This window comes from Carassius auratus, chromosome 10 (assembly GCF_003368295.1).
Source record: "Carassius auratus strain Wakin chromosome 10, ASM336829v1, whole genome shotgun sequence".
In the NCBI taxonomy this organism is placed as follows: Eukaryota; Metazoa; Chordata; class Actinopteri; order Cypriniformes; family Cyprinidae; genus Carassius; species Carassius auratus.
In genome coordinates this window covers 7,051,519-7,339,876 of record NC_039252.1, presented here as the reverse complement: position 1 = coordinate 7,339,876, position 288,358 = coordinate 7,051,519, and the positions used below count along the sequence as shown (strand labels likewise).

The 288,358-nt window shown below is 37.9% G+C and overlaps 16 protein-coding genes across 21 annotated transcripts; 5 read left to right on the top strand and 11 right to left on the bottom strand.

The window, feature by feature from the left end:
* Positions 1 to 44,578: 44,578 nt before the first annotated feature.
* LOC113109454 (membrane-spanning 4-domains subfamily A member 12-like) lies at positions 44,579 to 47,545 on the bottom strand. Its single transcript, XM_026273022.1, has 6 exons — positions 47,351 to 47,545; positions 46,991 to 47,110; positions 46,856 to 46,912; positions 45,328 to 45,459; positions 44,953 to 45,039; positions 44,579 to 44,587 (listed from the first exon to the last, which is right to left on the bottom strand). The coding sequence occupies exons 1-6, from the start codon at positions 47,516 to 47,518 to the stop codon at positions 44,579 to 44,581; spliced, it is 573 nt and encodes a 190-aa protein (XP_026128807.1). The 5' UTR covers positions 47,519 to 47,545.
* Positions 47,546 to 62,488: 14,943 nt separating this feature from the next.
* On the bottom strand, positions 62,489 to 65,300 carry LOC113109453 (membrane-spanning 4-domains subfamily A member 12-like). The gene is made up of 6 exons (XM_026273021.1): positions 65,123 to 65,300; positions 64,763 to 64,882; positions 64,628 to 64,684; positions 63,230 to 63,358; positions 62,863 to 63,000; positions 62,489 to 62,497 (listed from the first exon to the last, which is right to left on the bottom strand). Exons 1-6 carry the CDS (start codon positions 65,288 to 65,290, stop codon positions 62,489 to 62,491), a joined length of 621 nt encoding a protein of 206 aa, XP_026128806.1. The 5' UTR covers positions 65,291 to 65,300.
* Positions 65,301 to 76,195: 10,895 nt separating this feature from the next.
* Positions 76,196 to 79,682, bottom strand: LOC113109452 (asialoglycoprotein receptor 1-like). Its single transcript, XM_026273020.1, has 4 exons — positions 79,547 to 79,682; positions 77,153 to 77,566; positions 76,891 to 77,036; positions 76,196 to 76,423 (listed from the first exon to the last, which is right to left on the bottom strand). The coding sequence occupies exons 1-4, from the start codon at positions 79,680 to 79,682 to the stop codon at positions 76,319 to 76,321; spliced, it is 801 nt and encodes a 266-aa protein (XP_026128805.1). The 3' UTR covers positions 76,196 to 76,318.
* Positions 79,683 to 82,120: 2,438 nt separating this feature from the next.
* LOC113110403 (apelin receptor B-like) lies at positions 82,121 to 84,183 on the bottom strand. Its single transcript, XM_026274598.1, has one exon. The coding sequence runs from the start codon at positions 84,080 to 84,082 to the stop codon at positions 83,003 to 83,005; it is 1,080 nt and encodes a 359-aa protein (XP_026130383.1). The 5' UTR covers positions 84,083 to 84,183; the 3' UTR covers positions 82,121 to 83,002.
* A 17,054-nt stretch (positions 84,184 to 101,237) lies between these two features.
* On the bottom strand, positions 101,238 to 117,753 carry tbc1d10ab (TBC1 domain family, member 10Ab). Of its 3 annotated transcripts, XM_026274588.1 has the most exons (10): positions 117,478 to 117,753; positions 116,860 to 117,222; positions 110,385 to 110,481; positions 109,485 to 109,592; positions 108,441 to 108,547; positions 108,234 to 108,348; positions 107,577 to 107,642; positions 105,061 to 105,250; positions 102,849 to 103,003; positions 101,238 to 102,448 (listed from the first exon to the last, which is right to left on the bottom strand). In XM_026274588.1, exons 2-10 carry the CDS (start codon positions 117,051 to 117,053, stop codon positions 102,020 to 102,022), a joined length of 1,461 nt encoding a protein of 486 aa, XP_026130373.1. In that variant the 5' UTR covers positions 117,054 to 117,222; positions 117,478 to 117,753; the 3' UTR covers positions 101,238 to 102,019. The 3 variants fall into 3 exon arrangements, with proteins under 3 accessions (XP_026130373.1, XP_026130372.1, XP_026130374.1); XM_026274587.1 differs by having other exon boundaries at positions 116,860 to 117,753; XM_026274589.1 differs by lacking the exon at positions 117,478 to 117,753 and having other exon boundaries at positions 116,835 to 116,958.
* A 4,006-nt stretch (positions 117,754 to 121,759) lies between these two features.
* On the bottom strand, positions 121,760 to 132,504 carry LOC113110424 (CD209 antigen-like protein 2). Its single transcript, XM_026274621.1, has 4 exons — positions 132,307 to 132,504; positions 127,939 to 128,148; positions 127,729 to 127,874; positions 121,760 to 121,911 (listed from the first exon to the last, which is right to left on the bottom strand). Exons 1-4 carry the CDS (start codon positions 132,416 to 132,418, stop codon positions 121,807 to 121,809), a joined length of 573 nt encoding a protein of 190 aa, XP_026130406.1. The 5' UTR covers positions 132,419 to 132,504; the 3' UTR covers positions 121,760 to 121,806.
* A 1,275-nt stretch (positions 132,505 to 133,779) lies between these two features.
* LOC113110413 (protein phosphatase PTC7 homolog) lies at positions 133,780 to 149,554 on the bottom strand. The gene is made up of 6 exons (XM_026274608.1): positions 149,068 to 149,554; positions 144,347 to 144,526; positions 141,362 to 141,560; positions 138,781 to 138,904; positions 136,547 to 136,676; positions 133,780 to 136,434 (listed from the first exon to the last, which is right to left on the bottom strand). Exons 1-6 carry the CDS (start codon positions 149,267 to 149,269, stop codon positions 136,376 to 136,378), a joined length of 894 nt encoding a protein of 297 aa, XP_026130393.1. The 5' UTR covers positions 149,270 to 149,554; the 3' UTR covers positions 133,780 to 136,375.
* An 805-nt stretch (positions 149,555 to 150,359) lies between these two features.
* tctn1 (tectonic family member 1) lies at positions 150,360 to 156,397 on the top strand. Its single transcript, XM_026274582.1, has 14 exons — positions 150,360 to 150,736; positions 150,811 to 150,925; positions 151,558 to 151,691; positions 151,925 to 152,070; positions 152,996 to 153,098; positions 153,311 to 153,423; positions 153,505 to 153,525; positions 153,608 to 153,745; positions 153,839 to 153,964; positions 154,099 to 154,187; positions 154,665 to 154,802; positions 154,925 to 155,078; positions 155,282 to 155,413; positions 155,699 to 156,397. Exons 1-14 carry the CDS (start codon positions 150,421 to 150,423, stop codon positions 155,843 to 155,845), a joined length of 1,872 nt encoding a protein of 623 aa, XP_026130367.1. The 5' UTR covers positions 150,360 to 150,420; the 3' UTR covers positions 155,846 to 156,397.
* Positions 156,235 to 159,138, bottom strand: LOC113110422 (voltage-gated hydrogen channel 1-like). The gene is made up of 6 exons (XM_026274619.1): positions 158,969 to 159,138; positions 157,771 to 157,978; positions 157,571 to 157,675; positions 157,220 to 157,451; positions 156,614 to 156,726; positions 156,235 to 156,529 (listed from the first exon to the last, which is right to left on the bottom strand). The coding sequence occupies exons 2-6, from the start codon at positions 157,948 to 157,950 to the stop codon at positions 156,473 to 156,475; spliced, it is 687 nt and encodes a 228-aa protein (XP_026130404.1). The 5' UTR covers positions 157,951 to 157,978; positions 158,969 to 159,138; the 3' UTR covers positions 156,235 to 156,472.
* Positions 159,139 to 162,054: 2,916 nt separating this feature from the next.
* Positions 162,055 to 202,938, top strand: csgalnact1a (chondroitin sulfate N-acetylgalactosaminyltransferase 1a). Its single transcript, XM_026274583.1, has 8 exons — positions 162,055 to 162,208; positions 177,628 to 179,009; positions 185,169 to 185,385; positions 188,502 to 188,603; positions 197,138 to 197,316; positions 198,642 to 198,736; positions 199,218 to 199,299; positions 200,645 to 202,938. The coding sequence occupies exons 2-8, from the start codon at positions 178,232 to 178,234 to the stop codon at positions 200,932 to 200,934; spliced, it is 1,743 nt and encodes a 580-aa protein (XP_026130368.1). The 5' UTR covers positions 162,055 to 162,208; positions 177,628 to 178,231; the 3' UTR covers positions 200,935 to 202,938.
* A 987-nt stretch (positions 202,939 to 203,925) lies between these two features.
* Positions 203,926 to 217,768, top strand: plpp1a (phospholipid phosphatase 1a). 3 transcript variants are annotated; one of them, XM_026274612.1, is made up of 6 exons: positions 203,926 to 204,314; positions 210,244 to 210,395; positions 211,374 to 211,654; positions 214,351 to 214,408; positions 216,073 to 216,249; positions 217,229 to 217,768. In XM_026274612.1, the coding sequence occupies exons 1-6, from the start codon at positions 204,257 to 204,259 to the stop codon at positions 217,346 to 217,348; spliced, it is 846 nt and encodes a 281-aa protein (XP_026130397.1). In that variant the 5' UTR covers positions 203,926 to 204,256; the 3' UTR covers positions 217,349 to 217,768. The 3 variants fall into 3 exon arrangements, with proteins under 3 accessions (XP_026130397.1, XP_026130396.1, XP_026130398.1); XM_026274611.1 differs by lacking the exon at positions 210,244 to 210,395 and adding an exon at positions 207,148 to 207,302 and having other exon boundaries at positions 203,927 to 204,314; XM_026274613.1 differs by lacking the exon at positions 203,926 to 204,314 and adding an exon at positions 207,148 to 207,302.
* mtrex (Mtr4 exosome RNA helicase) lies at positions 217,628 to 243,050 on the bottom strand. Its single transcript, XM_026274559.1, has 27 exons — positions 242,897 to 243,050; positions 240,650 to 240,787; positions 239,621 to 239,687; positions 239,484 to 239,546; positions 239,287 to 239,399; positions 239,041 to 239,215; positions 238,876 to 238,966; positions 238,195 to 238,319; positions 237,868 to 237,966; positions 237,428 to 237,545; positions 236,857 to 236,988; positions 234,604 to 234,683; positions 230,200 to 230,310; positions 229,308 to 229,409; positions 227,444 to 227,569; positions 226,204 to 226,354; positions 225,827 to 225,999; positions 225,670 to 225,738; positions 225,251 to 225,379; positions 224,249 to 224,359; positions 223,867 to 224,055; positions 221,763 to 221,926; positions 221,502 to 221,607; positions 221,034 to 221,090; positions 220,356 to 220,518; positions 218,903 to 219,007; positions 217,628 to 217,881 (listed from the first exon to the last, which is right to left on the bottom strand). The coding sequence occupies exons 1-27, from the start codon at positions 243,046 to 243,048 to the stop codon at positions 217,829 to 217,831; spliced, it is 3,162 nt and encodes a 1,053-aa protein (XP_026130344.1). The 5' UTR covers positions 243,049 to 243,050; the 3' UTR covers positions 217,628 to 217,828.
* A 531-nt stretch (positions 243,051 to 243,581) lies between these two features.
* LOC113110376 (ATP-dependent RNA helicase DHX29-like) lies at positions 243,582 to 255,467 on the top strand. 2 transcript variants are annotated; one of them, XM_026274552.1, is made up of 27 exons: positions 243,582 to 243,879; positions 244,095 to 244,165; positions 244,390 to 244,503; positions 244,586 to 244,715; positions 244,804 to 244,946; positions 245,750 to 245,890; positions 245,973 to 246,099; positions 246,202 to 246,357; positions 247,186 to 247,357; positions 247,445 to 247,565; positions 247,649 to 248,251; positions 248,347 to 248,490; positions 248,577 to 248,753; positions 248,881 to 249,021; positions 249,100 to 249,244; positions 249,379 to 249,499; positions 250,556 to 250,640; positions 250,763 to 250,851; positions 250,942 to 251,070; positions 251,434 to 251,509; positions 252,016 to 252,240; positions 252,353 to 252,489; positions 252,569 to 252,659; positions 254,374 to 254,691; positions 254,791 to 254,922; positions 255,098 to 255,194; positions 255,303 to 255,467. In XM_026274552.1, the coding sequence occupies exons 1-27, from the start codon at positions 243,735 to 243,737 to the stop codon at positions 255,356 to 255,358; spliced, it is 4,086 nt and encodes a 1,361-aa protein (XP_026130337.1). In that variant the 5' UTR covers positions 243,582 to 243,734; the 3' UTR covers positions 255,359 to 255,467. The 2 variants fall into 2 exon arrangements, with proteins under 2 accessions (XP_026130337.1, XP_026130338.1); XM_026274553.1 differs by lacking the exons at positions 243,582 to 243,879; positions 244,095 to 244,165; positions 244,390 to 244,503; positions 244,586 to 244,715; positions 244,804 to 244,946 and adding an exon at positions 245,194 to 245,657.
* Positions 255,468 to 256,607: 1,140 nt separating this feature from the next.
* mcidas (multiciliate differentiation and DNA synthesis associated cell cycle protein) lies at positions 256,608 to 261,867 on the top strand. Its single transcript, XM_026274607.1, has 5 exons — positions 256,608 to 256,854; positions 256,943 to 257,006; positions 257,256 to 257,320; positions 259,203 to 259,313; positions 260,925 to 261,867. The coding sequence occupies exons 1-5, from the start codon at positions 256,816 to 256,818 to the stop codon at positions 261,567 to 261,569; spliced, it is 924 nt and encodes a 307-aa protein (XP_026130392.1). The 5' UTR covers positions 256,608 to 256,815; the 3' UTR covers positions 261,570 to 261,867.
* A 141-nt stretch (positions 261,868 to 262,008) lies between these two features.
* On the bottom strand, positions 262,009 to 273,022 carry LOC113110410 (proline-serine-threonine phosphatase-interacting protein 2-like). The gene is made up of 15 exons (XM_026274605.1): positions 272,789 to 273,022; positions 271,965 to 272,065; positions 270,838 to 270,912; positions 270,372 to 270,406; positions 270,185 to 270,291; positions 268,978 to 269,040; positions 268,287 to 268,385; positions 266,562 to 266,607; positions 264,821 to 264,900; positions 264,415 to 264,513; positions 264,244 to 264,340; positions 263,125 to 263,197; positions 262,960 to 262,994; positions 262,801 to 262,871; positions 262,009 to 262,638 (listed from the first exon to the last, which is right to left on the bottom strand). Exons 1-14 carry the CDS (start codon positions 272,819 to 272,821, stop codon positions 262,816 to 262,818), a joined length of 999 nt encoding a protein of 332 aa, XP_026130390.1. The 5' UTR covers positions 272,822 to 273,022; the 3' UTR covers positions 262,009 to 262,638; positions 262,801 to 262,815.
* A 1,704-nt stretch (positions 273,023 to 274,726) lies between these two features.
* LOC113110429 (activated RNA polymerase II transcriptional coactivator p15) lies at positions 274,727 to 277,362 on the bottom strand. Its single transcript, XM_026274625.1, has 5 exons — positions 277,239 to 277,362; positions 276,709 to 276,778; positions 276,380 to 276,499; positions 276,158 to 276,266; positions 274,727 to 275,202 (listed from the first exon to the last, which is right to left on the bottom strand). The coding sequence occupies exons 2-5, from the start codon at positions 276,775 to 276,777 to the stop codon at positions 275,123 to 275,125; spliced, it is 378 nt and encodes a 125-aa protein (XP_026130410.1). The 5' UTR covers position 276,778; positions 277,239 to 277,362; the 3' UTR covers positions 274,727 to 275,122.
* Between the last annotated feature and the right edge of the window lie 10,996 nt (positions 277,363 to 288,358).

Sequence of the window (288,358 nt, the reverse complement as noted above, 5' to 3'; positions counted from 1 at the left end):
TGAGAGAGCTGTATTGTGATATGCTCCTCCGGTCTGCTGTCTATCCTCAGAAATAACACCATGTTGTGCCACCTGTGGATTGACTTGGATGATAACTGTAGCTTTGTCAGTTGATATGACCTCGCTGCTCTCCATTCTAGGCAGTTTTCACCTGGAATTAATGGAATAGTTCACCCAAAAATAAAAATTCTGTGATCTCAGGTTGTTTTCAAACCTGTATAAGTTATTATCTTCTGAAGAAGAAGATATTTGAAAGAATGTTGGTAACCAAACAGTTGCCATTAACCATTGACTCTTTTAATATGAAAAAAATACCAAAAAAAATAATTGCTGTTTGGTTAACAAAATTCTTCAAAATTTCTTTAAAGAATGTAAAAATTCTGCAGTTCGCAACTCATTTAAAGGTGCTGTAGGGGACTTTTGTAAAAAAAATATTTTTTACATATTTATTAAACCTGTCATTATGTCCTGACAGTAGAGTATGAGACAGATAATCTGTGAAAAAATCAAGCTCCTCTGGCTCCTCCCAGTGGTCCTATTGCCATTTGCAGAAATTCATCCGCTCCCGAAAAGAAACAACCAATCAGAGCTGCGGTCCGTAACTTTGTTTGTGTTCAAAATGTAGAAAAATTTATATAATAAGCGAGTACACCATGAATCCATTTTCCAAACCGTGTTTTTAGCTTGTCCTGAATCACTAGGGTGCACCTATAATAAGTGTTTATATTCGGACTATTTTAGATTGCTGTTTATCCGTTTATTAACCGCTAGAGCGTCAAAAGTTCCCTACCGCAGCTTTAAGGTCGCTTTCTTCTGCTCTTCATGTACAGTACATCTTCATTATATGAGTTAGAAACTCTGATACTCCCAAGGTATAAAACAATAACATTTCTAAGGCCTACATTAGCTTGCAATGTATTAAATGTTTTAAATGAACTTTACAGCTAAAAAATTTGTCACTAATATAACTCAAATAATTATTATTTGATTGCCACTTAAGATAAAAACTTGTTCTAAATGTATAGAGTCTTTTTGACAGAGATCAAAACAAATCCCTAAAACCTAATTAGAGTTTTAATGTACCAAAGTATAACAATAAATGAGCAAAAACGTACACCTAAACAATAACTGGTGTGAAAGATCAAAACAGTCAAAAGATGATGGTTGATTTTGAAACTCATGTCAAAGTGTAATTATAAATATAGGCTTTACTAATCATAGATGTTAATGGATGCATGAACTATTTTACCTGATGTGAAGTGAGTTATGTTGATGTGGATGTCTGATCTCTCTTATGGTCAGGTATCTTTGTGTGTGCTGTGAAGAACCACTGAGGAGGAGCTTGTGTCATATGAACTTACTTTAGATTTTAAATGATTATGTAACACTCTACCTCATGAAATTCAAATAAAAACTACAAGGTAGCATAAATTATAGAAATTTGTGAACACAAATATCTTTAAAAAGCAGTTGTTAGTGTGTGTGTCTCTCCACTGCATGTGTGTTTTCTCCAAGACAAAACAGTCTTAAGCACTTTTGGATAAAGTTATACTTTTAAAAGTAATGTGATACAATATTGTGTTACTCCCTAAAAAAGTAACTAATCGTATTACTTAGTTACTTTTATGGAAAGTAATGCAGTATGTTACTTTTTTCCTTATCTGTGCTGGGCTTGCTTTTTTGTTTTTAATGTAAAAAAGTTGTATTTTTGGTAAATGTAAATGTGCTTTCAAACCAAAAGTAAAATGAAAAGCCTCAGGCAAAAGAAAATGCATTAAAGGGGGGGTGAAATGCTCGTTTTCACTCAATATCCTGTTAATCTTGAGTACCTATAGAGGAGTACTGCATCCTTCATAACTCCAAAAAGTCTTTAGTTTTATTATATTCATAAGAGAAAGATAGTCTGTACCGATTTTTCCCGGAAAAACACGAGTGCCTGGAGGCGTGTGACGTGTGGGCGGAGCTAAAGAATCACGAGCGCCAGTAGGCTTTTGTGTTGAGCACGTCTGGAAGCTGTGACACTGTGAGGACAAAACCAACCAAAACAAACCACAGCTAACAGTCAGATTCAGCGTATATTTATGATCCAGAATCAGATCCAGAGGCTGAAATTGAACAAGAGCAGCATCAGCAATCAGTCTCTATGTGGTATGTACTGAAACTGTATATATTTGCTTAGCGGTTTTTGAAAATGACTAAGTTCCACTTTCTTTGTCGTCTTTTTTTTTTCTTTTAAGCTGTACATGTGGAAAGTGCAGTTTGATGACAACATCGCATGTTGTTTACTTGATGTGCTTACACGCGGATAGCTAAGTTAATAACACAGAGATATTTGAAGCAGTTTTACTCGTGCAGTTTGATGACAACATCGCATGTTGTTTACTTGATGTGCTTACACGCGGATAGCTAAGTTAATAACACAGAGATATTTGAAGCAGTTTTACTCACCGCATGCGGTTCCAACACACGATCGTGACCCTTTTTCGTTGGGACTGCATTATCCTTAAGAAATAAGCGATGTGCAAATCCGTCGTCAAACTGGACCTTGTTGTAAAACAAGCATCTTCGAAATGCAGAGAACAAACACAAACACTTGCACAACTCCGTTGATTCTCTGTAAAAATAAACTCCATCCACTGGTCCCTTAATGCTGTTTCTCTTTTGGTAATCTGTGCAGGGTTGTCTTGCCCTGGCAACCAAAAACACACTTCTTTTGTGACATTTCGCGACGCTCTCGCTCTGATCAGTGAAGTGTGTTGTGCTCTCAGTGCTGTGCTATACGGGAGCGCGCGCTCTTCTTCTTCTCTAGTAAAGAGCGCGCGCTCTTCCGGCAGACGTGCCCTCATGACCCATATAAGGAAATTCCGCTCCATCTAACGTCACACAGAGCCATACTCGAAAAAAACTTTCCGAAACTTGTGACAAACCGGAAGTAGTATTTTTGGAACAGAAATACTCCTTCAAACGCACAACTTAATTTTTGAAACTTTGTCCATGTTTAGCATGGGAATCCAACTCTTTAACAGTGTAAAAAACTCAGTATGCATGAAATAGCATTTCACCCCCCCTTTAAAGATGCAGGACACTCTTCACTATTAATATTGTTGAATTGGATTATCACTTTTCAGCAGCCAGACGATGAACACTTTAACAGCAGTAATTATCTGATGCAGTCACACTTGTAGCAATATTTGTTTCAGTATGTTGTTTCAGGGTTAACATCATCTGGGGTCCTCTGAGGGTCAGCATCATCTCTTCTCAGGTGTTCTGGATCCAGACTGGAGCTTGTGTAAATGCAAAACATAGAAACAAATAGAGACATCATTAGCATAGCTGCTGTTCCAAAAAAATAAAATTAATTAGTTTAACCCAAGCTAAAGAATAAGAATGCAAATTTGATCGGATACAACTGCAGTCACAATTTAAGAGGTAAATTATTCGACTGCTTGGCGAAAGAGATGCGTTATTAATCTGGATTTAAACAAGGAGAGTGTGTCTGAACCCTGAACATTATCAGGAAGGCTATTCCAGAGTTTGGGAGCCAAATGTGAAAAAGCTCTACCTCCTTTAGTGGACTTTGCTACCCTAGGAACCAAAACTCCAGAGTTTTTAGACCTTAGGGAGAGTGATGGATTGTAACGTGGTATAAGACTAGTTAGGTATGCAGGAGCTAAACCATTTAGGGCCTTATAGGTAAGTAATGATAATGTGTAACTGATACGGAACTTAATAAGTAACCAGTGCAGAGACTGTAAAATTGGTAATATGATCATATTTTTTTGACCTGGTAAAGACTCTAGCCGCTGCATTTTGGACTACTTGTAGCTTGTTTATTGCAGATGCAGGACAACCACATAGAAGTGCGTTACAATAGTCCAAACTAGAGGTCATGAATGCATGACCTAGCTTTTCTGCATCAGAAACAGGTAACATGTTTCGTAGCTTGGCAATGTTTCTAAGATGGAAGAATGCAGTTTTTGTAACATGGGAAATATAATTATCAAAAAACAAGTTGCTGTCTAATATAACACCCAGATTTTTGACTGTAGAGGAAGTAACAGTACATCCGTCTTTATTGCAAATTGTAATCTACAAAATTCTGTGTACTGTTTTTTGGTCCAATAATTAATTTCTCTGTCTTATCCGAATTTAATAAGAGAAAATTATTGGTCATACAATCTTACATTTTTATCACACTCTGTTAGCTTAGATAATTTAGAAGTTTCATCTGGTCTCGTTGAGATCTATAGCTGAGCATCATCAGCATAACAGTGCAAACTAACCCTGTATTTTCTAATAATATTACAGAGGGTCAACATAAAAAGAAGGGGACATAGGACGGATCCTTGTGGCACTCCATATTTTACTGGTGATAAATGAAATGACTCCCCATTTCAATAAACAAAATGGTAGCAATCGGACAGGTAGGATCTAAACCATCTTAGAGCCTGCCCTTGAATACCTGTATAGTATTGTAATTTATCTAGGAGTATATCATGATCTATGGTGTCGAATGCAGTACTAAGATCAAGTAAAACTAGCAATGAGATGCAGCCTTGATCTTACGCAAGAAGCAGGTCATTTGTAATTTTAACAAGTGCAGTTTCTGTGCTATGGTGGGGCCTGAAACCTAACTGAAATTCTTCATACAGATAATTTTTATGCAGGAAGGAGTTTAATTGAGCAGACACAACTTTTTCTAAAATTTTAGACATAAATGGAAGATTTGAAATAGGCCTATAATTTGCCAGTTTACTTGGATCTTGTTACAAACATGCCAGGTTCCACCTCCACTCACTCACAACACACGCCCTCACCGGAATACTAATCACTTCCACCTGACCCTCATCACCATCCCATCACATCAGCAGTATAAATACCACACACAGTCAGCGTCCGGTCTCGTTTGCGACAAGGTCTTACCTGTATGCTAACTCTAAGGACTAACTTTACCTCTACTTACCTCTCTCCAGCGATTCCCCGAAGATCCAAGTCTCCTCCATGCATGTGTGTGGACCACCTCCCTCCTCTTACGTCTTCACCTTGCTATCACGGATCCATTCATCACTGCCATTCATCACTCTACCCTGCACTACCCGCTCCTCTGCTTGTGCCTTTAATAAACTTTCTTTCTGTTACTCCTCAGCCTCCCGGGTATTCTGTAACAGAAGACCGGACCAACACTGCTTGGCACAAGCATGAGTCTCATGGACCCCTTTCAAGATCTGGTCGATGCACTCTGTAGGACACTCACAGCTCAACCCGCATCCCCAACACCAGTGAGCACTTCCGCCAACGATGCCAGCACTTCCTCACCTTACGTTCATGCCAGTCCCATGGCCAGGCTGGCGCCCTACTCTGGTTCGGCGGAGGAGTACAGCGGATTCTTCCTTCAATGCTCACTGGTCCTGGAGATGCAACCGCACTTATACCCCACCAAGAGATCCAAGGTAGCATTCGTAATTTCTCAACTGAAAGGTAAAGCACTTCTGTGGGCAGATTCAATATGGACTCAAAATAACCCAGTTATCCAGTCTTATTCCAGCTTCATCGACCATTTCCGAGAAGTTTTTGGCAGACCAGCTTGGGACTCTTAATTGGTGAGAAGCCGTATAACCTCAAACAGGGAAAAATATCTGTCAATGAAAATGCCCTTCAGTTTAGGACTCTAGCGGCCTCTAGTGGATGGAACGAACAGGCTTTACTGACTACCTACCATCAGGGATTGGAACCCGGACTTAAATGGTTAATCCAGCTTTTCATCCGCTTCGCCACCCGTATGCAGTCGTGCTTAGAAGAGCACCAGGGCCAGGCGTATTCCACCTCGCCACTCTGCCGGCCAGAAGCTGTCAGCTCCCCAGAACCAGCCAGCGAACCCATGCTAGTGGACTCATATCAATTCTCGATGGCTGAAAGACAAAGACGGCTGGCCCAGAGTCTATGCCTCTACTGTGCAGCCCCGGGGCATATCATCATGTATGCCCCGTCCGTCCTCCTCGTCCCATGGTGAGTGCCATTCTCCCTTCGAAATACCAAATGAAACCACTCACCACTGTTTTGACACTTACTGCCGCTGACATCTCTTTTCCAGCTATTGCCCTCCTCGATTCTGGGTCAGCCGGCAACTTAATCTCTGGCGCCATCTGCTGTCAACTCAAACTCGCTACCATGGCAATGTTGTCAGCCTACCAAGTCCACACAATTACTGGCAGGCTGTTGAGTAGAAGATGTGTACATCATAGTGTGGGTCCCATTTCCCTCCAAACCAGACTACTCCACCACAAGAAGATCCATCTGCTGGTTCTGGAGGAATCCACCACTGATGTCATTCTAGGGCGCCCATGGTTGGAGCAGCACAATCCTGTCATCTCCTGGAAAACTAGCGAAGTCCTGAAGTGGGCGACTCCTGTTTCAAGAGCTGCATCTCTGGTTGTCCTGTCCCAGCCAAACCTTCCCCTGCACCTCTTCCAGTTTATTCTACCTCAATAGAGAGCCCAGTGGAAAACCAATCCATTTCCATCCCTACCTGCTACGCCCCCAGTGCTACGCCCCTCAGTGACGTCTTCTGCCCCAAACGGGCTTCCAAGCTGCCTCCACACCGGCCGTGGGACTGTGCCATCGATCTGCTGCTGGGTGAACCAGTGCCTTAAGGAAGGATCTACCCCCTTTCCATTCCGGAGGAGAAGGCCATGGAGGAATACATCAAGGAGGCACTGGCCCAGGGTTACATTCATCCATCTACCTCCCCTGCTGCTTCAAGCTTCCTCTTCATAGAAAAGAAAGACGGAGGCTTAAGACCCTGTATCGATTATCGGGCTCTCAACAACATAACCGTCCAATTCAGATACCCACTTCCCTTCGTCCCAGCTGCCTTGGAACATCTCCGTGGTGCCACTGTCTTCACCAAGTTGGACCTCCGCAGCGCCTACAACCTCATCCGGATACGAGAGGGGGACTAGTGGAAAACTGCCTTCATAACCCCTACTGGCCACTATGAATATTGTGTGATGCCATATAGACTTGTTAACGCCCCTTCCGTCTTCCAGGATTTTATTCATGAGGTGCTCCGGGAGTCATTCGGGACAAGGTCTTACCTGTATGCTAACTCTAAGGACTAACTCTACCTCTACTTACCTCTCTCCAGCGATTCCCCGAAGATCCAAGTCTCCTCCGTGCATGTGTGTGGTACACCTCCCTCCTCTGACGTCTTCTCCTTGCTATCACGGATCCATTCATCACTGCCATTCATCACTCTACCCTGCACTACCCGCTCCTCTGCTTGTGCCTTTAATAAACTATCTTTCTGTTACTCCTCAGCCTCCCGGGTATTCTGTAACAGATCTAGTTTTGGTTTCTTAATAAAAGGGTTAAAAATAACCCCCAGGTTGAATGGTTTTGGGACGTGACCTAAAGATAACAAGTTAATAATATTGATAAGGGGTTCTTCGGATACAGGTAACAACTCTTTCAGTAATTTAGTGGGTAAATGAACTACAGTAAGCAACATGTTTATACAGCACAAACAACGCCTCTGCACTTACTCCTGATTTATCTCAATACAGTAACAGGACAGCTGTCAGTCAATAAAGGAAAACTGGTATTACTTATTTAAAAAAGGCAGATTTTTTTCTTCTTCTGTAAATTAAAAAGTAATGTGTTACTAGATACTTGAAACAGGTAATCTGATTACGTAACTCATATTACCCCTTGTACTGGTCTTAACACACGTTCAGGAGGATATACTCATTCAAAAACCTGGTTAACAAATATGGTCTTTTGCATCATGTCAAACATGAAAATTAAAATATATGGTTCTGATGCAGAAGTACAATTTTCAAATATATAACAAAATATGCATAAATACAACACTGTAACATATGAACAGATTTAAAAAGCAACAATATGAGATATTACTTTCTTTGGAGCCGATGGATTTCTTCATTATGACTCAGTTTACAATGAAGTGTGTTACTGTTACTTGTTTAATGTAAAATACTGGGATAAAACTGACCCTGGAAATCATCACTAAATCATTTACTTGTGCCACATGTATTAATGTAGAGTCGATGTTGCTGGTGGCTTTGCAGGCAAATTGTCTCGGTTACGTACGTAACCCTCGTTCCCTGATGGAGGGAACGGAGACGTTATGTCGACGGACAAATGGGGTCTCACTTGGGAGGCCAATGATCTCTGAATTTAAGAGAAAACACCAATGAAAATTGGCTAGTGGATTAACATACCAATGGGGTCCAATGGAAAACGCCACAACCTGAACCTCGTCACAACCCTGTGGCGCTGCAATTGTTGACAAGCCTTGGCGTGCCACAAAAGCTACGCTTAAGGTCGTAACCTTCCCAAAGCCCCAGCACAAATTCACTGACCTTGGTACCGAAGGGGCCAAAGGGTGAGTACATCGCTGCTGGAGAAGGCCATGCTGCTGTTCCACCCACATAAAGTTAAGGGAAGGGATTTCAACCTTCAAAGAAAGATTGCTTCAAATCTTCCCTATTTGTTCTTTCAGCTGGCAAGACAATGGGGAAGCGAGCCTTAAGAAAAGGTCGACCACATCCTACCCATAGGGAGGTGACATGTGGATATACCGATATGGACTGACCCAGGGGAAGACACGGGTTTGCCAAGAGGGAAACCTTACCGTGGAAGAATACACATATGGGATTACCCGTAGGGAACCAAGCCATATGAACACCTAGCCCAGTACAGGGGCTGACCGGGACTCCGGGCATGCTAACACCAGTACTGGGCCTGGCGACAGACTGCTCCGCCAAGTCTGACTGCCGAGGGTGCTGGAGGATGCTCGACCAGGGTACGCCAACCGGGGAACTCTACTGGGAGAAGAAAGGTGCTCACATCCCCGTGTTAGGGGGAATGGCGCAGCAAGCGTGACACCCAGCCAGCCCTTCCTGCCAATTACCTGTTACCCAACACATGGGAAGAAACTGGCTCTACACGGAGGTTGTAAAACCTCGCAAAGGTGTTAGGTGTCGCCCAGCCCGCAGCTCGACAGATGTCTGCCAGAGAGGCGCCGTGCGCCAGCGCATAGGAGGAGGCCACACTCCGTGTGGAGTGGGCCCTCACCCCCAGGGGGCACAGCTCGCCTTGGGAATGGTAAGCCAAGGTGATGGCGTCCACTATCCAGTGGGCCAACCTCTGCTTAGAGACAGCCTTCCCCTTCTGCTGAACTCCTAAGCAGAACAGGAGCTGCTCAGAGCTTCTAAAGCTCTGGGTGCGGTACACGTATATGCGAAGCGCTCTTACGGGACACAGCAACGACAAGGCTGGATCTGCCTCCTCCAGGGGCAGTGCTTGCAGGTTCACCACCTGGTCTCGGAAGGGAGTGGTGGGAACCTTGGGCACGTATCCAGGCCGGGGTCTCAGGACAACGTGAGAGTAGGCCGGCCCGAACACAAGGCACTGTTCACTTACCGAAAATGCTTGGAGGTCCCCGACCCTCTTGATGGAAGTGAGCGCGATCAGGAACGCTGTCTTGAGAGACAGGAACTTAAGCTCGACTGAATCCAGCGGCTCAAAGGGACCCCTCTGAAGTCCCTCCAGGACAATAGAGAGGTCCCAGGAGGGAATCAGGGGTGTCCTAGGAGGATGTAACCTTCTGGCACCCCTCAGGAACCTAATGATCAGGTCATGCCTCCCCAGGGACCGGCCGTCCACTGCATCGTGATGGGCTGCAATGGCAGCCACATACACCTTCAGGGTGGAGGGTGACAGCCCACGCTCCAACCTTTCTTGCAGGAAAGAAAGCACGACTCTGACCGGGCATCTCCGGGGGTCTTCTCGGTGAGAAGAACACCAATTCGTGAACAGACTCCACTTCAGAGCATAGGCCTGCCTCGTAGAAGGGGCTCTAGCCTGAGTGATAGTGTCTACCACCGCTGGGGGCAGATCACTTAGGTCTGCCGCGTCCCGTCTAGAAGCCACACGTGGAGGTTCCAGAGATCAGGACGCGGGTGCCAAATGGTGCCAAGTCCCTGAGAGAGGAGGTCTCTCCTCAGGGTGATGCGCCAGGGAGGGGCTGTCACGAGGAGCATGAGTTCCGAAAAACAGGTCAGTTGATGTACGAAACAGCCACAGTGTTGTCCGTGCGGACCAACACGTGCTTGTCCAGCAGCAGCGGACGAAACCATCGCAAAGCTAGATGCACTGCCAGCAACTCCAGGCAGTTGATGTGCCAAAGCAGTTGAGGTCCTGTCCAGGTCCCTGAAGCTGCCTGCCCATTACATGTCGTGCCCCGGCCCGAGTTGGAGGCATCTGTTGTGACAACAACGTGCCGGGACACTTGTTCTAAGGGGGCACGCCGGCCCGTAGAAAGGCAAGGTCCGACCAGGGGCTGAATAGGCGGCGACACATCGGTGTGATGGTGACACGATGTGTACCGCGGCGCCATGCCCATCTCGGGACTCGGGAGTGTAACCAGTGCTGAAGTGGCCTCATATGAAGCAACCCAAGCGTCGTGACTGCGGCTGCGGATGCCATATGCCCCAGGAGCCTCTGAAAGTGTTTCAGTGGTACCACTGTCCTGCCTCTGAAGGAACTCAGGCAGTTCAGCACTGACTGGACGCGCTCGCTGGAGAGCCGTGCCGTCATACTCACCGAGTCTAACTCCAAACCGAGATAAGAGATTCTCTGCACAGGGGAGAGCTTGCTCTTCTCTCGGTTGACCTGAAGCCCCAACTGACTGAGGTGCCGGAGCACCAAGTCCCTGTGATCGCACAACTGCTCTCGGGACCGGGCCATAATGAGCCAGTCGTCGAGATAGTTGAGGATCCAGACACCCACTTCCCAGAGCGGGGCAAGGGCGCCCTCCGTGAGTTTCGTGAAGAACGGGGGAACTGGGAGAGCCCGAAGGGGAGGACCTTGTACTGCCATGCCTGACCCTCGAATATGCAGAGCGGTCTGTGGCGAGGGATGATTGAGACATGAAAGTACATGTCTTCCAGATCGATCAATGCAAACCAGTCCTGGGGCTGAACGCATTTGAGAATGCGTTTCTGCGTCAGCATCTTGAACGGGAGCTTAAGCAGGGCCCGATTCAAGACTCGCAGATCCAGGATTGGCCGAAGGCCACTGCTTTTCTTGGGTACGATGAGGTAAGGGCAGTAAAACCCCGTCCTCATCTCGGCTGGAGGGACCGGCTCGATTGCATCCTTCGCCAGCAGGACAGCAATCTCCTCGCGCAAGACAGAGGCGTCCCGGACTGCCACCGAAGTCTCAAACACGCCATTGAACTTGGGGGGTCGCCGGGCAAACTGAATCGCTTAGCCGAGTCGGACCGTCCGGATGAGCCAGCGTGACGGGTTGGGCAGCGCAAGCCATGCTCCCAAACTCCGGTACAAGTGGCACCAAAGGGACAGTCGACATACCCGCAGTGGTGCAGCGATGGGGTGTCATGTCGGAAGGCCCAGAAGGCATTGCGTCCTGGGTCATCACAGCCACACTCCCATGTTCCCGGAGGAACTGGCCAGAGACGCCTGGAGAGGCGTTGCGTCTCCGAACCGTGACCTCTCGATCGCTGGCGAAAGGGGGCGTCGTGGGTGAGAATGAGGAGGCACTGCGTCGCTCATCGTCAACCCACGAGCCTTGTAACTCGGAGGAAAGGGAAATTGCTTTTTCATTGAAAAAGTGGGTGCCACTGGCCATTTGACCAGCAGCGGAACAGAAAGAAACATAACTGAAGATTTTCCACCCGGCCCTCCTCCGGGGGAAGGAGTGGCGCTGTCTTCGCCAGCTCCTGAAGAGCAGATTCCCACATCTCCGAGTTGCCCGCTTAGTCGACTTCTTTGAGGACTTCGCAGCCGGGAGTGACACGGTGGGTGCCGCTCTCCTGTGCGGGGCTGGAAGAATTCTCAGCACGGGGCAGAGCTGGTGTGGAGGACACAGGGGGGCGCCCACGGCGACCAGCAGGCTGAGGCACTGCCTGCGACGGAATGGTGGCAACTGGAGGATCACGTTGTGGCGAGATGTGCTGTATGGCCTCAGTCTGCTGTTGTTCTGTCAGGAACTACTGGGCACAGCCCCTGACAGTGTCACCACACAGGACAGCCTGGGACATGGGAGCATCGAGTAAATGCACTTTGTCAATGTCTCTCATACAGACCAGGCTGAACCTGAAACGGCACTACTGGACCACCAGAGTGGACATCGCCTACCCGAGGGACTGCATTGTGACTTCCGTCACCCAGAAGGGGGAGGTCAGTCGCCATGCGCAGCTGCTGCATCAACCTCGGGTTGGTTCTACCCTCGTGCATTTGTTAAAGCCTTGGCTTGTTGGGTTTGCAGGATAGCCATGGCATGCAAAGCAGAGACAGCTTGGCCCGCAGCAGTGTAAGCCTTGGTAGAGAGTGCGGCCGACAGCTTACAGGCCTTGGGTGAGAGGCGCGGACTATCCCTCCCAGTGGCGGCGTTTTGCGGACACAAGTGCACCGCAATCGCACTCTCCTGCTGGGGAATGTCAACGCACCCCTAGCGAGACAGAGAAACCAGAACAGGTAGTGACAGAGGGGTCTGCTCCCTTCCCTTTAAGAAAGGGGAGACGCGATCACAGCGTTGCCATGGTCACACACGCAGTGCGTGCATGAACCATCCACGAACGCGCCTTCAGCGTGCTGAATACCCAGACACGGAAGAGGGCGAACGTGGCCGTTGTCAGAGAACAGGAAACGACCGCATCCAGAAGGACGCAGACGAAATGGCGTCTTGAAAAAGACGTGAATCGTCCGCGATTTGATCTTTTAGGAAATCTGCTCTCTTAGTTGAAGCGCCCAGGGGAATCGCTGAAAGGGACACCGCTGTTTGCGCCGTACCGCCAACCAGAACAGCTTCCCGACACAGCAGATGAATGGCTTTGTGGAGTATAACAGCTTTCATACAACCACTCGGCTCCGAAGCAAAAATCTAATGAGTGGATGCACCTGTCGCCCTATTTATACCCGTCGGCACGGGAGTGGCTCAGGTATGTTTATCCACTAGCCAATTTTCATTGGCGTTTTCTCTTAAATTCAGATATGATTGGCCTCCCAAGTGAGACCCCATTTGTCGGTCGACATAACTCGTAGTGACCGACACATAGGGAACCTGAGATACAGATGGAGATGATGAACTTAAGGATGAAGAACACCAGCAATATTCCAACGATCCCTAGATCATGTCAGTTAAAAATATTCAACATTCTTACATGAAAGCAGTATCTCAAATAATATTCAATTAATTATATTAAGTGAATTTACATTTCAGAGTTATTCAGAATTAGATTACATTCTAATATTTTTTAGACATTGGGAACACAGGGCACCAGTCACATGGATTACTTTTATGATACTTTTATGGTATTTGTGTCATTTCTAAGTATGACAGTTAATTGTTTTATGACCAGCACAGTCTTTATTAGGAACAGTGGAACTCACACTAAAAAAATGTATAGGTACAAAAAAAAAAAAAAATATTGGAGTATGTTGATTTAAGTCTTTGTAAATTTTATGTTTTATTCAATGTGTTGCCATTTCTTTATAACTAATTATGAAATTTACTAGCAATATCAGAAATAGTTTCTATACCATTTTTTCAGAGAATATATTTACTTTGCAAATTAAAAATGAGTCAGATGTCTTTTAGTTTACATCCTTTCAGTGGTAAAAGTCTCTAAATTTTCAGACTGCTGTGGTAAAAGTGTGTTTACCATGGAAATCTTGTGGTTTCCTCTCATGCATTTACACAAATGTGTCAGTGATGCTGAAAATCCCCTTCAGAATGTTTTTGCAACATTATCTTTTAGTTTTAAAAATCATGTTAATAAAAAGTATATTGCTGTGATTTAAAATAAAAACACAATTTACCCTGTAGCCACATTGTACCCTACTGCATACAGGCTTAATTGAATGAACAGATAATAGAAAGGTTTGCTTTGTGTTTTTAGTGCTATAAATTGTGCAACATTTAAAAAGTAGTAGTAATGCATCATAGTGTTCCTGTACCTCAAGTGATAGAGCATTGCGTTAACAAGTGCAAGGTTGGGGGTTTGATTCCCCGGGAACACATGATAGGTAAAATTGATAGCCTGAATGCACTGTAAGTTAGTAAAGACAATAAAATAAACTTATAATAAGGGATCCCCAGTAGGTTATGCCAATAATAACAGAAAAAAGCATAACCAAAACTGTAGTGGCTGGAGCATATGTTATATATAGCAGGGCCGTCGCCAGAACAAACCAAATGGGGGGGCATTTAATTTTCATAGGGGGGCACACTTTTTTTAATTATCTGAGACAGACCATAACATAAACCCATATTAGGCTATAACTAAAATAGACCACAATAGTCTTGTTTTGTTCAATTATTCAAATAAAATACTTCACCGTTTGATCTCAACGTCTCTGTTTATTGTCTCTTAACATTTCCAAAACCGCCAAAAATGTATTCTGAGATCGCAGCATGCAACGCGCAGCTCAGCTGCGCAAAGGAATTGCGTATAAACAATACAATACTGTATGCTTAACTAAATGAATTGCATGATTTATATATACATATACATATGCATATACATATACTTACACACAAACTTGCCATTTGCTGTTGTATTTGAATAATTAATGAGGTAGGTCTTTGCAAGGTTTGGGTGCTGTTTTGGGATGTTTTAACAGTCATTTATGAATATAATTATATTTAAAATTATGTTCTGTGTAATAATGCGTTGAATAATGAATCGTCTGAATCATTTCTGAAGGTAATGTGTTATGCATTTCTAGTGTTACCGTTGTAGTGATTACCAGTGTTGGGGCTAGTTACTCAAAAAAGTAATATATTACATATTACATATTACTCTCAAAAATAGTAATGCCTTACTTTACTTTATTACTCCCTGGAGAAAGTAACTAGTTATATTACTAGTTATATTACTAGTTACATCTTTTTTTCTTAATTACTCTATGATTGCCTGAGATGCATCAGATGGAGGGAGAACATACAAAGGAGGAGTGTTCTTTAGGGTCTTTATCAGTGGCGGCTCCTGCCAATTCTCTCAGGGGGGACAAATGTTTGCTCTATTAATGAGGATAGGTCACCCATTCAATTGATAAATTAACGGGTAGTTAAAGATGTAAAGGGAACCGAACTACTATAGTATTAATTAAAAATAAACTGACATTAGGAATCAATCTCTTGCACTCCTTATTTTTCTATATCCGTGTTAACACTATTCATCAGCATATGAAGACTAACACTAGGATGTGGTTTTTCCAAAAAATACTTTTTACTTTTCGATTTCAGTTTAATAAGAAATAATTGAAGTCACATAAATCACTGTTTACACAACTCACTTATATTACTGCTCGTCAGTACACCTGTTCTCTAATCAGCGGTTAATTCCATCAGGTGCGTGATTTCACATAGAGCAGCTGTTACTACACAGAGCCGTTATTAACTGAGAAGATGCGCAAATCCAGTTCATTTTCAGCGTTTATTGGCACGGTTGTATGAACATATGGTTCACGCACCTGATGGAATAAACCGCTGATTAAAGAACCGGCTTTACTGAGATGCGCATTAACGAGCGGCCGATCGTGATCGGAGCACTCCTACAAAATAATTACTGAATCTCCACCCGTCGAAACTAGCTTTCTGTTGCTGGGAACCTTCCTCTGAAAAAGAGCTTGCCATTGTTGACGCTTCCATTTTTCCCCATCTGTCTGAGCGTGCCGCTCTGCTGCCGGCTGTCGACCAATCAGTGATGGTAAATGATACCTCGTGCCAAACCCAGACCAATCACTGTTCCATTCACGCCCTCCTTCCCTTCCCTTCTGTTCTCTGTGTTGTGTTCCTTGTGTGTGTGATGAAGGTGCTACTGGCAAATGTAACGCAAGTAACTAGCTTGGGAAAACTGTAATAATATTACCATTTTCAGACGAGTAATGCCTTACACTACTAGTTACTGAAAAAAGTAATATTATTACAGTAACGCGTTACTTTGTAACGCGTTACACCCAACACTGGTGATTACTGTTCCTGTGAGCCAAGTTCTGCTGAAACAACGTTATTAGTGCAATGATCTAAATCAATAACATTCATTGTCAAACGTCTAATGCAAGTTTGGTTGATTGTTATGTGCGTTACGTTTAGGGGGTCACAAAAAGTCATTTGGGGGGGCACTTCCCCCCGATGCCCCCCCTTGACGACGGGCCTGATATATAGGTACACCTTGCTAGTACTGGGTTGGACCCCCTTTTGCCTTCAGAACTGCCTTATTTCTTCGTGGCATAGATTCAGCAAGGTGTTGAAAACATTTACTCCATATTCACAGGATAGAATTACTCAGTTGCTGCAGACTTGTCGCCTGCACATCCATAATGTGAATATCCCTTTCCACCACAATTTGATCTATTGGGTTGAGATCTAGTGACTGTGGAGGCCATTTTAGTACAGCAAACTCATTGGCATGTTCAAGAAACCAGTCTGAGATGATTTGAGCTTTGTGACATGGTGCATTATCCTGCTGGAAGTAGCCATCAGAGGATGGGTACAAGGTGGTCATAAAGGGATGGACATGGTCAGAAACAATGCTCAGGTGGGCCGTGGCATTTAAATGATGCCCAATTGGCACTAAGGGGCCTAAAGTGTGCCAAGAAAAAAACATCCCCCACACCATTACACCACCACCAGCCTCCACAGTGGTAACAAGGCTTTATTATTGTATCACACTATATTGTCCTCCAGTTAAAGCTGACATTTCAATTATTTAATGCCTCTCCCCCACATTTGACAGAGGTAAAGTGCAGCCTGTAACGAATTAAAACTCCATGATCACAGAAAGAAGGAGGCGGGAACCGGCAGACGATCAAAATAGAAACTTTAATGACAAAATAAAGACAAAACAGTGAGTCAGCCCCTCACGGATGACTGACGCTCACAAATAAAACCAAACACAACTAAAACCCAGGCCTGGTCCTCTCTGATCCGTCACTGTCGTCGCTCTAGTTTTATATCCTTCCATCTCCTCCGTGGGACTCGAGACGGGTGGGTCGAGCAGGTGTCGCTCATCTCCAATCACTCCAATGGCCTCGCTCCTGTTCCACGGCTCTCGGCCCACCCCACTCGTCACACAGCCAATGAGGAGATCCTTAATGATGGCATTATGAATTTCTTGTTGTCTTGGAGAACTAGCATCATAAAGTTGCACTGCTTGTTTGGTCAGTTCTGGTCTTGCAAACCCTGCAATGCTGGGATGTGCAGCATCTTTTGGTTGCTGCTGCTGTCTTTGGTACTCTCTTATTCTGGGACAAAAAAAAAGAGAATTTTTTTTTTTACAATACTTGCTCATTCAAAAACAGAAGATACATGCAAAACAATGGTGTTTGTCTAATGTGCCTAAAACATTTTTTTAAAAGTTTTGTTTAAGCTATTTTACTAGTTATTGCAATTCAGATCACATTAAGTAATTGAAAGAAAAAAATTACAATACATCAAGAGCAAATCATTTTAAATGTAAAAGGACTATATTGGCAGTCCCTGCATTTCTGTGGTGATATGTTAATTTCCTTACTAATATGTAAAAGACAAATCTCAATCAGCATATATTATTTCCCACACTAAGAATTACATTTAACATTTTGCAAAATTAAAGATTGGAATCACCAAATGCTAATGTTTCGGGCTGGGCGATACGAAAATCTTATTTCATGATAATTGTTTTCTCAAGTAGGTCCAAATTGTATTCAAGTAAGAATAAATACTACTGAAATTAAATAAAGCAAATAAATGTAAAATAAAACAGACTTCACTGCATGACATGCACAATGATTCTCATTACATTTAATAAAGTCGTTATCAGTAGAGTGAGTGAGTGATTTTGTTAAAATTACGGCAACAGATTTATACTGATATTGACGATTTTTACCAACTGTTTGTTTACATTCACTTAAGACATCTTACCAATGTACATAATTGACTGTTTACATAAATACTTGGCCAAACTTACATTTTGACATGATGTGTTTGAATTTATTTGACCGTGCAAGTGTAAAACCATTAGATAATTCATCACTGATGATGCACATTGAGGTGGCCTCATTTCTGTCTTAATGATTTAAGTTTGTGTGCGCGGGCCCAATATATATTTACCGTCATATCGCCCAGCCCTAAAAATGTTATTTGGATTTAAATTGGTATAAAAGTTATAATAAGCAATTTACCATTCATTATGTTTTCTTTGAACATGTAGTTCGAAATTTGAAGTCGTGCCAGAAACATCAGTAAGAGTTGTTTTGCAAAATTTGCAATCCGCAGAGTGCTTCTTTTTACCGGGTGTCTTGCAAATAAACGATTTTCGTAAGCAAAACAAATTATTGCTGACTTTTAAGACATTGATATCCAGTGAGTTATCCACATTGATATCCAGTGCGTGATGTATGTGTGTGTTTCATCTGCAAGCATAAGATGATTTGCTACTGCTGCCTGCCGGTGTGGTGCAGTAAAATGACAGACGGGGAGACATTCATTAATTTCTCATCTCAATTTTATACTGGTTTTATTTTTACACATGACGTGGACTCGACTGTACTCAGAATATTTTCAGAGTCTAAAATGTTCAAGTCCATGCAGGGACGGACTGGCCATCTGTGTGATCTGGAGAATCACAGAACGGCCGGTAGTCCAGGATGGCCGGCGGGCCAGCCCACCACCCGCCTCGCATGAAGTCATCACCTGATTTTCCCCCAATAATCTGTTTCACTCTCCAGTACTGTAGGTGGCAGCAATGCACCTTTAAGTTGGATGCCGGCTGCACTGGCCGTGGCCGTCAAGTAAGGAGAAGAAGAAGTGGAAGAGTAGGAAGAAACCAACAGCAAAGATGTTAGATGGAAAAAGCATAGAAACAAACATATACATAACGCGGCCGCGGGTAAAAAACGGAAAGAAAAAGCGTGGGGCTGAGAAGTCGAGAGATAAAAAATTGTGGAATTTAGATTTAGATATTGAAGCAGCTAAATGTCCCAAATTAACTGAAATATTTAGCAGCATTGTCAGCAGCAGCACCTCGCAGTTAAATATTAGCAGTAGTGAAGAAGTGAGCCAGACAGCTATGCAGCAACATGCCACCAGTGATGATGATGAGGGAAAGAAAGATGAGCTGGTTTCACAGGCAGATCCAGATCCAAGTATGGAACATGAGAGAAGAAAGAGAGTTACTTGCTAGGGATGATGTTAGGAAGTGATATTCAGGTTGCTACATTTTTAATGATTACAGTAATTAAAACAGCTAAACTTCAACATTTTAGCTGTAAAATGTCACATGCAGTAGCTATTATTAAGAAATATGTTGTGCTTTTACTTTTTAAAATGTTGGTAACGTTACAGTTAATGCTTACAAACTTTGAAGATTTTGAATACAGAAGTGACATTTATAATGGTGTTTTTTCAGATGTGGTATTATTATTTGTGCAGTAAGATTAATTACTGCATAAATTAAAAACACAACATCACTCACAAACTAATGCATTTTGTTCTGCAAATAAAAAACGTAGCTATTATTTATATATTTTTTAGATCACATTTATTTTATGACAGCATGGAATAGATTGTATAATATGCTATTCCATAATAGCATATAACAGCATATTATGTAATCTATTCCATGCTATCTTGGAATAAAACAAGTTTTTTTGTTTTTTTTAATCAATTCCATCATTTGTTTATTCAGGTTGAGCTTAGACCAAGAGCAGAGAAAGACACCCATTCCAGTTGACATCTAGTCAACATCAGTGCTATTGCTATCATTTGGATGGTATAGTATCATGAGGCACAATTAAAGGTTTGTGACACTCATGCCAGGCGTTATTGTTGTTGTTGTCATCGAGTTTACACGCGCCGTTTGCTTTGGGCCGGGCCTAGTCAAACTCCAGGGCCGTTTTTTAGTCCCAGTCCGTCCCTGAGTCCATGTCAAGTCCGAGTACAAATTCACCCGAGTGTGTGACAAGTCCGAGTTCATTTAAAATTGGACTCGAGTCCAGACTCGAATCCGAGTCCAAGTTCGAGTACCCCAACTCAAGATCCACGAATGTTTATAAATTTTGTGAAAGTCGTTCATGAGTTCCTTGTTTGTCTGTAGTAGTGCCTGCAGATTCTTTGGTTTTCCAACATTTTCTGCATATTTGAACCCTTCCATCTTTTAACACTGAGGACAAATGAGGGACTCATGCATAACTATTACAAAAGGTGAAAACATTTACTGATGCTCAAGAAGGCAACACAATGCATTAAGAGCCGGGGAATGTAAACTTTTGATTTGGATGATCAGGGTATATTGTACTTATTTAGTCTTCTGGGAAACATGTAAATATTTATGTTCTAAATGAAAAAAATATATGATCTTTAAACAAAATGAGAATAATTGATATATTATCATCTTGTTTCAAATTTTACATCCCCCCAGATCTTAATAAAATATTTTACCTGAAGTGAAATGAGTTGTGTTGATGTGGATGTCTGATCGCTCTTATGATTTTGTGTGTGAGCTTGTGTCATATGAACTTACTTTAGATTTTAAATGATTATGTAACACTCTTCCTCCTGAAATTCAAATAAAAACTATAAACTATAAACTATAAACTATAAACTAAAACATATAAATTACAGAAATTTGTGAACACAAATACTTTTAAAAGCACCAGTAGCACCAGTAGACATCACTCTTGTCTCCTCTAGTTGTTAGTGTATGTGTGTTTTTGTTTGGGGAAATATGAGATATCAATCCCTTTAAATTATAAAAAGCAGGTTCTTATATTTATTTCATATAGTATGATGTGCACTAGATTAAAGACAGTTCCTTGTCAAGGGAACTTCGAACTGTGTCCTCTGAAGGGACACAATGGGGAACACCTCGTCATGACCCGTGTCTGAAGCATACTTTGAAAAACGCCAACGTGTTGGCCGGCGACAGCCTCTGACGTCGCTACCGGCGCGACTATACGCGCCCGTAGGACCCGTCACTTATCTTCTTCGTCTTCATTGATTGTTTTGTTTGAAGCGTGCATCTGAGAAACGACCAAAACGGTAAGAGCGATCTATTATTGTTATCATGGCATCCACTAGCAAGGCGTTTAGACAGTGTGTGCATCCGTGTCAGCGTTATTTGACACCTGATGACACACACACTCTTTGCGTCTCTTGTTTGGGCGAAGAGCACGCGCGCGATGTCCTTGAGGGGGGAATCTGTGCGCACTGCGAGCGTTTTTCTATGAAAAAGCTCCGTTCTCGTTTGTCTCTCTTTTCGAGGAAAGAGGGACAGCCATCTGGATCTCGCGCCTCAGGACCCGCCGTTGCCGAGGAACGGAGGAGAATGAGCTTGTGGGGATCACAGGTGGATCTCGCTGAGAAGTGTAGAGAGGGACTTTTCCTCTCAAACTCTCTGGCGGCAAACGAGAGCAAACTTCGGGAGGAAGATGAGTTGTCATTAACCCCTTCTGACACTGAAGTTAGTGCTCTGCTGGGTTCTACCCAGAAGGAGCAGGAGATGTCTGAGAGTGGCGAAGAAGCTGAGGCTGAGCCTTCTCAATTCTCCTGCCCTGCGTATGAGGAGCTGTTAGAGGTTATGGATCACGCCACGGCAAAATTAGACTTGCCATGGAAGCGTGCCAGAAAGGTAACGTCACGAGGTCGCCTCGATGAGTGTTATTTGTCTGACCATAGTCCTCCAGCCCAGGTGAGCCTTCCATTCTTGCCTGACTTACATGCAGGAGTTGAAAAGGAATGGAAGAGGCCATTTTCCTCTCACATCCATCGGTTTCAGCATACGAGTTATGCTAATATCGAGGGCATGCACGAAAACGGCTATGAGAGGATGACCCCTGTAGGAGAGACGCTGGCTAGCTATCTCTCTGTGGGTGAAACGTCCTCTCTTAAATCTCCCTCTTTGCCATCTAAGCCCCTCCAGGATACATCCTGCTTAAATGGCAAATCATACGCGGCAGCAGGCTGTGGCTTCGTTGCACACGTTGGCAGTGCTTCAGGCTTACCAGGCTGACCTGCTGAAGGACCTGGATACAGGCGAGGGCCTTTCACCTGACCAGATAGCCGAGTTGCGCCGCACCACAGATCTCTCTCTCCGGGCTACCAAGCAGGCTGCCTCTGCCATGGGCGGCCATGGTGGTAACGGAGAGACATCTGTGGGTGAGCCTGGCAGACATTGGGAGGGAAGAAAGGGGGTTTCTTCTCGATGCTCTGGTCTCGCCTTCTGAGCTTCTGAGCTGGACCTATGATGTTTTGGTTGGATCTATGTTCATAGTAACCGCCTTACTGATGGTCCGGACCAGAAGGGGGCGCCCCACAAGCGGGACTCCAGTACAGGAGGGTGGGTGAGTACATAACCCTTGCTTTACCTGCTTATGGGTGTTATGTTGCTGGAGGTTATGATCATCAGAATTGGCACAGCACTGCAGGGAATTTCATGGATGTCCGGCCAGGTCACCCTGAGGGGCCACCTGGCCACTTGGCGAATCCGGGGAGGTAGTTATGGAGTCCTTCTGTATGTACTGCCTCAGGTGATGCTCCCCTCGCTTGAGGGTTGGAGCTCACCTCTCCCGTGCAATCCAGCGCCTCTGCGATGCTTTTCTGTACACACGCTAAGCTGAACACTTTGTGCACTCAAATCCACGTAAGTGGTAAGTGTGCAAGCAAGACTCTGCGCACTTTCTAAAATCCTATACGGTAAGGGTTACGCGCTCCGCTTCGTTCCCTTTCTGAAAATGCTTAGCCCCGGGGTCCATTGGCTTCATTCAACCAGTGTGTATTTGTTATACACCTCAAGCATCGCTTCCCTCAACATGAGGGGCTGTGTGGACTTCCACATATTGTGGTTATCAGGTAGTAGGCTTCACCAGGCCTCTCTGATGGTGAGCTCCCACATACTGTTGTTGCCATGTAGTAGGCCTCACCAGGCCTCCCTGGAGATTTAGCTCCCACATACTGTGGGTTTCCACTAAATAGCATATTGTGGTTTTCAGATAGTAGGCTTCACCAGGTCTCTCTGAAGGCGAGCTCCCACATACTGTGGTTGTCAGGTAGTAGGCCTCACCAGGCCTCCCTGGAGATTTAGCTCCCACATACTGTGCGTTTCCACTAAGTAGCATATTGTGGTTATCAGATAGTAGGCTTCACAGGTCTCTCTGAAGGTGAGCTCCCACATACTGTGGTTGTCAGATAACCTTTCAGTACACACGCTAAGCCTGTGTACTTTCTCAAAACCACATGGTGGTCAGTGTGCACGCAAGACTCTGCGCACTTTCTGAAATCCTGTACGGTAAGGGTTATGCGCTCCGCTTCGTTCCCTTTCTTAAGATGATTAGCCCCGAGGTTCCTTGGGCTTCATTCAACCAGTGTGTATTTGTTATACACCTCAAGCACCGCCCCTCAACATGGGGGGCTGTGTGGGCAATTCTCGTGGTAGTTAGCAGCGCTCCCCTTTACTGAAAGGGTCGCCTGTGAGCATGCTGCTCGGAGCTCGGACTCCTCCTCTCATCGGAGACTGAATTCTCGTTTTTTTCTTCAGAGTGCTCCAGTACTACATACTGTTTGAGACGCACTGTGAGAGCAGACATCCTGCTGAGGCAGGGGCTGAGGCTCGGGAATGGCGCCTTCGCACCAAGTTGTTGAAGCAGAGTTGGAAAGGTTGGCCTGATTTGGGTGGATCGTTTTTTGCGGCTCCAGAGAGCATCGCACTATCCCCTCTGGCTTCCTCTGATTCATCCAGCACCATTGGGGCTGGACGCCATGGTACATGTGTGGCCGAGGCTTCATCTGTACGTTCCGTCCTCCAATTGCTCTGCTCCTGGGCCATTCCATTTACGAGCTGCTCTATCAGAGTGCCACGAGAGCCCTTCCTTTGTGACAGGCAAGACTTGGTAATAGACAGTGCTAGGTTCTTAGCCGTATCCCTTTAAAGGAATCTTTTGTGATTCCAAGCCTTCAGCTCTACCCCGGGCCGAGGCCCCACAGGTAAGTTGGGTATGTAGCTTAGGCCTTTGGTCATAAGGGATAATGTCACGGACAGCCGTCGAACCATCCCAGGGGCGACTCCCGGTGAAATGGTAGAGTTGGTACTTAGTGTTTCCATGACTCTGGCCTGCACTCCCCTCAGCATGGCAGCGTGGGTATACTGTTCCCCATAGTGTCCCTTCAGAGGTCTCAGGTTACGAATGTAAACATGGTTCCCTGAGAGGGAACGAGACACTGCGTCCTCTAGTCCTCTAGACGCAGTGTCTCGTTCCCTCTCAGGGAACCATGGTTACATTCGTAACCTGAGACGTTTACCATGAAACATTGCTCTATATGTCCTTGTCATTCTAATAGATTTAACTTTGTGAATTTAGTTGCATCATTCTTTTAACATAACTATCGGCTGATGGGTTAAAACTGACTGCCCCTCTGCTAACAGGAATAATAACATCACTAAATCATTTACAGTGCCACATTTACCTCTGTATAGAGTCGGTTTAGCTGATGGCTCTGCTAGCATGTAATGATGCATGATTTTATTGGTTCGTCTGACAGCAGATAATAGTTACACCTGTCTGGAAGAAGCTGTGTGTGTGTGTAATCTAGCTGTCATCTAGATGTTTTACACCAACAGCGGCCAGCAAAAAGCAGCAAAAGGACATTTTAGAGCATTTTATACTGTAGCTTTATTTAATGATGGTTTTATGCTCTGTTAAGTCAACACAAATTTGTTTCAACCATTCAGGTGCATCTCAATAAATTAGAATTTCGTGGAAAAAGTTAGTTTCAGTAATTCAACTAAAATTGTGGAAATTGTGTATTAAATAAATTAATTTTGTCTTTTAATTGTGATGATTTTGTCACATTTAACAAAAACCCACCCATTTCAACAAATTAGAATACTTCATAAACATATTTTTGTGAATTGTTGGCCTTCTGGAAAATATGTTCATTTACTGTACATGTACTCATTCCTTGGTTGGGGCTTCTTTTGCTTTAATTTCTGCCTCATTTGAGTGTAGCATGGAGGTGATCAGTTTGTGGCACTTCTGAGGTGGTCTGGAAGCCCAGGTTTCTTTGACAGTGGCCTTCAGGTCATCTGCCTTTTTGGTCTCTTGTTTCTCATTTTCATCTTGACAATAGCCCATAGATTCTCTCTGGGGTTCAGGTCTGGGAAGTTTGCTGGCCATTCAACACACCAACACCATGGTCATTTAACCAACTTTTGGTGCTTTTGGCAGTGTGGGCAGGTGCCAAATCCTGCTGGAAAATGAAATCAGCATCTTCAAAATGTTGGTCAGCAGATGGAAGCATGAAGTAGATTAAAACATTTTTGGTAAACGGCTGCAGTGACTTTGGTTTTCAAAAAACACAATGGACGAACACCAGCAGATGACATTGCACGCTTTCATCTGAAAAGAGGACTTTGGACCACTGTGCAAAAGTCCAGTTCTTCTTCTCCTTAGTCAATGTAAGACGTCTCTGAAGTTGTCTGTGGTTCAGGAGTGGCTTAACAAGAGAAATACAACAACTAGCCAAATTCCTTGACACGTCTGTATTTCTTGACCCCAGCTTTAGTCCATTCCTTGTGAAGTTCACTCAAATTATTGAATTGATTTTGCTTGACAATCCTCATAAGGCTGCGGTTCTCTCGGTTGGTTGTGCATCTTTTTCTTCCACACTTTTTCCTTCTTGTCAACTTTCTGTTTACATGCTTAAATGCAGCACTCTGTGAACAGCCAGCTTCTTTGGCAATGAATGTTTGTGGCTACACTACTTGTGAAGGGTGTCAATGATTGTCTTCTGGACAACTGTCAGATCATCAGTCTTACCCATGATTGTGTATCCTTCCTAGTGAACCAAACTGAGAGACCATTTTGAAGACTCAGGTTTTGAGTTGATTATCTGATTGACATGTCACCATATTCTAATTTGTTGATATTTATTTTTTAATTTTTGTTTAGTTTTTGCTAAATGTGAGCCAAAATCATCACAATTAAAAGAACAAAAGACTTAAACTACTTTAGTCTGTGTGCACTGAATTTATTTAATACATGAGTTTCACTATTTGAGTTGAATTACTGAAATAAATGAACGTTTCCAGGTCATTCAAATTTATTGAGATGCACTTGTATATGCTTTTTCTATAATTTTCCTTCAAATAAAGAAGACACCATATATATAAAAAAGTGTTTTTGTATCAACAATCAAATATTTGATGTAATTCTTAAATCTTGTTTTTATTATATATATATATATATATATATATATATATATATATATATATATATATATATATATATATATATATATATATATATATATAATTTTAAAACAATAATAAAAAAAAAGGCTGTGAGCTATTCATTCCTTGCAACCTTTAAACAGGATCTCCTCACTGTGACTCAGTTTCCCTGGGAAGAAACAGACAAGATATGTTAGTACAGAAGAGATTTAGACTTATAAGTTTTAATTTTCCTAACATCCACACTGTAGATTATACAGTATGTAAGGAATTATCCAAGGAAAACTACACACAAACGTGCTGTTGTTGTTTTTATGTTTTAGAGTAATATAACTACATTTCAGCAATGCAAGAGAAAAAATTTATTTTCAATTAAACAGTTTGTATTGTAGTGTTTTGTCCTAGTTTTAGACCACTGAGGTGTTCAGATGGTATAGTATGATCACTTTTAATTTTGATAGCTTTACCTTTGTGATTGTGACTTGTATGATGTAAAATTAAAGTACATACTTTTTACTGGAGGAAATACTGACCCTGGTGACCTTGTTTAGTGACACATTTATCACTGTAGAGTAGATGTTCCTGGTGGCTTTGCAGGCAAATCCTGAGATAAAGATGGAGATGATGAACTGAAGGATGGAGAACACCAGCAATATTCCAATGATCCCCAGATCAGTTCTCTAAAAAATATTCAACATGCTAATATAAAAAAGTAGTTCCTCAAATAATATCAGCTGTATTGAATGAGTTATTATAAAAGTTATTAGATTATATGTATCCCTTTCAGACATTTGAAACACAGGGCACGAGTCAAATTGGATACTTTTATAATACTTTGATGGTGCCTTTGCATTAATTGAAGTATGAAATGTCCAATTTATTGCAATCGTATGACCAGCACAATCTTAATTAATGAAAAGTAGTAAATACTGGCACAAACTATTTCTATAAATAAAATATAAATAAAAATAAATAAATTTAAACAGATAAATTAATATAGTCTTGCACACTGTACCTTGAATTTGCACCTGTATTCATAACTGTAGCATTCATACATTAACAAGTAGCGAATCTCTATGCTCATCAGAACAATGGCGATCGCTGCAGTTATGGCACTGATCACATTCATTATAAGAGAGCCTTTCACCTGCAGGAAGAAAAGCTGACACATGAAGGGTGACAGTGGTAATAGTGTACACTTGTAAAACAGCCTGAACTCACACTGTAAAATATTTGTAGTATAATTAAAATTATGTGTGTAATATATATATATATATATATATATATATATATATATATATATATATATATATATATATATATATATATATATATATATATATATATATATATATATATATATATATATATATATATATATATATATATATATATATATATATAAGCAGCTAAACTCTGAGAAAAGTTTTCAGTTTAATGATCCAGTAAGTGAATGCATTCAAACAATCTGTCCAAAACAGCACTAATATAAAGGAAACCAGGCTGATTACATCAGAGATTGCAGAGAGAACAGAGACTCATGTTGCGTTTTCAGTTCATTATTAATAATAATTCAGTTCATTAATTAAAAATAATAATTTTTTTTTTTTCATAAGTGCTTATATGGGCTCCTTATATCATTTGGTTCTTTTGTAGCCTTTTGGAGTTTCCTTTTGGAAAGAAATCTATATTTATCTTGGGAAAAAAAGCTTGCAGAAAATATAGATTTTTGAAAATCACCCTTCAATGTTGTGGTTTACTGTGCTGGATATAGCAAATGATAATAAAAACATTTCAAATAAGATAAATAGTCTATGTTTAATTTCATGAAGTGTGTGATTAATCCCAGTATAATGGTGTGATTTACATTAATGCATTTAGCAGACACTTTTATCCAAAGGAACTAATGCATTTAGGCTATACATTTTTATTTATTTTTTCCAGTATGTGTGTTCCCTGGGGATTCAACCCACAACCTTTTTTTTCTGCTAATGCAATGCTCTATCACAGAGCCACAGGAACATTGTAATGAATTTGATAATAAATATAATATATATATATATAGTGATTTCTTATTTTTTCAACATTATTTTAGTTTTCATTAGAAATCATGTAAATAAAAGTATATTGCAGTAGTCACATTATACACTACTGCATGCAGGCTTTACTGAATGAACAGATAAAATAATTGATTTGCTCTTTTAGTGGAATAAATTGCACAACATTTAAAAAGTAGTATGTACAATATTGTATGAATGCATCATAATATGAGAAAAGTAGAGTTGAACACATTGTATGTACGCACCACACACAGATGAAGTGTATTCTGCGCAGACACAGACAGCGAGCCAGCACTGATGTACTGAAAGAAACACAGGACATGTTCAGCTTCACTGGATATTAAAATCAGAAGCTAGTAAAGCCAATAAAAGAAACTTACAATAAGGGATCCCCAGAAGGATATGCCAGAAATAACAGAAATAGGGTAACGGTAATCATAGTCAATGTTGCTTACAATACCAAATAGGAAAATCATCACTCCAGTCATTATCTGGACGGTCTAGACAGAGCAGATATGGGTCAGAAGCATTTATGTATTTATAATGATATCATTCATGTTTGGACACACAAACAAAGGTAATGTACAGTATGTTTTGTGCACTCTTAAAGCAATCAGAAAGGCACACATCTATTCAGTTCAAGACTTAGGACAATATTTTTTCCTTATTTTATCACAGAGAAAAATGTGATTCCCAAAACCTCATATAATAATAATTCATTATGAAATACATTACCCCCAGTGCCTTTGGTTGTGCTCTGATAAATGCTGAGAGAGCTGTATTGTGATATGCTCCTCCGGTCTGCTGTCCATCCTCAGAAATAACACCATGTTGTGCCACCTGTGGATTGACTTGGATGATAACTGTAGCTTTGTCAGTTGATATGACCTCGCTGCTCTCCATTCTAGGCAGTTTTCACCTGGAATTAATGGAATAGTTCACACAAAAATTTGAATTATGTCATAATTTACATAATTTACATCAGTGTCTTTCTTCTGCTGAAACAAAGCTATACTTTACTTTTAATAAAAATACTATACCTTTTGTCTTCAACACAAGTAAGAAACTGATGTAAATGATGATATCTTCTTTTGTGTTGAAAAACTGTTTAATTTAAAGATGTCCTTACTACCTTTCTGGGTCTTGAACGTGTCAGTTGTGCTGCTGTCTATAGAGGCAAAGCGCTCAGATTTCAGCAAAAAATATCTTTATTTGTGTTGCAAACATGAATGTAAGGTATTATGGGTTTGAAACGACATGAGGGGGTATAATTAATAACAGAGTTTTCATTTTGGGATGAACTTACCCTTTAAGCATTCAGATTCTGCAGTTTACAGTTCATTTTCTCTACTTTTCAAGCACAGCACATCTAAAACATGATACTTTTGTCTAGAGTGACTTTCAAACTGGCACACTACAAAGACTTACATCGGTTGCCAGGATTTTGCCAAGTAAGACATGTTACTGAATCAACATCTGCTGATCCTGGATTAATATTATTGTCCAAAACTACAGACTTAACCCAATCCCTACCCCTAAAACCTAACCTCACCCATAATTTATTCCTAAAAACAGTGGGATAACTGATTAACAAGGGTGTAGAAGCACCTGACCCTGATTGTAACTGATCTCATTTCTGATTGGTTGATTGAAATGTTGTTCCAGGATCCAGAACATCTAGACACAAAAACAGTTTTTTCCCCCATGCCATCTCCAGCTTACACGGTTAACATATGAATCATTACCAGTGTACTGTAATTAATTTCCGTAAATCATGCTACATCTTAAATTATTGCCTTTCTCAAGTATTATGCAAATACATATGCATATTATTTATACAGGTCTATATAGAGTAAAAATTCACAAATCTGTATATAAATCAATCTACTGTTCCAAATTCATACACATTATTTATTGCTAAGTCTTACTATTTAAATGTTATTGTTTTTTTTTTTGTTCTCATGTCATGTGTATATGTATGCATATATGTATGTACCAGGAGCACCTTAAAAAAAACAAATTCTTTGTGTTTTTGCGCACACGTGGTGAATAAAGCGAACTCTGATTCTGATTCTGGTCAACAAGGATCTTGTTGATCCAGGAACATGTTGTACTTGGTGAAATCACGCTCGCTGACTAACATTAGCTTGCAATGTAATAAGTAAACTCTCGCTCATATCATAATCATTTAATTGTCTGGAACACTTATAAATGTATAGAGTAGTTTTGACATATAACAAAGTAGAACAGTAAATTAACAAAAACTTACACTAAAACAATCAATGGTGTGAAAGATCAGAACAGTCAAAAGATGAAGGTTGAATTTTGATCTCATGTCAAAATTGACATAAATATAGGCTTTATAATTATACTAATCATATAATCATACTAATCATGCATGAACTATTTTACCTGATGTGAAATGAGTTGTGTTGATGTGGATGTCTGATCGCTCTTATGATTCAGGTATCTTTGGGTGCGCTGTGAAGAACCACTGAGGAGGAGCTTGTGTCATATGAACTTACTTTAGATTTTAAATGACTATGTAACACTCTTCCTCCTGAAATTCAAATAAAAACTAAAAAGGTAGCATCTGCATCCGCTATATTAACAAACGTTAAGACAAAACCGTCTAAAACCACTGTTGGGGAAAGTTACTTTTAAAAAGTAGTACAGGAAATGTAAAATCATATCTTTACAGTAGAGACTGCCATTCTAAACTGCAAAAGATGCAGGAGAAGAAAGTTCAAAACTCTTCAGCAATATATTGTTTTATTATTATGGTTGAATTGGATCATCGCTGGTCAGCAGCGAAGACATTGATTATTAAAATGGGATTAAATAAATGAAGAATATTTATTTTATTTAACATTTAATTATTGCAAGTTATGTCATGTGCTGTGAGACGAGAGATACAATGCAGGAATAAGATGAAGGTAAACTGGCTTTAATATGCCAGGGTAAGTCCAACAGTACATTTACCACAACTAGAGACAAGACCCAACAATCAGTATATTTATATTATATATAATACAATATATTTCTGATTCTCTGGCATCCAAGTTCATTTGTTCTTCCTCATCTCCAGCGGGGGCGGGGTTCTTATTTGTGGGGAAGAAGGATGGATCTCTGCGACCATGTATCGATTACTGGGAGCTGAACAACATCACTGTAAAGAATACTTATCCTTTGTCATTGATGTCTTCAGCCTTCGAATATTTACAGGGAGCATCCATTTTCACAAAATTTTATTTACGTAATGCTTATCATTTGGTCCGCATAAGGGAGGGCGATGAATAGAAGACCACGTTTAATACCCCTAGGGGGCACTTTGAATACTTGAATATGCCCTTCTGGCTGTCCAACTCCCCAGCGGTCTTCCAAGCACTCGTCAATGATGTGCTGAGAGATATTGTTGACCAGTTCATATATGTTTACCTGGATGACATAGATTTTTTCATCTTCTCTCCTGGATCATATTCTGCACATCAGATGAGTGCTTCAGAGGTTGTTAGAAAATGGGCTTTTTGTCAAGGCGGAGAAATGCGTTTTTAATGCACGGTCTGTTTCTTTCCTAGGGTACATCGTATCATCTGAGGAAGTGCATATGGATCCTGACAAGTTTAGGGCTGTGATAGATTGGCCAAGTCCTGTTTCCCGTAAGGCCATACAGAGGTTTCTAAAGTCCGCCAATTTCTATCGCCGTTTTATTCGCAACTACAGCCAACTAGCAGCACCTCTGACCACCTTGACCTCCCCCAGAACTACATTCAGGTTATCCGATACAGCGGAGGCTGTCTTTGCCAACCTCAAGAGTCACTTCATTTTGGCTACCATCCTCCTTGCCCCTGATCCTTTGCGTCAGTTCGTGGTGGAGGTCGATGCATCGGAGGTGGGGGTAGGTGCAGTACTTTCCCAATGTTCTCCCGCAGATGACAAGATGCATCCCTGCGCATTTCTTTCTAATCGTTTATCACTTGCCGAACATGACTATGACATTGGTAACAGAGAGTTGTTGACAGTCAAGTTAGCGCTGGAGGAATGGCAACATTGGTTAGATGGCTCAGGGGTACCTTTTACTGTATGGACAGATCACAAGAACTTGGAATATATCAGAACCGCCAAAAGATTAAACTCTAGGCAGGGACGGTGGGCAGTTTTTTTCGGTCGTTTCGATTTTTCTCTTTCATACTGCCCGGGTTCCAAGAACATCAAACCAGACTCTTTATCTCGTATTTTTGATCGTTCCGAATGCCTGTCTACTCCCGAGTGCATTTTACTCGAGCCTCTAATTGTCTCCACTCTCAGGTGGGAGGTCGAAGCGAAGATCATGACGGCCTTAGAAGGGGTAAGGCCTCGCCCGACTGCCCACCAAATCGATTGTTTGTGCCAGAGGGGTATCGGTCCAACTTCATTCAATGGGGCCATTTTTCCAGCATAGCATGTCATCCAAGGGTTAATCGCACCACTTTTTTGGTAGAGGAATGATTCTGGTGGCCATTAATGACTCGCGACATCCGCAGTTTTGTTTAGGCTTGACCTCCAGATGGGTTACTTCAACCGCTGTCAGTCCCTTCAAGACCCTGGTTCCACGTCACTCTAGATTTTATTACTCCCTCGGCAACACACCATCGAGGAGGAAGTACAGGAGATGCTGAGGTTAGGGGTAATCGAACCATTGCGCAGCCCATGGTCCAGCCCCATCCTCATGGTTCTGAACTGCACCCTCCGCTTCTGTAAAGACTTCTGCCGCCTGAACGAGGTCCCCCCAAGTTTGACTGTTATCCCATGCCTGCGTCGACGAGCTACTGGACCATTTGGGAAGGGCCCGGTTCATATCCACTCTTGACCTCACCAGGGGCTACTGGCAGGTCCCCTTGACAGATCAGGCAAAACCAAAAAACTGCCTTCTCTACCCCAAGTGGCAACTGGCAGTACCGGGTTCTTCCCATCGGCCTACACAGGGCCCCGGCCACTTTCCAATGGCTCATGGACGTCCTCCTCCGGTCGCACCAACGTCGTGATCCACTCAGAGACCTGGGAGGACCACCTGGAGCGGTTGCAGAGGGTGCTGACAGAACTACGTCGGGCTGGCCTGACCGTGAACCCTCAGAAGTGTCATCTGGCCCTCGCTGAAGCCAAATACTTGGGATATCAGGTGGGTCACGTTATGATCAAACCTTAAGAGAAGAAGGTGGCAGCTATCCTCTCCACACCGCGGCCCACCTCCAAAACACAGATACCCCTTTTTGGGGTTGGCGGGGTATTACCGCTGCTTTATGCCTAACTTCTCCTCCTTAGCTTCTGCCCTGAAAGACCTGACCAGGAAGGGGCAGCCATGGATGCATCCGACACCGGGTTTAGAGCCGTCCTTTCGCAGGGCCATGACAGTGAGGAACACCCGGTGATGTTTATAAGCCGAAAGCTGACCCCTGCAGCGGTAGGCCACGGCAGAGAGGGAAGCGTTGGCCATCAAGTGGGCAGTCTTGGAGCTCAGGTATTACCTCCTCGGCCGCCACTTCACCCTCCTAACAGACCACGCTCCCCTGCAGTGGATGGCCCGGGCTAAGGAGACCAATGCCAGGGTGGTCGAAGGACTCTCCCGCTTGTGGTCAGCTTTCACAGGTCTGTCAGGCTCCAGTCCCTGCCCTCCCCCGATCTCCCCGCTTCTCCAGAGGAATAAGACGACGCTTGGGGGGGGGGGGTTGACAAGTGTCCCTAGCTCTCATCAGCGTCACCCTGGGAACAGAGCAGGCACACCTGCACCTGCTCATCACAGGCTGAGTGGCCACACCTGTGCCCCATCAGCCGCTGCACTTATAAACCCCGCAAACGGGCACAAAGGTGAGAGATGTCTCTGCAAGACTCGGCTTATCTTGTCTTTCCCCTTTGCCCGCAGAGAGCAGCGTGTGACCGCCAGCCCCAACACCCATGGGAGAGCACGGACCCACACTGCACCAGCGCACCTTTAGCCAAGACACCGAGCACCAAACCGCCTCACAGCAACACCTTTCACTAACCATTTTCTGTCAATAAAATCCACCCTTCGGGGAACTTCACCTTCATCCTCGAGTCATGTCCTACTTCACCCCGCCACAGTAGTTTAGGTTACCAGCCACCAATTTCCCAGTATGGAATCCGAAGTCGCGGTCCCCTCCACTCACTCCTTCATCCACAGGTGCCGTCACACCTGGAGAAGAGCCTGTGAGACTCCGCTTCAGGTGGGGGCACACACCAAGACCAAGGCTGATCGCCACCTGTCAAAGCCTCCCGTATACGTTGTTGGTCAAAAAGTGTGGCTTTCTACTAAGAACATTCCGCTCTGATCCATGTCTAATAAATTGGCTCCTAAATTTATTGGCCCTGTTCACTGTCACTAAGATCATTAGTCCGGTGGCAGTCCGCTTCAAACTTCCCACCTCAAATTCATCCCGCCTTCCATGTGTCAAAAATAAAACCTGTGTTTCATTCACATATTAACCCACCGGTCCCTGTTCCTCCCCCAGTGCGTCTCGTAGATGGGGAACCCACTTATTCGGTTAAATGTATTCTGGATTCGAGAAGCAGGGGATGCAGATTCCAATACTTGATGGACTGGGAGGGTTACGGTCCGGAGGAGAGAAGTTGGGTTTCTGCTAGGAACACTCCCTGATCGATGATTACAATCGACAGGTAAGTCCTTCGAGGAATGCCAGGATCGCGCTCCTAGGGGAGTGGGTACTGTCACGGTTCATGAATTGTCTGTCTCTCTCTTGGCTTGTTTAGTGTGCAGGTGTGTGTCTGTGGGCGTGGTCCTTGATCACATCTGATTACAGCACCACCTGCACCCCTTTGTGTGTGTCTATTTAAGTGCAGTAACTGGTGTCTCATGTTGTCAGATCGTTGTGGTTCTTCCCTGAGTTCCGTTCTGTCCCCTGGCTGTGTTGAATCCTGGATTCCCCCTGTTGTTCTTCGTCATGTCTTCTTGAATCACAAGCACCTTCACTGGGATTACAGCACTGGGTCACCGAGGATTATCACTGTTGTCCACCGAGGTCCCTGCGTCATCCACCATCAGAGCTTGTGATCGTTGCCAATCTCCATCTGTGTCATCTTTCATTGTAGTCTGTTTGTCTGACCTATAATATATCTTGCCATTAAATTGCCTTGCACTTGCATCTTGCCTCTGTGTCGTGATAGATTATGTAACTCTTCTTCATGAAATTCAAATAAAACTACAAGGTAGCATAAATTATAGAAATTTTTGAACACAAATATCTTTAAAAAAGCAGTAGTTAGTGTGTGTGTGTGTGTGTGTGTGTGTGTGTGTTTCTCCACTGCATGTGTGTTTTCTCAAAGACAAAACGCTCTTAAGCACTTTTGGGGAAAGTTATACTTTTAAAAGAAATGTGTTACAATATTGTGTTACCCCCTAAAAAGTAACTATCGTATTCTCCAGACTATAAGTCACACTTTTTTTCATAGTTTAGCTGGTCCTGCGACTTATAGTCAGGTACAACTTATTTATGAAAATTAATTTGACATGAACCGAGAGAAATTAACTAAGAGGAAACATTACCGTGTACAGCCGCAAAAGGGGGCTCTAATGCTGCTCAGTGCTCCTGTAGTCTACACTGAAAGCATAGGGCGCCCTCTCGCTGCTGTAGACAGTAATTTGTTCTCTTGGTTTCATGGTTCTAAATAAATGCCACTTATAGTCCAGTGCGACTTATATATGGTTTTTTCCTCGTCAGGACGTATTTTTGGACTGATGCGACTTATACTCAGGTGCGACTTATAGTCTGAAAAATACGGTAATTGTGTTACTTAGTTACTTTTATGGAAAGTAATGCAGTATGTTAATTTTTTTCTCATCTGTGCTGGGCTTGCTTTTTTGTTTTTAATATAAAAAAGTTGTATTTTTGGTCAATTTAAATGTGCTTTCAAACCAAAAGTAAAATGAAAAGCCTCAGGCAAAAGAAAATGCATTAAAGATGCAGGACACTCTTCACAAGTATTTTATTATGGTTGAATTGGATCATCAAAGTTCAGCAGCAAAGATAATAGTTAATAAAATGGGACTCAATACGTACAGGATATTTTTGATATTCTGAGTTTGCGTTTCACAGTTTTTATTCATTTTTCGGAATACTGAATCTGTTTTTTTGCAAGTGAGATATATAAATGCATATTCACATTTAGTCTAAAACTACAGTAAGCAACATGTTTATACAGCGCAAACAACGCCTTTGAACTTACTCCTGATTTCTCTAAACATAGGAACAGGACAGCTGTCAGTCAATAAATTGGAAAACTGTTATTACTTATTTAAAAAAGTTAGATTTTTTTTTCTGTAAATTAAAAAGTAATGTGTTACTAGATACTTGAAACAGGTAATCTGATTACATAACTCATGTTACCCCTAGTACTGGTCTTAACACAAGTTCAGCAGGATATACTCATTCAAAGGAAAAGGAGTGATGCAGAAGTGTAATTTTCAAATATATAACAAAATATGCATAAATACAACACTGTATAATATGAACAGATTTAAAAAGCATCAATATTATAAAATATTAATTTCCTTGGAGCATATGGATCTCTTCATTATGACTCAGTTTTCCTGGGAAGCAACAGAAAAGATACAGTATGTTAGTACAGAAGAGATTCAGACTCATTATAATATTATTATTAACATCCACACCGTAATAACTATTTGTATAGGCTTGATTGTGAGGAATAACCAAATAAAAGCTGTCACTGTCATACACTTCAGCAGTCTAACAGAATGAAATAGTTTACAATGAAGTGTGTTACTGTTACTTGTTTAATGTAAAATACTGGGATAAAACAGACCCTGGTGATCATCACTAAATCATTTACTTGTGCCACATGTATCACTGTAGAGTCGATGTTCCTGGTGGCTTTGCAGGCAAATCCTGAGATACAGATTGAGATGATGAACTGAAGGATGTAGAACACCAGCAATATTCCAACGATCCCTAGATCATGTCTCTTAAAAATATTCAACATTCTTATATGAAAGCAGTATCTCAAATAATATTCAATTAATTATATTAAGTGAGTTTCAGAGTTATACAGAGTTATATTACATTCTAATATCTTTTATTTTATTTAAAGGTATGCATTTAGCAGACGCTTTTATCCAGAGCGACTTACAGTGCATTCAGGCTATACATTTTTACCTATCATGTGTTCCCGGGGAATCAAACCCCTAAAAGTGCAATGCTCTACCAGTTGAGCTACAGGAACACAGACACTGGGAACACAGGGCACCAGTAACATGAACTATTTTTGTGATCTTTGTATCATTTTTAAGTATGACAGTTCATTGTTTTAAGATCAGCACAGTCTTTATTAGGAACAGTAAATAATATTTGAAGTAAATTAAAAAAATATATACATATAATAATAATAAAAAGACTATTGGAGAACCGGATGTTGATTTCAGTCTTTGTAAATTTTATGTTTTATTCAATGTGTTGCCATTTCTTTGTAACTCATTATGAAATTTACTAGCAATATCAGAAATAGTTTCTATACCATTTTTTTTTTCAGAGAATATATTTACTTTGTAAATTGAAAATGAGTCAGATGTCTTTTTAGTTTACATCCTTTCAGTGGTAAAAGTCTCTCAATTTTCAGACTGCTGTGGTAAAAGTGTGTTTACCATGGAAATCTTGTGGTTTCCTCTCATGCATTTACACAAATGTGTAAGTGATGCTGAAAAACCCCTTCAGAATGTTTTTGCAACTTTCTTTTTTAGTTTTCATTAAAAATCATGTTAATAAAAAGTATATTGCTTTGATTTAAAATAAAAACACAATTTACCCTGTAGCCACGTTGTACCCTACTGCATACAGGCATACAAAGATTTGCTTTTTGCTTTTAGTGCTATAAATTGTGCAACATTTAAAAAGTAGTAGTAATGCATCATAGTGTTCCTGTACCTCAAGTGGTAGAGCATTGCGTTACCAAGTGCAAGGTTGGGGTTTCGATTCCCCGGGAATACATGATAGGTAAAATTGATAGCCTGAATGCACTGCAAGTTGCTTTGGATAAAAGCGTCTTCTAAATGCATAAATTTAATTTAATGTGGAAAAGAAGATTTGATCACATTGTATGTACGCACTGAGCCGGATTATCCATAAGGGCACTTGGGCCAGTTCCCAGGGGCACCAACCATTCACAACAACTAGAGGGCCACCACATGACACAAGCTTTAAAAATATTCTACGTAAATTGTTTTATTATTAACTTGAAATTCTTGAAAGACATACATAACTTGTTTATGAACACTAAATTAACAATAATAATAATAATAATAAATTATAAATAAATAAAGATAACATGACCACTATCAATCCCCCCTTCCGTCCCCAATCTGTCAGAGTTGAGTTGGTCCACAACAAGTACACGCAAATGTGTCATTTTTTTAATGGCTACAGAAAATTAATCAAAATGGACAGATGTCAATTGAGTGGTTTTGCAAAAAGAAAGTTGAAGAAAGACAAGGACGCTAGATGTTTAGCTACAATTCAAAATGTTCCAGGGATCGTACGTTTTTTTTTAAAAAAAGAATGAAGAATGAGCTCAGGAGACAATGACACAGAAGCGATTGACTACACTCTCCCTGTTTACCATTGAAGTTAAAGTTAAAACATTACCGTCTACAGCCGTGAGAGGGCGCTCTATGCTGCTCAGTGCTTCTGTAGTCTACACTGAAAACATAGGGCGCCCTCTCGCGGCTGTAGACGGTAATGTTTTCTCTTGGTTCTTGATTCTAAATAAATGAGACTTATAGTCCAGTGCGACTTATATATGTTTTTTTTCCTTGTCATGACGTATTTTTGGACTGATGCGACTCATACTTAGGTGCGACTTATAGTCTGAAAAATACGGTAGTTGGACAAGTTCATAAATTACATTTGAGGAATTAATTGTCTTAATACGGCCCTGTGTACGCACCACACACAGATGAAGTTTATTCTGTGCAGAAACAGACAGAGAGCCACCACTAATATACTGGAAGAAATTTCAACTTCATTCTAGAAATTTAAATCAGAAGCTACACCTTGCTAGTACTGGGTTGGACCCCCTTTTGCTTTCAGAACTGCCTTAATTCTTCGTGGCATAGATTCAGCAAGGTGTTGGAAACATTCCTCAGACGTTTTACTCCATATTGACAGGATACTCAGTTTTTACTCAGTTGCTGCAGACTTGTTGCCTGCACATCCACAATGTGAATATCCCTTTCCACCACAATTTGCTCTATTGGGTTGAGATCTAGTGACTGTGGAGGCCATTTTATTACAGTGAACTCATTGGCATGTTCAAGAAACCAGTCTGAGATGATTTGAGCTTTGTGACATGGTACATTATCCTGCTGGAAGTAGCCATCAGAGGATGGGTACACTGTAGTCATAAAGGGATGGACATGGTCAGAAACAATGCTCAGGTGGGCCGTGGCATTTAAACGATGCCCAATTGGCACTAAGGGGCCTAAAGTGTGCCAGGAAAACATCCCCACACCATTACACCAAGATGACCAGCCTGAACCGCTGAGACAAGGCAGGATCGATACATGCTTTCATGTTCTTTATGCCAAATTCTGACTCTACCATCTGAATGTCGCAGCAGAAATCGAGACTCATCAGACCAGGCAAGTTTTTTTCCAATCTTCGAATGTCCAGTTTTGGTGAGCATGAGTGAATTGTAGCCACTGTTTGCTTTTCTTAGCTGATGGTAGTGGCACCCGGTGTGGTCTTCTGCTGCTATAGACCATCTGCTTCAGGGTTCGACGTGTTGTACGTTCAGAGATGGTGTTTTGCATACACTGGTTGTAACGAGCGGTTATTTGAGTTACTGTTGCCTTTATCATCTCTAACCAGTCTGCCCATTCTCCTCTGACCTCTGACATCAAAATAGCATTTTCATCCTTACAACTGCTGCTTACTGGATTTTTGTCTCTTTTTTGGACCATTCTCTGTAAACCCTATAGATGATTGTGCCTGAAAATCACATTACATCAGCAGTTTTGAAATACTCAGACCAGCCCGTCTGGCACCAACAACCATTCCAAGTTCAAAGTCACTTAAATCCTCTTTCTTCCTCATTCTGATGCTCGTTTGAACTTAAGCAAGTCGTCTTCACCACATCTAGATGCCTAAATGCACTGAGTTGCTGCCATGTGATTGGCTGATTAGCAATTTGTGTTACCAAGCAATTGAACAGGTGTACCTGAGTATATATATATCCAAAAGACAAACTAATAACATAATGACCCTGTTCAGAAGTTTACATACCATTGAATATTAATACTGTGTGTCTTTCCTGGATGATCCACTAATGTTTATATATTTTGTGATAGTCATTCATGAGTTCCTTGTTTGTCTGAAGTAGTGCCTGCTGGTCTTCAGGAAAAATCTTACAGCTCATGCAGATCCTTTGGTTTTCCAAATTTTTTGCATATTTGAACCCTTCCAAAAGTGTCTGTATGATTTTGAGATCCATCTTTTAACACTGAGGACAAATGAGGGACTCATGCATAACTATTCAAAAAGGTGAAAACATTTACTGATGCTCAAGAAGGAAGCACAATGCATTAAGGGGAATGTAAACTTTTGATTTGGATGATCAGGGTATATTGTAATTATTTCATCTTCTGGGAAACATGTAAGTATTTATGTTCTAAATGAAAAAAATATATATGTGATCGTTAAACAAAATGAGAATAATTTATACATTATCGTCCTGTTTAAAAGTTTACATCCCCCCAGCTCTTAATGAAATATTTTACCTGAAGTGAAATGAGTTGTTGATGTGGATGTCTGATTGCTTTTATGATCTTTGTGTGTGAGCTTGTGTAATATCATATGAACTCACTTTAGATTTGAAATGATTATGTAACACTCTTCCTCCTGAAATTCAAATAAAACTACAAGATAGCATTCAAATTACAGAAATTTGTGAACCCAAATACTTTTAAAAGCACCAGTACACATCACTCTGTCTCCTCTAGTTGTTAGTGTGTGTATGTGTGTGTGTGTTTTTTTTTGGGGGGGGGGGGGGATAAAAGATATTAACTCCTTGTAAACTTTCAAAAAACAGGTTCTTATATTTATTTCATATAGTATGATGTGCACTAGATTAAAGACAGTATACCATGAAACATTGCTCTATATGTCCTTGTCATTCTAATAGATTTAACTTTGGTTGTGAATTTAGTTGCATCATTCTTTCAACATAACTATCGGCTGATGGGTTAAAACTGACTGCCCCTCTGCTAACAGGAATAATAACATCACTAAATAATTTACAGTGCCACATTTACCTCTGTATAGAGTCGGTTTAGCTGATGGCTCTGCTAGCATGTAATGTTTATGTGTGTGTGTGTGTGTGTGTGTGTGTGTGTGTGTGTGTGTGTGTGTGTGTGTGTGTGTGTGGATGTGTGTGTGGGTTTTTGTTTCAAAATTTGTTTCAAGATTTGTTTCAACCATTCAGGTGCATCTCAATATATTAGAATTTCGTGGAAAAAGTTAATTTCAGTAATTCAAATAAAAAAATCAAATTGTGAAAATTGTGTATTAAATAAATTCATTTTTCATTTTAATTGTCATGATTTTGTCTCACATTTAACAAAAACCCACCCATCTCAACAAATTTGAATACTTCATAAGACCAATAAAAAACTGTTTTAGTGAATTGTTGGCCTTCTGGAAAGTATGTTAATTTACTGTACATGTACTCATTCCTTGGTTGGGGCTACTTTTGCTTTAATTCCTCCCTCAATTGAGTGTAGCATGGAGGTGATCAGTTTTTGGCACTGCTGAGGTGGTCTGGAAGCCCAGGTTTCTTTAATAGTGGCCTTCAACTCATCTGCATTGTTTGGTCTCTTGTTTCTCATTTTCCTCTTGAAAATACCCCATAGATTCTCTCTGGGGATCAGGTCTGGGAATCTTGCTGGCCAGACAAGGACACTAATACCATGGTCATTTAACCAGATTTTGGCAGTGTGGGCAGGTGCCAAATCCTGCTAGAAAATGAAATTAGCATCTTCTAAAAGTTGGTCAGCAAAAGGAAGCATGAAGTAGATTAAAAAGCTTTTGGTAAACGGGTGCAGTGACTTTGGTTTTCAAAAAACACATTGGACCAACACCAGCAGATGACATTGCACGCTTTCATCTGAAAAGAGGACTTTGGACCACTGTGCAAAAGTCCAGTTCTTCTTCTCCTTAGCCAATGTAAGAAATCTCTGAAGTTGTCTGTGGTTCAGAAGTGGCTTAAAGGGGGGGTGAAATGCTCGTTTTCACTCAATATCCTGTTAATCTTGAGTACATATAGAGTAGTACTGCATCCTTCATAAATCCAAAAAGTCTTTAGTTTTATTATATTCATAAGAGAAAGATAGTCTGTACCGATTTTTCCCGGAAAAACACGACCGGCTGGAGGCGTGACATGTGGGCGGAGCTAAAGAATCACGAGCGCGAATAGGCTTTTGCGTTGAGAGCATGTGGAAGCTGTGACATTACCGTGAGGGAAAACCCATCATCCAAAACAAACCATGGCTTACAGTCAGATTCAGCCATTTATTTATGATCCAGAATCAGATCCAGAGGCTGAAACTGAACGAAAGCAGCAGCAGCAACGACTCGCTCCGAGTGGGGCTCGAACCCGGGTCTCCGGCATGGGAGGGGACGCACTAACAAGGAGGCAGAGATATTTGAAGCAGTTTGACTCACCGCCTGCGGTTCCAACCACTGATCTATAATATAGATATCTATATAATAGAATAGTTATATATATAGATCAGTGGTTCCAACACACGATCGTGACCCTTTTTCATTGGGATTGCATCATCCTTAAGAAATAAACGATACTCAAATCCGTCGTCAAACTGGGCCTTCTGAACAAGCATCTTCGAAATGCAGGGAACAAACACTTGCACTTGCAAAAACAAACTCCGTTGGTGCTCTGTAAATATAAACTCCTTCCACTGTTCCCTTAATGCTGTTTTTTTTTTTTTTTTTGGTAATCTGTGCAGGGTTGTCTTACCCTGGCAACCAAAAACACACTTCTTTTGTGACTTTTCACGACGCTCTCGCTCTCTGATCAGTGAATCGCTCTGATCAGTGAAATGTCTGTGCTGCTCAGCCTCGCTATACGGGAGCGCGGGCTCTTCCGGCAGAAGTGCCCTCAGGACCCATATAAGGAAATTCCGCTCCATCTAACGTCACACAGAGCCATACTCGAAAAAAACTTTCCGAAACTTGTGACAAACCGGAAGGAGTATTTTGGGAACAAAAATACCCCTTCCAACGTACAACTTAATTTTTGAAACTTTGTCCATGTTTAGCATGGGAATCCAACTCTTTAACAGTGTAAAAAACTCAGTATGCATGAAATAGAATTTCACCCCCCCCCTTTAACAAGAGAAATACAACAACTGTAGCAAATTCCTTGACACGTCTGTATTTCTTGACCCCAGCCTCAGTCCATTCCTTGTGAAGTTCACTCAAATTCTTGAATCGATTTTGCTTGACAATCCTCATAAGGCTGCGGTTCTCTCAGTTTGTTGTGCAACTTTTTCTTTCACACTTTTTCCTTCCTGTCAACCTTCTGTTAACATGCTTAGATACAGCACTCTGTGAACAGCCAGCTTCTTTGGCAATGAATGTTTGTGGCTACACTACTTGTGAAGGGTGTCAAAGATTGTCTTCTGGACAACTGTCAGATCATCAGTCTTACCCATGATTGTGTATCCTTGCTAGTGAACCAAACTGAGAGACCATTTTGAAGACTCAGGTTTTGAGTTGATTATCTGATTGACATGTCATCATATTCTAATTTGTTGATATTTATTTTTTCATTTTTGTTTAGTTTTTGTTAAATGTGAGCCAAAATCATCACAATTAAAAGAACCAAAGACTGAAAGTACTTAAGTCTGTGTGCACTGAATTTATTTAATACATGAGTTTCACAATTTGAGGTGATTTAATGAAATAAATGAACGTTTCCAGGACATTTTAATTTATTGAGATGCACCTGTATATGCTTTTTCTATAATTTTCCTTAAAATAAAGAAGACACCATATACATAAAAAAGTGTTTTTGTATCAACAATCAAATATTTGATGTAATTCTTAAATCTTCTTTTTATTTATTTATTAAATATATATATATATAATTTAAAAACAATAATAATAAAAAAGGCTGTGAGTTATTCATTCCTTGCAACCTTTAAACAGGATCTCCTCACTGTGACTCAGTTTCCCTGGGAAGAAACAGACAAGATATGTTAGTACAGAAGAGATTCAGACTTATAAATTTTAATTTTCCTAACATCCACACTGTAGATTATACAGTATGTAACGAATTATCCAAGGAAAACTACACACAAACGTGCTGTTGTTGTTTTTATGTTTTACAGTAATATAACTACATTTCAACAATGCAAGACAAAAAATGTATTTTCAATTAAACAGTTTGTATTGTAGTGTTTTGTCCTAGTTTTAGACCACTGAGGTGTTCAGATGGTATAGTATGGTCATTTTAAATATTTGATAGCTTTACATTTGTGATTGTGACTTGTTTGATGTAAAATTAAAGTACATACTTTTTACTGGAGGAAATACTGACCTTGTTAAGTGCCACATTTATCACTGTAGAGTCTGTGTTGCTGGTGGCTTTGCAGGCAAATCCTGAGATAAAGATGGAGATGATGAACTGAAGGATGGAGAACACCAGCAATATTCCAATGATCCCCAGTTCAGTTCTCTAAAAAATATTCAACATGCTAATACAAAAAAGTAGTTCCTCAAATAATATCAGCTATATTAAATGAGTTTATAAAAGTTATTAGATTATATGTATCCCTTTCAGACACTTGAATTAATTAATTAATGAAAAGTAGTAAATGATGGCACAAACTATTTCTCTAAATAAAACATCAATAAAAATAAATAAGTAAATAAGTTTAAACAGATGACATTAATATAGTCTTGCACACTGTACCTTCAATTTGCACCTGTATTCATAACTGTAGCATTCATACATTAACAAGTTGTGAATGTCGATGCTCATCAGAAAAATGGCGGTCGCTGCAGTTATGGCACTGATCACATTCATTATAAGAGAGCCTTTCACCTGCAGGAAGAAAAGCTGACACATGAAGGGTGACAGTAGTAATGGTGTACACTTGTAAAACAGCCTGAACTCACACTGTAAAATATTTGTAGTATAATTAAAATTATGTGTGTGTGTATATATATATATATATATATATATATATAAGCAGCTAAACTCTGAGAAAAGTTTTCAGTTTAATGATCCAGTAAGTGAATGCATTCAAACAATCTGTCCAAAACAGCACTAATATAAAGGAAACCAGGCTGATTACATCAGAGATTGCAGAGAGAACAGAGACTCATGTTGCGTTTTCAGTTCATTATTAATGTTATGCAGTCAGCCATTGGTTGGTTTAGTTTTTTTGTTTGTTTGTTTGTTTGTTTGTTTACATCTCCATGTGGTCCTGTTCGGTCACAACTTGACTTAGAATGTAAAAAAAAACTATTTGCTGTTGCACTGTACATACACTATACAATTTTTTTTTTTTTTTTTTCACAAGTGCTTATATGGGCTCCTTATATCATTTGGTTCTTTTGTAGCCTTTTGGAGTTTTCTTCTGGAGTTTTCTTTTGGAGTTTTCTTTTGGAAAGAAATCTATATTTATCTTGGGAAAAAAAAGCTTGCAGAAAATATAGATTTTTGAAAATCACCCTTCAATGTTGTGGTTTACTGTGCTGGATATAGCAAATGATAATAAAAACATTTCAAATAAGATAAATAGTCTATGTTTAATTTCATGAAGTGTGTGATTAATCCCAGTATAATGGTGTGATTTACATTAATGCATTTAGCAGACACTTTTATCCAAAGGAACTAATGCATTTAGGCTATATATATATTTTTTTTTTTCCCAGTATGCGTGTTCCCTAGGGATTCAACCCACAACCTTTTTTTTCTGCTAATGCAATGCTCTACCACTGAGCCACAGGAACATTGTAATGAATTTGATTAAAAAAAAAATTATATATATATATATATATATATATATATATATATATATATATATATATATATATATATATATATATATATATATATATATATATATATATATATATATATATATTGACAGCCCTATATATATATATATATATATATATATATATATATATATATATATATATATATATATATATATATATATATATATATATATATATATAGTGATTTCTTTATTTTTTTTTTTCAAAATTATTATTTTACTTTTCATTAGAAATCATGTAAATAAAAGTATATTGCAGTAGTCACATTATACACTACTGCATGCAGGCTTTACTGAATGAACAGATAAAATAATTGATTTACTCTTTTAGTGGAATAAATTGCACATTTAAAAAGTAGTATGTACAATACTGTATGAATGCATCATAATATGAGAAAAGTAGAGTTGATCACATTGTATGTATGTACGCACCACACACAGATGAAGTTTATTCTGCGCAGAAACAGACAGCGAGCCAGCACTGATGTACTGAAAGAAACACAGGACATGTTCAGCTTCACTGGATATTAAAATCAGAAGCTAGTAAAGCCAATAAAAGAAACTTACAATAAGGGATCCCCAGAAGGTTATGCCAGAAATAACAGAAATAGGGTAACGGTAATCATAGGCAATGGTGCGTACAATACCAAATAGGAAAATCATCACTCCAGTCATTATCTGGACGGTCTAGACAGAGCAGATATGGGTCAAATGCATTTATGTATTTATAATGATATCATTCATGTTTGGACACACAAACAAAGGTAATGTACAGTATGTTTTGTGCACTACAGTCTTAAAGCAATCAGAAAGGCACACATCTATTCACTTCAAGACTTAGGACAATATTTTTTCCTTATTTTATCACAGAGAAAAATGTGATTCCCAAAACCTCATATAATAATAATTCATAATGAAATGCATTACCCCCAGTGCCTTTGGTTGTGCTCTGATAAATGCTGAGAGAGCTGTATTGTGATATGCTCCTCCGGTCTGCTGTCCATCTTCAGAAATAACACCATGTTGTGCCACCTGTGGATTGACTTGGATGATAACTGTAGCTTTGTCAGTTGATATGACCTCGCTGCTCTCCATTCTAGGCAGTTTTCACCTGGAATTAATGGAATAGTTCACACAAAAATTTGAATTATGTCATAATTTACATAATTTACATCAATGTCTTTCTTCTGCTGAAACAAAGCTATACTATACTTTTAATAAAAATACTATACCTTTTGTCTTCAACACAAGTAAGAAACTGATGTAAATGATGATATCTTCTTTTGTGTTGAAAAACTGTTTAATTTAAAGATGTCCTTACTACCTTTCTGGGTCTTGAACGTGTCAGTTGTGCTGCTGTCTATAGAGGCAAAGCGCTCAGATTTCAGCAAAAAATATCTTTATTTGTGTTGCAAACATGAATGTAAGGTATTACGGGTTTGAAACGACATGAGGGGGTATAATTAATAACATTTTGGGATTAATTTACCCTTTAAGCATTCAGATTCTGCAGTTTACAGTTCATCTACAGTTCATTTTCTCTACTTTTCAAGCACAGCACATCTGCATTAATATTTAAAACATGATACTTTTGTCTAGAGTGACTTTCAAACTGGCACACTGCAAAGACTTACATCGGTTGCCAGGATTTTGCCAAGTAAGACATGTTACTGAATCAACATCTGCTGATCCTGGATTAATATTATTGTCCAAAACTACAGACTTAACCCAATCCCTACCCCTAAAACCTAACCTCACCCATAATTTATTCCTAAAAACAGTGGGATAGCTGATTAACAAGGGTGTAGAAGCACCTGACCCTGATTGTAACTGATCTCATTTCTGATTGGTTGATTAAAATGTTGTTCCAGGATCCAGAACATCTAGACACAAAAACAGTTTTTTCCCCCATGCCATCTCCAGCTTACACAGTTAACATATGAATCATTACCAGTGTACTGTAATTAATTTCCGTAAATCATTCTACATCTTAAATTATTGCCTTTCTCAAGTATTATGCAAATACATATGCATATTATTTATACAGGTCTATATAGAGTAAAAATTCACAAATCTGTATATAAATCAATCTACTGTTCCAAATTCATACACATTATTTATTGCTAAGTCTTACTATTTAAATGTTATTGTTTTTTTTTTGTTCTCATGTCATGTGTATATGTATGCATATATGTATGTACCAGGAGCACCTTAAAAAAAAACAAATTCTTTGTGTTTTTGCGCACACGTGGTGAATAAAGCGAACTCTGATTCTGATTCTGGTCAACAAGGATCTTGTTGATCCAGGAACATGTTGTACTTGGTGAAATCACGCTCGCTGACTAACATTAGCTTGCAATGTAATAAGTAAAAAAGAGAACAGCTAAAAATGTTGTCACTCTCGCTCATATCATAATCATTTAATTGTCTGGAACACTTATAAATGTATAGAGTAGTTTTGACATATAACAAAGTAGAACAGTTAACAAAAACTTACACTAAAACAATCAATGGTGTGAAAGATCAGAACAGTCAAAAGATGAAGGTTGAATTTTGATCTCATGTCAAAATTGACATAAATATAGGCTTTATAATTATACTAATCATATAATCATACTAATCATGCATGAACTATTTTACCTGATGTGAAATGAGTTGTGTTGATGTGGATGTCTGATCGCTCTTATGATTCAGGTATCTTTGGGTGCGCTGTGAAGAACCGCTGAGGAGGAGCTTGTGTCATATGAACTTACTTTAGATTTTAAATGACTATGTAACACTCTTCCTCCTGAAATTCAAATAAAAACTAAAAAGGTAGCATCTGCATCCGCTATATTAACAAACGTTAAGACAAAACCGTCTTAACCACTGTTGGGGAAAGTTACTTTTAAAAAGTAGTACAGGAAATGTAAAATCATATCTTTACACTAGAGACTGCCATTCTAAACTGCAAAAGATGCAGGAGAAGAAAGTTCAAAACTCTTCAGCAATATATTGTTTTATTATTATGGTTGAATTGGATCATCGCTGGTCAGCAGCGAAGACATTGATTATTAAAATGGGATTAAATAAATGAAGAATATTTATTTTATTTAACATTTAATTATTGCAGGTTTGCATCATATTCTGAGTTTGCATCTCATTGTTTTTATTAATTTTGTGGAATACTGAATTTGCATGTTCACAACTACAGGAAGCATCATGTTCACACAACACCTCCAGACTTACTCCTGATTTCTCTCAACATGAGGACAGAGAGTTGTCAGGCAATGAATGGCAAAACAAAGAAGCTGGCATTACTTATTTGAAAAAGTAACTCAGACATTTTTCCTGTAAATTAAAAAGTAATTTGTTACTTTACAAGTTATGTCATGTGCTGTGAGACGAGAGATACAATGCAGGAATAAGATGAAGGTAAACGGGTTTTAATATGCCAGGGTAAGTCCAACAGTACATTTACCACAACTAGAGACAAGACCCAACAATCAATATATTTATATTATATATAATACAATATATTTCTGATTCTCTGGCATCCAAGTTCATTTGTTCTTCCTCATCTCCAGCGGGGGCGGGGTTCTTATTTGTGGGGAAGAAGGATGGATCTCTGCGACCATGTATCGATTACTGGGAGCTGAACAACATCACTGTAAAGAATACTTATCCTTTGTCATTGATGTCTTCAGCCTTCGAATATTTACAGGGAGCATCCATTTTCACAAAATTTTATTTACGTAATGCTTATCATTTGGTCCGCATAAGGGAGGGCGATGAATAGAAGACCACGTTTAATACCCCTAGGGGGCACTTTGAATACTTGAATATGCCCTTCTGGCTGTCCAACTCCCCAGCGGTCTTCCAAGCACTCGTCAATGATGTGCTGAGAGATATTGTTGACCAGTTCATATATGTTTACCTGGATGACATAGATTTTTTCATCTTCTCTCCTGGATCATATTCTGCACATCAGATGAGTGCTTCAGAGGTTGTTAGAAAATGGGCTTTTTGTCAAGGCGGAGAAATGCGTTTTTAATGCACGGTCTGTTTCTTTCCTAGGGTACATCGTATCATCTGAGGAAGTGCATATGGATCCTGACAAGTTTAGGGCTGTGATAGATTGGCCAAGTCCTGTTTCCCGTAAGGCCATACAGAGGTTTCTAAAGTCCGCCAATTTCTATCGCCGTTTTATTCGCAACTACAGCCAACTAGCAGCACCTCTGACCACCTTGACCTCCCCCAGAACTACATTCAGGTTATCCGATACAGCGGAGGCTGTCTTTGCCAATCTCAAGAGTCACTTCATTTTGGCTACCATCCTCCTTGCCCCTGATCCTTTGCGTCAGTTCGTGGTGGAGGTCGATGCATCGGAGGTGGGGGTAGGTGCAGTACTTTCCCAATGTTCTCCCGCAGATGACAAGATGCATCCCTGCGCATTTCTTTCTAATCGTTTATCACTTGCCGAACATAACTATGACATTGGTAACAGAGAGTTGTTGACAGTCAAGTTAGCGCTGGAGGAATGGCAACATTGGTTAGATGGCTCAGGGGTACCTTTTACTGTATGGACAGATCACAAGAACTTGGAATATATCAGAACCGCCAAAAGATTCAACTCTAGGCAGGCACGGTGGGCAGTTTTTTTCGGTCGTTTCGATTTTTCTCTTTCATACTGCCCGGGTTCCAAGAACATCAAACCAGACTCTTTATCTCGTATTTTTGATCGTTCCGAATGCCTGTCTACTCCCGAGTGCATTTTACTCGAGCCTCTAATTGTCTCCACTATCAGGTGGGAGGTCGAAGCGAAGATCATGACGGCCTTAGAAGGGGTAAGGCCTCGCCCGACTGCCCACCAAATCAGTTGTTTGTGCCAGAGGGGTATCGGTCCAACTTCATTCAATGGGGCCATTTTTCCAGCATAGCATGTCATCCAAGGGTTAATCGCACCACTTTTTTGGTAGAGCAATGATTCTGGTGGCCATTAATGACTCGCGACATCCGCAGTTTTGTTTAGGCTTGACCTCCAGATGGGTTACTTCAACCGCTGTCAGTCCCTTCAAGACCCTGGTTCCACGTCACTCTAGATTTTATTACTCCCTCGGCAACACGCCATCGAGGAGGAAGTACAGGAGATGCTGAGGTTAGGGGTAATCGATCCATTGCGCAGCCCATGGTCCAGCCCCATCCTCATGGTTCTGAAGCCCAACTGCACCCTCCGCTTCTGTAAAGACTTCTGCCGCCTGAACGAGGTCCCCCCAAGTTTGACTGTTATCCCATGCCTGCGTCGACGAGCTACTGGACCATTTGGGAAGGGCCCGGTTCATATACACTCTTGACCTCACCAGGGGCTACTGGCAGGTCCCCTTGACAGATCAGGCAAAACCAAAAAACTGCCTTCTCTACCCCAAGTGGCAACTGGCAGTACCGGGTTCTTCCCATCGGCCTACACAGGGCCTGGCCACTTTCCAATGGCTCATGGACGTCCTCCTCCGGCCGCACCAACATCGTGATCCACTCAGAGACCTGGGAGGACCACCTGGAGCGGTTGCAGAGGGTGCTGACAGAACTACGCCGGGCTGGCCTGACCGTGAACCCTCAGAAGTGTCATCTGGCCCTCGCTGAAGCCAAATACTTGGGATATCAGGTGGGTCACGGTATGATCAAACCTTAAGAGAAGAAGGTGGCAGCTATCCTCTCCACACTGCGGCCCACCTCCAAAACACAGATACCCCTTTTTGGGGTTGGCGGGGTATTACCGCTGCTTTATGCCTAACTTCTCCTCCTTAGCTTCTGCCCTGAAAGACCTGACCAGGAAGGGGCAGCCATGGATGCGTCCGACACCGGGTTTAGAGCCGTCCTTTCGCAGGGCCATGACAGTGAGGAACACCCGGTGATGTTTATAAGCCGAAAGCTGACCCCTGCAGCGGTAGGCCACGGCAGAGAGGGAAGCGTTGGCCATCAAGTGGGCAGTCTTGGAGCTCAGGTATTACCTCCTCGGCCGCCACTTCACCCTCCTAACAGAGCCTGTGAGACTCTGCTTCAGGTGGGGGCACACACCAAGACCAAGGCTGATCGCCACCTGTCAAAGCCTCCCGTATACGTTGTTGGTCAAAAAGTGTGGCTTTCTACTAAGAACATTCCGCTCTGATCCATGTCTAATAAATTGGCTCCTAAATTTATTGGCCCTGTTCACTGTCACTAAGATCATTAGTCCGGTGGCAGTCCGCTTCAAACTTCCCGCCTCAAATTCATCCCGCCTTCCATGTGTCAAAAATAAAACCTGTGTTTCATTCACATATTAACCCACCGGTCCCTGTTCCTCCCCCAGTGCGTCTCGTAGATGGGGAACCCACTTATTCGGTTAAATGTATTCGGGATTCGAGAAGCAGGGGATGCAGATTCCAATACTTGATGGACTGGGAGGGTTACGGTCCGGAGGAGAGAAGTTGGGTTTCTGCTAGGGACACTCCCTGATCGATGATTACAATCGACAGGTAAGTCCGTCGAGGAATGCCAGGATCGCGCTCCTAGGGGAGTGGGTACTGTCACGGTTCATTAATTGTCTGTCTCTCTCTTGGCTTGTTTAGTGTGCAGGTGTGTGTCTGTGGGCGTGGTCCTTGATCACATCTGATTACAGCACCACCTGCACCCCTTTGTGTGTGTCTATTTAAGTGCAGTAACTGGTGTCTCATGTTGTCAGATCGTTGTGGTTCTTCCCTGAGTTCCGTTCTGTCCCCTGGCTGTGTTGAATCCTGGATTCCCCCTGTTGTTCTTCGTCATGTCTTCTTGAATCACAAGCACCTTCACTGGGATTACAGCACTGGGTCACCGAGGATTATCACTGTTGTCCACCGAGGTCCCTGCGTCATCCAACATCAGAGCTTGTGATCATTGCCAATCTCCATCTGTGTCATCTTTCATTATAGTCTGTTTGTCTAACCTATTATATATCTTGCCATTAAATTGCCTTGCACTTGCATCTTGCCTCTGTGTCGTGATAGATTATGTAACTCTTCTTCATGAAATTCAAATAAAACTACAAGGTAGCATAAATTATAGAAATTTTTGAACACAAATATCTTTAAAAAAGCAGTTGTTAGTGTGTGTGTGTGTGTTTCTCCACTGCATGTGTGTTTTCTCAAAGACAAAACGCTCTTAAGCACTTTTGGGGAAAGTTATACTTTAAAAGAAATGTGTTACAATATTGTGTTACCCCCTAAAAAGTAACTATCGTATTCTCCAGACTATAAGTCACACTTTTTTTCATAGTTTAGCTGGTCCTGCGACTTATAGTCAGGTACAACTTATTTATGAAAATTAATTTGACATGAACCGAGAGAAATTAACTAAGAGGAAACATTACCGTGTACAGCCGCAAAAGGGGGCTCTAATGCTGCTCAGTGCTCCTGTAGTCTACACTGAAAGCATAGGGCGCCCTCTCGCTGCTGTAGACGGTAATTTTTTCTCCTGGTTTCATGGTTCTAAATAAATGCCACTTATAGTCCAGTGCGACTTATATATGGTTTTTTCCTCGTCAGGACGTATTTTTGGACTGATGCGACTTATACTCAGGTACGACTTATAGTCTGAAAAATACGGTAATTGTGTTACTTAGTTACTTTTATGGAAAGTAATGCAGTATGTAAATTTTTTTCTCATCTGTGCTGGGCTTGCTTTTTTTGTTTTTAATATAAAAAAGTTGTATTTTTGGTAAATTTAAATGTGCTTTCAAACCAAAAGTAAAATGAAAAGCCTCAGGCAAAAGAAAATGCATTAAAGATGCAGGACACTCTTCACAAGTATTTTATTATGGTTGAATTGGATCATCAAAGTTCAGCAGCAAAGATAATAGTTAATAAAATGGGACTCAATACATACAAAATATTTTTGATATTCTGAGTTTGCGTTTCACAGTTTTTATTCATTTTTCGGAATACTGAATCTGTTTTTGTACAAGTGAGATATATAAATGCATATTCACATTTAGTCTAAAACTACAGTAAGCAACATGTTTATACAGCGCAAACAACGCCTTTGAACTTACTCCTGATTTCTCTCAACATAGGAACAGGACAGCTGTCAGTCAATAAATTGGAAAACTGTTATTACTTATTTAAAAAAGTTAGATTTTTTTTCTGTAAATTAAAAAGTAATGTGTTACTAGATACTTGAAACAGGTAATCTGATTACATAACTCATGTTACCGCTAGTACTGGTCTTAACACAAGTTCAGCAGGATATACTCATTCAAAGGAAAAGGAGTGATGCAGAAGTGTAATTTTCAAATATATAACAAAATATGCATAAATACAACACTGTATAATATGAACAGATTTAAAAAGCATCAATATTATAAAATATTAATTTCCTTGGAGCATATGGATCTCTTCATTATGACTCAGTTTTCCTGGGAAGCAACAGAAAAGATACAGTATGTTAGTACAGAAGAGATTCAGACTCATTATAATATTATTATTAACATCCACACCGTAAAAACTATTTGTATAGGCTTGATTGTGAGGAATAACCAAATAAAAGCTGTCACTGTCATACACTTCAGCAGTCTAACAGAATGAAATAGTTTACAATGAAGTGTGTTACTGTTACTTGTTTAATGTAAAATACTGGGATAAAACAGACCCTGGTGATCATCACTAAATCATTTACTTGTGCCACATGTATCACTGTAGAGTCGATGTTCCTGGTGGCTTTGCTGGCAAATCCTGAGATACAGATTGAGATGATGAACTGAAGGATGTAGAACACCAGCAATATTCCAACGATCCCTAGATCATGTCTCTTAAAAATATTCAACATTCTTATATGAAAGCAGTATCTCAAATAATATTCAATTAATTATATTAAGTGAGTTTCAGAGTTATACAGAGTTATATTACATTCTAATATCTTTTATTTTATTTAAATTTATGCATTTAGCAGACGCTTTTATCCAGAGCGACTTACAGTGCATTCAGGCTATAAATTTTTACCTATCATGTGTTCCCGGGGAATCAAACCCCTAAAAGTGCAATGCTCTACCAGTTGAGCTACAGGAACACAGACACTGGGAACACAGGGCACCAGTAACATGAACTATTTTTTTGTGATCTTTGTATCATTTTTAAGTATGACAGTTCATTGTTTTAAGATCAGCACAGTCTTTATTAGGAACAGTAAAAAATATTTGAAGTAAATTAAAAAAATATATACATATAATAATAATAAAAAGATTATTGGAGAACCGGATGTTGATTTCAGTCTTTGTAAATTTTATGTTTTATTCAATGTGTTGCCATTTCTTTGTAACTCATTATGAAATTTACTAGCAATATCAGAAATAGTTTCTATACCATTTTTTTTCAGAGAATATATTTACTTTGTAAATTGAAAATGAGTCAGATGTCTTTTAGTTTACATCCTTTCAGTGGTAAAAGTCTCTCAATTTTCAGACTGCTGTGGTAAAAGTTTGTTTACCATGGAAATCTTGTGGTTTCCTCTCATGCATTTACACAAATGTGTAAGTGATGCTGAAAAACCCCTTCAGAATGTTTTTGCAACTTTCTTTTTTAGTTTTCATTAAAAATCATGATAACCAAGTGCAAGGTTGGGGTTTCGATTCCCCGGGAATACATGATAGGTAAAATTGATAGCCTGAATGCACTGCAAGTTGCTTTGGATAAAAGCGTCTTCTAAATGCATAAATTTAATTTAATGTGGAAAAGAAGATTTGATCACATTGTATGTACGCACTGAGCCGGATTATCCATAAGGGCACTTGGGCCAGTTCCCAGGGGCACCAACCATTCACAACAACTAGAGGGCCACCACATGACACAAGCTTTAAAAATATTCGACGTAAATTGTTTTATTATTAACTTGAAATTCTTGAAAGACATACATAACTTGTTTATGAACACTAAATTAACAATAATAATAATAATAATAAATTATAAATAAATAAAGATAACATGACCACTATCAGTCCCCCCTTCCGTCCCCAATCTGTCAGAATTGAGTTGGTCCACAACAAGTACGCGCAAATGTGTCATTTTTTTAATGGCTACAGAAAATTAATCAAAATGGACAGATGTCAATTGAGTGGTTTTGCAAAAAGAAAGTTGAAGAAAGACAAGGACGCTAGATGTTTAGCTACAATTCAAAATGTTCCAGGGATTGTACTTTTTTTTTTTTAAAAGAGTGAAGAATGAGCTCAGGAGACAATGACACAGAAGCGATTGACTACACTCTCCCTGTTTACCATTGAAGTTAAAGTTAAAACATTACCGTCTACAGCCGTGAGAGGGCGCTCTATGCTGCTCAGTGCTCCTGTAGTCTACACTGAAAACATAGTGCGCCCTCTCGCGGCTGTAGACGGTAATGTTTTCTCTTGGTTCTTGATTCTAAATAAATGAGACTTATAGTCCAGTGCGACTTATATATGTTTTTTTTCCTTGTCATGACGTAATTTTGGACTGATGCGACTCATACTTAGGTGCGACTTATAGTCTGAAAAATACGGTAGTTGGACAAGTTCATAAATTACATTTGAGGAATTAATTGTCTTAATACGGCCCTGTGTACGCACCACACACAGATGAAGTTTATTCTGTGCAGAAACAGACAGAGAGCCACCACTAATATACTGGAAGAAATTTCAACTTCATTCTAGACATTTAAATAAGAAGCTACACCTTGCTAGTACTGGGTTGGACCCCCTTTTGCTTTCAGAACTGCCTTAATTCTTCGTGGCATAGATTCAGCAAGGTGTTGGAAACATTCCTCAGACGTTTTACTCCATATTGACAGGATACTCAGTTTTTACTCAGTTGCTGCAGACTTGTTGCCTGCACATCCACAATGTGAATATCCCTTTCCACCACAATTTGCTCTATTGGGTTGAGATCTAGTGACTGTGGAGGCCATTTTATTACAGTGAACTCATTGGCATGTTCAAGAAACCAGTCTGAGATGATTTGAGCTTTGTGACATGGTACATTATCCTGCTGGAAGTAGCCATCAGAGGATGGGTACACTGTAGTCATAAAGGGATGGACATGGTAAGAAACAATGCTCAGGTGGGCCGTGGCATTTAAACGATGCCCAGTTGGCACTAAGGGGCCTAAAGTGTGCCAGGAAAACATCCCCACACCATTACACCAAGATGACCAGCCTGAACCGCTGAGACAAGGCAGGATCGATACATGCTTTCATGTTCTTTATGCCAAATTCTGACTCTACCATCTGAATGTCGCAGCAGAAATCGAGACTCATCAGACCAGGCAAGTTTTTTTCCAATCTTCGAATGTCCAGTTTTGGTGAGCATGAGTGAATTGTAGCCACTGTTTGCTTTTCTTAGCTGATGGTAGTGGCACCCGGTGTGGTCTTCTGCTGCTATAGACCATCTGCTTCAGGGTTCGACGTGTTGTACGTTCAGAGATGGTGTTTTGCATACACTGGTTGTAACGAGCGGTTATTTGAGTTACTGTTGCCTTTATCATCTCTAACCAGTCTGCCCATTCTCCTCTGACCTCTGACATCAAAATAGCATTTTCATCCTTACAACTGCTGCTTACTGGATTTTTGTCTCTTTTTTGGACCATTCTCTGTAAACCCTATAGATGATTGTGCCTGAAAATCACATTACATCAGCAGTTTTGAAATACTCAGACCAGCCTGTCTGGCACCAACAACCATTCCAAGTTCAAAGTCACTTAAATTCTCTTTCTTCCTCATTCTGATGCTCGTTTGAACTTAAGCAAGTCGTCTTCACCACATCTAGATGCCTAAATGCACTGAGTTGCTGCCATGTGATTGGCTGATTAGCAATTTGTGTTACCAAGTAATTGAACAGGTGTACCTGAGTACACATATATCCAAAAGACAAACTAATAACATAATGACCCTGTTCAGAAGTTTACATACCATTGAATATTAATACTCTGTGTCTTTCCTGGATGATCCACTAATGTTTATATATTTTGTGATAGTCATTCATGAGTTCCTTGTTTGTCTGAAGTAGTGCCTGCTGGTCTTCAGGAAAAATCTTACAGCTCATGCAGATTCTTTGGTTTTCCAAATTTTTTGCATATTTGAACCCTTCCAAAAGTGTCTGTATGATTTTGAGATCCATCTTTTAACACTGAGGACAAATGAGGGACTCATGCATAACTATTCAAAAAGGTGAAAACATTTACTGATGCTCAAGAAGGAAGCACAATGCATTAAGGGGAATGTAAACTTTTGATTTGGATGATCAGGGTATATTGTAATTATTTCATCTTCTGGGAAACATGTAAGTATTTATGTTCTAAATGAAAAAACTATATATGTGATCGTTAAACAAAATGAGAATAATTTATACATTATCGTCCTGTTTAAAAGTTTACATCCCCCCAGCTCTTAATGAAATATTTTACCTGAAGTGAAATGAGTTGTGTTGATGTGGATGTCTGATTGCTTTTATGATCTTTGTGTGTGAGCTTGTGTAATATCATATGAACTCACTTTAGATTTTAAATGATTATGTTACACTCTTCCTCCTGAAATTCAAATAAAACTACAAGATAGCATTCAAATTACAGAAATTTGTGAAACCAAATACTTTTAAAAGCACCAGTACACATCACTCTGTCTCCTCTAGTTGTTAGTGTATGTGTGTGTGTGTGTTGTTGTTTTTTTGGGGGGGGGGATAAAAGATATTAACTCCTTGTAAACTTTCAAAAAACAGGTTCTTATATTTATTTCATATAGTATGATGTGCACTAGATTAAAGACAGTATACCATGAAACATTGCTCTATATGTCCTTATCGTTCTAATAGATTTAACTTTGATTGTGAATTTAGTTGCATCATTCTTTCAACATAACTATCGGCTGATGGGTTAAAACTGACTGCCCCTCTGCTAACAGGAATAATAACATCACTAAATCATTTACAGTGCCACATTTACCTCTGTATAGAGTCGGTTTAGCTGATGGCTCTGCTAGCATGTAATGTTACATGTTTTTGTTGGTTCTTCTGACAGCAGAGGATAGTTACACCTGTCTGGAAGAAGATGTGTGTGTGTGTGTGTGTGTTTGTGTATAATCTAGCTGTCATTGAGAAGTTTTACACCAACAGTATCCAGCAAAAAGCAGCAAAAGGACATTTTAGAGCATTTTATAGCTTTCTAAGTGCACTTCACATGACCTTTGACAAATTCTTGACATCCATTGCTTTTCAAAGTGTGTCATTATGATGGTATTACAGTCAGGGACTGTTACGTTCTTGTTTCAAAGATCATGTCTAATATTTGCATTGTGTTTGATAGATAGAGTTAGACTGTTCATCTCTCTTGGTCCTTTAGTACAGGGTTTGTCAATCTTTCTAACCCAGTGACTCTCTGCCAGCACTAAACTAGACTATTTCCACAACATTGTACTTGTTCACTTATAATATTAATAAACATTATTATATTACATTAGACTAGTGTTGTTGACAGTTTGACAATGATCTCCAATAATGTCCTAGATGCACTGAATTACCGTATTAGACATTTATGTTTATTTAATGATGGTTTTATGCTCTGTTAAACACAGATTTGTTTCAACCGTTCAGGTGCATCTCAATATATTCGAATTTCGTGGAAAAAGTTAATTTCAGTAATTCAAATAAAAAAAAATCAAATTGTGAAAATTGTGTATTAAATAAATTCATTTTTCATTTTAATTGTCATGATTTTGTCTCACATTTAACAAAAACCCACCCATCTCAACAAATTTGAATACTTCATAAGATCAATAAAAACTGTTTTAGTGAATTGTTGGCCTTCTGGAAAGTATGTTAATTTACTGTACATTTACTCATTCCTTGGTTGGGGCTCCATTTGCTTTAATTACTGCCTCAATTGAGTGTAGCATGGAGGTGATCAGTTTTTGGCACTGCTGAGGTGGTCTGGAAGCCCAGGTTTCTTTAATAGTGGCCTTCAACTCATCTGCATTGTTTGGTCTCTTGTTTCTCATTTTCCTCTTGAAAATACCCCATAGATTCTCTCTGGGGATCAGGTCTGGGAATCTTGCTGGCCAGACAAAGACACTAACACCATGGTCATTTAACCAGATTTTGGCAGTGTGGGCAGGTGCCAAATCCTGCTAGAAAATGAAATTAGCATCTTCTAAAAGTTGGTCAGCAAAAGGAAGCATGAAGTAGATTAAAAAGCTTTTGGTAAACGGGTGCAGTGACTTTGGTTTTCAAAAAACACATTGGACCAACACCAGCAGATGACATTGAACGCTTTCATCTGAAAAGAGGACTTTTGGACCACTGTGAAAAAGTCCAGTTCTTCTTCTCCTTAGCCAATGTAAGACATCTCTGAAGTTGTCTGTGGTTCAGAAGTGGCTTAAAGGGGGGGTGAAATGCTCATTTTCAATCAATATCCTGTTAATCTTGAGTACATATAGAGTAGTATTGCATCCTTCATAAATCCAAAAAGTCTTTAGTTTTATTATATTCATAAGAGAAAGATAGTCTGTACCAATTTTTCCCGGAAAAACACGACCGGCTGGAGGCGTGACGTGTGGGCGGAGCTAAAGAATCACGAGCACGAATAGGCTTTTGCGTTGAGAGCATGTGGAAGCTGTGACATTACCGTGAGGGAAAACCCATCATCCAAAACAAACCATGGCTTACAGTCAGATTCAGCCGTTTATTTATGATCCAGAATCAGATCCAGAGGCTGAAACTGAACGAAAGCAGCAGCAGCAACGACTCGCTCCGAGTGGGGCTCGAACCCGGGTCTCCGGCATGGGAGGGGACGCACTAACAAGGAGGCAGAGATATTTGAAGCAGTTTTACTCACCGCCTGCTGTTCCAACCACTGATCTATAATATAGATATCTATATAATAGAATAGTTATATATATAGATCAGTGGTTCCAACACACGATCGTGACCCTTTTTCCTTGGGATTGCATCATCCTTAAGAAATAAACGATACGCAAACCCGTCGTCAAACTGGGCCTTGTGAACAAGCATCTTCGAAATGCAGGGAACAAACAAAAACACTTGCACAACTCCGTTGGTGCTCTGTAAAAATAAACTCCATCCACTGGTCCCTTAATGCTGTTTTTTTTTGGTAATCTGTGCAGGGTTGTCTTGCCCTGGCAACCAAAAACACACTTCTTTTGTGACTTTTCGCGACGCTCTCGCTCTCTGATCAGGGAATCGCTCTGATCAGTGAAATGTCTGTGCTGCTCAGCCTCACTATACGGGAGCGCGCTCTTCCGGCAGAAGTGCCCTCAGGACCCATATAAGGAAATTCCACTACATCTAACGTCACACAGAGCCATACTCGAAAAAAACTTTCCAAAACTTGTGACAAACCGGAAGGAGTATTTTGGGAACAAAAATACTCCTTCAAACGTACAACTTAATTTTTGAAACTTTGTCCATGTTTAGCATGGGAATCCAACTCTTTAACAGTTTAAAAAACTCAGTATGCATGAAATAGCATTTCACCCCCCCTTTAACAAGAGAAATACAACAACTGTAGCCAAATTCCTTGACACGTCTGTATTTCTTGACCCCAACCTCAGTCCATTCCTTGTTAAGTTCACTCAAATTCTTGAATTGATTTTGCTTGACAATCCTCATAAGGCTGCGGTTCTCTCAGTTGGTTGTGCAACTTTTTCTTCCACACTTTTTCCTTCCTGTCAACCTTCTGTTAACATGCTTAGATACAGCACTCTGTGAACAGCCAGCTTCTTTGGCAATGAATGTTTGTGGCTACACTACTTGTGAAGGGTGTCAATGATTGTCTTCTGGACAACTGTCAGATCATCAGTCTTCTCCATGATTGTGTATCCTTGCTATAAACCAAACTGAGAGACCATTTTGAAGACTCAGGTTTTGAGTTGATTATCTGATTGACATGTCACCATATTCTAATTTGTTGATATTTATTTTTTCATTTTTGTTTAGTTTTTGTTAAATATGAGCCAAAATCATCACAATTAAAAGAACCAAAGACTGAAACTACTTGTGAGTTATTCATTCCTTGCAGCCTTTAAACAGGATCTCCTCACTGTGACTCAGTTTCCCTGGGAAGAAACAGACAAGATATGTTAGTACAGAAGAGAATCAGACTTATACATTTTAATTTTCCTAACATCCACACTGTAGATTATACAGTATGTAAGGAATTATCCAAGGAAAACTACACACAAACGTGCTGTTGTTGTTTTTATGTTTTACAGCAATATAACTACATTTCAACAATGCAAGACAAAAAATGTATTTTCAATTAAACAGTTTGTATTGTAGTGTTTTGTCCTAGTTTTAGACCACTGAGGTGTTCAGATGGCATAGTATGGTCATTTTAAATATTTGATAGCTTTACATTTGTGATTGTGACTTGTTTGATGTAAAATTAAAGTACATACTTTTTACTGGAGGAAATACTGACCTTGTTAAGTGCCACATTTATCACTGTAGAGTCTGTGTTGCTGGTGGCTTTGCAGGCAAATCCTGAGATAAAGATGGAGATGATGAACTGAAGGATGGAGAACACCAGCAATATTCCAATGATCCCCAGATCAGTTCTCTAAAAAATATTCAACATGCTAATATAAAAAAGTAGTTCCTCAAATAATATCAGCTATATTAAATGAGTTTATAAAAGTTATTAGATTATATGTATCCTTTTCAGACATTTGAATTAATTAATGAAAAGTAGTAAATGATGGCACAAACTATTTCTCTAAATAAAACATCAATAAAAATAAATAAATAAGTTTAAACATATAACATTAATATTGTCTTGCACACTGTACCTTCAATGTGCAGCTGTATTCATATCTGCATCGATACATTAACAAGTAGTGAATCTCTATGCTCATCAGAACAATGGCGATCGCTGCAGTTATGGCACTGATCACATTCATTATAAGAGAGCCTTTCACCTGCAGGAAGAAAAGCTGACACATGAAGGGTGACAGTGGTAATAGTGTACACTTGTAAAACAGCCTGAACTCACACTGTAAAATATTTGTAGTATAATTAAAATTATGTGTGTGTGTATATATATATATATATATATATATATATATATAAGCAGCTAAACTCTGAGAAAAGTTTTCAGTTTAATGATCCAGTAAGTGAATGCATTCAAACAATCTGTCCAAAACAGCACTAATATAAAGGAAACCAGGCTGATTACATCAGAGATTGCAGAGAGAACAGAGACTCATGTTGCGTTTTCAGTTCATTATTAATGTTATGCAGTCAGCCATTGGTTGGTTTAGTTTTTTTTGTTTGTTTGTTTGTTTTTTTGCATCTCCATGTGGTCCTGTTCGGTCACAACTTGACTTAGAATGTAAAAAAAACTATTTGCTGTTGCACTGTACATACACTATACAATTATTCTTTTTTTTTTTTTTCATAAGTGCTTATATGGGCTCCTTATATCATTTGGTTCTTTTGGAGCCTTTTGGAGTTTTCTTTTGGAGTTTTCTTTTGGAAAGAAATCTATATTTATCTTGGGAAAAAAAAGCTTGCAGAAAATATAGATTTTTGAAAATCACCCTTCAATGTTGTGGTTTACTGTGCTGGATATAGCAAATGATAATAAAAACATTTCAAATAAGATAAATAGTCTATGTTTAATTTCATGAAGTGTGTGATTAATCCCAGTATAATGGTGTGATTTACATTAATGCATTTAGCAGACACTTTTATCCAAAGGAACTAATGCATTTAGGCTATACATTTTTTTTTTTTTTCAGTATGAGTGTTCCCTGGGGATTCAACCCACAACCTTTTTTTTCTGCTAATGCAATGCTCTATCACAGAGCCACAGGAACATTGTAATGAATTTGATTAAAAAAAAAAAAATATATATATATATATATATATATATATATATATATATATATATATATATATATATATATATATATATATATATATATATATATATATATATAGTGATTTCCTTATTTTTTTCAAAATTATTATTTTAGTTTTCATTAGAAATCATGTAAATAAAAGTATATTGCTGTAGTCACATTATACACTACTGCATGCAGGCTTTACTGAATTAACAGATAAAATAATTGATTTACTCTTTTAGTGGAATAAATTGCACAACATTTAAAAAGTAGTATGTACAATATTGTATGAATGCATCATAATATGAGAAAAGTAGAGTTGATCACATTGTATGTACGCACCACACACAGATGAAGTTTATTCTGCGCAGAAACAGACAGCGAGCCAGCACTGATGTACTGAAAGAAACACAGGACATGTTCAGCTTCACTGGATATTAAAATCAGAAGCTAGTAAAGCCAATAAAAGAAACTTACAATAAGGGATCCCCAGTAGGTTATGCCATAAAAAACAGAAATAGGGTGACGGTAATCATAGTCAATGGTGCGTACAATACCAAATAGGAAAATCATCACTCCAGTCATTATCTGGACGGTCTAGACAGAGCAGATATGGGTCAGATGCATTTATGTATTTATAATGATATCATTCATGTTTGGACACACAAACAAAGGTAATGTACAGTTTGTTTTGTGCACTACAGTCTTAAAGCAATCAGAAAGGCACACATCTATTCACTTCAAGACTTAGGACAATATTTTTTCTTTATTTTATCACAGAGCAAAATGTGATTCCCAAAACCTCACATAATAATAATTCATTATGAAATACATTACCCCCAGTGCCTTTGGTTGTGCTCTGATAAATGCTGAGAGAGCTGTATTGTGATATGCTCCTCCGGTCTGCTGTCTATCCTCAGAAATAACACCATGTTGTGCCACCTGTGGATTGACTTGGATGATAACTGTAGCTTTGTCAGTTGATATGACCTCGCTGCTCTCCATTCTAGGCAGTTTTCACCTGGAATTAGTGGAATAGTTCACACAAAAATTTGAATTATGTCATAATTTACATAATTTACATCAGTGTCTTTCTTCTGCTGAAACAAAGCTATACTTTACTTTTAATAAAAATACTATACCTTTTGTCTTCAACACAAGTAAGAAACTGATGTAAATGATGATATCTTCTTTTGTGTTGAAAAACTGTTTAATTTAAAGATGTCCTTACTACCTTTCTGGGTCTTGAACGTGTCAGTTGTGCTGCTGTCTATAGAGGCAAAGCGCTCAGATTTCAGCAAAAAATATCTTTATTTGTGTTGCAAACATGAATGTAAGGTATTACGGGTTTGAAACGACATGAGGGGGTATAATTAATAACATTTTGGGATTAATTTACCCTTTAAGCATTCAGATTCTGAAGTTTACAGTTCATTTACAGTTCATTTTCTCTACTTTTCAAGCACAGCACATCTGCATTAATATTTAAAACATGATACTTTTGTCTAGAGTGACTTTCAAACTGGCACACTGCAAAGACTTACATCGGTTGCCAGGATTTTGCCAAGTAAGACATGTTACTGAATCAACATCTGCTGATCCTGGATTAATATTATTGTCCAAAACTACAGACTTAACCCAATCCCTACCCCTAAAACCTAACCTCACCCATAATTTATTCCTAAAAACAGTGGGATAACTGATTAACAAGGGTGTAGAAGCACCTGACCCTGATTGTAACTGATCTCATTTCTGATTGGTTGATTGAAATGTTGTTCCAGGATCCAGAACATCTAGACACAAAAACAGTTTTTTCCCCCATGCCATCTCCAGCTTACACAGTTAACATATGAATCATTACCAGTGTACTGTAATTAATTTCCGTAAATCATTCTACATCTTAAATTATTGCCTTTCTCAAGTATTATGCAAATACATATGCATATTATTTATACAGGTCTATATAGAGTAAAAATTCACAAATCTGTATATAAATCAATCTACTGTTCCAAATTCATACACATTATTTATTGCTAAGTCTTACTATTTAAATGTTATTGTTTTTTTTTTTTGTTCTCATGTCATGTGTATATGTATGCATATATGTATGTACCAGGAGCACCTTAAAAAAAACAAATTCTTTGTGTTTTTGCGCACACGTAGTGAATAAAGCGAACTCTGATTCTGATTCTGGTCAACAAGGATCTTGTTGATCCAGGAACATGTTGTACTTGGTGAAATCACGCTCGCTGACTAACATTAGCTTGCAATGTAATAAGTAAAAAAGAGAACAGCTAAAAATGTTGTCACTCTCGCTCATATCATAATCATTTAATTGTCTGGAACACTTAAAAATGTATAGAGTAGTTTTGACATATAACAAAGTAGAACAGTAAATTAACAAAAACTTACACTAAAACAATCAATGGTGTGAAAGATCAGAACAGTCAAAAGATGAAGGTTGAATTTTGATCTCATGTCAAAATGTACATAAATATAGGCTTTATAATTATACTAATCATATAATCATACTAATCATGCATGAACTATTTTACCTGATGTGAAATGAGTTGTGTTGATGTGGATGTCTGATCGCTCTTATGATCAGGTATCTTTGGGTGCGCTGTGAAGAACCACTGAGGAGGAGCTTGTGTCATATGAACTTACTTTAGATTTTAAATGACTATGTAACACTCTTCCTCCTGAAATTCAAATAAAAACTAAAAAGGTAGCATCTGCATCCGCTATATTAACAAACGTTAAGACAAAACCGTCTTAACCACTGTTGGGGAAAGTTACTTTTAAAAAGTAGTACAGGAAATGTAAAATCATATCTTTACAGTAGAGACTGCCATTCTAAACTGCAAAAGATGCAGGAGAAGAAAGTTCAAAACTCTTCAGCAATATATTGTTTTATTATTATGGTTGAATTGGATCATCGCTGGTCAGCAGCGAAGACATTGATTATTAAAATGGGATTAAATAAATGAAGAATATTTATTTTATTTAACATTTAATTATTGCAGGTTTGCATCATATTCTGAGTTTGCATCTCACTTGCATCTAACTCAGACATTTTTCCTGTAAATTAAAAAGTAATTTGTTACTTTACAAGTTATGTCATGTGCTGTGAGACGAGAGATACAATGCAGGAATAAGATGAAGGTAAACCAGGTAAGTCCAACAGTACATTTACCACAATTAGAGACAAGACCCAACAATCAAACACTGACAGAACTGAACTTAAGTAGGGGAGATAATACACCTTAACATGATTAAATCAGATGAACAACCATGAAAACCATTTACCAAAACAAAGAGGGTCCAAACATTGAGTGTTGAAAAAGTAATCCGATTACATAACTCACTACTTGTTACCCCCAACACTGGTCTTAAAATACTTTCAGAATATACTCATTCAGATACTTGGTTAACAAATACAGTCTTTTTTTATAAATGTCAAACATAAAAAAAAATGTGTGTCAACATGCTGGGAATGATGCATTAGTATGATTTAAATATATATAACAAAATATGCATGAACACAAAACTATCACTAGAACAGATTATAAAGCAGCAATGTGAGATATCAATTTCCTGCAGTCTTTGATCTTTTCACTGTGACTCGGTTTTCCTGGGAAGCAACAGACATGAAACTGTTTGTTAGTACAGAAGATATTCAGTTTTAATTCTGCTAATAAGAACCGCACACCATACAGACCCTTTTTTTCAGGCTGTACTGTCTTTGTTAAATTATAAAGAGGAAAGCAATAAAACATGCTGTGTTATATTCTTATACCCATTTCATACTGTATAATGTGCTCAAAAGGTAGTTTACCATGAAACATGGCTTTATTGCATTCCTTTTCATTCGAATTGCTTTCTTTGGTGGTGGCTTGTTCTTGAATCTTCCTCTCAATTGACTTTAACACAGAAAACTGACTGCCACCCTTGTGATGGGAGTAATAGCATCTTCTGTAAATCATTTACCTGGTTTAGTGCCACATTTGTCACTGTAGAGTCTGTGTTGCTGGTGGTTTTGCAGGGAAATACTGAGATACAGATGGAGATGATGAACTGAAGGATGGTAAATGCCAATATTACAACGATCCAAAAACTGTAATGCTACAAAAATTGAACAAAGATTTTATTGAAGCAGGTATATTAAGTGAGTTATAGCATCTTAACAATCAGAATATATACACACACACACAAGCAATTGCAATTGCCACCGTAATTACAAGCTAAAGGCAAATTAATCCATATTAAACATGAATGGAAAATATTGCATACATTGTGCATTCCTGAGGATGTCAACTTACAAGATCTCTTGGCATTAATGCTAAGTGCATGCTCATCAGAATAATGGCTATCATTGCAAATAGAGTGCTGAAAATATTCATTCCAAGACAGACTATCACCTGCAATAAAACAATTGTTTTATACTTGTTTCAGACCACTGATAGTATTTTATACTCAGTGAACAGATCAGTGAAAATGCATTATACTCATGAATACTTTTAAGTGGAGGAGACCTACTTTAATAAAATAAAATAAAATAAAACCACTAGCTTCCAGGCTACAAGATTCCAGACAATCAATCTTGTTATCAGATGAAATCTGAACTTCTGCTACATTTGTAACAACCTAAGTTTACAACTGATAACATTGTGGAAATACATTAAAAACAGTGTTACAATTAAAGAGTTATAATGGGCTGAACTGGTGGTTGATTTGTACATACCAGACACGGATGAGGTTTATTCTGTGCCAGAGCAGACAGAGATCCAGCAATGATGCTCTGAAAATAAACACAGGACATTTCAAAGATTCTGGAAATGAGAAGCAAAAAAGCAAAACCATTAATTTAAACTTACAACAATGGATCCCCAGTAGGTTATGCCACTATATTCAAAAAAAACATAACCAGGGGTAATGGTGCTGAGTAGAATACCAAGAGAGAAGACCATCAGTCCCGCCATTATCTGCACTGTCTGGAGGGAAGATGAAGCTCAGATGCTTTATTCATCATGGCAGGTTTGGACACAGTGATTTAAATTAACAGGTAATGCTCCAAACCATACATCATATAATTATAATTCATCATTCAGTGCATTACCCCCAGTGCCTTTGGTTGAGTGGTATAATGAATTTCTCCACCAGCCGTCTGTTCCTCATCACAAATAGCCCTGCCGTGTGTCACCCTCTGATTTAACTGGATAACAACTGGAGATTTGTCAACTGAGATGACCTCGCTGCTTTCCATTCTTGGAAGTTTTCGATTTCTGTAATATGCATGTCAAGTTCAATAAAAAAAAAAAAAAATGTGAGCAAAGTACTTTGCATGCAGGAGAAATTATTTTTCAAGAGTATAAAAGTATCTCTTAGAAATTAGACACACACACTATTATCGTTTTTTTAATGCATTTAACTTAAATGTATAGTAATAATAAAACTGTATGTTCTATAAATGTATCTTCCATTAACATACAGATATAATGTTAATACTAAAATTTGTATCAAGTGGCAATGAGAAAGTCCATTGATGAATCAAAGCGCATCACAAGGGTAATACTAAAATATAAGGTGCACAAATAAAAATACACAATCATTTTCACTTTAAACTGGGAGATGATTTTGTCTTTTTAACTTAAAAAACTGTAAACTGAAACATAACATGTCCTGTAATAGTTTTAGTATTATTATACTATAATATTTTATTATTACTATTATTATTATTATTATTATTATTATTATTATTAATAGGTTTTTTTTCAGCATGTAGAATAAGGAAACTTACTGTTAACTAAATAGTTTTTTTTAAGTTAATATTTTACAGTCTTTTACTAAACATTTAGTACCACACAAAAATTATAGAAATATATTGTGAAAGATATTTATATCACATTTTACCTGAAATGAGATAAAGTCTGGAAACTGTTTTGATGTATCTCAGAGTGTGTGGACTCGGCGAAGAAACATTAAGGAGGAGCTTGAAAAGAAAAACTAAAAGTTAGTACAGAATTAATACAATATTGTTACATTTTCTAAACATTAAATAATACTTTAAGAGAACCAGTGTAATCAGTGAAATGTCTGACATAATTAGACACAGAATTTTAAATTAACCTTATTAGACATTACAAAACATAATTTTGGTAATTGTTTTACACTAGTAATAATAGAGCACTAGGATGCATATTCCAAACACATACAGTAAATTAATTATATATCACATCCATATTAGTAAATGTTTTATCAGTTGAAACCCACAGTTACATAATTCTTTGCTGTGCTGTTTAAGCTAAATTAGTTACTTCTCTTAACTACTTAGTCTACAGTATCTTTAGCAGATTTACACCATATTAAAACAAAAAGGGACAGAGCTCTTAAGATCTACTCCAAGTTAACAGAAATCTGGTGTTTTCAAAGCTCTTTTACAAGCTCAGACGCCTGTAATAGATGTTCCTATAGTGTCAAGTTGAAGAAGGTTCATCAGGGAACATTTGTGGTTGTCTCATATTTCCTTCTACTAGCTGTGCCTTTGCTGTTTTGGGTCATGTAAAAGAATTAAGTATAAAGCACAGACTTTGCAACATCATTAAAATGTTCCGTTCTCATTTTCAGCACTGGCCAAATTGGAATCAAGAATAAGACACGTTTATGAACTTGTGAGCAACATACACATGATGTCAGATTGTGATCAATATCTACTTTTGAGGTAAAAGCCATTGGCCTGTTTACTGAAATATTAGTTAGAAACCGTGAGAACGGATGCAGAAGATGCACTGACCACAAACCACATACACATACACAATTTCATGTTTTATTGCCATGCACGGGGACACATTCTTAATCATTAAACAGAATCCTGTTTCAATGGACATTAAACTCTGATTCCAGACATTTCAAACGCGACTAGTTTTCAAGTAAACTATATAAATGTACTGAAACCAAGATCAAGTGTAAAACTAACAAACCACAAACTGGTAAGTAGGCCTAAGTGATTTGATGCACTATTTTTATTTTTTTTTTATCTAAAAATGCACAGAGTTTTCTGTAAGGGGTAGGTTGAGGTGTAGGGTTGGTGTGGATAGAAAATACAACAAAGTCCCTGGTAACAACGTGTGTCTTGACACTTTACGTTTAGTTTAGATCTACTGCCCCCAGGTGACACATTTAGATAATACAATTGACTTAAAACTCAAAATGTGTTTAATATGCAAGTAAACTCTTTCTCCAGTTCTCAATTTTATAATTCATTTGTGACTTATTCCTGTGATGTTTCATCAGACTTTTCAGAATCCTTACTCCAGTCTTCATTCTAATATACTGATTTTTTGACTCATTGTCAATGTTTTAAACAGATGCTGCTTAATATTTTGTGGAAACTGTGATGCAATTATTAAGTGATTCTTTGATGGATAGGAATTTAAAATAACATCATTTATTTGAAAAAGAGATTGTAACAATATAGAAGTATTTTCTGACACTTTTTAACAATTTAATGTGTCCTTGCTGAACAAAATCATTCATTTCTATCAAAACAAAGATTTTCTATTTCAATTTATCTTTTATTTAAGTTTCTTAGTTTAATGATCAGTTCACAAACCAATTATACATACTATTATGAACCCTGAAAATAACAGAAACAACACTGAAATTAACATATTATACACACACACACACACACACACACAAACAAACAAACTGGTATTCCTATCATTATGGGGACATTCCTTAGGTGTAATAGTTTTTCTACTGTACAAACTGTATTTTCTATCCCCTTACCCTCACTCTAAAACTTACAAAGTTTCCACTCAAATTTAGTTTTCTCATGGGAATGAAATATGTCCCCACAAGGTCAAAATGTTCTGGTATTACTAAACTTAATGTAGAGAACCTACATTATGATTACATCATGTAAGGAATACCAGGTACACACACACACACACACACACACACAGACAGACATATTAAGTGTGTCATTGCTTTTAGACAATGTGGCATTCTAGTTCTGACAGACAGGTAATGTTTTCCCATTAAGGATATAATGTAGCTCAGCCTCATTTGATTTACTGCATACCATTTAAGATGTGCCTGTGTGAGCCTCTGTGATCAGGAGTGAGCTGTCAGCTCAGCTCGCCTGAATGCCTGCAGCTGAACCGGCTGTGGGTTCAGCTGATGACAGGGAAGTCATTTAGCTCTGTGACAGGCCTGAGAGAGGGAGAGCTTGAGACGGCTCTAAAACCAGCGCTCACAATGGAGAGAATAGAGGCGCTCATGAAGGGATGCTTTGTGCATCAGGGAGGATGAGTCCTCCTGGTCTCACACCCATAGATCCGGTGCGATCGCATCATGCATAACGCCGATGTGCCTCTACAACCCACTATATTCAGTCTTTAGTCTCGCTTCTCATGCAGGATGAACCTCAGGTGTCTGAAAATGGTACTTACACTCCATAATAAAGCTTCTAAAATGGGTTTTTGCAGACCTTTCAGTCAACACTTCTTAAAATGTGAAGAAAATTTTAACCGTTTACTATAAAGAACCTTTTGTGCAATGGAAAGATTCCATGGATGTCAAAGGTTCTTCATGGAAGCATCCATGCCTGTAAAGAACCTAAAAGTGATGATCTTCGTCCTGATTCTACAGTTCGGAAACTCCTTTGCTCCTGGCGCACACTCTCTGTGACCTCGAGTTCAATCATAAAGTGTTAAGGAAGTGTGGCTTGCTTTGTCAGACAATCTGCATTTTTGAGCTAACAGTCCCTAGGGGCCTGAAGACACAGTGAGGGTCCTGAACCCCGACATGATGTAGTTGAAAGACAGGATTTCCCTGGACAGGAACCTTTCCCTCGTCGAACCCCGACCTTCTCTGGCCCTGTGACCCCTGTCCTGTGCACTAGAGCCCTTCTTCACACTGGAGGAGGCACGGGAGGCATGAACCAGGGCAGGAAGCCACAAGTCTTCCCCAAGCTCCTTAGGGGTCATCCCTAGTTTCCTTTCTACTGTAGCCATCGCTGGCGTGTTTCTCGAGCCGCCCTCTCGTCCCATTGTTCTGGCCTAGTAAAGCCACACACGTTTCCTCAAGAGTTATTTTTGCCTGACTTACTCTGTTGCCTTGATTTCTAATGCATTGTGTCTCCACTGGGTCTTTCCCTTTTTTTTTCTAAAGGTGCGGTCACAATGTAGCTTGATGAGATTTTGTTGATGAAATCATCTCAGTAGGAATCCACATGAACAGAGTTTTGCATGAGGGTGAAAAGTTCCCGATAGATATTTCGCTCATTTGGTCAAGTGAATTTGCTAAGCTAACAAACGAAAGCTACTTGGCTGAAAGTGATTTCTTTGTGATCTGTGCTTCATACATCATTACACTATTGACCACAGACCTGTTTTTTGCAAACTGATATTTTGCTAACTGCAACTCGAGGGTGGAGGTTTCCATTAGGTTTTTTATTCCAGAACATCACACTCACCACTTCTATACCATTTTGTAATAAAATGAGTTTCACTGCCTTGATGTAAGGCTTTGGAGCTGAGTGAGGCCTGAGTGTTTTTGAGCTCTCGTAGGATTAATTCAACTCTTTTCCTGTGTTCACAACTGACCTGGGCAGTTACAAAACAGCTGCAGTCAAAACAAAGCCTCGTTGACCAAGCTTCATTGACATCTACTGCAATAGCTTTACTCTGCTACAATATCAGCAGCCCATATGAATACTTAAACATGGTTTTAATGCATGTTGCATGCAGTCATTAGGGTGTGGCAGTTTGCATAGGTGTGGTTAAAGTTTGTGGCCATCAGGAACATTTACACTTACAAATTCATTCATTTAGGCTTTTATACAAAGTGGCTTCTAATTGGGAATTCTACAACATAAATGAGAACTACTAAAACATTTAAATCACTGCAAATTTACAAACTTGGTGTTGTTAAACTAAGTAGCCTGACCTGCACCTATCCAAAAAAGTAACAGCATATCAATTCTATGAGGGCTGCAAGCACTGTGATTGGTCTGCTAGTACCCCTCCCTCCATATGTACTTGAGTTTTGTGTGGGTGTGTTGCATTGTAATATATTTTAATACAAAAAAAAAAAAGCAAAGAACAAGTTTCTTAACATTTGTTATAAAATGTGCATCACTTTGTTGTCTGCGACAAACCTTGTTGAGATTGAGAGAATGTCCTCTTCTGCTGTTCCATTGTCATCTCTTTTTTTGATCTGTTCTTTGATATTTATTTGCTGCCATCACGGCTGATGCTTCTTTGAGAAGCTGCTTCTTCTTCAGCTTTTGTTGTGGTCTGCGGGTTACACAAGCAACATGCCCGAGGACCCTGCAGGGTAGCGGTTTGCATGTGTACTGTGTGTTGACGTCGACAATTATGCAGAAGTAAAAATGAAAACCGACACACATCCTACAGTGTAGAGGCCATGGTGTATGTCTGATGCAGAAGTATAAATCAGCCTTAAGCTGATTGATGATGTTGTGTTGAATTGCAGACTGTCTGGCATATCAAATGATTTAGCCTTCTTTAGATTGTGTTGAAAATTGTGTTATTTCATTTAGGTCAATCTGTCAGAAAGGCAAATTGAGTTTTTTTTCCGGGTACTATCTGACTGAAATGACAGGAAGAGCGTGTTACTGCCATAGTAGTTATAAGAAAATCTAAATGATTGGGCCCATTGAGGTTAGGTGTATTAGGAAGTCAAGTGGGCCCAGCACCGAGCCTTGATGTACAACTGTGGTTAGCTGATGTGACTTAAATAAAGCAAGCAAGCACTTGATGCAAAACATGTATTTTAGTTAGACTGTTAAATGTGGACAGACAGCACATGCTATAGAGTTATCGACAGATCAATTCTATTACATCAAAACAATCATGTTTGTTTTCCTTCTTGTCGCAGGACTTGTAAGTTCCCATTGGAGCAGAAATGTCATGTTGTGATGTTTATTAATTAGAGAGTGTATTGTGTATGAAATGGCTCATCTCCTTTAAAGTCTGGTGTTTTGTTTTTCAAGAGGCCGTTAGCTTAGTGCTATGCTGTGTTAATGAAACATTAGTTAACTCAAGAGTTCAGTTGATAGTGTTGCTCACACCTATTTCTGCAGCAAGATATGTGATTAACAGATTCAATTACAGGACATAAAAAAACTTTTACCTTTAACATACTGATGAAATATGTATTTTATATATTTGACAAATATATAACATAAACTTGTGTTTGCCAAAATACATATAATTAAGCTGTTTTTAAGCATCCCTCTTTGTAAAGTAAGTATTTGGGATCTGAGTACCTGATACTGTTGAGTTGACTGTTTTGGAAAAGGAAGTAGGTGAAAGCTTCTGTAATTGAATTGCAGTGTTTAAGAGGCTGAGGCTTTGATGATGAAAGACAAATACACATCAGCAGTGATCCATCTATCACTAGAGTCAAAGAGCAGAATGAGGGACCATCAGTCTGTCTGCTGGCTTTGATTGCTGTTGATATGACCAGCAGGGAGGAAAAACTACCTGAAAGACCCTCTTCACAGTAAGACACCAGACCACGTGCATGACCAATATCCAGACACCTTAATGGAGTTGATCTCTATACTAATTTATATATATATATATATATATATATATATATATATATATATATATATATAAAATGCTGTAGGTGATATTTCAAAATCACTTACTGTGCTGTACAATAATACAATTAAAATCACAAATCAAATTGACTGCTTTTCCAGAACATGATGGATTTATTTTACTGCATATACATATTTATTTTATGTAATGAGCTATTTTAAAATGCTTTTCTTGCAGATCCATTTTTTATTATATTCACATTTATCATCTACCCAACCTGATGAAGTAGTCATAGCACAGTATGAACCTTGTGAATGCTGATGACGAGAACTCCAGTACCTGAAACAACAGTGAAGCAGATCATCATTCATTCGGTTCATTCAGTTCTGAATACTATATGATACTGACTGTACAGAAGGTTTCAGGCTTATGATGAGTTAAATTCATTGATCTCTCACCCATTTGTCATTATGGTGCCACTAATCCATTTCCATTTCCCCTCCACCTTTCCCAAACCAATCCAAAAGTGATCAGAAACAGCAATCTTTTGTAAAAAATCCTGTTTTGGAAGAGTAGAAATGTATATAATCCATGAACATCTCAAATTTTTAAAACCAACCATTACTGCTGGTTTCGTCTGGTTTCTCCCAAGGTTTTTTCTCCATTCTGTCTCCGAGTTTTGGTTCCTTGCCACTGTCTCCTCTGGCTCGCTTAGTTGGGGTCACTTAATTTCCAGAGATATCAACTTTATTGCACAGATACTATTTAAACTGAACTGTGCTGGATAATGACATCACTGAATTCAATAATGACCTGCCTTTAACTGAAAATTGAGTGTTTACTGTTGTCCTTTTATATTGTTATACACTATGATTTATATTTAATACTGTAAAGTTGCTTTTACACAATCTGTATTGTTAAAAGCACCATATAAATAAAAGTGACTTGACTAACAGTCCAACTCGTATACATCAACATGTACAAACAACTCAAGTGTCAATGCAAATCTTTTTCTTTATCACTTACTTGTTCCTTTGGACTGTTTATGTTCACCAGATCTGCTCCTCTCTGTTGACAGTCTCTCCTGCTGTCAGTCCAGCTCTTCAACTCAGATGAAATATAATAAAAACTGAAGTTGTAGTAAATCCATTTGAAGGGATCATTTTGCTGATCTGTCAATAGAATAGTTTAGAATTTAGTATTCTCACTTAATGTTGAAGTCAACACTTATTTGAATTAGATGAACATTTTTTTTTTTAAATGATTTTGAGTATGAACACAGAACTACCTTCCAATAGTCCTTGTTGGAGTTCACAGGTCTTTATTATCTGATCTCTTTTTTCTGTCTTATTTTTGTTCTCCATCAGTAAATGTTCTTTCTCTGCTATTAATTTTATATTATTCGTAAATAACTGCTCTCTTTCTTTAGTCAAGTTCTTATTGTGGTTCAGTATCTGCTCATATTTAGAGAGTATTTGCTTGCATTCTTCAGTCCGGTTATTGTTATTGTTCAGTATCTGCTCATATTTTGTAAGTGTCTTCTCTCTTTCTTCACTCAGGTTACTGATCTGAGTTAGTAACTGATTTCTCTCGGTGGTGAAACACACACACAGCACTATTGCAGCAGTCAGCAGAAGAAAACACAGCAGACTCAAACACACTTCAGCTGCTCTTTGCTTTCTGTTCATCACCGAGACACTTCCTGTGGATGACAAACATAAGGTTAAAGAGATAGTTTACCCAAAAAGGACAATTCTGTCATTAATTACTCACTCTCATGTCTTCCAAATCCATTACATTACTGACAGAATTTTCAATTTTTGGTGAACTATACCTTTAAATGTGTTTTCACACTTTACTATTATGACATCAGCAACTTTACTCTTACAGTATTATGCAACCACTTCGGCCAAATTCTTAAATAGATTTATTTTTATTTTTCCCAAAATGGTTACTTTCATGTTCACACCAAATGTTTTTAGCCAGTTCATGTGTTTTAAATACATGTGCAAAAGAGTAAGGGCCAGATTTGGTAACAGCTTTAGCCCACATGCAAACTGTTTGGTGTAAAAAAAAAAACAAAAAAAACAAAACAAAAAAAAAAACAGCTAGCGATGGAAATGCGTGGACACAGGTATTTTTGCAGTTGACCTTATTGCATATGCATTTGTAGGAGTTTCCCTTTCAGACACAAAATTGATATGAGGAGAATATTAAAATGAATCATTCTGTGATTTACTTAGGATTGCAGTAGCCAGTTTGCGACATTATTTAACACCCAACGAAGCATGTCTTAACCCATTTTGCTCCTGTGTTGTTTGTAGATTAGACAAAGCTGACCCACACACAGACCCTATGCTAATTTGTGCTGCTTGCATCAGTCATCACAGAAATGAACTGCAACATCAGTAGATCACCTGCACAACTTTCCACTTCTCTTGTGTTTATACAGCAGTCACAGGCTAATTTTCCGTTTAGTAAATCTGGCCCTAAGTATAGTATTATTGCTTATTTTTGCATTAAAATTGCTTATTTGATTCTCAGTGAAACGATCATATTCTTTCCAAGTTCTAAACATTCTTTCATCATGTGAGCAATCACATGGAAAATGAACCATACAGTTATAAAAATGCCTTTATATTCAACAAATATACAACATGGAATGTTTGCGATGCCTGCTAAATTGGAAAATGGCCTGCTATTGTAATGAAACTGTAATCACAATCTTACACTCTAGCCTGAAAGTCACTAAATATGACTTTACATGTATGAAATGTGAACAAAATTGACATTCAAATTTAATATTTGGATTTCATACATATTAAAACGTTATACATGAATTTTATATGTAATACATTTCTACAAACATATACTGTTTACTTACAAAGGAGAACTGAAATTTTCTACTGTGTGCTACAGTATTCATTTTTAGCAGTAAACGTTTAACTTCTGTTGAAATAGCTAAATATCTAAATAGCTAAAATAAAATTTATATATATATATATATATATATATATATATATATATATATATATATATATATATATATATATATATATATATATATATATATATATATATACACATTTTATTTTAGCTATTTAGATATTTATAATATATATATATTTCCAGGATTAATTGCAGAGGTGAAAGAGACATCTTAACAATTAAAAAAAAAAAGAAAAATAATCTTATTTTGGTGGTATTGGCAAATTTACTGAAACTATGACTAGCCTTCAAAATGTGAATTAAATGTTTTGAATGAGTTATTATTAGATTTTGCAGACATTTGCGACATTTGCACTTTTACACTCTTAAAAATAAGTTTAAAAAGGTACTTTATTGGCATCTCTAGTTAATGAAGATGCTGTAAAGTGACCTGAAAAACTGTAACATCCATGAAATCTTTCTATTCCACTAAAGATTCTTTATAGTGGAAAAAGGTTCTTCAGAATATTAATGGAACCTTTACAATGGACAGAAGGTTCTTTATATTATTTAAATATTTTTCACACTACAGTAGGTGTGAAATATGGTTCTTTGAAGAACCAAAAAATTCTGTCTAGCATTGCTTCCCTTTAGGAGCCTTTATTTTTAAGAGTGAGCAGAATGAGCCAAAACGACAACAAGACATTCTACAATACTTTTGTCTCACTGTTATACAGATAAATGAGATTACTACCTGTGTGTTGAAGTGGTTGTTGTCTGTCTGCGTGAGTACGGAGATCATGATGTCTCTCAGTATCTGCACTGTCATAGATGGCCACCATCATCTCCACTCTTTCTCCTCTGTCCATTTCCACAGTCTGAGTCCGCATGATCACATAGAATTTCAGGTATCTCTGACCTATAAATGTTATATAATATAATGCGTGTACTCTGTCTGGCTTAGGTTGTTTAGGTTGCACTGCTTTGCATTTCATGGAACTCCAATCAAAATGAAAGTGTTTGTGGTCAATGTGTGAATCATGTGACATTAAAGCTGCCAGGACAGGAAATGGGGAGATATAACACGAAACATAGATTTAAGAGGTCAAGCAATCATCATTTTATGTCTTTTCTCTAATGCACAATTTTGTGATTTCTGTACCATTGGTGTCACTCAAAGTGTTTACAGAAATGATTGTTTTCAAACATGTTTCCTCGAACAGTTGCCCCAGTCTTCCACTGGTTAGGAAACTAACTGCTCTGCCACCAAAACTTGATTTATTCCTAAGTCAGCTTCACAAATGCTTCCTTATTCTCTGAATATATCAAAGGGATAGTTCAAGGATGCAACTATCACTAGAGAAAGACTGGAAGGTATTATAGATTACAGGATGGTATTGAGGCCAAAAGCAACGGTTTGAAGTTAAAACGTCTTAAGGATTATTTTTTTTTATTACAAACACACATTGTGAAGCACAATGTCAAGATAAGGAATAAAGAATGTAACTTAGGCAACAAAAAGGTGATCTGAAAGTGTTGAGATTAACTTTTCTAAGTGGAGTGAGTTACAAAAGATTTTTTGATGTTTGATTTCACGTTCCCTTTGTTTGACTTCACACTGTCAGGTGTCCCTCTCCTACCATATTAATGTTTCGCTTGAAAGCACAGGAAGCAGCTCAGTTAACACATGCTACTTCACACCATGAAATTCACATTTATCAGGGAGATTCAATTACTGCTCTAAATCTTTACAGCATCTTTGAAAATGTGCTAGAAATATCGTCCAGATTTTCCTTGAAACCCCAAGGTATAATTTGACACCTGCAGGCAATACTGAGGCCACCATTAGATCTGTGCCCACATACTGCAGCTGTTAAGAGAGGAACATGAAACACGTTTGCAGCAGACACCAGAAACATGCAGCAGCTTTACATGACCCTGTTCTACTGTTGTTCTTCCACTTATACACTCCTTATTGAAGCATTAATCCACACAAGCTCACATTCTGCTGTATTAACATTTAGGAAATATTTCATTCGCTGGGCATCTAAGACAGGCAGCAGTTTCCTGTCTTCTATCACAGCCTTGACAGAAAACAAATAAACAACCCAAAATAAATACAAAGGTGGTCTGTGGCCCACACACACACACACGCTAGCAACTGCACACACAAAACCCACTTGTGCTGTCTCTACGGGCCATTTATATAAAAGAAACACCCTCTATTCTTTCGCCTTTTTTTATTTTAAAGTCCCTCCCACTTGCTTCTGCTTTTTGTTTCCGCTCAACAGACGTGTGTTTTGCCCGCCTCATAATCTCTGTGCTATAGCGTGTTCAGTCTGTCTGCTATTTAATATCTGTTATGTGGTAATCTTCAGATTAGATATAATTCACTTATTTATCAACTGCCCATTAGTGTTTTCTTACACTTGCATTCATTTAGCAGATAGACATTTTATCCAGAGGGATGAATGTAACACAAATAGTGAAATTTCTTTACAAATGAATGATTTTTCCATTTTTTTTAAGTAATGTTTTCATTTTTTTATGCTTTAATTTTTTGATTACTATTACATAAGTGTTAAATATAAGCAGATAAAGTTCTGAACTCATTGTTTTCAACTTTTGTGGTTTAAATTGAATCTTGACACACATACTGGATTTATATCTGATGTTTATGTTATTGATAATAACCACACTCTTTATTATGAAGATATTAGTCCATGCTGAGGACATCAGTCCCACTAATTACCTCAGATTAGCACAGTCTCTCCAACAATGATTATGTCCTGCCCAAAGCTTATTAGGGAGCTTAATCAGTATAGGTTTGTTTAGGGGCTGATGACCCTCCATATGCAGAATAGGCATTACTATTGTTTTCTTTTTTGGCAAAATGCCTAAAAGATGACTCATATATTGAAGTAATTAAATGCACTAAATGAATACAACCAAAATGCAATACTTAAATAAATGGGAAAACCAAATATGTGAAAATATTTCTTGAGATGCTTATTACTTGAAATCTAAGGGGTTAATATTTTAGGTCATAATCTTTTTTTAAACATGCATACTCTCAGTGAATTGCTCCTTAGTGTTGAGTCTGAGTATGCAACATAGAAACAAAACAAAACAAGAAGCGCAAGGAAACCAGCTTTAAACATGCATTTCCTGTCAGTCACTTGCTTTGATTTTGAACTGACTGCGGACAATAAGGGACAAAGCAACGACCCTCATTCCTGTGTTAACAGGAAAACACCACACATGACGGAATGTTACAAACATTCCAGATGAATTCATGAGTTTTAACAGATGAGGCACAAGCGAGAAATTCATTGTACATGTTTTATTCATAGAGTACTGCATAAAAGCATCATACAGCAGTTTTTTTTCACATAAGTTTGTCAAAATAAAAAATTCACTGGCACACATTTCATTAGTTCACACTTACATGCACAGTATCTCATCCGTCGAAGCTGCCACCTATTAATTGGTCGTCCCTTTTCCCCGACAACATTTGTCAACTGCCATCTGTCTGTCTGAGTTCACCCCCCTCCATGTTTTCGTCTCACCCACCTCCCCCCAAAAGTCTTTAATCAAGCTGCAACACTTCTTCTCGAGTAAGGCACCCATCCCTCCCTCCCCTATCCTGACGGTTCAGATAAGACAGACTGGCCACCGTTCTTATCTCTGCCCCTTATGAACAAGTGCTTAAAGGACAAAAAAATAAAATAAACAAGCAACCGAAAAAAAAATACAAGATGGTAAAGAGCACAGTTAAATGCACTAATACAGATTCAGAAGTATAGAGTCCATTAATTGTTCTCGAACCCCTCCGTGGACCACCCAGCACCCTGCAGCTCCATGTAAGTCTATGAAGCTCCAGAGGCAACTAAGAGAAAAGCAGAAAAGCCCTCGCTCATTCTCCCCAACTCTGTCCCACACGTCTGGAGCACAGCTGTCAGTGGGGGTCTGTCTCTGGTCTGCTTGTGGTCTCCAGGACAAACGGACTGCATCAAGTTCTTCAAAACCAGAACGTTCTTCTTTGCAGTTCACAGAGTACCAATGTTTAGTCCCGGGACAAGGAAGCTGGTTCCTGATGTTCCCACAGTCAGATACAAAAGGAAAGTCTGCTTGTCCTCAACAACAATTGAGTTCTTGTGAAGGATGTAACAGTTGTTGACTTGTCTGCATCACCCTTCCACCCACCTCCTCACACCTTGGTAGCCAGCGACTGGGCCTCGGTCTTCTGTGAAGAAAGGGAGCTGGCAGGACTGGCGTGAAGGGCTTTCTTCAGGTTGAGGAGGCAGAGGCACTGGGAGCGGAAGCGGAGGTCGAAGAAGGCGTAGAGAATCGGGTTGAGGCAGCTGTTGACGTACGCCAGACAGGTTGCGTAGGGATGAGCCAGAAGAAGGAGGTTCAGGAAGGTGCAGGAGTCAGGAGCAAGGTTCAGGTACGAAAGAGCATCCATGGTCTTCACGACGTGGAAGGGCATCCAGCAGGCAGCAAACACCACCACCAACGTGGTGATGATCTTGAGCAGGCGCCGTTTGCGCTGGTCCTCCTTGCGCAGGCTGTTGAAGTGACGTGTGACGGTGCAGCCGATGAACCCGTAGCACACCATCATGGCCAGAAGGGGGATCAGAAAGCCGAGAGCGGTGGAGGAGATGCTGAGGCCGGCGATCCAGTAGGTCTCCTGGCCTTGTTTGCTCACCACCAGGCTAAAGTCCATGGCGCAGGAGGTGCGGTTGGTCTCGGCGTCGTACACCGTGGAGCGAAACAGCAGCGTCGGTGCAGCCAGCACACCTGAGAGGATCCAGATGGCGGCCAGCGAGGCCTGCATGTGTCCTCTGGTCCGCAGCTGAGTGCTGGTGAGGGAGTGAACGATGGCCATGTAGCGGTCCAGGCTCAGGCAGGTGAGGCAGAAGACACTGGCGTACATGTTGAGCAACACCACGTAGCTGCTGATCTTGCAGAGGGCCACCCCAAAGGGCCAGTGGTATCCCAGGGCGGTGTACACAGCCCACAGTGGCAGGGTCACCACAAAGGTCAGGTCAGCAAGAGCAAGGTTTCCAATGTAGATGTCCGCAGCTCTCCGTTTGGACTGGGACCTCCACACAGTGAAGATGACCACACCGTTCCCAGTGAGGCCCAGGATGAAGATGAGCATGTAGAGCACAGGAATCAATGAATATGACGGTTCCCACTCGTCAAAATCACACATTGAGTTGTTTAATGTCTCATCGTAGTCATCTTGGCTATAGTCAGCAGTCATGTTGTCGATGGCATTCATTCCTTCAAGGATCTTTCGGTGTTTAAAGTATCTGTGATTTGAATGATCACAGAGAGTCAGCTTGTGATGTGTTCAGGTCAGAATGTGCTTTCAGCTGGACAAACTGTGGCTTTTAAACCCTCAGGATCTCACACTCCCCTCCCTTGGCCATGACCACGCCCCCTGTCCCGGAGACCCCGCCCACTCGAGCTGGGCACTGCAGCTCCTCGGGAAAACCCCAGCGCTCTGGAGAACGAAATATAAAAATAACAAATAAACCCAAATATTTTACAAGCAGAACTGCTGATAAACAGAACTTATATTCAGAACGGGCATCACAGTCGCAAATCACTTATGTAAATAATGCTGCAAAGGTCTTGAAAGAGCCCAGCTTTACAGTTTTATTTATTTATTTAGACTATTTATTTATCGCGAATGAACAATACTACTGTAAACACGGGGTATAGGTTTAACTTTTCGGGGGTTTTACTACTTTTGAAATTAAACATGAAACGTCTCGATCTGACATGTCAGGACCTGTTTTTTCGTCCTGTGCGGATAAATGTATATTTTAATGGACGGATGCGAAGGTGTGAACAACTGTCTATTAGTTGGACGATTCAAGGGCTCTAATTTCCATCCCAATGCGTTTGACGTGCTGCTCCCACGGACTTGCCCGAGCAAGATCTCATATGTCCAAGTTCATCCGACAAATGATTATGCAGCATCAACAATGCGTAAACGTTCAAGTTTAAGAACTCTTAAGGGTTTAATGCAGTGTCCATGCTGAACATTACACGCCTAACTTATAAATACTTGAAACCTTACCATTAGTTTATAGAATAATAAAAAAAAAAAAATTCAGCTACTTTAAGTTCATTGCATATTTTAAATATTCAAAGATATACAATTTATCTTTTAAACAATAAATAAATAATAAATATTGAACAATGAGAACAATATCTATCTATCTATCTATCTATCTATCTATCTATAATTGATTTATTTATTTATTTGTATATATATATATATATATATATATATATATATATATATATATATATATATATATCAGTTTAGTAAACACACATGCACACAAAAACTTTCATTAGAACATTACTCATAACATCAACATTGAACTTTAAAAGTGGCAAGTTCCAGAAAATCAGTCAGAACGTAGTTGCTACACAATCTAAAATAGCATCCTACGCACTTCAAGTACTTATGCAAGATGCAGTCTAAATATAACATCCCTTATGACTCCATCATATCTAAAAATTTATAAGTAGTCTATTGCATGAAAACTAAAAGAGGGTTTAAAAAAATACTGCAGGGAAATAATGATTTAAATTTATAATCAGAGACAAACAAAAGAAAGAGATCAGCTAGAATATTGTGAATGGCAACAACAAGAGCAGAGAGGTGAGGTTTATTTCACAGAGGAAATCCCACTGTAAACGGCAGTATCAGCCAGAGCATATGGCTCAGCAGTATTACTGTCTCAGAGGGACGCAGCAGACGGGAGGTTTCACTCGGCACCCTTCCTCGTCTCTCAGCGATGAGGCGTCAGTGGCGCCGAGGACCTGACCCGCTCAGACACAACTATCCCTCCTTGACCTGATCCTACACACACACACACACACACACGTGCACTGGCACGGGAGCTTTTATAAGTTCAAGCGTTGTGACATCATTAAAATGACTCATCATGGTTGCTGGATGTCGAAATCTCTAAAACTCCCTCGGAACATTCTGTACAAGCTCTTTTTGGTTATTCTGAGTAAGAATAAATTTAGATTTATATTGCCTATCATTACAGAAACACCCATCACTTTTTAAAGGAAAGGCTCCAAATTGGTGTTTTCACATAGATCAACTATTTTTGGTTCCTCGATGAAACTTTCAGTGAAGTTAGTAAAAGTCGGAATAATTTCCACTGTAAAGATTCCTTTGATGTTAAAGGTTCCTCATGGATACTTTGATTCCGATAAGGAATATTTACTTTTAACAGCCTACAGTTCATTTTTAAATATTCTTTATTAAAAAGATCACTGCTAAGACTAGTGTTATCTCAATCTAAATCACCGATCATGCGCTCCCCCTCCAAATGCACACATCACAGGTGGCACTGGACTTATCTCCCCTTGATTTTAACAGGATAGATATGATAATGAGACAAATGGTATAGATAGATATGCAAATGCCTGACAAAAGCAACTGGGGGTCTAACAACTGCCAAACTGTTTATTCCACAGCAATTACATTTATTTCTGTAAATCTCAAGTGTCTCATATCTGTTTCTAAATGCTGCAGTGTTGTTTAAATGTTAAATGACTGAACCTGCTATTAGGATCCGTGGGCTTCGCTTTTGACACATGACAGAGTTTGATGTGGTATTTGCATGCACAAACCATAGATGGAATGAATGGCAGTCACAGTGTTAGACCACACACACACACACACACACACACACAGGCAGAGTGACAGAGCTCTCCGAGCAGCTGGATTCAGCGAAGCCTCTTTGATCCGCTGTGCCTAACCTTGGCCATGGATAATAAGTGGCTGTGTTGTAAGAAGTTAACAGACTCAATGTGCTCTGCAAATGGACTGCTTAATTAGAACAAATATGTGCAAGGCATCTGTGTGAGAGCTGCACAGATTTAGGTGTGTATGTATATGTTTTAGACAACTGAGAAAACACATAGACCTCCTGACAAAGCAGAACAATTGTGCTTATTTACTTCTCAGCCAAATTAAATCTTAAGAAAACAGCAGTTGTCGAGCATCAACAATTATAGAATTGTTTTTTTCCGATGAAATCAATTTGTTTGAATGGATGAATGAATGAATGAATGAAATGGATAGAAGCATCACACTGCAAGAAACCACATAGTTTAACATGGTGCAATTTGATTTTATTTCTTAATCGATTGCTTTTAAGTGACAGTGCATATTTGTTTGTAAATTATTTATACTATATGATTTAAAGTATATTTTATTTTATTTATTATACACCCACACACACAACTGTTTTACTAATAAGAATACTACATAAAAATAATATATAATAATGCATTTCGTACAAGAAATCAGAGTTTTGTAACAATAGAAAAAATATTAAGCTGCTGTGTCTCAAAACAGAGCACAACTCTGTCATAACAAATATCATTGCTTTTATGCATTAATGAATCATTTTCTTGTTCATATGCTACTAATAATTTTAGCTGCCACAAATGACATATTTAAAGCAAAACATCAAAGGGGTGCTTTACATTTATTTGAAATATAATTATTTCAATTAATAATGAATAAATAAATGCATACATAAAAAATAAAATTAAAAAAACAAAGATTTTCAACTATAGATATTAGATGATATAGATATAAGTTTGCTACATATTTTAAGGAAATAATTTCAGAGTTATTCAACTTGACCTAAATTAGATAAATAAATATACAAACAAACAAATACTGCACAGGGCACTTAATCTTGTTCAACTTTTTTTGTCAGGAAAATTGTTTTTTTTTAATATTTAAATTTTCTGGATATGAAAAAAAAAAAAACATTTTTAGACCTCCTTTTGGTCTAAGTCGTTCCATTAAAGAAATGCAATCGTTCCATCTTTCTAAAAAAACACGATGGAATCAGCAAAGTGCATCTAGTTTGATAAATGTGCCCAAAGTTTGCGTTCGTGCATTTCTTGTATTTTTCCCGCTGTGTTTCTCGCCATGTGACTGGCTCGATAAACCGAGTGTGAGGAGGGTCTCCGGACTGTTTGATGTCTGATGGTCTACAGCCCTCCTGTGTCATGTGACAGCTGGGTCTCTCAGGTGTTGAAATGCTCTGACCCGCATCTCTGGCATCACACACAAAGATTAGACTCAGAAAAGAGCTTAACTGATTCGCCTGTTAATTCTGAATCTTAAATGTTGAGTAATAGCACATAGAGGCATTTGTAAATGCGTAAGCGCTTCCTCTTCACATGGAAAGGTGTGGCAGTCTTTTACGGCACCCCACCCTTGCTTCATTGACCGATTCTAACAAGAGTTTCCGACTCATTGACACCGAGTCGCTGAGCACCAGGGACGGGACAATGAACGAGTTCACACCTTGGAGCCATCGCATGGCCACTTCTTTTCACCCCTTGAGCATACCTTCGGCCTGGAAGTGTATTGAAGGTGCGGATGTTTGTTTTAAATAAGTTTCAGCTACAATTTTAGCCAAAACCTTAAATGCATGGAAATGCGATTAGCAAGGGCTCGGGATGGTTTGAAAACAGGATCGCGGTATCAAGAGTGTGGACAACATCCGTCTGCTCTTCCTGGAGACAGCAAGGAAGCCAATTATATGGCCAAACATCCCAGGTTACTCAAAGCCCCTTCCTGTCTCTCTTGTCCTGCCATGACCCAAAACAACAATCATCCAAACAAGACACTTGATCCATATCTATTCTCTGTCCCAAATGAAGGTCCTCCAATTATCAAAAGCATGAATGGTAAAGTGGGAAGCTAGTTTGAAAGAAGCTAGTCAATCTACCCATTTTAAAATGCAATAAGTTTATCTAGAAACCGAGTGCAACAATAGTGTCTCAAAAGTTACAATTCCTTTCATTTTCTCTATGTGGGAATTGATTTTTAACAATAACTTATAAACTGTTAACAGACTAATGCACTGTGAACTGCAAAATTCGTAATCAGTGTTATTTGCTATTGTTAAAGCCATCAGCCCTACATTATTTCATTTTTTTTTTTTTTTTTGTATTTTAAATAATTGTGTGTAACAGCAATCCTGCAAAACTGCAATACCCGTGATTCTGCAGATAAATCTCCACCAATCAGAAATGCAACATGCAAATCACAACAACAAAAAAGTTAATTAGCCCCGCCCACTCCCATGAAGCATTGTAAATGCTGATTTAAATATTTTTGCATGTGTGTATATAGGCCTATATTCGTTATCTATTATTTCTATATCTTGTTCCTTTGTCTTTTTATCTGAATTTCAAATACTTTTAGTTTCAAACCATAGTTTGTATAGTTGTGATTCACCCCATAGCTGGCCAATTTGGTTCAAAATCAATATATAAGTGCCGGTGAAAAATGTTGGTAAACAGTTGATGATAGCCATTTACTATTATAGAATACTGTGGAAGTTTGGAACTGTTTGAAAAACCACTTCACTAAATGAATCATAGAGGGAGAAAGAAGTCATATTAGCATTTGGTTATTGACTTGCATGACTGTAAAGTGCACAAAATAAACCATCCATCACAAAGTAGCATTTTGCCATGTTAGCTACTTGTCGAAAAAAGTAGTTTGTTACTTGAAAACCTACTTATTTCTGAAAACAATATCATGCAACTGGAAAATGTAGTAGAGTTTTTCAATCATACAAGCTCCCTGATCCCGTAAGTGATGAGTTCATGGAGTCAGACTTCCCTAGAGAAAGTTAATGTGGTTCAGTATTTTCTCTCCTAAGGAGCTCCATTTGTGAGTGTTTTATCTGGTGAGAGTTTCCTCACCGTGCTTGGGATCGAAAATCTAGATAAGCATTTGCCCCACCGCTCTGTGAGTTTGTATTTAACGACCTGTTGAAAACATCGGATGCTAATCAGGCAGACATAACACCAGCACATTTAGACGTTCGAGACGGCTGGCCTTCTTTCCACATGTTCCCCAGCAGTGCTGATTTACAGAGCAGCCAGGACATGCTATTGTACGGCCCAATTAAGTGAGCTGAAAGATGAGATCCGCATGGTAGCTGGTGTTGTTAGCAGTTAGCGGCTAGCAATAGGCTGTGTTTACTTAACTCTCTCTTATCTCCTGCCCCCAGAGAGCAGCGGTGTCATGGATCTCTCAAGAAAGCCGAGTGTCTTTTGTCCCTGCGGTGTATCTCTGTGCCTTGGTTTCCTCCTCTTTTTATGCTGTTATATATTTCCATGTGCTAAAGCGCCGCGCCACATTAAAGTGTAGGAAGTTAGCACTCAGTCCTGAGCTTTGATTTAATCGCAACCTGTTTTAAAATTAGACATTGCATTGAAGTGCGTCCAAACGTGTGGCGTCTCAATTTTCACCCTCTTAATGGCTCAAGTGAAACACTCAGTGGCCAAACACAGGCTTTGACAGGAAAAACCATATCGAATAGTACATGTGGCGACTCTGACTGCTGCAAACGTGTCCAGCCTGGGTTTGTGGGCGACTCCTAATAGGGTCATTTGACCTTAGAAATCACTCTTGTATTGCTCTTTTTTGATGGCCATTGTTTGGAAGAGGAAAGGTTGCTTCTGATGTAAATATCTGGCACATATCAGCAGGGATGTCCTCATCCATTGTTGCTACGCTAAATTTGAGGGTCATTCAGGGCAAACAGCCCTGCAATGTCCCAGTAATTACTTACCATTAGTATATTTGTTCTTTATTTATGACTTCTATTTGATTTGTAGTTGTTTTTTTGTTTTTTTGTTTTCAAAATAAATTAAGATTTTTATTCAGCTAGGAGGCATTAAACTGATTATTAGATTCCTTTTTAAATAAGTGATGTTCTATCGAACTCTTTGATTATTCAGCAAAGAATCCTAGAAAAAAAAATGCATTGTGGTTTCCTCAAAAAAATAAAGCGGCCCTAAAAAAGATAGCTTTTTTTAAATTATAGAAATATATCACAATATTACCATATATAGGGCATGATGTAAATAATTTAATTGTAGTAATCTCATTCAGTTTATTTAGAAATTGAGCACATTATATATACCTGCTTCGTCTCAACAGTATTTTTGTCAAATTGATTACAATTATTTTTCCAATGGCAGTGTTGAACCAAAATACTCATAGGAGAAATATATCTCTATTTGAACAATGTGGTAAAATATGTTTAGGGAATGTCCCAAACTAAATGTAATGAGCTAAATATTTTTATACCAACCAAATAACCCATAAAAATGTAATGGTGGTAAACCTCAAACATTCAGATCAGCTGATATTCTGATGAAAACAAACATTCATGATTTGAATTAATGTTTCGTCTGATTAAGATCAGCCTTTTTCTTGTATCAGGACACACATGGCACACAAATGCCACTGTCTCTAGAAAATGAACCCTGAAAAAGCTCCTGATGCTTGGGCACACAAAAACAGGGGCACAAATTTCCACAGCAGTTATCCTCATTTAGACACAACACATCACAATGGCTCCCAAGACGCTTACGAGAATAAGTCTGACCAGCACAGGTTACGCTGATGATCACAGTGGCACCAAACAGACACAGTGACTTATGGGCTGTCACAGGAAAGGGCCTGTCAGGATGTGGACTGCGCTTGTGTTGGCCCTCTGGGACTGGAGGACAGTCTTGTTTTGTAAGCTGCAAGTCTTCAGATTATTGATAAAGCTCTTCCTGAACCAGTAAATGTGGAAGAGACAATGGGTTGGACTGAACGAGTGGGGAAGAGTTGAATTCACCATTTACTTCAATAGAGTATGGTTTCAGCATATTGATAAACTATTTATTTTTTATTTTCTAAACTCTTTTATTTATTAATTCATTCATTTTTTCAGAATGTTTTTTGTCATTGAGATTTCTACAGCTTTGCTGTAATCTTGGATAAATTTTTTTTTATTGAGCTCATTGCAGTGCATTATGGGATTGGTTTCTCTGCAAAGGACACATGCAGTATTGGACTAAAAGGTTGCTTGAGACCTTACTTTCTTTGGAACACCATAAATGCCTTAAAAAGTGTCCTTTAAAATAAACAAAGCCAAAGAATGTTAGAAGTAGATGAGTTTGTTTCTTTATGGGAACAGATTTGGATTACATCAGCATTACATCACTTGTTTACTAGTGGATCCTCTGCAGTGAATGGGTGCCGTCAGAATAAGAGTCCAAATAGCTGTTAAAACATCAAAATAATCTGAAAGTAATGCCCCACCACTCCACATCAGTAAATGTCTTGTGAAGTAAAAAGTTTTGTGTTTGTGTGTTTGGACTCTCATTCTGACGGCACCCATTCACTGCAGAGGATCCAATGGTGAGCAAGTGATGTAATGATACATTTCTCCAAATCTGTTCTGATTCATTTAATCTCAATTGACAGCATTGGTGACATAACAGTTATCACAAAAAAAAAACTATTCATCCCTAGTTTTCTTTCTTTCTTTTCTTTTTCTTTCTTTCTTTCTTTCTTTCTTTTAAAACAAAACCAAAAATCTAATTAATGATAAGGCACAATAGAAGTGAAAGGGGTTTATTTTTGGAGGACCAAAAAGAAGAGTCTGTCATTTTATAAAGAACTTACATTAGTTTTTGTCTGTTAAAATTTGAGTTCATGTTCTTTACATTTTAACCGCGATTTATGTCTGAAATATGATAAAATATCACGCAGAAAAGGTAAGTAAACAATCTTTCCACACTAAAATCATGTTAACAAATCATCAAATAGATGTTCACATCAGCTTAACTGATCTTTGCTAAAGAAGATGTGTATCCTTACACATATGCTATATAGCGTTCAAACGGTTCACATTGTTACAGTACGTTTTCCTGATTGGTCTAGGGGAGGAATGAAACAGCAAAAATGGATGGTGGTGAAATTAATGTGCAGCAGCATGAAGCCACCCTGTCTCCAGACCCAGAGTCGTTTCACAATAACCACATAGTTATCTCATTAAAGAAAATAGTTTATTTACAAATTAGGCAAAAAGAGGGGTATCCAAACCAGAAGGGGGTATTGCCAAAACAACAAACATAATCAGTCTTACTCCTTATTAACCAAACTACTTAAACTAAAAGAAAAGAAAAAGAAAAGTACAGCAAGATAAACTAACTCCCTTACTAACATAAACAGGAGAAAAAGGTCAAATTCAAAATAAATGGCACCCACCTCCCTACTAACTCCACAAATAAAGAAATAACTGTTTAACAAGCAAACCTCAAATAACCAAGAGAAAAACAGATTAATTCAATCATACAACAAATAAGATGAAGGTGGGGTTCACAGCAGCTGGAACACAATAAACCATTGTCCACAAAAATCAGACTCGCTTGCCATATGGTTTTGAAATCAATCTACACCAAAATGTGCTCTTAAGTGGCTGCCCATTGTGCACCACATCAGTGTCCTCTCATCCATCCTACTCACTGTCAGGACACACACACACACATGCATCTCTGACACACAGATGTATGACATCATTACCTCATTATTGTTCACTTCCAAACTCTAGAGGCACATGGAGTGTGCAAGGTCTTTGCATTTCAAAGGGTTTGTCATTGTAAATTCAATCGGGTTACTCACACAGAAATGAAAATAACATCATTATTCACACACCTTCATGTTGAACAAAAACTTACAAATATGATTTGTTTTTCGTTGTGATGTGAATATGAAGAATTTCACAGAAGTAGACACCAATCTTTTCTTTCATTTAGATGTAAATTAGAGTGAAAGAGATCAAAAAAGCAAAAAATGTAGGGCGGGGCACTTGGATTGGATTTGGAGATGTGGGCGGGGCACTTGCGGTTGATGGTGGAGGGGCGGGGTTTATGCTGACCAAATGATTGGAGAGACTCATCAGAGAGAAGACTGTAGTTCTCACCTGAAGATCAAGACATTTTGATAAAAAATTTAAAAGTATACATAAACAAATAAATCTAATTAAAGTTAATAAGATGTATTTAGAAAACAGATTTTTCATTTTATGCCAACTTTAAATTCTGTTATCTTAGTCGCTCTCAGATCAAAGATATCTTTACATCTACATCTACATCTAAAATTTGATTCAAACATCAATATTATTCACGTAATGATGCCCTGTTTGATTTTTTAACTGCAGCAGAGGAAAGATTATCAGTTAATAGTTTTTTAGATTCAACCTGCTCCTCACATTAAGGGTTTCAAACAATATGAGGTAAATAATAACAGATTTTCTCAGTTAAATATTATTAACGTACAAATGTAATTTCTTTCTGTGATGCTAAGCTGAATTTTCAGTATCATTACTCCAGTCTTCAGTCACATGATCCTTCAGAAATCATTTATTATTATCAATGTTGAAAACAGTTGCTATGCTTCATATTTTGGGGATATATTTTCTGGGATATAATTTCCCCAATTAAATTTCTTGATCAAATAAAACATATTGACTTTTTATAAAATCTGATATACAGTTTTTCAGTTTACAAAAATTAAATTTTTAGCATTTATGTTGCGTGTTAGTTGGAAAAAAGTCCACTTTTTAAAAAAGTCTAGGGATTGTGAGAAGAGCAGAAGTCCAGTCTGTCCAGACGAGCCAGACGGAGGAAACTCTTATCATAGCTCCCGTGTCAGCTTTTCTCATATCATCTTCAGTGTGTGCATGTCTGTCTGTTTCTAAACTTTTACCCACTTATACCCATTTAAACACCATGTTTTGCCACAATCACCCCAATCAGCCTCACTAATTTGTGTGTGTGTGTATCCTGTATCTGCATCCATGGCTTCCTCACTAAGGAGAGAGGGTTTCAGGGACGGGAAGATAGGAGACGGTAGAGACATGAAGCAACAATGACAGGAAGAGCGCCCAGATCAAACCGAGATAAAGGCAAAAAACATTCCTCAAATAAACACTAAACACACTCTTTTAACACGCTCAAACGGTTTGGAAGAGTCCCTCCGCATGTCCTCTCATTTGAATGGAGATTTGGAGGTTTTTTGGGCAAAGAATGATTGGGTGAAAGATCATAAAAGCAGGACTCAAGTAACATTTACGTACTACAATTAATTCAGAAATACAAAATGGAATAAAAAAAATTGCCCGTTTAAAGCAGGTTTTGCAAGTCTGCAGTCAGCACAGCTAATACAGGCAATGCTAATATTCTCACAGAGAGCAGACAGCACACTAATTGTCACTAAATATATTTAAATTTCACATTTTTGTTTCTAACTAGGCTATCATTCTGTCCACAGCTAATTCAGTTAGGCCAACTGTAACTGCAAGGCCAAAAATAGGCCAATGACAGAGATAAACTTTTTGCCTAACCTCCAGCCGAGACTAAACTAGACTTATTTCCACAAACAAAATGATAAAGTCTGCAGACACGCACCCAAAGACATGCCCATAGAGCTGTAAATAATAAACAGTGAGCAGCGAGGTCGAGCGAGCGGGTTGTTGATCCCGGAGTCATCCTGTAACAGGAGTAAACAGCCCAATTCCTCTTCCTGCCCTCTGTACACAGTAGAAGCATCTGTTTGACCTCTGACCCTGACCTGACAGAACCAGCTTCCTGACCTGCACGGACTACTGGATGTGTCCATGCCAACGGCCATCATCTGGAGTGAAAAAACACTGCTACACACACACAACACACAACACACAAGCTCAGTGGACAGTATACTGTTTTAATGTTTTAAACAAACATGAATCAACTTTACTTTCCACTGTTAAATGGATTCGAATGATTGCATCAAAAAATAGAAAAGTATGCTTTTAGTCTTACTTTTCTCTTAAATGGGCTTCATGTACTCCTTAGGAATATACTTAAAATGACATTAAAGTATACTTGAGTCATACTTACAAAAAGTCTAAATTTGTTTGAGCTATACTTGTGCTCCTAGAATCCGTGTTTTCATTGTTATACAGTAGAGGGCGCTAGTGTACATCTTCTATACATCTTCACAAGTGAAGAAGAAAAAGAAACACCAGATACTAACACATGTAACACAATCATCTGACATGAAACAGCATCAAATGTGTAATGTTATGGAATAAAATCTTGACCGATGAAGAGGTAATAATTACAATCAAGCTTTGGGGTGTTGATCGTCTCCATCTATGTTTTGATTATCATTCTGAATCCAATTCATAGTCTATTTTCAGTTTTTTGTTCAAAATGTTATTTCTTAATTTTTTTTAATTAAACTTACCCACATTAAAGTGTTTAAAAAGTAAATGTAATGTATCCAGTCTTCAGTGTCATGCAATCCATCAGAAATCCCTCTAATATGATGATTTGTTGATATATCATGTCAAAAGCACATATGGAGTTTGTCAACAATAACAAGAATTTAGGGCTATTCCTCTTCATATATCACAGTAATGTGCATGGGAGCCGTCTTAGAAAATACCACTCATTCTGAGAAAATGTCTCAGTGTGAATGATTTTAAAATAGTTTTCAATGACCCTGACTAAAGCGCTTTTGAGGACTGTTTTAACTCATTGCAGGTTTAATCGCCCAAGCATATGTCTCCTATGATATCATCTGCAAATACACACAACACCACAGCTTAAAAACTGAACAACTCAGGCTGTCCATCTGGTCATTATCCTTTGCAAATTTAGTGACACTCATGTAAATCGCAGTTGTTATGTATTTTTCATGGGATATATGGGTGATGTCTGGGACACCAGTCTGAGATTTGATGTGCTCCATTCCAGAAATAATTGACAGAATTTGAATTTTTAGTGAAGTAATCTTTTGACAAGATGGTTTCTTGTAAAATGACAGTAAGCATGACAGGAAAAGAGTGCCAGTGGCTGAGCAGAGGAGAAAACAGCAACAAAAGTAAGGGGTACAAAAGGAGGAAGAAATGGAAAAGCCACACAGTGTTTCCGTACGATCTGACATCCGCTACACCTCATGCAGGAGAGGGGGTTTTTGTCTTAAGCACTCATAAATAATCACAACGTTTCCTACGGGATGGTTTATGAGCTTTCCCCACCGTTCTCAAGTCCCCAGATTGATTTTCAGAGGGATGTGTCAATGTAACGTGTATTTCATGTCTGTCATTTGTGAAACCCAAGGTTCATTCTGCCAATTTAACCAACGTGCAGTGTGAAAGGGGCTTCAGATGCAGTTTAAACAGTAGCAGTTTTTAACTTAAAAACTAAAAGTTGTTTTTAACCAATTGGCATCATGCCTCAAATTTTTTTGTGGCACTACTCAAAAACGGTTTCATCTATCAACACGAAATCCATAACTTTTTGTCAGCACAGTCTGAAGAAGATCTGACTCGATTTTGGTGAAAATCGGACCAACAGTTGAGGAGAAGTAAAAAAAAATTAGGTCTTCAGCATAAAGCAAAATGGCAGACAAGAAGTTCAACCGACTGGCAAAATTGGTATCTATGTTCTTTTATTTCAAGTGCATTCATCTGTGCTTTCATTACAATAGTCCAGTTCAATCAAATGTTATAAGCATTTTTGTATATTTATTTATAACTTGTGGCCACAAGGTGGCGATGCCCCAAAGCGTTTGAGTACTGACAGAGCATGGTGCTGAAGACACATACCGAGTTCATAATGATACGGCAAAATTTATTTACAACAAAATTGAGAATGGCAGACGCTCTAAATAGCTGACATGGAAAATGTTGAAAAATTTGGCATGGTTCAACTCGGCAAGTTCCATCGAAATTAAAGACACTAGTTTTACGATTTTTGCCAAAATAATTTAAAGGTTATAAGCTATTTTTTTTTTTTTTCATTTTTCCTGACCACTAGGTGGCGTTGCTCTGAAACTGTGCAGGTAGCCTCAGGTCATGCTTGTTATAACACAGACCAAGTTTGGTGTCAATATTCCAAATCATTTTGTAGATATAGCCTCAGATCCATTTTTGCGTGTTTTTCGTCAAATTCGTTCATGCGATATTCGAGAAAGGTTTGACTACTCAACTTTCTTTCCACAACTTTTTGCCAGCATGGTCTGTAAATGATCTGAGCCAAATTTGTTGAAAATCAGACAAACCATCCATGACCAGATTTTAAAAGTAGCTTTTTCAAACTATTAAATATAACGGGGAAAAAAACTAGACCTAACGATTTTTTTTGTTTTTTGTGTTCATTCGAACCAAGGTCATGAACCGAGGATTCAGAGGAGCAATACTTGTTCTTCTAGACCTTATGGGTCAACAATTATTAGCATTAACATGAGTGAAATTTTGGTCAAATTGTGGTGCTAGAGAGTTTGAAATAGAGATACCAAATTTGCTGAGGATAATGTTGACACTGTGCTCTATCTCTGTGCCAAATTTCATAACTTTCCCACCATGCGATTCTATGGGTTGCTATAGACTCAAGAGCAGAAGAAACAGAATAAGAAGAAAGAGAGGTGGAGATAGAGACCAGAGATTATTATAGAGGCTTAGTGGATTTTAGTATGTAAATCTTTATACCCTAAACGTATGAAACAGTGTGACCCTAATCAAGAAACAGGGTTAATGGTAGTTGTAACATGAGAACTGAAGAAAGCAACCCGTTGTTTGCTCATGTTGGTCTAGTTTTTGATTTAATAACATTATGCTCTTTTTCCCAGTGTTAAATTTATGTAATAGAATGTATTTAGAGCTTCTCCAGTCTGGATTTAATTCAGTACCTGACTAGCAATCTCTTTGTTTTTATATATATATATATATATATATATATATATATATATATAAACATTCATATGATTTTAAAAAGCCAGTTTTTGTACAGCTAAAATAACTGGAATTTGATCACATTTAGAAGCCTTGAGCATTTAGGTTATAAACAGTCTTTAAAATAAGATGATTTTTTTTTTTTAGGGTTTTTTGAGCCGTTATTGGCTTCATCTGAGGTTTGACTCTGTTTGTACGACTCTGGTGCATCCGCTGACGGGAGGGGTTCTGGGAAACACTGGGGAGCGATGAGGAGCGCGCCAGCACCTTTGACATGCAAATCACAGAGCTCAGAGCTGAGGACAACAGGTGTCCCGTCCACACGGCCACAGTAGCCTCTTTCACCTCTCCTCATCCCTAATTCCCTCTCAGCCGTCCCTCCGGACCCTGCCTGACTCGCTAATGACAGCCGCAAAGAATCAGCCGACACAGAATCTGAGAGTATCAAATTTATTATATCATGAAAAACCTGTTTGTTTGTTTTTTCAGTGGTTTTTGCTCAAGTTTTCATTTGCATACAAGAGGATGTAACAATTATAATGTGAATAAAAAAGGTTGAATTAAATCTATAGTAACTTCATTTCTTATTAAAGTGACATGGTTTGGCCTGTATTACAATTAATTCAGAACCACAATTCTACTAAACTGCACTGCAACGTTCCCTCGTAAAGTAAATCTTTGAACAACTCCAATTAAACCATAAACTGCGATTGATAAAATTAAGATTTTTTACTTTTCACATGAAAAATGTAACATAGCTTTATTACGACATTTTTTTGGATTAAATCTTTACAAATATACCTTCTCAAGCTTAATGTAATGTCCCACAAGAGAACTGAACCTTATTCTTAAAGGTTTGATAAATATGACCCCTGGATCATCAGAGTATGCATACTAAGTATCTGTTTGTGGTTCATTACAGTGAAATATTCAGCTCAATCATTATAGTGATAATCATTATAGCTCGAATGATATTGATAATCATTATAGCTCAATCATTACAATTTCATTATCATGAAATATTCAGCTCAATATGTCAGTTCAATGAAATAACGTGATATGGACTAAATTCTTAGCTTACAGATGATCACTTCCTCCCAAAAAAAAATCTGAACACAGCTCCAACAATGAGTACAAACATGGCAAATCTGACCATAAAAGCTCTTGAACATACATATATTTCATACTTACAAGAAGCCATGGCCAAGAAGAGAAATAAAATAGTGTTCAAATTGTCTAATAATAGTAAAATATTCACATCAGAGAAAATAAACCCATAGATATTTAAAAATATGATTTTCTGCACCCTACAGAAGGTCAGAGGATTGTGCTCCACAGCATCCCTTCAGTTTTAGTAAATGGAGATGGAAATGTGCAAAACAATCTCTTGGTAAAGAATCTGAGGGTCAAAGTCATGTACACAACACCCTACAGAGGACTCAAACTTAAGAAATCTGTCATGACTGCTCTGAACAGACCTCGTATAAATATTTCTCCCAAAAGCACAGATTCTAATGGACTTCTGCAGAAATTCTAATCTATTAGCAAAAGAGCTAGATTTTGTTTTATACATGTTCATTTTGGCACTCAGATATATGTTTTCAATGACTTCAGAGAGCACAAAGCTTGAAATGAAGCTCTGACAGAAGAACAGAAATGTTTGGTCTCGTGATGCAGAAATCTGGGATTGATCTCAGCGCCTTCTAATGCTCAAGAAGGTGAAATACAATTGAATCTGGGATTTAAAAAATAGCTCAGTAGAGCCCCTCAGTGGTCAAGAACAGGACTGAATTCATCTTGTAAAAATATTTGCTGCCAGTCAGGTGAAAAATCATCTTGATGGTAATACCAAGTAGTTAAAGGAACAGTTCAGTCAGTTATTATTTACTTGCTCTAATTTTTCTGAAAAATATTAATATTAATAAAAAAATTAAGTAAACACCAAAAAAGCTGTCTATATGAGCATGTGATGTCTTATAAATACCTAAAACTGCAAATTTATGCCTTTTGGAGATTGACAGACGCGTCTCTATGGAAATATGCAATGGAAAGATTCTTCAAAATTGCTGCTTTTCGGTTCCACCAAAAATAACAACAGTAAGGTTTTGGAACGAGACGAGGGTGATTTTTTTTTTCACTAACTATTCACTTACATTTAGGCATACTATATGTATTTGAAATGCATATTTAACTTCCATCCATTTGTATTATACGGAGCCGGACATGACATGCAGGAAAAAAATAGTAGGCTAAATCATGCGCACGATTCACTAATTTATTCCCTCAATGTACTAAAACGTGCACATGATTACTATTGCATTCCCTCGATTTACTATTTCGTTCTCTCAATTTATAAATTGTGTACACGATTTGCTAATTCGTTCCCTCGATTACTATTAATGATTACTATTGTGTTCCCTCAATTTGCTAATTCGTTCCCTCGATTACTATTAATGATTACTATTGCGTTCCCTCGATTTGCTAATTCGTTCCCTCGATTACTATTAATGATTACTATTGCGTTCCCTCGATTTGCTAAATCGTGCGCACGTTTTAGCAAATCGAGGGAACGCAATAGTAATCGTGTGCATGTTTTAGTACATTGAGGGAACGAATTAGTGAATCGTGCGAACAATTTTTTTTTTCTTGCATGTCATGTGCGGGGCTGCGTAGGATTACATGGTCTTATCATAAACTAACTTAATGTGATTCATATTTGTCAGTCATACATAAATAAATTTCTTCAAAAAAAAAAAAAAAAAAAATAACCAGTTTTTTTTTTTTTTTTACAAATAATTGTATCCAAATGGACAGATTCAAATTGCTTAGAGTCAGCATAAATCTGTTCATTGTGAAAACTGATGTAGTTCAAAATGATGAACAGTTCAAATTTGCCTTACTGTGAAGAAAGCAATATTTGTTAAAAGTTAAATAGCTATAAGTTAAAATGTATGAGATTGAATGAAATTCGATTTATCTATCTCTCTCTCTCTCTCTCTCTCTCTCTCTCTCTCTCTATATATATATATATATATATATATATATATATATATATAAATAAATAACTATTTACTGTGTATTTAAACACATTCAATTTAATACTATTACAGTAATCTGACCCGTTTAATTTATGTATGACAGACAAATATGCATTGCACAAGTCTATTATTTGATTCATTTTAAAACTGTGCAATCCAAATGGATGGAAATTTAAAAATCAACATTTAAAATTTAGGCCTAAATACAGTCTCATTATTTGAATTTAAAATACAAAAACAGACATATGTAGTCTCCTGAAGCAGATAGAGGAAGTGTCCTCTGCACACGCTCTCTAGTTTAAACAGCATAAGATCATCTTCATTTGGAGATCCGAGAGTTGCTTTTGACTATTCGTCCTTCATTTCATTTCTAAACATGCACATACACATCATGTAAACAGTTAAAAAGCTCCTGATGTAGTTTCACCCAAGCTCTCTTTAGAAGCATGTTTTGGTCCGGTGGTGTCATGTGTCCTGAGAGAGGGGAGGCAGATGTTTCTGCACAGTACACATTCAGCGCTCAGCACTGGTGCTTTACAGGTAGGTGTCGTGTTCGGTGCTACTGAGACTCTGATTGGAGCCCTGCAGGGGCGTGTCTTTCTGCAGGTGCTGTGATTCGCCGGGCGAGAGGTTGTTGCTCGGTAATGCTGGGTCGCTGGGTAGCGGGTACGGATTGGGAGGTGGCGAGGTGTTTTTCGTGTCTTTTATCTTCTCTGTTTTTGTCTTTTTCGTTGTTTTCCCTTTCTCCGTCTGGCTCTCGGTGGTCTGTGGTACTTCGACGATGATCGTGGGGTTCTGTTTGAGGTCCTGGCGACTGGGCGGCTCAGCGGCCATGATGGCTTGGGCGCCGTGCATTCTGGGAGGGGATTTACAGTGCAGCTCTCCGCGGGTCTCCTTCCAGCGCCGGAGCTGAGAGAGATGCTCCTTCTCTATGTCACGCTCAGACACAGCCAGTTCAATGACCTGAAATGGTAGGGATATATGTTATTTTTTTTATAACAATAAGTCAGTAACAATAATAAACTTGTACAAAGTATATTTAATTAACTTCAAGTAAGGATTATTACATTGCAAATCATATTGTACTGATTTAAGCATGCATTTGCCAAAAGTAACCTGCAGGGGGAGACACAGGCTATGTTTTGGCCACTGAATACATACAGCACAGTATATAATGTATGCTGCCTACTATTTAAATTGATAAGCATGTGAAATAGTATGAAATAAACAATTGCAGTGGTGGTAGTAGTGCTACTTTATTATTCAGTGTGGATATATGGATAGGTTTCATTATTGATCCATGTTTAAAAATGTTTTGAATTGAACTTGTACTACAGCTCGTGAGTGTATGTGTGGACGATACCTCTTGCACTAGGAAAGCCTCCTGCATGTATCGTGGCTCAATAGACCGGAGCAGCTCCATGGTCTCATACTGGCCCTGACACGCTTTCAGCTTCTCCTGAGATCCCAGCATGCACTTCAGCAGCACCAGGCCCACACGGAAGATGATCTTCACTCCTGCAACGCACACAGACATGCATGTCCATCAAACAAAAGTTAAAGTGTATCTAATTTAGAAATGTTTGCACTATTGTATATATCAGGAAGTTTCATAATCGATTGGCAATACTGCAAAACATGTAACAAAAATGCAAGAATGAAAAGGTTTTTTTCTTTCTTAATTTAACACTTACTTTTATTTTCTTTATTTAATTTTCAATAAGTAATTTAATACAAAATTGATTGAATTTGCTTAATTCATCATTTATCACTGTTAAAAATAAAAATTAAAGTACATACATTTACATATACACATTATATTTATATATATATTAGGGGTGTAACGGTTCACAAAATTCACGGTTCGGTTCGATACGATACACTGATGTCACGGTTCGGTTCGGTTCGGTTCGATACGTTTTAGATACAGCAAAATGCAAAAACATCTCAACTTTTCAGAATGCCGCAAGCGCACCGCGGGTCATGTGACAAGAACCAACCAATCAGCTTCATCCTTTCCCGTAACAACGTTGAGAGCTCAGCCAAGATGAAGGAACAGCTGATCATAGTTGTATATGGATTGCAGTTTTGAAATAAATTCAGTAGCAGAGCTACTGCAAGCGATTTTTAGAGCTGCAAATCCATTTATCCTTCGCTGAAATTTCCGCGTCTCATGGAGAGAGCACGTCATTGTTGCTTAGCAAAGACAGACGCCTCAGGAGAAAGACGCGCTTAGCGTTTTCCATGCGTTTTTAGGCACGATATGTGAACGGCCCCTAAGGCGCTCGCTCACTCAGCACGCGCTGAAGGCTCGTTGCAAAATGTCGAATGCATTTAACAGACCAGAAATATAAGATCCTAAAATAACCAACAGGTCTGGTGTTTGGGTTGGATTCCCTGTAAGCTATAGTTTCTAAATGCTGCAGGGATAGTTTGCTGCGTGCATGTTTCTCCTTTTTTTCGTCTTTTCCCAGATAGTACTGACGCATATATCCCAGATATTCCCGCTGGTTTTTTTTTTTTTTTTTTTTTTGTAATCCCGCTGGTGTACCCTGTCATGTTGCAGATGCGACATACCGTTGTTTTTTTATCCACCACTCTCTTGCCATCACCATTATAGCTTAAAGGGAATCCAAAGTGCACCCAAACACCAGACCTGTTGGTTATTGGAGGATCTTCTCATTTCTAGTCTGTTAAACGCATTGGCTATTTTGCAACGAGCCTTCAGCGCGTACTGAGTGAGCGAGCGCCTGCTGAGTAGCCTAACATAAACATATAAGATGGTGTTTTTTTCTTCTTCGGGAGTGTCAGGGGCGTTGCCTGTTACGTTGTTTGGGTTATTGGGCTACCTTGTTGAACGCATATCATTATATTTCTTTCTCTCTCTCTCTTTTTTTTTTTTTTTTCAAATATAATTAATTACTCCAACGAACCGTTCGGTATACGTAATGCGTACCGCGTACCGAACCGAAAGCGTCGTACCGAACGGTTCAATACGAATACGCGTATCGTTACACCCCTAATATATATATATATTTATATATATATATATATATATATATATATATTTAAAGTAAAAAAGTAAGTATGTTTGACTTGCAGTACATGTGAAATTAAAACAAAGCAAAGCCAACAAAAAAATCTTTACTAGGTCATCATACCAAAAGCGAGTATTTAAATACATTTATATTTTTTTTAAAAAGGGGAGTATTGGTATTTTTTATTAATTTAACACTTTTTTTATTCCCTTAATTTACTATAAACTCTTCAACATTGAATAAGCTTAACTATATGGCAAATAGCAATTAAAACAATTATTTATGTGATGTTTAAAAAAGGAAAGCAACAGTAAATAAACAAGAAGAACTTTAGAACATCTTAGCGTCCAAAAGCAAGCATGTTAAACATTTACACTTCGGCTTAGACAAAGTTGCTGCACTCTGCAAGTAAAAGTCACAAGTAGCAAGGTGTGAATCCAGTGAGCTGTACACAGTTTTTTCATCTGTGGAGCGGTGTGTTATCAAGAAAGGACAAAGTGCAAGCAGTATCTAATGTGCCTTTAGAGTGAGTCTCACCCTCACAGAAGAACATGTCCCACACGCGCAGGACAGATGCCCAGGGCAGTGTCCTGGAGAAGGCACACATGAACCACTCGGTCATGTAGAGGATAGGGTCAATCTTGTATTTCTTCAGATGCCGGTGGGCCACCGGTGACACCCGCTTGAGCAGAGTGAACAGGATCTCACCGTCTAACTGAATGGCCTCCTGTGAAGACCGAGATGAGGAGGAAACATGATGACAGAGTGAAATCTGGGATGTATCACAGTGGATCCATTTCCCTATAACAGCTTTTCATTTGAAAGAGATTCACAAAATGTAAATTATATGTGGTGAAAGAATTATTTAGCTGATAAGTTCCTATGATTTGACGCTCTTGCAAATACAACTTATTTACATTGACGTGATAAACAAATTTTGTGACAGCAACGATTCACATGTTTAAAACCTAAATGTTAAGAGGAAACCCCCAGGCTGAAGGGAGTGAGAACAAGTGATAGAGACAAAGCAAGATCCTGATGTTGGTTTAATCTAATTCACTTCTTATCTGCCGCCCACTCTGCTCCTGACGGCCAGACACAAAAGACATCACATAAAGCTATTGCACTGGATTCCTGGTAATGGAACAGGCAACAACTATATATGTGAGAGAAAGATGAAAACAACTGTTTAGGACAACAGTGGGTTTAGTAATACTTGAGACTGCACTGGTTCTTTGAAAGTGTAAAAAGCAGCCTAAATACACATCCTAATGAAAGCGCCAGGTAACCCTGCACACAATTAAATCTCCACATGCATGAACATTACACATTAAATATGCTGCAATATATTCCATTTTTGTTATTATACATTTTAGTTTTCTGAAATGCTACAAGTGAATTTAAGCATCACAACATCAATATTTACTATATGAAAATGTTTTCTTTTCATCTTTGCTACAACCATTATAAATTTGATTTTATGATGAAGCATTTTTAAAGATTACTTTTCATTGAACATTAGATAACTGTAAAGGTTATTCAAAATAAAAAAAAAGGGAATTAATTATAATCATAAACAGAAAAAAGTGTGCATAATTAAGTGTTTATCATTGGCCGAACCAGACGATAGAAACCGAAACTGATAATACATTGTGCGTGGTTAACTACACAGCAAAAACAAAACTCTACTAATATCAAAATTTGTTAATGAGTCAACAATGTGAACAACTAGTTTGGTTTGATTCCGTACACTGTGGAGATTCAATCACTTTACCAAATACTATTTATTTTTATTTTATTTTAAATATTTTGTATTTAAATTACTTTACGATATGTTTTCAAATCCATATAAAAATAAAGAAGCAAAGGTCCAGTGTACACACATTTCCTGAAAACCCAAACTAGCGCTCCAAGTAGGAGAGAACGATGGCCTGAGAAGTTTTGAACAGAGACATACATTACATACATAACACACGACAAGTGTAAATTTGTTCCTCACTCGTTTAAACGGAATCAGAATGATCAGATAACTGAGCAAAATACTTCACACAAACTAAAGAAAATAAATGTGATCCAACTGATAAACTTTTATGGTAAACAGTGTTCAATGGAAGCCGGTTTCCCCCACAAAAAAAAAAAAAACCTTGCAATTACGAGGATTAAAGTCAGAATTGCAAGATAAATTATCATAATTCTGACTTTTTTTCTTGCAAATGCGTGTTTTTATCCCACAATGCTGAAAAAAAAAAGTAAGAACTGTGAGTTTGTATAATGCGGTTCGGAAAAAAAAGTCAGAACGAAACAAGTGTCAATTATGAGATATTACCTTTTTAATTTCTTTTTATTCACTAGCAGAAATGGGCTTCTATAGCGTTCAACGTGTGGGTTCCTGACAGAAACCCTGCGTTTTGATGGACTTTTTCTATGCAAGCTACGCATTATGATTCTGACATTCAGGATTTGAATAAAAAAAAAAATGCTCATATGCTGATGTAATATATATTACTGAACTGGAAATGTGATTTTTATCAAATGTAGTTTAATCACTACCTCCCCACTTGTTTAAAAGACTGAGGCAATTATCAAAGTTTGATAAAATCTTGTTTAATTTTCCGATAAAAGATACATAAACACTTTTATCGTCATTTTGTAAATTGTATACCTCTTAGCAGATTTAGACTCTCAAACTGGTTTTTGCATCTAACCAACAGAAGCGGTAAAATCCCGAATGAAGTAACTATTGTGCTGCATGAGTCTTGTTGAGACAGGGCACTTCAGGCGCAGTTTAACTAGATGAGCCGGGTTACTCAGTTCTGCTGAGTTAGACAGGATGTGAAGTACAAGAGGAGCAACCCTTGAACTGTGAGCCCTCTCAACAACAGCTCTCTACATCAGCTAATTTCCCTCGGCAGAACACTGTTAGTGAATGTGATTACAAAACGCCTCAGACATCCCTCAACAACACGAGAGCATCAGCACATGGTCAGGGATCGATGGTGTGTTTCATCAGGGTGATTGACTGCTCTCGTGTGAATCTGAGGCTCTCCACTCACCAGGCCTGCGCTGTAGTATCCAGGCAGGTACTTCTCACAGATCTGGACCAGACCCCAGAATGCATCCTGCCAGAGCATGACCATAAAAGAGTAAAAGACCGGAGCAGGGTATGAGTTTAACTTGCTTCTATACTCACATAATTAAGACCAATGAAGCTAAGAATCTATATTTATGGAGTTGCATCATATTTGTCAACAGTCAACTGTATGAAATATAAGATGAGGTACAGGTCTGAGGGTGGTGCCCGTGCGTTAACGGCATTAAAATATCTTAAACCACTTTTTTAATTTACTTTTTATTACTTTTTTTAACTAATTAAGTAGGTTAACGCATTAATCTGACAGCCCTATATATATTACGTTAAAACACATGAAAAACAACCAATTTCAGATAAAACAAATAATCTGCAAATATTATAATGCATTAACTTTGGTTGAAACTATTCATGAAAACATTGTATTACAACATGCATTATGAATATATTTGTAATGCATTATACACAAAGGCTTCAAATATAGTGTTACCGATAATTCTAGTGTTTCAATCTAAGATATAAAACGGTATAACAGATAACTGTATAAATCAACAAATAATTTATGAGATGCATTCAAAACTTCAAGCACCATCTGCCAAAGCAGAGCACAATAACAGCTGACCTCAGCAGGCATGTGCATGAGCAGCACTGCGGCTATAGGAGCTTGAGCCTGGCAGTAACCCTCCTCTGGTCTGTGCAGCGTGTACGCCTTCAGCACCCGGAACAGATCCTGCTGCCTGCACAGTGCACATGCACATGACTAAATTATGTAACAGAAGCAATGGGGTTCAAATGGAGATGCCTCTAGGTGAAAAGAGGGCCGACTTACCCGTGGCCTCCTCGAGCTACGAACATCTCGTGGAATGGAAACTGTCTGTGGAGGTCTTTCTCTATCACATCCAGCCATTTAGGATCTCCAGGCTGACTGTCCAACTCCTGCCACATAAAGACACATCAGGCTTACAAAGCACTTTATGCAATTCAGACTGTTGCAAAGCAGCTTCATATTAGTAAAACTTTATAGTAAAACATTGAATTCAATTTCAGCTGTAAAGCAGCTGTATAGAAGGCAATAGTGTGATCATTCAGCTCATGTCAGTTCAGTGCTAGTTGTATTCAGATCAATAACAGTGTCAATGTTACAATGTTAGCGTCATTACGCTTTCAATGTGGTAGTGCACAGTGCATCATGGGATTTCAATCACTGCAAAGGATTTAAAAGTTAAGGGTCATGAAAGCTGCAGTCCGGAAGTTTTGCCTCTTGTTTGAAATCTGATCTATGTTTGGAAACCTGGAATTACAGTCCCTTGCGTGGGTTGTGATCCAGCGCATGCATCAGAATGCTGTTAATATACTTCAGTTCAGCATTCAACACAATTATCCCTCAACAGCTCATTCAAACATCAACATTTCGCTGTGCAACTGGCTGTGAGACTTTCTCAATGGTAGACGTCAGGCAGTATGGGAAGGCAGCAGCACATCCAGCACCATCACATTGGGGCCCCCCAAGGAGCCCCCTCCTCTTCACTCTGCTGACCCACGACAGCACACCGTCACAACTCCAACCTCTTCATTAGGTTTATAGATGACACAGCTGAAGTGGGTTTCATTAGCAACAGAGATTAGCAACAGAGAGTGAGGTGAGGCACCTGGCCAGCTGGTGCAGTAACAATCTATCTCTTCAAAAGAGAAATTTAACTAAACACAATACAATACATTTTTTATTGAATTTTAGGTTTTTAAAGTACATTTTAGAAAAAGTGTACAAGTCAGACCGCCTTAAAATGTGGCTGAAATTGCAGTGTGTCTTCGAAGGTGGCATAATTGTTTTGGTACAGAGAATTGGTGCTATTCAAGATTCAAGTGGACAAACCTGAAATTTTCCCTGATTCTGTTCTTTCTTCACTTTGCCACCGGAGAGATAAAGCCACGCACGACCTCTGAGTGATGGAGGGATGCCCTTCTGACAGCGCAACTTCACCTTCACAGTGACAGAGAGGGACACTTGTAGAGCTTGTACATTTGCATATTAGGATGAAGACCTTTTGTCTTAATGTAAATATTAAATGATACTAAGCATTTGCATTCACAAACCAAGTTTATACTTTTGTTTGAGTGATGAAAATGACCACCAACACTAAAGGACTCTAGAGTTCATTTGGAGTGCTTCCATAATTCACTATTTCTCAATAAATAAGCCATAAAAGTGTATTTAATTTATATTTTTAATAAATCGGATGGTAAAATGTGACTGGAATTATTATGGCTATCACAAATAGTCACGACAGGCCATGTTGAGCAGAATTAAAGTAATTATGCATGAGCTGCTGATGTGGCATCTAGCTGCTGTTAAATTGATAAATAACTGGCTCTGTGTTTTGTCTGCAAGGTTTGTCATTGGAGAGAAATTCCGAATCAAGAGAATCATAAACTATAATTATAAAAGCAAATGGTAAAAGGACATTTAACATTCTTGGAGAGACAACATTTATGACAAACAGGATTTTAAATGGCTGATGTCTAAAGCACATGGGTGGCCAAAGGTCAATATAAAAAATATAATAAGAAAAATCTGTGGGTGGATATTTTGTGTGGGTCTGGTCATATCTTTATCTGATTCTATTAACATGTTTGTGACTTTGGGAACAAATTCCTAAGATAACATCATGTTATGCGTTTTATGAACATTAAAGCATTCGCTATAAAATTTGAGCTATTCAAGAACAAAAATTAAAACTGTGGATAAACACAGGTCTGTTTGTCAGAAACCAACCTTCTTGTGTTTTTTGGCCATCCACTTGTCCCAACTGTTGAGCATATCCAGCCATTTGACTTCTCTCTGCCGAAGCACATCTGGAGGAATATTATCACTGCATTGAGAGAGAACAAAGAGAGATTAGATCATTTATCTGATATAACATGCATGCAAGCACACCCACGCATACAAAATCACACGTTAGCAAATATAGGGTTGGGAACCGAGAACTGTTCTTGTTCAAAAAAGATGTTCATGACATTCTGTTCTCTTAGCGGTAATGGCTCATCTGCACTTTTAAAAAATACTCCGTAAGTGTTTTCTGGAACAGCATCCAGCAACAGAGCATGTGTTGTTACTGAATCGATAATGTTGAATGAATAATCCTAATAACTCCCTCCCTCCCTCACTGAACTGGCCAGAGGACTTGGTTGCTTTCATCATGCCCCACTTGATTTGAAACAAGAAACCTATCACCGTGTTATGTGTAGTACTCCAAAATTCATGCCTCAAATATGTACAGAAAATACCTGGAAACAGATTCAAATATAATATAATGGAATCAGTGAAACTGGAGCAAAATTTTTAATTCTTTTGATTCTCATCCCCATACATTTAGAAGCTCATCCTTATATATATATATATATATATATAAACTCATCCCATATTAACAAAAATGGGGGGTTATTAAGGTGTTTACATGACGCAATTTTAAATTAAAAATGAAAATACAATAATTTATGTATTTTGGCTGTTCATTTATACAACAGAGTCATTTTGGAGGCCTGAAAATCCAAACTTGAAAAAAGCGGTGACGTCATACGGATGCAAGTGTAACATGTTCAGTCTATAGGTATTTGTACATGCACAGATGGTTATTGTTTTTATACCAGTGACATCGCCATCTACTGATCTGGCATGAATAACACACCATTTATAGATGTTTTTGGATGTCGTCTGTACACAAAACTTTTAAAAAACACCAAGGAAAAACTTTGCTGTTTTTAGTACCATCATTGTCATGTAAACATACCATTAGAAATGTATCTCTATATATTAATAAACTCATCCCTGTATATTTAGAACTTCATCCCTATGTAGTTTCAAACTAATCCTTTCATATTTACAAATTAATACATACTGAAGAATCAATCCATGAAATTTATATACTCCTCTCTAATAAACTCATCCCTATTCATGGAGAAGCTCTATAGCTCTTGACCTGATATGTCCACGCCAGCAGCAAGGCACAGTTTTGAAACAATAGCACGGATGTCGAATTATCCATATTGAATCTGAGTACTGCAGGCGTCATCATATGCTCACAGTAGGTTCTTCAGAGGGAAATCCAAAACACAAGCTGCTTTCACTGTAGAACAAATATCACCTGTTTTCAACTAGCCTACTACCGTCATGTTTAGCAGCTTAGTATCAGTGCCTTCAAATGCATCACTTGGTTGCACAACCATAAAAAGTGATGTTAATGTGGGATGATTGTTTATAAGAACGTTTTGGACAGAGTGGGCGAGATCACTGGGGTAAGCAGTGTTTCTGGGAATATTTCTGAACTCTTTCTGTTTGATTAAGTGACCCCAGCGCCTCGGCCTGAAAGGCTTTTTATTACATCCAGCTGACAGACACACCCAAATATGTAATTGAGTGCATTTATATCAGAGAGAGAGAGAGAGAGAGATTACAGAGATTTAAAGTAATTTTTTATAAATAATAATAACTTTTCTTCAGAACACCTTAATGCTTTTCTTTGCATAGCCTGCCATAGGGTTAGCGCCTGGTAAATACCTTAACCACAAGAGCATTAGCAACAGCACTCATCACTTCATCAAATATAATGAACACAGATTACACAACTTAATGGAAAATGGTATGGAAGATTTTCAAAATCATATGGAATTGACAAATAAAAAAAGACTACATTTATTAAGAATGTGGAACATATTTTGAAACACTCTTTCCTTTTCTGTCTTGCAGTCGCTTATGATTTGAGGAAATCTATGATGATTATGGATGAAAAGCATGTTAATCAAAGTCCATCCCTGAGATACCAAGGGATCCAATAATCTCCTGCAAAAGGTCAGTGACAGGACAGGCTGTGTAAACCCTGATGGCTCACGCAGACGCTCGGTCTTGAAATGGAAAGCAAATATACTCACACACGTGCAGTGTGTACACAGATTACGCAATTTAGACTGGATTATCGTCAGCGATCAGATTACAGATGATTGTGGTGGTTTAGATCTCTGGAACAGACGCAAGGCCTGCAGTTCGCCTGTTTACTTTCCCTGTGTACACCAGGCGAGCAAATTATGTTATGCTGAAAACACAGAAACAGTGGAATGGAGAGGATGAGCTCATGAAGTACAAGAGGAATTGTCTCATGGAAAGGGTTGAGGGCCCTTTGACCCTACAAGTATCATATAAGCACTCAAATAGTGTTTCCTTTCACCTATAGAAACCTTCTTCAGACCAGTTAGTAGAAGAGGAAAACAGGAAGCTGCCAAAACAAATCCCTTCGCTCTTTTTCCTTGACGGTCCTTTCCTGGAGCTCACTAGCACATAGCTACAGCTACGTAGACAGACAAACTCTGATTGGCAAAATAAGAACTGAAGCTGTCAATGTTAATATATTGCATAGTTCAGACCAGATTATAATATTCGGATTGGATGAGTCACATGCAGAGCGGAAAACCATCCAAAAACAATTTATGGCCACAGATTGCAGTCAGTCTGAATGACAAAGCCCCTCTCAGAGCACAACAGAAGATCCAAACACAGATCGAACTCTGTTATGTGCGCTCCAAACTTGAACTGGTGCACTAAAATGATCCCCAGGGGCTTGGCGCTTGGTTTCATCTCCATGGCAGTAGTAAACAAATGGAAGGAAACAAAGGCCAAACAGTGAAATGTCATAAGTGAGACAATAACTCTCAATAGAGAAGTAAAATTGTCATTGTCAATTGTGCAGACAAACTGTCCTTGCAGCATGAGCACAGCCCTCTTTCTCCAGCAGCCTTTAATGTCATTATGAATGAAAGAGATTTTTGTCATGATGGTTCAAATAATCACAGAATCCTCAAAGACCTCTTCTATACAATATTGAATGGGAAAGAGAGAATAAATGGTATTTTTCTAATAAAAATGCCCAGACCAAAAAATCTGGTCGTGAAAAAATCATCACAATAGGCTACTAGTATAAATAACAAATAAAATATTTCTAAAAGCATGTTAATATATACAAAAGCAATACAAAAGTAATATAGGCCTAGACCAAATTAGTCGAGATAAAGGTGAATCTCTGAGCCAGTCTCCCTCTGGTAACAGTAACGCGGTAATCTAACTAACTACTTTTCCTGTCGTTACAACGCCGTTAACATTACTGAACGTTAAATGCGGTGCATTACTCTGCATTGATTTAATAAACTATGTAATCCGAACGCACCCCTGGCTCACACAGCGAGTGAGCAGGTGGGTTAATGACGAGATAAGCGGTTGTGATTGGCTAAGGCAGAGTCATGTGATTCATGGTAGCCAATCAGAGCCAGTGTTTTTACACACATGCCGGCACACGCGGCTGCGCCAGCGGCGTCAAACACACACACACACACTCACACACACGCAACAGCTACACAGAGATTCGCAGCAGAGATGGCGAGATGGCGAGTCAGGAGCAATCCGATGAAAAGTTTGCATTTTAAAGTACAAATTCTCTGACATGTAGCAACTTTTTTTCTTCTTTTTTTTTTTTTACAGTAACGCAAGTTACTTTTAGTTACTCTGACAACTGATGGTAGTGAAAATGTTTAATATAGTTCTATAGAATAGCAGAATGGTCTCTTTATAGAGATATCCCTCTGTTGAGTAATTTCTACTGTGCAGTTATGCATGGTTATTTGCAGTTTAAAATGTGCACTTTAAAATTCATACTTCATAAAATTCATACACTTATACTGTTATTTGCACTAACCTTTTTTTGCACTTTTAACTTTCTGTGTTTACATTGTTCAGTTCCAATTATTAATTTGCAGCAGTTATTTTGGAAGTAAAGAGAACCTAACTAAGAAATTCTGAATGGTAGTTATTTCTTTGGTTGGTTGGTGGGTGGTTGGTTGGGGAGGGGAAGGAGGGAGAGGGGAGGGGAGGGGGGGGGGGGCATTTGTGCTTAGGACACCCAAATGGCTAGCGCCGGCCCTAACTACACTAAAATATGTTGAAAAGTCTGGGGGCAGTATGATTTTTTTCTAGTTTTTGAAAGAAGACTCTTCAGCTCACCAATAAAAACAGCAAAATTGTGAAATGTTACTTCACTTCATATATATATATATATATATATATATACACACACACACACACACATACATCTAAACATGTAATTTGTTGCTGTGATGCAAAGCTGAATTTCAAGCATCATTACTCCAGCATTCAGTGTCCCAAGATCCTTCAGAAATCATTCTAATATACTGATTTGCTTCTGAAGAAATATTTCTGATTATCATCAATAATGGAAACAATTGTGCAGTGGAATATTTTTCAGGATTTTTTGATGAATAGACAAAACAGAAAGAATAGAACTGAAATGGCTTTAATACAAAAAAAAACATAACTTTTCTTAAGTAGATGTATATTCTTATAATTTTAATATTACTTCTAATATTTTTTGCCAAGTAATATGTAAATTGCAAGTATTTTGTTGTATTATACAAGATGTGTTACATACCAAAAAATGACATAAGTGAAGACACAAAGATCAGCGGATGTGCATACATTTTGGAGTTTCTGTGTGAGCCTGCTAATATTCATCAGAGGTTAACACAGACTGCATAACTTAGAAAGATGATTTGATTTGTGTTTTATTTTATCAGCAATAAAAACTTTTCAGATGCCTGGCCGCCACTTTATTGCTTGTCGAATGAACTGAATGAGTCACTGAGAGGTTTCATTTCAAAACTGGAAATGCTTGCAGGGAAGTTCTGCCAAAACAAATCAATGAGCAATTCTGAGTGCTAAAGGGAGTTCACAGCATGAAGGGAAACTCCAGCATGAGTCTCAACGAGAGACTGGAACGAAACTCACTGTTGTACAGGGAATAAGAGAGAAAGATAGAGATTCATCTGATCAGTGCCTGGTTGCTTGGCCAAACAGATCCACATTGTCTAGAATCATTAGAGACACTCATGTAAGTCAAGCCAAAACAGACAAGTGTTTCTAAAAGCTGCAGAAAATAGAAACAAATCTAGAAAATAAAATAAAAAGAATTTGGCAGAAACATTAGTTTGTACACTATATTCAGACTAATACACTACATGCCAAAAGTAAGACTTTTCTTAAAGAAATTCATACTTTTATTTAACAAGGATGCATTACATTGTTCAAAAGTGACAAGAAATTGATAATGTAAAAAGATATGTCTTCTATTTTTAATAAATTATTTACTCAGAATGTAATAGAAAGTTTTCTATCAAAGAATTCTGAAGAAAATATTACAATTTTTACAGAAATGTTAAGCAGCACAACTGTTTTCAACATTAATAACAATCTGAAATGTTTCTTGAGCAGCAAATCAGCATATAAGAATGATTTCTGATTCTGAAGGATCATGTGACACTGAAGACCGGAGTAGTGAAAAGGAAATAACTTACACCTTAAACTATATCCACATAGAAAACAATTACTTAAATCTATTATTTCACAATATTACTGAGGTGTTGTTGTTTTTTTAGATCAAATAAATGCAGACTTGGTTAGAAGAAGAGACCTCTGGCAAAAACATTTGTAAAAATTGTACCATATATTTGTATAAATATGTCCAAAATCTCTGTAGGGAAACATATTACACACAGTGATAAAAAAAAAGTTACTAAAATTTGATTTCACAGCATTTTTCAACAAATGCCAGGAAGAGCAGAGCAAATGATACCAAACAGACAGAGTTTATAATGTTGTATAACAACATCCGTCCGGTCTTACATGTGAGCTGACCAAGCACTTCTCAAAGCTGGTCAGATTAGAAGAACACAGCGAGAACAGCCTCGGAGGACTTCAGTGGTGTTACAGACCTGTCAACTCATCTGTGCTCACATGAACAAGAACCAAGTCCTGCAGGACAGACTGTCCCCAAAAACAAGTCAGAGTCCACTTTATATAAACACTCAGGAAGGGTGAGAAATGTGACAAACTCCAATAAAGCATAGCAAAAAACTGTATTCTTCACAGTAACTGTCATGAGCAAGCCATTATATAAGGCTTAATCAGTAGCTCAAGGGCTTTTGAATGTGTATGCAAAAGTTTCACATTTATTACGGTTGTTCATGATGAGTATTATATAAATGCAATAATATATTTAAATGTTATGAATGAGAGTTATCATAAAGAGTTACTAATACATGCATAGCTACTCCATAACAACAGTATATAGTATAAACAGATTTTAATAGTTTGGTGTCATTCTTTTACCTCCATAAATGTAACTGTCCCTTACTTTTCTCCTGCGCTTTGTTGAGCTCCTCCTATGAATCCGTATTTGTCTGTCTGGATCTCCGCGTTGGCGAAGCCGTTGAGCTCAGAGTCCGGGCCCAGGGAAGAGCTCTCGTGCTCGGCCAGACTCTCCACTGTGCCCCGCTGACCCCTGCGGTCCTTCCACTGCACTCCGTTACCCGACTGAAGCTTAGCCATGCTGAATATGAGCCTCAAACGCGATAAATTCACATGTGTGTGGCCAAAGCAAGAATAAAGTGTGTTTTGACACACAAATAGTGGATTTCCTCCTGTCGACCGCCTCAAACTATCGACACACTGAGATTTGACTCTCACAGCCTCCAGAGATACTAACGATACGCCATATCTGATGGAAACGACATTAACGTGGAGTAAAAGACCAGTTTAGATGACCCTGATAGGCCATTGTGAATGTTTAACATTACTAACGTTAAGGTTATTTACAAATGACAGTTTGACAGAAGACACACACATATTCATAAAGTTGATGAATGCATTACATTAGCTAAACCAAGTAACCACTCTATCTGAGAGAGAGAAAAAACGCTTGACTGGCGATTAATTAATTATTATGGATCCAACTAAATGAAACTCGACTTACTTTTTGTCTTCTGACAAATTCTGTCAAACAAACCACAACTAGGAGACTGGACCCACGAAGACTGAACGCTAGCACGCTAACCCGACGTAAAAAGCACAGATCGACAACTCTCCGTATAAACGAATAAAACTCGGAGTCTCTGTGATGTGGTGTAAAGTCGGCATCTGTATCATGTTTCTGACTCCATCGTTTTAATCGTATTTGATATAATCTGTTCACGAGCGTTTGTTTATGACCGACTGACTGACTCGTGCTAAAGGGGCAGGCGCGAGCTTCAAGGAGGCGTGGCTGATTGTGCGCAGTAGAGGCACAGACAGTAAAAGAAAGTAGAGGGCGTGCTGCATTTTTATTTTTTTATTTTATTATTATTTTTTATTCACACTGTTTACTATTTCGTGAAACTTGAAGCCCAAGTGCCACCTACAGGCCTAATGTGTGACGTTTAGGTTAGCAAACTGGTGACGTGTTAGCATTTTTGATAATTATGCAGCATCATTAAAGTGGCTTATGTTCATCAAGCCTGCATTTATATTGTGAAATATTATTACAATTTAAAATAATGTTTTTATATTGTAATATGCTTTAAAAAATATAATTTATTCCTGTGATGTAAAGCTGTATCAGCATCAATACTCCAGTCTCCAGTGCATGATCCTGCAGAAATCATTCTATGGTGATTTATTGTCAATGTTGAAAATACTTGTGCTGCTTAATTTTTTATTTTTATTTTTAGTGCTGCTTTAATACTTTTTTGGGGTTCACTGATAAATAAAAAATTAAAATAGAGTTATTCAAAATAGAGATGTTTTCTGATGTAGATCTTTGCTATCACTGTTTCTATCAGTTTAACAACTCCTTGCTGAATAAATATTGATCAATATTGAACTCAAGTTTTTAAAAGGTAGTGTAGGCTATATTGTTACAAAAGTTATATATTAAATAATTGCTGTTCTTTTAAAAAAAATGTACTAATCAAGTAACACTGAAAAATGTATCACACACATTTGCACTTTCTTGGCTCTTCAAAATTCACCAGAAAGAGCTATTCGGGTCAGTGAGCGAGTGATGAAAACACCTGCATTTTAGTGATGACTCATCTGAACACCTCTGATTGGTCATTGCATTCATAAGCTCAACAGCATCTTGAGTGATTGGTTAAAATGTGACATGCTGTAAACAGGGATGGGCAGACTTTGAAATACATGTATTTAAAATAAGTATTAGAAATACAAAATACAATTTTGTATTTAAATACCTTTTAAAAAATCTAATATATTTTATGTTTACATATATTAAATTTTTTAGTATTTTCAAAATACAGAAAATACTATTTGCCAATCAACTTCTTTATTAAAATGAAGTGAAGTGAGGTGAAGTGAAGTGACATTCAGCCAAGTATGGTGACCCATACTCAGAATTTGTGCTCTGCATTTAACCCATCCGAAATGCACACACACAGAGCAGTGAACACACACACACACACTGTGAGCACACACCCGGAGCAGTGGGCAGCCATTTATGCTGCGGCGCCCTGGGAGCAGTTGGGGGTTCGATGCCTTGCACCTAAGTCATGGTATTAAAGGGGGAGAGAGAGCTGTTCATGCACTACCCCCACCCACAATTCCGTCCGGCCCGAGACTAGAACTCACAACCCTTCGATTGGGAGTCCAACCCTCTAACCATTAGGCCACGACTTCCCCTTTAGACTTCTGATTTCCTGTATCAACTATAGTTAAAGGGTTAGTTCACCCAAAAAGGAAAATTATGTCAATTATAACACACCCTCATGTCGTTCCAAACCCATGAGACCTCCATTTATCGTTGGAACACAGTTTAAGATATTTTAGATTTAGTCCGAGAGCTCTCAGTCCCTCCATTGAAAGTGTGTGTATGGTATACTGTCCACGTCCAGAAAGGTAATAAAAACATCATCAAAGTAGTCCATGTGACATCAGAGGGTCAGTTATAATTCTTTAAAGCATTGAAAATACATTTTATTCAGCATTGTCTTCTCTCAGCATTGACACTCCTCATTGAGGTTGTAGGTAGAGTGTTAATGGCCCAGTTGAGAGATAGGTGGCAGTAATGCACTTATAAGTCTGCAAGCCGCAATAATGCGGAAGAATACCTCTCCGCTTGCCGCTGTGAAGCGCGTTCACAAGAGTTATAACATAAACCCGATATAAATACTGTTCAGTTACTTGCACAGACCGATCGTTTAGTGTCTTTACACATCAATGTATCATCACACAAGCTGCAGGGTTTAATATGGATTTGTCTGTGCGTGTTTTTTTTTACTCTCATAGATTCTGTTACCATTTGCCATGCATTGTACGACTGAGAGACTACAATGACTGAAGCTAAAAATCCTAATTTGTGTTCTATAGGGTGACCAAATGTGCCATTTTCCCAGGACACGTCGTGGCCAGGATTTCTATATTGCCTAAAATATACAGGTTTTAGCTTTGGCTTCCTGTTTTCATACTTAATGAAGGTAATGATCGTTTGACCAATAACATGCAGACGTTGTATTTAATTGACCGATTGTGGTGTGTGAGAAGGTGGGATCTACAGAGAACGTTCAAAGCAATGCAAATACGTGTACATATTAGTATTTAACTTGAAGCAGCACTGAGCATACTGATCGGTGTATGACACTAAAGTACCGTGAGAGCGATTCAAAAGCAAAAGAAGCCGTGTGCTTTCTAGAGCTCTCACGGTACTTTGGTGTACAACAATTGGTCTGCGCAGTGCAAACAAAGCAAAAACATGGATATTTTAGGCAACATAAAAATCCTGGCCAGGATGTGTCCTGGGAAAATGGCTCACTGATCACCCTAGTTCTACTGAAGAAATATAGTCACCTATATCTTGGATGCCCTGGAGGTAAGCAGACAAACATATAATTTTCATTTTTGGGTGACCTATCTCTTTAATAGTGGTACTTCACTGGATGGCCAATTTCACATGTGTTTTGTGTATTTTCAAAATACAAAAGACGGTATTTGTGTTTAAATACATTTTCCCACACAGTATTTTGTATTTCTGGTTAAATACATTTTTCCACACAATATTTTGTATTTTTATTTTAAATACATTTTCATGTATTTTTGCCCATTTCTGGCTGTAGACGCGTCTGTATCTTGCTCAGTGCCAGCCAGCTAATGCAGATTTGAATTTAGCAGCTGATGATATGATGCACTGAACATTATAATCACACCGGTGACATTGTATTAAATATAGACAATTTTAATCAGCATTTTATTTTATTTTTGTCTTTTGAAAGCTACAAAATCCCAGTGGCTCAAAAATCTTAGGGGGCACGTGCCCCTCACTTTGAATGGGCATGACTCTGTGTGTGTGATTGGTTAAAAAAAAAAAGTTGAAAAAAAAAAAACATAGAAGTCTTAGAAATTTGGCACAAGATACTCACAGTAAATTTATTTACAATTTATAAGATCTAAATAAATGAACTATTTTACATTTTTAAATAGTAACAATGTTGGTAAGGACACCAAATTGCTCAGTTAAAATTGATGGTAAAATGTGAAAAGAGAAGTTACTTAAGCACAATTTTCATGACTAATAAATACTAAGCATAAGTGCAGCTGTTTAAAATCCTTTATGCATTTAGTTTACAGTATTTACACATTTGTTTCACGATGAGTAATTTATTATTTCTTTAAAGGTCTCTCACAGATCCATCGGTGTGAAATATTACAATGAATATTGTAAATATCTGATACTCTAACTGCAGCACAGATGGCGCTCCCAGACCTAAAACATAGATTTATACACCAATAATTGAGACTCCGTTTATGATATGTATGATACATGATACACATACATGATATGTATGATTTCAGGCTAATGATTAGTTAAAGAATATTTCACTGAAAGATTTACTCTTCCTCTGGTCCTCCAAGATGACTTTTGTCTCTTCATCTGAACTGATTTGGAGAAATGTAGCATTACATCACTTGTCATTTCAGGAAAGCTGCATGATCACAGCACATATCAAGCCTTGGTAAAGTTGTTTCTTACAAACATGTAGCTATCCACTTCTTATGTTAACTGTTAATAACATTAATAATGTAAATTGATGGACTGGAGTGATGTGGATTACTTATGGATTATATGTTTTTATCAGCTGTTCAGACTCTCATTCTGACGGCACCCATTCACTGCAGAGGATCCATTGGAGAAACAAGTGATGTAATTATACATTTCTCAATATGTAGAGATGAAGAAATAGACTCAACTACATCTCGGATGGCCTGATGTTACATTTTTATTTTTGAAAGCTATTTCTTTAATTTCAGTGATCTCTTACCCAGTTGCCGTTTTGGTGTCATCAATCCAAATCCACCTATTCTCTGTGTAGATCAGACCAGTCCAAAAATAATTGTTCTCAAAAGCTTTCAGCAAAAACTTCTGAAATAACAAAATAAAAGCATATGATGCTTCATGTCTATACTATGTAGGCCCGTTTCCACCACTGAATAACAAGTAATAAAAAAGGTAATTGCAACTTTTTATCTAACAATTCTGAAAAAAAATTATTGCAGTTGCAACTTTACATCTTGCAATTCTGACATTTTTTTTTAAGAATAGTAAGATATTAACTCACGGTTGTGAGTTATAAAGTCAGAATTAGTTGTTTGCATAGCAGTTCTGACTTTTTCTCACAATTGCAAGTTTATATCTCACAATATCCCACAAGTCAGAATTGAGATGTAAACTCAAAATCACGAGAAAAAAGTCATTGTTAGATAAAGTCACATTTACCTTTTAAAAAGTGTTATTCAGTGGTGGAAACAGACTTACAAATTAAACAGTATATGTATGTATATGTATATATGTATATATATATATATATATATATATATGTGTGTGTGTGTGTGTGTGTGCGTGTGTGTGTGTGTGTGAGTGCCGCTTGAAAGTTTGTGAACCCGTTAGTATTTTCTATATTTCTGCATAAACATTTCACACGTTTCACACGTTTCACAAGTTCTGAAACTTGACAGAGAACCCAATCAAACAAATGAGAGGAAATATATATATACTTTGTCATTTATTTATTCAGGAAAATTATCCAATGGCAAAAGTATGTGAATCTTGAGGTTTAGCTGTTCATTTGAAAGTGAAATTGGAGACTGGAGAATCGAGTTCTGAGAATCCATGTATTCATATATATCTTACCCACAATAATAGGTTTCATTTATTTACTCTTAACTATAACAATAATTTTCACTTATATATATATATATATATATATATATATATTCTAAAACGTCTTGTAAAATTGTGCTAACTGCAATTTAATAAGTATTTCTAACTGTGTATACATCTGAGTCTGCTTATGTGGGGTAGAAAGTATAAACAATAAGTATTTCTAACTGCGTAGTCAGCTGAGTCTGCTTCATATGGGGAAATATAATTATATAATAAAATAAAATTATTTGCTCTTTTTGTGTTATTATTTCCGCAAACTATCAGTAAGAATGTTCTAGACCTCAGACAGAGGAAAAGGTACGAAACCGGGAATGCGACTTCTGAACATTTAATTCTTCAAAAGCTACAGGGAGTGTTCTGCACCCTCTCTGTCGCTTTCGCTCTCGCTCTTTCTTTCTCTATACTTCAAGCTTTCACTTCCTTTTTATTTAGCTTCACTTGAAAACTCAGAGACTCAGACTTAAATTTTCTACAGGTTTTTATTCAATATATAATATAACAGAATAACTGTTCATTTTTTGTTACAAGTTATACTAATAATAGATGGCTAAAATCTATCGTAAATGGATTGATATCAAAAATATACTAACAGTGGATCTGTATTTTCTATATTTGAAGCTGGTTATTATACTTTTATACCGATTCGATTCAAGAACCATTTTTGCAAATTTAGAATGATTCGATTTACAATTAAATCTGATTCAAAACGATTATAACGATTTGATTGAAAACTCTTCAAGTACATTCACTGGATTATATAAATCCTTCCCCTAAATTATTTAAATGCTTAGTCAGGGCAAATTACACCAGTCTATATGGTTAGAGAACCACATGTTAGAAAAATAAACTGAAATAAAATACCTTTTGTCCATTGTTAGATGCCAGCTTAATAGTGCCATGGCATGACATGGCATACGTAAAAATTTATGTAAGACAAGATAAAAAAAAAGAGCCTTCAAAGTATTATGTATAAGCTAACATTTTGTCACACCAGGGACATAGCCATCATTTCAGAAGTGAAAGAAATGTCAAATACAATCATTTTATGTATGTACCCTATGTATTTTCATAACTATTATATATATATATTGTCACGGGAGGAGCACAAGACAGACACAGTGGGCGTGGCGTCAGGCCTCGGAGAGGCTTTTATTAACAGAAATCATAAAATAACAGGGAATAAAAGTGGCCAAAGGGGGAAAGTGTCCAAAATAACAGGGAATCTGGTGTCCTCGTCGTGCTGCAGGGTTTGTGTAGGTCGGGCAGTGTTCATGGAGGAAGGGTCCAGGTAAGGGGCGGAGTCCGGCGGCCGCACGCGCTCCCCTCCTTGGTCCGGGGCGCGAGGGGCGGCGGCTTCCTCTAGCGGCCGCATCTCTCTCGTTGGCCGCGGCGCTGGTAGGGGATGGACGGCCCGGCATCCTGGCCCGTCGGCCGTGTATACGGGTGCGGTTCCCATCCGGATCGCGGGTCCGGCAGCTCACGTCTTGGTGGCGCGGGAGTCCCTCAACGCACCCTTCCTGGACCCACGAGGACACCAGTGTGCATGCACGGGGAAGAGACCGGTCTCCTGAGGAGAGGCGCGTTGGGCTTTTAAACAGCGGCGGTAATGAGGCTCCACTTCCTTCAGGTGTGCCCCATCACACGCCGCCAGCCCTGACTCGTCCAGCGCCCCTCCTCTCACACACCCACTCCAGTCGGGAGCCTGGTGAAGGGCGGCGATTTAGGACGGGGTGCCGGTGATAATCAGGGAGGAGGCAGCTGACTCGTCACATTCCCCCTCCCAAGCGACATCCCCGTCCCCAGGGCGCCACCCACACGGGAGTGCTACCATCCTCAACCAGACTCCAAACGGTCGGAGTGGGCGGGGATTCCTCTCCGGGCGGCCCTCCCTCTCGCAGCGCGCCGGAACAGGGACAGAGAAACCGGGTTTTAGTGACAGCCTCAACCAACCACAGGGTAAAATGACAATGGAAAAGTCACTTACCCTTTGTGTGGCTGGGAGGCTGTCCCCAGTTTTCCTCCGTCCCAGTCCGGGTTCTCACGAACGTTTGCAAGCGAGAGGGAGTGACGTCACCAGATGTTTCCCAACTGCGCTGTCTAGGCTCCGCCTTGCCCGCATTCTCCACCAGTGTCACGGGAGGAGCACAAGACAGACACAGTGGGCGTGGCGTCAGGCCTCGGAGAGGCTTTTATTAACAGAAATCATAAAATAACAGGGAATAAAAGTGGCCAAAGGGGGAAAGTGTCCAAAATAACAGGGAATCTGGTGTCCTCGTCGTGCTGCAGGGTTTGTGTAGGTCGGGCAGTGTTCATGGAGGAAGGGTCCAGGTAAGGGGCGGAGTCCGGCGGCCGCACGCGCTCCCCTCCTTGGTCCGGGGCGCGAGGGGCGGCGGCTTCCTCTAGCGGCCGCATCTCTCTCGTTGGCCGCGGCGCTGGTAGGGGATGGACGGCCCGGCATCCTGGCCCGTCGGCCGTGTATACGGGTGCGGTTCCCATCCGGATCGCGGGTCCGGCAGCTCACGTCTTGGTGGCGCGGGAGTCCCTCAACGCACCCTTCCTGGACCCACGAGGACACCAGTGTGCATGCACGGGGAAGAGACCGGTCTCCTGAGGAGAGGCGCGTTGGGCTTTTAAACAGCGGCGGTAATGAGGCTCCACTTCCTTCAGGTGTGCCCCATCACACGCCGCCAGCCCTGACTCGTCCAGCGCCCCTCCTCTCACACACCCACTCCAGTCGGGAGCCTGGTGAAGGGCGGCGATTTAGGACGGGGTGCCGGTGATAATCAGGGAGGAGGCAGCTGACTCGTCACAATATATATATATATATATATATATATATATATATATATATATATATATATATATATATATATATTAAGAATTCTCTTCTTTTTTATTACTTTTGCTTTAAGAAATCAAATACACTGCTGGTCGTAGTTATTTGTAATCAATTATATTTTCCTAATTGGCAATTTTATGATTGTTTTATATAGGCTACTACATTTAATTAGCTATTATTTCAATTTTCTGCACAGAATAAGGTAGAAATTATATTTTATAGATTCTGTGCTGTCATAAATAATATGTCAATAAGCACAGCATCCTTCATAAATGATTTATTTATTGTGTGTTTTTTTTTTTTTTTACTTTTTTAACTTTTCATCTGTTCATTCTGCTTTTATTCAGTTTAGCTGCAGATAAAGTCTGACACCTCTATGAAAGCGAGATCATTTCACTTTCAGTGTGAAAACTTCTTTATCTCATTTTCAACGCACCAGATGCCTGTTTGCTTAAGCAACGAATGCTACTTTCATGCATCTGATCAGATAAACCTATTTCAAGGTTGTTGTTAATGCTGTGGTTATTTGAACAGTTTCCTTCGTACATTCGGTTCATCAGCATTGTTGCTTTGTTAAAACACATTTATCATTCAATGGAACTGTGCATATGATTTAGAAACTTAAATTTATGCTCTGTACATGCAATAAATACGTAGCTTTCGATTACTCAGGTAACACCATCAGTAAGATGCAGAGAGCCATTGACAAAACTAGAGAAAAGTAAAGCTACTTCACTTTAGTTTTACTGGCCACGAGTCCTGAGAAGAAATCACATGTCAGCTGCGTCAGAGACGAACAGAGCGTGAGTGCAATCCTGTGACAGTCTCGGGCGGTAATAGTGGAGCATGTGAAGGATAGAAGCGAGCCATGAACACTGTTCAAGGTCTCCATTAATTTGTGCCATTAGTAATTAAATGTGTATATATTTTGAAAGCATTGAATCGCTATAGAAATCACAATTCATTCGATTCTTAAATCGATTACTGTCCGAGATCGGTGATTCACAATTCAAAAGTCATGTTTCAAGATCAATGCATATACATCATCATGGTTTATAAACGATGCATCGAGAAAATTAGTGAATCGTGACACCCCTAGTTTCAAGGCATGAACAAAAGAGATCTCTGTGGACCTCAGAAAAAGAGTTCATTAGGCTAAAAGGTTTCGAGGCCATCTTTAAAGAGTTTGGACTACCACCAATCCATGGTCAGACAGATTGTGTACAAATGGAGGAAATTCAAGACTACTGTTACTCTCGCCAGGAGTGCTCCACCAACAAAGATCACTCTAAAAGCAAGACGTGTAAAAGTCCTCTAGGTTTCAAAGGACTGCAGGCTAAATTCTAGGCAACTGAAGGTCTTTTTTCACATTGGCTAATGTTCATGAGTCCATCATCAGGAGAACACTGAACAACCATGGTGTGCATGGGAGAGTCGTAAGAAGAAAGCCACTGCTCTCCTAAAAGAGCACGGATGAGACCAAAAGAGAACATTTTGGTTTAAATGATTTGCATTACAATTGGAGAAAGAAAACACTGCATTCCAGCATAAGAATCTTATCCCATCTGTGAAACATGGTGATGGAGGTAGTGGTGGTATCATGGTTTGGGCCTGTTTTGCTGCATCTTGTCCAGGATGGCTTGCAATCATTGGTGGAACAATGAATTATGAATTATACCAGCAAATTATGAAGGAAAATGACAGGACATCTGTCCGAGAACTGAATCTCAAGAGAAAGTGGGTCATGCAGAAAGACAATGACCCCAAGCACACAAGTCGTTTTACCAAGTAATGGTTAAAGGAGGACAAAACGAATGTTTTGGAATGACCAAGTCACCAAGTCAGAGCTGAAGCGGTTCTGTAATGAGGAAGGGGCTAAAATGCCTACAAGATGTTAAGCAGGACTGTTCAGCAGTTACAAGAAACGTTACTTGCAGCCATTGCTGCAAAAGGGGTCACACTCACAATTATTTAACACTTGATAATTTTTCTTAATACATAAATGACATGGTATATATTTTTGTATCCTTTGTTTGACTGGATTCTCTTTGTCTACTTTCAGGACCCGTGTTTTGGGTCAAATTTACGCAGAAATATAGAAAATTCTAAAGGGTTTACAAACTTTCATGCAGCACTGTATATTATGAACAAACACCCAAAATGTAATTGTTGCTCACTTTTTCACTGGCTTCTCTTAAGATCGCCAGATCTGCTCCTCTCTGTTGACAGTCTCTCCTGCTGTCACTCCAGCTTTTATTCTCAGATGAAATATAATAAAAACTGAAGTTGTAGTAAATCCATTTCAAGGGTTCCCCTTGCTGATCTGTTAATACAACTGGTTAGTAAATTATTATTTAATACTTGTGGTTAATTAAAAAGAAAATTACCTTGTTCATTAAGCCAACTATCCATTCGGTTCTTGTCATTCATTATCTGCACTCTTTCTTCAGTCAAGTTACTGATCTGAGTTAGCAACTGCTTTCTCTCAGAGGTGTAACAGGCACACAGCACTATTACAGCAGTCAGCAGAAGAAAACACAGCAGACACAAACACACTCCAGCTGCTCTGTGCTTTCGGTTCATCACTGAGACATTTTCTGTAGATGACAGACACAAAATTATAAAAATGTGACTTCTCAAAATTGAACTTCCAAGTCACTATTAGGACATTATACAAAGAACCAGTCTTGGGGAAACTTACTTTTAAAAGTAATGCATTAAAATATTGCGTTACTCCCTGAAAAAGTAACTAATCGCATTTCTTATTGATGTGGTATGTTACTTTTTGTCATCTTAGCTGGGCTTCTATTAATCGTCTTTGAAATAAAAAAGGGCACATCTGAAACAAACCTTTTAGCTGTGTGGCCATTCTGGATTGCAGAACACTCTTCAATAGCGCTGTGAATCTTTTCATGAATCTCGATTCATGATTCGTAGGTTTTCAATTCTATTCAAGAACGATTTTTGCTCATTTAGAACGATTCAATTCGATTCACAATTAAATCTGATTCAATTCTAAACTCTTTGTGCATTCACAGGATTATTTAAATAATTCCCCAAAATTCTTTAAATGCGTATTCAGGGCAAATTACACCAGCCTTTATGGTTAGAGAACCATAAGTTAGAAAAAACGGTAATAAAATAATAATAAAATTTTGCAGGGAGCTACACTGCGACAAAAATGGTTGCATATGCATCCTTGATTAGCATGTTACAAGCATGTTCCTAGCATGATTAGCAAGTTACTATCATGTCACTAGCATGTTTCTAGCATGATTATAAAGTTAATAGCATGTTGCTAGCATTTTTCTAGCATGATTAGCATGTTGCTAGCATGTATTATAGATAGATAGATAGATAGATAGATAGATAGATAGATAGATAGATAGATAGATAGATAGATAGATAGATAGATAGATAGATAGATAGATAGATAGATTTTTTGACGGAATAATTTGACGGAATGTTCAGATGAGCAGAGACATTTCAATGCAAGTCTATGGGATTTTTATAGGATTTTAATCTTCATTTTTATGAAAACCGTAAGTTCGATCTGTTAGAAAAGATATAGCACACCCGGCGAGATCAGTCTGATGAGCTGGGCTGAGTTTGGAGCTAGTAGAGAAATTTAGTCTCAGAAGAATAATAACTAAACAAAAGAGTTTGACAAGACAAACTTTAAGTTGGCTTGAGAAAGCCTGACCAGAAAATTAGAAAAATTTAGAAAGTTTAAAAAGTTTACAAAGATTAAAAAGTTAAGAAAGATTGGAAAGTTTAAGAAGTTAAAGAAGCAAGTGATTAGCATATTTTTAGCATTACTAGTAAGTGACTAGCATGTCATTAGCATGAATAGCAAAGTTACTAGCATGTTGCTAACATGATTAGCATTATAATAACATGTTTTTAATATAATATAATAACATATAATAACATGTTTTCTAGCATGATTATCATGTTGCTATCATGTTTCTAACCTGATAAGCAAGTGACTAGCATGTCGCTAGCAAGTTTCTAGCATTATTAGAAAGTTTCTAGCATCTTCCTAGCATTATTTGCAAGTGACTAGCATGTTTCTAGCATGTTCCTAGCATGATTAGCAAGTGACTAGCATGTCGCTAGCATGTTTCTAGCATAATTAGCATGTTTTTAGCATGTTCCTAACATGTTCCTAGAATGCTTAACAAGTGACTAGCATGTCATTAGCATGTTCCTAGCACGATTAGCATGCCGTTAGCATATAGATGGGTATAGTCAGATGATAGATAGATAGATAGATAGATAGATAGATAGATAGATAGATAGATAGATAGATAGATAGATAGATAGATAGATAGATAGATAGATAGATAGATAGGTAGGTAGATAGACCCATGCATGCCAAAAACAAAAAAAGCATGTTCGAAACTTTAGAGGCAGAAGCTTATCATTCAAATAATACATATTCACTGGAAGAGTATTTTAAGAGAGAAAAATACCACTGACAATATTTAAGGAGTTGTACTCTTAGGGTGTACTCACACTAGACACGATTGCCATGAACCGGGCCCGAGTACGATTGTCCCCACTCCCCCTCTGCACTCACATATAGGGTTTCAGCATTCGTGCCGTAGCACGCTTACGTCATTATGGTGCGACGGTTTCGGGATAAACAGGAAGATCGGCGCTTTTAATGTTTTTGTCGTTTGGTCCCAAGGGGCAAGGAACTCGACCGGAAGTTGAAGTCGGGTGGGGGCTGCCATCTTTTAGCAGAACTTCACTTGCGTTAGCATTCCCATTGACTCCCATTCATTTTGGCATCACTTTGACAGCGAATAACTTTACATCTGAGGCGTTTAAAGACTCAGTTTGTCCATTATTTATTTCTAAAGATACACAACAATGTAGTATAAAGGGCTCCATTACCTTCTATGTTACATTATGGCCCCGTATAAACAGTTTTTGTAAAAAATAGGCTAACGATTGCGTCATAACCACTCGTCTCTCTGTCGCATTACCGTACAGACAGGAGGAGAAGCTCGCAGGCAATTAACTTAATATGGCGTACTGGCGTTACATTTTAAAATACTATACAAAATAATTAATCAGAATACTTACTCCTGCTCACTCACGACAAAGAACTCCCCGCTCAAGCTCGCCCTCTCTGCAAGATTAACGATGGCAGTTTGCACGAACAGCTACTATAAGATTTACATCTGTCAGACAGGTTGCTGACGTCATCAAGCTTAGTTTGAGTCTGCACGTCAGAAACAGAAAGTGCTAAAAAACGCTAAAAATGGGCTTCACTTGTCTCAATTGAGTTCCAATGGGGTCACTGTGTCCATTTCTTTTACTGTCTATGGTATAGCAGAGCAGAGAGAGGCTGTGCACAGACAATCACTGATCAGAGCGAGAGCGTCGCGAAATGTCACAAAAGGAGTGTGTTTTTGGTTGCCAGGGCAAGACAACCCTGCATAGATTACCAAAGAAAAAACAGCATTAAGGGACCAGTGGATGGAGTTTATTTTTACAGAGCATCAACGGAGTTGTGCAAGTGTTTGTGTTTGTTCCCTGCATTTCGAAAATGCTTGTTTTACAAACAAGGCCCAGTTTGACGACGGATTTGCGTATCGTTTATTTCTTAAGGATGATGCAATCCCAACGAAAAAGGGTCACGATCGTGTGTTGGAACCACAGGCGGTGAGTAAAACTGCTTAAAATATCTCTGCCTCCTTGTTAGTGCGTCCGCCTCCCATCGGTGACCCGGGTTCGAGCCCCACTCGGAGCAAGTGCTTGCTGCTGCTGCTCTCGTTCAGTTTCAGCCTTCACAGCTGTCACAGTTTCCAAACGCTCTCAAAGCAACTGGCGCTCGTGATTCTTTAGCTCCGCCCACACGTCACGCCTCCAGGCGCTCGTGTTTTTCCGGGAAAAAATCGGTACAGACTATCTTTCTCTTATGAATATAATAAAACTAAATACTTTTTGGAGTTATGAAGGATGCAGTACTACTCTATAGGTACTCAAGATTAACAGGATATTGAGTGAAAACGAGCATTTCACCCCCCTCTTTAATGGGTTTCCCCCATGCAAAAAATTAAAAGTTTCATAATGTAGGAAAGAGCAGGAGATATTAAATGACTAGTAGATGGCTGCAGAGAAGTATTTATAGGCCATTTCCACTCCCTAATATAGCCTATATATTTTTGTATTCATTAAATTATATTTAGACATTATGAATGACAGTAATAAATGTACATTTTATCAGATGTAATAAAGCCGCAGCAAGTAGTAATTTTGATCACAAAAATCACAAAAAAATAAATCGTGAAATCCAGGAGGGACTGTTTTGGTACACAACCCAATGCAGGAGTTTGCATTGTATTGAATTTTTTAATTTTGAGAAGCAGTTAATTGTTGTAGATGAGTAAATGGATGTTTAGATTTAGTCTAGAACTACAGTAGGCTAACATCATGTTTACACAGCGCACACAACGCCTCTAAACTTACTCCCGATTTCTTTTAGTGCAGATAGGAGAGCTGGCAGTCAGTAAATGGGAAATTAAAGTAACCGGCATTATTTGAAAAAGTAACTCCGCTATGACTTGTAAATTAAAAAGTAATGCATTAACTTTACTAGTTAAAAAGTCATTTGATTACATAACTTGTGTTACTTATAATGCTTTACCCCCAACACTGTCAATAACTTAGTTTTATTCTTACAAGATACTGAAATAGTTTTGTCTGAATGTTATAATGTATCAGATAAATGATGTTAGTACCTGTGTGTTGAAGTGGCTGCTGTTTCTCTGTGATCCTCAGATTAAGACGTCTTGCAGAATCCACATTGATATAAATAGCATCAGGTGAATCTGAACTCTCACTTTCAAACATTATAACCCTCTATTGATGTAGTAGTTTGTTTAGGCTGCACTGCTCTGCTCTTCAGTTCTGCTTTTAATGGATAAGTTGAGATCATATAGCACTATACTCTTATAAGGGTATAAGATGTGAGGCACATGGTCTTGTGATGTGTGTGGCTTTTGTGATCCTTTTTTTTTTTTTTTTTTGAGGTTATTACACTTTTCTGGTTCCTTTTATTTGTTAACTGGTAAATTGCAACACTCGTCTGAGTTTTTTTTTTTTCATATAAAGTTGTTTTATAATATTTAATAAAAAGCTTTGTCCAAATGTTGCCAGCGCTTCAATGGTTTGATGTTTGGGGGCACTAACAAATTCTGGGCCAGGTCTAAGAAACCTAATAAAAATCGTAAACCTTTAATTTCTGACTGCCAAACTAATTTTCCTACTGTGGCAAGTATGTCAAGTTAACTTTAATTATACAGTTTATCGTGTTAAACAGGCCAGTTAGGAGATTCACTGAAATGCTGGAGGTTTGTTCATTGTATATGCGAACACTGAGAGAGTAGAGAGCCAGAGGAGACGAATTGTTGATTAAAGTCTTTATTTTTTTCTTTGTGTACAAAACGTATTCTCGTCGGAACGACATTATGGTTGAACCAATGATGGCAGATGGACTATTCTGATGATGCTTTTCATACTTTTCTGGACCTTGACAGTGTAATTTAATTGACAGTCTATAGGACAGTCACAAGCCTCCCGGTGTTCATCAAAAAAAAAAGTTAAATTGTGTTCTGAAGATGAACAAAGCTTTTGTATTGACAAGGTGGTAAGTGATTAATGACAGTTTTCACTTTGGGGTGGAGTATCCCTTTAAAACAAAGTGAAAATAACTCAGAGTCATATTTTAGTATAAATACTATATTTTTATTTAAATATTTTACAACTTGGAAAACATATTTACAGGAATATTTTTTTTCTTGCATTGTTACATTGTACACACAGAAAGTGTAGTTCTCATTCACACATTGTCTGCTTCAGAGACTGACAGACTCATCTTGACTGCAGAAGCACCACAGAAACCATAAAATGAGAGAAGGACAGATGATACAACCAGAACTAAGAACACTACAGTAAGCGACACTCTCCAGACGAGACACACAAGCTTTACCACACAAAGGCCTCTGGATGGGACAGTATGAGATTTTTAAGGCTCAAATGGCATGTTGATTTGTATGATGGAGCCACTAATGCCTCTCACTCACTATCGGCCCAACCTAACTGTTAGGCAACCTAACGGTTTTAAAATGATGATGTAGGAAAATTGTACTAGAATTGATAAAAGCACATCTGACGATTTTGGACAAGCCATAACAAGAGAATTCTGAAAAATGTATGTTGTGTGTGTGGCAAACAAAGTGGCAAAACTACAGACACAAAAAGGTCCAGTAACAACATCATCTCGTGCAATGACACTCACTTCTGGCGAAATGGGACATTTACACACCGCCAGAGACTCAAAACAGAACAGCAAAAATAATGTTTTCTTCAGTTGCATACTAACTGGTTTCTCTGAGACTGATTTATTTCATTTAACTAGTAAAAAATCTGATCAGTTTGTTCAAACAGTCAATATCCAGTGTTACAGTACATGTACCAAAATACCTTCTTTAAGAGTAATTGAGGAGCGGTCTATAAAGAGAAAACCAACTTGAACATTTGCCTTTTGGGGGAAGAAGTGATCAAAAGTTAGTAGGCTATATTCGGACACAGACTGACCAATATGCAATGTATGACGTTACAATTGTTTTTTGTTACATTGAGACATATTCCAACAAATGCAAAAATGACTATAATTGGATTTCAAACTGCAAAATGTTGTTTAGATCAGTTTTTTTTTTTTTTATACACTTTGTAATTTTTTTGGGTGATCCTTAATACTTCATTATTTTATAGCATTTCTGATCAAAAATAAATTATCCCAATTCTAATCATCTGACCAAACAAAAAACTGTCATTACTCCAGCAAACTGTTAGCTGTGCCTAAAAAAATGCCATTGGTTTAGTAATATATAAAAAAAAAAAAACATTTGCATTTCTGTTTGCTGCCTCTAGAGGCGCTGATATCACACACATCACCACTGACGAAAATAAAAAGCTGGCTATAACATTTTCGACCTAGATACCACATTTTGTAATTGACAAGTACACAAATGAGTGAACATTACATTTGACTGGCTGTTAATTGATTTCCATTTCATTCATCTAGAAGGAAAAGCAGATTTGGGACACTGTTAATTCTGCCAGATACTTTCAACATTTAACGATTCACTGCTTTCCTGCTTTGGTTTTCTTTAGCAATTTAACAATGTAGATCGGGATGTTAATTTCAACATTACCACAACCCACAAGACGAACTGTGTTGCAAGCACAACTGAGGACTTGATTATAGTCCTCTCTGTCTGTAGATACATATCAGGATGGCAAAGCTCACAAAACATTGAGTTCCATGTTTAGTTATATAGGATTTCAAATATGAAAGCTTAAAAGAATACTCAGGGGCTATACATATATCAATATTTTTTTACATAATTGACTGAGGTTTGCCATCCTGGACATGCACAATATTTCACAGATATTGGAGAAACAAAACTAAAAAGACACTTAAAAAATCTGAATTGCTTTATGGTTTTGCAATCTTGATAAACTGGACAAAAATATAACAATTATGTACCGTAAATGCTTCTCATAGAATCAGTACTCTATTTTATCCAAAGACTGAAAGCCAATCACACTCAACACTCCGCTTTAGTAAAATAAAATCGCCATCAGCTCACCCATTTTTTATTGTACAGGTAAAAAACATTCATATAAACAATGTAGTCACTCACACATTTATAATTTACAAAATTAAAGCAGCACATGAATGTGAAAGTTCTCTAGAACCAATCTAGAGTGACAAAAAAAAATTATACCTTTCAATCAATAAAAAAAATAACCCAAGCCTCGCTAGGGAGCATAGAAAACGCCAAAAGGTCTCACGGTCGATCCGTAAAGACCAGCGTTCTTTAGTTCCACTAAAAGCTAAATATTTATAAAAATAAAACAATTTATATACCTGACCTTTCGATTCATGAAAAGCATTGCCAGATGCTAGCCATTTGTGCATGTAGACTTTCAAACTCAAGGGTCGAGAGGTGAAGTCATATAAATATACATCCAACACGCATTCACAGTCAACATCCACCATCCCCGTGAGCAAGTGTAGCGGTCTATCAGCAGATTGTGACATTCTCTGATACACACCTTAGTCAGGTTTGATGCCATATTGAAAATAAGGATACCAGGGATATACTTAGTCTTTACGAACCGTATAAAAGTCCTAGGATCATGTAATGTTTACCGAATCAGTTTTTTTAAGACGTTTTGTCTTTAAAAAGGTTAAAATCTAGCCAAACCTCATTCCAAACTTTTACCTACCTTTCCATTACAGCTTAACCAAACAGGACACATTATGCACGTACACACAATAAACACAGGAGCACTCCAGCACATAGAGGCTATTGAGATGCTTAACTTCTCTCTCGAGACATAGACAACCAACCATTTAACAATAGATTTTCATTTGCACTAACCACACGAGTGAATATGACCACTTTTCCCATTAGAACACACTTTTTGTGGGTAATGCATGGCTCTCCTTGCCCCTTGGAAAAATAGCAATAGCAATGACTCAAATTCACAACGTGAGTTGTAGATTCCCCAAATCCTTTTCGACACTAATGAGGTCATCAATAGTGAACTGTTTGCACTGCTTGCATCAGCACCCACACCAGCGAGTTCATATTATGCTCCTCTCTGCGTTGACTTGATTTACTCGAGAAATGGATGAATGGAAAAGGTGCAGGGAGAAGTGAGATGGGGAGCAGTGCAATACAAGAGGGGTGGAAGACACAGGTTTAAGAGAAGAGCAAGCTCCACTGAGCATGCTCAGTCTGCGTATTCTGCCACGATGGACAGAAGTACTGTGATGTCATCAGGCTTCCCCCCTGAAACGCAAACAGACCAATTACAAGGTCAGTACTGCTGATTATGGATATTCAAAGAGGTTTTGGGATGAGAAAGATAATGGAAGTCAAGAACCTCTTTTTGAAGACTCACCTCTTACATTCAACCCATTGTCACAGGCAAACTGGGCGAAAGGGGACATGTAGTTGGGGTCGTAGGCCAACTCATGGGCCTGTTCAGCAATGCTGCGGGCCGTCTGCTGGATACTATCATAGTTGGTATTCTGAGGTAAAATAAATATATAAATAAAGATTAGAGATCAAACAAAAAATGTGGAAAGTACCCATCTATGTTATACCGACAAATCAGCCATTATATGGATATTTTGATATTATCGGTATAGGAAGATGACCTTACAATAAGCTGAAAAACACCAAGTATAGCGTTAAACTGATATATCAGACATTTTGATTCTAAGTTTATCGGTATCAACCAATAATACAGCCCTGCATCTCTAAATACATGTTTAATTTAACTTAGAATCTGCAAAGAAGTGGAAAAAATTAAGTAAAAGGTATAAAATAATGTCTTCACAATCATTTATATATTCGAAAATTGAACAGAGATCTAACCTATCCAAGAGGAAGACCGATAATCAAGTCTTCATGGCAGTTTTTTGGAGATTTAACCACTAATACAATATTTCTTCACCTTACAAATGGTTGTAAAAAAAATCATCGTGAGACGTGTTTGAGCAAAACGGGCACTATTTTTGTAATCAGCATCCCTAAGTTAGCAAGAAACAAGTATTGTTGAAGTTAGGGTTGGGTGATGTCTTCAAATTTGGCTTCGGACGATTTCTAGAGTGAAACATTGTGATGGACGATGACATCGGCAGGGATTGGGGGAGGTGTGCCCGAAGCGTGAATCCTTATAAGGGAAAACAACTAACAATTCCTAACACCGCGTATACACTGGATGAGAGCGGTGCGGTGTGACAAAATACTATAGAACCACTGATCTATAACAGAGATTCATTATACAGTATTGTTCAAAATAATAGCAGTACAATGTGACTAACCAGAATAATCAAGGTTTTTAGTATATTTTTTATTGCTACGTGGCAAACAAGTTACCAGTAGGTTCAGTAGATTATCAGAAAACAAACAAGACCCAGCATTCATGATATGCACGCTCTTAAGGCTGTGCAATTGGGCAATTAGTTGAAAGGGGTGTGTTCAAAAAAATAGCAGTGTCTACCTTTGACTGTACAAACTCAAAACTATTTTGTACAAACATTTTTTTTTTCTGGGATTTAGCAATCCTGTGAATCACTAAACTAATATTTAGTTGTATGACCACAGTTTTTTAAAACTGCTTGACATCTGTGTGGCATGGAGTCAACCAACTTGTGGCACCTCTCAGCTGTTATTCCACTCCATGATTCTTTAACAACATTCCACAATTCATTCACATTTCTTGGTTTTGCTTCAGAAACAGCATTTTTGATATCACCCCACAAGTTCTCAATTGGATTAAGGTCTGGAGATTGGGCTGGCCACTCCATAACATTAATTTTGTTGGTTTGGAACCAAGACTTTGCCCGTTTACTAGTGTGTTTTGGGTCATTGTCTTGTTGAAACAACCATTTCAAGGGCATGTCCTCTTCAGCATAGGGCAACATGACCTCTTCAAGTATTTTAACATATGCAAACTGATCCATGATCCCTGGTATGCGATAAATAGGCCCAACACCATAGTAGGAGAAACATGCCCATATCATGATGCTTGCACCTCCATGCTTCACTGTCTTCACTGTGTACTGTGGCTTGAATTCAGAGTTTGGGGGTCGTCTCACAAACTGCCTGTGGCCCTTGGACCCAAAAAGAACAATTTTACTCTCATCAGTCCACAAAATGTTCCTCCATTTCTCTTTAGGCCAGTTCAGGTGTTCTTTGGCAAATTGTAACCTCTTCTGCACATGCCTTTTTTTTAACAGAGGGACTTTGCGGGGGATTCTTGAAAATAGATTAGCTTCACACAGACGTCTTCTAACTGTCACAGTACTTACAGGTAACTCCAGACTGTCTTTGATCATCCTGGAGGTGAAAGGGGAGGGGGGGTGTATCACGATGGATGATGACAATGTCTACCGGCACAACCCTAGTTGAATTGACTGAAACATTTGGTTTCATTCTGCAAATATGATGCTGTATGCTGTAATTCTGGACACTGGTCCCATCAGGTCCAGTTGCATCTTATTTGCGATCATAACATTCTGTTATAACCACACATGTGATATATCAGCCACACTAATTTCTTTAATATAAACCAAAAACCACATCAGTTGACTGCACCCTCACACTTAACGCAAGTACGGTCTGTACCTTGAGTTTCTTGAGTTCTTGCAGGATCATGTAGTCAGGCATGTTGTCGAAGAGGCCGTCAGTAGCGGTCAAAATGATGTCCCCTAATTGGACATCAAAGGTAGAGCTATCTGCAGCTTCAGGACTGAAAGAGATCGACAGAAACATTTAGAATTACACTTGGTGTAGCGCATATGCCAACGCTCTACAATACCAGCATATTTTAATTACTATGACACCCACATACCCATAATTGATGCCAGGTAATGAACCCTGTCATGAAAAATACATTTATCCTTCGGAACTACACAGATAACATTTTTGTTTGTTTGTTTTTAAATTTAAGCATAAAGGACCTGCAGTTCTCAGATTAATTTCCAATCCAGTCATTTTGTAGAAATGCTAATGGGACAACAATGATCTAGTCCAATAAATTAGACTCCGATACTTGATCAGTGCTGAAACTCTAGCAGTAGCACAAAAGGGTAACAGGGCAGAGATCAGCCTGACCTAAACGGAGAGTAATGGACACTTAGGTTTAAGAGAACTTGTCCAGACCCAACATGAGCTCTGGACCAAATCCAATCAGTCAGGTTGTTTTCTTGGAAACCAGACAGGCCTCTTCAAGCTCCAAATCCCTTGAGTTTTAGTTTAATCTGTTTTAGTGTACTGGGTAAGTATTGGTGCTCTGATTATGGGTCACATAAAAAAAAAAAAAAAAAAAAAAAAAAAAAAAAGAGTACATATGCTTATCCATTTAAAACCTGCTGCTATTAAATTAGATGGCTTTGGGTGTTTTCCAGAGCTCTATGGTAGTCGATCATATTTGTTTGTAGGGCTGCCTCCAAATACAACGATTTTTCTAGTGGACTAATAGTCATTCATTTAAGCCGTTAGTCAAATAAATCATGCTTGTACAAATCGAATTACTTAAATATATACATGGTGGGCCTTTTTTAAGATATAGCCTATTTTGCGTCCAAGCACGCACATAAAACTAGCCGCATAAGTAATAACTAAATGTATCGGAAAAAAGGTTTTGGAGGGAGACCAGTACAAGGACCAACAATTAATCTAAAACAACAATTTAATGGTACTAAGAATACTGTTGCTTTTTGTATGATAAATTGTTTCTCCGCTGAATTTTCTTTGGATTAAAACATCTGCTAAATTACCGAACAAATAATCATTATGATCTCAGAAGACCTGCGAGACACAAACTTGCTCTTGATTCCAAAACTCAATGTATTTTTTTTTTTACTAAAACACTGCCACAGAACTCAAAGCACCCCCGACGCTCCAAAGTAAATAACCAAATGCATGTAATTCTCCTTGTAAATGGATATTTTAGTACTACTGAGGCACACTTAGAACCCAACACTCAGGTCAAGCTCGGGGCAGAGTTCCTGCTGCACATGAGAAAGTTGCTATAACAGACTCTGGACAACATAAACTAAAGGTCCCACATGAATTTAGCAGGACATGTGGAGCTTAAAATAATCATGCCCTCTGCTGGGACTCCGAAAAAAAAATGTCAACAAGTGTTCAGCACAATGCTCATTGGCTGAGGCGAATGGGTTTGCTTCGCCACCCTCTCTCTTTGATTGGAGGTTTTTGGTATTTGTGCGTGCTTGTTTGGATGTGTGCCCCTGGCAAGACCGTGGCAGTGAGGAACTAGAATCACATGGCCTTGACATTACAGAATTGGACCAACACTCCCTCGCAGTGCTTTAGGCAGAACTCTTTGGCTGTTCTCACTTCTACAGGGTTCAGGAGAATCTCAGCTAATACTGCTCAATCTAATAAGAGTCCACCATAAAGAAAAAAAAAGAACAAATAATGCTAGTTTAATGTTCTTAGAAATTCAGAATTATTTTTTTTATTATGCAATTTATGAAGTTTATATTTAAGACTTTAAAAAATGCTGTAACCATGATTAAGTATTAACATTAACCTTAAATATACATTTATGCAATCTTGATTTATTGACCTTGACACAGTAAAGGGGAGTCTGCATATATTTCCTGTTTAGTGTTTTTTTTCCTTTCAGCAGGTTTCTGCACATTGGTTGCATCACATGACTTATCAAATGTTTTACATTTGCTTAATATTTTACCTTAACTTCTTAACTGCTTACACAGTAATAGTAGATTATGCCAAACGACCAAATAAAGATATAATCTTACTATAATATCAGTACGATACCCCCCCCCAAAAAAATATGAAATGTTTTTTATATTAGCCATATTAAATTCTATTTTTTTTTATAAAATAAAAACTTACTACAAAACCTTTTTTTTTTATTATTAAAATACTTGCTACAGCAGAGGAGTATTCAAGTCATTATATGTACTATTTGCATATAATTTTTTTTAAATAAATTAATAGAAGGCAGAATGATGGAGGTAAGGCGGGAACGTAATAAATCAAACTCACACACCCTGCATAAGCACCAGATCAACGTGTCGCCTCCTACAGTAGGTGCATCTTACACTATTAATTGAAGTAAAAGCCACACGACCCCGTGCGCAGACATCTGTGACACTGATCTGTGACACACAACCATCTGTGATACTGCAGTGAGCGAGTGTCATTGACCCACCTGTCACTCAACACCACGCCCTCGACCCCCGGCGGGGCTATGGACAGCTGGAAGGGTGTGTTGAAGTAGTGTTGCTGCTCATCTGACCGATGGACCACCTCTCCACCTCGGACCACCAAGAAGCCTGAGTCTCCCAGATTACAGGTGTGTATCCTGTGACTCCGACGATCCAGAACGACTATGCAAGCTGTGCTACTCCCTAGAAAAGACAGAGACAAAAATAAATTAAACAAATGATTTTTTTTTTCAAATTGAAGCTGTAATACATTACTTTTTATATGCACATGAAACAATTTACACTTTACTTTTTATTAACTAACTCATATGTTCCCATAACATAGTCATGTAACCTACATACTGTGCATGAAAGCTAACCGTGATGCATTGTGGCTCATATTATATAAGAAGCTGTCTACACAGCAAGCAGTATGACGTCTATGCAGGGAGAAATTGTTGCATGTAAAGTATGTCAGTGGGACAATCACATGTCCATTGTAAAAAATACCACCCAGCACGTGTTAACAGACATCTGCAAGCATAACCGACAGTATCTGGGTTTTCATTCAAAGTTGTGAATTTAATGGAAAATGGAATTATTGCATAAAACATTAGCAAATAAGCACTGTTTGCATCCAAGTCAAAGAGAACAAAATAGTCACTTTCTGATAAACTGTGAAATATAAATATTTCTTAAATATCACTAAGAAAAGTAGAAGAATCTACTGAATATAGTAGTTTTTTTTACAGATAATAAATCACTTGTACCTCAGAGTGAGCAGATGAAACAAATTAAATATCAAATACTTTGATAGACTTTGCTCGGGTTTTTCCAGAGTCACCATATCAATATTTCAGATGCTGTGGAACAAGATCGGCCTGATGGTTAGTCAGGTTTTGGTGTCCCATAGCACAGTCACATGACTTTTTTTAGTGTGCATAGGGGAATTTATTCAGCAAATGCGTTTCCATCTCCCATTATTTTCACAAGTCAAAAACCAGCTCAAGTGAGTGTAAAAAATTTACGAAGTAGGGAATTTTTATTTGAAATTGCCATTTCCATCACTAGTTTCTGAAGAGATGCTTCAAAATATGCATAAAAACAGGCTGATGAAAACATAGCTACTGAGACAAAAGGTCATGTAAAAGTAACATATGTTTTCGTAGAACACAAGCGGTTTCAGTTTGTTAACATTAATGCAAACAAACTTTTACAGCGATTTTGTCAATCTAGGTTAATGTTGATATAAACATACCACGGTTTATAAATTTTGTTCAAATAATCAGTTTGAAATTTTAAAAAATATATATTACTATTACTATATACTATCGTTCAAATGTTTGGGGTCAGCAAGATATTTTTTATTTAGTTAATAAAAAATTATCTTTCAAGGTGCATTAAATAGATCAAAAGTGAGAGTAAAGACATTAATAATGTTTACAAATATTTTAATATATATATATATATATATATATATATATATATATATATATATATATATATAAATAAAATGCCACACTTTTGAACTAAAAAACATCACAATTTCTGCAAAAACATTAATCAGTGCACCGGTTTCCAACATTTATCAATTACGAAAATACCAAATTATCATATTAGAATGATTTTTGAAGACTAGAATAATTCACAGGAATAAATTAAATTTTAGAGTATATTACAATAGAAAACAGTAGAAAATAGTATGTAGGCTAATATAAATGCTGTAAAAGTATTTTTCATTGTTAGTTTATTACACCTTAGTTAACACATTTGAATCAATCTATTAAACCTATATTTAAGAGTAATGTTTCCCACTGAACAGGTTTTAGGTTGAATACTTAATAAAGAGGAAGCTATACACTGATGGCCTTTCAGTTTATCACCGCACACAGTCTGTCCTTTTCTCAAACCTTGACCAAAGCCTTGTAGTTCAAGCGACCTTGTCTAAGAGCGCTCACCCACAGACCTTTATCGCTCCACATGCCTTCCCAAAATAAAAGCAGGTCACTTTTTAAAGAGGCAAACAACTCAGCAAGACGAAGAACACAGAGTGACATTTCTGACAGCCCGTGAAGTCAGGTTTCAGCAAAAAGGCGACCGGTCGCATGCTTGGTAATCCAATGCCTTGTTTGAGAATCTAACTTCACTCTCTCAGTCTCTGCGAGGTAAAAAAGGCACCTGGATCATCTGGTAATTTGAAGTTACCTTAGTAAACAATAACCTTTCTGCGGTTTATGAAGACATGCTCAGTAAAAATGGTTTCATTTCGTTAGGCCAAACTCTATTTAGCATTGATTCAAATGATAATCAGTGGACAAACTCCCATAATACTTCAAGATTTAAATTGTTCAAAAATTTGAAAAACACAAGTTAAAAATCCTACTAAGTATACCTAATAAAAGACAATTATGTCTTGCAAAAAGTCCCTAGCAGGAAGACAAAACAACAGAAATTGCATGTATAAAACTATAAAAATATACTATTTGAGTTTAATTGCTGCCTATGTAGAGCATTCAAAACTGGTCACTGATGTGAGACCTTTAACTGAAATTAAAAATAAGTTAATTGAAATAAACCTAAAATAAATAAAAATTAAATAGAGAAAAAATGTAAACAAACACACAAGACACTAACTAAAATAAAATGAAGTACAATAATTACTGCAATAAAACAAGCTAAAGAAAGAAAAAAAAAAAAAGAAAAAAAAGAAAGTTTTCTACAACAGAATACAAACAATACTAAAATAACACTGATGAGATGCATGACATCAAACAGTGTAATTTCTGCTGCTCATAATAGTCAAGCATGAATTCTTGACAATACATTTGGAAAAAAAACTTGGACAAGAATCAGTATTGAACATCACGACGCAAGGACTGGGAGTCATCCTGCAGATTTTATTTATCCTATAAAAGCAGCAGCGAGTGTGTGACTCACCGTATGGTTCAGAGTGTGTGTGTGTGTGTGTGTGTGTGTGGATAAGATCTTACCCAGCAGCGGTACTTTGTTCTGCAGGAGTTCATAGTAGCCGGAGGTCAGGATGCCCACGGGGCTGCTGGGAGTGAAGCGGCCCTCCTTCACGAGCCGTTCACACGTCTTCATCAGGGTGGCAGAGAACTGGGACGGGTCCACGCCGTAATCCCTCCAGCCCCCGACGCCATCCGCAACACCTGAGAGGAAAACAGAACGAGAAAGATACGGTCATTGAGAGGAAAACCAGGTGGATGCATGTTAACTTCCTCAACCCTAATAGCTTTAACACCTAACTTCTGACAATCGAATGAAAAGAAAGGAAGAGATTGCGGTTTCTGACGCCGCAGAGACAGATGGCAGCTGCCACAAACCTCCTTCCTGACTGAGCATTGTGATGGTAATGTAAAACAGCCGTCTGCTAAAGCACGTCTGACACCTTCGTTTAAAAAAAAGAGGATGTTAGATGACTATCCTGTGAACCCCTTGAACTCCAAGTAGCTAGTAACTATTGGTTATTATATTTTACAAAATCTAACCAAACAACTCAAGCACTCCCAGCTTCCCATTTTAAAAAACATTTAATTACGTCCTCAAATAACACTGTAAATTAAAGGTATTTGGTTCAAAAACATTTATTGTTATGCTGTCTGAAAGTCAAGTGTTCATTACGAATAGAAAGTTCATTACAGACCAAGCAAGAGAGGAGGGCTCAATTATTGTAATATTATGCACTTTGTATCGTAATGTTTTCTCGGCAGTGAATGAGACATGATGTAATCTGACACGTTACGTTCTTAATGTACTTCAAACGAAATCAAAGAATGAACTGATATGACGTCATTTCAAACAAAATCAGGCCGAAACGAGTTCGAAACAGCTGACCAAAGCTCCTAAACGCCTTTGAGTTTCTATTGGTCCGTGGCGGTTACACAGTCGGTGGGTGTGCAATTTTATTGTATAAAGAAAAATGATTGCTATAAATGTTTTTTAACATAAGTGACAGCATTAAAGTTACCTTTCAAAAAACTTGCTCTATCTTTGTATCTTTACACTAAATACAAGAAAAAAATATTTATAATAATGATCAATTTAGTAATGAAGAGTAAACTAAATGATTTTATAAATAAAAGTATTTAAAAAAAACACAAGGACTCAAATCTGTAAACCGTTGTTTTGAATGACTGGATCGACTGGATACTGTATTGAAGTGTTTATTATAACACGACATACACAACCAACATCCAGGCCAAATCATGAGGTCAGATCAGCGATTCCACGACTCAAATCTTTATTCCATAACATTTGTATTTAGTTTCATAAACATTAACCTGAGATGACCATATTTACCATAGCAAAAGAACTATAGTCATTTGCAAGACTAAATTAAACAATTGTGAATGGAAAGATACTTTTTCAAAGAACTTGATGCATTTAAATGTTTTTTTTTTATTGTTTTTCCATGTTCTTTATTCTTTTACCCATTGTATTTAATTAACTGAACTAAAATGGGTATCACTGCCATTTTTAATATATTTAAAGCTGCGGTAGGGAACTTTTGACGCTCTAGCGGTTATAAAACAGAACTGCTTGCGTCTTGCGGAAGAACATTGTAGCCGGAACTACTTCTCTCTGTTTATGTCTATGAAGAATCACAAAGGTACTGGGTTACTCCGCCGCGGTACCCCCGAAGCAATCTAAAATAGTCAGAATATAAACACTTATTATAGGTGCACCCTAGTGATTCAGGACAGGCTAAAAACACGGTTTGGAAAACTGATTCATGGTGTACTCGCTTATTATATACATTTTTCTACATTTTGAACACAAACAAAGTTACGGACCCCAGCTCTGATTGGTTGTTTCTTACCGGGAGTGATGGAGTTTCTGCAAATGGCAATAGGACCACTGGGAGGAGCCAGAGGAGCTTGATTTTTTTCACAGATTATCTGTCTCATATTCTAATGTCAGGACATAATGACAGGTTTAACAAATATGTAAAAAAATATATTTTTACAAAAGTTACCTACTGCAGCTTTAATACCTCAACATATTATAACCTTGCACTGCACGATTTGGGCAAAAAAGTGAGATTTTTTTCTGATCAAAACTTTCTGATACTTTAAACTGCAATTTAAAAATATCCAGGTTTGCTGTGCTCTTTTGTAGAGCTGTATAATTTGGGCAAAATGTTGTGATTTTATGTCAATATGGCCATAAAATAATTATTACCAAAAGTTAAAAATGACTAAATAAAAACAAAAGATATTACTATCATAACTATTGCATTTAAGATATTTTTTATACATAACTGTACTATCACAATACTAATATTTACAGCTTATATTGTTTATTTGCACTGATGAGTTGTATAGTGATTACGGGTTTATTTTGCTTAATTAAGCAGACATAACCTTATCAATTCATGATATATACTTTGAGATATAACATGTTACCATATATAAAGACTTCAGAGGTACCATTAACCCCTGCTCTGTCTGAACATGATTGAAATTAACACATTATTTCCAGTTGGCACAACAAAGGCCACTATAAATAATAAACCTGAAACCTCTAAGCAAGCAGTTATTTAGTCTTATAGGTTTTGTTTTTTGTTATTGCTGTTAAATGGAACATCATATGTCTGTAAAATGGATAAGAAGCTAGTCATGACTGGCGTCAATGTTTGGCAGTAATCGCTGCTGGATTAAAGTGTGTCTGTCTGTGACCGAGCACATCTCTGAGATCTCCTGGAAAAGAGTTTCACTGAACACCTCACATCCAACTGATAATGTGATTATTGAGGTTCACACCCTCCTGAAACTTCACCATGAACCACCGAGAAATCAGAGGGCACCAAATAAACCCCAGAGCCGTCTCTTCCTGTTTTTAAGACCAACTCATTAGGCTAATTGGAGTGGAAAGTGAAGATCATCCACTGACCTTTAAAGACTTGTGATAGTAAACAGAGAAGTTCACTAGACTCGGTGGACAGAGACAAACACATTTAAAAAGAAATTAATAAATAAATAAATAAATAAAAAACAACAGTAAACAACTTTGATTAGAAGCAAAAAAGTATTTGAAGATCAGACAAAAATACAAAAGGTACAAGTCTGTACTTAACGGATTTAATGAGGAAATGAACTACAATCCCATGAAGCCTCTCAGTGACATAAAAAGATGGATAAATATAGAACCATTGATTTTTTAGATATGATGATTGTACATAAAGAAGCAGTTACATTTATTGCAAAATTTGTAAATCTACACAAATATTTAAGAAAATTACAAGCGGGGAAACCGAATCAAATAATTTGAGTGCTTAATTTTGTTGTGATAACCTGACTGGTGGAGATTTTGCTACAGAATCATGGGTAATGTAGTTTCTCACCAGAAAGTTTGTTGTTCAACACCGATTACTTGAAAAATGTGTTAAAAATAAATGGGCAGATAGCTTAAAAAAACAACAGTTACTATTGTTTAACAATCTTATAGCTCACAGCAGGCCTGTCTGTTAATGCTTTATAAGTTACAGTTCCAAATCAACTTCCTTATTGAGAAATGTCAGTTGTATTTTTACTTGTGGAAACTTACTGTTGTTGTGATCTATATCCACATAAGAACCACCCAGTACAACAGAATAGCAATGCATTAGAACATTGACAGAGATTTGCACAAGCACCACTTTAAAAAATGCAAAAGAGTCGTTTGTAACGGTTGAATAGTAGTCAGTAACTGGTGTTTTGAGGTAAGTAACAGCTGTGCTGCTACTCACGCGCTGCTGAGTCTGTAACAAAAGCCGGTGAACATTCAGTCTGTAGGACGTGAATGTAACCGGGAACTCTCAGTTTTCTCGTATCGTGTTAACTTGAGAAAATGATTTTGGGTTTTCTCAGTGACAACTATTCAGTATTATTTAAGGTTGTCATATCAGGTTGTAGAAATGCGAGAGAAAATGTCTGTGGGTCAGCGAGAGGACAATGATGCGCGCGCGTGTGTGTCGCTGGATCGAGGATGTGATTAAAAACATGGCCGCCTCCATGTTCAACCATTCTGACCTTTGCACTAGCTCCTGCAACACTTACAAGCGAGCCCCTGACACTTCTACAGGATATAATTTAGTTAATGCATGCATGTTTTATGCATACAGCTCATAACATGTCGAATTACTAAAACATTCATATCCAGAGAGTCACTTACATTTACAGAGACTCTATAAATGCATTTTACACTCTGGATATTAATGTTTTAGTAAATGCGATCGGAGATATCTGTTAATGTTACGCACGCCGGACAACGTGTCATTTATATCCGTGTTTCCATGATGGAAATGTTTTGGGGAAAATCATTCTAGTTTCGGCCGCTAGTCGCGCTTTGGGGCACGGTCTGGCTTCTTTCTGGGTGAAAGGTCAAATTGTGTTACCCAAGCTAACTGTTAATTTGCAATAAATGTAGATTTGATATGCATGATATGATATATTATAGTAATAATCAGTTGCCTAGCTGCTACATATTTAAGGAACGCGTGTTAAATCTACACGCGTTATCAGGAAAGTCCCAGATATTCTCAAAGGGAGGTTATTTGAGGTGAGAGCTGGACTGATCGTGTCTCACACCCCTCCATCACGAACCGAGGTCTGACGGTAACCCGTGGAGCTCCCTACTAACGAGCTGGTCACCGTGCATATTTGTGCCAAAACAACTGATGTATAATACACTGAATTTTGGTGGCGCTCACCCAAAACATCCGCGGACTTGTGCCGGGCGATGAAGCAGGCGTCGTCTCCGTAACACATGCCCTTCTTCAGGATCCCCTTCCGAAAGTCCTTCCCGAAGCCGCAGCTGGCCGTGACCAGGCGGTAATCTCTGCCGTCCGTCTGCGAGAGTCCGCCCAGGACAGCCCTGGCCACGATCCTGCCATAGGAGAGTACCGATAACATCCCCCGCGGTGAGCGTGTAGCCCGTGTCCCGTGTCTCTAAGATCTGAACACCTACATTCGGCTCCGCGCGCCGCAGAGGAAGCACGCCGCTTTAAAAGTGACTCAAACGCCCTTTCTTCTTCAGTGAACGCCGGTCGTGTGAGATATACGGGTGTTTTGTGTCTTGGATAAAGTTAGGGCTGTTTTATGTCTTGGATGAAGTCTCTCCTGTGCACTCCATCCTGTCCGACATCCTCTAGTCTAGTGCACTCTCTCTCACCACTGATGTGTTCCGGAAACGAGCGCATCCGGGCCCCGAGGTCACCTGACCGGCCGCGGTGACGTCAGCGCGTAGTGAAATAACAGGTGCTGGAACACTTTAAACTAAGATAGCGACTACTCTTGTGACTTCTGTGGATGTATTCTGTGTGTATTTTTCCATTACATACAGTACTAAACTATTCTGTGTTGCTGTGGAGCATTTCAATTCATTTTCATGAGACTTTTTCTCACTGAAAACTAATTCCAAGGTACAAACCAAATTTCCCTCAATTTTTATGTTTTACACAAATGTAAAGTCTAAAAGGCAATATTTCTTACAAAATTGTGTGCAAATTTACATTTTGTGTGAGTTTGACAGTTTAGGTTTTTCAGACAGTTTTACCTATTGATTTGTTAAATTATTTTATATAATTAGTTTATTGTTATTGTGTTTTTACTCTCTCTCTCTCTCTCTCATGGTATTTCAGCATATCTCAGTCAGATTATATTTATCTTTTAATGGCATGCATTTAAAAGACCTGTTTTGGTTGTAATATTTGTAGCAAAATATTACATTCCTAAAAAAAAGTTATATATATATAGCGCATCCGCAGAATGAATAATTCACATATTATTTCTCTTACTATATTCCATTCTAATACTAATCAAGGATGTCACGAATTTATTTATACAAGTAACATTACTATTTATAAAAAAGCGACTCATTAATATTTTTATTTTATACATTTACCACAATAACGACCTAAAAATGTTTGAAAACGTCTTCTGCGGATGACAGAAACAATCTGTTGTTTGGGGTTTAATGGTTTAATGGGATATGCAGCCTTCACTCGCAATCCCACAATGCATCTCACTTCCTGGATACCGATGACAACGCGTTGTATCCAAGCATGGCGGTGTTGTGTTGTCTTATTATTTTGATATATTTAGATACCGCGCTTTGCATTGAAGACACGAACACTACGGGAAACGTTAATATCACACTCGGAGACACAGACGACACGTCTGCTGATCGAAACGAATCGCTTGATTTCAGGGATCTGGGAGTCAGTGAAACGCCGGAGATCTTCCCAGCTCCAGCAGCCTGGACTCCCGAATCCGTGACGGAGTTCCCGGATCAGAGCGAGTCCTCGGAGAGCTCCGTCCCCGACACGAGCCCCGAGTCCCCGCGAGCCGCTACAGCCACGCAACCTCCGGTTACCGACGGTGAGATGCACACCGTAATCTTTATGTGATGCCTTATAAAGTGTGCTTGTTTACCCGTGTCTGTTTCTCCTCAGCCTCTCAGTCGTGTCTGTGCGATCTTCAGAAGGGTCAGTGCGACAGAGAGTGCTGCTGTGACCCGGACTGCTCTGAGCTGGCCCTGATCACTGACTGCACAACAGAGACAGTCAGGTCAGCTTGTGTCCAGAAGAAACTACGATAGTAGATGAAATCCTCTGGAGGAAGGGTTAACACATACCATGTACATATATAATATAAAATAAAAAATAAGTAACATTCAATTGAATATTTCACTCAAAATTGAAAAGTCTGTCATCTATTTTCTTTCCATAATTATATTATTTTCTTTCATCAGTGGAAAACAAAATGTGATTTTAATTTTGGATGAACCAATTTTTTTTACTTATATTATCAAATATAGTTTCTTATATAAAGTATTTATTATAAAAAATAAAGAATTTAAGTATTTACCTGATATTTACTCTCATATATACCAAGTAGCTTATCTATAATTGTAAATTTAAAAATATCATTTTTTTCCCCTGGTATTTAAATATGAATTGAAAACATAGTTTGAGTCTCAGAAATTGAGTTCAGTGTTCAAGTGTTGCATTATCTAATAATTTGAGGGTCAGTTGGGAGGAAATATTTATGATGGGACATTCTCTGGTTTGATTTTGTATTTGGTAACTGACAGCGATAGCTTTAGATGCTGACATGGCATTAAATAAGAATATACTGCTACTACTGACAGTGATTAACATGAAATCCTGATGTCTTACTCTGCTCTATTGTTTATTCAGTAATGAGCCCAGACTGTGCCTCCAGGATTCATCTGTGTATACCCTGAGCTCTACACAAGAGGGTTTATCTAGTGTCCCGTCCACTGTCCAGCGAGATTTCGACCCGGATGTCTCCTGTATTCAGTCTACTAAATGTATGGGAATCCTTTTATGCCATTTTGAAGTCTTTAGAGTTAAGAGTAAAAAACTCCAGAGTTTTGAATGTCATTATTAAGCTATTATACACATTCTTTATACCACCTTTTAAAATGCATTTATGATATATATTAATTCATGATCGAGCTGTGAACCCTTATTTAGACAGGCTGTGTTTACAAGCAAATGTTTTCAATCAGTTCAATCATTCATCCTTGGTTCCTTTTTTTAGCTGAACAAGGTTTGTCATTACCTACACCAGAAGTTCCCACTGAGGAGAATTTTGACTCTGTTTTTGGTCGATTTTGGGGATTCTTTGGCCGCTCGAGTGTGACCAATCTTCAAAGCCCTGATGTGGGAAATTCATCAGGATACCAGGTAAAGTTTTTGAACATTTGATAGTTTTCTGGGGCATAGGGTACCATGTCCAATGATAATCTGGATGAGTTTGTTCTGACACTTATGTTAGCATCAGGTTTAATAGAAAACATCACAGAGTTGGATTTAATATGATTGTAACCCTTCAGTGCTTCTACTGATTTAATATTTTGCTCTCTCTGTCACTGTTTTCCTTTTATCAGACAACATATTGATTCTTAGATGTCAGGATGTAGGAAAGAGGAAAGCATAGTTTTAATTTAGAATAATTGGATTATTGTTCATCCATTTTCCATATAATCACCTTTTGAATCACCTTTGTCACCACTGTTTATCCCTCGAAAGCATATGAATCAGTAGGTTTTTTTAATGGAACAGTTTATTGAAGACATAATCTTAAAATAGTTTTCAGGCTTTTATGGCTAATAATGAGAATATTGAGCTCAAACTTGAAGTGAAAAAACATCCCAGTTTTATTCAGAGGCCTAAAAATGTGTAAAAAAATTAGCAATCTCATACAGTTGCTGATGTTTATATGGTAGAGAAAAATAGATATGTTATAATAGCATGCAAATTATTCAGATTTTTTTTTACAAAATGCCAGCTGAATATATACCAATAATATGCCTTAGTAATGTGCTATATGAATGATCTGTTTTATTATCAAAACTTTGTATGTTTTATTGTGGGGCAAAACATAAAATGCAATGCAATATAATGAAGACTGAGAGACGAACAAAAAAACATGTTTCTCAGATTTCCTAATGGATCACAATTGTTACTCACATTTCAGCATGATTTTTCTAAAAAATGATTTATGGATAATCAGGGAAACTTTTGATCAAAGTTGATAATGTAGAGGTCAAAATATGATCCAGTAGTTTTGATTGGGTTTAGCAATGTTTGTGTCTCTGTTCTGTCTCAGTATGGAGAAGTCATTCAAACAGTGAATAAGACTGAAGAGCATGAATTCTTCACCTTTCCTGCCTCCGCAGGAACAGCTCACTGCTTAGACGCAAACCCAGCTGGTAAGAAAATGTTCATGCTGCATGTCCAAACAGTGGCGGCCACAATGCTAGTTGAATTGTTGAGCCATTTTAATAGCAACAACAAGCTTCATGGTTAGAGGTTACATTTCTATCTACAGCAGTGTGTTGTGCAGGGGTTTGAGTTTTAGTGATGCTTTCCTGTTAGATGTTCTCGTCTGTTGCTAAACATAGATTACCCTGATGTTTTACAGGTTTTTTGAAGGACCAGACGAGCAGATGTATGAGGAGCTTTGATTTGGTGCAAGATTGTGAAACACTAGAAGCTCTGCGCTTGGAAACGTACATTAATTTCAACATCCGTTCTGTGAGTTCTTCACCACTTCTCATTTTGTAAAGAGTTTTATTGTTATTATGCTATTTAACAACTCTTGTTTTTTTATTCTAGGGGAAGATCCAGGAAGCTAAAGTAAGTTTCTGTGATCTACTGTTGGCATTAAAAACATTGAATCCTCTTATTAATTTGACATGCTTTCTGTTTGTTACCGGAGGTCATTGGTGTGGAGGTGGCAGCCATTACTCTGCAGTCTTTAGAGGGCACACAGACACCGGTGGACCCAGCTGACTTTGCGTCCTATATTCCTGTGCTTCTGGAGTCTGGTGACATCTGCAACAATGTTGTACTGCAGGTGTGCACATAATGAATATGTTACTAGTCTCTCAAAAATATGAAAAGTGTCAGTAATCATAAACTGATAACAAAATCGTAACTTTTACGTCAGGTGAAGTACACGTTCAGATACAGTGAAGCTGGGGAAATCCTGAATGCGACAGCATCAGTTCTGCTGGGAGCCATTAAAAGCGTTATGGTGCCCATTCAGCAAGAGTTTCAGATTACATTCTTGCAGGTGTTTAATTCTACACTCTTCATATTTTCTTTAAAGAATTGTATTTATTTCAAATATATAAATATAGTAAAATACTTTACATTTATTTTATTTTACAAAAATGAAGTAATGGTTTTGTGTCCATCCGTTATCAGGACATCTTGAGCACTCCAGGGTTGCAATTTAGTGGCAATCCTGGTTATGTGGTGGGACGGCCCCTAGTGGCTGGGACAAGAACAGCAGAATATCCTTTATTATAAACTCTTTGGATAGATGTCTCCTTTGTGATGAAACATAAACAATTACATCATTACATTATATTTTCATTAGAGAGGAACATCAACAATTTATTCCATGATAAGTACAAGACATATGCTCCTTAACTAAGTTCAGGGCAACTAAAACAATTAACAAAAACATCAAAGCACATTTTTTGCCTACAAAATGTCCACCACAATGTTTTGGATGTTAATGTCAGTAATCAGTAATTAATGTCGTCATGAAAAATATTAATACAAATTACAAAATTCTGCAACTAAGATAGATGTGGTGATAAAGATTACTCTTAGCATTATTCATTTTGATCCCCTATAAAGGTTTTAAGATTATTTCATAATTGTGCTACTTTTTCATTTCCATTGTAGATTTTAATAATAAATGCAAAGCCTGTTGTCTATCAAATCATCCATCTTTGTGGAACAGTCCTTGACCCCTGTTTTACTGGGATAGTCCAGTCCGCTAACCCAAAAGGATCACTCACTATCCTCCAAAACTCTGGAGATCAGGATTGCTTGTCTGGGTCATTTGGGCGCACCCCTGTCTTGTTTGGGATTGACATGGTATCAGGCTGCACTCTGAAGTAAGAGGCTATTATTATGATTTGTTTTCATGAATTAGACAAGTGTTGTCCAACAACAATCAATTATGTAATATTCATCACCATTGCTATTTTATGTGCATTAATGTCCTCCCTTCCTGTAGGTTGTCCGATGGAGTTAATTGTTCTCTGGTATCTGAAGTAATTTTGTGGACACTAAAAGGCCAGAGCTTTCCGGACCATGTAGCCTCATTTGGGAATTCCTTGCCTCAAAACCTCCTGGACTGGGTTCAAATACAGAACCAAACCATAGCATTGGTAAACAGCCTACTTATTATTATTTTCCTCTTTGTGTGGCATGGATAACTGGTGCTGAAGTGAAAGAGAAGTGTTCAAGTTAGAGGATATGTTGACATGTAAACTTGGCTCGTGGTCACCATGATGATGCAAAGCTGATTTGTAAACCACTGTTATTTTCTTCTAATGAATGTCTTGCTTCACTCTTTTTATGGTTTCCCAAGGGTACACAGGCTTGCAGCATACCACTGTCTTACCATCTTGAAGTAAAATGGACCAAGTACGGAACCTTGGTGAACCCCCAGGCTCAGATTGTGAGCGTCATGGAGACAATCCTTACTAACACCAGCAGTTTGGTAAATTAAACCTTGCAGAACATGGTTCATCGTGACTTTCTGCAATTATGTAATAGTCGTATTGAGTAAACACAAACTCATTTCTCTTATAACAGTTAAAATAGTTTTGAAGGTCAACATACAGTGAATGCCCATAAAGTGTTTTTAACACATTCAACTTAATGGGAGTTTATCACATTGAGCATGGCTCAATATTACCCTAAATTTTAGGTCTTTCATAAAGTCATTGCAGATTTCATGTGAAATTAGATATAAAGTTAACACTAGAACCTTTTTTTGTTTTAGGCCCTCCTTACCAGTGCCAATGGTCTTCTGTCTGTCAGAAGCTCAGTGAGTTTTGTTGATGTGTCTGCACCTGCCAGTCCAGGATTCAAAGTTCCTCCTACAATTGATGCTAAACTACCCTTTGACTTTTTCTTTCCATTTGTATAATGAAATATTTCATTTTTATCTCTTTTGGCAACCACATGAAAGAGATAACCATGTTTCTTTGAAAGAATTCTTTGAAAGAATTGTTTTACTTGAAGTTATAGTGTATATTTATTGTCTAGTCATTTGTATATAATGCACTGATACACATTTTTTTTTATAAATATTTTATAATAGATATTTTCATACTAGTGGACTGATGGTGGAACAATAGTGGTATATATAGTATATGTATGTATGTGTGTGTATACAGTCAGTGAAATTCAATTTCAGTGCAAAGACATGCACAAAATGAGGAATGAACAATCATTTGTTATAATATTTACTCAAAACTCACTAAAACATTTAAGAACAGAAATTTTGTGCAATCCATTGTAAAATCTATTAATATTTCATCTCATTTACAAAATATTTATTTGTTGGCTTTCAGTTGCTCAAACACATTCACATTTATAATGAGTAAACATTAAATGTACACTTCATAGATAAAACAACAATACTGATAACGATTTTGGAAAAAAGAGATTCAGAATAAAAATCAGTCATTTTACAATCTATTGAGGCAAGTTTAATATTCCAGTATATATAACTTGTGTAGTTTATAGATTTCTCTTTTTATGCCTTGGAGCATCAAAATTCAATGCAGTGCTGTTTTAAGATCCCACGAAGCCTTGTATTTTCTTGATCCTGATGAAAGATAAAATTAAAACAACTATCAATTTAATAAGTAATAAAAGGAATCATTTCTCATGTTTAACAAGAGCTACTCACCATTTTTGTGTTCCGCTCTTGAAGTTCATTGACTTGATGAACAAGGTTTTCATTGATCTCCTTTATTTTCTGAACTTTGTGATGGGCCCGATTTTTCACAGACAAAATGATACCTATAAGAGTGCAAACAAGAAAGAAAGGCAAATAAAAGTATAAGTGGATATTAGAGGATAATGCAACAACTGGGTTCCAGAAGTAAAACTTACATTAATTTTATCCATAGAGATACAGATGTTTAGTGATAATATACAAACATATAATTAATTATCTTAATTATTTAAGTAAAATGGACCAAGTACTGAACCTTGATGAACCCCCAGGTTTAGACTATGAGCATCGTGAAACAATCATTACGAACACCAGCAGTTTGGTAGGTTAAACATACCAGAACATTTTTCATGATTTTCAGTTGTTACAAAGTTTAACTTAATAAATATCATCAATAAATAGTTTTATATTTTACTGAAGTTTTTGACTTGATTACACATTTGCAATGTGAAAATTAATTCCGTCACGAAATAATTTATGTACACAGTACTTTAATATTTTTGTCTGATCCAAACTGAAGTTCGAATATTTAGTTGCTGGGACAAAATAATTCCGTACCATTTATGATCCTAGCCACTCTCCACAACCTGAGCAAGATCAGAAGCCCCATGGCATCAAATGCATCTTCCTTTGAGATATATACAATATCCAGGATGAAGGATACCACCACCACAATCCCATCAAACACCTCAAACTTATGGTGGAGGAATTCTAAACGATAGGCAAAGATTTTTCCAGACAGTTCCACCATGAAGAATGTGAGAAGGGCGAGACTGAGATAGTGGAATACCTGGAATAATGACAGGAAAATTCGGATAGAGGATAACCATAGAATAATCGCTGACATATAATTTGTCAACAGAAATATGACATGTTTTTATGCTGACTAGGTTTCTGAAGCGGACTCACATGCGGAGCAATTCTGTGATGATCTGCTTGAACAATAGACAAGTCAATAAGCAACTCGCACAGAACAAAAATGGCATCCAAGACGACCAAGCAAACAACAACAATCTAATCGACAAAATAACAGTTCACGGTTATTTTCAATCATGTAAATAGCATTCTATATCTATATACATATACAAATAAAGAGTTTAGACATTTACCTGGAACCTCTCTGTACTGTAGAGGTGGCGTAGGGAGTGCCTGAAGCTGAGCTGTCCCAGCTGCTGTCCTGTGGCCAGCTCCAGGTCTTCACTGGGATCCTGGGGCTCCTCGTCGTGCCTCTGTGTGTCGGGGTTCTGCTCATCACCCACCGCTGTGAAATGCCTCAGAAAACGGGACATTTTTCTTGGGGATCACATGAGTTGAACACTAACAGAAAATGTATACTTTGTCATTTGTATTTGAATTATACTGAGACGGCAAGAACCAAATGTAGGTGATACAGGGGCTAGAGCAAGGGAATATTTCTCAGGGCATTTAAATGTATGTACAGACACATACCCTACAATCTTGTTCCAGAAATATACATCATTTAACGATAACACTATAACAAGAAATAGTAAGCCAATAGCAGGCATAGGCTATTGTTGTCTTATGGAACCAGCTATTAGAGGCCCAATTACTGGCTTCATTTTCAAGATCTAAACATTAACAGTTGAACAGTATTAAACCAAACAGTGAACGAAACATATTCTAAATATATTCTAAATAAATAACATTAAAACATAAGAGTTAACTTGTCACAACCTGATAAATAAATAAATCCTGAGAACAACGAATTGATTAAAATCTGTAGTTTGTATGCTATATTTGATTATTCTTGCCTGGCTCTTGTTTTATCGTGTTTGTTAGCTACTCAAATACAAATAGCGAATTCACACAAATGAAGAGGAAAAACACATGTAGGTAATCAAATCTAAAATCTGTTAAAACAGTCACACTTTAAACGGCGTGATTTCAAACTTTTTACCTTCTATAAAAAGTATTGCATGCCACTATCTTCAAAATAGATATCATCGACGGAGATCTTAAGCTAAGAAATAATGCCAAACAATTTATACAACAGTGCAGCAGATCTCATAAAAATATGTGGCAGGTATTTTTTCTGTCTATTGTTAAACATGCATCTTAACTCGTGATTTCCTGCAATATTTGAACATTTAAGTCGGCGAATTTACACACACTTCTTCGAATATAGAACGAGAAGCCTAAACGTAAGAAAATATATTACCTTTTATGCAAACGCTGTAATCTGAACACTTTAATTCTAATTTCACAACAACAACAAAAAAACACTCTGCACACTCAGTCTAAAAGGAACGAAAAGTTAAAATTGTTCAAAATGAGTAGACCATTTACCTGTTCGGTTGCTGAAACTGTTGCTAACGCCTGACGCAGTTTTTGGGAGCAACAATTTAGAGTAAACAAACTTTGACCCTAAACAACGCCTCTACTTCAGTCATGAACGTGATCCTCTGCACAGGATGCAGCCTGAAGGAAGTGACATGGAAGAGCTTTCCCAAATGGGACCAGATAATAGTGACCTGAAGAAGTAGACTAATCAAACGATGGATTATTTTAACATTTTAAACATGGTAGGTTTTAATTGAGAACTGAATAACTAAATGGAAAGGTAGTTTCAAGGCTGAAATAGATAGATAGATAGATAGATAGACAGACAGACAGACAGACAGACAGACAGACAGACAGACAGACAGATAGATAGATAGATAGATAGATAGATAGATAGATAGATAGATAGATAGATAGATAGATAGATAGATTGGGATTAGCAAATACAAAACAGACACTCCTGAGATCAGGCTGTCCTGAAACATTGGGCAACCAAAAATGTGTAATTTTAGGAGAAATGACGTCGAGGTCTGCAGGACGATGACACAAGGCACCAAATATAGAGAGAATATGGCTTAAATCCAAAGTTAAATTTGTGGTATGACGTAAAAATACTCCACAGACATTCTTCATTAAATTTAGAGCACATCTGTGTTTGTTCTGACCGTGTATGCATTTTTATTCCACAGAATACAAAGAAAATGCTTTGAAAAATGTCTGTTTTTGTCCATATATCCGTACAAGGTCCATGGGGTCCGATATTGTACATTTCTCATACAGGCTAAAGTGGCCTGTTTTCTCTGTTTAAGCATGCTTGTTACCAAGTTACAACACTAACTAACCAATGTTCCCCTCTCTGAATGCCACGGCTCCCATAGCTCACATTTTGTTACAGACACACTGGCCGGAGATCAAGTAACATAAATTAGCCAATTCTGTGGTTGACCTTTGAAACCCTTTACAGCCTGTCAACATTGTTTTCAGCTCGGTGTGAGTCCCCTCTGTATCTCAAGGATGGGAAAAGCTTTGTGCAGCTGATTTGTATAATGAGCATTTATTAGTTTGTTGTTTGTTGGTGGCATATAACTGGGTGCCTGACAAAAATGTAAATCAAGTAATACTCGATCTGAAAGGGTAGAAACTCTCATTACAGCAACCAGCTCTCCCAAATATGTGGACCACATAAATGTGTACAGTTCATTTTTGCTGGTTTTTAAGGCAAATATATATCCTTATACTCACTTATTTCTATTTTATTTTCAATCAAAAGTTATTTGAAATAAAAAGTGGTTATTTTGCATACTTAATGTTACTCATAACCCCTTAAAAGTTTATTAATGGCATGTAAAAGTTTATGGGTGAAAATATTTGAGGATGTGTCACTGTTGCTTGCCAGTAGAGGGCACTGTTTAGCTACTGGATTGAAAAGAAAAAAAGGGACTGAAAGGACTTTTCATTCCTGTTCTACACATTGTTTCCAGTTTAATCAGACTAGCAATTCAAAACCAAAGGTCAAACAAATTTTACTGCCAACTACTAGCTTTATAAATATATGTCTATCTACAGACAAGTCCAAGAAAGCACAACCATCTTGATCCAAACTGGGTAAAACTCAAAATAGACCTCAACAGAATGGCATGAATAGCCTCAAGTGTTCCTTAATTGGTATGAATAGGGTCCATACAGAGCAGTCCAGACACCCAAACTCGGTGAATATGTTACTGTGAAAAACAGGTTACCTGATAGAATAAGTATGCTTGAATCATTTAATAAACAGTTTATTCATTTAATGCAAAACCAGGAATGGAGTGATAACAGAACTTTTTTAAAGGGATACTCCACCCAAAAATGAAATGTCTCTCATCATTTACTCACTCATGTCCTCCCAAAATGTATATGACTTTCTCTCTCCTGTGAAACACAAATGGCAATTTTGCGAAAAATATGAGCCATTTTGCAAGTGGATGGGTCTGTCAAAGTGGATGCTTCAGAAACAATGCAAAACGAACAGGACGGTAACCAACACAACTCCAGCTGACGGATCAGTGTCTTCTGAAGTGAAATGATAGGTGTGTATGAGAAAAAACACTAATATTTTAAACTCTATATTATCGCTTCTGGCCAGCTGTAAGCACGCTGTGAAGATCAGCAAATTTACTCAACAGAAACTTACAGAAGAAATGATGTGGAAGCTCAGAGAACCATCACTTTTCACAACAGGCTTAACAAAACTTGTAAATGTTACATTATATGGACTCACAGAGATAGATTATGTATTATTTTGTCTGAAAAAATCATATCTGGATTTGCAAAAAATGTTGCGACGATTTTAATTTCTGGGTGGACTATCCCTTTAAAATGTGGTAACATTAGCGAAATGTCGGTAAAAATGTAAAAAATAATAATAATTTTAAAAAAAATTAATGGGTAGTGTAGCGCACACAGAAGTCACTCTTTCAAAGAGCTTTCTGTTCGCACTGCAGGTTTACGAGAAAACACGAACTCCTTGCGAAGCTGCATGAGAAAATCTTCTGCCTTCACGCAAAATTCCCACAACTTGAGCCAGTCCACGCTTGTACTGCTCCAGTCCGGCTTTCGTGCTTGGTGACGCAAAAATTGATGCTTCATTTTTTTTTTTTTTTTGTGGATAAGAAAAATATGAGCTAACTTCACCATTTGTTGGAAACTCAGTTAATTAACAGAGTACTTACTTTTTAGAACTGTTGTATAAAAACATCACATCACTAAAAACCACCCAGCCGTCTTTTCAACGTTGAAACCACAACTAACTTTATTTCAACCATATTTCAACGTTGAAGGTCGGTCATGTGCGGCTGGGCAAGGCTGCGATCTATTTGGGTTTGCTATTTTGGCTTACTTATAAACAGAGGCATACAAAGAGTGCAAGGCAGAATTAATAAACAGTAGAAACCGTCGCTCGACGGAACGAATCCTGCAGATAAACAAGTTTCTGTTGCCAGAGACGCGCGCGGGGCGTCAGGACTCAGGAGCGTGTCGGACTCGGCTGCAGGTAACAACGCAGTCTTTATGCGCGCGCTGGAGGCGGGGAGGCGGTGGCAGCTCGGGGCGGGGCGGGGTGGACCGGAGGATCCGGTTTCGCCGGGAGAGAAACACTTAATGACTCGCCGCTTCTCCACTCACTTTCCACCGCATGCTGCTGCAGCACAGAGCGCGCTGATCTGGAGGAGTCTCACGCTGTCACATCTCTTCTTCTCTGTGATGTTGGTAAGCCATATTCCTCACACTCAGGACATCAGAGAAGCATTATCGTGTCATATATTCATCCTGTCAGTCAGTCTTTCATTCTGTTATGAGTAGTTATTGAATGGTAATATATATGAGGGAACACTAGGGCTGGTTGTCACTTGAGGAAGTTGTTACAATGATATCATCTTAAGACATTTGAGTGCAAAGTCCAGTTAAATAAAGGCTTGCCTTGCTGTAGGTTTTAAACCATCTTAGTCCTCCGTATTCAAATGACATAATATTCACACACACAAAATCAATAATTAAATCACAGGCAACATTCAGACTATGCAATCAAGAAAAGTTGAACAGTGTCACATACATGTGTAATATGTCAAACTTTTTTGCCATTTCATGTTTTGTGTTTCATAACTGCTGTAATTTAGCTGTAAAGCATCTGAAGGCTGTTTAATGGCGGAGGTTCCATTATGACCACTTACCCCATACAGTGAGACCATGTTCCACTATAGGATCAATAGTGTGGTAAATGAACTGAATCTTTCATCTGGGGCAATAAATGTGGTGTGCAGTTGCTTTTAGTAGCCTAGTGTATGTGACTAAACAGAAACTGACTTTCAGATATTGAATGTGCACTTGTATAGAGGAGTTATCTGAGCGCTGTAAGGAGCAAGATTTGAACAGTCTTGGCAGATCATTCAGACATCTCAGGAACTTTAGTGCATTCAGTGTACTCTTCAAAGGTCTGGGCTCTGTAAGATTATTGTAAATGTTTTTGTAGTCTTGTATGCTCATCAAGACTGTGTTTATTTGTAAAAACTGCAAATAATATTACACTGTAAAATAATGTTTTCAATGTTAATTTATTTTATTCCCGTGATGTAAAGCTGAATTTTCAGCATAATTCCTGCAGTCTTCAGTGTCACGCGATCCTTCAGAAATCATTCTGATATGCAGATTTGCTGCTAAAGAAACATTTCTTGTATAATAAATGCTGAAAACAGATTAAACTTTGTTTCAGGATTCTTTGAAGGATAGAAAATTCTAACAGATTTTTTTTGCAATCTTAATGTCATTATTAATGTCTTTAAAGACATGCTGAATAAGCAAAAAAATAAATTCAAAATTAAACAATCTTACAGACCTTTAAAACTGTACTGTGTGTGTGCAGAGTAATGTAACTGACTGCCTTTTTTTTTGCCAAACATGATTTTCGCACACTTAAAAGCACACAGGCTTTCCTAGCAGTTGGTTAAATCAGGTTTGATTTGATCATTTGCTCTGAAAAGAAAATGCAACTTAAAACATCCTCCAGAAGTTCTCAAGAATTTTTTCTTTTTAACAGTTGGGCTGTCTGCCAAACTGAATCTGCTTCCCCTATGTTAACAGAATGATGGGTATTGCTCAAAGCATGGTATGGGACATTAGTTAAATAGTGATTTTATTCATAATAGATACTGGGGGAATTCAGCTGCTTCATGTCTAGACCTCAAACTCCTTGGACAATGGCAGCTTTAAATCAAAACTCAATTTTAATTCCAGTCTCTGTTTATTTTGCCATACTGATGATGAGTTTGTAATAGTAATGCCTGCTCTGCTCTCTGATTATTTCATTTTTTTCCATGCACTAATGCCCACTTTCTCTCATGTACTCATTCAGGCTTATTAATATGATCTACTGTTTCCTTGTCTATTCTGGGTTTGGAATATCTGTAATGTTTGCAGTAGTCTGTATGTGTTTATTATACAGTATGCAGCAGTAAAACAAACAGTGCTAATTCCCTGACATTACTGGCATGCAAATTCAAAGGCTTATCTAAATCTTCTAATCTAAATGGAGGCTGAAGGTGAAATAGTGTGATTTTTGCACAGTAGCACCAAGAAATCATACATAATAAAGCTGGCTCAGCCAGTAGTGTGAGTTTGGGGAAGAAAAGGCTGTTTGTCCAAATAATGGAAGAGAGGCAGAGTATTTATCTTATTCAGACAGACATTATGTTTGCATTCATTTTTGGATTTGGAGTGGTAGTTGCACAGAAATTATGCAGAATGATTTTTGAGCAGTAGTTCACCCAACTTATTTATTTTTTTAAATTTATACAATGAAAGTCAGTGGGAACCAATGATTTTTTTATTTTTCTGCAGTCGACCAATTTAGAGTAGACGTCACAGTTTTGACCCTTGCAGCTGCGTGCTTATGGTGGTGGCAGAAAAACAAGTGCAGGGAAATGGGTAAAATACATGGAATAAGAGAGAAAATGTATTGTTGTGCCTTTTGATGTCAGAATCGGAATGCAAATCATTTTTATAGAATACTGACATCAAAGAGAGAATGACGAGTTGTTTTTCCTTATCAGGATTGTGAGATATAATCTATAATCATAAAAAAGTCTGCCACCAGGTTGGCCCCACCCACAAAAACATCATCACTGTTTCATCTATATATATATATATATATATATATATATATATATATATATATATATATATATATATATATATATATATTTATATTTGTCTATATATAATATTGGGATATGAGGTAATATCAGAATTTTTTATCAGATTACTTTAATCATTATTATAAAAAAAAAAAAATTTAAATTAAATTATTCTAGAATTAGTGAGGTGATTTTGGAGAGTGTATCTGCAAAAAAAAGTAAATAAATGTATTATATATATATATATATATATATATATATATATATATATATATATATATATATATATATATATATATATATATATATATATATATATATATATATATATATATATAAAATGCTACAAAAATATTATTTAGTTAAATTTCTTTTAATTGTGAATAAATTTTTTACAATGGCAAGATTTAGGAAAAAAATTGAAAATGTATTTTATATATATATATATATATATATATATATATATATATATATATATATATATATATATATATAATAATGATACTGTAAAATAAAAATACTGCACTATACTGGAAAATTTCTTTAAATGATTATATTGCAATATCGTGCAGACATAGCATGGAAAAAAAACATTCTTCAAAATATCTTCTGTTTTGTTCCACAACAAAAGGGTAAATTATACAAATTAATTTTTTATGGTGATCTATCCCTTTAAGTTATTTCATGCAACATGCTTTCAAATATTCAAAAAGTACCATATTTACAATACCAAGTACCAAAAAATATTATTAAATGTATCTGCAGTTTCTGCACTCTTATATCATCACTGCTTCTATCAATTCTCTTTGCTCTTCATGTTGAATATGTTGTAGATTCCTCTCTTGCTCCGAGAGGTTGGATCTGGTGTCCATCTCATGTTAAAGATCTGTCAATACAGGCCTCCCATCCTGTTGAGGAGATTGCTATGGTGACTAGGTGTCCTCAACTATGTGTTTTCTATGGGAATGAGCTGTCCTGCTGTTTTGGGCTGAAAGAAGCATTTGGTCAGTTGAGGCTTGCCACAAAGCTTTTATAAAGAGGAGAAAATTACAAATCAGCCTGACGAGTTACACTGCATTACTCGTAAATATTATATTTAGCTTGGATTCATAGTATATTAATGTAAAAGAAAGCCTTTGTGGCAATTTTTTATTTAGCAATATTCAACAATGAGTAGTTAAGATGGTAGTTTGATACATTTAAAAGGACTGTTTACCCAAAAAATGTAAACTCTTTCATTATGACTAGGACATAATGAAAGCCAAACAACTTTGAAACCAATGACTTCCACAATATGAAAAAAAGATAAATATAGTAACAAATACACATTTCTTAGAAAATAAACTCTTATTTTCCACAGAGGAAAGACACTCATAGAAGTTTGAAATGACCTATTTATTTTTTGTCATCACATGGCATAATGAGTGATCTTGGAGATCAGTTTTTTTAATTGGCCTGCAAATCCAAATTAGTCTCATCAAATAGTGAAAGATAGTAAATGCACATGATATTATGTTTATTCATTATGTTGGAAATGGAGGATCAAGTCAAGAGCAATGCATTATGGGATACAGTATTCCTCCGTGTTCTATGTTGTATACTGCACATTTCGGCCATTCATGCATTCAGTACATCAATGCATATGGTGCACAAAACATAATCAATTCAGCAGAAATTGAAAGACAGTATGCAATTATGAACACAGCCATTGTTTATTGTTAGTTCTAGACTCAAATCATCTGAATCAAGAACCACTTGTTAGACAAATGAGCAGGATTTGCTGTTCCCGCAGCTCTTGTTCAAGGGCATTTTTGTTTTTTGTTTTATAAAGACTTCAGGGTTGAGAATTTTTTTTTATGAACAAGTGCCCATCAGTTGTGGCTCAGATGTGGGAAACGTGTGGCTACTGGCTAAACCAAAGTCTGTCAGCACTCATTCTAGACACTTAAATACGTATTTTTATAATGCATCCTTCCACACATGTATACAGCAATGTGCTATGTGCTGTATTAAAACACTTGTAGTTTGTTTGGATATGAGGTCTGAATGACAGATCCTTAAGTTTGTCCTTCAAAGACTGCATGGAATGAAGACAAGTGTCCTCTAATTTTCCTCCTCTGTGAAGTGTTTTGAGGGCGTATTGTTCATATTTTTTGACACAGTAAATATGAAGCGGCTTGAATTAAGAGGCAGCTGGAGCTGGGTCTCGGAAACCTTAAATTGAAGGAGGTGCAGATATGTTGTCGTAATGAGAGGCCGTGGTGTGTTTTTAAAGTGATTTGTTGTGTGTGGGTAACAGACGGAGTATGAATGGTGGTTGTGTATGAAGGGGTGTGTTTAAGGACAGGGTTGGGTTAAAGACTAAATTAAATCAAAATTTATATTCCTTACTCAAATTCCTGCTCTCATTGTGAATGGTTCGTTGGTGCTTGCTATTCTGTATAAGAACAATGTTTGTCTTCATGAACTTAAAACTTGCTTCTCCTCTGAAATGAGTTTTCCACTGACGTCATCAACCCCTTTCCTCCGACTACCAGTCAAATAGGCTCTGTTTCTAAAACTACACTTTCTTTCTGTCTGCTGCATACATAGCTGCCATTTAAGACAGTATTCTTAGAGAAAATAAACCTCCAAATTGACCATTTGTAATGCAATTCACAGGCAACAACTTTCAACTCATTCGAATGTAATTTCAGAAGAGTTTGCATTAGCATGTTAAATTAAAAATGTAATTAAATGTATGCATTTAGCAGACGCTTTGGATAAAAGCAACTTACAGTGCATTCAGGCTATACATTTTTACCTATCATGTGTTCCCGGGGAATCGAACCCCCAACCTTGCGCTTGATAACGCAATGCTCTACCAATTGAGCTACAGGGACACTATGCATGTTGCAAACTTAACAATGGGCTAACAAATAACATTTTATCAGAAATGTTAAAATAAGTGATATATTAATTGGATTTTTGATTGTAACTATTTTATCTGCATTTGGTTTTAAATAAGCAGTACATGTTATAAAAAGTGATACACATGCATTTTGGCAACAGAACATATTTGGACGAAATAGTTTTGGAGGGCCAAAATCATTGACTGAAATCACTGACATTTAATTAGTGCTTCTCTGATGACATTTGAATTGTTTTAGCATATATTACGTTCCCACAATATGGATAATCTACAAAGGGTCAGCAATGTGGACAGATAACCATGTGCCAAAAAAGATACGAGCTTTAGTTTTTTCTGTGAAAAAAACAAACAAACAAAAATAATAATGATTTCAGTCACTAATTGCAAGCCCAAATGTGGTATGTTAGAAAATGTAAAAATTCAGTTCAGACAGAATTTGGAGTTAGCATGTTGCTAAGCTAATAATGAGGGACTCCAAACAGTCTGTTTTAATTAGAATAATTATAAAACAAAATTCTGTACCTTATAAAGATTTGACTCATGAAGTTTAACATTGGCATGTTGCTAAGTTAACAACATTATATAACTATAAAAATGCACAAATGCTGGGTAAGATTAAACTTTTTTCTTTATCTACATGAATAACAAGCTATATTATCCTATTGAACCAGTATTGTCCAAATGAATCAATTCCTGATGAATCCAAGTCCCACACTCCTTTTTTCTCATTAAACATCCTGTTTCACTCAGAAATGTGTCACAAACAGTCATAAAAAGGCTTGTGAACCCAGTTTCCTGTTGATTTTCAAAGCAGGCCATATGGTAGGTATGATCTGGGTTGCACATGAGGAGATTCAACTTAATTAAGGGGAATGAGAATCACCTGAGGCCCTGAAGGACATCAAAGAGGCCTTTCTCTCTCTTCTGCTCTGTTTCTCTCATTCCCTGTTTCTCCACGTTATTCGCCTTCCATCCCCTCAGCCTCTCGTCCCCCCTGTGTTTTCCATGAACCGAACATGAGCAACACCTGGAATTGCTTTCTCTGTAGTCTAATGCAGCAGTGAAACAGCAGTGCTTGACTTGGCTTGTGCGTCTGTGGCCTCTCTTTTTCTCTATCTGGATATCCCACCTTGTTAAATTAGCCGGTTCAGACAGTTCTTCTTCAAAGACATCTCTTCAACCCTCCAGGGAATGCTGATGATGTCTTTTAATGAAGGAGAAGAGGACAGCAGATACAAGAATCATAGAAAAAAAGTCGTTGTGATTCTGCAGTATTGCTCTGTTACACAATCCGAGGCATCCATTATTTATATAAGCATTGACAGTTTAAAGGAAAGTGGTGGATCAGGATTTTAGATCATTCATTTATGAAGAAAAAATATGAAGCTCTTTTATGTTCCTCCTTGTTTTTTTGCGTCAGCCTCGTCTTTGATGATGTGAGCTGTACTTGCACAGGAAGCCCATGTCAGGCACTCATGCCCTGTGGACACAGGAAGTGGTTTGATTAAGAGAAGTTACTGCAGTCAACGACAACCTTGAGGAAGTTTTGTATTTTTTATTTCCTTCTCTGTTTTTCATCTTTCTGTATTTTCCTATCGTCTTGCCAGTAAAGTAGTGCAAAAAAGGCAGAAACTAGTTTAAAAAGTTCGTAGAAATTTACAAAGTGCAAAATTTATATATATATATATATATATATTTATACAGGTGCTGGTCATATAATTAGAATATCATCAGAAAGTTGATTTCACTAATTCCATTGAAAGAGTGAAACTTGTATATTCAATTCAATTCAAGTTTATTTGTATAGCGCTTTTTACGATATAAATCATTGCAAAGCAACTTTACAGAACAGTTTCTACAATATTTAGTAATAGCTTATAAGTGGTGATCAGTTTATGTGCATATGACAGGAATTTTCAAAAATATGTATACAAGACGTAGTCAACCAGACTAACACTATTAACAGCAATTATGATGTGATTGCATAGTAAGTAGCAATATTTGTTAGTTCTGTTTGTTGTTTCAGGGTTAGCATCATCTGAGGTCCTCTGAGGGTCAGCATCATCTCTTCTCAGGTGTTCTGGATCCAGACTGGAGTTTTTGTAAATCGCAAAACAGAGAAACAAATAGAGACATAATTAGCATAGCTGTTGTTACAAAAAAGTAAAATTAATTATTTTAATCCAAGCTAAAGAATAAGAATGTGCATTTGATCAGATGCAACTGCAGTCACAAATTATGAGATGCATTATTCGAATGCTTGGCGAAAGAGATGTTTAAAATCTAGATTTAAAGAGAGAGAGTGTGTCTGAACCCCGAACATTATCAGTAAGGCTATTCCAGAGTTTGGGAGCCAAATGTGAGAAAGAGCTACCTCCTTTAGTGGACTTTGCTATCCTAGGAACTACCAAAAGTCCAGCGTTTTGTGACCTTAGGGAGCGTGATGGATTGTAACGTGGTATGAGTTACGCAGGAGCTAAACCATTTAAGGCCTTATAGGTAAGTAATAATAATTTGTAACTGATACAGAACTTAATAGGTAGCCAGTGCAGAGACTGTAAATTTGGGGTAATATGATCATATTTTCTTCACCTGCTAAGGACTCTAGCCGCTGCATTTATATATATAGACTGATATATTTTAAATGTTTATTTCTTTTAATTTTGATGATTATAACTGACAACTAAGGAAAATCCCAAATTCAGTATCTCAGAAAATTATAATATTACTTAGGACCAATACAAAGAAAGGATTTTTAGAAAACTTGGCCAACTCAAAAGTATGAACATGAAAAGTATGAGCATTTACAGCCCTCCTTTTGTCTGAATTACTGCAGCAATGCGGCGTGGCATGGAGTCGATCAGTCTGTGGCACTGCTCAGGTGTTATGAGAGCCCAGGTTGATCTGATAGTGGCCTTCAGCTCTTCTGCATTATTGGGTCTGGCATATCGCATCTATGGGGTTAAGGTCAGACGAGTTTGCTGGCCAATTAAGAACAAGGATACCATGGTCCTTAAACCAGGTACTGGTAGTTTTGGTACTGTGTGCTGGGGACAAGTCCTGTTGGAAAATGAAATCTGCATCTCCATAAAGTTGGTCAGCTGAAGGAAGCATGAAGTGCTCTAAAACCTCCTGGTATAAGGCCGTGTTGACCTTTGACCTCAGAAAACACAGTGGACCAACACCAGCAGATGACATGGCACCCCAAACCATCACTGACTGTGGAAACTTTACACTGGACCTCAAGCAACGAGGATTGTGTGCCTCTCCTCTCTTCCTCCAGACTCTGGGAACCTGATATCCAAAGGAAATGGAAAATTTAATTTCATCAGAGAACATAACTTTGGACCACTCAGCAGCAGTCCAGTCCTTTTTGTCCTAACCCCAGCGAGATGCTTCTGACTCTGTCTGTTGTTCAAGAGTGGCTTGACAAAAGTAATGCGACAGCTGAAACCCATGTTCTTGAAGCACTGACTCCAGCTGCAGTCCACTCTTTGTGAATCTCCCCCAACTTTTTTAATGTGTTTTGTTTCACAATCCTCTCCAGTGTGCGGTTATCCTAATTGCTTGTGCACTTTCTCTACAACATCTTTTCCTTCCCTTCACCTTTCTATTAAGCCCCTTTCACACTGCAAGTCGGACCCGGCATATTGCCGAAACATTGCCGGGTCGCCTTCTGTGTGAAAGCAACCACGTCCCAGGATTGATTCACGCATTGAACACGGGTCGGGGACCTAGTAACATTGCCGAGACGAGCGCTGTGTGAACAAAAGCCAGATCTAATGCCGTGTCATGACGCGTTATCGCGCGACTCTTTTACTGGCTGTTTTGAAGGAAGATCAACGTTCACGACGAAAAAATATGTGTAAACTGTAATGAAGCAGAGATCAGGTTGTTCCTCACTTTCCGCTCTGATGCAGAGATCGTCTTCAGTGAAAGTATAACGTGCCTAAAGTTTTCAACTCGTACATTACACGTCAAGCGCTAATGTCACGTGTCGTTACGGGATCTTCACAGGTTGTGTATGAAAGCACGCACATATCCCGGGTCATCACTGGCAGTTTGAAAGTGCAAAATCTAGTGACCCAGGAACAATTACCGGAACACTTTACCCATGTATCTGCCGGAATGGCAGTGTGAAAGGGGCTTTAATGTGCTTGGACACAGAGATCTGTGAACAGCCAGCCTCTTTTGCAATGACCTTTTGTGTCTTGCCCTCCTTGTGCAAGGTGTCAATAGTCGTCTATTGGACAACAGTCAAGTCAACAGTCTTCCCCATGATTGTGTAGCCTACAGAACTACACTGAGAGACCATTTAAAGGCCTTTGCAGGTGTTTAGAGTTAATGAGTTGATTAGAGTGTGGCACCAGCTGTCTTCAATATTGAACCTTTTCACAATATTGACATTTTCTAGATACTGAATTTGGGATTTTCCTTAGTTGTCAGTTATAATCATCAAAATTAAAAGAAATAAACATTTGAAAAATGTCAGTATGTGTGTAATGAATGAATATAATATAAGTATCACTTTTTGAATGGAATTAGTGAAATAAATAAACGTTTTGATGATATTTTAATTATATGTCCAGCATTATATATGTATAATTTGTTTCATGTGGTTTTGAAATGTTTTGAGAAAATGCCATAGAGGGATTTTCTATTTAATAACTAAAAATGACATGTGGTGTAACCATCAAGTAAAAAAAAGTTTTCTTTACTGATTAAATATACGTGTACACATATTAGTCATTATTTTCAAAAGAAGTTTTTCAAAATATTTCTCAAGGTAATTGAATTTTTGGGGAGTCAAACCACATGACGTGAACTAACTTTGCCTTGTAATAAAAAGGGGTCAAATCTGATGTTCATGAAATGTATTAGCCTTGACGAACATGCATCTTTTGACTTTGTTTTTGCAGTCATATGTTTTTTTAATTAAAAAAAAATCATAAAAGAATTGATTACATTTTAATAAGATGCTTTGTTTAAAAAAATCTCAAAATGTCATTAATTGAAGTTTTTTTTCCCGCCTAAATTGTGATATTTGGACATTTGTATCACACTGAAATTTTTTTACTCTATGCAACCCCTCATATATATAAAAATGTATTCAGCAACATGTTTATCATATATGTATGTGAATATGTGAGACATAAGCATTAAAAGTGTCTGTGTGTTAAAGTCTGGTCTATAGATATGTGAAAAACACTTAGGTGTGAGACTCTTTCTGCAGCCAGCACAAGGGTCAGCAAAAGTCTCAGAAAATGAAAATTGCAAAAGGAAGAAAAAAACACACACCATTTCCTGACTGTGCACCACAGCCAGATAGTATAACTGCAGCTGAGTCTGCAGATCAGGGCTTGTGAAAGTAATTGAACTAATGTAAATGCGCTTGGTTCGCCAACTGGCCATTGCACATGCACACGCATGCTTTTACTCTGATTAAGATCTTTGAGGAAGTTGTCAGGAAGTTGTAAGAAAGTAGTGACCTGATATTGTAAGTTTTAATAAGACATAAACAGCATTGTTGTAAAATGCACAGTTGTATTAAAATTAGTAGTCTAATATATTTGTGCTGGGAAATTTGGTTTTGTAACAAGTTATCTGGTGTTTAGTTGGTCTAAGAGCTGGTAGATTGTCATAGACAAGAAACCAAACCAACTACCATTTAGTCATACTATATCAATAATTCAGGCTGGTTTTTGGACCATTGTGGCTTGTCAGTCAAATAATGACACAGCTTAGACCAGTTAGAAACCAGACAGCATGTTCCAAAACACAGCTGGTTTTTCCATCCGTGATGATAAAGTTTGACTGGCATAAACACAGAATAGTGTTATAGTGCCATCATCTAAAAAAACAGCCCTTCACAAGAAGGCTAATCACAGCTAAACAACAACACTCTGTTTCAGAAGAGAAATTTGAAGTCTTTCTTTCTTATTTGTTTAAGGTTGTCAAGCTCCTCCTAACTTTCCTCAGTGTTTTTCAGCCGTGTTTTTGCTTCGTGGTCTTGGCTCTGGTGTTGATGGCATGGTCACAGCGGGGAGAATGAATTGCTGGCAGACTCATGCTGTGCTCGTCCTGGCGGCTGTACGAGTGAGCTGGAATAACGTAACATGGTGTGAGGCATCTTTTCTCTCAGTCATGTGTGAGCTCTTAAATGAGACGAATAGAAATGAAAAGATTAGTCATTTTGTATCACCACCTTGAGAGAGATTCAGTCACTGAATGTCATTTACTCTTGTTATGCAGTAACAGACGGCTCTTTGCTGTCAAATACGGTATCTAATAGGTTGGCAGAAGAGGAAATTAATGCTAATGTAAAATTATGAGTAAGTGACTGAATGAATGAATGAATGAATGAATGAATGAATGAGCAAGTGAATGGATGAATAAGTCAGGAAATGACTAAATAAATGTGTGATTATATGAATGATTGCGTGAGTGAGTAAATGAATGAATGAATGAATTTGTGATTGCATGGATGACTGAGGGCTGGTGTGAATCAATAAGTGAGTGAAAAATGAATTGAGTAACTGTATAAGTCAGTATAAGTGACTAAATAAATCACTCTTTAAGTGAAAAAAATGAATGAATGAATGAGTAATTGAATTAATCAGTCACTGAGTAAAAGAATGCATGAATAAGAAGATTATTGAATGAATTAGTGAGTGAAAGAATCATCATGTAAGTAGTTGATTGAATGAATCAGTAAGTGAAAGAATGAAAGAATCAGTAAACGATTAAATGACTCATTCGGGGAGTAAAATAATGAACAATAAGTAGTTGATTGAATGAATCGTGAGTGAGTAAAAGAATGAACGAATCAGTAATCCATTGAATGAATCAGTCAGTGAGTAAAAGAATGAATAAATAAGTAGTTGATTGAATGAATCGGTCAATGAGTAAAAGAATGAATGAATCAGTAATCTATTGAATGAATCAGTCAGTGAGTAAAAGAAAGAACGAATCAGTAATCCATTGAATGAATCAGTCAGTGAGTAAAATAATTAACAAATAAGTAGTTGATTGAATGAATCGGTCAGTGAGTAAAAGAATGAACGAATCAGTAATCCATTGAATGAATCGGTCAGTGAGTAAAAGAATGAACGAATCAGTAATCCATTGAATGAATCAGTCAGTGAGTAAAAGAATGAACGAATCAGTAATCCATTGAATGAATCAGTCAGTGAGTAAAAGAATGAACAAATCAGTAATCCATTGAATGAATCGGTCAGTGAGTAAAAGAATGAACAAATCAGTAATCCATTGAATGAATCAGTCAGAGAGTAAAAGAATGAACAAATAAGTAGTTGATTGAATGAATCAGTCAGTGAGTAAAAGAATGAACGAATCAGTAATCCATTGAATGAATCAGTCAGTGAGTAAAAGAATGAACAAATAAGTAGTTGATTGAATGAATAAGTCAGAGAGTAAAAGAATGAAAGAATCAGTAATCCATTGAATGCATCGGTCAGTGAGTAAAAGAATGAACAAATAAGTAGTTGATTGAATGAATAAGTCAGAGAGTAAAAGAATGAACAAATAAGTAGTTGATTGAATGAATAAGTCAGTGAGTAAAAGAATGAACGAATCAGTAATCCATTGAATGAATCAGTCAGTGAGTAAAAGAATGAACGAATCAGTAATCCATTGAATGCATCGGTCAGTGAGTAAAAGAATGAATGAATCAGTAATCCATTGAATGAATTGGTCATTGAGTAAAAGAATGAATGAATCAGTAATCCATTGAATGAATCGGTCAGTGAGTAAAATAATTAACAAATAAGTAGTTGATTGAATGAATCGGTCAGTGAGTAAAAGAATGAACAAATCAGTAATCCATTGAATGAATCAGTCAGAGAGTAAAAGAATGAACAAATAAGTAGTTGATTGAATGAATAAGTCAGTGAGTAAAAGAATGAACGAATAAGTAATCCATTGAATGCATCAGTCAGTGAGTAAAAGAATGAACGAATCAGTAATCCATTGAATGCATCGGTCAGTGAGTAAAAGAATGAACGAATCAGTAATCCATTGAATGCATCAGTCAGTGAGTAAAAGAATGAACGAATCAGTAATCCATTGAATCCATCAGTCAGTGAGTAAAAGAATGAACGAATCAGTAATCCATTGAATGCATCAGTCAGTGAGTAAAGTAATGAAAGAATCAGTAATCCATTGAATGCATCGGTCAGTGAGTAAAAGAATTAACGAATCAGTAATCCATTGAATGAATCGGTCAGTGAGTAAAAGAATGAACGAATCAGTAATCCATTGAATGAATCGGTCAGTGAGTAAAAGAATGAACGAATCAGTAATCCATTGAATGAATCGGTCAGTGAGTAAAAGAATGAACGAATCAGTAATCCATTGAATGAATCGGTCAGTGAGTAAAAGAATGAACGAATCAGTAATCCATTGAATGAATCAGTCAGTGATTAAAATAATGAACGAATCAGTAATCCATTGAATGAATCAGTCAGTGAGTAAAAGAATGAACAAATTAGTTGATTTAAGGAATCAGTCAATGAGTAAATGAATGAATGAATCAGCAATGGATTGAATGAATCAGTCAGTCAGGGGAAGAATGAACAAAGTTATTTAATTTAATCAGTGAAAAAATGAATGAATAAAGTTTTTATGCAGGATATTAATTATAAATTTTCAATTAATATAAAAAGTCACATTTGAAAACCCTAAAAAAATTATAAATGGTGTGAATTGTAATATGAAAATAAATTTACTTTGGGTTTATTAGATGTGTCTTTTCATATTAGTTTTATATGGTTGTCTTGTAACTGTTGCATTTCTTGCATTTTATCCCCACATACAATCATGTACAACCCACACCTGTGACTAATTAAACTGAATAAAAATGTCTCAACTCCTTTTCATTGGGGTTATTATAGTCACACTTCTTGCAGTGCTGGAAACAGCCACGCAATAACTTGTGAGTGAATTTCCCTCTCCGCTTCCTGTAAAGGATGTATCAATGTTCCCTTATTCCCTATGACAATGGTAGTGTTCTTCAAACTGAACATGAATGCAAGATGTAAAGTCCATGAATACCTATAAAGTCCAATGCGTAAGGCATTTAGTGTGGTATGGAACAGCTCTTAACTAATTGAATAAATTATTGAGTGAGTGAAAAAATGAATGAATCAAGCAATAAGTAATCTGAGTGAATAAGTGATTAAAGGAGTAAATTGATCAATGAATGAGTTATTGGGTGAATAAATGAATTTAAAAGTGATTGGATGAATAGGTGAGTTAGCCAAATGATGGATGGATGAAGTGTTTGTATAATTGAGTCAGTCCATATTTGAGTGCCAGTCTCGGATAAATAGACATCCCCCTCCTCTGTGCTGGTCTGTGGCCAACTCTCCTTGATACAGTCCAGTATTCACCACTAACATAACTAATCCTTTCATTAAATCAAGCCTCCCACTAACCTATAAAGGGCTAATTGTGTGGTGAGTCAGCACTCACACATATTCAGACAAATCCTACATCTCTTTACGCTCTCGTTTTTTCACACTATATCTTTTACCACCACAGTTTTCTAGCTTCTTAACACAGTGTTTCTGTGTTTTCCCTCCAGTCACAGATACACATGTTTTTGGGACTGCATGCATATGTGCATGTTTGCGAGCATGTGCATCTATGAGATCGGCCTCTCGTGTGTTTGCTCAAACTTACAGTGGGGCTGTTCATCCCCAGTCCGAGTTGTCTGGCGTGTTCCCATAAGACTGCTTTTAACACACATCTCTTATTTTCACACATCAGTGACAGCACTGTTCTCCTGCACCGGAGCCACCCCAAAATGCTTTGCTTGGCTGCGTAGGTCCTGAATTTAGACCTTTAGGTCACGTTAAAATAAACACAGTGTGTTTGCTAACTAGATAGACTGACTTGAACCCTATGCCCTCACATCATCGTCATGTAACAGCTCAATTTTGTCTTTTTAATGGTATGATAACACCAAGCTATCAGTATTGATGTCTTTTGAAGTCTGGCTGATTTACATATAGGTCTGGTTCTACAGAACATAATCAGTTTAATCTCTTTTTTGTACCTTTTTCTAGATAGACCTGTGAAGATCAAAAGCAACACCCGATGAAACATGCAGAGGACTCTGAATAGATTAAGGAAGTCATACAGACTGCCTCTTTGGACTTTTCAACTACATTGGACTGTTGTATGAAGTTAAAAGATTTTATGGACCATAGCCATGGGTGTCTAATGGCTAAACCTTCTATGAATGGTTTCCTCATTTGGGTCATTGGGAGCGCTGTAGAATGGAGGATCCATTCCAGATATTCTCTCAAGGGTCTGTCACGCTACCTCAAAGAAGAATGAGCCGTTTTCACCAAATGGAGACATGCGCATATTGCTACTGAACTGGTCCAAAGGTTCATTTGTCTGGATAGAGAACTAATAGGATGAAGAGGAAGTGGCCGTAACTTCACCCATGACAAAGTATGTGCAAGAAGAGCCAGGCTGAAGCGGATGTAATGAGAATCAACAGTAAAGTTTTAAACAAAACTCGCTTTGTGGTCTACACCTGGGAAATATGAGACTTTAGTCGACAGACAAAACACAAACAGTTCTTCTTCGTTTTAATCAAGTGACTTCTACAAGTGGTTCTGGCATGGGTGGCTGGTGGCTGATCTGTTTGTCTTGTTTTTGATGGTACACAGAGGTGCCCCAACTTTATTGAACTGCGTCATCCTACCCACCTTGTTGTTGAGGTTGTCAGCTGTGATGGTGCGCAGGGGTCTTCTGGCATGGCTCTCACGTGTGGGTGTTCTGTTAGTGGTGGTGTGCTGTTGCCTTTCCCTCCTTTATGTCATCACATGCAGCCCCCATGCTGATGAGCTCATGGCTGGGCAGCCCTTGCCCAGGGCTGGAGGGATGGCTATGCCAGGAGGTCCAAGCAGGCCAGGTGGGGTTGGAGGTGCCCCCATCGGCCCTGCTGGACGGGAAGGGTTCCAAGCCCTTCTCCAAGAGCGTGAAGAGCAGCACCGGCAGCATATTGCCAGCTTGAAAAAGCAAATCGCTCAACTGAAAGAGGCTCTCCAGGAACGGAGCGAACAACTTAAAGGCCTGCAGGACTCTGTGGAGAAGACGGCTGGGAAGGGGACGGTGGGCGACGTTGCTGACGACCACAGTCACAGCGACCTGCAGGAGTTCCTACGCAGCCAGCTGAGCCGGGCAGAGGTGCACTCTGGGGTAAGACTTCCGAGTGAGTACGCCGTGGTGCCCTTTGAGAGCTTCACCTTACAACGCATCTACCAGCTGGAAATGGGGTTAACCCGTCACCCCGAGGAGAAGCCTGTGAGGAAAGACCGCAGGGACGAGCTGGGGGAGGTGGTGGAGAGTGCACTACATGCCCTCAATGCGCCAAATCAAGGTGGAGACAAAGCGAAAGCCAGCAAAGTCTACACACCTTCAGACTTTATAGAAGGTAAGAATAACAGTTATGCAGTTAACTAGTATTTGCTTCCACTATGATAAAAACCAGTGCTTCAAATATACCTAGTGTACGACCATGTAGAAAATACAGTGGCACGTTATTTTAAGGACCAATTCTCACTATTAACTATAACTATAAATTACACTAATTGTAAACTATTACTATGATTAAACTTTTGCCTGAAACTCCTATTAATAGCTCCTTATTAATAGTTAGAAAGCTAGCTGTTAAATTTAGGTATGGGGTTAGGATTAAAGAGATAGTTCACCCAAAAATAAAAATTCTGTCATTAATTTCTCACCCTCACGTCGCTCCAAACCTGTAAGACCTTTGTTCATCTTTGGAACATAAATTAAGATATTTTTGATGAAATCCAATAGCTTTGTGACCCTGCATAGACAGCAAAGTGCTGTCCTGGTTCTCTCGTAAATTGCATCTGACACTGGCCCGGAAGAGAAGAAATCATTGAATAAAGTTATTAATTTTATTTTATATACAGAAAAAGTATTCTTTCAACTTTGCAAAAATTATGGTTGAGCCACTGATGTTAAATGGACTATTTTAAAGATGTCCTTGATGCCCTTTCTGGGCATTGAATGTGGTAGTTGCATTGCTATCTATGGAGGGCCAGAAAGCTCTCGGATTTCATCCAAAATATCTTAATTTGTATTCTGAAGATGAACAAAGGTCTTACAGGTTTGGAATGACATGAGGGTGAGTAATTAATGACATCCTTTTCATTTTGGGGTGAACTAACCCATTAAGGGATCTAGACATGCAGAATGAAGCATTAATGTGCATTAGAACTAATAAGCAGCCAATTTGCCACTCATTATGCATGCTATTAACAAGGCTGTGAGGGACCGAGGGATTGTACTGTTGTTTAACAACACACGGATTGTTCAGCTGATGAAAAGGGTTTATTTTTTTGCCTTTGTGAAGACAAAAACTCAGTTAAGAAATTTGGAAAATTGTTAAAATTATGTTCTCTAGGACCTTTATACAGCCATTAAAGTCTATCCCTCCGCCTGGTTTTCATCCACGTTAAATTCAGTTTTGTGTTTAACCTGACTAAGGTATATAGACAGCCAAAGTAGAACTATATAGCCACAAGATGCATGTTAACATGAGTTAAGTGTGACAGCTTGTGAGGTGTAAGTTGGAAGTAGGTTGAAAAGGATGGTCGGAGGTTTTTGGAAGCCTGTTTGTAAACATTATTTTTGCTATTTCATTTAGTGCTGTCAGTGCAGAGATGACCACTTCACCTCATCTCCACAGGAAAACTCTGCATGTCCCTGGACCACCGATAAAGCCCAGAACTTCTCTGACATAATCAGAGAAAAGCTCTCAAAATAATTTCTGAAACACCTTTAAAGAGTTGTACAGTGTGTTTCTTGTATCCTCACAACCAAATCAGCAAAACAATAGAGCCTCCTGAAGCAGTATGCTAACACACTAAAGTCAGGATATCCTGTGATGACTCATTTTCAGAGTTGTCTCATCTCTGCCATTTCCTCCAGAAATAAAGTGACACATCTCAGTGGTTATAGGCATTAAAGGAAATACATTATTCATGTTGCTATGCACATTGTTTAGTCATAAACAACTGTTCTACAAGACTAGGTGACTGCAATGATAGTTGGCTAAACTGAAAACAGAAGATGAGATTGATATGAATGTAACAAACAACTACTGAATTTTCATACTAGATTATGCTGGTTTGTTACTAGCAAAACAAGCTTCCAAGACACAACATTAACCAAAATTATCCTGGTCTTTTATACAAGAATATATTAGGAGGAGTGCTACATAATACCTCGAGAGGATAATAGAACCTTGCCTCTGCTTTTAAACAAAAAGCTAAATTTATTCTAGCTTCATTCATACTTTTTGTAAGCACATTATTGTGGATAGTTTTCATAAAAAAGCAACATTTTGAATGAATCGGATGGATCGGATTCAGAAAGATGATCAAAACATAGATAGAGTAGATCGCTATAGATCCTATACTTCCTGAGTCGACATTTTCGTTCGCTAACGTTACGCAGCACGCAGTTGATTTATATGCTGTTTAATTTTGATGTTCGCGTTGTTTTACATGCTTCTGTTTACACATGAGATCCCTTGTTTCTGCTTCTTCTTCGCAGTGTTTTGATTCAAAGATTCACTATTTCTGAAGATGTGTAATACGCCTCCTATCGAATTACATGTCAATGGTGGAATAAGAGTTGAATAAAAGACCATTTCTTCTCAATTCGATCCTCTTCTCAGCTCTTCTTCGACTGTATACTGAATAGACCCACTCTAATACACATCAGCAATGGAGAGCTTGTGAAAAATTCAAAGAGAGCCAAGGCCACGTCTGTAATAATTTACAACTCGGTGTCCAGACACAATGTCAATTTACCCAGCCGTCTTGCTAACACTGAACGAGACTGAATAATATGGTCGGACATTCAAAAAATGTTCAGTCCTGAATCAACACAGGAAGCTTGACCATTACATCCGCAACAGTGCTTCAGCAAACAGGAATGTTTACAGAAAGCGTATCTTTTCTACCCACAAAATAACTCTCCCACCCCGTCCCTAGAGGGATGCATGTATCTCTCTCATTATCCTGTGGCCATTATCTCTGTTGGCGAACTGGATTTAATGTTCCTTTACCAAGACTAGTTTTGTGGTGACACAAACCAATTTAGAGAGGAAAAAAGATCACAGTTCATGCTAAAAGTTACCGTGAGCTAATGTTACCCGTGTACCGTGTTCAGTAGCATATGATTTTGTTGCTTCTTAATTACCGTAGCTAGTTTTTCAGTGAGGTGGAGTCGAGTCTGCGGGCTACACTTTGATGTCTTTGCCTTTAGTAGCTTGTATTGATTCAGATGGCTTCCCTAATGGCCCTGCTTTTCCCATAAATGCATTTTATGTGTGGGATGGAAATGCTGGACGTGAGATTTATTTCAGTTTGCTAGTTTGTGAAGGCAAGCATCACTACTGCTGCTTAGGGTTAGGGATTTGGACACGTTCAGAAACGGTGTAAACACTGTTTAGAACACCATAGCAACTTTTCCACAAACGTATTAGAAATTAGATACACATATTTCCCAGTAAAGGTCATAATGCAGTGTTTCCGCACTGTGCTACCAAAGCTAATGAAGTATGAAGCTGTGAAGTATGTTTTTCTTGACATGATCGACCCTTAGGCAATTGGGAATGTTTCGTGCAAACCTGTTTTTCCCTTCATAGTAAGAGTCTTCATGCCTTTTATAGCACCAATAAAAACACTGATATGGGACCTGAACAATGCACATTTGATGCTATACAGTAAAGAGATTTGGGCCTTTTAGAAGCATGAAAGTACTGAGTGAAATCCTGTTTTTCACCGTCTTCATGCATGACCATTTATAACCAGGGATGTTACCCAAGCCTCAGATGACCTGGTGCTCCTGATATCTAAACATCTGATATCTAATAAAATCCCTTATCATAATTCCATGTCCCATGTCTCATCATTGCTCAGATCATTTGAGAATTAGATGAGAAATGCGTGAGTTCAAACTCAAATCTGACTTTTCATTTCAGGCTTTTCCATTCAGTCCATTGCAACCAAGATTAGGGCTACACTTTTAATTGTATTGAACTATGATCACAAGTTCTGCTTCTCTTGATTAATTAAGCATTATTATTTGTGATATTGGCCTTCTGGTTATTTATCCTGTTTTTTTCCTTTAATAATTTCATAATCTTGCATTGGTTAACATAATTTGGATTTATTATTGCAACTAATATAAGTAATTTTGCTTTAGTTTTTGAGAGAAGCTTCTTAAGGTTTTATAAGTTCTCAGAGAGTATGTTACTGTATATGATAAATATAGTAAATCAGGGAAATGAGGTGTATGAGTTGATTTTCTCTTGCTTTTGCTTACGTGAAAGTTCAATAATTCTGATGAAATGTTAAAAAGACATAAAAACATTTATGACCAATAATCACAATTATATATATTTTTAAATAATCATAATAATCAGTTTTGTGAAGCCCTAACCGTGATGTTTAAAAGATCTCCTGTGACAAGTTTTATTCCATCAGTAGTTCTAGTATCACTATTTCTACTTCTACTCTTAATTGGTTTTTATGTGATGCTTATAAATGATGAATTTTAATATATTGTAATGGGAAAGAAAAATAACAAATTGTATCTCATTAATATCCCTTTCTTAAGCAATGAAGAGAAGATTAAATTAGCCACAGTGGGTCTCATCTGATAAGCATTTGTATGTACAAATTAGTGAGTGAAATGTTTTTACGAATGCAAAAATCACAAACTTTGGGTGGCCTCATAATCATGTTGATAAAATGTTATACATATCTTACATATATTTCATCATACAGTAAAAGAGTAAGCTGTGTTATAGCTTGAGCTGCGAAATACCCCTTTAACAAATGCAGATTTAGTGCTCTCAGGAAAAAAGCCTGATTTTAGAGAGAGATGTGTGTTTGCTGAAAGTGTTGAAAGATTGCTTAGAAAACCCTTACATGGAGATAGTTTGGGTGTGTTTTATGCAAATGACTAACCTCAAACTCACAGTCACTAATTTGGGAAACTCCAGATTCATTAACATTAGAATGAGGTTAATAGCAAATGCGTGTTCATAGACGTGCTATGAATTAGGTTGTAAATATTCATGAGAAACATACAAATATGAAAAAATCCACTCAATTATTAGTGGATAAAGGCCCGTTCACACCAAGCACGATAACTATAAAGATAACGATAAAGATATAGTTCTTAATATCGTTCTCAATATTAAAGAATAGCTGAGTCCACACCACAACTATAACGACAAAGGCAAAGGGAAACGATATCGTTGGAATCACTTTCAGAACGATTTTTTTTCTGATGAATGATAAAAACATTGCCAACCAATCAGAATCAATCCTGCTGTAATGAGCTCGAGAATTTAAAGCGGCAGGAGCACGTCCTAGAATACACAGACAATATCGTTCGCTGGTGTGGACTCTAATATCGTTATCTTTATAGTTATCGTTCTTGGTGTGAACGGGCCTTAAGTCCCACTTTTTCTTTCAGGACCCAACAATGTTTAACACTGTCCTCAAATTGGTTTACTGAGAAATTAAACTCAGACATTTCTCATCAAAATGTACAAAACCAAATGATGTGAGCTGTAATGTTCACATTAACTTGATCACTTTTGAACTTAAACTTGAACTATGAGAGAGAAAAAAAAAAAAATACATATTTTTTATATAAAGAAGCTTTATGTAAAAAAATAAAATGTATCCCGCATTTTCATGTCACTACTGAAACCGTGTATGTTTTAGTCCATTGACTAAGCCTGATTTTAACTAAAATTAAGCACAATTAAGCAGTTTTTGGGGAGTTATTCCATAACATTTAGTTTTTATAAGTGTACCACTTTTCAGAACTGTGCTAGCTAGCTGTATGCTAATTAGCATTTTTGAGCTAGGTTCAGAATTATCTAAAATTGTCACTCATTATTTTGGTAGTGACCAATTGGAACACATAATCCTTTTTTGGGGCAATAAGCAACATTTTTGTACAGTTATACAGTTTTTTTGTATTTTAGTATGTTTTAGTAGTGTTTTAGTATGTGAGTTAAAATTCTGTAATGTGATTTGGTCACTACCAAAACATTACTGTCACTACCGAAAATGTCCAGTCACGACCGAAACATGGGATGTTTTCAACTAAGATGTTATGATAGTGTTTGGTCCAGTGCAAATTTAAATTGATTAATCCCGAACTTTGAAATCTCTATGAATCTGTTTGTTTCCAACCCTGACTTTACACCAATTCTGTAGAGTGGCCCATATACAAGATCTTTGACAGCATCTGAAGACAAAAGTTGATACAAACATCAAACATCTCATGAACCACTGAGCAATAAAACCTTTCCTTCCTCTGGGTTTTTGACAGGCTCTTGAGTGTCTGCATTTGTAGACTTGGTGTCTTCCTTCACGCTTTTGTCTTTGTGTGTTTATCTTGGTTGTATTTGTCCTTGAGCTGCAGATTTCTTTGAAATTTGACTTTGCTTGCATGCGTTTGCATGTGGGGGTTTGGTGAAATGGTTTCTTTTCTTCACTTTCTCAATGTCTTCTGATCACGGCAGGAATAGCGCGCACTGAGAAGGACAAGGGCACGCTGTACGAGCTGACCTTCCGTGGAGAACAGAAGCAGGAGTTTCGCCGGCTGCTCCTCTTCCGCCCCTTCGGCCCTCTCATGAAAGTGAAAAGTGAGCTGGTGGAGACGGCCAACATGGCCATTAACATCGTGCTGCCTCTGTCCCAGAGAGCCGACAAATTCAGACAGTTCATGCACAACTTCAGGTGACCCCACTGTCATTCTGTCACTCTCTGTTATTATCTGTTGTTTATCGGTCTCTGCACTCGTACTTACTTTCTTTTTCACAATTCTAGCAGTCTATCTTCCCCGGCACTTTCCATAAATAAGGCACACTTTGGTATCCAGTAGTTTTAAAACATTCAAGGCACAGAATGCACACTGTGAGAAGAACCAATAGATATGTTTCTTAAGCTACTTTCAGAAGACTAATGTTATTGACTGGTATTGAACTTTACGTAAAGTTTAGAGTTCGAACTTTTGTACACTTGACACAAACACAGCGTTTCATTTTTTCATTTGCTCCGTTTTAGTAGAAATGTTTTATCCAATATTTTCATGAAAATATCAGGATTGGTTATTGTAATGTATTGGATATCACAGTATTTGCCCATCAAAAGCCTGCGTGTATTTGATCAAAAATGCAGTCAAAACAATAAAATAGTATAATATTATTATAATTTAAAATGACTGTTCTCTTTTAATAATATTTCAAAATTTATTTTTTCCTGCAGTGATAAAGCTGAATTTTCAGCAGCTATTATTTCAGTCATCGGAGTCAATTCAAATCATACAGCAATTGTCATCTTTGTTTATTGAATTTATATTTAGTTCATTTTTTTACAGAAGTTTGCATTTTGCATGAATACCTGTTACCCCACGATGTGCCTCATTACAAAAATTGTAAAACGTTTAAAACACTCTAAAGTCTACAGTTTACACCCATAGGGCCCTATCTTGCACCCAGCGCAATTTACTCAGTACACCAACGCATGTGTCATTCCTATTTTGCACCTGCGCAAAGCGCGCTTTTCCCTCCACAGAAGCATGTCGCTAAACTAGTGAATGAACTTGCGCTCCCTGGGCGGTTCAGCGCAAAAAAGGAGGCGTGTTCCGGCGCAAACAATCCCTGGTGCTATTTTGCTGTTCCATTAAACAATTGCGCCACTGACCAGAAAAAACCTAGTCTAAAGTCAGTGGCGCGTTGCGCGTTGTTCATTATGCTATTTTAAGGGCGCATGCTTGACCATAATGTATAGCGTGCACAACGCGCATACACTTTGCTCATGTAATCTACATAGATGCAACAGTTATTTTTGCAAATCATAAGTTGTTACACTAAAAAAATATTAACACTTGACATGACGGAAATCATTGTGGTGTGCCACGAAGATGTGAAAAAATAGGCATAAATCTAGCTTACAAATTATTCAGGCTAATTGTAGTAATTAAGGATCAGACCTGTTTGAGGTCATATATGTATATAAGGACATCTGACAAATTGGTTTGTCCGTCAAGAACCAGGAAAAAAAATCGATGAAACAATCGTGGCTATTTCCTCCCACGCCTGTTTAACCGACGCTATTTTGGGTGGGTTTCTCCTCTTCCCCATACAACACAACTTCTCTGTCTTTCACTGCTCTTACAAGAACATCAGTCTCCTCGGCTGTGAACCGCTCCTGGCGTGCGCCTGGTAAATACGCCATAATAATAGCAATCCATAATGGAACTTGCGCAACTGCTTTTAAAGGGAATGTTGGATGACGTTCTGATTGGTTTATTTCACGTTACGCCCAAACCACACCTATGAATAATTAAGCTACTTCAGACCAACCCATTTTAGATTTGCGCCGGGCGCAAGAGCCATTTATCCCGCCGGGAAAATAGCAACAGCGCCGAGACCCGCCCACAAAGTTACTTGCGCTTCGCGCTTTGACACTTGCGTTTCAGATCGTTAAAATAGGGCCCATAGCGTTAAAATTGATGGAAGAAATTTAATTTATTTTATTTTTAATCCCTAATGTGTGTAGTTTATTGTATATTTTGTATATTTAATTTGAATGTTTATTTAAAGTTTAATGCTAGACAATAACAAAATCACACAAGTCGGGATTTAAAACTCTATTTAAACTTTTAGTAATAGCAAATTTGCAAAAAAACTAAAAACTAAAATGTAGTTATTTAAAATGGTTTTGGGACCTTTTTTTGTATCCTCTTAGTTAAAAAACTTTTCTCTCAAAGTCCTTTTCCTCTACATCAGTTATTTTTCTTTAACCTCTTCATCCTTTTTTACATCTAATTTCAGTTTTTTAATTAGTACCTCCCAGCAGTGTTTAAAGAGCTTTATATTACAGTAGGTGTTGAGCGAACACTTTGACCAGTGTTGTGGGTTACGTTCAGATACAGAATGAGCTCAGTGCCAGCAGAGCCGTCAAACTGATCTGTTGTGGCGTGTACATGATAGCGCAGCATATAGATAATGTTTGTGCTCTCAAAACAAACACAGCGTTTAGTTTTTGCACTTTTTCATGCTCTTTTGTGGCTCAGTCATGATAGAAATGATTACAGTTTAAATCAGTTTGAATTGGAATGTGAATATTTGATATGCCATATCAAAAAGGTATCAAGAGAGGCATCTAAAATCTTTCTAAACTTATATTATCAGTAAAATGGCAGGAAGACGTCCAATTAAACCAAATCTGACCCGCTAGGCTGCCACTGAGCAGCAAAATTCACCATGTCAGTCTCAGGCAGCGTCTCTGAAGTCTGACCAGCCGTGTCTTTATTGTGTCTTGGACATAAAAAGACACACATCTTGTTCAGCATCAGCTCAAACATTTGCCACACTTCTGTCAGAATGTGGCCGCTTCAGATCAGGAATTTCACACTCGAGCTGCAGTCTTTGTGTTACGCTGTAGGGTGAACATATCCTGTCCAAATCTGCCACACTGTCTTCTCTCATGCTTCAGACTCAGTTTTGCTTTATTTTGTTCCACTGTTCTCAATGCGATGTTTTCATGGATTTATAATGGTCATAATTATGCTGCCCTGTAGTTTTATGATGCCTACTCTTCCCACAATTCTTTGTAGTTTTTTTGTTGCAGTGATGCAAACTATTTTTATTATGTTGAGTAATAATGTCTTAGTTATGGTTAATGAATTGTTTTTAATGAGTGCCTTGGAAATTTTGGGGGAAAATCTATCTATTTTGCACTATATTTGTTCTCTTTATCAGACAGTAAAATGTTTCTTTTGAGTTGGTGCAGTGGAGGTTGCTGACCCAAGTGTGTGTGTGTGTGTCTGTGTGTGTGTGTGTCTACAGAGAGGTATGTGTGAAGCAGGATGGCCGGGTGCACCTTACCGTGGTATACTTTGGAAAGGACCAGATGAATGAGGTCAAGGGAACCTTGGAGAACACTTCGAGGTATGGCACAATAATATGTGTGTGTGTGTGTGTGTGTGTGTGTGCGGAAGTATGTGTACCCACATATAGGAAGAGATAAGGCTGAGGTGATGACAGTTAAATAAAAAGGAACCTGAGGGGTGTCATAAGTTCCTTCCAGTAATCTCTTTCCCAGTGCATTATGGGTTTTGTCTGAACTGTGGGTCTTCAAACCGATCACACACTCAGCCTCTGCTACCAGAGAGTCTACACAGACAGAAACAAGTTTTAACCAGCATGAATAATTCCTTTAATTTATAGATCAAGCAAACTTAAAATGCTCATCTTCATGAATATATTAAAATGCTGAACGAGCTGTATTAATAAAAGATGATGGTGATATACTGCGTAATAATCAAATGCACAGAGGCAACTTGAATTTCTATTACATACATTTGTGAGTGATATTAAATATATGTAATATACATTGCAATAAATATATGAATAAAGAGATGTTAAATAAACATATTAAATTCAATAAGTAATTTAAATAAATGTAAAGTTGCAAGTGTAATATTGCTTTTTTACAGTCCAGTAATTTAATTAATTTTATAAACGACTTTAATAACTGCTGGTTAAACTAAATATTATATTATATTATATTATATTATATTATATTATATTATATTATATTATATTATATTACTTATAGTAAACTTATAATAATTAATTAATAATAGAAAAAATAAATATAGAAGGTATACAAATGTATATATTATATATATGTATGCATGTGTGTGTTTGTGTGTGTGTATGTATATATATATATATACATATATATATATATATATATACACAACAGTAAATTATTCAGATATATTATGAATTATTCATACATACATATATATATATATATATATATATATATATATATATATATATATATATATATATATATATATATATGAAAATAATATGAAATATTACTTACAATAACTAATAATACACTAATAATAATAATAATAAATAAAATAAAAATATAGAAGCATAAATTAGTGTATGTATGTATATATAATAATAATAAGCATAAATATATAGAAAGTATAAAAATATGCACATGTATGTATATTTAAAAAACAATAACACATTATATTATATTATATTTCCAATAAGATTTCAAATAATATGAATTAGTACTTATGATAACTAGTAATTGACTAAAAATAACATAAAAATAAAAATGTATATAGAAATATATATATATATATATATAAGACATATTTAAATCTGTGCAGACATGTTGTGTGTCTCTTGGTCATTATCAGTCCCACTGGCACACAGCTGCGCTCTCATGATTACTGATTGGAGGTCAGTGAATCTGCACTGTTAGACTGCAGTGACCAGTGTGAAAATAACAGGTCACTTCAGATGTGGCTCGGAGGCAGATGAAATCAGCGGAGCAGTAGATTGCCTGGAAACCAGCCAGGATCATGCTGGAAACCTCGCTGCATTGCAGCGGATAACATATCTCTCAATTCACAGGAAGAGAATGGCTTTCCTCTTTATGCAGAAACATTCACATGCGACTGGACACAGAGCTTTTCAGATCTATCTTCCCTGAGCAGGTTTTTCCCACACAGAGGGACACTTCTGGAGAGGATTTGCTGGAGAAACGGGAAAGCAATCATGGCCTTGTAGCTCTCAGGATAAGGGAGGGCCAATAATCAGCACAGCTCTTGTTCCCTCTGTGGGAATTCAGTGGCTTCTCTGTGGAGCAGAAATCAAGGGAGCTTAATTCTTTTTGTACCGCAGCCTAAGTGGATTCACCACAATTTCCTGATTATTCATTCCAGCGCTCTCCTGAATGTCTAGAGCTAATTGTTTGTAATTTCCCAACGGTCCCGAATGCTTGTATCTTCATTTCTTAAAGGAATTTACCTTAAATACAACTCAAGATTTATTAAGTTCTACTTAAAGGGGGGGTGAAATGCTCGTTTTCACTCAATATCCTGTTAATCTTGAGTACCTATAGAGTAGTACTGCATCGATCATAACTCCAAAAAGTCTTTAGTTTTATTATATTCATAAGAGAAAGATAGTCTGTACTGATTTTTCCCGGAAAAACACGAGCGCCTGGAGGCGTGACGTGTGGGCGGAGCTAAAGAATCACGAGCGCGAGTAGGCTTTTGTGTTGAGAGCATTTGGAAGCTGTGACAGCTGTGAAGGCTGATGAAACTGAACGAGAGCAGCAGCAGCAAGGACTCGCTCCGAGCGGGGCTCGAACCCGGGTCTCCGATGGGAGGCGGAAGCACTAACAAGGAGGCAGAGATATTTGAAGCAGTTTTACTCACCGCCTGCGGTTCCAACACACGATCGTGACCCTTTTTTGTGGGACTGCATTATCCTTAAGAAATAAACGATACGCAAATCCGGCGTTAAACTGGGCCTTGTTTGTAAAACAAGCATCTTCGAAATGCAGGGAACAAACACAAACACTTGCACAACTCCGTTGATGCTCTGTAAAAATAAACTCCATCCACTGGTCCCTTAATGCTGTTTTTTTTGGTAATCTGTGCAGGGTTGTCTTGCCCTGGCAACCAAAAACACACTCCTTTTGTGACATTTCGCGACGCTCTCGCTCTGATCAGTGAATGTCTGTGCTCTCAGTGCTCTGCTATACGGGAGTGCGCTCTTCCGGCAGAAGTGCCTCAGGACCCATATAAGGAAATTCTGCTCCATCTAACGTCACACAGAGCCATACTCGAAAAAAACTTTCCGAAACTTGTGACAAACCGGAAGGAGTATTTTTGGAACAGAAATACTCCTTCAAACGTACAACTTAATTTTTGAAACTTTGTCCATGTTTAGTTTGGGAATCCAACTCTTTAACAGTGTAAAAAACTCAGTATGCATGAAATAGCATTTCACCCCCCCCTTTAAGTTCTAAATTATTCCATAATCATTTTAATCACTTAACAGAGCAAGGGAGTTTTAACACAATATTTCTTGTTATATTTTTCAACTGGAGAAAGCTTTATTTATTTCAATTTGCCAGGTATAAAATAATTATATTTAAAAAAAAAAATAGCTCAAGATTATTATCCCTCTTAAGAAATGATCTGTTTGACTGGCTAGACTGAAGTTTGAAGGACGACTTGGAGAAAAACTATGTAGAAACGTGTCCTTTGGTCAGATGTGACAGAACTAGAGCTCTTTGTCTGTAGAGATGTTGCTTGTGTTTGGAGTAAGAAGTGATAGGAGCTCCATCTCCAGAGTGAGACATGGAGGTGGGAGTGTAATGCTGTGGGGATGTTTCAGTGCAATTGAAACTGGGAATCTCCTCAGGGTCAAACCAATCATGAATATGGAAGACTACGAGAAGTTTTTGAAAGACAGCTTCAGGCAGTCTGCAACAAAAGATGGTTTGGGTCGACGATTTGTCTTCCAGCGACTCAAAGCATAGCTCATTTCTGCTGTAGAGCTACCTGAAAATGAGCAAAGGGAACCTCTTTGACTTTGACTTTTTTTTTTCATCCATACTGAGTATTTTCTAATGGTGAGCCATAGCTGTCCAACATCTGACCAGCATTCAGTTTGCTAGTTAAAAATGAAATGTCTTTTTGTTTTGTCAATTAATCAGTTTCTTGCAAGTAAAAATTCACATTCTAGAGGGAAAAGCATTTGTAAATGTATTGCTGCAGTAGATTATGCATCATATCATAAACAAGATGAATGATCATCAATCCATGAATCAAACCCACTTGGAATGCCCACAAGTTTTGACACAATTTTCCACACATCATCTTTGTGGTTTATGTCCCTGTAAGTGGGCAGAGAAAAATCATTTAGAGGAAAATTGCTCACAGTTGCTGTTAACATCATCTGGCACACACTCTCCTGCTGTATCTGACAGTTGCTGAAACTTTATGCTGCATTGGCTGACTATTCGTTTGCATCAAGTTGAGCTTGACTTTGTCACATACTGTCGCCAAACCATCTCAACCATAACACATCAAGAGTCACCTTCGCTTTTATTGCCTCGAATCACCAGCATCAGTAACAGTGTGCATGTCTCTTAATCACTGCAAACTGTAAAAGGTGCAGTTGTGTTGCATGCATTATTTCTACTTGAAAATTAATTTGATTGATTTGCATGGTTTACTCACTCTCAGGGTATGCAAGATGCAGATGAGTTTATTTCTTCTACACACTGGAACAGCAGGACAGTTTTATCTAATTATGCCCACATAGGGTGCTACAAAAAAATTATAATAATAATTCTCTGACTAAAAGGTGCTGTAGGGAACTTTTGTAAAAAAATATTTTTTACATATTTATTAAACCTGTCATTATGTCCTGACAGTAGAATATGAGACAGATAATCTGTGTAAAAAATCAAGCTCCTCTGGCTCCTCCCAGTGTCCTATTGCCATTTGCAGAAACTCCATCGCTTCGGGTAAAAAACAACCAATCAGAGCTGCGTTTCGTAACTTTGTTTGTGTTCAAAATGTAGAGAAATGTATATAATATATAGCGAGTACACCATGAATCCATTTTCCAAACCGTGTTTTTAGCCTGTCCTAAATCACTAGGGTGCACCTATAATAAGTGTTTATATTCGGACTATTTTAGATTGCTTTGGGGGTACCGCGGCGGAGTAACCCAGTACCTTTGTGATTCTTCATAGACATAAACAGAGAGAAGTAGTTCCGGCTACGATGTTCTTCCGCAAGACGCAAGCAGTTCTGTTTATTAACCTCTAGAGCGTCAAAAGTTCCCTAACGCAGCTTTAATATGCATTTATATGGCATAACCGGTAATTTTTAGGTTAATTACCTTAAAGCTTTATAGTGAAATGGTATCAGACAATCCTTTAATAGCCACAAAATGTTCTTGTCTCCAAGTTTCTAAGTATTTATATCTCTTGATGGACTGAAGCTGTTGGTGTTTTGATATTGAATGCAGCTGTAATTAACTTTTAGAATATCCACAAATCAATATGTTATTCTAGACATGAACATTTTATCCAGGGCTTTAAATGCACATCGTCCTAAGCCAGATCCTGCATGATGACACTGAATAACCTTCAGTCCAGCTTTTAGTTCATGAACAGAGCTAATGGAAGTGCAACTACCCATGTTAATCCTGTCATTACATGTTTTACCAATTGGATTTCAAAGTATGATTAACTCTTTCAAGTACGCCTGATGATTGTAGTTGTCCTGTGCAATGAAATTGGCATCACGTTTCCTGAAGTCTAAGGCTTCCTGACATTCCTGACCTGTAAAGTGTGTCTTGAGCCAAGTATTTTAATCTTAAACAGAGCAGTATCCTTTGCTAATTAAAATTATAATATAACTGAAACATCCTGAAATAAGCTTTACTTTTAGAAAGAGTTATAAAATTGTATTGCGAGCATAAATTAAAACCCTTCGCCGTTATGTATTTTGATCTCCATGTTCTTGGGTTAACACAGATGTCTTGTGAAAGATTTTCCCATCAGTCTGATAAAGCAAGTGCTAGCTGTTTCAGTTCCTTAAAAACGATTCCAGCCTCGAGTCCAGTCATTAACAGCTCTTTTAACAAATTATAGCTAATTGTTTACAGCTGCGAAATCTCCAAAAAGAATCGCAGCTCTTGAACGGTTTTAGGATTTATGTGTGTTCAAACATCTCTGCTAGATGTTACTGTATACACCTCTATTGATGTTGATTTAAAACCTTTCAGAATGCTATAAAAACTACTTTAGCCTTTTCAGCTTTCTGCACTGTGGCGTAAATCAATTATAATCAACTATCAAGTATTACTACTTAATAACTTCTGCGTATATGATCTTAAAACACTTTTCGATGTTGTCATGTTCTCAGAAGTTAACAGAGGACACCATGACACAGCAGGAAGCAGGAGATGAAGTGGTGAGAAAAAGGTGCAGGGTTATTGAATAATCTGTGTCCTGTATTTTGTCTGACCCGCACAAATGCAAGTGTTATTATACCAAACCGAAAGCAATGGAAAATGATTGCTTCACATTGTCCTTTGACATTAAAAACCTTAAAATGGAATTGAAACTTATGAAGGCAAATAAACCACACAGTTGTGAGATTAAACAACAATAGCAAGCATTGCAAAAGCAAGAAAAGGAAATAAAATATGAAAATAGAAAAAAACTGACTTGAATAAATTATTAAATGACAAACTATATAAATGATTAACTAACGATGTTATGTTTGTTCTCTTGAAGCTACACACAAACAATTACTAATAAAGGAGTAGTTCACCCAAAAATGAAAATTAGCTGAAGATTTTCTCACCCTCGGGTCATCCGAGATGTAGATGAGTTTTCTTCATCAGAACAGATTTGGATAAATTTAGCATAATATCACTGGCTCACAAATGGATCCACTGCAGTGAATGGGTGCCGTCAGAATGAGAGTCCAAACAAATGGATGGATTATAGACTGAGTATTTTAGCCAGAAGATAAAAACATCTTGATGAATTTGTTTCTTACAAACATTGTTTTTCACTTCACAAGACATTAATTGATGGACTGGTGTCGTGGATTATTGTGATGTTTTTATCAGCTGTTTGGACTCTCATTCCCTGCAGAGGATCCATTGATGAGCGAGTGATGCAATGCTATCTGTTCCCATGAAGAATTTTCAGTTTTGTGTGGACTGTTCCTTTAAGAATCCTGAGATCCTTCACTGCTAGACCATCCACATCAGTCCTCTCAGAGCAAAGTAGGTAGATGTGATATCCGTATCTGCCGGGCAAAGTGAATCGATGCACATTAATAATTTGTGTTCATTTGAGAAGGGGAAGAGAGGAGTGTAAGTAACACTGCATTATACAATCCTGGTTGACGTGAATACTGATGATGACACTATGCATAAATTGAGCAGTCTAAGTGCTCATTATTAAATATTCACCATTAAACAACACATTGAACTGATCAGACATGCCAGTAACGAATAGTTTGGGGGAAAATTTGTCTCCAGAATTTAGCATAATATAACAAAACCCATCTTTGGGGTCTTATAGGGAAATGCAAAGTTCGTAAAATTGTATATATATATATGTGTGTGTAATGTGTGCGTGTGTGTATGTCTGTATGTATGTATGTAATGTGTGTGTGTGTATATATATATATATATATATATATATATATATATGTATATGTATATAATATTGTAAAAGTATATATAAGCAATTTCTCTGTGTGGTTTTGAATGCCGAAGTGAAATGGAAAAATGCAATAACTCGACTGTTGGAATGAAAAGTATCCTAGACAGTTGCCAGTCTTTGAAAACAAGTCAATATCACAGAAAGAAATATCTGGAATGTTGTTCTGGCTGATGGCAAACTGAATATCACATGCATGCACGCTGAAACGCCTCAGGCTTTATTCCAAATCTGTTCCGCTAATGTGACTTAAATCAAATCTTGTTTGCCTACTATTTGTAACTGCCCTAAATCTGCCCCGACCAGTGGCTTTTGAACATTTTTTTTGGCTGGGTATGTTAACAATGTCTGCTTTTGTATGTATTTATTCAATCTAAAACAACTCCCATTGGTTGGAGCAATGTTTTCGTGGGTTATGAATCTCGGTCACAGGAAGTAGGTGTTTTTTTATTTCTCTCAGACATGCTGGCCTATATTTTATATTGGGCCAATAAGAGAAGTGGGGCAGTCACATGTCACAGGTGCTTTACAAGCATTTTTCCAGTGTTTGCTAAATGCTTGTTGCTCCAGGATTTCATATTACTACCATTTTCGTCTATCCTATCTGCTCTCTCTCTCTCTCTCTCTCTCTCTCTCTCTCTCTCTATATATATATATATATATAAACACACAGCAACCACCTTGATTTATGGAACATCTCTCTATTGTAAACTAGAGTGTTTGATGGTGTGGGAGCTGCATTGTTCATGATTCAATAATATCAAGGAAGTAGCTCTTCCTGTTCCTGCTAAAACAGCTGTATGGCTTTAATAGCAGGTATTATCTGCACTGTGTGTGGTGGCATCATGCTTTTATATGTCAGCTTGGCTCCAGCCCAGCACATTACACTTTAATCATCTCTGTGTGTGTGTGTGTGTGTGTGTGTGGCTGATTGTATTCATAGTCACATACACGCAGCTCTGTCTGAGGATGCCTGTTATTTTCTCTATCCGTGAGAAATGATACGGGTCACGCTGTAAAATCTGCACCCGCCATCAATCACAGCACATCTTACGCTTCTGTTTTTCCATAAAACGGCAGATTTGTATATTTACTGCTGCTCAGTTTTTGTGGCAATGTAGTCTTCTAAGAAAAGTCAGTAGAAATACGGCCCATTGTTCTGTTAACATTGTTCTGTATTGTTTTTTACAGGTATTCTGTCAGGTTTTTTTTCTCTTTATTACACATTGTATTATGCATAACCCTTTTTTCATTTCATTCACTATTTAATGTTTTTTTATTCTGCATTAAGATAGCAGCTATATCACAGAGACGTGGTTGACGAGTAATAATTGTCCTGTTCTTGATGGTTATGGATGAGAACGTTGTGTGATGTTCATGTGTCTGCTCTCAGGGAGCTGAACTTCCATAACTTCACTCTGATTCAGCTGAACGAGGAGTTTTCTCGGGGTCGAGGGCTGGATGTGGGCGCTCGTGCTTGGAAGGGAGGCAACGTGCTGCTCTTCTTCTGTGACGTGGACATCTTCTTCACAGCCGACTTCCTGAACACATGCCGTCTGAATGCCCAGCCTGGTGAGAGCAGAGAGGAATATCTATATATATATACAGTACTTACAGAGCTGAGTCAATCTGGCAATTGGGAGACTAAAAAATGGCTTTGCATTAGAAACAATATATTGAACCAATTGGCTTCTGACTCAAATGCAGCTAGAGCTGCTCTCGGAAATAACTTCCTTTTTCCCACCACTTCTGCATGGATTAAATCAGCTGTTGTCATGGTATTTAGCTGATGTATGAATCACTTCTCCAAGTGTGGCCTAATAGACTAACCACAGGTGAAGAGATTCACACTCATCTATCAGCATGATCTGCAGCAACGGACAAGCATGTTGTTTAGTGCTCAAATACTCTAGTCTAAACTCTTATTGTGAAATATTTTGCTTGAATAGTGCACCTGTGCATAGCATTATGTAAAATAAATGAGTCTTGTCATATAAATTATTAAGCGTGGCTTAAATGTAAATGTGTTGTATATGCTACTATTCAAAAGTTGGGGTTCATTAAGAATTGTTTTTAAGGAAATGAATACTTTTATTCAGCAAGAGTGCATTAAATTGATCAAAAGTGACATTAATGGCATGTATAATTTTTTTATCGTTTACAATAAGAATGATTTCTGAAGGGTCATGTGACACTGTAAACTGGAGTAACGATGCTGAAAATTCAGCTTTTCATCACAGGAATAAATTACCTTTTAAAACTAGGGCTGTCAAGTGATTAGAGTTTTTAATCAATGTAGTTTTCTGGTTAATTAATAGAATTAGTCAAAATTTTGGCTTAGATATGACCCCTCCAGAAAGTCATTGTTGTGTTAAATGAGAAAAGCATTGAATAGACATTATAAAAAGCAGCATTAGAAAGAAATATGTAGATTCAGCATTTAATTTATTACACATAAACTTTTTAGTGTAAAAAAAAAAAAAAAAAAAATATGCATTAATGTATATTTACATAGACGTAAAGATGTGCCAGGAATGCATTTAATAAATGGACATTATTGGGTTGAATTAAAAAAATTCATATTGAAATGAATAATAATAAAAAAAATTATACTCTAAATATGTAACCAAAACTGCAATGCATTCATCATTTTAATGTTTATTTTTACCATTATTAATCTCACAAGATTAATTTGACAGCTCTATTCAAACATTTAAATAGCTATTTTAAATCGTAATAATATTTCACAATATTACTGTTTTTACTGTGTTTTCGATCAAATAAATGCAGCTTTGGTGAACATCAAAATCATTTAAAAAATCTGACCACCCCAAACTTTTGAAAGACCATCTACTGATGCGTATCCTAAGCAGCTGTGTGATCTGACTCTGTCTTAGGAAAGAAAGTGTTTTACCCCGTCCTCTTCAGCCAGTACAACCCAGCTGTGATCTACGGCAGTCGCGATCACATCCCCCCTGTGGAACAGCAGCTGGTAATGCAACTCATTAAAATACTTCATCAAGTTTGAAGTGATGAATTGATGCGTTGTGATGGAACACAGTCATCACGCTCGTTCTGCATTGATATTCTGAGCGTGTAGATGATGAAGAGCATGATTAAATGTACTGATAATGCGGAAAGCTGACATGAGACCAGGGGCCAAAATGACATTTGCCACACTTGCTCACGCCGATTGAATTGAGAAAATCTATTAGCTGAAATATTTCTTACTCGCTAGATTTCTTTCTTACTGTAATACTTCTTACATGACTACAATATTTAAATGAAAAAATGCAGTTTTTCCAGTTTTTATCCTTTCAGATAATGATTTATTGGCAGTTTTATTTACTCTCCAAAAGCAACACATTTGGTGCTTGGCAAGTGTTCATTCTGGACTGTGAATGAGACCGCAGACAGCAGCAGACGACTATATAAGAGTATTTCTGTGTTCATCACGATTCATTCTTTTACAGATCATTAAGAAAGACACCGGCTTCTGGAGGGACTTTGGCTTCGGAATGACCTGCCAATACAGATCCGATTTCATCAACATAGGTAATCGTCCTCTGAAGCAGCTGCTGAATAACGTGAAATAAATTCATTTATACGGCAGATTAAATCAATGTAACTAAGAACAGCTGTTGCTAGCACAGGTATTTTAGAAATAAAGGAATTTGACCTATAGCCAAATGTAAGGTCATTTTGAATGTAGAAAGCAGATGAAACACTTACGCAGAGATGCAATGAGAAGAGAACAGGTCCCACCTGTGGGAATCAAGCGGTTCCCACGACTTCCCCGTCCTCCTGTCTAGACATGTGTGACATCATCACGTGATACAACAGTTAGAGCTGATGTAGATACTGATGTTTAGTAGAGTTTATGCACTTCAGGAAACACATGAACAGACATCTCAACAGACAGAAGGCAAAAATCCATATGCTCCATTAAGGAAGTCAATACTTCATTTATACGCACAATTAAACAAATACATAAGCTACATCATGTAAGCATCAGTAAGATTTATGTTTTCAAAGGAGTCTCTTATGCTCACAAACGCTGCATTTATTTGCTCAAAAATACTATTAAATTCCTTATATTGTGAATGTTGTTGCAATTTAAAATAACTGATTTCTGTTTTAATTCCTGTGATATAAAGCTCACTTTCAGCATTTTTCAGTCTTCAGAATCACATGATCTTTCAGAAATCATTCTAATATGCTGATTATTATCATCAATGTTGAAAACAGTTGCGCTGCTTCATATTTTAGTGGTAATAGTGATACTTTTTTCAGGAAATATCATTCGTATTAAATAGATTTGCCTCTTTACTGTCACTTTTGATCAGTGGTATGAATCCTTGCTGTATTAAAGTATGAATTAATTCATTTAATAAAAACTGACCTACATTTTGTTTTTATTGGTAGTGTAGATAGGAAATATAAAATATACAAATATCCAGACAAACAATTCCTGGACAAAACTACAGGAGCAGCTGTTTGTCCTGAGGAAAGATCAAGCTTCTCTTTAACAACAACAGGACATGCGTGTAAACAAAGAAAGAACAGTTTCTTCCTGCGGATGAATTATTATTATTACTACAGCTGGCAACATTAACAACACACTGGTCAAATTTGAAACTATTTTTTGCTGTTAGATTCACAAAACAATACCCCCCCATCCCCCCCCCCAAAAAAAAAGTGCAATCTGTCATAATTTACTCAAACTCCTGTGACTTTAGAAATTATAATGGAAGTCAATGGGAACAAAACGATTTCAGTATGTTGAGAAAGAATGGCATTAAATGCTTGAGCTCCACCTCTGTACTGTTTAAGTAAATCCATGAAATGACATGATGCTGATGGTCATTCGCCACATTTTGACGGTCTCCTCCTCTTACAGGTGGTTTCGATGTGGACATCAAGGGCTGGGGCGGCGAGGACGTCCACCTGTACAGGAAGTACCTCCACAGTAACCTGCTGGTGGTGCGCGCCCCGTCACGGGGTCTCTTCCACCTGTGGCATGAGAAGCACTGCGCTGACGAACTGCCTCCGGACCAGTACAAGATGTGCATGCAGTCCAAAGCCATGAACGAGGCCTCGCACGGCCAGCTGGGCATGCTGCTCTTCAGACACGAGATCGAGGCACACCTCCGCAAACAGAAGCAGCGGAGCGGAGCTAAAAAACCTTGAGGGATGTGACCTCTTCTTAATGTGCTCTTAAAGGGACAGGTGGCACAAAAATAAAACATTAATGAAGCTCTGTGACATAGTTTGTTCTGTTGAAGCAGAGCTCTGGTGGTTTTTTCACTGTATTATTACTGTATTATATTGACTGAAGCTTTGAAAAAAAACAGCATAAAATCATTCAAAAGTAGTGTTGTCAAATGAGTAATTACGATTAATCGAATCCAAAAGAAGAGCTTTTGTTTACATAATATATATATATATAATTACGTGCATGTTTGTGTATTTATATATACATAATATTATAGGCAGTACACACACATATTATACATTAAATAGACAAAAACGTCAACTTTTTTGGATGCGATTAATCGTGATTAATCATTTGACAGCACTATTAAAGAGTAGTCCACGTGAAGCCCAGTATTATGCTGATGATGAGAAACGTTCTGAAGAATTGAATCTTTTTAGTGAATCACATCACAGAACCGGTCTGAATGATTCGTTCGTGAATCAGACTGATCGGTGATGTCGACTCCGTTTCAGTTGTATTGGTTTAAAAGTGCTGGAATATAGTATAAAAATAAGGACAGGACACTGCCATCCAAATGTTTTTGAAATAAATCCGATACTGTTTTCCAAAGAAGTCTCTTGCGCTTACCAAGTGTCCATTTGTTTGATAAAAAATACAGTAAAAGACACAATGTTTCAAAAGATTTATATTTCAAAATAAATGCCGTCCAATTAACTTTTTATTCATCAAAAAGTCCTGCAGAAAATGTATCAGGGCTTCCGCAAAAATATTAAGCAGCAAAAAAGGCTTCAGCATAGACACTAATATGAATCTTTATTAATAACTGAGCACTAATAATAATTGACAATAACGGAGAACCAAATGAGCATATTTTTATGATTTCTGAAGGACAGTGTGACACTGAAGATTGGAGTAATGATGCTGGGAATACAGCTTTGTGTTACAGGAATAAATACATTTGAAAATATATTCTGAATTGGAATAATATATCAGATTATTACCCTTTTTGCTGTATTTTTGATCAACAAATTCAGCCTCAGTAAGCATAAGAGATTTCTTTTCGCATGGAAAAGAGCATCCTGTGCGTTCTTCAGAAGTTCTCCTTTTATGTTTCACAGAGGAGAGAAAGTCATTTGGTTTGGCATGACACTATGGGGCGAGTAAATAATGACAGAGTTCATGTCTGTTGTGCATGAGATGGGAAGTGAAGACATTATACAGCACTGCCTCAAACTGACTCACGCACAAATACAAACCCAAACACTGAGATAACCAGGAACAGAGCAGCACACACACATTCCCTCCAGACGAGACAGTCATGTGTGGGAGCGCAGGAAAGACCTTCAAGTCTCTTGTGCATGATACAATATGATCACAGTATTATAGATGATGAGTCTGTAATGCACTTCACACTGATAACCTGCAGTCTTTCAGAAAGTGTTCTTTACTATAGGCTACTTACAAATCACTTTTAGACGAGACTTTGCGTCAGCTTTTTTTTTGTGTTTTTCTTTTTTTTTTTTTTGAATACAAGAGTGAAAATGCCTTATTGCTATTAATGTATGTCATGGGTACGTCGTTTCTTCGTTGTGGATCGATGAGCGAGAAGATGACTGAGGGATTTAAAGCACAAATCTAGATTTATGTGACGAGTGGTTCAAAGAACTGCGATTCATTTGATTCCCCTTGAATTATTAATGTTGTGGCGCCACCTAGTGATGCTTTCTGTCAGTTTGACTTGATGGTTTTACAGGGGGACTTCGATATGACAACACATCAAAGTTAAGAAAATCACATTCTAATTTAGACTCTAAAGAGACAAAGAATTGTGATGTTTTATATAACAAGGAATTTAGTTTGAAAAGAGTATCGTGAGTGCTGAAGATTATCAGTATTTGTAAGAGGCTTTATTTAAGTGACCCTTCCAAATACTTTTATTTGTGCACAATTTATAATCTTCAAATCTAGCCTAATTTGACTGAAGTTCAGGCAGAATACAAGCCGGTCAGGTACATAAGACTTCGGGGTGCAAAGCACTCTGTTTTTCTCCTAGTGCTGTGCAGAATAGTTTAATATAATTATTTATTGGGGGACAATATTTTTTATTTTATTTTTTTTAAACCTCACCCCCAAACCCCAATGCTTGTATGTTATGTATTCTTCAAATGTTTTGTTTCGGAGCGAATTCTCTCTGATTTATTGTAAATGAAAAGTAATTTAGATTTTATTTTTAATTTTTTAGGACAAAGCCGAATAAAACGAAGGAAAAACCCCCACTGATTTTCAGACGTCATTATTTACTAAAACACCATCGACTCTGAATGAAAATGATTTGTCCAGGCTGAACCACTAGATGGCAGTATAGCATTATTAATATAAATCGTCCTGACATCTATTTGGCTTGTCTTATGTACTGTGATTTTTGAACATTTTTAACAATACACTTTTTTTTTTTTTTTTTAATTTAATATATATATTTTTTTTTACTGATTTCATATGACATTGTGAGGAACAACAAAAAGGCTCAACAAAGTAAAGATAGATTTACATCATGATAAAAGTCATGATAAAGCTGCACAATATTGATAGGACACTCAAATTGAGTTATGAATGACGTTTGAGTATCGATGATTAGCATTTTTTCCCTAAATATAAAGCACTACTTTTCCAATAAAACACTGCTAATATTTATTTCTTGTATATTTCTATTAAATTATTACAATATAAATTTTACATACTTTATTGTAAATATTAGATCTTACTACTCACTATTTATATTTCTCACCAGCTTCTGTCTCTAATTAATATTAAAAACTGTTACAATAAATGAATATGTATGTGTGTGTGTGTGTGTGTGTGTGTGTGTGAAATGTATTTTTTCTCAGGCAGTCATTGCCTAGTCGTGAATGATATAGATGTAATGGTATAAGCGTGTGGGGGCGTGGCTTAGACCGAGAGACGTTGTACATCGTGACAGACAGCGCAGTAGTGTGGAGTCCAAAGACTCTCGCGGCTATTTAATCGCACCGCCGGCTCGTCACTGCTTATTCTTAACCTCATGCATTGAAATGGTGATCTTATCTAAGGAACTTCAACCAAACGGCTCGCTCTGCCTCTTCTCCGGCTGATTATTAGTCGCCATTGCGCAGTCAATGTTATTAAGAGTGTTTGCGCTCGCGTTGGTGCGCGTCGCTGCAGATCAGTAGAGCACTAACGCTAGAGGTCTGTTTACACTGAGGACGCCTTAAATTAAGCCTTATCTCCATAACCGACCCACAGAAGGACACTGACACCATGTTTGAAACCAGAGGAATCCCCTTTATATTGCTTGACGTCGCGTGCCTAATACTCGGTAAGCACTGTTTTAATAACGTCTTGCTTGTATTCCCTGAATTTATATGAATACATTGTAAGTGAGAATAATTTAAAACGTTGGCGCTAGTATGTGTTGTACAGATAAGATATAATGGTGCAGTATATTGATATATAAATATATTAAAAACGTGTCAGTTGTTTTAGATGCATGTAGCCATGCACGTTATTTAATTGGATGGGATTCAACATTGTAACAATGGTACTGACATATAAACCACATACACCCCTAGTGTGCGTCATAGCGCGTGCTTGCCTTCATCTACACGATTGATCAGAGTTTCCATGATATCAGGGCGTTTCCTTTTATGCAGAGAGTTTATTATGCATAACAATGACTCCGGGTATAAAGGAATACACGTGAAACATCACTGAAGATCACGTAAAAAAAATCACATCTTATTTTAAACCCCATGAACTTTACTCTAATACACACACACACACACGTATATAGTAGGTGGGGCTACTTGTTACCATTTTTAACCCCAATACATATTTTATTTAATATTTATAATATCCGTTTCTGTATAACAACATGCATTAACGTCTTAGTTTAAAATGATTGTCTATTATAAAGATTGATTGAACACACCTGCTGTGACAACATGCCCCAACCGCAGATCTAATGTTGTCACACTATATGGGGTATGTTGTCACAACGCAACCTGAAACCTAAAAAGGTCACATTTAAAACGATCATGTAATCTTTTGAACTAACAGATATTATACTCAGTTGTATGAATTTCTGACATATACATATGACAACTTTCTTGGAGCATTTATGCAAATATCCCAATGTGAAAACCAGCCCCACTCTCCATTATAATGCATGATAATGTGATTTATTCCTACGAAGTTGTTATAATTATTTCAAATCCTTATCTAAAAATTCGCAAATGACTGAACAAGTCTTGGAAACTCTTTGGTGAAGTTGTGTGGGAAGCGTGTGATTTAATGAACGATTATATGCCGAATCTAGTTATTCTCTAATAATCCCGGCTCAGTCCTACAGCATTTATGACGGAAGTTTTGATCTGTGTTTATCTTGGAATTTTCCATGCACTGCAGGACCTGTTTTTAATGTCTTCATGTTTTTACACAGGGAACAAACAGATTGGACTTTCCACAAAGTATCCATGAGTCACTTTCATATGAAGGCTATTTGTTCTTGTTCTTTGATAAATGTGCCAAGATGGAGGAAAGATTCAGCTTTTTAGAAGTATTTTAAGTGTAATGGAGTATAATATCCGAACTAGAGTTTGTATTGTGGTAGTATTGGCAATTTATAACACATACTGATCATACTGAGAAGTGGCTCACAATTATAAGTGTCAAGCAGATACTCATATATCAGCTGCCTGCCTTGATTTTCATTCACAAATGCATATTTACATAGCACTGGTACCACTTAAACACCGACTATGGGAATACACAGAAGAGTAGAGCCATACTGACAGCCCAGAGGCTTTCCTAATAATGTTTGGTTTGGCATTTTAATTACAATGGAGCTTCATTGGAGCAAAGAGCAAGTCAGCGTCTCCTCAGCTCTTCCTTCTTTCAGCTTGAGCAGCCAGCTTTATCTATACGTGTGCGTATGTCACATGCACTTAGCCTCAGTAACAGAGCCACAGTCTTTTCCTGGGAGAAAAGCCTCAGGCTCTATGAATGAGGGTTTGTGTTGTTTTCCAATAATGCTTTGCAACAGCTGCAACAATAGGCTGAGGCTATAGAGGATTCAGAGTTTACATACGAGCTCTCATGTTAGACTTTACACCGTCAGGTCACATTAGTGCAGTATGGGATGGACAAAGACACATTAGTGTCAGCTAAAATTTAGGAGACTGTATGTGACATAAGCAGTGCGTCTGGATTGAGTGCACTGAGAAAGGAAGACAGTAAATTTGAAGCATGATTCATTTAGCCTTTGATGTTGGGAGATTGATGATAATGTGGTGCTAATTTCTTAAGTACTATCAATTATTGATAATTGGTCAGGGTGATGCAACTGTTTTGATACCGGAATTTATAAAAAAGCATAATAATTAATAATACTGTATTCTTTTTTAGGAAGGTTTTAACAAAACCGCTTCACTGCTTTTTAATATTTGAAAAACCTTTGTTCACCAAAATCAGTGTCATGTGGTGCGACCATGTAGAAACATGCAGGAAAAAGGAAAAACTAGACAGGAAATGACATCATAGAGACCCCACTAAATGTCAAGATCTGTAAGTTTATTAAATTAGCCGATAATTTAGGTTAGTTCAGGATGCAAAATGTCATGTGGCGCGACTCAAATGTAATATTTATAATTTAATTCATGATATTTAAAGAAAATTGTATGTTTTTCTTGATTTTGTTTTTGTATAACATTTAAAATAGTTTTATTGCATTTTATCTGATGAGTACGCCACAAGTTATTGAATGTAAACTTATTTTTAAAAACCACATGAAACCAACATAAACATGCTGTGTGCATTTCTAAGAACTGTTTTTTATCTTTATCCTTTAGGTATTCATTATTGTGGACGCTGTTATATGTCATTGACCTTTTGTTAAACAGTCATCAGACACTATCAACTTTACATATGGCACTTTATAATAAGAGATATTCAAAGTCACAATCTGTGGCAGCACCTGTCAGGTGTGCTCTCTGAACAGTCTTTGTCATTATAAATGCACAGCCGTTATGTAATCTGTATCTCTTAGGTGGCAGCAGCCATTCATCAACACTGGAAACCAGCCCTTGCGTTTGATTGGTTGGTGGACCCTTTATCAAATTGTTAACCCATTGTTAACCCTTCTTCACCTACAGCTGGCCTCCCGCTTGCAGCATTTAACCTGGTTAAAATCAAACCGTATCAGCGGGGCTTTTTCTGTAATGATGAGAGCATCAGCTATCCCTTCCACTCCAGCACAGTCACCTCCACTGTGCTCTACACAATGGGCTTCACACTTCCAATTTGTATTGTAAGTAATCCCAGATAGCAACCACACAAGACATGCCCAGCGTCTTCCCTCACAGATCTGCAGTCTGCGCTCAAGCTTGTTTCGAAGGATATTTGGCAATTCTTCTTGAGAGTTTAATGGGCTGTTGCAGTCACATTTAGAATGAACAAACAGACAAGTGGACACCATAGAGCAGCTGTTTCAACATGACTCCTGACCACTGAACAGGTGCAAAATGCAATTTCAACATTGGCTTTATTAGGTGGATTGAAAGCAGCTTCATCTGGGATCGCATCTGGCCATCTAACATTGTGTCTACATTGGAAGAGACCTCTGTTGCTTGAGGTGTCTACGCTGGAAGTGCTGGAGCTGCAAGCATCTATGCAACACTTCAGTAAAATTAAATTAATGTCCTTGTATGGGTAATTTTGTGGTAGTAAAATAATATTGCACTTAAAGGGATAGTTCACCCAAACATTTAAAATGTCAGTTTTCTCAACCTCATGTCCTTCTAAACCTATAAGACTTTAGTTAATTTTTGAAACATAAATTAAGATTTTTTTTTTCTTATTGAAACCTAAAAGGTTTCTGTTCCTCTATTGAAAGTCCAGGTGACCAAAACTTCTAAAAAGGTCATAAAGGCAACGTAAAACAAATCCATATGAATCAAGTGGTTGAATCCAAGTAATATTAATTTTTATCCTGTACGTTTGTAATGGTATGATGCCTAAATTCATGTTCAATATTGGTTATCAGCCATAACATGAAAGTAATATGTTTATCACATATGTGTATCTGGCCAATTTTTTTTACATAAGTTGTAATATTTAATTGAAAACAAAATTTTTACATTTTAAGAAATTCGTTCTGCATCTGTGCAATAAATAAGGCCCAGTGTTACCAGAAATAACATTAAACACAAGCAGAATGCATTTCTTGAGAATTAGTAAAAGCTGTTGTCATGCTACAATACATATGCATACAGTTAAAAACAAAGTATGACCGGCCAGAAACCAAAGATCAAGCAGAAGTATCAGAAGTATGTGGCATGTCAAAATTAGAAACAGTCTTTCAACTGAAGGTGTGGCAAAAGACACTTCCAGTGTAGACTACAATTTAGTTGTGGTGTATTCTGATGCACTACTGGTGTTTGGTGTAGACGGTGCTGGGATAAAAACTTTTCGGCAGCTCATTTTCATCCATTGTTTCTTTGTGTAGGGGAACTCTGGGCATGTTGTTTTGCATTAACTTCTTAGCCAAGGATGTCCACCAAGTACAAGAAATAGTCTTAAAGTAGCTGTTTTAGATTAGCTCCGATTTGAGGTATTTTGGGCTGGGAATGTATTTAAAACGCCCCTTTTTAATAGCAACTGAAAATTGGGCTAAGTTTGTGGTTTTCATTAAGAGAGGGTTCATGGGTTTACCAACCGAACCACAGAAACTTCCTGAATATGTTTAGGAAGGATCACCGTTTGGTCATATCTCAATTACCCATGTTCAAGTGCCATGCTTACTTCATAGTTAACTAAATACATATTTGTATCAAAACAGTTTTAAGATTAAATTCTAGACCCGATGGAAGACATATCTAGGATATTGCGATCCATCTAGAATGTGATCCTAGTGGATAGTTGATATCTTCTGGAGCACTACAGATGGCATACTTTTTCCTCTAAAACATCTCCAAAAGTTTCAGCAATCCTTTCCACGAATAACCCTGTTTGACTTCTTTCCCATTACCCACAAGCTTGAGAAAACCCTCAAACCTCCCATATTGCAAGGTTTGGGTTTGACCTCTAAGCAACCCTTATCTTCCACTTGCCCGTCCAGTCCAGGCAGCATGCAAGTGATGATCTAAACGGCTGATAAAGTTACACCGATGTTCCTAATGACTCTGAAATCCCATACGTGCAGCCAGCACATCACGGAGCATGACAGTGCAGCTTTCACCGGAGATACAGAGAAGATACGGTGTAATTTTAGGAGACCTCGGTTGGCGCTAGTTAACCTGCTCTGATCCACATGACCGATATCAGCTCTTAGCGGATTGAGCGGTTCATGGACTTTACACGCACACAAACATCTCAGCAGACCATATTCACTGCATGTTGGGTAAACGTCTTAATCCCTACCACATGCTTTGCTTCCACGCTTGAGTAACCTTCATGTCCCCAACAGGCTTGTAAAGTTTTTGCTGGTGGTGTCTAACCACAGTTACCCTTCTTGCACCTTTTTGATGTTTATGTTGCCACTTTAATGTTTCTAACTGTGGTGGAGCAGGATTTAAGAGCTCTTTTATAACATAATGGTGTGAAAAATAAAAAAAGCCTTGTTCACACTGACCAAAGTGTTCAGCAAATGTGGCGACTAGCAATGGAAGATGGTAGAGTTTCTGGAAAAGTTGATGTTAGTGTGAGTGTTTACAGTGTTCTATATGATGCAGTCATATAATAAAATGATGCGAAACCATATGGAAAAAGTTATGGAAAACCGTATCTGCATAACATGGCTGTCAGTTGTGAACAGGGCTTGAAAGACAAAGAAAAATGAGGATTTCACACCATCTGCTATATGAAGATGTTGAGACTAGATCTGCTCATCACCATCAGTGTGCTGTTCAATCATCTGAGCTTTGTATGACACGTTCCAAACAACTGGAGAATAAAAAAACAAAGCAATAAAACACCCTTTAACAAGAATAACCCTACATTACTTTAAAAACAAAGTCCCAACTTTTAGCAAAATTCAACCTTGGCTGCCACACCACCTACTCGCTAACCCTTTGTTCATTGTGTTAAAGTAAAAAATTGGATGTCTGTCTAACTCACGGCTTTTCTTTCTGTTCGAGCACCTCCCAGAGGAGAACAGCCTTTACTTGAATTGGAGAGAATAGGGTGCGAGGTACTTTGTTAACCTCTGTTTATTAACTCTTTTGTTTCTCTCACTGCTTTTTTTTTGCTAGTTGGACTCCCATTCGCAATACTCACAATACAACACACATCATTCAAACGAGGATTTTTCTGTAACGATGACTCTATCAACTACCCATATAAAGAAGACACCATTTCTTATCCGTTATTAGGAGGAGTAATGATTCCTATCACTGTGCTTACTGTAAGTGCCCGTCTGTTTGTTACACTGGCAGCTCACACCCACTTCCTGTATCTCTCTCCTCCTGTAATGTGTGTTGTGTGCTTCTCTGCTCAGTACGTCTGTTCTCATGCCAGCTTGAGAAACAGGACTTTGAGATCTAACCACAGTTCAAAGGAGATTCAGTAGATAGATGCTTGAAGGAATGGTGCGCCAATTGAAAACTTGGAGTACAGAGTCATAATGGCTACTTTTATGGTACAGGTTGAAGAGACAGAGAGTGGAAAGGATGTCTACTGGTCTTTTACCTACATATATTTTCTCACGAAAGCCCATATACCACAGACAGTCTTGTAGTGAGACATTTAGACAAGAGTAGGAGTGTCTCTCTGTGGTTACATCCCATAACTGTTTCTTTAAAGCTGGCTTTTTTTATTTTGTGTGATAGCATATTCAATCCAGCACTGTCCTTTCAAGGGTATTAGAAACATCAGTTTGTTTAAAATGAGCTTATCCAATATGTAAAACATTTCCTATACACACACACACACACACACACACACACAGACATCTTTATAACATCACAGTCACCCTTGTGAGCTCAAAGTAAAGCAAGTAAACAGAATTGTATCAACTTAATATACATTACCCAAGCTCTATACCTGATCGTAGAGCAAGCAGTATTGCAGTCACTAGACGGATGTGAACAAGGAAAAAACAACAGCACCAAAACACTCAAGTAAAACATGGCTTTTAAATTCAAACACATGGGTCACTGTGATGTTAAGGACATTTGTTAAGGAAATCCTTGTGATAGCTGCATTGTCAAGTGCTACTGTTTGATCTTGTCTTCTATTCTTGTACGTGTTGGACATCCTTATTAGATTCAGAAACAATCCTAAATTATTATAATCAAAACAGTTAACACATTGTAACAAATGCTTGACCACCTCATCAGAATAAAGAGAATTAAATGTTTTTTTGCTTCCTCTTCCATCACAGATGATCATAGGGGAGTGCCTTTCAGTCTATCTAAACCGCGTCAAATCAAAGTCTTTCTGCAACAGTTATGTGGCCTGTATCTATAAGGCCCTTGGCACCTTCGTGTTTGGTGCCGCCATGAGCCAATCACTCACTGACATCGCCAAGTATTCCATCGGCCGGCTGCGGCCACACTTCCTGGATGTGTGCAAACCGGACTGGACGAAGATCAACTGCACAGCAGGGACTTACATCGAGGACTTCAACTGCACTGGAGATTTAACCAAGGTCAACGAAGGAAGGTAGGTAACACCTAACACTATAGAATACCCAAGACGTGTCACTTGTATAGTTTTGAATGGGGAAACATGCAACACTTAGCCGCTCTATCACAGGAAGCCCCGCCTTCTGAATGAAAGAGCCAATCGCTAATCAGTGAAGTCAGCGTGTTAACACAGGCTTTAATGCTATTTGAGCAAAATGAACAATATTTATGATAAAGTTGTAAGATTTCATTGGTGATTTCAAATCTGAATTTAATCGTAAGCTTGGCGAAAAGTTTTGGAGAATTTGATGTTTCCCTATTCAAAGATATAGGAGGTGCACTCATATGCTCGAGAGACATTTCAAAGATGAACACCAAGTGACATGAATTGGCTTAGGGAACACTCCCTTATAGGTCACTAGTAGTTACTCGTTACCTTAAAGCGGTAGTTCACACAAATATTTAAATTCTTGTCATTAATTACCCTGTCGTGCCAAACCTGTAAGACCTTTGTTCATCTTCAGAACATAAATGAAGATATTTTAGATTTTTGCTTTACCACGTTCAAGGCCCAGGAAAACTGTAAGGACACCGTTCATGTGACATAAAGTGGTTCAACAATAATTTTATGAGTCTACGATAGAAACGATGAAAAAAGCTTCTTTTTTTTTTCACACGAAAAGTATTCTCATAGCTTCATAAATTTAATGTTGAGAGACTGATGTCACATGGATTATTTTAATGAAGTCCTTACTACCTCTCCAGACCTTGAACACGGCAGTTGCATTGTTGTGTATGCAGGGTCAGAAAGCTCTCAGATTTCATCAAAAATATATTAATTTGTGTTCTGAAGATTAAAGGGCTTTATCATTTGTAACGACATGAGGGTGAGTAATTAATGACAGAATTTTCATTTTTGAGTGAACTAACCCTTTAACATGAGGTGCTCCTGGCTGGAAGCTTCTAGTCATCCTAAAGACCTTGTTTAGTTGGTTCAGGTGTGTTTAGGAAATAAACTCTACAGGAAGGTCGCAGGATCCAATTTTACACCTGAAGAGCCAACTGTCCTGCAGAGTTTAGCTCTAGCCCTAAATCAAGGTCTTCTAGGTAGGTGTGGCGTCAAACGTTGCAGGTGCTCAAGGAGCAGAATTGGACACCCCTGCACTACTGGGTGTCCTGCTCTGGATGGAAGAGTTGCAAGAAAGTTTTTTTCGTTGGGGTGGAAGTAGGAATCCCTCAGATTTGTTCTTTAATGTGGTTCCATCCTGGAAACTTCCCAGCCTCTCTAGCCTGCATCTGCATCTGCATCTGCATTCCTTAATAGACAAACTTGTCCTTCAACATAAGTTTTCCTCTGAACCTTTTGGGATAGATGTGTCTGACTAGGAATTAGATGTAGTTTTGAGGATTTACATGAAGGTGTCCAATAAGCAGCCCTAGTTCTACTGTGACCTCGTATGTTCCATGAGTGCTTTCTATCTGGCATTGCACTGAAAAGAAACTCCCTCATTAACATTGAAATGAAGGGCTTTTCCAGTGTCTTTACCATGAACTCCTTTTGAGGTCAGTTGTCCACATTGTTGGCCACCCAGGCTCTTGGTGGAAATCTGTGGTTCACACGCTGTAGCGGTCTCTAATCCTGCGGTTAGCCATTTCAGGGCACGCAAGCTTTCTGTTTGGGTTCTTGGGCCAGACTCAAGGCCAGCAGTATCCCAGGCCCTCTCGTTCAACATAGGTGTGGCTCCCATCTCTCTCTCTTGGAAGAGCACCTCTTTTGTGGAGGTCGAGTGTTTACCTAGGAGACGAGGCCATTTATAGAGCAAATAAAGAGCAGTAGAGGGTCTGAGCCCAGAATAACCCAGATCACCTTTCACACAAGAGTGTTCTCCTCAGGAAAGTCTTCTTGATAGGCGAGCAAGTGTATTTGCATGTTAAAGGGTGAGAGAGTTATCCAGCTATAGGTATAAATTATTAAAAAAATCTGAAGCAGCTCAGTCCGTGTTGCACTTTCGTTCAGTTTTATCCTCCGCTACTCTCAGAATATGCAGTCTCCAATGCGTTACTTTAGTTTCTCCACCTCGCAGATGATTGGCTTGAGCTCTGCTTTGTCTCTCGTCTCATGACCGGGTCTGTAATTCAATCGGCAAACAAGAACATTAAGATCTGGCCTCATTATAACTTGCACACTGGCCCGATCTGGTTAAACTCTGCTTTTAAGTAGATTGATATGAAATGCGCATGTTTTGCAATGGTTGTATGGCAGTTTTGCAGCTTGAATGATTCAAGTTTTATTTGGCATCAGTCACTAGGCGGATGCTCCTAGTCGACAAGTGGTCTGAGCTTAAGTAAACAGGAACACACAAAAGCCTACCGGATAGCCAGACCACCCTCCCTCTTTGACGCTTTCCGCGCTTCCCCTGCCGGTCAGCTCGCGTTTCCCCCGAGCTTGCCTTCATCACCCGGAAAAGGGTGTGTATGTGCTTTTTAAAGAGTGTGTTTACTGGGAGCAAATGGGACATGTCAAACCTTCGCCTAGCGAGGGGTTCAGTGTTAGGATTCCATCACACCAGTTTGTCAAAGCAATTCTTAGTTTGTGTTTACAGATTAGCAAAACAAATGTCAGCTTTAACTAAAGGCTTCATAGTGTTGCATAAGCACATGCCTACATGAAGTAGGTAATTAAACAGCCCTTCTGAGTTGCCCACATTGATTCTTCGATTGTTTTTGTTGCAGACTCTCGTTTTACTCGGGACACTCCTCATTCTCCATGTATTGTATGCTGTTCCTGGCAGTAAGTGTCTTTTATTTATGTTTTAACCAATATGTTAAGAGGATAGTCCCCCAGAAATATAGTATTGTCATCATTTTACTCCCCCTCATGTGTTTCCAAACCTGTATGACTTGCTTTCCTCTGTGGAACATAAAAGACGACGGTAACACTTTAGTACAGGGACCAATTCTCACTATTAACTATCTGCTTATTTGCATATAAAATATTGGTTGTTTATTAGTACTTATAAAGCACATGTTCTGTATGACCATATTATATATCCCTAATACCTAAACTTAACTACCTTACTATTATTGAGCAGCAAATTGGGAGTTTATTGGGACAAAAGTCATAGTTAATAGTTTGTTATTAGCAATAACTGGATCTTAAAATAAAGTGCAACCAAAAAGACCACTGCTGGTTTGGACCCTTTTGACTTTTATGAACAAACGGTAGATGTTTTGAAGAACTGATTCTTCTGTTATATAGTAGAAGAAGAAAAAAGTAGTTTGGGAAGGACGTGAGGGTGAGTAAATAACATTATCTTGATTCAATGTTTTTTCCTAAATGTATATTCACAAGGTATTTTCACACTGAATGAATAATTTATGTTCTTGGTTGATCAGGTAATAATTTAACTACAATCAGCATTACATAACCCAATAACAAACCAGGCCCAAACTGGTCCATTAAATACCATCATTGTTACTGAGTGACTAGGAAATGGGATAAATGTTTGTAGATCTATAGGCTTTGCTTTGATTTTTCCATTGCGAAATACCCATTATCTGTCAGGCTGGGGTGTATTGATTCAGCGGAGTAATCTTATCATGAGAGTTTTAAGGACATGTGGCTAAAGTTCACAGCACATTTGACCCCTGAAATAAACACATCAGACCTGGGGTCAATGTTCAGTGAAACTCAAAGACAACATTGAATTATTTCTTTTTTTACTGCTTCCCTATCAGAAGTGTTTGACTCTTAATCCTGAAATAGACGGTTTAAATTCAGATAAGATTACAAGCAACCAGAAATACAACCTACAACTGATTCTTGAGCTTGTGTGCACTTTTTGGAGGGGGTATTTTTAGGTATTCCCAGTGATTTCTGGGAATCTTTGCCCAGCGTGGGGTTGAGCGATAGGATTTCTTCCCATCAGCTTGTCAAAGTAATTCTTTGTTTGTGTTTACAGAGTTTCCAAACCTTTGACTTTAGGGTTTCACACAGTTACACAAGCACACGTCTACATGTAGTGGAAGTTAAACAGACCTTGTTTTGCCCACATTGATTCCTTGTTGGAAACTATCGTTCTACTCAGATCACTCCTCCAAACCTTTAAATGAGTAATGATTTTGACAACAAGACCTGTAAGGTGATAGCATAATGATTAATATTTAAGCATAATTCACATTTCTCAGAGGCCCAGTGTTGTGTTGACTAAAATAACTTTGGTTGGTTTCTGTGAAAGGAAGCCTGTACACGTCTGGTACATCGCCTCAGGCAGGAGAAAACATGAAAAAAAAATGCCGAACAGATGAAGAATTAGCATGGGAACTGTAGTAACACAAAAACACAACATGACCGCGTGTTAGTTAGGTCGGCACATGAGGATCGGAGAAGACCCATGCTGTACGAGTTCAGCAGGCAGTGAGTCTTAAACCTCGCGATCTTTTCCTTTCTCATAGCTTTATCTTCAAGCGAGAATGCAAGCTGAATGGGCACGGCTTCTTCGCCCCACACTCCAGTTCTTCCTGATCGCCGCCTCCATCTATACGGGACTGTCCCGTGTCTCAGACTACAAACACCACTGGAGTGATGTACTCGCAGGACTCATACAAGGAGCCATCGTGGCTTTACTAGTGGTGAGTGACATGATCTCAAACAGACGAGTTCTGCTTATTTAAAGGAAGTTCACCCAAAAAGTCATTTTTCTATTAAAATTACCTGGAACAATGTTCCTGTCTGTGTTTCCATCATGGTCTAAACATTGGGCTCTAAACATGCTGATTTACCATTCATTAGGATGTTATTTATTAAGATGGCACCTATTTAAAAATGTGTTTCGAAGTCCAAAATTTGCATACTTTGTATTGAGAAATGCGTACAGACCTACGTCACCAGATTATTTGCCTACTCTTCACAGTACTTTAGACCACGGTGGAAACACAAAAAGCAACAGGTCTGGGAGGGGTTCCTGGTAATTTCAGTGAAAAAAAAAAATATGCAAATTTGGGACTTGTGTCCTCAGTAGTTTGGACTTATCGAGTTCAACTCAGGGTCTTTCTGAGTGGCACATTTTTACCTGGAACTTTATTTAGAACCTGGTTCCTGCAGTGGACCGCCCAAAAGTCCCTAGTTCCTGGGGAGGAAACATGCTTTACATGTCTGACTTCCTTGTGTCACTAACATATGACTGTCTGATCTTTATGTTATAACAGAACCAATATTTTTTTTTTTTTTTTTTTTTAATACTGTAGTGTTCATCAGGTTTCTCTTTAAAAATAAAATAATATTTTTAAGTTATTTCAGTAAATTTTTCCCATTTTCTTTAAGATTAAGTAAAAAAAACTAATTTAAATGAAAAGTAACAAGAACTATATAAACATAGACACATAGACTATTTAATTATATAATTGTAAGATTAATAATGGTATTCATTAATAGTTTACATTACCTTACAATTAAATTTGTTTTTATTCTTGTTTTCCATTTTTTATATCAGTTTCAGTCAACGGTATTTCAACGCAAGTAGGGGTTTGCGTGACAGTTTCTGTTGTACAGTATGAGCACTAAACACTGACTGTAAAGCTCAATCATATCCCCTCCTCTCACGCCCCACAGGTTTTCTTTGTGTCGGATTTCTTCAAAAAGAAAGTCGAACCACAGAAGGAGGCAGAGATCCCACACACCACATTACAAGAGACACCTACGAACGGAAATCATTATGAAAACCCAAACTAAGCTACGATGAGCCTCTGTGGATGGGAAGGGGTTTCAGTGTGCACCCACTACGAGGGCAGACCACTAGGGTGGAAACCTGTGAATGTAACCTTGCTTCATGTTCTCCAGACGCTCTCCTCTGGGGATTTCTTTATGGACACTGTCCCACGTTGCCTTGGCTGGACTGCTTCTGCTGCTATCACAGCTTCCTGTGTATCTCTCCAAAAACTAATATTAAGCCACAAAAGAAAAACCTTTTTTTTTTAATCTGTATGAAAAAAAAAAATCACTATATATTCTTTTTTTTTTTTATTAAAATTGTTAAAATTATGTACATTATGTTGCGCTTTTATGATGGAAACAAAAACCCATTATGCTCGTTGACAAACACTAATAAAACGGTTTCATGTAAATTCTGTCCTTCACTGTTTTGATGCAAAATGCAAAAAAAAAATTCAAAAAAAAAAAAAACAGCAAACAGAAAATTATAACTCTCTGGATTCACAGGTAAAGACTGGCAGCAAACACGATATCCCTCTTAATCTTCGTTATACCTGCGGAAAACAAGAAAACGCGTTTGAGTTTCAAAACAAAACCCAATCACCCTCAATACACTGACAGAAGTAGAAGAAAAAAAAAAAAAAATGGGAAAAGCAGTGTCAAAGTGTGGTTTAAAACAAAGCTGCGTAATTAGCTTAGCAATACGTGAACATCTTACTCTATTGGAATAATTTGATCCATATATTTGTTAGCTGACCAAATACTGTGTAACAACATGCTAATATCCATCTCTTGGAATTTTGACCCAAATAATTAAGTAGCATAACAACATGCTAACATTCAACTTTATCGGAACCTATTTTGACCAAAGTGTTTGTAAGCTAATCAAATACTGTGTAATTAGCTAAGCAAAATGCTAACACCCATTCATATTAGATTTGATTTTGATGTGTTTGTTAGCTAATCGAATACTGTGCATATTAGCTGCAAGTCAACAACCATACCTATTGGAATCAATTTTGATCAACATATTTTAATGTTATTAGCTAAGAAACATGCTAAAGAGTCTGCTATGTTGTTCCTGTGAGAAGCTTTCGTGCGAGATGTGTACTGTACTGAGGGAACCCATGAATGCTGATTCTTCTAGATCCACAAGCTTCATTTCAAGCCTCGATTCATTCTAAAAACTCATGTCTGGTGACAAATCCAAAATGTAAGAGTATGAACGAGCCAAGCGCAAAATGTTTTTCACTTTAAATTGGCAATGAAAGAGCAATTTAGATGGCTAGCTATGAACATGCAATTCAGTTAAACACCACATCTGGTCTAACGAAACCGACATTTAGAGGGAACTCTAGCGCCCCCTTGAGAATGGAGGTCTGTTACAGCTGATATTCAGCATGCTGAGATGATCTTTCCTTTTTTTTTTTATCTTGTATCTCACGTCCACTGGTTCTCAGAATGTGATCAATAATTAAATCTTTCCAAGACGTTGCCCACAATAAACTGGATACTCTGTGCACGTGGCTCTATTTAGCTCAATGAGTCACACCACGAGTCTAGAGCAGGTCTTACCCGTGGCAAACTTATTCTCCAGCTCTGTGTTTCCAATGGCCTTGGCTGCCTGGCACATCTGCCTCAAGAGCTCCTCCAATCTGCGCATGCAGCGGATAATACTGCCTGAGAAAGAGAGAGAGAGTTAGTCCTCCTCGCACTTACTACATACCAACCACATACGGTCATTTTCAGTGCTTGTAACCCATAGTTGCACTGTCCAGTTGAATTAGCCATGTTTATATCTATGAACCTTTTCTTGGCATGTGCTGGCATGATGTGCCAAGATCTCTATTGAGAGCAGGGCTGCGTACATTGTAAACCCATTGAAACCAATGGAGCTACGATCAACTTAGGTTTACGATGCTTTTGGGAAATGCAGCCCAATTCAGTTGGAGGTGAAATTTTTCATGTAACATCTCTCCCTCGCTGCAGTTTATCACTACAAGTGTTCTGCTGTTTGCTAATGCACAAGAACGCAGCCAAAATCTCACTCAGGAGCTGGAGCACGGACAGATGGGGGAATTTTCTTGACAAGACATGAGATCTGCGTTTCAAAACTCACGTCATGCCTCAGACACGGCCAAATCTCAGAGCAGAGGCTTCTGGGAGAAGATGTGCTGAAAATACATTTTAAATCCTTTTATTTCACAACATGCCCCGTGTTGTACTTATGAAGTCAGCAATACAACATCACTGATTCCTGATAGTTTCACAGACTAATTACATTTGCTCATTTCATATCAACGAGATATGAAAATAGTATTTTTTTATAGTAGAATTAAGTATGTCATCGTTGGGATTTATGGCTGGGCAATACAGGAAAAAAGTCCATCAATCATCCATCTGTCATATAAACAAGTTTTTTCCCCCTCCACAATCAGAGGATCAATAGCATGGATCAAATAGGCTCTACTAAATTGCAATTTCAAAATCTTTATTTTAAATAAAGCCAAAATAAATTACATGCATAGGCTGCATCTTTAACAACATTGTAGATAAAGTGAAGAATTGTGAATGCTCATGAGAACCAATGGTCTAACGGTGTGCATACACCAAAAGCGAATCAATATTTGCATCATCCGTGCTCTAGATTACTCGCAGGATGTTTTTCATGTCACTTACGTGAATAAAACCCTCGCATAACGCACTCCATTTTCTGGTACAGCATAAAACCAATAAGCTCTTCACCGATTTGTTTTAGCAAACAAATGAGCAGAAATTGTGAGCAGAAGACACGTTTGAGGCATATCCCACGTAGAAATCGCATCACCCAATTCACATAATTTGCATTGCTTGGCACAAATTCACATTTATTCATGTCTTTACATTGACTTTGTATGTAATCTACTCGTGCAAATAATAAAATTTACTTTGTGTACAAGAAACACAACTGGCTTCAGTTAAAATCACAAAAATATTGTAACTTTGATAGATACATTTGTTGCGAGATGTGTTACGAATAAACTAGTACCTTCAAACACGTCTGTCATTTTGCATATCTGAGAGAAGGAGGAGCCGTTGGCCCAGGTGTAGACTACATCCATCAGGTGCGGGCGGAACTGGTTCAGGTAAGTGTCCTCATTCACATCCAGCTTGGCCTCCGCGGACACCTTAGCAATACGCTTGGCACATTCCTACAACCACAGCAGAGCGCGAGTCATTCACAATGATACAGCATCCGTAAACGCAAGATTCTAGATGCTTGGAGAGCTTATGATGGAGGTGACATTTAAAAAAAAAACATATGGGGAACAAGATTAAGAAAAGAGCCCCTGGGACATTCTGCAGAACTTCTGCTTTTGTACTCCACAGGCTCAGTAAGTGACATCTGTATTTAGAGTGGAATACTTCTGCTTAGTTTTATGCTTTTTTAGCAGCGCTTTAAACAACCGTGAACAGTTTACAGTCACAGCAGCTGAAGCTGTGAAACGAGGCCCACACACAAACACTTCACACACAGTAAGTAAAAACTGTCAAACTGTTCCAAACCGTTTCTTTGAGGACAAGATCGACCAATCAGATTAATCCTTGAACGCAAACAGTGTCGGGAGTCTAAGTGTTATTTGGTAAATAGTGCGTGTGATAGTGATCCTGTAATGTGAAGAATTTCAGGGTGGTTGACCCAAGTCCTCTCTCCCAAACACCGTACCTGCATCTGTCGAAGCGGTCCGGCCAGCTGCTCCGTCAGTTTGGGCATCTCGTTAGCCTGTGGATGGAGAGAAGCTAATTCAAACAAGGGAATATAGAGACACTGGATTGAACACGCAAGATGTGCACTTTAATTTTCTAAACCATGTGTAAAGATCTGCCAGGCTTCAAGGGAGAGGCAGTTGTGAGCAAGGACTCAGCATGGATGACGTCAAATAACTGTTAAAAATGTGAAGTGAAAGTGACATAAGAAAACAAAGGGTCTAATTTCATATAGATCAGGATTGTCCAAATCTTCACAAGTCTCAAATAGAAGCTGGGCCTTTAAATAACCTTTCTCTGCATTCATGACCATTTCAAGCCAAACACAGCAGGTTATTTGGGCCCATAACTGTCATAACCCATCGACTTCTCTCATGTTACACCCCGACCACATTTCAGCATGTGGATGAGGACATTTTGGCCTTACGTTTTCCTGGAAGACAAAGCAGCTGAGGAGCGCGGTGGCCTGCTCCGCCGTCAGGTCGTTGAACAGCCCGTTAAACACCATCTCTGTCAGCAGCAGCTCGTCTGCACTGTAAACACACAAGAACACCACAGGAGGGTTCAGGAACGAGCCCGAGTGTTGAGAATAACAGCTGCTTTTCATGCGTGTCTTTAAACTAGACTCGTGAACACAACATATAACTGAATGACAACAGTGCTTATTTTGGTTCTCTTGGTACCCCACCTGCTGATCTCACAGGCCACACGGCCTTTCATCTCGATGACATCAGAGGAAGTGGCGAATCCCAGGCGCCGCAGCACACGCTTCCTGCACTTCAGCTCGTCCATCTGCAGCACGGTGCGTGCTTTCTTTAGCTCACGCTTCGCCGCTTTAATGTCGCCTGCAATCTAAAACAGACAAGTACACTGACAGTGAGAAGACACGCACTTCCTGTTTTAAATGTGTGATTTCACACATCAGAAACGTTACCCAAATATACATTTCAAAGACGCATGTTCCAGGAAGAAACTAAACAGCACTTCTCACAGTCACAACACACCTGTCACACACTTACACCCTTAAAGGTTCAAACAAACCACATCTGTAAACATGCGCTTGAACGTGTAAGGTTAAATCTTTTGCGTGTAACGCATCAACAAACTTGATGAAAGCATCACATAGAAAACATGGCTGACGCATAATGTTTTAACGCACTGACTTCACACTGTTACAACACCAAACCAAGCCAGGGTGGAGACAGCGCCACCATCTGCCTCAAGTGCACAAAACATGGGCAAAAATGAGTCTAACTTAGGAAAAAATGAGACAGGTCATGTGACTTCATTCAATGTATTTCTGGGGACTGCAGAATAGGGATTTTACTCAAGATCATTCATTACCTTTCCATCATTTGGAGTGGATTCATGTGCAATCACTACTCACTACTACTAGTAATACTGTTGGGTTTTTATGGAGATGACAAGCAGGAAGTGGGTCTTCATCTCAAAAACACTTGATACATTTGTCATTAGTATTTATAGTTAGTTATTTTAGTATTATTTATATCAAATTGTAGTATTTCAGCTAATATCAGTGAGAGCTGCAGCTGGTTCACCAATAAAAGCCTCGCTGTCTGAGTGGCTCTAATGTCATTATCCACTTTAAGGTTTATCCGAGATCTTTCTAAAGTGATTCAGACACAGACTGAAAACAGGACACTGAGAAGAGCTGAACTGTTTTCAAGCAAAAAGGGCAAGAATCTCTCACTCCTCCAGACACCACATCCAACAATCAACAATACATACTTCAGCATTCAATAATCCTGCTGTTTTGTGTATTGCTAATGTGTCGTCTAAATGCTATGACCTACATTCACTCCTACAACTAGGACACAAGCTCAATGAACAATTGTACCACTTAATAAACCAGAAAATATTTCCCTATCCTAGACCACACTCAAATGCATTCATATCAAAAACATCGTTTTACAATAAGTGACAAAAAACAATTCAAATTGTTACATTTAATTATAAATATTTTGTACATTCAGGCATTAAATATTAAATCTAAAGCAAATATCCAAATGTTTTAAAGATTGTAAAATATTGTAAATATATTTTTAAATATTAATTTACATTTATACAGTTAATAGCACAATTTTAAAATAAAAAAATAAGCATTGCATTAATATTAGAAATAATATAATTTATATAAAAAATATATATTTAAATACAATGTGTTTGCATATGCATTATATATATATTTATATAAACATTTTATATTTTCCAATCTAGCTGGTGTTTGGAAAGTTTCAGGATTTCTTGGCTGCTATGAAGGTTTAGTTCTGGGGTTACTCCCTGTAGATCTTTATAAGACAGGGTTGATCTAATCAAAGGTCTAATCTGGTTTGAGGGATATCCCAGGTCCCCATAATGCATCTGACCATTTCATTCCATAACATGCACAGCCAACAGAAATATAACCCATGCACAGCTCCTGCAGGGAACCAATTAAAACAAAAACCCTTATCCCCTTAATGCCCCTGCACAATGCGAGCGATTATAGGACCACATGATTGTTTGTGATCTGATTTGAGCGCCTATTCACCCTGCGCTAATGTCAATTTCCTGCTTTTGTTTAGTTCTGGTGGGCCTTCAACATTTCAGCCGCAAGGAAATGACATCCACCCCTTTCTGGTGCGCCTTAAACAATAGAGCCATATTTTAAATGACATTTGCGACTCCTGAGCTCAGCTGACCAGTAAAAGGTTGCATCTATGAAAAGAAATGACATTTATATCCCTCACACCATGACCTCTGCACATTCACTCATTTTATGGTGGACTCACCAGAGCTTTCTTCTCACACAGAGTGTAAACGGCCTCCAGGTTGGGGTCGCTGTGCAGGGGGTGCGTGTACATCCTGTGCTCGAACGCCTCCACCTTCTGAATGACCTTCTTCAGCGCTGGATCCTTGATGCCCATGTCGTCTATGGGATCTAGCAGAGGAACGCCATCTGGGAAACGTTTCTGCACCTCCTGGAAACCACAGACAGCAGCAGTCATGTGCTTTTCTTTAAAAGCTACTAAAAATCAGCATCATTCAACACCTTCAGTAGTTAGACCAATTTACATTAAGTACCAAACTGATAAAAAAAAAAAAAAAAAATCTATGAATTAAATTTTTTCTATATTTTTTCCAGGTCTACCCATTGTGTGTGTGTGTGCTGACCTGTATGGATTTGAGCATGCTCTGTCGGTTGTCATACGGCCGCAGGTCTTTAGGAATGTAGAGGCGCACCGAGCTAATGGAGGTGATGAGATGAAGAATCACAGGAACAACCTGAACGACAAACAAATGCTTCTGATTGGACGAAACTCTTTTGGCTGCCTCTTCATGAAGAACTTAACGCCATGGCCATATATGACCAAAACCACAGCAAGAAGCTGAAGGGGCAATCTAAACGCATTTAGCAGGACCGGCGTCGACATAAAGCAGAGTTTACAAGAAAAACAAGAGCCATCCGCTAAAGTCATCCAGCCTCAAGCCTCTGGAGCTCCAGCTAAATCACTTAACGCTTGACCAAAGAGGTCAAAAAAAGGAAAACAATGACAAAAACACTGCACTTTTTATGCTTTATGACACAGACAAGTTTCTCTAGTAGATTATGCTGTAAAAATGCAATAAACACCAGCATTTTGAGCTCCAGCCAATTTAAAAATACACGCTGGTGGAGGAAGGCCCTTATATTCCACAAAACAGACTGTTTGTAATATTGGTTGTTAACTTAAAAAAAAAAGTATTTTAAATAAAGCTCGAATAAATGGAAAAACCTTTTTTGAAGTACAATTTAAAAATTAAACTAATTCACAGGACATTAATTACTAAAATACTACATGTTACTAAAATAACACTGTTTACTGTTTAATGACATGTTAAATTGAAAATGAATCACATTCAATACTGAAAAATACAGTTTCATGGACTTTAGATTTTCTTAATACATCTCTGGTATGTGTGACAGCAAGTTAATAGTGAACGCTGTATTAAAACAAATAAAACATTAACATTCGGGTTGCATGTTTTCTAGCTCTGGCCTCGGTTCTCAGTTTGTTTTTGGTGGCTTCCTGGACATGGTTGAGGTAAGAAGTGTTTCTACATACATGCAAATCTAGGCTGGTGTGGCGTTTCTGGGTCATGTTGGCTATCAAATTCCCAGTGTCTCTCTCTCACCTGCATCTCGCCCTTTTCTCCTGGGCCTACTGGTTTGGCTGCCTCCGTGGCTGCGTTCTTCAAGCTGTCTTTGCTGCAGTGGAGCAGAACCTCCACCACAAATAACGGCTCAGCATCCCCAACCGCAGCCTACAACACACACATTTATAATAGAACTATCCAAATCACAAAATGTCCACTTTACAAATGAAGTAGTTCAGGTTTTTGTTTGCTGCCGGCAAGTTAATAACCAAGTGCTGATGTATTCATGTCATCATGACTGATGTCAGAAACCTGCAGAGGTCCAGAATGAGTCACATCTGCAGTTAAGTTTCATAATGTTTTTTTGGTTTTTTTTTCCACTTGGAAATCTTGAGTTCTGCAAGTCACAATGGAATAGAAACATAAGCTGAAGTACAATTTGATTAGTCTGGGGATACCTTGACGTTTGCCTTCTTTTGGAAATTGACGACTATACCCCAACCGAAATCCAGATCTTCTTTTTTCACCTGGAAATCAAGAAACTGTGTCTCAACAAACCAAGAAAAGGAACTGTAACTGCACGTGTTAGCACAGAAAGCGCTGCTGGACACGTACCCTGACCAGTCTGCCCGGCTGCAGGAAGGGCAGGCAGTATCTAGGTTTGTGAATAAACTCCTCAATTTCTTTGCCCAGTTTGGCCAGCTGCTGACGGATCTTGTAGTAGGTCACCACGCTCTCTTCATTAGGGATTCGTATTGCATTATACTCCTCCTCCAGCTTTTTCATCTCTGCGGAAATCACAAATTAAGATAGGAATGATATAAATAACATCCCAATGACTGGTCACGTGTGCAAGCAAACGCCAGTTTTAACGGAATTTGAACTTTTCTATGAAACGCATGTTAACTGTTGCTCTTTTACAATGGTAAATGAACAACAGTTACAGACTTTGCTCTATGAGAAACATTGCTTTGAACCACAGCAGTTCTTACTCTCCACAACCCCAGGCACGGCTCTGTAGTGCTGGAACTGGTAGAAGGATTTCTCCAGCATGTACTCTGGGTTGATCTCCTCCACACGCAGCAGATTCAGCACCATGTTGTAGGTCAGGTGGAACGCACTGTTCAGAGGATCCGCAGAACCCTACAACAACAGAAGATAATACTGAATAAATCATCAATATGACATGAATCCAACACAATCCAGATGAGGAAGATGAGGTAAAATGTTTTCTGCAACTATCGAACCATCAAATGGTTAAACGTTTCTTCAAATGTATGCATTTGTTCTAATAAATTGCTTAGATGTATTTTTCCTCAAAAAAACTAAATTCAACCTGAACTGCCAATGTTTTAAAATAGATTTAAAAAAAAAAACTAATGTATTTAACTTGAGATTAATTTCGCAATTTTTATTCATTTAGCGTACAAATATGATAAGCTCTTTTAAGAAGTTTTACACTTTTACACTGTACAAAAATTACATGCAAAACTATTCATGAAAATTTCACGTAAAGACAATTTTGAATCGACTCCCTGAAACAGTTTGAACTGATTCACAGATTTTAATTACGTTTTAATACGAAAGTATCAGATGCTATTAAAACATCTTACAGCTATTAAACTTGCTTCATGGCTAAATTTAAACCTCACTTAAACAATTGCAATATTTTATCTTCATATTACGCACATATTGCAAATAAAAAGCTTGCTCAAGCTTGTGCGAGCATCTCTAAAAAAAATTCCACAACACATATAGAATATAATATACAATCAACCACTGAAGCCTTTTTAAAATGCATCTAAAAGTCTACTGACCACACGAAAAGTGAGAAAAGCACACAGCTCCGTCTATTAATCAACAGGTTTTGCAACAGAGCAAGACTTAGAGGAGAAAATTGAGAAGGTACTACAGGCGTGCCAGTCGATTAATGTCATGGCCTTCCTAGTATTCTCTTGGAAACTTTACAGCAGAACCTTGATCAAATACAGGCAGGAAGGCATTGAGCAATACTTTAATGGACCCCAAGCAGAGATGGGATCGGGAGTCTGCAGGGACGAATCCTGGAGACCGAGAGCGCTTATGGACATCATGTTAAAGAGTGTAAGAGAGGGTGCCAAAGCTTAGAGTGGGGATAAGGGGTTTAGGATCAGTGTTTCTGTGTCTGAACTGCTTAAAGGAACAGTTCACCCAAAAACTAAATCAGTCATCGTGTTCATTTTGGAGCGTTACCTTCAGTAACTGTTTGCCCACGGCAGGGCTCATCTTCTCATCCACCATGAAAATGACTATTCCCCTCTCGTCCATTCCTCTTCTGCCAGCACGTCCTGACATCTGGATATACTCTCCAGAGGTGATCTAATGTGGAGGGTTGAAAAAGAAGTTACTTAACTGCAGCATTTGGCAACAACAACTAAATATTTAAAAAGCAATCAAATGAGCACTGCAAAAAAAAAAAAAAAAAAAAAAAAAACTTTTAATAGACAAAGAACGTGAAACAAACCCCAGCAAAAACATGTTATTACTTATAACTTACCACATACAGATTACATTTTTTGCACTTAACAGTACAGTATGCATAATTGTACAGTAAATACGGTTTTTGAATATCTACTACAAAAATCTTTAAAATTATACTGAACAAGGAAATATATGCAGTTTATAATACTTTTTCTTTTTTTACAATTAACCAACGGTAAAAGAATCTCAAAAGTGTGCTGCATCACATTCCTTATTTTTGTTATTGGTGATTTACTTTGTTTTGTTCCATTTTATTAACGTGTGGTAGTTAATTAAATATGGCTATGAAACTGTAAAATCACCAGGGACGAAATTGATGAATTGACTGAATGAAAATACAGTAAAAGAGTAACAGGGAAATAGTTGTCCAGTTTTCAGTGTCACATGATCCTTCATGTTTTTGGAGTTCAAGAAACATTTCTTATTTTCAATGTTGAGAAAAATTACAGTGCTGCTTAATATTTTTGTGGAAACTGTTATACCCTTTTGTTGACTCATGAATATAAAGTTAAAAAGAAAGGCATATATTTGAACTAGAAATTATCGGTTACATTAAAAACGTCTTTACTGTCACTTCTGATCAATTTAAAACATTCTTTCTGGTCACACTTTATTTTAAGGTCCAATTCTAGCTATTAGCAAACCATTAACTGCGACTTTTGCCTCCTAATTTGCTGTTTATTAATATCCAGTAAGGTGGTAGTTAAGTTTATGTATCAGGTAGGGTTAGGGATGTAGAATACAGTCATGCAGAATGTACTTTATAAGTATAAACAGCCAAAACCTGGCATGTTAATAAGCAACTACTGAATAGTGAGAATTGGAGCCAATACTAAAGTGTTAACTCCTTTCTTTTTTAATTCTTACAAACCCTAAACTTATGAACATCAGTGTATACTTCAGCATCAAAATTGTTCTCCGACTCTCCATGGATTTTTATGTTTTCCATTGATCAAGAAGTTGCCGTGCCTAATGGTGGTAAAATCACCACAAGATGTGGTTGTTAGTAGATTTTGTTCAGGGGAAACATCTGCAGTTGCCCAAACGATAAGGTTTTCCATCTGAAAGTTCCTAACTGGTACGGCTCTGATAAATCACAATCTGGCACCAGCCTCAAACAATGTAACCTATCAGCCCATTCGTTTTGCAAATATTGTTTTTGCCTGATAACCCCTCCTAACGTTCCTCCGCTATATTACAGCAACCCGACGCTGACCCCAGATCAGTTTTATCTTCTACTGACTGCTAAACGTCCCAGAGAGGGGTTCAGTGCCTGCGATCGGTTAGCCAAAACCTTGAGCGTGCGTTTTCTGGCAGACTCATGGATACCAGATGTTCCTTACAAAACGTTTTAGATGGCAGCTTCCATCGCTCACTCGCTCTCTGCCAAGGGCCTCTTTTATTCACAACAGCTTCAGTCATTGCCTCACACTCACGCAAACAATACGTGGCAGCTTGTTGTTTGACCCCATGTCCTCTCTGTGCAACGATGGACGAAGAGGCAAGGAAACGCATTTGGAAATTTGATTAGTGATTACTACGAGAAGCAGGACAGAGGATAACGTTTGTGATTTACCCAGCGGAAGTCTTTGCCGTCAAATTTGCGCGCGCTGGTGAAGAGCACGGTTCTTGCAGGCATGTTGATTCCCATGGCAAACGTTTCTGTAGCAAACAAGGCCTAAAGAACAACAGAGAAAGATGATGAAAACTTTGGCAAAGATACTAGTGAGGTGTCTTAAAGTGGCAGTTCACCAAAAAAAAAATAAAAACCTTTGGGCTAAAGTTCAAACCTATATGACTTCCTTCCATGAAACACAAAACTAAGTTTGAAGAATAACCTGGCAGCTCTTGAGTGGTCAGTGTGACCTAAATGTTATTTTTGCTGCAAACTCAACCAAAATCTATTTAAATACACAAGTAATATTAGTTGATAAAATGGATATCTGAAGTCAGGCAATCATTTTGTGCGGGAATATTGAATATACAAATTAATTAACTTGATAAATAACTTTGATGTCAATGATGTCTGGACACAAAATATGCATGATCCTAATGATATTTGCCATCAAACAACATTAAAATTGCATTTTTCTTGGAGCTTCTGAAGAGTGAATAATGAATTTATTTTCATGCTCCTCACACAAAGCTAACGTATGACATCAGAAGACTTGGAACATAGACAATTCTCATTTGTGTTCCATGAGAGAATCACACAAGAAAAACAAGAGGGTGGGTAAATAAAAGAACAAAACTAAATAAAACAAAAACCAAACAAAAATAAATTGTGAATGAAACGAAAGTGAATGTTAAAAAACAAAATAAAAGCCAAACAATATCAAAGAAAACAAAACTGCCATCAATCAAAAACGCAAAAGGTTGTCAGTTATGAATGACTCAATGTTCAGTCAAGGCGAAAGTGTTCATCCAACATTACACAAAGGTGGTTCCAGTCGCTTGAAGGATCTCACCTTTATCAGTCCCTCAGAGAACAGGATCTCAATGGTCTCTTTCAGGATCGGGAGCAGGCCGCCATGATGAATACCAATTCCTCTCTTCAGCAACGGCAGAACATGCTCCACCTGTTGAGAAACAATCCCAATTAAACACAGCTTCAGGACTCCTCCAGGTCACAATATTAAGGTGCTCACAGCTCAGTCAGATTAGCATAATGTAGCTAATCAAGACCAGCGTAAAGCCCCATTAACACTAAGATCTAAATTTTTCAAGGTATGAACAGAAAGTACAACATTTAAGAAATGTCACCTAAAAATGAAGTCTCTTTGTTTACTCGACCTAACTTCTATAGAATACAAAAACTCTGAACTAAACACTACCACACGATGAGAGTGATTGGTAATTCACAGCTGTGCTTTGGAAAATTTGTGGAAAAGAGCAGCTTGGACATTCTACGAAATTTCTCATGCTCTACACTTTTTTTGGGTGAATTATCCCTAAAACAACGCATATTTACTCAATATTACACAGTCTAAAATACTGTACCAGACCATTTCTGTTTTTTTATTTTGTAAGAAAATCGACCTTTAAAAATGCAGGGATGGCCCCAGGTACAGGGTCACTCAAAGCTTTCCATAAAAATAAAAAAAATTATGAAATGTATAGTAGTTAATATTATGTGGTTCTATTTTAAATTGCATATATCATGCTATACTACTACTACTAATGTATAATTAAAACAAAGTTACTAATTATGACCTATGTACATTTTTTTATTTTCCTTTTCTCTCTCATTCAAAAAGTAATGTTATTTAAGCAAAAATGTTCATATATTGTATAATTTTTTTCCAAAACAACAGAATAAATTCAAATCTATCATTTTTGTGTCAGGGAAGTGAAAATATCCACAAAGGCAAATCTGGGTCAGCAGTATAAGGAGCTCAGAATAAGCTCGCAGAAATATGTCATTGAGAGCAAACAGACAAGGGCCAAGTTTAAGGATGGTCCGTTCCTCGTAAAGGCAACATTTACACAAACAGCATATCTGAACTAGTTCTGCAATCACTCATCCTCCAGCAGCAGGAGTTCTGATGGAGGATCGGTTCATCCATGAACACCATCTGAACTGAGATCAGCACCTCTACTACACGAGTACTAGCCAAATACTGCGGCCCTGCAATGTGGAAATGGATGACAGCACTGTTGAGATGTAGAAGCAGAGGAAATATGGTGTAGGAGTAACAGGAGGACCCGAAGAGAGAGTGGAAAGTTTTACGAGCCTCTTGAAACCATTTTGGGATTTGCTAAAACACCCAGTCACCTCAAATAGGTTTAACACGCTGCCTGACTTTACTGTGGTCTGTGTGGCAGACCTTCAATTACCAACAGCTTACAAGATTAACTGAATATTTTGCTAAAACAGAAAAACTTGCATTAAAAAAAAAAAAAAAGTACTAGACTTTTAACATCTTAAAAGTGTAACATGGTCAATGTGGGACACATTTTAGGGTAGTCAATAAAATGAAAATAGATTTATTAGCAATTCTGAGTTTGGTTTGATTTAGCACCATTTAATTAAAAAATATCACCCAAAAATGTGGCAACATTTAATTTCTTGTTGATATGGCTGGTTAGAGTGCATCCCTCTGGACAAGGACTTGCATTTCACAATGTCCCTGTGCTGCTGTTAAAAGACTTTTACCTTGTTTTTCAGAATATTAATAATAAAAAAAGGTTTTCGATATTTTCTAAATCTTGAAGTTATCACTGCATAATGTTTTAAAGGAAAGTTGGCTTATTTCAAAAACTAAACACAAATGTCTTGTGTGTGTCATATGTTAAACATGTAGCTGACCCCAAAATATAGAAATGTGTAGGAAATGTATTTACCATTAGGCCATCCAATATGCAGAGGAGTTTATGCACATGACAATTTAGCATTATGTCTCTTGCTCACCAATGGATCCTCTGCAGTGAATGGGTGCCGTCAGAGTCCAAACAGCTGATAAAAGCATTGCAAAATTCCACACCAATCCTTAAGTCTTCCATAACAGGGTTCTAGAGTGCAACCCAATTTCTCAATGGTGCGACCATCCGTAAAAAACAACTCCGAAAGTCTCCCTGTGGTTCAACAACAGACACTAGAGCCCTGCATTTCAGCCTGAGTCTGACAGGCCCCGACCTTTTTACGCCCCTCAAGCTGGTCTTCGGGCCAATTTTCACGTCATAGATGCGGGCAAGGCCTCACGTTTGTTTTAGACTTCCTTGCTTTCATAATTTAGACATCCATCAATTAGTGATGAAAAACAATTGCTGTGCTGGTGGAAACAACAGGAGACCGTGCTACAGCGACTGATGCAGTTGCTGATCCTGACTCATCATCTCATTTGACACAGCTTTAGAAAGAGCATCTTTACGGATTATGATTATAATGAAAGTTTTTGTTTGATTTTTTTTTTATTTCATTAAGTAGTAATTTAAAGATATTTATCATGTCTGTGAGGCATGTTTTCACTGAGTTTCGGTTCATTGTAATACTCCTGTTAAAGACGAGACAGCAGAAAGAGCATGTTTGCTTTCTTTATTTTATAAAAGCACTAAGTTTTGTTGATATTGTGAATGCACACAAATAAAAAAAGACTTTGTAGTTACGAATTATGTATTTTACCTTTATGAGGAAAAAATGACGGTGTATCCAGTGGAAAAAAAAGTGAACATGCTGGCGTCTCCATGTCCTGAAGTGTCTCCGCACAAACTACTGGATATAGCGCACATTTATCTGGGTCTAACGTTTAAACATTGCTATATGCTTGAACTGTTTTAGATCTATAGATTTTATTTTAGGCAAGGCGTGATGATTTAAGAAGGCTAAAATGATCAAACATAGGCTCACTGTCTGCCGCTGGTAGCTTGGTCGTTACTTAAAAATTAAATTAAATAAAAAAAAAAAAAAAAAAAAGATTACTCCAACTGTTTTTCTAAATTAACAAAAAAATAACTAAATGAAATATAATTACTTGGCTATTACATACAAAACAATTATTTTGACAGCTGAAACAGTAGCATAAGCTGTTTTTAGGGACTGTTTAGCTGTTCAGATCAGACATCAGAGCAGCCCTTCATTCAGACCCGATGGAAAATCTGATCAGAATCGGTGTTAGAAGGGCCAAGTCTGGAAGATTTCGATTCTAGAGCGATTGTGGCCAGCTGGTTTAGCCAAGGCCGAAGGTCAAGAAGGCCAAGCTACAGTTGGCCAACGGAGGGGCATGTGACTGCAATGGAGGATAGTCCATAAGACATTGAGCCATGAGATGTTCCGTTTGAAGATCTTAAAACACTTAATTTAGATTTTCTTTTCATTTCATTTATCTTGAGAGGTTTTAAATTCCAGCTCAGTAAAGCACTTTAAGCACCAACACTTCTTCAGTAAGTTACCTTTCTTGTAGAATTGTGCTTCAAATGAAGAACATTATGTTGACCAGATAGTTAGTTAATCATTTAGGCTACAAATCAATATTGCCTATAAATGACAATGAATAAAAAAGTGAACTTAAAACTGCAGTGTTAAATGCGATGCAGTCGAAAATTTGGGTTTACTTAACTTTTGTGCTGGCCACACCAATGCAACCAGTGCAAAAAGTTACTCTAGAGCCATGCATTAACATTTGTTTAGCACTGGACTTTTGGACTGTTTTCACTTGTAAACAGTGCTTGACCCGTGCATATATCTCTCCTGATACAGACAAGATGACTTTTTCACTAGAGAAAGCATTATTATGGAGAGAGTACTCATATATTAGCTAGAAGCAATGGTTTGAAGTTAAAAACATCCTAATGACTGGAGTCGTGTGGATTATTGTGATGTTTTTATCAGCAGTTTAGAGTCTAAAGCTTTTTGAGACTTTTGACGCTCTAGCAGTTAATAAACAGAACTGCTAGCGTCTTGTGGAAGAACATCGTAGCCGGAACTACTTCTCTCTGTTTATGTCTATGAAGAATCACAAAGGTACTGGGTTACTCCGCCGCGGTATCCCCGAAGCAATCTAAAATAGTCTGAATATAAACACTTATTATAGGTGCACCCTAGTGATTCAGGACAAGCCAAAAACATGGTTTGGAAAACTGATTCATGGTGTACTCGCTTATTATATAAATTTCTCTACATTTTGAACACAAACAAAGTTACGGACCGCAGCTCTGATTGGTTGTTTTTTACCGGGAGCGATGGAGTTTCTGCAAATGGCAATAGGACCACTGGGAGGAGCCAGAGGAGCTTGATTTTTTTCACAGATTATCTGTCTCATATTCTACTGTCAGGACATAATGACAGGTTTAACAAATATGTAAAAATATTTTTTTTTACAAAAGTTCCCTACAGCACCTTTAATACCACATTGCACAAAACAAAAAAAGTCTACCTGTGGCAGCTTTTTGTCTTCATCAGACAGGCAGTCTGTGGCGTTGTTGAACACTTCTTCCACCAGTTTCTTCTCATCGTCTGGAGTTGGACAGAGAAATTAGAAATTAATCATCAGATGCACACTGGAATACTTCAGTGTGTGATCTCTGAAACACAGCCAGTATAACAAAGGTAGGTGTGTGTGTGTGCTTTATACAGATGCTCAGAGGACTTTTCATGATTGCTTGAAACACAATACAAACCATATATATATATATATATATATATATATATATATATATATATATATATATATATATATATATATATATATATATATATATATATATACACACACACACATATATAGACATACATGCATATAGTGGGAGCAGCATAAAGGCTGATATGGAGAAACAAAATATTCATAAAGTGTACTGGGGAAAGGGAGAGCTACCATTTTCTAGCTCCAAACGGAGTCTAGAAACAATGTGTGATGAAGCATTAGAAGATCTCTATTTCTGCCTACAGCATGTGGCACAGTGGGATCCCAGAAGGCTCAGAGCATTCAAATTTACAGCATAACAAAATACAAACTAAATATAGAGGAGCTGTTCTCAATTGGCTTTACTTTAGGTCATCAAATTGTGACCCAACACAATGTTAAAATAGTCAACAATGAACAATAAAAGGGTTTGAAATAAATCGCTGAAGTTTATTAAAACAACAGCAATAAGAGCTGCCAAATTTTATGCAATTAAATAAGTTTAACTTTGTTTAACATATTAAAGCATATATTCCAGGGTTATTCAATTTAATAAAAAAATAAAAAATAATAATTAATGTTTTATTGTTTAAATGTTTTATTCCAGCAAGTTGCCTAGGCTACATCACTCATTTTATTTGATTTAACTTGTTTTAATAAATAAAACAGATTTTTGAATTGGGCAAAAATAGCTACTAAAAACTACTAAAACATACAATTAGATAATTAGTTAACAATATAACTTAGCCAACAACAACAACAGAAAATCCAAACTATTAACAAAAGAATATAGCATCGGAAAGATACCAAACTCTGATGTATTCATTTTCACAATATAATCATTTTATTTGGTTCCGTGTGTAATCTGGTCTTTTGAGATAAGGCCAGTTGGACCACCTTGACATTTGGACTTTATCCTCCTCCCAAGTTTATTTAGCTATTTTATGCATGACATATGCTTAGGTGATTTTATTGATTGCATTTATTGATTTTATTGTTTTTTTCTCTTCCATCAACAAAAGAACAGCCCAACCAGTTGAGAACCAATGATACAGATTAATAAAATCATCTGACTATACCAATATGGCCACAACATTACTTGAGACCACAATATCTCTGCAGTGGTCACTGCTTAAAGAACTCGCCAAAAGATTGAAAAACCAACTCCACTTCTGCATGCAGAAAATCTTCTGGAAAGCCTGTATAAAATCACACTTATGATGACATGTGCTAAGATAGAGCCAATGAAAACACTCTCCCCACCTCAAGCAAAGACTCGCAAAACAGTAACAGCTGTGCGTCTGACTGCTAGTGCGGTCCGAAGGGCTCACACATACACCATCAAAAGGCCAAAGACTTTGAGTCTTAAGTGCACGCTATTTCTCAACCAAGACATGTTTAAATATCCACAATAATGCAACACTTCTGTGTGCACCACATCAGTCACTTTAAAAACCAAGTCCAATTAGGTCTTGCAAATCAAAGCAGTATGGGAAGACAGTTTAAAGTTGTGCATGCTGTCTGTTTCTCTCAAAAGGGAACAGAAGGCTTGACACGTCAATAGACTTTGATTCGGAAGGCCACATTCATGCATTTGGCTCTGTAACAGATCCGGTTTCATAACAAATATATATATATATAAAAAAAAGAACTCCCTGTTTAAAAACTGAGAAAAATTCTTCAAAAACAGCCCAAAGCTGAGCTCATTTATTTTTTCGGACATTTTTGGCCATGATTTGTATTTTATTTAATCTCTTTGTAATTAAGAGGAGAGATAAATCATCATTGCTCCCATATTTGAGCAATAAGAGAGAGATAAACCTAGTTCTAAAACCCCCAAAAAACAAGCCAATATTTCTTTAGAGATGAAAAATGACATCCTGCCTCTTTCCAAGGATTAGTTTAACCAAAGAATCAGTCCATGCAGCTGTGACTGAAAAAATGAAAGATATCCATAATTGTAAAAGTCTTAGCAAGAAGCATTATTAATTATTATATCATTAATACCTGTGTTGAAATCCAGTTTAGCCACCTGCAGTGCGTAGGCCTCACATTCCTTCTTACTGAAGCTAAAGATAATCACCGGCTGGAAGTTCCTTTCCATGATCATCTTCACAATCTTAAAGACATTGGATGGACCTAAGAGAGAGAAAAAACAACAAACAAACAAGACAGACGCAATATTTAATACAGCATTAAGCATGTTCCCAGCATCTAAAGCCCAGGCGAGTCGATCTCAAGAGGACAGTGCCAAAAATACAGTATAATGTGTGAACCTTAATACTAATGCTTTAATAACAGCTAAACGTAATCACAAAGTGACTATTCATTTTTAAATAAAGCACACAAACTCATGTTACATATAAAACACCAAGCTGAGCTTCGGCTTGATTTAAATAACTATGAGGATTACGCTTGAAGTTCGGGAGTGACTTTTCAGACTATTTAAATCAGCTTTATATCAGCACAAACAATCAAACGCCGACTTTCTGTGCAAAAATGGACATCAAAATTGGTGTAAACCAATATACAAATACTGAGTGTTATTTTGATTACATGTTGACCGTTGCATACTAACCTTTGGTTCCCCCCTTTCTGCCTTTGGGGTCCCATTTGCCCCCAGCGCTGCCTCCTGTGTCCCCCGCATCCCTCAGGACCTGCATTGCGGTGTTAAAATTGTCTTCTCTGAACTCTCCCTGACAAGAAACACCATAAAAACATGATTACATAACTGCAATGATGCTAGGAACATTTTCTAAAACTTGATCAGCTTATTGTGGCTTGGAAGTTATGACACACACACACACACACAGAGAGAGAGAGATATTCCAGCTTTCAGAATCTGTGTTGAAGTACATCTAGACGTGCCACTCTTGAAGTAACAGTTCCAATTCTACACCCCTGACAGATAACAGAACACAGATTCCATTCCGAGATCACTGAAGAGTGTTTAACCTTCATCTCTGATGACAGAATAAAGCTATTAATGCAGCTTTCCAAAGTAATTGGGCTACTCACGTTCTCATCCACAACCAGGTGGAGTCCGTCTCCTCCTGCTGGAAACACGTAGTGCTGCAGTGGAGTGGGGCGGTAGTCTGTGTACACCACGTGGCAGGGCTGCAAGTAAACACACACAACTTCTGTTATGTGCATCTGACAAATTTCCATTTGTTTCTGTTTTCAAATTTCAATTTAGCTGCAATTTATTTTTATTTCAGATTTAGCACTTCTTTCAGGTTTAAAAACTGGATGTTAGAACTGCTAAAAGTGGAGTTTAGTATTCTTGAGAAAGCATTCAAGGCTGCTGTTAGTGTTCTAAGAGAGTTTGTAAGAGTGATGATCCACCTGTTTGTGAAGGTGACAAATCCACTCGGCAAACTGTCGAGCGTTGGGAATGGTGGCGGACAGGAAGACATGATGCACGTTGTCTGGCAGCAGGATGATGGTTTCCTCCCAGACCACGCCACGCTCTGCAGGTCATGTGACCCAGAAAGACACTCAATGACAGCTAGCATACAACAAACTTATATGCACCTCATAATGGCCACGTACACCCTGTGAAGTTTCAGGAGTGACAGCCGCATTCATTGATGTATCTTCTGGACTGCAGGTTTGTGCATGTACAGAACAGAACACCACTGTAACCACAGCAGCGGTTTCCATCTTCAGTGTTTGGTATCTGCTATTATTGACCAAAGTACTATTACAGCAAACAATCAGAGTGGAGTGTGCTCTTAAAGGGTTGCCATTTATTAGAAGTACTATCCCTTTAAATACATTAACAACTAGTTGTTCCATTCAGTTCTGTACACACTGTAGAATTACTGCAAATTCGATTATCATTATCTGTTTTTCTGTTGTAAAATGTGGTTGTCATTCCATAAATGACTGAAGTGTGTGTGTGAGTGTGTGTCTAAGAACAGGATTAAGCATTAAAAGGTGAAGTGACAGCCAAATTTAGCTGCAGTGTGTAAACGGCCAATATTTCATGAAACTTATGCTGATTAAGCATTAAATACAACCCACCTGAGTCTCTCATGTAATGGATCTCATCAAAGATGACCCACGCCACCTCCCTCATAACCTCTGACCCTCTGTACAGCATGCTCCTCAAAATCTGAAAGAAACAAACCATAAATAACTAAAGAACCAGTGGCTGGTGTTCCAGCGGATAACCGGCGGCCGTCTCACCTCGGTGGTCATGACCAGGCAGGAAGCCGTGGGGTTAATGGTGACGTCACCGGTCATCAGACCCACATCCTGGAACTCTTCGTACATCTCTCTGTACTTCTGATTGCTCAGAGCTTTGATGGGGCTGGTGAAGATCACTCGCTGCTTTTCTCGGAGAGCCAGAGCGATGGCATACCTGCGTGCAGAAGGAAACCCTTAATCTACGGAACTACACACAGACAATGTTTTAGTGTGATGGACACTCACTCCGCACACACGGTCTTTCCTGCGGATGTGTGGGCCGACACAAGCACAGACTGGTTGTTATCGATGCAGAGGATGGCCTCGCGCTGGAAAGGGTCGAGTATGAAGGGGTACTCCTGCATTAGGAAAGCAAAACTTGTTTAAACAGAGGCAAATCATCGATGTTGTCAGAGGATGTTCAGTGAGCTTTATTAGATTACCTTAGCTGCTTTTCCAACGCGTGGTTTCAGTGGAGTGTATTCCTCGTCTGCAGGAAGAACCACCTGAGAAAGAAAGACTGGGTCACAACATGAACATTCAACAGAGATGGGGTTTTCTCCACTGTGTTTGTGTGTACCTCATGAGTGCAGCCCTCCACGGTCTCCACCTGCTCCGCCTTCACTTTAGGCATGAGCTCTGACAGACTGAAGGACGACATGGATACAAATCATGAGAATTACTACACCTCAACTAAAAGTGGATTTTGTCCTTACCAATAATTAAGATTGGAAAACCAAGAAAAAACACACAAAATAAATCAGATGATTAGCAATTAAGATTAGCAAGATGCACTTAATTTAGATTTCATGTGGACTTTAAAGAAAACAAAAAATCATGTAACAATTGCACCTACAAAATTCATTTAAAACATTACACAATGAATAATAATTTGCAAAAGATACAGTAATGAAGAAAATGTTTTGTAATGAACAAAATGACTTTGCTTCAACTACTGACAAAGACCTTTTTTTTTTATTAGAATTTCTCTCTCTTTTTTTCTCTCTGAAAGACTGAAAACAGGCTTTTCTTATGGATTTTAAAACCCTTTTTAAATTGTATTTTTTATAATATAGAAAATGTGCAATAATCATAATTTTCATCTAATACACACTAAATATAAATGGCCATTTCATCACTTACAAACAAATAAGTGTTTTTTATATTTTATAACTTTATTTGACCTTTTAGTTTTTAAGTTTCTAAAACTTAAAAAAAAAAAAAAAAACTATAAAACTTAAAACAGGCTTTTCTCATTTAAACTGTGAAACCCTCCAATGCCAAAAAATCAAAACTCATAAAAATAAAATCTCAATTGATTTACCAACACTGAGCAAGCTAATCAAGGTCTTTATGATAACTAGAAAAATCAGTTAGGGGAGTAAGATTAGAGTTTGAGATTAACTTTAATAAATTAATAAATAATAATAATAATAAAACACCATGGCAACATTTGAGGAACCCTGATTCTGGCCAATAACTGGCAGGTCCAAAAAGCAACTATTGGTGCCGATCAATCTGTAAAACCACTATACACTGACACTACACTGAAGAAGCCTGTCAGACATTTATCAGAAGCAGTACATAAACAGAAGTACACTGATCTTACTTGATCTCCTCAGCTGACACCGTTTCCAGCTTCTGTCTTTTCCCGAGCACCATCTCTTCTGGTCCGTCATCGTCAGCGTCTCTTTTACACACAGCTGCTGGTTCGCGTTTCTGTTTACCACCTTTATCAGGAGTCTTTCTATTAGAGGTAAAAACAACAAAGATTCACTCCACAGCCACACAGTGCTCATCTGAACATTTCTCAACCATTCTAGGTGGTCTCCTAGGATTGCCAATTATTATTATAGTGTAATTAAATATATGTACAGGTGCATCTCAGTAAATTAGAATGTTGAGGAAAAATTCATTTCAGTTATTCAACTCAAATTGTGAAACTTCTGTATTAAATAAATTCAATGCAAACAGATTGAAGTAGTTTAAATTTTTGGTTCTTTTAATTGTGATGATTCTCTCTGGGGTTCAGGTCTGGTGAGTTTGCTGGCCAGTCACGCACATTTGGTCATTTAACCAACTTTTGGTGTTTTTGGCAGTTAGGGCGGGTGCCAAATCCTGCTGGAAAATGTAATCACCATCATCAAAAAGCTGGTCAGCAGGAGGAGGAATGAAGTGCTCCAAAATTTCTTGGTAAATGAGTGCAGTGACTTTGGTTTCCAAAAAGCACAATAGACCAACACCAGCAGATGACATTGAACCACAAATGATCACAGACACCGGACTTCAAGCAACTTAGGCTATGAGCTTTTCCACATTTCATCCAAACATTATGACTTTGGTTTCCAAATGAAATACAGAACTTGTTCTCATCTGAAAAGAGGACTTTGGACCAATGGGCAAAAGTCCAGTTCTTCTCCTTAGCCCAGGTAAGATGCCTCTGATGTTGTCTGTGGTGCAGGAGTGGCTTAACAAGAGGAATATGACAACTGTAGCCAAATTCCTTGACACGTCTGTGTTTGGTGGCTCTTGATGCCTTGACCCCAGCCTTAGTCCATTCCTTGTGAAGTTCACTCAAATTCTTGAATTGATTTTGCTTGACAATCCTCATAAGGCTGCGGTTCTCTCAGTTGATTGTGCATCTTTTTCTTCCACACTTTTTCCTTCCTGTCAACCTTCTGTTAACATGCTTAGATACAGCACTCTGTGAACAGCCAGCTTCTTTGGCAATGAATGTTTGTGGCTACACTACTTGTGAAGGGTGTCAATGATTGTCTTCTGGACAACTGTCAGATCAGCAGTCTTCCCCATGATTGTGTATCCTTCCTAGTGAACCAAACTGAGAGACCATTTTGAAGACTCAGTTTTGAGTTGATTATCTGATTGACATGTCACCATATTCTAATTTGTTGATATTTACTTCATTTTTGTTTAGTTTTTGTTAAATGTGAGCCAAAATCATCACAATTAACGGAATACAAAGACTGAAACTACTTCAGTCTGTGGGTACTGAATTTATTTAATACAGGAGTTTCACAATTTGAGTTGAATTACTGAAATAAATTATCTTTTCCACGACATTATAATTTACTGAGATGCACCTGCAGATAGATAGACGTTGAGCAGTTATCATTTGAACATATGTAACCCTGGAGCACAAATCCAGTCTTAAGTCGCTGGTTTATATTTGTAGCAATATCCAATAACACAAAGTATGTGTCAAATTATCAATTTTTCTTTTATGCCAAAAATCACTAGGATATTAAGTAAAAATCACATCCCATAAAGATTTTTTTTTATTAATTTCCTATTCTAATGAGATTAAAACTTGATTTTTGATTCGTAATATGCATTGCAAAGGACTTCATCGTGACAACTTTAAAGGCGATTTTCTCAATTTTACGATTGCGATGGTCGCTCAGATTCCAGATTTTCAAATAGTTGCATCTCAGCCAAATATCGTCCTAACAAACCACACATCAATGGAAATTTTATTCATTCAGTTTTCAGATGATACATTAAGCTAAATGTAAAAAAAAAAAAACGGACCCTTACGTCTGATTTTGTGGAGCGGATTCACGTAAGAGATTTAGTGAGGCAAGCTCCTTCATTAGACAATACAAACAAACGTAATTACGTAAAACAGCTGCATTAAACATAACAGCAAGAGAGTGTTCAAACACGAAACGGTGAAAGCTGTATAATGAGTGTTAAGGACTGATACTGTAAGAGTTTCTATGTAAGTTTATCTTTGCGCGCGCGTCACATGTGTTCAACACGAGCAGTCAAACACTAACGTCACGGTATCTAGGGATCAGTTGTGTAAAACAATCGTACATCCCGTTCGGTCACATACCCTGCCTGAGCTGTGGACTTTGGAGTGGCTTTTTTGCTGGAACCGGCCTGTTCTTCATCAAACACGCTGAACAAATCGTCTCCAAAGGCGTCCGCCATGACTCCAGCCGATACCCACAATACGTTGCGCTGGCCGCGTGCCGGAAATGACATACAACCGGTCAAACTCGTGAAGTGGGCAACGGTTAAAGAGACGCAACAAAATACGTTTTTTTTTAAATAATCAAAATAAAAATTTAAGGAATTTGACGTTATTTAAATTTTGAAAAGTAATTCGTTTTATTTTAAGTCTTCTCAAGTGACAGGTTTTGATAAATAAACCCACAGTTTTTTTGCATAATAATGTATTTTTAGTAAAAAGAAAAGAAAGAAAGAAAGAGATAAACTTTCTGGTTTATTATTATTTATTAGATGTTTTATGCGAGACGAACGGATAGGTTCACTAGTTTGTAATAATAAAAAAACATATATTTTTGCATAAATTTTGGTTAAAGAAATCGCCTTAACAAAATAATGTCATTTCCAAAATAAATATTAAACGGACGGACAAAATTGTTATATATTAATAAACACATTTTTTATTTACATAAACACAAAAATGTGCGAAACACTGCTTGTGTACAAAGTTCCAAAAATCCCAGGTTTTCTGAAGTTTATGTTGAACTTTTATTTTGAAAATTAAACGCTTCAATACTTTCAAGCTTCATACACACTGTGATAGAGTTGGCATCGTTGTCTGACAGAAGCGGCTTCTTTACCGATTTCTAGCTATACGTGTTTTGTTCATATAAATGTGGATCATTTTGTGTATTGTTCAGTAACACACACTTTTCTTCGCGATGGGCGGGAAGAAGAAGAAGTCAGCTGCAGTGAGTGTGAGTGTGAGTGTGAGCTCAACCAGTGCAGCAGCTGAATCCACCGGCAGAAAACAGCTACAGAAATCAAATAATGACCAATCAGCCTCGAAGGAAAACAAACTCAGAGGTCAGAATTCATTTAAAAAATCTTGATTGATTGAACGAGACAATATAATTCAAAATTGTAATTAAATTTCCCCTTATTTGAATTCAGATGTACTGTGTAAAGTAATAATCAGTAGGTTATTATGCAGAATTTTTGCATTGTTTCATAACATGTTAAATGTCTTGACAGTCTGTCTGCAACTGCCTTTAATATTTGATTTATTTTCTTTCTTGTAGCTCCCAAGACATATAGTCTTATCACCAATGCACAGACTGACACCGGTGTGTCTGATAAATCAATACTGAAGGTAAGTCTCAAAACAAAGAGGTCATACGTGATTTTACTTGATTCAATTTGAGTCATTAAAAACTTTTAAAAAATAAATAAAAAAAATCTTACCAACCCCAAATTTTGAATGTTTGTGTGAGCAACATCATCTTTTTTTTGACAATATGCATCCGTGCCTTGTCTTACAATTGTTTCTTTTTTCTTTTTTTTTTTTTCTTTTTTTTTTTTGTTGCATGTTTTAAGGTTGTTATCCAACCAGAACTGGAGAAGAAGGTCATTAAGTTAATTAATGAATACAGACAAGAACATGCTGATGAAGGACCAATATCTGGGAGACTCACCTCCAAGAAGTTGCTGGTAATTATTTTCTGTTTCACCTTGAATTGCAAAATAAATAAATAAATATATATATAATATGTATATCCGTATTGTTTGTCAGGATCTGTACACAGCTCTGCAGATGTTCCGGTTTAAGGCTGAGCACATCGAGCAGGCCATGAAGAGCAGTGTGCTGTACGGAGGAGACCTGACCTCAGCGCTCGACTGGCTCTGTCTGAATCTCAGAGACGGTAAAAGGTTCAGATTGTAGTCACAAACTTATGTCTTGCTCTTAAAACATAAACCCTTGTTTTGAGTTTTGCTTTTCTGTTATCAAAGATGAGCTACCAGAGGGATTCAGCCAAAAGATGCAGGAGGAGAAACAGAAGAGTCGACCCAAGTTCCAGGCTCCTAAAGAGGACGAGAAACAAACTGTGACTAAGAAAGAAGCGTATGAAGAGGAGGACGAACCAGAGGCCAAGGTGTGTTAAAGTGTCATGAGAATCACATTTCCCTGAAAGGAATAGAACACCCAAAAATAAACATTTCCTGACAATTTACCCATCCTCAGGCCGTCCCAGATATAGATGAGTTTGTTTCTTGTTTCAACAGATTTGGAAAAATGTAGCATTACATCACTTTCTCATCAATGGATGCTCTGCAGTGAATGGGTGCCATCAGAATGAGAGTCCAAACAGCTGATAAAAACATTACAATTATCCACAAATAATCCACTCCAGGCCATCAATTAATGTCTTGTGAAGTAAAAAGATGCATGCGTTTAAGAAACAAAATGATCATTAAGATGTTTTAACTTCTGGCTAAAATATGCATCCTTAATCTATAATAATAACACTTTCTCCATCCTCTGTTGTCCTCATGCATCAAAATCCACCAACATACAGTATTTAAGAACTTTGGACTGTTTTCACTTGTGCTTGTTCTGTGCGTATTTCTCTCATGGTTCAGATGAGAGACAGGAATATTATGGCTAGCCAATTAATTATTTATGTGGAAGAAATGGTTTGAAGTTTCTTAAAACACGGCTCTTCATTTCACACGACATTAACTGATGGACTGGAGTGATGTGGATTATTGTGATGGTTTTATCAGCTGTTAGGACTCTCATTCTGACGGCACCCATTCACTGCAGAGCATCCACTGGTGAACAAGTCTTCAAATCTGAAGACTGTGTAAGTTTTCCGCAAATTTACATTTTAGAGTGAACTATTTATTCAATGTTTTGAGATTTAAAAAAGCTGAAAAACCTTTTATTTGATGACAGAGTTCTGTAAAAGACAACGGTGACAGTATGAAGGAGTGGATACTGCGCTACGCTGAACAGTCTGAAGATCAGAGCAGTGAAGAAGATGAAAACAAGGACTCGCGTGTGTCTAACCCAGAGCTGGAGGAGGAGTTTGATCCTGTGAGGTTCACTCAGTCTGGTCTCCACATTAAGTCACTGTTATATCTGGAGCTTCCAGTAAGTTGTCACACTCTTCCTGCAGAATGACAGATACCTGCGGCTCAGCGCTCAGCTGTATGATGCGATGGAGATGGCTGCTGAATCTAAAGCCAAGAAAGACAAGGCAGGGCAGAGGACAGCGCAGGATCGCATCAGAGTCATTCAGCAAGGTCTCTGCGGGGTCTTCTACCTTTCAGGGTATCTGTTCATTGTAGCACTTGAGAAAGTGTTGCCATGAATTTTTTTCTCAACAGTGTTTGTTTACATTACAGAAATGAAGCCTTTGGAGAGTCATCCGATGTTTAACTCGGCTATCAAAGTTAAAGACACTCCTAAAGAGGAAAAGAAGCCGGTTACACTCACTGATGGTAAGGAGGACCTCAACTTCAGCCTTTTCGAGCAAGCAGACCCACCGCCAGCAGAAAAAGGTACGATTATTTTTGTATCATTGTGTGATTACAATGTATCCTTTTTTTTGTTTATATTTGTTTAATTTAATTTTGTTTATTCTTTAATGATGTTGATTATTATTTTATGATATTTGTTTTGCTTTGTTTCTTTATGTTGTTATTTCATGCTTTTATTGTATTGTTCTTATTTTATTTATTTTGCATGATTTGTTTATTTTATTTTATTTATTTTTCTTTTTTTTTGTTATTTTAATGTGTTTTTTGTTATTATTTTAATGTTTACCATTTTTATGTTATTTACATTTTATGCTGTTATGTTTTGTTTTTTTATATTTGTATTTAACAACTTTTTGTTTTGTGTTTTTTTTTATATATTTTGTATTAGTTCTATTTTGTTATTTTAATTTATTGTATGTGTTGGGTTTTATTTGTATTTTATTTTGTTACTTTATATTGTTGTTATTTCATTGTATTTTTTGTTGTTGTTGTTTTATTTTGTGATATGTTATACTATTTTTATTTTGTTATATTGTGATATTTTACATTTGATTTTGTTTTATGCAATGTTTTTGCAATGCAATTTTACTTTTTTTTTTTTCCCGTTTATTTTGGTTATTTTATGCTGTGTATGTTTTTTTTAGTGACATTTAATTTTTATCATTAAATTTAATCATTATTTCATATCATATTTTACATGGTTGTGTATTCGTTGTATGTCTGTTTTATTTTTAACGTATTTTATGCTGTTATAGTGCCTAGGTAGTGCATTGCATTCATGGTTTTTATCTATTTCTTGAAAGTTATTGTTAACCGCGTTAATCTGATTTGTCATTGTTGATACTCAAGCTGAGAAAAAGAAGAAAGAACCCAAAGACATTCGTAACTTTGACTACACATCGAGGAGCTGGACTGGCAAGTCACCAAAGCAGTTTCTGATTGATTGGTGCAGAAAGAACCTCCCGAAGAGCCCTCCACCATCCTTTCAGAAAGTTGCAGTCGGCAGATACTGGAAATGCAAGTATGATGCATAAACATTGCATCTGACTTCTTCTAATTGTATATTGAATGCAGATTTGAGTGTCTGGTTATGTGTCATTGCTGTCAGAGTTCGTATCCAGAGGCCTAATGATGTTTTGGAGGTTTGTCCCACTATCCTGACTGAGGACGGCATGCAGGCCCAGCACTTAGGAGCCACGCTTGCTCTCTATAACCTAGTCAAAGGACAGGTGATTCCAAAACACCACATTCACATATTAAACATACAGTTCATGTATTTCATTCATTTTATCCCTCCTTTGATCTACATTAGTCAGTGCATCAGCTTCTGCCGCCCACCTACCGTGACGTGTGGCTTGAGTGGCGAGACAGCGAACAAAAAGAAGAAGAGCAAACCCGCTCCGCCATCAACAAACCACGCGACCAGTTCATCGCACGTCTGCTCGCCCGCCTCAAACAGCAACACACCCTTCAACCGGAGGCCGAGCCGCAGGAACGTCTTCAGGACGCCGAAGCAGAGGACTCCTGGGAGAACCTGGACACGCAGGAGGACCACGAGCCCCAGCGCAGAGGAGGCCTGGAGGCGGAGGAGGCGTCCCGGAGGCTGTTCCTCAGACTGCGGAGCTCGGCTCTGGCTCGCAGGCTGCTGTCTGAGAGGGAGCAGCTGCCCGTCTTCCAGCACCGTCAGCAGGTGCTCGAGGCTCTGCGGCGCCACCGTGTGCTGGTGATCGCTGGGGAGACGGGAAGCGGGAAGAGCACACAGATTCCTCAGTTCATCCTGGAGGAGCTCCTGGCTAACGGGGAGGCCGCGCAGCCTTGTAATGTGGTGGTGACACAGCCCAGGAGGATTTCAGCCATGAGTCTGGCCAGCAGGGTGTCACAGGAGCTGGGCAGCGAGGACGGGCCGGGAGCCAAGGTTAGATCGCAGGGAGATTAAAGAAATGAAGTGTCATAATTGCAGTTCAAGACAGAGACACCATAGTAATATATCCTTGAATGTTTGTATTCCAGAGCTCACTGTGTGGATACCAAATCCGAATGGAGAACCGCTCCGGGGACGCCACACGACTGCTGTACTGCACCACAGGAGTCCTGCTGCGCAAACTACAGCAGGACCGGCTCCTCAGCTCCCTCACACACATCATCGTGGACGAGGTGAAGCGCACGTAACTCTCTCACTATACCTACAGGGCACACTTCATGCTGCACCTTTTAACCCCAAAATCATCTCAATATCGTAGGTTCATGAGCGGAGCGTCCAGTCAGACTTCCTCCTCACCATACTAAAAGAAGTGGTCCATAAGCGCTCGGATCTGCGGTTGATCTTGATGAGCGCTACGGTCGACTGTCAAAAGTTTGCCAACTACTTCAACCGCTGTCCTGTGGTCACCATACCTGGCAGAGCCTTCCCTGTGGAGGCAAGATTACACCTAGACATATGCCTACATACTCTAACATTAGTATTTAGATGATTTTTCATGTATGCATCATATTTTGTGTTATAATTGGTCAGTAAGCAGTAATAATGACACGCTGTGGTGGCAGGTGTTTCACCTGGAGGATATCGTGGAGGAGACGGGTTACGTTCTGGAGCAGGACTCGGAGTACAGTCAGAAGTTTGTGGAGGAGGAAGAGGAAGTCAGCATCAACATCACACAGAAAGGAGGAAAGACTCTTCAACACCAGGTAAGGACATCAATACCTTATCTGTTTAGCATGCGTACGGTTATTCTGTGGTAAATGTTTGTGTTGTTCTGTGTTCAGGAGCTGATCGTGAGGGACTCTGGCCCAGGCTGGGATCTGAGCCCTGAGCTGGATCACTTCAGCAAGCGGACGAGACACGTCCTGCAGTATATGAACCCCAATAAGATCAATATGGATCTGATATTAGACCTACTTGAATACCTGGGTAATATAACATACATACATATAGAGCATTTTAAGCATTATATGTACCTCACTACAACCCAAACTGTATTATTAGCAGTGTACTTGTTAATGGTTTTAATGAGTGAATGAAGTATCTCTGGTTCTTCTTCTCAGATACATCGCCTCAGTTTCGTGATGTGGACGGTGCGGTTCTGATCTTCCTCCCAGGCCTGGCTCATATTCAACAGCTGTATGATCTGCTCACCACCGACAAGAGGTTCAGCACCAAGGACAGGTAAAAGAAAAGAAAGAAATAGTTCAACTAACTCTCATGCCATCTAAAATATACTGTAGATGAGTTAGTTTCTTCTTCAGAACATATTTGGAGAAATTTTGCATTTAATTTTGCTCACCAGTGGATCCTCTGCAGTGAATGGGTGCCGTCAGAATGAGAGTCCAAACAGCTGATTAAAAACATCACAATAATCCACAGCACTCCAGTCCATCAGTTAACATCTTGTGAACTAAAAACATGCTTGTTTGTAAGAAGCTAATTCTTCACAGGGTTCCTTCTACATTTATGTATTTGTGGTTTGCTGCCACAAATAGATTTTCCAAAAGGCTTTGACTTTGTTGAATTAACATGAGCATGAACATGCCACAAATATACAGATAGAGTGAAAGTTTGTGGGAAACACTGCATTAATACATTTTTAATTTCAGACCATCGCATAATGTTGCTTTCTCCGGTGAAAAAGTCATCTCGTCTCATTCAGAAGGGAAATACCGTAAATCAAGCACATATATCACAAATTGGGCAGTACAGGGGATGGACATTTTCACTGGAGGAAGTATTATTTTGGATTATGGTCTGGTATTTTGGTCAAAAGTGATTGTTTAAAGTTAAAACGCCTTCATACAAACACAGCTTTTTGCTTACAAAAGTAACTGATGGACTGGAGTGGTGTGGATTATTGTGATGTTTTTATCAGCTGTTAGGATTCTCATTCTGACGGCACCCATTCACTGCAGAGCATCCACTGGTGAACCAAGTGATGTAACGCTACATTTCTCCAAATCTGTTCTGATGAAGAAACAGTCTACATTTTGCATGACCCTGAGAGCGAGAAAATTGTCTTATATATTCACTTTAGATACTTTAGATAGTAGTCAGAGAAGAGAAGAAGGTCTAAGGGACAGAAATACAGGCCAATCAAACTGGGGTGTTTTTTTTTTTTGGCAAAACATTACTAATTCATATTTTATTATTTTTGTCAAATTGAATATGGCATAAAGCTTTTTCCACCAGTAATTGTTTTTTTAATAATTATTCAACACTGTTTGCATCTAGATTCAAGCTGGTTGCCCTCCACTCCACACTGTCGTCTCAGGACCAGTCTTCTGCATTCACAGTGCCCCCTCCTGGAGTCAGAAAGGTACTGCAGTACATTCACGTGTTAGCAGGGCTCCATTCAGAATAGCAAACTTCATACTACTCCTCCTATTTCTGCAGTATGTAATATATATGTATATATACTAATCTCATATTCTCTTGAAGATCGTTCTGTCCACTAACATCGCTGAGACTGGTGTCACCATTCCTGATGTGGTCTTCGTCATCGACACAGGAAAGACTAAAGAGAATCGGTGAGCCGGGCCGGATCATGTCTGAAATCGAATCTGTCTATGATCTGATGGGTTTGAATGTTAGCGCTGATCTTCTGTTTCTGGTATCAGTTATCATGAAAGCAGTCAGATGAGCTCTCTTGTGGAGACGTTTGTGAGTAAAGCCAGCGCTCTGCAGAGGCAGGGGAGGGCAGGACGTGTCCGAGGGGGCTTCTGTTTCCGCCTTTACCCCAAATTCAGGTACAACGCCACTGAGGTGCTTTACAGATTTTGGCCCATAGAGTACCAACGTTTAATTTCATTTGGTGATATCCAGCCAAAGAAACTTTAGGGGGAGTATTAATATGAGTAAATTTCATTTATTAAAATTAATTTGTTACCATGAGCAAACAGTGATGCTTCTAAAGCATTCATTAATAATAGTTTGTTCATTTGAATCTTTCCTCATACATTATTTAAATTAAAAGTTGTATCTTTTAATATTATTTAACCCAGACAAATGCCAAAACAAGACTCAAAACGAATATAATCAAATCTGCTTTATGTTTTGTATATGTATAATGTATATACTGTCATACCACACATGTCTGTTTTCCACCACAGATTTGAGAGCTTCATTGACTACTCCATTCCTGAGATTCTCCGAGTGCCTTTGGAGGAGCTTTGCCTTCATATTATGTTAAGTAGCAACTTTGTCTTTTGAAACTACCGTTAAAGTTTGCGGACGATCAGATATTTCAAAGTTTTTGAGAGCTGCCTCCCCAGGGTTGTATTAATTTGATCAAAAACAGTAAAAAAAAACGTATTATCATCACAATTAAAAATAACCGTTTTCAATTTGACTCTATTTTAAAATGTAATTTATTCCTGTGAATTTTCAGTGTCATTATGGTCACACATGCTGATTTCCTGCTCAAGAAACACGTCTGATTATTATCAGTGTTGAAAACACTTGTGCTGCTGCATATTTGTGTGAAAAACCTGATCATAATTATTTTTTTTGGGATGAATAGAAAGTTCAAAAGAACAGCATCTACTTGAAATAGAAATGTTGTCTAACATTACTAAAGCATTCGCAGTCAATTAAAAAAAGTCTGACCTCAGACTTCTAAGGTTAGTGCACGTGAATCATCTTTGCCGTTAGTCACACGCCGACTTGTGTCACCTCTCTGTGTGTGTGAACAGAAGTGTGAATATGGTTCTCCAGAGGATTTCCTGTGTCGAGCTCTCGATGCGCCTCAGCAGCAGGCCGTGTGTAACGCTGTCAGTCTGCTGAGGAAGATCGGCGCCTGTCAGCAAGATAGCTACGCCCTCACACCACTCGGACATCACTTGGCCGCCCTTCCTGTCAACGTCAAGATCGGCAAAATGCTCATCTTTGGTGCCATCTTTAGCTGCCTTGAACCCATTGTGAGCGTTTCTTACCCTCATGTTGTTCCAAGCGTGTAAGACTTTCTTTCTTCTGTGGGATATTGTTGGAGGACGTACTGAACAGCGTCTTCTGTTTGTTGTTACCATTCAGGCCACCATCGCAGCGGCCATGTCTGAGAAGTCCCCCTTTGTGACCCCTATGAACAGGAAGGAGGAGGCCAATCTGGCTAAATCTGCTCTAGCAGTCGCCAGCTCAGATCATGTGACCATCTACAGTGTTTACCTCGGGTAATCACACACGTTCAACAGAACAGCACTGCATGGCTGTATGTGTAGAAAGGAAGTGTAATCATGGTAATGCTCACAGGTGGAAGAGGTCTCGAAGCGAGGGAACGCGTGCTGAGACGGCTTTCTGCCGGAGACACTTCCTGAGCCGCACCGCTCTCATGACCATAGAGGTGACGTCCTCATACAGCTCCTGACACATTAGCACAGTCATCATGATCTGACGGATGCACGGCTGATCTGCTAGAACTAGAAAAAAAAATATTTTATTGAAAGATTTCTATATATATATATATGTATGTATTGGTTAAAAAATCAAGTTTCATGTTTTTTTTTTTATTTGTTCTTGGTGGTTTCATACATTTTTAAAAACATTTATATAGTAACAACAATCTTAGATTAATGTCTCTAAAATGTCATGTGGGGTAACCATCCAGATTGTTTCAGTATACTTACTACGTCTAATCTTTAACTTATATTATATATATATATTTTTTTTAGTTAACAATAATAGCATTTAGCCATCAAGTGAAAGGAATGACTATATATATATATATATATATATGAAAAGGTTATAAAATAAATCATAAATACACATTTTCAAACAGTTTCAAGTAGAATAATGAATCTTGCTGTTTTAAATACCAAATATTATAAAGTTGTATTCTTTGTTGTTTTTATACATTTTTGAAAAATATTTATATAATTTATACCAACAGAAAAAGGTTATTTATACGTAATGTCAAATTCATTAGGTCAAATTCATATATTTCTGTGTAGCTTGAATTTATTTTGCTGTATTTTACTTTCAGTTTTAGTGTGTTAGTACTCCATAAGTTAGTATTTAAACTTATTTCTAGTGTATATTTACATTTCTAATATTCATCTATTATTTATATTTTCTTTTATTTCAGCTTTATTTCAGCTTTATTACAGTTACCTAAAACTACAACTTCTCATTCAAAGAGTTTTCTTTATTTTCATTACTATGAAAATTGTAGAGTCACACTGACGGCATCAAAACTGTGAATTAACTCGTGGAATTATATACATAACAAAAAAGTGTGAAACAACTGAAAAAATGTCATATTGTAGGTTCTTCAAAGTAGCCACCTTTTGCTTTGATGACTGCTTTGCACACTCTTGGCATTCTCTTGATGAGCTTGAAGAGGTAGTCACCTGAAATGGTCTTCCAACAGTCTTGAAGGAGTTCCCCGAGAGATGCTTAGCACTTGTTGGCCCTTTTGCCTTCTGTGTGCGGTCCAGCTCACCCCTAAACCATCTCGATTGGGTTCAGGTCCGGTGACTGTGGAGGTCAGGTCATCTGGCGCAGCACCCCATCACTCTCCTTCTTGCTCAAATAGCCCTTGATGCCTTCAGTGTGACTCTACAATTTTCATAGTCATGAAAATAACGAAAACTCTTTGAATGAGAAGGTGTGTCCAAACTTTTGGTCTATATATATATATATATATATATATATATATATATATATATATATATATATATATATATATATATTTATATATATATATATATATATATTTTTTATTATTATATCTAAAATATGTTATTTTCAAGTTTGTGGTTTTCTATCAAAAAATGTTTTCCTGTATTTTGGGAACACCACACTGATTCAGAAAATGGTTTTCAAATACTAAAATATTAAACCCCAAATGAAACTTTTGTTATAATCTCCAGACTGATAAATAGATACACCTTGTCATTTTTTGTTTCATCTCTGTCACAAAACAATATGAAAATGTATTGAATTCATTCACAAATCGAGGTGTGTTCAAGTGAATGTAGTGAATTTTTATGTATTTTTGAATATTTAGGGCAATACATTAAACCGACCCCTAACCTTTTACTCTTGAACTTTCTCAGGATGTGAAGCAGGAGCTCATCAGGATGGTGGAGCAGGCCGGTTTCGTTTCCTCCAAGCCCAGCCGAACCCCTCGCTCTCGGCCCGGCGCTGAACCCAAAGCCATCGGCTCGCTCTCGCAGCAGGACGTCTCTGTCCTCAAAGCCGTGTTGACCGCGGGTCTGTATGACAGCGTGGGCCGGATCCTCTGCACCCCCTCCCCGGACGTTCAGGAGCGGGTGGTGTGTGTGGCTGAGACGGCTCAAGGAAAGGCCCACGTTCACCCCTCCTCAGTCAACCGCTTCCTACAGACTCACGGTTGGCTGCTCTTCCAGGAAAAGGTGTGTTGGACTCGCTTTAATACATTACGATGACCTTTCGTGAAGTCTCTTATTACCCTGATCATTCATACAACCACTGTTTCCTTGTCCTGCCTGCAGGTGAAGTACACTAAGGTGTTTCTAAGAGACACTACGTTGATCTCTCCTTTATCAATGCTGCTGTTTGGAGGTGATATTGACGTGCAGCACAGGGAGAGACTCATCTCTCTGGATGGATGGATCTGTTTCCAGGTGAGGGAAAGTTTTTGTATGCGTGTCTTGTTTCTCATTGATTGTCCATGCATGGCTGGTTGCCTGATTTGCATTGATCGCTTCATTGGCGAGAGCACTGATGCATCATAAAATGGTTGTCAAAGTGTTAGATAACTCTAATAATAACAGTTAACACTGTTTCATTTCCCATCAGGCTCCGGTCAGAATTGGCGTGATCTTCAAACACCTTCGCAAACTGATCGACTCCCTCCTGGAGAGGAAACTGGCCAAGCCCAAAATGAATTTGGAAGGTAACTTGTTATTGAATATTGGATTTTATTGGATATATTTATAGAATAAGGGTGCAGGCTTTCTGTTGAGAACGCACATGTGATGGCTTTTCTTTTTATCCTTTTCAGATGAGAAAACCATTCAAATCATCACAGAACTGATCAAGTCAGAAAACATGCTCTGAGGAAGTGCCTGTTTGTTTTCAATTATGAATTACTGCAATGATGACGAACCTCACTGAGGGGTGAGAATGTAAATTATATTGCCAAACCAGAATAAAAATATTTTAAGACAAACAACAAGTTTGTGGTATTCTTTAAAGCCATTATCATAATAGACTGACAGGGTGGTGGTGGTGCTGTTTTTTTTTACTGTATGCCGATAGGAATGCGGAGCAACAATCTTGTGGTTATAATTTAATTGGTTTGTTATTGATAGAAGTGTATGCAATTACAAATTATGGTCTTGTAAATCTAACTTTTAAACTATGTAACTGGTTTAAGATTGACATCTCAAGACTGACGTGCAATTATTATAGACAAAAGTTAACTTGGGGAAACGTGTCTGACATAGTGGACTTTGAGGATGCAATCTTCTGCATATTATTCAGAGCAAAAAAAGAGCCACAAAAAGCATTAAGTATTATTGTAATAATGGTAGTCGGATAGTCTTTTAAAGATGAAATCGAGTAACATGCTTTATGGCTCCTAAGAATGTCTGCTCTAAAAGCCTATAAAACTGAATAATCAATAAGTACATTAGTGTACTTCCTGACAAACCCATCAACAACATTGTTCTTTCCAGCAGGGAAAGATCTTCACACATTCCTCAGTGGACACTGCTTTGTTGATTCACCACTAGAATAGAATAGAGTTAAGCATCTTTCAGTGCTGTTATTGTTAACTAAATCTACTAAAAATGCTTCAAAAATTGAAATAAAGCGTATGAAAAGAAAATTATCAAATTAAATAAAAGTAGATGGAAAAACTTGAACTTAAAAATTTTCTCTTGGTAAATAAATAAAATAAATATTTTATAATAATTGCATTTGAAGTACTAAAAAGTTAAGCAGATTATTAAAATGAAACGATATATGGTTCGGGAAAGGTCTTGGATTTGGGATTCGCACTGACCCCAAAACTATCGGTCACCAACCTGTAACATTTAATAGACTTAATTAAGTCTAACTTAACATTTGAATAAATACTTTAATAGTATAGTAATGAAATAACTGGGGTTCTCAAATTATAATTCTATCTTATTTTCATTTTTATTTTATCACACTAGTGGCGTCTGGCTGTATAGGCTATATTATTTAATAGAATAGAATAGAATAGAATAGGATAGAATAGAATTAAAAGGCCAAACACTTTTAAAAAAACTTTTCTGTAAAATTTTACAGACAGCAGGAATATTTAAAGAATTGTACATCTTAAAACTTTATTCTCTTCTGACATTGTACGAATGCTGTAAGAACGCGTAGTTGTTCTCCAAACAAAAACTGCAGATTCTTTATCCTGACGTCGAGGATTCCGTTACTTGAAGTGGCGCTCTGAAGCGCGCGGACTCGAGGCACGCGTCGCCACACACGTGACGCACCTGACGACAACGGTCACATCAACAGAGGATCATCACTCCAGCATGCAGAGCTGCTGCTATCCTCATGCGCCTTATCTCACGGTAGTGCTGCTACAGTACAATTAATGAAAAACTCATAGGAATTTGGATGGGGGTCATTTAATAACATTAAACAATTACTTTCTCTCAGCAGGAGCGTGCAGCGCTATCAGCCAACCAATCATCGGCTGCAGATCTGCTGGACTTTGACTCAGGTGAGATGTGGTTTCTGAACCTGAGAAAATGAAAATGTAGATTAAGATACAAAATATGAAAACTGTGTTGTTACTATCATTACGTTTGAGTGACGTTAGCATTGTAATATGTTTTATTATTGTTATTTATAGCCTGTGAATTATTGTTATTTATTTTTGTATAAAAAGAAAAACAGTATTCTTTTTAGTATATATATTATTGCAGTGGGCTGAAATCAGTGTAATTTTTATTTTGTATCTAATCCACAGATGAGTGTCAGTCCACTGATAGACATTTAAGGACATATGAAGACCACACAGAGCTGAATAGACAGGTGGGTTTAATCCAGAAGCAGTTCAGTTCTGTTTTTACCATAAATTCATTGACTGAGATGACCTGTTGGGCCAAGTTTCCCAGGTTTACCCAACCTTTGGAGACTGAAAGTTGTTCAAGCCTTGATCCACTTTAATCCAAGACAGGTGATAGATGTAGATGAACATAGATTTAAAGGGGCCATGACACTTTTTAAAAAAAATCATTTTAAAATTTTACTTGAGGTGTACTTATGATGTTAATTAAGTTTTTTTACACACACAAAAACAAAACAAAATATTGGTAAAATGATTATTTTCAACCCTCATTCTGAACCTCTCAGAAACAGGCTGTTTTTAAGGGGTGGTCCTTTAAGGCTTCTCAGTAATCAGCAACTGTTATGATTGGCTGACTTTATCACAAAGGAAAGAGTCTCAACGTCTCCTCACCACTGCATGAGTGTTTTGACAACCTGATCAAAATAAAACCGTCATTTCCAAAAAAAAGCGTTATGAAATCATTTACTTACGGTTTGTGATGCAGCAGCAGTCAGGTCTAGTACCGCTTCAGCTTTCCACAAATGTTTCTTTGTGAACGTTTTATGACACAGTGCCTCGTTTACAAAACAAAATACTTTGATCAATCCTCAGACACGATCCGCTCATGCTGGGATCCTTCTGAGATCTGTATGAAGACGTGAACGAGCTGTTTTAACCAAGTGCATCAAAGCGAATGTTCTTTCACTTTATTTGTCCTACTGACAACAGACTCAAGCGTGTGGACTGTGTCAAAGGAAACACGCATCTGTAGCAGCAGTGACTGTAATTTCTATTTGCTTTTGACACGATACAACACTCATATTTAGCATGCTCAAGGGCCTATGCTGAGAAGATCTGTTGATGTGTTGCTCTGGAGGCAGTTTATGCAAACAACAGTTTTCTGACGACCATTACATAAATGCTTTTTAATTGATGATGAGGGCATTTTAAGTTATAAAACTTGCAGGATGTATTAAGAATACAAAGACCTCTTCTAGTGAAAACATCAAGGGAAATTTGGTTTCTCGTGTCCATTTTTGAAGTCAAAATTGCCCCTAGTCCAAGAATCAGCCAAAATACCCCACTTCAGTATAATCTCATGTATTCCCAAATCATCCTCAGATAAGTGACTGCATTTATTTTACTCCTTGGACTGGCCAGTGAAACATCTGAAAACGAAACGTCTTGGCTTCTCTAAAATAGTTTTTAAGAAGTTAAAGTGTGGTTTATTATTGGTCACCAGCGGGAAACTACAGAATCAGAACATGCTCACTTTCTCAACAATACCCAAATAAATATTTTTTTCATTTAATGTAACAAAGACCATTTTTTCAAAGAGACTTCACTACAAACTCATAAGATCCAGGTCTCGTTCACAGATGTAACCTGTGGGATTAAACAAGTTAAAAACATTTTAGAGAACTGGAAAAACATTCGCACACTGCAGCTGCTGATTTCTACATAAAAATGTCCTATGTGACATAATTGTCGACCACTTCTCTTTTTGTTTGTTATATTGCTTAGTGACTCAGAAATTATTATCTTGCCTCAGCAAGTGTTGTTCAGACCACAGTTTGTCAGTGCGACCGTATATTTGTAATTTAAATAACTGAGCAATCTATTCAGATTCTGCGGCATGTCATCTGATGCCATCAATGGTTTCTTATGAAAATGCATAAGCATGATTCTGCACTTGTTCAGGTTTGCGAGCTGAATGACTGTGAATGAGCTCATTCTGTTTTGAGGGCACATGTTTGACTAGATCATCATGAATCACATTATCTCATGTCTCCATGCCAGTGCTTGCATACTTGACTAAGTGTGTTAGTGAGTAATAATCATTTGTCTCTCTCTCTCTCTCTGCAGCTTCATGCCACACTCAGGAGAAAGCAAGAGGAAATATCTGCCCTAAAGGAGACAAATGCCCAGCTGAGAAATCTGGCTAAACAGACTGAAAACTATGCCACAATAATAGATGTAAAGGATTTTTTCTTGAAAATAATCAAGACAATACAGTACATTAGAATTCCTTACAATTACAGTGTACAGTTGCCAGTTTTTTATCTCACAATTCTGACTTTAGTTTTGCAATTCTAAATTTAATCTTGTAATTATTACATTTTTCTCAGATAAAAAAAAGTAGCAATTAAGAATTCAGTATAATGAGATTCAACAAGGAAGTCTTAGTTAATATCTCGCAATATTGACCTTTTTTTGCAAATGTCTATCTGAGAGAAAAGTCAGAGTTTGTGATATTTATATCTTATACTTCTGACTTTTTATATATAAATATATATATATATATATATATATATATATATATATATATATATATATATATATATATATATATATATACATAAACTCATAAAAACTTCTTACAATTCCAAATTTACATTTAGTAATTATGACTTTTTTTTTTTTTTTGGTTTGTTTTAGCCATGAATAAAATATAGAAAAAGCTTATTGTGACATTATTATCTCACAATTGTGAATTTGTTATTTGGTATTGCAAGATTCCACGAAAAGTCTGAATTCTGTGTTTATATCTTGCGTGCAATTATGTGAATATTAATAAAAAAATATAACTTCCCCATTAATGAATAAAATATGAATGAAATTAATCATAAATATTAATAAAAATTTTCATCTGAGAAAATAAGTAAAAAACGCAACAATCTCAGAATTGCATGAGTTTATATTTTAGACTTCTGACTTTCTTCTCAGATATAAACTTTTAATTAAATTTTAATTTAATTCGGAGGGAAAAATCATATCGAGGTAATTTTGACTTTTTATCTCACATTTCTGAATTCTTATAATTGCTAGTTTATATCCTGCAATTATAAATGTATATCTCACAAATTACGTTCTGACGTTTTCTTATTGTGAGCTTATATTTGATAAAAAATAATTGAGAGATATTAAATCAGGATTGTTGAAATAAAGTCAATTGTGAGATAAAAAGTTCCAATTACTTTTTATTATTATTATTATTATTAATCACAGGAAAATGCTTTCATAGATAGCAGTGATTATGAAAAAAAAAATTCCAGGCCTTGAAATCACAACATATATTCAGCAAAAATGCAGCATAAAATCAAAAATGAATTCAAAAGTTATTTCACTTTTCACTTTTCACCTGTGCATGTTATTCCAATGAAGAAAGGTTTGTCTTTGTCCCATTACAGTTACACCCACTTTCACCATTTCTATCCATTCCCAACTATTTTCTAAATGAATTTCCTGTTTCACCCTGAAATAAGCCATATTTTGAAGTAAAATGCATTGTGAACAGTATTTCATAACATATTTTTATTAAATATATGATTAAATAATTTTTATATTCGTATATATTGAACAGTTTATGGATGAAATGGGAATTATTTGCAGGTTTCGCATGTCTTTGATATTATAATTGTGACCAGTGCTGAACTGACCATTCAAAAGTCATCTGTTTTATAAACTGTGATATTACATTACACATATATCTGTGAAACTTCAGCAGCCAGAAGGCACCAAGACCTCCACATTATCAGTGTCACACCCTCGAATGACCATTTGTCAATTCCACTTCCTGTCTACTAGGCCCTGACATCATTCCAGAGAGACTCAGTATCACACTGCACTCCTGTGAGGCCAACAGAGGATCATTCTTCTGAACACTCCTGGATCTCTCTGCTGACAGAAGAAGAGCCATCAGATCCATCATCCTCAGCTTTCACTAACTCCAGCACCACTGACAAACAAAGCCCAGCATCAGGGGTCAAGAGGCAGCTGTGGTCCAGCTGGAATGACCTTCTCTGCGAAGATGTTGAAGACAACATCTTGAACTGTCCGTCCAGTTCCAAGCAGCCCAGGCTTGAAAATGAACTTGTACAAGTAGACTTGGAACATCTGAAGGCCCAGCTGGACCAGGATGAACAGGCTCCACCGCAAATAAGAGAAGATTCACGCCTGACCCAGAATCAAATCCTTGAGATGTCCTCCAGAGGCTTGATCGCTCAAAAGGTGAACATATTTGGGCCCTTCCATGGGCTTCGAGTGGTAACACAAACCCCATCTGTCATATCTGATCTTAACATGAGTGGAGATGATGGAAAACTGTGCTTTACGACTGCAATCAGGGACCACAGTACAGTAAAGACCAAGGTTTACCCAAGTGGAAAAGCTTTCACTTCTCACACACCAAATGGATCTTGTAGGTTCCTTTGGGTTCCTAATGAGCATTGAAGGTCTTTGACTCAAATTATTAAAAAAAGCTACATTTGTGAGAAAAAACAACTTAGTTCAGTTTAGACCAACAAAGGTCTTTATTTTAGTAAGGCTGCTTTTGAATTCCCACCATTGGTCAACCTTTCAAAACTAAAGGTTCTTTGTTGGAATCAATGATTCCATGAAGAACCTTGAACATCCATGGAACATTTCAATGCACAAAAGGTTCTTCATAGTGGAAAAAGGTTCTTTAGATTTAGAAAGTTCCAATTGGATATTTAAATAACTTTCCGCTGCAAGGTTTCACATGTGACCTTAAATGTGACCTATGCTCCTGTGACCTTGTGAGGAAACAAAAAGTCAACTGAATCTGCAGTTATCTTGGAAACAGTTTTTTTATCTTCTCAACAGAGGAATAAAGCTGACATACCACAATGTTCATCACAGGACAAGGAGATCAAATCGTATATACAGTACATTTATTGAAGCAATAGATCCAGTGATGCAGGACTCAATATTGACAGTGTGTAGAATTTTATACTAGAAATAAATTATATTTTTGTGGTCTTTATAAAAAGCTGATTTAAAAGCGAAGCATGTCATTTCTGGATCACTAGCTACACCAAACTGAATTTAAAAATAATGATAAAAGAACTGGTCCTTTCCTGTTTTTTCCATTGGTTGACCAAACACGTAGCCCCACCTCCAAACTCACCCCATTGGTTGAGCCCAATAAGGCTGTTCAAACACACTGCAGTTTTATTTAATGCCACTAGTGGTACAAAATTGTACATCTTCTATACAGTAAATAAAATACTAATATTTCCACAACATTGTTTGTTGATGTTATCAGTGTAGTGAGAACTTCAGGATTTGACTTTTTATGACTATGTAATAGTGTCAAAGCTCACTGTGTTTGCATGTTTTTTCATACAGAGACAGGAAATTTCTTCATGCCAGGCTACAATATATTCTCACCACATGGTATGAAGAAGCTGGCAACAGCATTAGAAGGTAATCAATGTGCGTCTCAACCCACAAATGCCTTCACAATATTCCTATTGAGCAGCAAAAGGGCTTGCAAAGACTGAAAAAGAAAAAAGAATGAATAACTTAAACACCATTTCCTCAAGGGAGCATTCCAGGGATTCATAAACAACATTATTAACTGTATATTACTTGCTCCAGCATTAATATTATACTGTTTGTAAATTGTACGTCAAGGTTACATTCCTGCCAGAATTCTTACCGAGTCACAATCTTATTAGTATCGTATTAGGCTGTATCCTGGTTCTGCTACAGTTGAGTATAAAGGATCATCTGAGGATGAAAGATGCAAGAAATGGGAATTGAATAAACAGAAGAAGAAGTATAAACTCATTGCTATATGCATATCATATTTTCATACTTTCTGCAACTGGTGGTGGAGGTGCTGCTGCTCTCCTGAAATAATGCACAGCAAGACGTAAGGTAATATTTAAGCTGATGGTCATATTTACATATGAACACAAAAAACCTAATCATTAAATGGGAAACTTGTGAAATCTGCCATCTGTGAGGAGTGAGGGCTCACCTGCCAGCCGTGGGAAGGGAACGAGTGGGAGCTGATCTCTGATTATTGTAGAAGTTCTCATACAGAACAGATGCTGAGAAAAGATCGAGTTCATAAACATTATGGGACAGTTTGACCAAACATAAAATGTCATCATAAAAAAGTTCATGCAATTTCTTTTCTTTACAACAGACCATCAAGCTCTGATAAGGACAAAGGCAGGGTTATTATAGTTAACTAAGCATGTATTCACACCAGGAAATGTTTTTCATCTTATTTTCTTTTATCAGCTACAAACACAATATGAAGAAACTTATGAACATCAGATCAGACAATAAACGATGTTGTAACAAGGATTTTGCGAAGACGAAGAAGTGCTGCAATACGGTTTCAACGGAGAGAGCATGCGAAAAAAAAAGCGAAAGTGAAACTTAAAAAAACAGCGCACATGGGAAAGCGATTGCAGGCTTTCACAAGTGTCAGCTAACTGCGCGATTGCCCGTAAACAACCCCAACCGTACCAGAGTTTGTTTGGAACTGAACCGAGACCACCTCTTCAGCTGGGTCTCGGTTCGGTTGTTTGGTGCGCACCAGAGTGTGAATGCTGTATTCACACATGCCAAAAAGATCCTCACCAAAGGGGGAAACGAACCAGAGTTTGTTTCAATCAAACCAAACAAGACGGGTGTGAGTACACCCTAAAAGTAAAACAGAAACTAAAATTTTGTAAGAATTGTTACTTAAAACTTTAACTTAAGCAGAATAAAATACAAAAACGTTTTGTTTCGGCTAGATGCCAAAGCTACATTTCACATTTTAATTTAGTTTAACTGGATGTGGTAAAATACTTCAAAATGGGATAAAATTAATTAAAACTATATTAAAAATGACAATTTTAAATTAAGTTAAAATTAAATTTTAAAACTGATTAAAAGCATTATTAGTATTAAAAGTATTATTAAATACTTTAAAATATAAAAGACACTTTCCAACTTTCTGCTGATCAACACTATTGATTCATGTCACCAACTTGATGTGAAATCTTTCACCCTCATACAAATTCAGCTGCATGGATTTCATTTGACCTGACTGGATGTCGCCCGAGAAGGTGTTGTTGTGAAAGCCTGCTGCTGAGAGTACCTGGTGGTTTGTCTCCAGTTCTTCTGAGGTTGATAAAATGCTCGATGTCTTCTTGAATGTTACATTGCTCCAGTGACTTCCTCACTTCCTCATAGAGCTGCGTGACACAGATACACATAGTGAGATGGGTTCCACATGTGGGTCGTACCTGATGCCGCACAGTGGGTCTACCTCATCGCTGGTGACACACTGCTGGGAGAGATGGTTGAGATGTGTCCACACCACGTTTCTCAGGGTGCTGATCCTCTCCATTTCCTGTTTTTCAAAAAACTGTGGCAAACATGCACACCAGATTAATTCATTCATTCCTCATTCAGTACACCAGTCGGTCAATAAACACCAAATATATTACAACTTGTCGAAGCATGTTTTAATTTAGGCAATTTATGTTTAATTCAGTAGATTTTTTTTTACCTTTAATGGTTTTACAATCAACACAAGCAATTTAAATTCACTTCCAAGAGGTATGCAGGCTTCACATGACCTGACATGAGCGTGTTTGATTTGTCATCGATCTGTTTTGATACACAGTCATCAGTGTTGGAGTGTGTGATGCAGGGTGGGGCGTAAAGCTCACCTCACAGGCTTTGACATGCTCGTTCAGCCACTCCTCTCTCAACTTCCCCAACAAGGACACATTCTGACTATATATCCTGTCTATTATGGAGTTGAAAAAAAAGGGACATTAAAATTAGAAATAGAAGTGCTGTGTTGTGTTTATGGCTGGTCTATACAGATAAATAGTCACATCGCAATATTACATCTTCTGATGATTTTTAAATCATACCTTAATTTTATTTCTCAGCTTACCCATCATTTTAACAAAACATTGTTTTACATTGCTTTACTAAATAGCAAAAGATACTTATTAATGTGCATTTTAATACACTAATATAAAAATACATAGACATATAAACCACATACATTTCTTTAAAACATTTTTTTCTGCTAACGATTCCACTTCCTTAATTGTTTTATTTTATTTTACTTCTTAGGAAATCTTTTTTTTTTTTATTACTTTTTTTTATTATTATTATTATAGAACTTTCATTATATCATTTTGATATTCTGATAGACATTTCATAGACTTTTCGTTTTAGAAGTGACACAAATGGAGTCCAATATTTGGCCTTAAGATATATTAAACAATACCAATAATACTAAACAACCATATTTAATTAATTCATTTATTTTTATAAAATACTTTTGATAAAGAACTGATAAAGTGTGTCTGGTCCTACACATATTGACATATGAACAACCAGTCCATAACTACACAAGCCTTAAGACTCATTCAGTTTGGAATCAGAATACTCAGCAGTGTGTTGCTGATTCACTAAAAATAACTGACTCATAAGACTTAATAATTTGGGAATCAGATCAAACTGATTAAAGAGTAGGCCTACTTTGTCGATTTACTGAAAAGAACCAACTCATAAGACTCAATCATTCACTACACTAATCTAACTATTAATTTTGCACTGTAGATTTAATAGCAGTTTTCAAAATGGCCAATTATTAGTTGAATAAAGGGGATAGTTCACCCAAAAATGAAAATTTTATGTTTATCTGTTTACCCCCAGGGCATCCAAGATGTAGGTAACTTTGTTTCTTCAGTAGAACATAAATTATGATTTTTTTTAACTCTGCCACCTATCTCTCAAGTGGACCATTGGTACTCCAAATTGGTCTATTTGAGAGATAGGTGGCAGTAATGCACTTATAAGTCTGCGATCTTCCGTAAAGCAAGAAGAAGAAGAAGTTGCGTCATGCTGTTGAGAATGCGCTCAGGACAGTTCGGACATTGCGGTGATTCAGAGGTAAAAACTATATAAATACTGTTCAGTTTTTATTGCACAGACCAATCGTTTTGTGTCTTTACCACCATTGTATCATCACAAGCCTCAGGGATTAATTTGGTATGTGCGTTTATGTTTTATTTACTCTCAAAGCCGTAATTCCCATTCACTTCCATTATAAGACTGACAGACTGCAACAGTTTGAATTAAAAATCTTTGTTTGTGTTCTCCTGAAGAAACAAAGTCACCTAGATCCTGGATGTCCTGGGGGTAAACAGATAAACATAAATTTTTCATTTTTGGGTGAACTATCCCTTTAATTTGCCTGATGAATATATAGGTCCATCATTCGTCTTAATGCTCTTATATGTATAGGTTGTGTAATTAGCCTAATGACAAGTTTGCAAATAAACATAGCCAGATTTGTAAAAAAAAACTGCATACACGCATATATATACCCTGGTTAAAATATATTATTATAAGTGAGTATATTATTATTGCATTTGCTGACATTCTTACCGGCTTCCTCTGCCGTCTGCTTGGCTTGCTGTGTTTTGGCATACAGCTTGAAGCATAAGAGAGAAACATCATTTTTACAACAGGATGTCTTTGAATAGTCATTCACATCTTACAAGCACATAATACAAATAGCTAAATGGCCTTTCTCTCTTCTTTAGCTGTTCTCTAAAAACACTCGCTACAAAGGTTTATAGCCTTTCAACAGCTCCAGAGTCTTGTCCTCAGGGGATTACAAATACGTCCGACACTGCTGCGATGTTTTAGAATGACTTACAGCGCTGTACATCCCCCAGCAGTCATGGTTTGTTTTGCATGCTGCTTTGCTGTACTAACTCATTTGCCTCCTCTCAAGAGATGCAGCTCTATGGAATTTAGGCCTGGATTCTTCTCTGCTTCTATCTCCATTTATAAAAGGAAGTGTTCTGGGTAAACATTAGTTTCTATCATGTCTAACACACAAAACAGAACTAGATCTGAATTACTTGAAGGACATTTGAGTGCTTGCAAAGCAGCGAAAAGATAGTGTTACAGTTTTAGGCATTATATTTTCAAAGGATTGTTCACCAAAGAATGAAAACTGTGTCATAATTTACCCACCCTCAAGTTGTTCCAAACCTGTATGAGTTTCTTTCTTCTGCTTGACACAAAAGAAGATATTTTGAAGAATGTTGGTAACCAAACTGTTGGCTTCCTTAGTTTGGAACAACTTGAAGACGGGCGAGTAATGACAGAAAATGGTAAAACAGATGCAAGAAAGGAATACGAATCAGAATTAATTTGCAAATATCACAATAATGTCATCACTGCCCGTTACATCTCGATTCTTCCATATCATTCCAGAATGCTTGATTCTGATTGGCTGGAATGTGTGCTTTATTGTGCAGGAAGTTCCCGTCAGGTTTAATCACCATTCTAAACTAATGTTCTGGCTAATACATAACAAATTATCAAAGGTCAAGTCACCTTTTATTGTCTACCAAAAGCAGTCACTGTTTCTTTTTCCTGTTTTCACACTTGCCCACACACACTTGAACATACACTGCCCAGCAACTAGCAATTAATTTCCCTACTAAAAAAGGTCAACATTTCCTACTAGCAAGAAGTTAGCACTATTCATTTGTTGAAGCAGTTAAACACAAATTTACCATCAGTAGAAAACTCCTGAGCACAAACTCTGTATTTCACACATGCTTAATCCGTTTCTCTCTCACACATACACAAATCAATGACTTAAAGGGATAGTTCACTAAAAAAATCACCCTCTGTATGAGTTTCTTCCATCTGCTAAAAGCAAAAGAAGATATTTTGAAGAATGTTGGTCACCAAATAGTTGACAGTAGCCACTGACTTCCACTGTATCTTTTTTTCATACCTAGGAAGTCAATGGTTATTGGCAACTCCTATTTGTGGACTGACATTTTATCATTCTATGTGATTGGGAAATTTTTAAAATATGAAACTTACAAAATGTATACACGTTAGTTGCTTTAGTCTGAATTTCTCATATAAGTTTAATATTTAACAGTTCAGCTTTTGGAACATCAATCCAGACATACCTTGCTAACAACTGTGTAAAAAATGCAGATAAAAGCAAAATGCAGGAAGACCGGAACAGAGAAGAGACTTCTATATATATGCACTAAAATGCAAGTGAAAGCAAGATTCTCGCAGTGGTCATATAGGACAAAAAAAAACAGATGCACTGGCACAGTTTTAATTGCGTACCTTTTCTTGCTGCTTCGAACTGCTAGTGGAGGCGTTTCTGTTCATGTTCTGTTCTGCTTCCTCTTTATCTCGACACTTTTGCTCATAAGTCTTCTTTGCCTTAAAAAAAAAAAAACACCTCGGTTTGCATTTAAAAAGTGTGACAAATACAACTTGTCTAAATGTAACTATAATCTATATTCTTTGTGAGCTATAATGTGCCATCTTTATTATACTGCACAAAGAATCACCCTACCACAGAACCACAACAAACGAATAGTGCACACATTTATTATCATGTCAAATTAATGGTTTGTTTATTTCTAGGAAAGCGTTGTATGCAACATCACACGTGGTACTACAGAGTTTCAGTTCAGAACTTGTAATCACTGATGCATCATGACACCTTGATGTTAATAAACTTAAGGGAAACCAACCTGAATTTACCACTTTCAAGAATGTTTCATTTCAGCTTAGATGAAAAGCTGTCTTTTTAATGAACAAAGCCATTCAGCACAGATCACTTCTCATTTTGTGCAGCTAAAATCAGGTGCACTCATTCACTTCCCTCCTGCCACTGAATCAGAACATATACTTCCCAAAAAGGAAATAAGGTACCATAGATAAGTGGGCAGCTAAACCACTTATTATAGCAACAGCACTGACAACAATATACAAACTGACAACACTTTGCTCTCTCTCTTATACTTACATCAGTCGTTTTCTTATATTGAGCGGCCTTCTGCTTATGAAGAGCATCCATATGCTGTTCTACCTGAAAAAAGCACAACTTTTCAATTCATATTTTTAATGAAACATCATTATGTTCTGTAATAAATTAAGTGTAATTTTTCCCTTGATAAAATACTTTCTTCTATACTTCTATAACAAGTCATTTGCAGGTTGATTCACCTGAATAGTGCAAACACTCTCTCACACAATTAAAACATTGTGCTATTTGTTCTGAGAATTCCGACCAGCCAGCATAGCAACACAGGCTCAACCAATGGTGTGAGTTTGGGGCGGGGCTACCTTTTTCTTTGACCAATAGCAGACGAGGTGACTACTGAATATATTGCTAATATTTAATTCTACTACAACAGATGATTTCCCAGTGCAGATTTCCTCTTAGGTTTTAAAAAAATATATTCTTCCCTGTCAGTTATTTTTTGTCACAGCTTAGGATATTTTAAATAGTGCGTTGTTAGAGACAGTATGTGATTTTATGGTGCCATCAGCCAAATAACAAGCGGCAACCTCTCGCTCTCTCTCGTGAAGCCCATACGGAAGTGACTTTAACTGTAATTCATCGACTGGCCGCTTGAGGCGTGAATCCCATACACTGCTTTTTTTTAAAGCATAAAAAAAACATGTTTACAGCCTGGTGCAAAAAATAATTTTGGTCTATATAGCTAATTTTGCCGTTCATGACAACTGTGAGGGGTGAATTCTCAGTTTAAATTATATTAAGCCTTAAAGTTCTGCATAATTAAGGGCGTGGCCTATTGAGTGACAGGTGGATTGCTGCTGTTGTCACCATTATTGTGCTAGGTGGGTGTGGCTTCAGCAACCAGCTCCTGCTTTTTTGCCCATTTTCGACTGGCTCTGCCTACTTTTGGCTTCAAAACCGCACTTCGAAAACCTATGGGTGACGTCACGGACACTACGTCCATGTTTTTATACAGTCTTTGGGAAATGCGCTCATTAGCAAACAAAGATGGGAGATTTCAAATCACATACTTCCAAGACATCCTGCATCCTCTGAGCAACTACTAATGAGATGAATGGGAATGCTAACTATCTCCAGGTATGAAAAGTTTGAAGAATCTTTCCATTTGGGGACAGTGGTAATGAAGAAAGACACACTTCCAATTTGATCAGTACGTAATGAAGCATTTAATGCTGTTTGTACACCTTACCTTCTTCCGGGCTTCTTTCTGTTTCTCTCTGAAGTCTTCTAATTTCTTTGCTTCCTCCCTCATGGTTTGGGCCAAATGCAGATGGGACAAACTCACATTTTCTGTTTCTAAACACACATTTTAAACAAAAGTAGAGTAACCTAACAATAAACTGCAATCATTAGGTTTGCGGACAGTATTTACTTACGTAATTTGAAGACATCAAGCGAACGTTTCAGGGTGCTAAAAACCAGAAAAACAAAAACTTTGATGAGTATCCTTTGTGTGTAATAAAACCATTGTAAAATTGCTGACATCAGTCACTGGTATAGGACTCAGTAAAATGTCACCCCATAGTAAGAGGAAAAGCACTAACCACAAACCAACTACAAACGTGTGACCAACACAAACACTGTTTAGGTTTGTACTTTGAAAATGATCAGATACAGTCTATCAATACCGTACTGTTCAAATATGATCTTTTTGAAGGGGATCAATATTCACCAAGATCAACACAATAACATGTCATATTCAATCAAGAACCATCTGGCTAAACGAATAAAAGAATTTAACTTTTACAAATTACAATCCTTTTGAGAAATTGCACTTTGTAAGAATATAACCATTATATTAACTGCATTAACTGTTATTATACATCGGTTATTGGTACTTACTTCATTTCGCTGTGTCCACACACTTTCTTGGACAAACCCAGCAGCTCCTTGGCATATTTTTCTTCTATCGCGGCTCTGGAAATAAGTGTGTTTTTATATTTTAAATCAATGTTTTGTACATAATTACTGAGTTAATCTGTTGGTTTGGTTGACCTAAATGTATTTGTTATTAACTCTAATTTTAAACAAATTTCATAAGGCATGAATATTGAGATTTAGTTTCACACTTTCTATATTAAGGAAACATATCCACACATTTAGGTGTTTTCTCCACCATTTCTCCAACATTTTTCTATAACTTCTATAATTTTTCTTTAACTATAACTTATTTGTTTAAGTATCCCAGCAAGTCCGCTAGGATAATAAGATTTTAAGAAACAGATCATAAATCAGCTGTAGTCAGGGCATTCACATTTGTTAAATACATGTAATCACATTTGTGTCAATACAATATATTGAAAACATTGCTAATCATGCATTAAAGGGATAATTGACCCAAAAATTTTAATTCTGGCATCATTTACTCACCCTGAAGTTATTTCATTCCTGTATGAGTTTCTTTCTTCTGTTGAACACAAAAGATGATATTTAGAGGAACACTGGAAACTCAACAGTTTCTGGTCCCTATTGATTTCTATAGCATTTTTGTTCTTTCATATGGAAATAAATAGGGACCAGCATGTGTTTGGCTACCAGCATTCTTCAATATATCTTTCTTTATGTCCGACAGATGGGAAAAAAAACACACAGGTTTGGAACAACTTAAGGGTGAGTAAAAGCTTGATTTTTGGTTAAACTATCCCTTTAAGAAAATAAGATGGCCCATTTTAATTTCATGTTGACTTTAACTTCCAGTATTTGTTTCTGTAACTCTTTGATTTAACACAGTAGCACTTTGGAAAAATTATTACTGTAAATCATTTTCACTTCAAAAACAGGAAATCTTGCAACAATGCTCTTTATGAGGTATTTTTCCCCCTCTTTCTTTGAAAAAGAAAAGACTTTGGTTACTGTAACATTCTTTCAGTTATATGCGAATGCACTAAGGAGGGTTTACCCCAATGTAAAAACATCAAGAGTTAGAGGTAGAAGTGTCAAACTAGGTGGTAATGACTGTGACTTCTCACCTGGCCTTCATGAAATCCTCGATTTCTTTACACGTCCTTTTGCCATCATTTAAGTGCTGGACAATGCTGTCATATCCAGCTGTGCTGATGATTTCAGAGTTCTGATATCACAATTGAAGAATAAAAAACAAGGAACAAAAATATAAACAAAACACATATGCTAATATTTGATCAAGTAACTTCACAAAAGCCACACAGATTATTCGTAATCTGAAAGCACATGCCAGGAATCCACAAAGTGCCACATGTATCACCAATTCCTCATGTAGCCTTCAGGAACGTGGTGGTTTGGACTGTTGACTATCATTACCCATGAGAGCTCAGTCTCTGTAATTTATAAGTCTGAGGGGCAGACATAGCATCATACCCAGAGCCACAGTCATCATGAAAAATCTCCCAAAATAAAAGCTAAGAAAACAAAACTAAATTGCACCTTATTGCCTGCTTTGCCTAATAAGGTCTCAGAGTTCTCAGGCTGCCTTTGCCAACAGTCAAATAACATGCAGACACAATTCAGCACGAGACTGCACACTGAGATGCGCTTTTTTATTAGCAATATATTATTATATAAGACTTCATTATTTGGGTTGTTTAATGGACGACAAGGCTACACATTTTGTGCTGACCACACTTCCCTTAAGGGAAATCAGTCCTGTTTCGATATGTGACAGGCGAGCTTAAAATAAAATGCTTAACTATTTGTTAAACTTATACTAATTCAAAGCAAGTCGGTTGTCATGTAGTATTATACAAGTAAACATCATGTCCACTTTATATTTCGATAAGAATTGACTATATGCCTCCACAAAATACGAAAACCTTACCCAAAAATTATCCTTGAAATGCAGTTCTCTCATTGTGTCGGCTGCTGTTAGCTCACTCAGAAAGTGACGGCGAAGTTCCGTGTAAGGCTGAAATAATGCTGTTACTGATTTTACACAGCCGTGATGGTCGGTTGCACATCGAGCATAAAAATAACAAGGATCTGCGGTCCTAAGTACGGATCTTTCACGCCTGTCCAGAGAGCGAAAGTTGCTGTGTAACAGAAAACGCACCCGCAAACTTTAGTGGACTATTCCACCACCTAGAGACTGAACTGTGAAGTTGCATTTTTTATGAAGTTGGAAAATAATGTCCCATTCTTGGAATTTGTGCTCTGTATTTATCCCATTCAAGTGCACACACACACATCAATGAGTAGTGAACACACTCTACTCTCTACTTGTCAGCATAGCAGTGTAGGACATCCTATATATCTTAAAAATGGCACCCAAAGCAAGCATATAAAGTGAAAAAGAAAAGGGCCTAAAATAGACCTTTGGTGCACACCGCATAATACAGGAACCAAAAAAAAAGATGATAATTCCCCAATGGTCACTGAGAAAGTTCTGTCTTTAAAATAAGAGGCCAACCCCTGCAGGGTAACCCCCTGAATATTCAAAAACTTTTCCAGATAATTTAGCAGAATACTATGATCATCAGTTGTATCGAATGCAGCATTTAAATCACTGGCTCAAAATTTCAAAAATATCCTTGAAAAGACAAGTTGACATAACATCAGACTCACAGCTGGAACATTAGATTCACAGTTTAAACAATTTGATGCTAGCTGTCACAAGTCACAGCCGGTTTGCAGATTTGAGTTGACAGATTTCATAGGAAATTGCAGTCTATGATGGTCACAAACTCAGATTTTTTAGTTTCAGACTCTGATTCCATCTAGACAGCCTATTTTAGAACAAAGTGCTTTCTATTGTCAAACATTTTCTAGAAACAATGCAAACGTTTGTTGTGATAGAAAAACTTTTAAGTCTGGTAGTGCTTGATCCTCGATTGCTTAGTGATGGCTGTGTTTTGAAATGTCTTCAGATTTTCACAAAGTTGAGAAGTCACTCCAGCCTTTAGCCTTAGAAACAATCTCAGCTAGCTATTAATAAAAAAAATACTTGAATACAATGGGGGTGGTGTATATTAAAAAATTATAATTAATTACATAATTAATAACATAATAGTATAATCACCTAAAACATAATAATACTACATGAACTAGGGTTAGGATTAATAGTTAACATTTAATGCATTTCTTTTAAAAATGTTATGTTTAAACCAAAATTACCAATAGATGGCTGCAGTGATCCACATATTTTGCTCACTATGGTCCAGTGATTCTAAACCAGGGGAACTTAAATAGATTCAAATTATTTAAATTTAAGTTATATTCAAATAATCACATTTAAAACAATCTAAAAAATAATATAACCTGCTCTAATAGACATAGAGCCCAGCAGCAAATTGTAACATCTTTTAAAACTGTTACAATTGTTTTTACTGAACTAGCAAGCTAATATACTTACCAAATATGTTTTTTTGATAACTGACAATATTGCAAAACATTATTATAATTTACTATATTTGCTATTTGAATAAATTTTAAAATCTAATTTATTGCTGAGATGTGATCTTTATTTGTCTTCAGTGTCACATGATCCTTCAGAATTTTTTTAAACAAACACTTTGATTTGCTGCTCAACTTTTCTGATTACCACTGTTGAAAACACTGATACATTTTTTTTTATTCTTAGATGAATAGAAAATTCAAAAGAACATTGTTTAAAACAGATTTTTTTTTACTTTTTTTTTTGCCATCACTTTTGATAAATTTAATATTTATTTACAAATAGTACAATATATGTTATCATCAATTTTCTGTACCTTTATAGTTGTTTGCAAAACTAAAAACAAATAAAATAAAACAGACTCTCTTTTTTTTGTCTATCATCTTTATTAAAAATTAAGGGCACAAACTCATACCATCTCTCTAGCCAACCCCTTTGAAAACCCTAAGCACAAAAATCTCAAATTTAAAAAGACATACAATGAACAACTACCTCAATAAGACCTAACCTAAAATATTCATACAAAGTGTCCTGGTCACCACATTGGTTTTGCGAAGCATGCCGGTCTACAAAAGGCAAAACATAGCAATTATACATTTGTCATATTAAGACAAGGTCTCTTAGACTGTGATCTGTTCCTTGGCTGATTTAGAGAAAGTGTAGATACTGTGTTTGGGCTTTGGAGGGCAACATAAGCACAACTGCAGAGCGAGAATCTGTTTTAAAAAAGCATCCAGGTTGCCAGTGAACTGCAGACAGGTCTTATATCCTCCTCACAGCGTCGTCAATCTCACTTATCTGCTCTTTAAGTTGGTTCCACTGCTCTGGGTTCAGTGAAATACCTGTAATAAACACATCAAACAGAGCTCTGAGAAACAAAAAATTCGGTCCACATATGCAAAATCCGTAATTTTTTTTTTTTGAGTTTTGGGCATTAGAGTTACTAAATTCAATTCAATCCAAATTAGTTATTTGTTCAAATCCTCACTCCATTTTAATTAAACAGAATGCTTTAGTACACAGTTGCATGTATGTATGAAAATCTTTATGACAAGGTATTGCTATATTTGTGCATGTGAAAATGATTCACAATTATTTATCTTTGCATTCAGCTGGTGAAAAACAGTATGCAAACATGGCTAATTTGTCCGTTTCTTTTGCTTCTTGCATTTTTTAACTGTTTTGCAATTGTGCTATGGCCTTTTGGGCAAAACTATTTTTTTAATCCATTCATGAGAAAATATACACAATATCAAGATACTGATAATATATATATAGGCTATATTTAAAACTGTATTGTATGTGTGTGTTTGAGTGTGTATTCCCCTGTAGAGCACAGGAAAACCCATATAGGCATAATGTAACACAATGTTTTGAGAAACTGTTTTAAGGATAAACATGGTCAATATAAAATTATAATTTAATGTTATATATTTCCATTGTGTGTGTGCTTGTATATTTGTGTAATACATTTCGCAATTTACTTATTTTTTCCGGCTTTAGTTCCTCTTTCTAGATGTCCTTGTTACACTGTAATTATGCATTTGAATGCTGAGTAATATTATTTAACTGCATGTAGTTACTATATGGTTAGGGTTAGGATTTGTGTTCGGTTTGGGGTTACTTGCATGTAATTATGCAGAATTTATTGCTATTATAATAGCAAGTATATGCAACATGTGTAACAAAGACACCTTAAAATGAAGTGTTTCCGAAATACATTTAAAATGCATAGCACAATCTCAACCAGGTGCCATTTCTTCTGTCACATCTGAACCCACGAAGAGCAACACCTACCTTTCCGGCCTGGTTTCATTTCACCTTCTTGGTCTATCCAGTATTCCCGGATATCAATCAGCACTTTTCCCTTGAAATCACGAACACTCACATACCTCATCTTTCCGATCTTAATAAAAAAGAAAACAATACCTATAATATATATATTATAATACATTATATAATTGTGCGAGGTTAATCTGCATTTAAATTAAACATATACATTTTCATTGCAATCTTCACCTGGAACATATTGTCATTTTTACTGCTACTGCTTTTAGAGCCAGATGACACTTTTGAGGTTTCTCCACTTTTTTGTTTCTTTGATGGCTTTTCTGGAGTCGCTTGCCTCTTTCTCTTTGCCTGAAAGACAGAACGTCACATCAAACACAAAGCCAGTAACATAGAAACTGTGGATTTGACATTAAAATGGTACTTCTAATGTTCTGGCAACACAAAATGGGTGGTTATTTTCACTAAATGTCCAAATTTGCATAAGTAAATACTCTTGGATGTGTGTGTTTTTCTTTCAGTTGCATAAAAGTGTAAGGTGAGGATATTGATTTCGATACCTTCGTGTCAACTTCACTGTCAGAGTCACTGTCTGAGGTAGAAGACAACACTTCCTTTGACTTTGGCATTCTGAAAAGGATGACAATGCCATTAAAAATGAAAAAGCAAACCAGGGCAAAACACAGTTGTGGAAAGCATATATGTAACTTACACTAAAATATTTAAGACTATTTTGCTTAAAACTAATTTTGGAACACAAAATATACATTATCTACGAGTAGGTAAGGTTGAATCTTCGTGCTTTGAAGTGATGCTCTAGCATGCAAGCTTTTAAGAAAAAAAATGCATTTATTTTCCAATGAAGCAATGCTTTTACTTGGACTTTTTTTAAGTTTTGCATATATTTAACAGAAAAGAATCAATGGCGTCGCTCGTTTATAACGAAGAAGGCCGCAAACGTTATGAACGCGCAGCAAGATGGCCATTTGCCAACAGTTTCCTTTCAATGAAATCTGTTATTGCAACACGTCCGCTGACATTATAGTCGTGCTCGAGTATTATAAACAGTTGCACGTATCAAATGACTTACGTGATGTCTTAAAGTAAACGTAGGGTAGATAGAGTTAAACAGAAGCTCATCCGATGTGTGCGTACATCCGTTTGTTCAAAACCTGTGCAGATTAGAGCGCGCGCTTGCGGGAGCGCCCCTGAAGACCTGCATTATGGGAATTGTAGTTTTGTGCATGTATTATCAACGCTTAAATTAAACAGCTATTATGGAAGCTGTAATGAAGCGACATTTATTTTTAGGTCCCGAACAATGCAGTGCATGGATCCTATTAAAATAGCTCCGTTTCTTCTGCAAAATGAATCACATTTTTGAAGGCCTTAAAATGCTCGAAAACTCACAAAATTGGACACATACATCAGAACTTACAAAAATGTACATCTGACATGGGTTTTAGAAGTGGGTGTGGCAAAATGACTCGATAACACCATCTATAAAATTTTAACTAAGAGCCCCTTCTGCTACGTTGCGTTGCACATATACAAAATTCGGTAGTAAAACACCAATATCTACAAAAAAAAAAAGTCCCCTGGGACAACATACAATACCCAACATGAAGTCAGCTATTTTTAATTTCCTCTATGATTTTTGAGCAGTTTTTGCCATTTTCATTTTTGCCATTTTTGCATTATTCCGCAAACGTGTGATGGAAACAATGAGACCAAACCGGTGTATTGCATTGCATATTGTTCCGCGTAAAAATAAAATCCATGTCTGCATTTGTGATCAGTGAAATGACAAATAACAAAACACTACTCTACACTGCTCAGAACTTGCATTTGAATCATCAGTGGCAAATTCTTTAAATATGTAAACATACTTCATACTTACAGACTGTGAGTCAAAAGCACCAGACTGTCCTTGCAAAGTTGGAACTGCCACATTTTATAGAAACAGACACCGGCATTGATGGCTACTCTCCCAGGAAACAGTCCTCATCCTCCATAAAATGTATTGCACACATCTTGAATATTTGGGTTGAACTGTTCTGGAACAGGGTTGTAAATACAACTTAACCACTGATTTCTAGTTGTGTCCTCTTTTGGAAGGCCAAAAAAAGTAATTTCGCTTTCACAATGAAACACAGAGCTTCTCCACAACATGGCGGTGGCAGAATCAGCGAGAATAAAAGTTACTTGTTCTTTCTTTGCGTAAATATTTAGGTGGCATTATGCAAATCTTTCCACACAGTGAAGTAGAGATGTGGTGGCGTGTTTAAGCTGTTTTAGGGGGGTATGGACGAGTCTCAACTGTGATAAAAGAATATCTCTGTGGATTTGAGACTTTAGTTTTTGCAAATTTACAGATCTTCTTTATGCACCAAGATCTTGTAACACTCCAAAGAGAAAAGAAAATTTAAATCACATCATATGACCCCTTTAAGCAGTATATAAAAAGTGTTTCTGAAACATCTTTGTATTTGACAAATATTGCATTTTATTCACTTCATCTGTGATATGCAAACACAGCAAGAGTGTAACTACAGGTAACAGAAAGTTTCCGACTTGATGTCTCCTCTTTCAATTCTGCCCCGACTGCAAGCGGCAGATGTCGCCAGCCATTTGCAGGCTACGGTAGTTCATCTCAAACAAACCTAAAGTTTTCTGTTTCACCATGACACAGGAAGTTGCTGTAACTCAAGCATACAATGTCCAATTTGCCACAAACTTTAATTGTTAGATCACCCAAAAATGTAAATTATGCCATTAATAACTCACCCTCATGTCGTTCCAAACCTGTAAGACCTCTGTTCATTTCAACTGGCAAATTATAGACCTATTTCAAATATTCCATTTATGTCAAAAATTTTAGAAAAAGTTGTGTCTGCTCAGTTGAGCTCCTTCCTGCTGTTAGATTTTGCTGTATTTGACTGAGCAGTAGTTTGGGTGGCTCACCAATGTACTAGATTACTCTAATACATAAAATAAGTAAGCTTGACCAAAGTTCTTGTGGGGAGAAGAATTTATTGAAGGTAGAAGTGTAGCAGTTCTTCAGCATTGTTGTTAGCATGTCATCCTTCAAACAGTCTTAACCCGAAGTACTGTCTGTGAGAACAGACCTTTATACCTGTTAACAAATGTGCTTCAAACAATACAATAACACCCCATGGAGAGACAATGATAGTGTAATCTTTTGATGACTTGAAAGGATCTCTCCCATGGAGAGCCCATTCATTGACCTGATGTTGACCTAAGAGGCTGATTATATGGGCCAGTTGTTTCACACTATTGTGAACAGAGTACAGTTGCCTACAATTGATTCCAAATACATTCATTCAAAGTTAATTAAAAACAAATAATCTCTAACTGCAAAAAAAAAAAAAAAAAAGATCTGTATGAAGAATTTCAGTCAGGTTTCAGGCCCCACCATAGCATAGAAACTACACTTGTTTAAAATAAAAATGACCTGCTTCTTGCGTCAGATCAAGGCTGCATCTCATTGCTAGTTTTACTTGATCTTAGTGCTGCGTTCGACACCATAGATCATGATATACTCCTAGATCGATTACAAAACTATACAGGTATTCAAGGGCAGGCTCTAAGATGGTTTAGATCCTACCTGTCCAATCGCTACCATTTTGTTTATTTAAATGGAGAGTCATCTCATTTATCACCAGTAAAATATGGAGTGCCACAAGGATCCGTCCTAGGGCCCCTTCTACAATATACATGTTGCCCCTTAGTAATATTATTAGAAAATACGGGATTACATTCCACTGTTATGCTGATGATACTCTGCTATATATCTCAACGAGACCAGATGAAACTTCTAAATTATCTAAGCTAACAGAGTGTGTTAAAAATTTAAAAGACTGGATGACCAATTATTTTCTCCTATTAAATTTGGATAAGACAGAGATATTAATTATTGGACCAAAAAACAGTACACAGAATCTAGTAGATTACAATTTGTAACTAGACGGATGTACTGTTACTTCCTCTACAGTCAAAAATCTGGATGTTATATTAGACAGCAACTTGTCTTTTGATAATTATATTTCCCATGTTACAAAAACTGCATTCTTCCATCTTAGAAGCATTGCCAAGCTACGAAACATGTCAACTGTTTCTTATGCAGAAAAAAAGCTAGTTCATGCATTCATGACGTCTAGACTGGACTATTGTAATGCACTTCTAGGTGGTTGTCCTGCATCTTCAATAAACAAGCTACAGGTAGTCCAAAATGCAGTGGCTAGAGTCCTTACCAATTCAAGAAAATATGATCATATTACCCCAATTTTACAGTCTCTGCACTGGCTACCTATTAAGTTCCATATCAGTTACAAATTATCATTACTTACCTATAAGGCCCTAATGGTTTAGCTCCTGCCTAACTATAGTCTTCTACCACGTTACAATCCATCACGCTCCCTAAGGTCTAAAAACGCTGGAGTTTGGTAGTTCCTAGCATAGCAAAGCTCACATTCACATTTGGCTCCCAAACTCTGGAATAGCCTTCCTGATAATGTTCGGGGTTCAGACACACTCTCTCTGTTTAAATCAAGATTAAAAACGCATCTCTTTCGCCAAGCATTTTTATTCACTTCATCTGCATTTATGTGTTTGTAATGACATGGGGTTAAGTGATTAATAACAAAATTTTAATTTTGGGGTGCAGTGTCCATTTAAGAATACTGCAGGAAACATCCAAGGTGGAGTTATTTATGATGGTAAAGTAGGAATGTATGTTTTCTGACTTATAATTGATCTAGCTTATTTGTCGCAAAACACTTCTGTTAAGACCTTTCATTTACACAGCACAGAAGGAGTACCTTTACTGTTGAATTGTGGTCTACTAAATTTACCTTGATTTACCCAATAGTTCATCATTAACTGTTTTCATCTGCTTTAATGAAATTTCACGCACTTCAACCTGAAGAGCAACCATGGAAATTGACACTATTAAAGAAAACAGGACATTTTAGTTTTATTTCTAATTTCTGATTAGAATTTGAATTCATATTTACCTCTCGTAGCTTCATAAAAATTACGATTGAAACACTGATGTCACATGGATTATTTAAATGATGTCTGAGCCTTGATGTTTTTAGGATAGGATCCTTGCTGTCTATGGGAGGGTCACAAAGCTCTCAGAATTCATCAAAAAATATCTTAACTTGTGTTCTGAAGATGAACGATAGCTTTGGAACGACATCAGGCTGAGTAATGATTAACAGAATTTTCCATTTAGTGAGAACTATGCCTTTAAAGGCCACTGGGAAACAAGAAGCAGATGGACTGTGGACTCGTGGCTGTTGTTTCTGTTCTGAACTTGCCAAAGTGTTATCAAGTCAAGTTGAGTTTTATCGTCATTTCGCTACATTTGTGGACATACGGTGGAATGAAATGTCATGCCCCACAGGACCATAGTGCTACATAAATACAGACACAACAATTTAAGTAAAAAACTGTATAAAACCTATACACAACTAACACTGACATTTTGACTATAAATATATTATATTATTTACACAATACTGTATATGTGCAAAAAGAAACACTCTAACAGCCTGGAGGAAAAAGCTGTTGAGCAGTCTGACGGACTTTCTTCCTGATGGTAGGAACTGGAAGAGATTGTGGGAGGGATGGGTGGAGTCCTTCACGATACTGTTAGCTTTACTGGAGCATCGTGTAAGGAAAATGTCCAGGATGGATGGGAGAGAGGCACCAATTTTCTTTGCAGCTGTGTTGACTGTCTGCTTGAGGGTCTTGCGGTCTGCTGCACTACAATTTCCATACCAGACAGTGATGCAGCTTGTCAGGACTCTCTCAATTGTTCCCCTGTAGAATGTGGTGAGGATGGGTGGAGGGAGACTTGCTCTTTTGGCCGGCGGAGAAAGTGTAGGTGTCTTTTTTGAGAGTGACATGGTGTTGGTGTCACAGGTGAGACCCTCTTTGATGTGCACCCCCAGGAATTTAGTGCTGCTGACTCTCTCGATAGTCGAACTGTCGATGGTCAGTGGGGGGTGGTCAAAGGAGTTTCTCCTGAAGTCCATCACAACCTCCTTCACATCGAGTGACAGGTTGTTAGTGCCTCACCATTCAGGCTTTGTGGACCATTCAACCTTTTTTGGGGGGACATTGATTTTAAATTTATTTGAAGCAGAAGAGTGTGCGCTTGTTTGGAACTGTGAACTCTATAATAAAATCCATGAGCCTCAGTCAAGCTGACTCTGATTTCTACATTCCTTTATCGAACAACATCACACTGGTACCAAAACCAGACATTCTTTGCTTTATGTAGGAACCATTGGATAAAGGTAGATCCTTTTTGACTGTAAAAGTCTATCTTTAGGCTATTTCAGCATGTAATGTGGGGCTGAAATCGGGGAACAATAAGTCAGCACCCCCTGATTTGTCTGATTTGCGGTACAACGCTGCGTTCTGCTTGGCCAGGCCTACAATTCTGCCAACCGAAAAAATGGACGGGAGTCTGAGACAAGCCCTGTCCAAAACTGATGTCATACATTCAAGCAAGTTGAATAAGTCAGAACTTTACGACTTGTATTTAAACTTACAAACTAATAACATTTCTCCAATGTCAACCCCAATCCCAAAGAAAGGAAAAAAGAAAGGAGTACCTCGGAATACACCTCACAGCATCATCCGCCGCAAGGCCTAGCTCCCAGCGGCTATCAAGCCACAGTAACAGGCCATCAGCAAGCCTGGGCCGCGCCCCGAATCCTACAGCAGGGGTGCCCACGATGTCGGCTGGAGCCCAACCTCCCACCGCGGCTTCCATCCCAACAGCACAGGGGGCTGTAGCTCAAGGAGGCTCCTGGCCGCTTCCTCCACCCATCTCAGCCCCATCGCATGGAACTTTTAATCCAGACCTCGCAGCCCTGGCAAGCGCTTGGCCGAACTAGTTGCCAAATACTTAGGGCCCAAGGCTCAAGCTAGCGCTTGGTCGAACTGGCTGTCGCATACTGCCCCGCCTCCTGCTCCTTCCAGCTCCGAGCCCTCGGCTCATGCTAATGTTTGGCCGAATTGACCACCTAACACAGCCCTGCCTCTCGCTCATCCCAGCTTCGGGCCTACAGCCCAAGCAAACGCCTGGCCATACTGGCCACCAAACACAGCCCTGCCGCCCGCTCTTTTCAACTCTGGGCCCGCAGCTCAAGTAAGCGCTTTGCCACAATCGCTGCCAAACACAGTCCTGCCCCCAGTCACCATCACCACCCTCCTCCAAGCGTGACTCACAGCATCCAAGCACAGATACTAGCAGGTGCGGACGTAAATCTCTCGTCTCCTTTCCCTCCTGCCCACTCCCAATTCAAGCCGCCAAATAGACTGCAGGATTTCTCAGTTACGTAAAAAAATCAAAATCCCCTTTCATCTCAACTACTTTCCTTTTCCGAATTCACCATCGCATTCAACTGTTTCACTGAGATAATCTGTTCAGCGTTCTCCCACAGGCGACGCGAACTCAACGACTATTTGTCTATCATAGCCGAGCTTGTGTTGTCTTATGGAGGAGGCCTATTGTCCTATGGATATTTGCACAGCAGCATATTTTTAGGCTGCAGGAGCATTTCTTGCGCAGTCTGCAGGTCAGTGGCTCACTCTATGATACCCTGCCCACAAATAAATTCCGATGCACCCCAATACTCCGATACTCCCCCGGCAAAATCCACCAGCTACATCCCAAGATCAACTCGTGTCCAGCCCAACCAGAAGCAGAAAACAGGCAGCTATGCATCGCTTTCAACAGCAGGAGATGCACCAGACAGCACTGCCGCTACCTACACACCTGCAAATTTTGTGGCGGTGCTCATGCACGCATAGTTGCCCTGTGTCTAAAGCCGTGAATAAAAATTTTATAAATTACCTATCGACTCCTGTGAATATCTATCGCATGACCATCGAACTAGCTCACCATCCTGACAAAGAATTTACATATTATCTCCTGTCTGGCCTCAGACATGGTTTTAACCCCGGCGTCGTATGCAAGCTTTCCCAAAACTCGGTCTGCCATGATCTCCAATCCGCCCACGCAGAGCCCAACACAGTTAACCTTATCAAAAAAGAATATGAGTCAGGCTTCATGATTGGGCCCTTCAATAAACCCCCCTTGAAAACATTCAGAGTAAGCCCAATCGGAGTGGCTACAAGAAAATTTTAAGGTAAGAAAGCTTAATAGTGGATCTGTCATCCCCACATAAATCCACAGCCCTGAGCATCAATAGTTTGATACGTCTTGACGAATTTTCGCTCAAATACCAAGACATAGATCAGGCAGTCGAACTGATTAAAACCGTGGGCCGAGGAGCCTGGCTTGCAAAAATAGACATCACTTCTGCCTTCAAAGTGATGCCTATCCATCCGGAGTTCGGGATCCAATGGCTTGAGAAAAACTATTTCGCTGTCCGGTTAATCTTCGGATGCAAAGCATCCCCAAAAAAAGCATCCGTTTGCTGGAGCCTTTCCAACAATTATGCAATTCCATATATTATCCATCTCTTAGACGACTTTCTGGTCATTTCACCTCCTAAGGCAATCCCAGCCGCCCATATCCTCACAGTACAAAAAGTTTTTTCCGAGCTCTGGATTCCCATTGCTCAGGAAAAAACCATGGGTCCTGCCACATCCATCGAGTTCCTCAGTATCAACCTAGACTCGGCTAAATTTCAGCTCTCCCTGCCAAAGGAGAAGATCGATAGAATAATCCTTGTCTCCTCCACCCTCCTCGACAGCCCAAGCTGTTCTAAACATGTACTCCTTTCTCTGCTCGGGCACTTAAATTTCGCAAAGCGCATCATTCCCCAAGGACGCCCTTCATCATGCATCTCCTACACTCGCATCTTCAGTTCATGCGCTTGAGGACCTCATACCCCTATCCCACGCATGCCGCGATGAACTCAATTTATGGATCCTGTTCCTTAGTCCTTGTCTCCCACCGACTTACAGCTATTTACAGACGCAGCTCCCTCAATCAGTTTCGGAAGTTTCTACCAAGGTCGTTGGTTCGCGTCCACATGGCCCCCCAGATGCAGGACTCGACCCAGTCCTCATATCTTTTCGAGCTCTACCCCCTCATAGTAGCAGCCTTCCTGTGGGGAAATGAATGGGCATCTAAAAGCATTTTAGTGCACTGCAACAATGAAGCAGTAGTTCAGTGCATAAACTAAGGCCGTTCTCACTCCCCCACCCTCATGCCTCTCCTTAGACGTCTAATATGATGCGCAGCATATGACCAATTTATAATTATCGCAAAGCACATTCCAGGTACAGAAAACCAAATTGCTGACTCCTTGTCTCGTTTTCTGTTTCAGAAATTCAGGACGCTGGCTCCAGAGGCGAACCAATTCCCTAATCCGGTTCCTCACTATTCGGAATTAATATTCCTGTAACTCTAAAACCCCTTCTCGAAGCATCGCTCGACTCTATTCTACAAGCAGTTTCTCCCAGAACCCTCCAGTCATACGCGACTACGTATAGGGCCAGTCAGGCATTACAACCACACTGCTCCTCCTCATCAGCCGGTAGGGCTCACCGTTCCAACGCCACGAGCTCCCGTTGAGCATCGGCTCGAGCCCTACCAACTGGGTGCCCACAACCACGTAGTTCAGTACCTGCAGCCGGTAGGGCCTACCCTTCCAATGCCTAAGTCGCTCCCACCGGAGTACGTAGGCTCTTCCGGCCTGCCAACGAAACGACTTCTCAGAAAATCTAAATCAGCCCCCGCCAGTACTCTATTTTGGGGGGGGCGTTCTTTAACCCTTTCGAGTCGATTAACGCATATATGCGTTTTGAGTCATTTTCACCTGATAACCCCGAAAAGAACTTAAATTACACTCTCAGTTTTAATCGTACAGATAAGAGCAATACATCAATCGAATCTGTAAAGGGTCTAGTTTTTTTTGGATACAGACATAATAACAAAAAACCTTTGTGCACTCATAAAATAAATATAACAAACAAGGTGCGCTGTCTACAGTCTTTGTCTCCGCTGATCGTCATGTACAAACATTTCATTAAAATGAACTGTAACTCCGTGAATACTCAACGAAGAGACATGAGAGAGATATCTATAGAAAGCCTGGAATGTCTACTTTTAAACTAAACAAGTGCTGCCGAAAACAAATATTCTGAGATAAAGTAATCCATATGAAAACAACGCAATGTCTGTTTTTCATATCTCCGCTCATTATATCTAATGTGACCACGCCCCCGCGCTTAACGCGCTATTCAGATTCAAACTGAAGCGCGCGGCTTGAATACGCCCACACAGAAGAAAAAGCAGCCAGACTATTCTTCAAGTTTTTATTTTATTTTACTGTTTGCTTCGCGATGAGAGGACTAAGACATAATTCACCCCAAAAAGATGTGATGTGGTTGAGGATTTGAGAAATGGATTTCCTCAGAAAAAAGAATGAAGCACTTTATTCAGCAGAGATCATAAACATGAGTAAGTCTCTTTTTATTTATTTGTACTAGTTTTCACATAACGTGTAAACATTTTACTAGTTAGACTTTTTCCAAATACTTTTTCTAAACTATAATTCCTGACTAAATGTATAATCAAGTGAAACATTATGAAGTTTCAATAACAATATACAATACTATACCATTCAAAAGCTTGATGTAAATAATATAAATGTGACAAATAGAGATAACTCTAACAAATGTAAAAACAATGCAGTTCTTTCGATTTATTCCCCCTAAAAAAAACTGAAAAATATTATCAGCTCTTTTCAACATTAATAATAATAATAATAATAATAATAATGATAATAAATGGGGTTTATTTGGTAGAAAATAAGATTGTTAAAAGGATTTCTGAAGGATTGTGTGACTAGAGAAAGGATGCCAAAAAATTTGAAAGTCAGCTTTGATTGTTCCTAATAAACTGTTTAACTGCTCCCCCAAGTGGATATTAAATTATGTTGTGGGATAATTAAATATATTCTTAATAAACTACAAACATAAAATTATATACTTTTATTTTGTTCTCACATTCTTTCTTGTAAGTCCTCCCTCACAGTGGCACAGTTGAATGAGAGGCTCATTATGCAGCTCATTATGCAGGCCTTTGTCTTCTCAGGTGTAAATCACAATGATATTCATGATAGTTGACGCCTACTCGCATATGACTTTTACCAACAAAAAGTGTTTTAGAAAATTTAAATCAATATATTGTTTTCTGTGAGTGAGTGAACAAGATGATTTTCACATCATTCAGAAAGAAAAATTCTAGGCTACAAGCTCCAGTTCTCAACTTTTCCGGCAACCAATTTTATGTATGTGTTTTATTGCCTTATTCAAGTGATTTAACATTTTTAGTTTTTCACTAACCATGCATAACATTTTTTTTCTCAAAAATACAATCATGTACATGCATGCATTTCACATATTATTATAGCCCAGTTTGTGCTGATTACAGTGATATTAGACCCATTTAGATATTTATAAGAAACTGAAAAAAGCACAAATGTCAGGGCATGACAAAACTTCTCAAGGCCCCAAAAATACCCTTAGACTCCAGAGGGTTAAACTGGCGGCTGTCCTCTTGTTCATTTGCTTTTTGGGGGGTACTCTAGGTTCGGGCCATTCCTGAGCTCGGAGCCCTTCCCCAGACAGCATGCCAATTAAGCATACCATACCTCAGCTAATTATATGTAAGCGTGAACTCGTGAAATGATGTTTTACTAACAAGATTCGGGAGGAGCGTGTCAGATACTTAGTCTAATCAACACAGGTGGACCATAATCAAGTAATCAATCCCAAAGTATAAATATAGCTGACTTACGTCTATCCATTGACAGTTTATCAGCATCCCTCCTCCACCCCATCTCCTCACTTTGAGTTCACTTTATAAATAGAAAATAATATAATAGAAAAATAATCGTCACTGGTGCATTCAATGCTGGGAGCAGGGGCGGTGCCTAACATGTAATGCATTTTATTCAGAGCATATGCACTTATCTTCAATTCATCAGTATAATACACCTTGTGCTTGTGTTAACTGTATTATGTTATGAAGTGCATCAGGTTTGCTCAAGCATTCAGCCATGATCACTTGTTTATCACCTCACTAGGTAGCACCTGTTAATACAGTATTATCTGTAATACGAGAGTGGTCTATACCCCATAGTGAGATACCGAACAGATGTTAGGAAGAGAATGTTAGGTTACTTGAGT

Bases quoted from the DNA above. Each gene is read 5' to 3' on its own strand.
- LOC113109454 (XM_026273022.1), bottom strand. From the start codon at position 47,518: ATGGAGAGCAGCGAGGTCATATCAACTGACAAAGCTACAGTTATCATC. The intron at 47,111-47,350 runs GTAATGCATTTC...TGCTCTGTCTAG, and splicing joins CACAACCAAAGGCACTGGGG to ACCGTCCAGATAATGACTGG. The intron at 45,040-45,327 runs GTACAGTGTGCA...TCCATCCTTCAG, and splicing joins AATACAGGTGCAAATTGAAG to TTCATCATCTCCATCTTTAT.
- LOC113109453 (XM_026273021.1), bottom strand. From the start codon at position 65,290: ATGGAGAGCAGCGAGGTCATATCAACTGACAAAGCTACAGTTATCATC. The intron at 63,359-64,627 runs GTGCGTACATAC...TTCTTCCTGCAG, and splicing joins ATAAACTTCATCTGTGTGTG to GTGAAAGGCTCTCTTATAAT. The intron at 63,001-63,229 runs GTACAGTGTGCA...AATATTTTTTAG, and splicing joins AATACAGCTGCACATTGAAG to AGAACTGATCTGGGGATCAT.
- LOC113109452 (XM_026273020.1), bottom strand. From the start codon at position 79,682: ATGCGGACTCAGACTGTGGAAATGGACAGAGGAGAAAGAGTGGAGATG. The intron at 77,567-79,546 runs GTAGTAATCTCA...TGTCATCCACAG, and splicing joins ACAACCACTTCAACACACAG to GAAGTGTCTCGGTGATGAAC. The intron at 77,037-77,152 runs GTAGTTCTGTGT...TTCTATTGACAG, and splicing joins CCAACAAGGACTATTGGAAG to ATCAGCAAAATGATCCCTTC.
- LOC113110403 (XM_026274598.1), bottom strand. From the start codon at position 84,082: ATGAATGCCATCGACAACATGACTGCTGACTATAGCCAAGATGACTAC.
- tbc1d10ab (XM_026274587.1), bottom strand. From the start codon at position 117,053: ATGGCTAAGCTTCAGTCGGGTAACGGAGTGCAGTGGAAGGACCGCAGG. The intron at 110,482-116,859 runs GTAAGGGACAGT...CTCTCAATGCAG, and splicing joins CAACAAAGCGCAGGAGAAAA to TGATAATATTCCTCCAGATG. The intron at 102,449-102,848 runs GTATCGTCCACA...CTACCATTTCAG, and splicing joins AGGCTTTCCTAGTGCAAGAG to GTCATTGAACTGGCTGTGTC.
- LOC113110424 (XM_026274621.1), bottom strand. From the start codon at position 132,418: ATGTTTGAAAGTGAGAGTTCAGATTCACCTGATGCTATTTATATCAAT. The intron at 127,875-127,938 runs GTAATTTTCTTT...TTGTATTAACAG, and splicing joins TAGTTGGCTTAATGAACAAG to ATCAGCAAGGGGAACCCTTG. The intron at 121,912-127,728 runs GTGAGCAACAAT...TTGTTATTTCAG, and splicing joins TAAGAGAAGCCAGTGAAAAA to AAGTTTTTGCTGAAAGCTTT.
- LOC113110413 (XM_026274608.1), bottom strand. From the start codon at position 149,269: ATGTTATCGGTACTCTCCTATGGCAGGATCGTGGCCAGGGCTGTCCTG. The intron at 144,527-149,067 runs GTGAGCGCCACC...TTTTCCTCTCAG, and splicing joins CAAGTCCGCGGATGTTTTGG to GTGTTGCGGATGGCGTCGGG. The intron at 136,435-136,546 runs GTGAGTCTTCAA...TTTGCGTTTCAG, and splicing joins CAATGGGTTGAATGTAAGAG to GGGGGAAGCCTGATGACATC.
- tctn1 (XM_026274582.1), top strand. From the start codon at position 150,421: ATGGCGGTGTTGTGTTGTCTTATTATTTTGATATATTTAGATACCGCG. The intron at 150,737-150,810 runs GTGAGATGCACA...GTTTCTCCTCAG, and splicing joins GCAACCTCCGGTTACCGACG to CCTCTCAGTCGTGTCTGTGC. The intron at 153,099-153,310 runs GTAAGAAAATGT...GATGTTTTACAG, and splicing joins CTTAGACGCAAACCCAGCTG to GTTTTTTGAAGGACCAGACG.
- LOC113110422 (XM_026274619.1), bottom strand. From the start codon at position 157,950: ATGTCCCGTTTTCTGAGGCATTTCACAGCGGTGGGTGATGAGCAGAAC. The intron at 157,676-157,770 runs GTAAATGTCTAA...TTTGTCGATTAG, and splicing joins ACAGTACAGAGAGGTTCCAG to ATTGTTGTTGTTTGCTTGGT. The intron at 156,727-157,219 runs GTACGGAATTAT...GCACTCTTATAG, and splicing joins AGTGGCTAGGATCATAAATG to GTATCATTTTGTCTGTGAAA.
- csgalnact1a (XM_026274583.1), top strand. From the start codon at position 178,232: ATGGTACACAGAGGTGCCCCAACTTTATTGAACTGCGTCATCCTACCC. The intron at 179,010-185,168 runs GTAAGAATAACA...TGATCACGGCAG, and splicing joins ACCTTCAGACTTTATAGAAG to GAATAGCGCGCACTGAGAAG. The intron at 185,386-188,501 runs GTGACCCCACTG...GTGTGTCTACAG, and splicing joins CAGTTCATGCACAACTTCAG to AGAGGTATGTGTGAAGCAGG.
- plpp1a (XM_026274611.1), top strand. From the start codon at position 204,257: ATGTTTGAAACCAGAGGAATCCCCTTTATATTGCTTGACGTCGCGTGC. The intron at 207,303-211,373 runs GTAAGTAATCCC...CTTCCATCACAG, and splicing joins TCACACTTCCAATTTGTATT to ATGATCATAGGGGAGTGCCT. The intron at 216,250-217,228 runs GTGAGTGACATG...CACGCCCCACAG, and splicing joins CCATCGTGGCTTTACTAGTG to GTTTTCTTTGTGTCGGATTT.
- mtrex (XM_026274559.1), bottom strand. From the start codon at position 243,048: ATGTCATTTCCGGCACGCGGCCAGCGCAACGTATTGTGGGTATCGGCT. The intron at 225,739-225,826 runs GTACGTGTCCAG...CTTGATTTCCAG, and splicing joins AGCCGGGCAGACTGGTCAGG to GTGAAAAAAGAAGATCTGGA. The intron at 225,380-225,669 runs GTATCCCCAGAC...TGTGTGTTGTAG, and splicing joins AAAAGAAGGCAAACGTCAAG to GCTGCGGTTGGGGATGCTGA.
- LOC113110376 (XM_026274552.1), top strand. From the start codon at position 243,735: ATGGGCGGGAAGAAGAAGAAGTCAGCTGCAGTGAGTGTGAGTGTGAGT. The intron at 251,071-251,433 runs GTACAACGCCAC...TTTCCACCACAG, and splicing joins CGCCTTTACCCCAAATTCAG to ATTTGAGAGCTTCATTGACT. The intron at 254,923-255,097 runs GTGAGGGAAAGT...ATTTCCCATCAG, and splicing joins ATGGATGGATCTGTTTCCAG to GCTCCGGTCAGAATTGGCGT.
- mcidas (XM_026274607.1), top strand. From the start codon at position 256,816: ATGCAGAGCTGCTGCTATCCTCATGCGCCTTATCTCACG. The intron at 256,855-256,942 runs GTAGTGCTGCTA...ACTTTCTCTCAG, and splicing joins CTCATGCGCCTTATCTCACG to CAGGAGCGTGCAGCGCTATC. The intron at 257,321-259,202 runs GTGGGTTTAATC...CTCTCTCTGCAG, and splicing joins ACACAGAGCTGAATAGACAG to CTTCATGCCACACTCAGGAG.
- LOC113110410 (XM_026274605.1), bottom strand. From the start codon at position 272,821: ATGAGAGAACTGCATTTCAAGGATAATTTTTGG. The intron at 270,913-271,964 runs GTGAGAAGTCAC...ACTTATTTCCAG, and splicing joins GAGGATTTCATGAAGGCCAG to AGCCGCGATAGAAGAAAAAT. The intron at 262,995-263,124 runs GTGAGCCCTCAC...GCATTATTTCAG, and splicing joins TCCCTTCCCACGGCTGGCAG to GAGAGCAGCAGCACCTCCAC.
- LOC113110429 (XM_026274625.1), bottom strand. From the start codon at position 276,777: ATGCCAAAGTCAAAGGAAGTGTTGTCTTCTACCTCAGACAGTGACTCT. The intron at 276,500-276,708 runs GTATCGAAATCA...TCTGTCTTTCAG, and splicing joins ACAGTGAAGTTGACACGAAG to GCAAAGAGAAAGAGGCAAGC. The intron at 275,203-276,157 runs GTAGGTGTTGCT...TGTTTATTACAG, and splicing joins AATGAAACCAGGCCGGAAAG to GTATTTCACTGAACCCAGAG.